At 42.0% G+C, this 288,358-nt stretch overlaps 4 protein-coding genes and 1 long non-coding RNA gene across 41 annotated transcripts; 1 reads left to right on the top strand and 4 right to left on the bottom strand.

The window, feature by feature from the left end:
- Window positions 1-12,357: 12,357 nt before the first annotated feature.
- Window positions 12,358-71,783, bottom strand: Pgm1 (phosphoglucomutase 1). Of its 2 annotated transcripts, XM_006238442.5 has the most exons (12): window positions 46,159-46,330; window positions 45,414-45,806; window positions 39,755-39,917; window positions 39,220-39,366; window positions 37,810-37,935; window positions 36,590-36,780; window positions 35,161-35,315; window positions 32,288-32,403; window positions 22,968-23,103; window positions 19,878-20,061; window positions 17,573-17,707; window positions 12,358-12,978 (listed from the first exon to the last, which is right to left on the bottom strand). In XM_006238442.5, exons 2-12 carry the CDS (start codon window positions 45,711-45,713, stop codon window positions 12,889-12,891), a joined length of 1,743 nt encoding a protein of 580 aa, XP_006238504.1. In that variant the 5' UTR covers window positions 45,714-45,806; window positions 46,159-46,330; the 3' UTR covers window positions 12,358-12,888. The 2 variants fall into 2 exon arrangements, with proteins under 2 accessions (XP_006238504.1, NP_058729.2); NM_017033.2 differs by lacking the exons at window positions 45,414-45,806; window positions 46,159-46,330 and adding an exon at window positions 71,478-71,783.
- Window positions 71,784-90,950: 19,167 nt separating this feature from the next.
- Efcab7 (EF-hand calcium binding domain 7) lies at window positions 90,951-141,676 on the bottom strand. Of its 7 annotated transcripts, none has more exons than XM_008763885.4 (14): window positions 141,547-141,676; window positions 139,288-139,475; window positions 127,930-128,141; window positions 126,999-127,085; window positions 125,783-125,978; window positions 125,234-125,352; window positions 119,011-119,152; window positions 113,455-113,564; window positions 109,940-110,097; window positions 108,868-109,001; window positions 98,550-98,698; window positions 93,936-94,145; window positions 92,717-92,824; window positions 90,951-91,203 (listed from the first exon to the last, which is right to left on the bottom strand). In XM_008763885.4, the coding sequence occupies exons 1-14, from the start codon at window positions 141,600-141,602 to the stop codon at window positions 91,129-91,131; spliced, it is 1,944 nt and encodes a 647-aa protein (XP_008762107.1). In that variant the 5' UTR covers window positions 141,603-141,676; the 3' UTR covers window positions 90,951-91,128. The 7 variants fall into 7 exon arrangements, 6 of the variants coding, with proteins under 6 accessions (XP_008762107.1, XP_008762108.1, XP_038966217.1 ...); XM_008763886.3 differs by having other exon boundaries at window positions 141,501-141,639; XM_039110289.1 differs by lacking the exon at window positions 141,547-141,676 and adding an exon at window positions 141,420-141,520.
- On the top strand, window positions 141,543-206,860 carry Itgb3bp (integrin subunit beta 3 binding protein). Of its 26 annotated transcripts, none has more exons than XR_005504482.2 (11): window positions 141,684-141,876; window positions 154,416-154,521; window positions 156,767-156,809; window positions 172,800-172,935; window positions 182,374-182,440; window positions 189,642-189,720; window positions 192,050-192,143; window positions 193,385-193,444; window positions 195,958-196,071; window positions 204,618-204,665; window positions 206,661-206,860. XR_005504482.2 is itself a non-coding variant. In XM_039110272.2 (10 exons), the coding sequence occupies exons 1-9, from the start codon at window positions 141,684-141,686 to the stop codon at window positions 204,662-204,664; spliced, it is 825 nt and encodes a 274-aa protein (XP_038966200.1). In that variant the 3' UTR covers window position 204,665; window positions 206,661-206,860. The 26 variants fall into 26 exon arrangements, 20 of the variants coding, with proteins under 20 accessions (NP_001013231.1, XP_038966200.1, XP_038966199.1 ...); XR_005504480.2 differs by having other exon boundaries at window positions 195,958-196,076; XR_005504481.2 differs by having other exon boundaries at window positions 195,958-196,176.
- On the bottom strand, window positions 176,152-262,102 carry Alg6 (ALG6, alpha-1,3-glucosyltransferase). 5 transcript variants are annotated; one of them, XM_063287948.1, is made up of 16 exons: window positions 261,980-262,102; window positions 258,802-259,055; window positions 243,869-243,953; window positions 243,326-243,545; window positions 238,942-239,031; window positions 237,908-237,996; window positions 235,824-235,906; window positions 235,027-235,091; window positions 234,280-234,465; window positions 233,584-233,719; window positions 230,097-230,182; window positions 228,337-228,421; window positions 226,121-226,191; window positions 223,523-223,591; window positions 223,218-223,416; window positions 176,152-176,956 (listed from the first exon to the last, which is right to left on the bottom strand). In XM_063287948.1, the coding sequence occupies exons 3-16, from the start codon at window positions 243,921-243,923 to the stop codon at window positions 176,726-176,728; spliced, it is 1,665 nt and encodes a 554-aa protein (XP_063144018.1). In that variant the 5' UTR covers window positions 243,924-243,953; window positions 258,802-259,055; window positions 261,980-262,102; the 3' UTR covers window positions 176,152-176,725. The 5 variants fall into 5 exon arrangements, with proteins under 5 accessions (XP_063144018.1, XP_063144019.1, XP_038966196.1 ...); XM_039110268.1 differs by lacking the exon at window positions 176,152-176,956 and adding an exon at window positions 212,636-214,091; XM_063287949.1 differs by lacking the exon at window positions 243,326-243,545.
- LOC134479015 (uncharacterized) lies at window positions 185,563-189,017 on the bottom strand. Its single transcript, XR_010051937.1, has 2 exons — window positions 186,311-189,017; window positions 185,563-185,813 (listed from the first exon to the last, which is right to left on the bottom strand). It is a non-coding gene; the product is annotated as an uncharacterized LOC134479015 (long non-coding RNA).
- Window positions 262,103-288,358: the final 26,256 nt, after the last annotated feature.

Genomic DNA, 288,358 nt, shown 5'->3' with positions numbered 1-288,358 from the left:
TGGGGAGGGACTCTATGAGCCCAAGAGCTCACACACCAGTATGCCTTGTAGAAAGTTGCTCAGGCCTCAGGATGCACATGCAAGGCCTTCAGACTCCACACAGTGCCTTGCACAGGGAATTCCACTTGTGGGTCAAGTTACTTCTGTTTTTCACTGGTCTGTGGTCTCTAGGGGTTCATTGAGATTGTCAGTGGATTAAAGGCTTCCATTGCTCCCTGCAAACAGAGCCGCCTCTAACTTTTTCCATTGCACACAATTTTGAAATGCAGGCTCTGCCACCTTAGATAGGAATTCCATGCGGACTCCAACAAACCCACTTCATGTTGGGGGACCTCAAAGTCTAGGGCCCCTGATTTATTAAGATAAGAGCTATACAGCCCCAGAAGTCAGATGTTTACAACCTGGATTATATGAAATGCCCATCATAGACAACCCCATAGGGAGGGGAGTAGATTTGTGGACACCAGGAGCTCGGACCTGCTCAGAGCAGAGAGTGACTGCTAAGAGATGCCATGTTTACTGTAACCATGAAGAAAGTGATCAAGAACTGGATAAGAGTGGACACACACCCGCTGCTTGTGCATATAGCACACACACATCAATGAACCCCATATTTTAAGGGGTGATTTTATGATATATGATTGTATCTCTGCTTTTGAAAAGGAGCTGCAAAGTCCCGTGCCTGCCTGCCAGTCAGAGCCACCTCACAAGTCACACAGCCTCTCTGAGCCTCAGTTTCCTTCTCAGGAATAAAGATAGAGGCTGAAGGTTTATCTTATGGAGCATGAGCAAACTCATGCAGCATGATATCCTTAACCAGTGCAGTTTTAACATACAGGGTCACAAAGTTGTTCCCAACCCCAAGCAAACCCTGACAAGAATAAGACTCACTTTGCAGCTGGAGAGCTGGCTCGGCAGTTCAGAGAACTTGCTGCTCTCACAGAGGACCTGGATTCTGTTCCCAACATCCCTATGACAGCTCACAACCTTGAGTAAGCCCAGCCCTGGGTATCCAAAGTTCTAAGGAATCCAGTGCCCTCTTCCGGCCTCGATGTACACCAGGCACACATGTAGCACAGCTAGACATTCATGCCTGCAAAATGAAACAAGTCTTTAAGAATAAGAACCACTTGAAATACACGGGACATATGCCCATATGCTTAGGACTGGTCACATCATACACATTATATAACAGACAGAAAAAAATCCACAATTATCAGGACTTGTCCCATTCTGTGACTCAAGCTTTTCCAAAGGAAAGCAAGCCAGGATTCAGCTAAAGTATCTGGAACATTTTGTTCACAAGTTAAATTTTACAAGAGAAAAATACCTCAGCATGAAGGGGGAAAGGGCTTTGTCACCTAATAGCAACTTTAAGTATCATTTCCAGCCATATTTAATCAGTTTTCCTCTACATCCCTAGAATGATACCTGGCATTGGAAATAATCATTATAGCACAAAGGTGTGGGTAAATTAAATATGAGTGGAGGAAGTGCTGGTGAAACCTGGAAGAGAAAATAGGTTAGGGGTCGGAAAAGGATCTCGGCCACCTATTCATTTATGTTTCAAATGATGACTGAGAAATCTGAAAATTAGCTTAGAGTAGGAACAAGAAGGGCTGGGGAAGTAGCTGAGCTGGTAGTGTGCTTAGTATTCAGAAAGCCCTGGGTTTCAGTCACAGCACCATGTTAAACCAGGTGGGGTGGTGCACACCTCCAGTGAACTCAACTACACAATGAATCCCAGTGTAGCCAGTCTGGACTACATGAGATCCAGATTCAAAGAAAGGAGTAGGGCATCGTCACCTATGCTCAATATAACCTTGAGCAGGTTGCCTAAACTTTTGTGCCTCTTTGTTTAAAATGAGAATAAGAATCACAGCAGCTTTATTGCCATGAGCTTCCAATGACAGCCAAAGAGAGCTTCCAATGAGAGCCAATGAGAGCTTCCAATGAGAGCCAAAGAGAGTTTCCTATAAGAGCTAATGAGAGTTTCCAATGATAGCTTCCAATGACAGCCAGTGAGAGCTTCCAATGAGAGCCAATGAAAGCTTCCAATGAGAGCCAATGAGAGTTTCCAATGAGAGCTTCCAATGAGAGCCAATGAGAGCTTCCAATGAGAGCCTATGAGAGCTTCCAATGAGAGTTTCCAATGAGAGCTTCCAATGAGAGCCAATGAGAGCTTCCAATGAGAGCCTATGAGAGCTTCCAATGAGAGCCAATGAAAGCTTCCAATGAGAGCCAATGAGAGTTTCCAATGAGAGCTTCCAATGAGAGTCAGAGCTTCCAATGAGAGCCTATGAGAGCTTCCAATGAGAGCCAGTTCATTTCAGAAAAAGCTTGAAGTGTTTGTGTATAGTTTTATTGTATCTTGTTATGCCGTGTTCAGCTGATATCCCTGGAAGGCCTGCTATTTTCTGAAGGGAAATGGGGGGAAAGAGTGGATCTGGAGGAGAGAGGAGGTAAAGGGTGGATGGGAGGATTGAATGGAGGGGAAACTGGGGTCAGGATATAATGTATGAGAGAAGGATAAAATAAGGAAAAAGAAATCACTCCTGATATCTAGTGGAATGGGGCCAGTGCCAGGTTCTAAATCCCGTAAGATAAAGAAATGTCAATATGTCTTGCCTATCTGACTCTGTGGACTACATATTTACAGAAATCTTCTCAGAGATGAGGACCTGAACGTATAATTCAGGACACATTTCTCTAAAGAAGTTTAGAAATGACCCTTCTGAGGAAGAGTAAGGACTGTGGCCATTCTGAGGACCTCCTCAGACAGATAAACAAATGAAGCACATTTGTTCTTGTCTTACCACAACACCTGGGAGACTGATCTTCCTGAGGAGAGCAGAGGTCATGGGTCACATGAGAACTGTCTGCCTGAGTCAGCTGCTCCCCTTTATTCCAGTTCTCTGTGACCAGGAAATAGGATGACAGTGTACAGTACCAGGTCTGGCTATGGCCCCTCCAGCAGAAGCCAGTTTGCTTTAGAAGGGACATGGGTGGAAGAGCCCAAGACTCTAACCAATCAGAGGCCATGACTATGTCTATTCCAAAAACATTTTGGAAAGAAGCCTTCATTACTCAGAAATTCTGTTATTCTCTCTGTGTGTGTGTGTGTTCTTATGTGTGAATGCATGTGTACACATATCACAGCAAGCATGTGGAAATGAAGCTACCTCTCGTGACAGTGTTTACTTTCCAGTTGGCTTGAGATGGGTTCTCTTTTGTTTGCCACTGGGTACACCATGCCAGCTGACCCATGAGCTTTTGGGGATCCTCCTGTCTCTGTCTCATTTCTGTCCTAGTTAGAGTTACAATTGTTATGATGAAATTCCATGGTCAAGAGCAAGTTGGGAAGGAAAGGGTTTATTTGGCTTACACTTTCACTTCATAATCTATCCCTGAAGGAAGTCAGGACGAGAGCCCAAATAGGAAAGGAACCTTGAGACAGGAGTTCATGCAGAGGCCATGGGGGGTGCTGCTTACTGACTTGTTCAGGGTGCTTCCTTATAAAATCCAAGACTACCAGTCCAGAGGCGGCAACAACAATGGGCAAGGTTGACTCCCATCAATCACTAATTTTAAAGGTGCCATACAGCTGGATCTCATGGAAGAATTTTTTTCATTAGAGGTTTCCTCCTTTCAGATGACTCTACCTTATATCAAGTTGACTAGCTAGACACACAACTAGCTAGTTGTCAACCTGACACATATAAACATATCACCACAACCCATAACCTTTCCTTTCTTGTTCACACTTGAATATCAACTTTACGATATAAACATTCCACATTTTAAGAGTCTTACAATCTTTAAAAATTCAAACGCTTAAAATTCCCAGTCCCCTTAAAATATTCAGTCTCTTTTAAAATCCAAAGTCTTTGGAAAATTCTAAAACCTCTTTAGAAGTTTAAAGTCTCTCAATTGTGGGCCCTGATAAAACAAAGGAAGTAAGATGCTTGCTCGTTTCCCAGTGGTGGAATGAGTATAGTCACAATCAAAGCAAAGCAAAACCAAACCCCCACTGTGTGGATAACTCAATGCCTAATATCTGGGACCCACTCACTATCTTTTGGGCTCCTCCAAAGGGCTTGGCTCACTTCTCTGAGCCCGCCCTTTGCAGCATACACAACTTGTTTTCTGGGTTCTAGCTAGCTCCACTCAGCCACTGCTGCTATTGGTGGTCATCCCCTGGTACCGGCATCTCCAAATTGCTGGGGTCTTCTGATGCAACTGGGCTGTACTTTCACTGATCGCCCCTCCTGGGCTCTCATGGAGCTCAACCTCTCTTCATGACCCCTTCAATTCTGGGCCTTTAACTGCTACTACGGCCATACCCTCTTGAACGGCCTACCCTGTCTTCTCACAGTGCTAAGCCTCAGCTGCTTTTTATGACCCCTTCATGCCATGGAAACCAGTACCACTCAGAGAACACTTAACACTACAAGGCTCAACTGCCAGCACACAATACAATCCTGACCACCACTGGAACATACATTCTGTGCCCAGACTCTAAGACTCTAAGAAAACACTGCTTCCCAGATTATTTCACCTCAGTGATGCTGATCTCTTCCTAATCATCACTAATTTCTTAGCTCCCCCTGACTAGCATCAATTGTCTCAGTAAAGCAAAGGTTTTACTTCAGTGTTTCTGGTCTCAGTTAATCATAAGCTGATTCTTCAGCTTACCAGAACCATGGATTCTTAACTCAGAATATGCAACAGCCACGACATAGTCTTTAAGTGACTCTCAAACCTCCCCCTGGAACTTGACAAGCAGGCCTCTTTTTTCAAAACTCTCTCTCTTATAAGCTCCCATAGAACAGTTCAGCAAGCTTTGAACATTCAATGGCTTTTCTTACCCAAAGTTCCAAAGTCCTTCCACAATCCTCTCCCAAACAACTTGGCCATGTCTGTCCCAGCAATACCCTACAATCGTGTTATCAATTTCTGTCCTAGTTAGGGTTATAAGCTACAGGGTTATTGCTGTGATGAAATACCATACACAAAAGAGAGAAAGATTTATTTCATCTTATACTTCAGGGTAATAATCTATCACAGAGGGAAGTCAGGGCAGGAGCTCAAACAGGACAAGAACCTAGAAACAGGAGCGGATGTGCTCATGGAGGGGTACTGCTTACTGGCTTGCTCATCATGGCTTGCTCAGCCTGCTTTCTTATGGAATCCAGGACCAGCTTAGGGTTGGCCCTGCCTATAATGGGCTGAGCCCTTCCATATCAATCACTAATTGTGAAAGTGCTCCTTAGCCGGATCTTATGCAAACATTTTCTCAACTGAGGTTCCCTCCTTTCAGATGACTCTAGCTTGAATCAAATTGACATAAAACTAGCCAGCACAACCTCCTATCTCCTATTTCATCTTATTTCCCAAAGGAGGTAATGAAGCTCTACAAGCGAGAGTTTTGCTCATTTGATTCAAGTCCCACTTCTACCATGCAGTGGAAGCATTTGATTTGTTTCCTGTAATCTATTCGAGGCCTTTATTGTCTCCTCTGTACTCTGGGCTAATGATATTCACACTCAGGGCTGTAAGAACTAAGCATATACAGTGGCCGGAAGGCTCCTTAAAGCCATCTTCCCCATCTTTATTTTTATACAAGTGTATATTGTTCATTAAGCACATTCCCCCATGCCCGCCTCCTTCCCTTTTCCTGTCCCTCCCTCTTAGACCCCTTTGTTGCCCTAAACCCTTTACTCACTGCCATTCAGGCTCTGCTTCCCCATCACTAGGGATCACAACCAGTGGGTCCTGAGTGAGGGAGAGGGAAAGGAGGCCGGCGCTGAGTGACCTCAAGCAGTAGTGAGCACAGCCAGAACATTCTCTCAGGAGACAGCTTCCAGTAGACACCTCATTTTAATAGGGGCAGCAAAGGCTACTTAAACCTTTGGAGTCTATCAGGGTAAGTGCACATCATTGGACAGGGCCAGGGTGTTGTGGATGCCTCATTAGCATAAGGAGGAATATGACCTTATAAGGGGAGAGGAGGTTTAACCTGGCTACCTCAGGTGGGGATGGTGGGCCAGGGATGGGGTGGGAGTGCGCGTGAGGCGATGCAACTACATACTCTGGGACAAGTTGGCCCAGGGCAAGGCATGGAGTGATCCTACTCCTGCTGATTTCAGGATAATGTTTTCCTGGTTTGGACACACTCAACCTCCTTCTCGCTCCAGACCTGCTCTCCCCGCAGCTCCACAACTTACACTTTCATGTCTTATATACATACATACAGGATTTATGTACCTATACAAAATCTAGGAACCACTGAGAGAAAACATATTTATGTATCTTTCTAAAATTAATTTACTGGCTTAATTTACTTAATTCACAGATAAGATTATCTGTTTGGTGTAGTGGTTTGAATAAAAATGTCCCCCACAGGCTCATAGATTGGAATGATTGGTCACCAGGGGGCAACCTTGTTGGAGGAAGTCATTGGGAGTGATTGGTCACCAGGGGGCAACCTTGTTGGAGGAAGTCATTGGGAGTGGGCTGTGTGGTTTTCAAGCCATGCCCAGTCTCTCTCTCTTCCTGCACTCTGCAGATCCTGATGTAGAGAACTCTAAGCTACATCTACAGCATTATGCCTGCTTGCATGTTGCCATGCTCCTAGCCATGAAGAGTTTTATTTAGTTTTATTTTTTTTTGAGAGCCCTCCATCCTGACTTCCACAGTGCTGGACTATATTACACCTCATTGGCAATATAAAAGGGGTCCCCCCTTGTTCACTTCCTTGCCAACATTCGGTGTCATTTGTCAGCATTCTGTCAGGGCTGAGAGAGAGAGAGTATTAGTGTAGTTTTGATTTGCATTGATATGATGACTAATAAATGTGAGTATATAAATAAATGTATAAATAAACAATAAATGTATTAACATTTTCATGCTTATTGCCCATGTGTATTTTGTCTTTTGAGAAATGCCTGTTCGTTTTTATTAGCCTATTTCTTGTTTAATTTTCAAATTCTTCGTATAGTCTAGATATTAATCCTTTTAGATGGAAAGCAAGCAATGGAGTTTTATTTTTTAAATTTTATTTATTATTTATGCATGTGTAGCATATCGCACATGTGAAGGTCAGAGGACAGTTTCATGGAGTCATTTTCTTCATGGAGTCATTTTACCTTTATATGGGTCTGTGGATTGAACCCAGACTATGTGGCAAATGCCTTTAACCACTCCCCGGGCCATTTCTCCAGTTTACAGAGTGTTTAAATTTAACATCTGTTAATTGTTTGCCTTGTTTCCTGAGTCACTAGCCTCTAAGTCCTGCCAAGGGCAAGAAAGGTGGTTCAGCACTCAGGGCTGTGCACTGCTCTTCCAGAGGACCTGGATTTGATGTCCAGCACTCACAGTGGGTTCACAACCTCTTGTGACTTTAGCCTCAGGGAATCTGGCTTCTCTGGCCTCCAAGGGATGGATAGACACACACACACACACACACACACACACACACACACACACACACACACACATTCTAAAAGTCCTTGCCTATGCCTATATCTTTAGCCTTCTAACAGGTTCAAAGTTACATTACGTAGACCTTACATTAAGGTGTAAAATCATTAATATTAATGGACATGGAGTTTTGCACAAACGTGATGGCTACAGGCCACTGAACATTTACTTCACAGCACAGTTATGAGGCTTATTGAGGGAGCACGTGTTGAGGAGCTGTGGCTTTCAAAGGTGCTACTACTAGAGTTCCCAATGATGTCAGGTAGGGGACCACACCTGCTGTGTGCAGGCCTGGGGGCTGAACCTAGGGGCTTTGTTCACACCAGGCAAGCATTCTATTAACTAAGCTACACCCCTGGCTCAGCAAATCGGTTTTTTTATGCATACCTCCATTATACTTAAATTCAACTTTTTGGTGCAGCATCTCAAACTGAGGCTTCAAGAGTACAACTTGAGGTTAGCAGTAGTATTGCGATTGATCTGCTGTATCTGTCATGGGCATGTTATATAGCACATGGCCATAGGTAGATGAGTGGTGACTGGATATTCTCAGGAAAGATAACTTCTAAATTACATTCATTCATATACCTACGTGGCCCAGAATGGTGTGTTTGCTAGTGGGAAGTATAATTTAAGAATGTGATATTTTCCAAACATGGCCACACTGACTCTCATCAAACACACCTTTCCCCAGTATGTTGGGAATCCCTCAAGATGTAGAATGCAACTCTCTTACCATTGAACATGGGCTAGCCTGAAAGACTTGACAGAACCAACTGGTTCTGTTCGAATCCAATCTATAGGAGTCCACCCTGCTCCCGGCCTCCCTCCAGTAGCTTCATGCTCCATGGAGAAGTCATTCGACGACACAAGATTCCATGGTCCCAACTGCCTGTGACTAAATACAGATTAGTTGAAGATTCAGCCTATTTAGGTCTCTCAGCTATGCCAGACCTCCCAAGAACTATTGCAGACTCTGAGGCAAATGCAAACTATCTCCAGTGTGCCCTGTCTGACTTCTTGGCCCAGTAGACTCTGTGAGCACCATGAAATCATGAGTGTGTTTAACACCATTCGATGTGGGGATATTTTTCTATGTGACATATACACAAAGCTTCCATAGCACGAGTGTGGGTGAGGGAGGCAAGTTGACCCCCTTCATCAGCACTGTGGGACTCTTAATGCTTTGCTCCCTTCTCTCTTCTCTGGTCTCATAGTGGCTCCCTTATGGTGTAATAGAGTCAGAAGGCAGTGGAGATGAAAGATCATCACTAGAGGAACTCCTCTGACGGGCTTTCCTGTCAGGTGGAGAACAGTTGAAACATGGAGACCTGGAAAGCAGTTATTATCCCACACCCTCCATTAGATTTGGTTTGCATCAGATGAGAACCAAACCCAGGCAGTGGGCAGGCAGGCAGGTGGCCTGCAAGTGGCTCTTCAGCTAACGCTGACCTCACTCTTTCATATGATGACACATCAGCATCTCATTCTGGTGCTGGGAACCAAAACAGTCAAGCCTGAAATGTGAGGTGTGAAGCTACTCACCTGTGTTATTCTGTCCTGGGCTTCTCCCCTATGAACTGGTTTCAAAGAATGCTTTAGGATTTGGACCTGCTTTGGTAATTCCTCGATTCTGTAAGCAATACAAAGGACTCTTCTGCAGCGTGGCCCCTAATTTTCACAGGAATGATAAATTGTCTTGTAATAGTTAATAATACTGCCCCACCTCCCTTTGTCATCCTCCCTATGCCTCTCCCCTCCTTCTCTTCTTTCATTCTTTCCCCCAATGCAACCCTGTCCGCTCAGGAGAAGTCTTGTTGTCTTGCCCAGGCTGGTGCTGAACGTAAACATCCTTCTGCCTCCGTCTCCCGACTACCTGGGGACTACAGATGCCTACAATTACATGCAGCAAACTAAGTCTTATTCAATCCTGATGTATACAGAGCCTCTCTGTCACCAGGATCCCCTCCTCTGGGTGCTCTCTCACTCTTCCCCTGGAAAAGCTCTCAGGAGTAGTTGATTAGCCACCACAGTTTGTCACTTCCCTTGTCACCTCTAAGATAAGACATCCCTACCTCTCAAGCCAGCAAAGTCACAGCGTGAGGAAATTGCCATGAGGAAAGGTGGTTTCCCATACTCAGTGCAAACACACTGACAGATTTGCTAAGTGCCAGGCATGCACAGGAGACGGTACAGAAGGCAGTCCTGCCCACCATGAAGCTCCAGGCAGAAGCAGAGAATATCAGTTAGCAACAATGTGGGCTCCATAAAAGCTTTGCAGAGAAAAACCTGTACAATCAGAGACACAATCAGAAGCATGTAGGTGATGGAGGATGTAGCCAGGGAGGGAAGAGTAGAGCAGACAGGAGGGCCCTGAGGAAGGATCACTGTGGCCTTTAGAGGAAACTGCAAGTGTTTCCTAGGGCAGAAAAGGAGCTGGCAGGTCTCAAGCAGGGCCTTTGTGCTTCAACATTCAAAAGATGACGTGGAACCGGAGCGTGAAGCCAGGAGGCCAGGAAGGCCTGCCAAGCCTGCAGAGATGGCATGGAGACCATTAGTGGACTCTTTCTCATCCCACCCAGTCTACTTCAAGGGGTCAGGTGACTGGAGCATGAGGGGTGTGTCTCCTGCACATGGAGGATTATTAAATAGCAAAGCTAGCCTTAGCTGATCAGTCATGGAATACAACAGGAAGAAAGAAGCCGGGTGGAATCTGGAACAGAGGTGGCAAAGGAGCCAAAGGAAAACAACTATCTCTGCTCTCCTCCTCGGAGACGAGCCCAGCCTTGGAAGCCTGGTCCAGTCAGGGTGATGGAGAAGATCTGAGTAGGAAACTGCTTCTCCAGGGCAAGCAGAAAGTCAAGACCAGGGGACAATGAAGTTTCCAAGCTGGGCCCTAAATAATGCTAACCCGTTTTCTCTCAGCAATCCTCACCACAGCCCACAGAACACAAGTGTGACTCAAGAACCGCATAGTTGGGGGATGTAGGATGTTGGCTGCTACAGTGGGCCAGCCTCTCAGGGATTTCTCATTCTCTTCCTCCACATTCACCCTGCCCCCTCACCCCCAGGCAGGAAGCCACAGAAGGTGACCTTGCCCCACCCAGGCAGCCAAGGCTCTAGCCATCCCCCTGAATTCTCTGCTCAGCTTTAAGCCTCCACGCTGTGGCCAAGCGGGGTCAGGAAAAGCAGCTGATTTGTAGCTGGAGCGAGCAGAACATTTTTAAAGCTGATAGGGGTGCAATATTGGGAGTGTCTGCAGCTGACTCCACAGACAGAGAGCTGTGGAGTACACACAACACAATGTCAGAGACAAACCCTTGCTTAGGGTAGCCGAGAACCAAAGCAAGGTGTTTAAACATCTGTTCAGCTGAGCTGGCCAACATGGGATGATGACATCTCAGCTGGAGGGTTTCTGGGTGGCATGAATCTCAACACTTGAAATAAAATAGATGCTAAGGAAAGATGAATGCCAACAGCTAGTATTGCTCTCCCAATTCATGGCATTCTAAGTTGTTTATTGATTTGATCCCCCAGCTCACCCTACAGGCAGTTGGAGGGCAATGATACCCATTGGACATCATTTCTTTCTTCTGACCCTTAGCCAGTATTAATGTCCTGGCTGAGACATACAGATGTTGAGACTTCTTAGGGGAACCATAGCGTTAAACTAACAATCTCTTAATGCCCTGGTGAACACTATCAACCTTTAATAAGCAAAATGATGTTTTCACACCTTTCCCCTCTGTTGGATGTAGTCTAAAAACCAGAAATGATTAGTGCCGAGCAGAAGTGAACTGTGGAGTTGTGTTGCCCGGGGAGCACCCATACTCTTACAGGGGTTGTGACTTTGGTGGGGAACTGGGATTCACTTGTAACATGGGAATTGTTGAGTTTCTTCCTCGTGGGATTATTGGGGATCAAAAAGCACACAGAAAGTACTCCAACGAGTCCCTGGCATAGAGTCAACGCTACAGACCCACTCACCCATCACCACCACCAGCATCTTTGCTAACGCTCAGCTATCGGCTAGTTCCCTTGTGAAATGATAATATTGGAAATGTCGCCCCTGGGGTAAAAATTCTGTCACCTATAGTGGAGAGTCCCCGTTGCACAGTGGAGGTATGATGAGCTGAGCCCTTTCTGGAATAGTCAATATAGCAAAGTAACTTTGTGTTGCAAGATCCTTGCAAACCATAAAATGAATTGTAAATATTAGTATTGTGATTTGTGCATCAACATCTAGAAAGAGTGCATCAACGCAACCCTGCCTGTCTGACAACTTACTGTGGAGCAGATACTGTGCTCACTGGCACCCAAAGCTAGACCTGCTCTCATCTCCCACTTTGAAGATGAGGGGAACGGCATCCAAAGGTCACTTGAGGTCTCAGGTACAATTCAAACCCAGGCACTCAGCTTCAAAGTCCACACCTCTAACTGCTGTGTTACCCTGAGGCCTGGAAGTCTGAGGGGTTCTGCTCCTGCCCCATTAGCAGGCCTGGGACAGTAACATTAATATATATATATATATACATATATATATACATATATACATATATATATATGGCATTACAGGATAAATATATATTAAATTACAGGGTAATATATATGGCTTTGCTCCTCCGGATCCACCAGATCTGAAAATCACCATCTTGCCCAAGTCATTGCACCAAGAATTCTTTGATGACCTTGGGGGCCTCCCAGAGGCTGCTGAGTTGATGAGGTTAAAAAGTAAAGTTCCTTAGTGGAATGACTTTCAACCTACCCAGAAATCTAGCTAGGTCATCAAAACAAAATACAATCCCCCTCCTCAAACAAGGCCAACAGTCTGGGTTTTTTTTTTCTTTGTAGTTAAGAATAAAGACAACAGCAGGCAACAGGGGCACATTCTGCTTTAATACCTCAACTATCTGTGCAGATGAGAGATGAGAAATAACACAGATCTGAAGACAAGCGCATCTCACTCGGAGAAAAATTGATTAGAGAGAAGGCACCAGAAACTGTCTTCTGCTGGATTGCATGTAAACATTAATGGGGAGACTTTCACAGTGAAGCAGGAACTTCAGTATCACTCTACAGGCGCACACCCAGGGACAGGAGATGGCCTCCAAATCTTTACAGTGTAGTGTACTGTACCTGATGCTGGGAGACAAAGGCTCACACAGCGGGTATCCAATAGGGCAAGAGAAGGGACAGACATGGGTGCGAGCCCTCAGGTCTGCTTCTTCGCACCCCCCCCCAAACAGTGGCAGTGCCTCCCAAATGGCTGTTTATCAAGTGGGAAGTAAAAAAAATCAAGATGGAGTCCTAAAAGGCCCAGGCGAATACACTGTTTCTGTCTGTGCTCTTCAATCAGGCAGCGTGGATAGTTCCTGGGGGAGGGATGTGCCACATCCAGCCATCTCTCTAGGTGATGACAGTGGGCGCAGTGCGGCCTGTCCTCTCCTGGAGCTGGGACACTTTCAGAGCAATGGAGATCAGGGGCGCCAGCATGACCTGAGAGAAATACAAAGGAGAGAACCCTTTCCATCACTTTTCTAGAGAGATCTGTGGTCCACAAGTCCAATCACCCACCCAGGGCTCCAGGATGCCTGAAGCTCTTCTAAGTGAAAAAGCAAACCAAGTCTGGCTCCTGCACTCCTTACCCCAGCGAATGAAATCCATGGTCTATCCTGCCAAGGAAGCAACCACACCATTCTCTACAGTTCCTCTCCCTAGGCCCACATACATGTCACCAAGTCTGAGACCCTTACACTGTGAACCTCACCACGGTACTCGGTTCTCCCCTGCCCTCTCCTGTTACTCAGGATTAAAACCCTGCTCTCTCTTGGATACTTCTGCATCCCTGAGCTGATCCTCACACTGTACTCAAAAAGACCTTTCAGGGCTGGAAAGATAGCTCAGTAGTTATGAACACTGGTTGTTACTGGTTGTTTTTCCAGAGGTCCTGAGTTCAATTCCCACCAACCACATGGTGACTCACAAACATCTGAAATGGGATCTGACACCTTCTTCTGTCATGCAGACATACAGAAAAACAGACTACTCAGTTACATAAGTAAATAAATGAGAGAGAGAGAGAGAGAGAGAGAGAGAGAGAGAGAGCGCTTTCAGACAAACAGCTCTTCATAGCTTCAAAGCTCCTTCAAGGCAGTGGGGGAAGGGGTGGGGTGGGTAGGGGAGAGGGGTGGAATCTGCTGTTGAAATGATTCATCTTTGATATTAGACAAATGAAAAGTACTCATCTAGTTAAACTACCTGTTTTACAGAGCAGGAAACTGATGCCACACTAGACCAGAAGTGTGGCTTGACTGGACACAAATGGCCAGAAAATAGGACCTCTGTTTGCCATTACATTACTGCCTTGCATCCACACTCAATCTGCTAACTGGGAAAGCCATCTGCTGAGACTACCACGCTGCTGGCTTGGGGCTCCCCAGCTGGATGGTGGTGTCTGCAGGCACAGAGGAAACCCCAAGCTTTTATGATCCTCCATCCTGGGAACTTAGGTTCAGAATATACTGTTCATTCCTTCTGGCTAGCATGGATCAGGCTTTTGTCTTGAAGACAGAAAGAAATAAGCATCCCACGCTCCTCTTCTCCTTCTCTGTTTTCTCAGGGGCCTGCAGTATAGTTTCCAGGGCCCTTGGTCCAAGTTTTCAGAACCACACAAGGAGGTGGAGATTACTGATCTGGAACCTGGCTACTGGAAAGAGTGTGAAAGAGAAGCAGCTCTTGCCACTTCCTTATTCACAGAAGCAACTGTACACTAAGTATTTAGTTGAATTCAGACGCTGGAAGCAGAAGGTTGGCTGCACGGACTGTCAGGCAAACAGGCTGCCACCCAAAAGTTAAGCTTCAGCTCTGCAAAAACTGAAAAGGCTGGGATTGAGGATGTGTTGGGAGTGATGCAAGCATGCACAGCGTTACTAAACTGCAGGTTTTAAAGACAGGGCAATACAGTTGGCTTACATTTTTTTTGTTTTACAATTAAAATTGGGGGTCAAAATTTTGAATTGAACGACTATAAGAGAATCATTCTTATGTTTTTAGTGTGCGTATGTATATGTGCACGGCACATATGAACACACAGGCATACAGCAGCACACACGGGGAGGTCAGAAGGCAGCTTAGGGGAGCCAGCTCCTCCACCGTGTGGCTTCAGGGCTTCAAGCACGGGGTCATAAGACTTGGTGTTGAGCACCTTTACCTGCTTTGCCACATCAACCAGCTTTGAAGTGCCTTGTTTGATTTTTACTTTTTAAAGATTTCTTTAAACACGTGGGTGTTTGGCCTGTGTGTACGTATGTGTATCACATATGAGTAGCATCCATGGAGGTCAGAATAAGGTATCCGATTCCCTGGATATTATGAATGGCTGTGAGCTGACAGGTGGGTGCTGGGAACTGAACCCATGTCCTCTGCAAGAGCAGCAAGTGCTCCTAACGTCCCCAGCCATGTATCTCTCCAGCTGTGACCTGTTCATTCTCGTGACCTGATCATTCTGATCAAAGCTGATCTGATATGCCAGTCCCAATGCTGAAACATTTAAAATTCACTGTCTCCCCCAATCCATACAAGGATGCAAAGTTATCACTGCACCATCATACAGACAAGCCAACCAAGACATTCAAACATGAAACAATCCACCCATGTGCATGGGTCTCCAGGGACAGGAAGAGAATTTAAAATAAGACCCAGTAACTGTACAACCTATATCTCACAGCCACTCTAGTAGGACTCACCAAATTTGAGGGTTTTTTTTGTTTTTTTTTTTTTTTTCGGAGCTGGGGATCGAACCCAGGACCTTGCGCTTCCTAGGCAAGCGCTCTACCACTGAGCTAAATTCCCAACCCCCAAATTTGAGTTTTACAGATTTTACTAGGCACTAAAACAAAAAAGCACATATGACACACATTACTTCATTTCTTTTTCATAAAAATTGGTTTGGATTTAAGGTATCAAATGTAATGTTTTAAACTTTGGCTCCCCGCAGGACAGTGATGATAGAGGTGTGTGTGCTCTAACAAGAACCCAAACTCCCAGATCCCGACAGGACCTATCTAATGAAGTGGCTACTGTCAAACTAACTTACATATCCAATCTCATCACATAGTCCTTTTTTGACATGGTGGTGGAGAAGGCATCAGCAATCCATTTTCTCAGAAAAATGTAAGCACTTAATACAGCGTTACTAACTACAGGCATCAAAGTGGTTAAGATCTCCCGGACTCCCACCTCCTACATAAATGTAAGTCTGTGCCCTTTAACTAGCATCTCCTGACCCTCCAGCTCCCGCTAAGGACCCTTCTTGCTGTTTCTGAGTTAAACTGTTTCTCTTTTAGCTTCCACAAATACATGAGCCCATATGGCATCTGTGTCTCTGGGTCTGGCCTGTTTCGCTCAGTACAGTGCTTGTTCTCCAGGTTTACCATGTGCCTGCAAGTGGCAGGGCTCTCTTATTTTTAAGGTGGCGTGATTTTGCATGGTGTGAATTGGTTACAACCTTACGTCTTCATCCACTGACAGCAAGAGAGCTGGACCCACATGTGGACCCATAAGCATGGCTGCCCAGCAACAGGCTAGGAGACACAGCCGTCTCTTCAGCATAAAAGCTCCAGTTTCTTTGGACAGACATCCAGACAAAGATTGTTAACCACAAGGAAGTTCTTTGTAATCTGTCTGTCTGGGGTGGGGTGGGGTCATATGCTTTGGGATATCGGCATACCAAGGTGCTTCCGATTCCCCAGCACCAGCACCCATCTGTGGTCTTTCTGCCAACAGCCGATCTGTTGGGATGTAGCCTACTCTGGCTTTCATTGCAGTTCCCTTATGAAGAGACATGGCCTCCTTTCCACACACCCCCTGGCCATTTGTGTGCCTTCAGAAAGCGTCTGTTGAACTCCTCAGCAGATGCTATTTAAACGAGCATCTTGAACCTTTAAGGTAAACCAGGAGCTGTGGATCACCGAGAGCAAGCAGGCCTTGCTTCCTGCACACCTTAGAGAGAGAAAGCAGTGGCTCGGGAGCCTCTGTCAGGGTGAGTGCTGTGAGACACACACTTGGGGAAAACTCCTCTGTGCACAACTCATCCTCTTGGCTCCTCCATTTTGGCGACTATCCTGAAAGTCCAGATCCCTTATCATTCCTCTATCCAACCCACCAGACTGCAAGTCGGTAGGTTTCTCAATGAAGACAAATAGAACTGCCTGCCTCTCCTTGCCCCGACCCCCACCGGGCTGGAACCAGCGAATGCTCTGTCGGAGCAGATGATTCACCAAGCACAGCGATGCGTGGTCAGTGACTGCGCAGACATCACATAAGGATCCAATTCGAAGATCTAGTCTCATGTAACTGCTACTGGATAGGGCACAAGCCTCCTTAGGCCTGGTTGCCTTTCCTGCCTTATCAGTATGAGGAGAATAACAGTCTATATAATTTAAGGATAAGGAGGAGGGGTTTGGGCAGGGAAGGGCACTTGCTTTGCAAGCATTGCCATATCCGTTAAGTCCCCAGCACCCATGTAAAGCAAGCTGTGCATGGCTGTGCACATATAAGAACCCCAGAACTCTGGGGAGCACAAACAGAGGAGGGTCACGTGCTAGGGGATAGCCTAGCTTCAGGCTTAGTAAGAGACCCTGTCTTGGGGGAAAAAGTAGAGACTGAAGGCAAGGTACTGGATGTCTTCCTCTGGCTTCCAGGAACACAGAAGCATGCATCTCTCTCTCTCTCTCTCTCTCTCTCTCTCTCTCTCTCTCTCTCTCTCTCTCTCTCTTACACACACACACACACACACACACACACACACACACACACACAGTGTGAGGGAAGTGGGGGAGGGAGAAAAGGAGAGTGTTAACTGAGTGTACCTATGTGGCAGGCTTAGTAAGCAGCAAATGTTCAGAAAAGCTAATTACTGTGGTAGTTATCAGGCATTTGCTGTAACACACTACAAGAGACAACGGGGAAAGCAAGTATAGCTGGTGACCTGAAGGACAGCTGACACCTGGCAGTGACATCATGGGTTCAGCAGACCACGGTCACCCTCTCGAACCAAAACAAGAGACCAGGGTACAGGCTGAACCATTACCTGGGGGTCCTGGTTGATCTTGGCAGCGTCCTTCTCGTAGCTATCAATATAGAGCCGGATGGTAGCCCCAGCACTCCCGGTGCCGCTCAGTCTGAAGATGATACGAGAACCATCTGCAAAAATAAGCCGCAAGCCCTGGAAAAAGATAAGCAGAGGGTTTTCCCACCGAATCCTGAAAGGGGGACTGAAGCCCAGCAGACCCTGAGCTGTCCATTTGGAGACCCAATCTTATCCATCAGAGGATTAGATCCGTGACAGATGGCAGCAATCAAACCCTGTGAGACTGGCTTCTGTCAGCCTCTCGCTGCACCCAGACGAAGAGGCTTAAGTAATGTAGGAGCAGCATTTCCAGGGGCATCTGGGAGATACGTTTGTGGTGATGTTGGACACCTTGAGGCTCTCTCTCCTGCCTATTTCCCTGTGATTCATGGACTGGTCATTTCAGTCTGAAGCTTAATAAATAAGGAAAGCTGCTTGGTGCAGAGATCTGACTCATGGCCCTCGAGGGAACTAGAGGCAGATGAGGAGAACTCTTTACAAAGCACTGCTAGGGAATCTCACAAAGGGGCCATGTGCCCAACAGTAGGAGCAGGTGCTCAGACAAACCCAGTATGATGCAGGGGCCAATCATGAGGATGGCTCAAGTGAGGGCCGTGTGGGATCAGGGCCTCCTTTCCTCTCACCCAGGACCTTTATGCCTCACTTAAGGAGAAGCTGACAACTCCTGATACATTTCTCAGTGTAAGGAAAATAGGCTACAGCAGACACTGGCCTAAGGGCCCTTCACTCTTTATGAATCTGTCTGGGCTTTGCATGATGCCAGAAACTGACCAGAGGGAAAGGTCCTCATCTCCTGGGGTTTGTCCCTATTCCACAACTCCAAGTGTGTCATTCTTTAGGTTTACTGTGAGGACCGCAGGCAGGATACAGAGTGTGTTCTCCAGCTCGTCAACGCAGAGGACGCAGTCGCCCCAACTCAGCCCGTTTTACTTTTTAAAAGTATTCCAGGATTGCCTTTACCCCCAAATTTCAGCTTGAAGCTTCTGCTATCTCCCTCTGTTTCCTCTGGGCCCTGTTCTCTCCTACCCCATCTTCCTGCTAAGTGCTCTAGCATTCTCATCCCACGGCACAGGACCCAGCCCCAGCTTCCCAGTGTGCCTCTGACCTCATGGATGAGGGAGGGGCCTGTACAGTTGGGGTTTCATGTTCTGAACTTCTGCTTTGACTCTCCGGGCTCCACTACAGCTTCCGCACAGCCCTGCTCTCCCCTGGGCTGCCCTCTCCTCTACATGCCTCCTCCCTTCTAATGACAATCGACCAAACCGACCCAGAGTTTTCATACACGGCGAAGGCACATGGACATGCCACTTGCTAGAACTGGGTACAGAAATTGAGGAGGCTATGACATCCATCCACTCCCCACTCTCTGCAGAGGGGCTTCTGGTAACTCCTACTGAGGGGCTTCCAGTGACTCCCCAAACCCATTCCCTCCAAACATGGCAGATGCCCTGTGAAAAAGCAGGCCAAAACTCTGCACCTCTCAGAAAGAGCAAGCAGGGAGACCGCGGGGTCTGGCGACACAGTCATCCCCTTTGTTGGTTCTGCTTCTGAATCCCCAGACTTCGTTCCCGGACAGCAGGCATCTGAAAGTGAGTGACTGGGGGAGAGGGGGAGGGGCGACCGCCCTGCAGCCTTAGGTGCCCGTCATGAGAAACCCCAGCCATCTGTCACTATCCAGGATGGTCCAGATTCTCAGCTATGCTATCCTACTATGTGCTGCCTTGTCAGCTGGCCACAGATAACAACAGTGGGGGTTTCTAACCAAGGGGCCCGCCTTAGAAAGTCATGTCCTTATTCTGGGTCTGGAACACGAGAAAGGAGAGCATGCAATGTTATTCATGACGTCATAATGCTGCGACACCTGAAGAGGGAAGAACTGATCTCTAGGGCCACGGTAATGTTCCTCCACAGTTTTAAGACTTTCCCATACATTCCAACATGGCGTCTTGAGTGTAATTACAAAACTCCCGCTGGCATGTAGGCTCAGAGTTCTAGCATGGAGATGCAGGGAACTGCAAAGAACTATGGCAACAACAACAACAAAACCAAAACAACAAAAAAAAAGTTCTCCAGATGAATGTGTGTGAGAGTCACATGTAATCTGGCAGAAACCCAGCAGAGAACAAGTGTCCCAGGGAAACACACCTGCCAAGGAAGCACGAGCGAGGGTCGCTTCCTCATGCTCTCTTGAGGCAGAGATGACACTCTAGGGTATCTCGCTCATATACTCACAGTCGGCTCCTACCTGATTTTTTGAAATGCTTCCATCTACTGGGTCACTATATTCGAAATTATCCGCTTTCTCCACCGTGTAGACTTTATCGTTTGCTGAGAACTGCTTCCCCACAAAGGAGCGGTCCAGCATCAGGGCCTCCAGGTCCTTCATCATTTTGTTTGCACCCTCGGCTTCCACCTCCTCGTAGTCATACCTGGAAGAAGTTATGCAGTTGAGAGCCCGGGGTGATTCACAGCATCTGAGGTAAGCAGCACTGTCTCCATCCTGGGCCCTCCCCCAGAGCCGTCTACTTTCAGGAGGCTCCCAAAAGCTGTGAGCTTGTCAGCCAACCTGGATGGAGTGGGCTGGGGGTGAAGGGAGAGCTTAGAAGAAAAGGGAAGGGCCTTCTGAATAGCCTGAGGACTGCTGACTTGCCTTTTCCACAGAAAGAAGCACTAAGATGCTTCAAAGGAGACATCACGTTCTGCCACATCTCCCCATCTTGAGGAGGGAACATGAACTGCTCTCTCACCTCCCAAAAATTGCTAAGTCAACCAGCACATAATTTAGGCCCTTCTTGTTCAAACCCCTATCGTTCTTACAAGGCTGGGCCTGCCCTAGGCTTTGGACCTGTGTGGCACTGCGAGACTGTGGCTACGCAGAGTTCCAGTCTCCACAGGAATCTCCTTGAGCTAGGCGAGAATGTGAGAGCCCAGATAAGCAGCCAGAAGCTAACTAGCTATGCTTCAAGCACCAGGCTCCTTCAGCGGGCGTGCATTCTGCTTTAAGTTTAGCCCGATAGAGGATGCCTGAAGTGGATGATAAAGGGTCAAGAAAAGAAAACAGCTGTGCCACAAATCAAATTCTGCGTTTATTATTTTCTTTCAAGACTTGTTCTCGACCTCTTTTTTTTGTGGAGTTAAAGACACTCGTGTGCTTTTCTTAACATGGCAATGCATGTCCTCTTGAAACAGAGACTCAAGATGGCAGAACCCATTTGTTTGCAATAGTCAAACAAATACAAGATGTGCACTGTAACACCTCTGAGACATGAGGAATACTGCAGAATTACAGCCAACTTATGCTGGCTCCAGGAGTCTTCGAAGCTGAGACAAAATAGCCCCCTCCCCACTGAGGCTGGCGCTTTCCCTCTGTTAAAATGATAAAGAGCAAGAAATTACAACCAGGCTTCTCCTTTATGCTTGTGACCTTTGGGCGTTTGGGGAAGAAGATTTTTAAATCCCAAAACACAGAGGGTTGGAATGGAAAGAATCCTGGCTTTGTAACCAGACAGAGCAGGCGAAGACTCCTGCAAAGGATGGTCAGTTGTCTCGACCCTTGGCATCTAGGTGGGGTTATCAACTAATGGTCTTGAGGCTTATGACAGATAACAGTGTGGCAATCTAATGTTGTTCGGTGAACAGTGATTGAGCAGTGGAGTCAAAACCAATCGTAAAGGCAGGCTGAAGACTGGATTTGTAGTCCTTGATTGGTGGTTGTAGTTGATACAGAGTAAAGCTATGATGAGACATTTCCAATATGGAGGTGTGCTTTTGTATCAAGAGTGAAGCTTTGAATATCACTCAACCTTACTCTGGTTACTGTTCACTCATTTATCTATTCAAGGTGTATTCACACGATGTCTCTATGACTCAGGAGACACCATGGAGCATAAAAACATTGTGTGTTTTTTGTGAAACTCTGGGCCTAGAGAGTAAGTCCATGATTGCTACTGTGAATTACCAGGTGCTCTTGCTCCTAGGGAGGACACTCCTGATTGGTTCCTAGCACTTCTTCATGATAAGACAGGCAGGTTTTTACTTATGCTTTCAACAAAAGAGTACTTTAATCCTCTTGAAAGGTTAATGAGTTCAAGTTGCTTAGGGTTGAATTCTTTTCTGACTTTATGAAAACTGTAGACTATCAGCCCTGGAATATATATACATTTATTTTTCTTTTAAAAACATCCAGTCCAATGTACCTATTTTATTAAAAAGGCAACTAAGAAAATAAACAAACATACAAAAACAAGAGAATAAGAACAAAACAAACAAAATAAAGCCAGGCATGGTGGCCCATGTCTCTTGTGGCAATACTTGTGAGGCAGAGGCAGGCAGACTGCTGTGAGTTTGAGGTCTGAGGCCAGGGCAACACAGTGAGACCCCGCCTTGGAAAAATGAAAATAAAACACAAAACAAAAATGGCAACCGAGGACCAGGGAGATTATATCCATAAATTTCTTACATATATTACTTTAATATACTTTTTACAAAAATATTAAGATCCAGGGAAACAATTCTTTAATTCTTACACTTATTAAAGGATAGGCAAATTAGAAATAGTGAAAAACACTACTGATAAAACAAAAACTTGGGGGTTTCTAGAACTTGAACCCAAGGCCTCCCACATACTGACCACATACTTTATTAACCAGCTGCACCTCTAGCCCCGCCCCACACGTTAAAACTTCTTAAAAATAAAAGTATACATGGTAAAAAGAATTGTTAAGTGTTTTTAAACATTTTGTTTCCAGTATAATCACTAGTACCTGGGAAAAAAATTAGGGAGTACATATTTGTTGGATCAGTGACTGAGATGCCATGAGTTCTATTTAATGAGTCAGAAAGGCAGATTTGAACTGAGCACTGTTTCCAGAATTTAAGGAAAACCACTTCCAGGCCTTTGAGCTCTAGAGTTTACAAACACCTCCAGATTCTGATGTCACTCCGTCCTCTCAATAGCCAAACCGATATTCTCCTTTCTATGGATGAGAAAACTGAATGCGAAGGTTAAATGACTCCCTAATTCAGAAAAGGACAAAATCAAATTCAAATCTATTTCTGTGAACCCAAATCTAGTATCATTATCCTGCCAACCTGATGGATACATTTAAAAATGCTTATAAAGCCTATATTCTTTTAATTAAGCTAGCTAATCTTTGTTCTTTATGGCTGAATCACGTCAACCCTGATCAAATCACGTTCAAAGTCCCCAGCATAAGAAGGTGAGAGTGAACTTGAGTGTCCTTATCATCACAGACAGAACGAACACTGCCTGCCTGAGAATTCTCTCTGCTCGCTTTCCCACCATCTCTCCAACTCAATCCAGACTGTGCCTGACCTGGTGAAGAAGTTCCGACCAAACTTCTGCCAGTGGTCTTTGAGAATGTCCTCCACGCTCTGTTTGCGGGTGGCCAGAATGGAGAGCCAGGCCAGGACGGCCCACAGTCCATCTTTCTCTCGGATGTGGTCTGAACCTGCAAGGTAAGGAGAGCGGTGGCTTTTCAAGAGTCCTGGAGAGAAAGCCCAGCAGTACACAGGCTACTGAAGCCGACAAGGGCTCTCCTGAGGGCTACAGGATACGGAGGGGCTCGAGAGTGCAACCAAGTGGCACACTAGCTACAAACAACGGAAGTGACTTAGGAATCAAATCGGCAGACATCGATAAACATCTGCGGGATAACCTGGTAGAGCTTGGTGTATCGACTACAAAATATTAGTGTAGGAGGAAAACGTCCCATATCAATAACTAATTATAAAATCGGTATTGTAAATTGTCAGTAAATTAAAACAGTCTGTAGCACCATGGAATAAAACAGAGACACAGATATAGAAGAGACTCAAGTTAATAAAATCTCACTTTGAGCCTATGGGAAAATGGTGTATTGTTCTTAATGATGTTATTTATCATAACTGGCTCATTACTATAAAGGAGCTTTAGGGGGGTTGGGGATTTAGCTCAGCTCAGTGGTAGAGCGCTTGCCTAGCAAGCGCAAGGCCCTGGGTTCGGTCCCCAGCTCCGAAAAAAAAGAAAAAAAAAAGGAGCTTTAGGGTTTGTTCCTAAAATGAAAACAGTTAAAATTTAGAAACTTAAAACCCTACGAAGCATGACGGTGCCCCACATGTAATTCCAGCATAGAGAGGTGGAAGCAGGAGGATCAGAAGTTCAAGTCCAACCTGAGTCATATAAGGCTTTGTCTCAAAAAAGGGGGAAGGGAGACTGAAAGCCTTTAAACACTAAAAAATATATAAATTCCTTTTTACTCATGAGAGTAAAAAATACAGGTAAAGCCACCATTCAGAAAGGGAAACAACTGACATATTTATCTACCTTAAAAATTCCTATTTCTTCTTCATAGTGCTATACTATACTATAGATAAAATTAAAGATCATTGATACAGCTTAAAGAATCTACATACTTACAATTGTAAAACAAATCATTGGAGGGAAGTGGGAAGGACTGTGTGAGGAAGTGACTGGTAATGGGGCAGTGAGTGGGATATAAAGTGAATATTAAAACAATAAATAAATAAAATAAACAATTATAACACAATAAAAAAGAATATAAAAGAGTATAAAAACAATGTTATTAGTAAGAGAAAAGCAAGATCTAAGTTTTAAAAACACACCAAAGGGGTTGGGGATTTAGCTCAGTGGTAGAGTGCTTGACGCAAGCGCAAGGCCCTGGGTTTGGTCCCCAGCTCCGAAGGGGGGGAAAAAAAACACCAAAGATAAACAGGCAACTCATACAAAAATGAATCAATTAATGATAATGAAGGGTTGACATTATTTTTAAGACGGTAAATTAGACCACAATGAGCACTGGTACTTGTTTGACAATGAGCTGCAGATGTAAAATTAGAGCCCTAAGCTCAGGGAAGCACAGTGGAAATGAGACTCTGATACAATGCTTGGGGTGCGCACTGACACCACTCTCCTGACAGGCAATCTGGAAGGAAGAAAGTATGAAACTCTCAGCGGAAGCTAGCCTGTTCTGGACAGTTTTCTCTACACCAGCAAGGACCCACCGAGGGATGTGTCACATCCTGCTATTCGCTTGCTAAGTTCCCAGCACTCAGAGAAGAGGCAGGCTGACATCTGAGTCCAAGGCCAGCATGGTCTACAGAGTTGGGTTCCTGGACAATCAGGGCTAGACAATGTTCCAAAAGAACCAAAACCAAAAACAACAAAATCTCTACCAAAATTAAGGAATTATCGTGTGTGTGTGTGTGTGTGTGTGTGTGTGTGTGTGTGTGTGTGTGTGTGAAGACCATTTTTAGAAGTCAGATATGAGCCAAAAGTTTCACTTTTAGCATTTTAACTTTTTATAGTAAAATAAAGTATACAGCACAGTGAGCTAATTTTCTATTTCTTGAGGACTAAACACGATCTTTAGAATCATGCTTCCCACATTGCCACACTGCATTCTTTACATGCCTTCCTGTCCTCCTTGCCTTTGCACCTGGTCTTGTTTTCCTTGATGCTTTAGGATATCTGGAGTGATGCTGACCACTCTGTGGTTATGTTAAGGAGCGTCTTTCCTTCCTGTTTTCGCCCTTTTAGACCCAGCTCAAATATCCTCTCCTCTTTGAGACAAGCTCTCAAAGCAATTCTCTGCGCAATTATGAGTTCTGTCTTCTTTCTTCTTCTTCTTCTTTTTTTTTTTTTTCGGAGCTGGGGACCGAACCCAGGGCCTTGCAGTTGCTAGGCAAGCGCTCTACCACTGAGCTAAATCCCCAACCCCTTCTTCTTCTATAGCAACCCAAGCAAGACCTCTGGGCTGATAACCACACTCCTTGAGCCCCGCCCTTCTGTTTTCCTCACTAGCAATGTGCTTCTTAGAGACTTGCTATCTTGGTAACTAGTTCTGGTGACCAGAATAGCAATTGAAATTTAGTAAGGAACTATGAATGTGTGCATGAATGAGCAAGTAAATTAATCCATCTACTCCAAAACTTGTTCTTTTTTTAATTAAAAACAAAAACAAAACCGTTTTGCTTCCAAGATTTTTCTCTTTGATGAATATTACTTCTAGAAATTTGTTAGGGTTTCTACTGCTGTGATAAACATCATGGTGCAGAGGAGTGAAGTATTTCCTTTGGCTGTAGCCCAGTATGAAGGGAAGAGTTCAAGGCAAGAACTTGGGAGGCAGAAACTGGAGCAAAAACCTTACAGGTATGTTGCTAACTAGACTTCTCCCATGGTTTGCTCAGTCTGTTTTTATAAACAGCCAGAACCACCTGCCCAGGGGCAGTATTGCCCACAGTGGGCTTAGTCTTCCACATCAATCATTAATCAAGAAAATGCCCTACAAGCTTGCCTACAGGGTGATGTAATGGAGACATTTTCTCAGTTACGATTCCTTCTTATTCCTTCTTGCCAGACATGCCTGGGTTTATGTCAAGTTGACAAAAAAAAAAAAAAAAACAAAAAAAAACAACCAGGACAAGAAGCAAAGGGAATCTCAAAACCTAGATGCTGCAAGAAATACAAGCAGTTATAAGGCTTTATATTTTGGAAATATTTACACAATTTCATTATCTACAGACTTACTTTTATCGCCATATTGAGGAATAAAAAGCTCCCCATCTCTCACGGCATTTGCAAATGAGATATTTTGGAACAGTTCATCCTGAGGATTCTGGCAGCTTCCCCAATATACTGGAGATTCATGATAGCTTGGAATTATTTATCTATGTCTCACTTTTTAAAAAAAAGACTTATTTAGAATTACTTTTAGGAGTATGCGTGCGAAACTTTGTGTGTGTTTATGTGCACCATGTACATGCAGGAGCCTGTAGAAGCCAGAAAGGGCATAAAAAACACTAGAACTGGCCTCACCGAATGTGGGGCCACCTCACATGGGTAATGGGAACTGAACCCAGGTCCTCTTCGAGAGCACGGAGTGCCCTTAGCGGTTCAACATCTCTCCATCCCTTGTGTTTTACAGACAGGGTCTCCCTGTGTGCCCCTGGTGAGAACCTGTAGCTCTCCTGCCTCAATCTCAAGTGCTCTGACTGCAGGTCTGTGCACCACACCTGCACTTCCTTTTTATTAAAATAAATTTTATTAAAATAAAGTTAAAAGTTTATATTAGGTTTTTTTCCTTTTGGGGGATGGCTGCTACATTGAAAGCATGAAGATATTTCCACTTCTAAAAAAGAAAGTTTTTTTTTCTTTATGAGAAATAAAAATGAGACCTAAAAAAAAAATCATTCCAACTTTGACTAATTTGTTTAGAAATACTTGAATCAGACAGACACTCACTATCATAAAGGAAGTCCGTGCCCTGAGTGACATCAACACACATTCTAGCCTGGCGCTCTGATGAATATTGATGGTTCCTAATGAAAAGAGGCACGGAGCCTATGCAGCTAACCTGCTCTCACAGCTGTTGTTCATAGGAAGACAGAAAAGCTCAACTTTTGAGTTGCTGCTCCTAGGAGCCATCTGGGTTCAAATAGGTTTCTTCTCTGATTGGAAAAGTCTCCATTTGGTCATTTGCAAAACTGGAGGAAAGCCTGCCTTCTCACCCAGCTATGAGGCATCCAGAGAAGAGGCACAGACCGTTTGATGTTCTATAATACAAATGCAAGATGCTATTAGAAGTACGGAGAAAAGCAAAATGTTTAGGGGAGAGCAATGTTTTCCTTTCACCATATTAAGCTTTTAAAACATAATGTCCTTTCATTATGCACAGTGGGAAGAAAAATGCCACTTTCCCCTCTAGAAGAAGTTCCCCTCCCTGAGTTTTTTTTTAAGGTGCAAGAAGCCAAGCTCTCTTAAATGTAAGGAGGAGAGTCCACTGTCACCCCCGCCAGCAGAAGAGCAGTGCTGGGGTTTGCTCTGAACGTCTCCACTCTTTTCCAGCGCAGGGCCTAACTGACCCCTGGGAATTCTGCCCTTTCAGCATCTCGAAACACCTGTCACTGTACTCCAGCTTAATCAGCACCTCGTGGTAAGGACAAACTGGGCTCTGTCAGGGCACGCTCTGGGTCACAGGCAAGAAAAATGTCAACCGCAGCTGAGGGAGCCAAACGTTAACGGTTTAGGGATTCGGTTACATTTACATGGCATGGGCATCTCAAGAGCCGCACTGGCATCTGCCTCTGCCAGATGACAGCCTGAGACAGGAGTGGGACAGCTGCAAAATGGCACCATGGACTTCTCTGAAAGTATCAGTATCTTGTCTGCTGCCTACCTCCCTCCTCTGCCCCTCCCTCCCTCCTGAACACACAACTCTGTTTGGAAATTTCCATGCATCCCTAGAGGCCTAACTAATATCACCTCACCCTCACATCCTCATGACACCCTTGACCCCTCTGTGCTGTGGCTACCATTCCCCCAGGATCCTACCCTATTCTTGACTCTGTGATATGCCCACCATTGGCTCAGGACAGCTCTCAAGAAGAGTTTGCCACAGAATGGTCAGCTCCTAGCTGCCTGGATGTAGTCCCATCCTGTTTCCCTCTCTGTGGTTGACTAGGGGCAGCTGGAAAGGACTGACTCGATAGAAAGCCTTCTGCAGCCCACTCCAACCCTCAAGAAGTTGTCCCCCAGGAGTTCCCAGCTCTCTGCTTAGCATCTTCTGCACAGCCTCATGACTGCCCTGGAACTGGGTTTGCATTTTACAGAGTGCCTTTGGTGGGAGATAATGAGTGCCTGGACAACAGGAACTGTCTTAATATGAACTTTACTTTATATTCAACAAATGGAGTCAATGCCAGTATGTTCTGTGTACCACGGTAGGTCTCCCATCCTTGCAGATGAGCACCGAGACACAGGTGGGGAGGTAGACACACAGGTGAGAGTAACCTGAGTTAAATCTAACTACGGTCCAAGCCTGGTCCCATTGGGACAGTTTGCCTGTAACATCTCCAGACATAGGATGCTGCTGTGGTCCTGGAAGCTCTGTGTGTATCAGAAAATGTACTCAAAGCTATGCAAATAGAATGGGAAGACAGAGTGTTGGACCTTCTACAGCAGGCATCAGGCACTCTGAGGAGAAAGTTCTGAGCACCTGGTCCAACACTCCTATCACTTTACATAGTTGGGGTCTGGTGTCTCTGAAAGGTAGAAACTCCTCCAAGACGACAACTTGCTTACCAAATGCCTACAGACTAACAAGACACAGCCAAGTCCAATGAGCAATTAAGGAATAAATTGGTACAAAGAAATATAAACATGGACGTTTTTATTAAGAAAATGAAGTGGATCCCAGGATATATTAATTTGTTATCACCCCTGTGTGATATGTCACCATTTTTTAGAAGGGATAAGGAAACAAAACCAACACGAGAGTCTCCAGGTGTGGAAAGATCCTAACTGACCACAAATCTCCAAGTTAATCCCCAACATTTCTTCTCTGTTTCCCAAACCTTCCATTTTCCTGAAGGATTTCAAAACTAGTGACACTCTGAACTACTCCACTTTGAATTTCCTAACTTGACCAAAGTGGGTCGGAACTGCCACTGTCACTGCGTGTCATCCCTACCTACGGTTATGAGGACAACCAGTTTGGCACCATGAGATCAACTGAAAACAGGAGGCCCACACCCTGCCCAGCTCTGCCTCCACACTCTGAGTCCTAACAAAAACCACATTTATCCCTGGCACATATGATGCTGATGCCACGGGGTGTGTCCAGACCTGTGCTAGGTACTTGTGTGAGAGTTGCTCTCTCTGTGGGAAGAACGGCAAGGGTATCTATCCTTAGGAATGCTGCGTCCACGGTAGTGAGGCCTGTTCTTTAAAAGTCTCACATCATGAGCTACTGCTTCTGCAGTCTTGCTTGTATGCATGGCTTCGCCTTTGTAAACACTTACAGAGATGGCAGAGTCCTCTGTCCTGGGCTCCAGAGTGGGGGTGGAGCTGAGACCTCACGAGAGTCCCATTCCATTACAAGAGGTGATGTAAGGATTCTCCATTATGTTCAAGAAAAACAAAAATACTGACTGGTGCTTATGGTTCCAGAATCATACTGGACATCACAAACGATGACCTACAGCATCTTTCCCTCCAGCAGGGACCACCTGTCTAGAGAGTGCCGAGGAAGGAGTGTTCTTCCTTTCTCACTCAGCAGCATTCACTCAACACCTCTTCTCTGGGCCAGCAGGAGGCTGTTTGAATACAGTGGAACCCGGGACAGATCAAGCTCTGTCCTTGTGTAGCTCACGGTCTGGTGCAGCCACCATGAACAGCAGTAGATAAAATCATTGCGGTGAGTACACAAAGGTAAGACTCATGCTAGAAGGCCATAGAGGCTTTCCTGAGAAACCACCTGCCATCAGTTGGAGCGTGCAGAGGACGGAAACATCCCCGGCATCCAACCTGAGGGGAGATAACAAGGACAATCTTCCCTGACAGATGGGTACATCCCACACGAACTGTAAGTGAGCTGCACCAAAGAGAGAGGAGTGCCCAGCTCACTAGAAACAACCGCCCCACACTCTTCAGTTCCCAGGTCCCGAAGATTTGGGGTCAGTTTGGGGCATGACACCCACGAGAGGCACTGAAGGACTCAGAAGCATTTAGAAGCTGGTGAGGGAGAGTCTACCAACAACGTGAAGTGAAGTGAAGAAGCTGGAGGAAGGACTAATGGGTAGCCTGAGGAAGACAAGGTCTCAGTCCTGCTACTGGTACCTGAAGATCTGCCGCCCGCCCGTGACAGCCGCTGTGGTATCTGGATCTCAGGCTGCTTCTCAGTCAATGCCAGACTCCTGCTTGGCTCTGACCCATTATGCACAATGAATGCTTCCTTCATGGATCGCTGGGATAAAATGTTAGTGCATGTAGTGTGTTTGTGTGTGTGTGTGTGTGTGTGTGTGTGTGTGTGTGTGTGTGTGTAGAGGAATGACTAAAACTTTTAACAGGTTTCTTATACTAAAATGTTCTGGAGCTTTCAAATACTAATATTCTGACTAACCAAGTTTCCCAAACTAGTTTTCGGGAAATTAGCGTTCTTCCCCAAATCTACCCTCTAGAAAACCTGGCTCTAGACTCTTCCCTGTTCTCTTGGCTCAGCGCTGATGCAGCCCATTAGGGACATAGACGTAAAAGTTTAGACATAGTGTCTCCCCTGAAGAAGAGTGACTGGGCTGGATGTCACTCTGCTGCAGAGTGCTTTCCTAGCATGCTCAAGACTCAGCTCCTAGCACAGAAAATGGAAGGGGGGGGACCAGAAGACTGGCTCGTGCTGCACCCGACTGACTGGAGACCGCTGAAAACGCCTGGGGAAAAGACCGTCTCGAAGGGAGCAGTCACGCAGTAGCTCACAGAGCTAAGTGGCACTGCCCTCATTCGGTGATACAGGACAGGACTAAGCAGTTGTCTTATATTCTTTATTAAAGACCCAAAATCCTGGGAAATCTAGTGTCCTCTGTGGACATTGTTCAACCCCACATTCACCACTGTCATACCCCCACCCCACGCCAACCCCTGTTTGGATTTTCTCAAAAGGGTTTCTCTGTCCCTGGCTATCCTAGAACTCAGACTCAGCCATCTTCTGCCTCTGCCTTCTAAGTGCTAGGATCAAAGGCATGTGCCACCACTGCCCGACTTCACCTATCTTTCTTAACTCCAAATTCTATCAAGTTAATTTGTTATCAAGAAGCGCTGCCATTCTCTGAAGAACAGTGAATGGCTGGGAGCTTCATAAAAACCTGCCGGGCATCTATCAGCTCAGACTCCCAGCACAGGCTCTGGGGCCGAGGAAGGATGGTGTGTGGTACTGACTGCCACGCATGAGTGCACTCAATCGCAAGGTGGGCGAATGCTTGCTTTGGACCTTTCCTTACTAAACAGTGACCAGAGAGTAACAAAGGACCACAGAGAAGAGCCCCTGCATTTTAAAGTGCTGGGCGGAGAGGATGTAAGGAGAGGGACTACTTGAGAGCCCGGCAGCATGGCGAGGAATGAGCCCGTGCTGTGCAGACGTCTGGAGACGAAGAACTGTTTGAGATGCGATGAGACAGGAGGGTAGGGAGAGTCAGGATCTGAGGGAGGCCAGAGCTCAGATCAGTGTTTGCACTGACAGACATGGGAGTGTGAACAAAGAACGGGGCTCAGAGATCACCAGTTGTACTCCATGCCGCCCTTCCTCCAACTCGGTCCACACAGAGACGCCCGTGCCAGGGCTGCAACTTCACATTATTCTACCCATCTACTGAGGTTCACACTCAGGTTCACACTCAAGGTCTCCTCTAGCTAACCCTGATAAATCACAACTTGTTGCTGCAGAAAACTTGGATCTATGAAAGGGAAAGATTTAATGCCATGCCTAAACCTTTTCTTACATTAAAAACAAAACAAAACAAAAAAGTGACTTGTTCTGCCATATTTCTTCTTAGAAATGAAAACATTTGTTAAGGTTTCCTTGGCCACGAAGGGAAGAAAACTGTGTTTACCCTGTGTTTAATCCCCAGAGACTCAATGTCCAATGCTGCCAAGAAGGCCCCCAAACTTCCTGTCTCAGCAGTTGTAATCCTATGAAAGTCAAGCCAGCCCTCCTGTCCAAATGCACCCACTGCTTTTCCAATGTGTATACTTCACCGGGTTGTCATAAATAAACCGTGTCCTGATTTAGGGCTCATCAGCTATCCCAGGATCTGAGGCAGCAGTTGTGGGAGGGGAAAAAAAATGTTAGCACGAGTGCCACTTACCAGTCCCAAAGCTCTCCTCTCCACAGAGGGAAAGCTTGCTTGCATCCATCAAATTCCCAAAAAACTTCCAGCCAGTTGGGGTCTCATACAAAGCGATCTTTGTGGCGTTTGCTACCCTTCAAAGGCATGAAATCAAAGTTACATCACAGCAGGGCTGTGACCGGGGCCATGTGAGGATGGAAAAGATCAGCCGTCATTGTAGGGTCCCACTTAACACTGCTCAGAGGTCAGCATGATTCTGCGATTTGAGGAGAATTAGAAAGGGAAACCTAGGCACAAGGGGCTCTTCTGTATGGATCTAGAGGAACGTGGGTCAAATAAGAGAAGAAAAGATTAATTCAGATCAGTTTAACACTTGAAGTTTAACTGCAGTAAAACAGCAGGGTTGGGGCACTGAAACCCACAGGTCTGGATACAGAACACATCTACAAGCATTCTATAAAGAGCAACAGAATGGTGTTTTGGTGTGCTCATGAGTAATCACCGAGGTCAGCATTTCACAGAGAAAGTGCGGGTCAGAGCAAGTCACATGACCCACAGCCCAGTTCTCAATGTCCAGCCAGCATTTCTTTCTTATCACCAGATGTCCCACTGTGGAGTTTCCCATTCCAGACAGCCTCATCCATTGTCATAAGCAGCCTCTTTCTCCTCCTACAAATCCTTTACTCCTTCCTATACAGATTCAGACTACTGAGGACCTCTCTGAACGGCTGGATCTGTAGCTCAGCAGTGGGGAGCATGTTTCAAACGCTCAGCCCTGTGTCAGATTCCCAGCACTGATAAATAGATGAATAAAGAAAGAACTTTTCAGTGACTTAAAAAAAAAACCCTTCCAAAACCCCTTCTGTTTGAGTAGTGGAAGGTGCTTGGTAGTTTTAATGCAGTCTCAGTAAAGTATACATTCCAGGTTCCTGCCCTTTTTTCTCAAGCAAAGTTAGGTGGGGAAAATCACATCTACAATTCTGAGGACCTTGAGATCACTTTTATTTGAAGTAAGGTTTTTCGGTTTTGAGTCTATACAGGTTATCAATTTTTCCAAAAGTTTTAATTAAAGTATTCCTGAGAAGATACAGAATATGGTATTTCAAGGGCACCACAGTGTGGCCACCAACCAGCTCTGAGTTCTAAATGTCGGATCTGGAGGCAGAAACACTGGCTTCTGGGTGCTGCCCTAGGTCAGCTGTGGCGTCTTTGCCAAGGCTGGCACCTCCTGACTCTCAGCTCCTCTCTGTTGAAGTTGGGGTCCAGGGAGGAGCGCGAGATGAGGCACATGAAGAACTCCACTCACCATCCCAGCACTAACATTTCCTTATTGGCTTGGGTGGAGGCAGCCGTACTTCTGAAATCACCTCACCTTCAAAGGTTTGGGGTCTGGGGCTCTGCATTAAATTTTCTTAATCTTTGATGTAGGAGAGATTAATTTTCAGGAAGCAGCTGCTTTTAGCTGGTAAAGCAACAAAACTAAAACTCATCATAATAAACAGAGCATTTACTGTCTGTGACACAGGGGGATGTGGACCTTAGACAATCTCCCTTGTTTTCACACGGTTACCAATGTAAGGAGAAATTTATATACAAAATCTTCATTTTAGGGAAAGAATAAAAAGCTAATCCTCTTAGCACACTATTATATTAACTCTGAATAGTTTCATTATCCAGCTACCCTGACGTAGCTGCTCCCTAGCTGGCTGAATTTAATCAGCCTTCTTGACCTTGGACATGCACTAATACAGTGGGGTTATTGACAGCATTTAATAAGAATTGAATGACTTAATCAAATATGTAAAATATCTACTGTCCTGGCCAAGGGACCCTCCTTAAGCCTAGCCAGTCTTGTAAGTACCTGAATCAATACACTCTTCCCTTCCCACACCCATGGCCTTTTACTCATTCACTCCTCACTGTTAACTCAGCAGAAGATCCCTGAGGTCCTGATATGTTCTAAAGCATCCCCTGTTTGTTACTTAGACCTTTCACTTTTAATCATTTTCCATGGGCCTCACAAGTCTCCTTTTATAAATGAAAAAATGCCCAAGAGAACAAACGTGTAAGAAATTCTGATACTGTTTACTGCCACGGATCTTCTGTTGCAAGATCCATGCAAGGGCATGTATTTTCCCTATTGAACTTTCTGCTTTAGTGTTTGGACAAATGAGGCATCACTGCATTTAAGCCTGCAAGAGGAATCAGTTCTGATTAAAGTCTGAAGTCACTTTAAATGACTCTTTAAAGATGCATTTCATGTGTTTGGCTGTTTTGACTGCATATACCTATATGCCACATGTGTGCAGTGCTCTCAGAGGCCAGAAGAGGAGACTGAAATTATATATGGTTATGAGCCACCATGGAGGTGCTAGGGATCGAACCCTGGTCCTCTGGAAGAATAGTGTTCTTCTTAACTGCTGAGCCATCTCTCCAGGGCCCTCAAAATACTTTTTTAATCATGGTGTGTGCACACTGCTCAACAAAAGGGACCCTGCATAGATCAAGAATAACATCTTGACTACAAAGAAAGTACCATTCATTTATCTCTAGCGTTCGTTTACTTACTGTGTGCATCCTATTTGGGAACACTGCCACGCAGAATTAAGATGGTGAAAAAAAGGACAGTACTTTCTCTGTAGAGGTGACAGCCTAGCTGTGGAGCCATCAGACAGATAGCCTGACAGACCACAGTGTGGCGAGGACCAGGCTGGAGGAATGCAGGATGCTGATGGGCCTTAGAAGAGAGCTAACCCTGTAAATACCTCACTCAAGAAAGACTGCAGCCACAGGCTTATCCTGGAAGCGGAGGACTCATGCTCCAGGCACGGTGCTGGCATAATGAAGAACAGTGTGATGGGAGACAGGTGGGCCCAAGAATGGAGACCTACCGGTCCAGAGCACCACTTGTGGGCATGCTGCGGGCAAAGCCACGGACCCCAGTCTGCTGGAAATACGGAATGCTGAAGATGTTGGCGGCGATGACAGCCACAGAGTCAGAAGGGTTCACAAAGAACCCGTGCTTGCCCAGAATCATGTTCCTATCCTGGGGAAGAAAAAAGGTTCAATGTAAGACCTTTTAATCAGACAGCAAACAAGAGAGACAATAATCTGTGGAGTTTTCCAAAATTCAACCTGGGTCCTACACTCACACTGGGCTTTAAACACGGGATTTTTTTGGTGGTTTTGTGTAACACTGTGGGTCCAAAGGTACCTCCGTGCCCAAGAGTTAAAACTGGTTTCAATTAAAATGCAAGCACAAACCGCCTTTGAGCTGAGCCCTCTGTTCTCCCTCCTGGGGCCGCTAACTTTAACCTCCTAGACCTCTCCAAACTCTGGAACCAATCATGTCTCTCCCAGAGGAGGGGAAAGGATGTACAAGAGAGGAAATGTTGGCTGTTTATGCAGTTTGACAGGTCTACTGGGCATCCTCTGAGGAACAAAGGCAGACTTCTTCAAGGAAGGACTTCTAAATCATGGTTCCCTCCAATTGCTACCGGACCCCCCCCCAAAAAAAGGCCGCCACCCTCGCCGCTTCCAAGGTGCCTCCTGTGCTGCCACTCGAGCGCCTGAGACTCGAGGGGAAACGGCAGCACATCCTGCACTCCATCGGAAGATCCCTGGTGACACAGCATCTGCTCTGAGCCCCTTCAGTTCTCCTAAGTCTTGATGTAGGGAATATTAATTTTCAGGAAGCAGTTGCTTCTAGCTGGTGAAGCAGCAAAAATAAAAACTCATAATAAACAGAGCATTTACTGTCCGTGACACACAGGGATGTGCACCTTACACAATCTCCTTTGTTGTCACACGGTTACCAATGTAAGGAGAAATTTTCATTTTAGGGAAAGAACAGAACGTTGACTCTCTTAACGTACTCATTACATTGGCTATAAACAGTTTCACTATCCAGCTGGTATTAACAAATGCATGGGTATGTTATTAGATGAAATGCACGGGTATGTTATAAGATGAACCTTCTGTAGAGATTAAATGACCAATCGGCCTGGCTGAGACCTACCTTAGGGCCAGTATCTAGAACTCCTGCAGCTTCTGGAGTATAGTCATTAAATCCTAACTGGGACCTACACCCCCACTCGGCAAATCCGAGTGCCTGAAATCCAATGCACTGGTTATATTTCAAAGCCTTTTGTTTCTGCTCAAGAGGGTCTTTTAATCATTTGGCCCTGGCCTCCTGTGTAACAAAGGGCTCTTGAGAGCTACTCAGCAGGCTCCAATGGCCTGGTAGAAACTGTCCATTTTCCCCCTGCGTCTGCAAGGCCCAGCTTGCATGAGAAACCATTTAAATGTACCTATACACACCCCATCACCATCAAAGGCAGCCCCGAAATCATGCTCTCCTGACTTCATGGTTTCCACCAGGTCAGCAGCGTAGGTGAGGTTGGGGTCAGGGTGGTGGCCTCCAAAATCCTCCAGGGGAACACAGTTCACAGCTGAGTTTGCGGGGGCACCAAGTTCTTCACAGAGGATCTTCTTGACGTACGGTCCCACAACTGTAACAAATTAAAGGATGAATAGCCAAACCCTAAAACTTATTAAAATGTGGAATGGCTGCAGGGTGGGATGCACACTGTGGGAATAAGAATGGCATGGGCAACTTCCTATCCCCAGACACCATAGTATTTGAAAGGAGTCATCTACTGAGTCTCTGTCCGTTTTCCAAACATGTGCAGAGGAGGCCCTCAGCTCTGCCGACTAGTTGAGGAGGACACAAACCTTCCATATGAAGGAGGAAGGAGACTCCTCCTATCAAAACTAGAGGGCCAGCAAGGACCCAGTGGAAGGCTGCAGTCGAACAGTAGATTTTTTTTTCAGGGCAGTCTGCAGTGTATCAGGAAGCTCTGCTCAGACCCATGAAAGAGCTCAGGCAAATGCATCCTTCCCCAACCACACAGACAAGTCTGTGGGTTCCGCACCCCTGCCACTCAAATACTCTCCAGTCCTGAACTGCTGCAGGATAGGCAGAGTCTAAATAGTCATGAATTTTCATGATCTATATATGGGAAAGTCTCGTGGCTTCAGGTCATAGTCACGGTTGTCTCTACTGGCCTGGTCAAACAGCCCACAGAGGAAGAAGGATGGGAGATACACATCCTGTTGCTGCTGAGTTTAATCCTTGGCTTGCCCCGGCCCCCAGCTAAGAAAAGCATGTGGAAGCAATGGTGGTGGGGCTCGAGAACATGTCCCCCACAGCTGGCTAGTTAGCAGGCCAATGTCACTCTTCAGAGTGTATGTGGGTGCAGAAGCAGAATGTGAGAGACACAAGAGAGCCCACAACAGCTGCAAGGGACTGGAAGCCCAGGGCTTGGTGTGAAAACACTGAGCTTCACACCAGCTCACCACCAGGGACATCTGTACTGTTCTGCTTGCCTACAATGAGATTCGTAAACTGTGCAAATGTGAATCTGAAATGCTTGTGAAATAACACCGTGTAAGCCATCGGAGGCCTAAGAGGGCTATGGAGGCACCATGGCACACACAGCCGAGAAGCTCCCTGTCTTTGCAGAGCCACCAGCTCATACCTCCGTGCATGGCGTCGATGCGGATCTTCAGTCTGTTTGGGCCAGAGAGTAGCTCCTTCAGTGCGTTGAAATCAAAGATGTTTCTCAGCATTGTGGCATAGGCCTCGACTGAGTCCACGATCTCCACTGTGAGAATAAGTGACATGGGAAGGAAAAACAAAACATATCAGACCATTATGTTCCAACCTAACTGTATCTCAGTGAACCTGTAGTAACTGTGCACAAGGGCGACTGTGACGGCTGTTAAATGTCACCTCAAACATACTAACAATCTTCCCTAGACACAGATGTTACTCGTGATTTACATGGTTTTGTAGACAAGGAAGCTCAGGGTTTGAAAGTCAGGAGCTTGCACAGCTAGGGTGGGACACATGAATTCTCAGCAGAGGCTAGCTGAACTCTGCTATGCTGCCGCCCACTGTCCCTACATATCCCCAAGTCACTTCTATTTTTGGAATCATGGATGACAGGAAAGATAACACCCATTTTTCTTTAATTTTCATTTTAGAGGTCCAGGGGGAAAAGGTTTCCTCAATGAATCACTTCCTGTATCTCCTGTTAGTGGCTAGAAGTGTCTTTGCTCAGGAGCTCTGGACATTTTCAAAGCACAAGGGGTTTATGGAGCACTCTAGTGGTGGCTTTTAAACCCTAAGAACACATGGCACTTGGTGTTTATCACAGTGCAACTGTCAGCCCTCAATGCACTCCCTAATGCTGTCCAGTGGAAACAATACAAAGTGAGCTAGGCCAAATGCAGGTCCCAGTGGCAGCCTTCTCATCTTCTGAATATGAACTTATAACACAAAATGGGACCCACCCTTGCGTTTTCAGGGACTTTCAATCGACCCTCACAAAGGGCCTGATGGACTGAACTGCATGTCAGGGGGGCGGGGAAATCAAGAGCCAGGCTTGGGAGCCATTCGATGAGTCTGAATGCTGGTTTTCCTGCTCACTGACTAGTGCCAGCCTGTTTCTTGACCTCTCTCTGGTTTTGCTTCTTCCTCTGCTGAAAGTCTGCAGTGACAGTGCTGTCCCCACAGGCTGGCTATGAGAATAAAATGGACAAACACACAGGTATAGTAGAAGCCCAACAAGATTCATCACACAGGTCTTCTAGTCGAGGCTATTGCGGAAACTGAGGCCTGAGAGTTGGAAGCTAATCATACAAAGTCATATATCACCACATCATTCACGAGGCCAACGGCCCAGCTCTCTACACTCCCCAAGCACACTCCAGACCTGCTGAGTAATTGATCCAGCCAATGCTCACAGACCACCATCTTCCAAAGCTGAAGACCCACTTGAATAAAACCCCAAAGAAAAACTGCTCAGGTTGGACACAGGAGCGTGTTGGGAGAGGAGAGGAGTAGCATACTTGTGAAGGGCAGTAGATATGAAAAGTGTACATGCCTGTGAAGGGCTTGAACTTGTTTTCCAAGTCAAACTGCTGCTTCCCCAGAACACTGAGGTCTACCTTCAAGTCAGGGCAAATGGCATATTCTTCGATTGTCTTGCTGATTTGGAAAATTTTATCCGTGATTGCTTCTGGAGCAGGACCTACAAATCACAGAGCAAGCAAGGGTCATCACGTGCAGCTCACGAGAAAACACAAGCCACACTCAGCAAGCACTTGACCTTAGCGTCACAAAGTACCAGGACTCCTTCTTTTTCAGATTCTCACTATACAATCTGGATTGGTTTTGAATTCGTAATTCTTCTGTGTCAACCTTCAAAGTGCTGGGAGCCAATACCAATTAGAATTCTCTAAAGCAAAATACCATGTTAGCTACAATTCATCACAAAGAAAGCAGCTGGAGATTAAGATGTACTTTACCATCTCCAAAGGGAAGCAAAGTCCTTCTTAAGGTAGGAGTCAGAGCCCAGGGCTTCAGGTGCTAGCTTATCCAACTGTATCTACCTGTCCTTAAGATGACGGAATACTCACCCCCATTAGAAATATTGAATTTAATTCCAAAATCTCCATTGGGCCCTCCTGGATTGTGGCTAGCTGTCAGAATGATCCCACCAATGGCTTTGATTTTTCGGATAATGCAGGATACAGCAGGAGTGGAGAGGATTCCATTCTGTCCAATAACCAGGCGGCCAATCTAGGAGAAGAAATCCACAACATATAAATGCAAAGCTACTATAAAGAAATGCCAGGGGAAGAAGAAAATGGACAATGAAGACACCATTGGACCAGTGAAGATTTTTTCTTAAGGAAACATCAGCATCTTGGATATCTGTGCCACATTACTGAGGTAGAATCAGAGCTGTTGAGCAAAGCCATTTCTCTCTCTCTCCCTCCCTCCCTCCCTCCCTCCCTCCCTCCTTCCCAACCTCCCTCCCTCCCTTCCTTCCTTTTAACCCTGTGGAACTTTGTAGCTTTGCAATCGCACACTGAGGTGCTGTAAGGCAAGAAGAACACAGTGCATGCGTAAGAGTTCATCCAGGGCAGGCTCTCAGTGTGGACGTACTGAAGGACTGTGAGAAAGCCTGCATCTTATTCAGCTCCAGCATATATTCCATCCACAAGGGGAGAAAGAACTTAGGCCTAACTAGTTAAAGGCATTGTAACCAAAGAAAAGGCTTTCGCAATTAAGGCAATTAGAAAGCAAAAGGATTGTACCTGATGTCAAGAATAATACAAAACGCACTTTGCAAATTTCTTTCCAGGCATGTTTGGCTTTTGTATCTAGTGAGATTCCTTGTGGTTCACCATGTTAGATATGGCTGGATTACTTCCTGAGCCTAAGACAAGATGGTGAGGAGTGATTGCTGAGGAAACCGGTCCTCCCATCTACCGAAAGGGACACTGGGACTGAGTTGGGTTCCCAACTCACTTTCCTGCACCTCTAACCGATGGTAGCCCAGCTCTTTTTTTTTTTTGTTCTTCCCCCCCCCCCCCCCCCGGAGCTGGGAACGGAACCCAGGGCCTTGCGCTTCCTAGGCAAGTGCTCTACCACTGAGCTAAATCCCCAACCCTGGTAGCCCAGCTCTTGAAACTGAAACTTGCCTTCATAAAATGAAACCTGCTTCAACACAACCCAAGTTAGAAAGACTCCTTGGTCAGCTCCTTGGAGGAGGTGGGACTGCCATATTAAAAATACTTAAAAGGTGGGGAGTTTGTGTTGTCCCCATTGACTATTCTGAAAGAAAGGATCAGGGACGTTTGCTTTTAATTTTCCATTAGTTTTGTTTGCTTGGTTTTTTTTTTTTTTGGTTTTGGGGTTTTTTTTGTTTGCTTGTTTGTTTGTTTTTGTTTTTTCTGGAGCTGAGGACCGAACCCAGGGCCTTGCGCTTGCTAGGCAAGCGCTCTACCACTGAGCTAAATCCCCAACCCCACTTGGTTTTTGTTTGTTTGTTTGTTTGTTGGGTTTTTTTGTTTTGTTTGGTTTGTTTTGTTTTTTGTAATGGAAATGACTTGGTGGTGGAGGACGTATTTTCCTTTTTGAATTTTTATTTTAATTTTTGATGATGTGTATATGTGTGCACACCTTGTGTGGATGTGTGCACATGAATGCAGCTGCACATAGAGAACTATGGCCATAGCTGGACTAACAGCAGAAGCACAACATCAAGTTTATATATGTGGAAGAAAGGGGAGATGGGACCATCTCAGCCCTCTAGGGGGTTCGCTACATAACTACTTTAAAAATCAAGTCAGGAATCGGGTAATTTTACATGTCTCTGAGGGGAACGTAGGAGTTGTGATTTACTAGTTGTTGTCTGAGTCACCTGAAGATGCCTTTTCACACTGAACACACCAACGTTTCCTTCAGTTTTTGTGTATTTGATATGGAGGGAGGGTCTGATGGACAATACGGTTCACCATGTACATCCCCCTTCATTCTCCTGTCCCTTATGGTAAGATCTGTGGTCAGCCATGACTGCAGGCCACGCGGGGACTGTGCAAAAGGTTAAAAATGACATCGGAAATCAAAGCAAGAAAACCCAGGGCTGCTTCTCTCTTGAAGGGCTAAAGGTTCTAAAGCAGCTCCCCTGGGCTGCCTTGACTAGGGAAGGCAGCGCAATACCCTCCTCCTAAAGATGGCTGTAGCATGGCAAGCACTCCCATCCCACCTCCCGTCATGAAGCTCATCAGCTGGTCTTTAAACACAACCCTGTCCTGCTAAAAACCAAGCCCTGCTGTGCAGTCCCCAAATCCCTCCCACCCAGCAGGAATCAGCGACTCACACACCAGAGTTCCTAGCAGCATCTCACACAACAGCGAAAGGGGGAAAGAACCCAGACATCCTGCTCCAGAAGACAGGATGGATACACAATGCATCATACACACACACACACACACACACACACACACACACACACACACACACACACACACAGGAGCATTACTCAGCCTTGAGACAGAAACCAAGCTGGAGGCTCTTGCATAGTAAAGGAGTGGGTGGGGGTAAAGAAGTAAAGATAAAGCAGACTACGAAGAAGAAATTCCTGTCACACATTACAATATAGATGAACCCTGGGGACATCTCCAAGACAGATACGTGCAGGATTCCATTTACATGAGCTATCTTAAAATCATCAAAACCACAGAAACAGGAAGAAGGATGTTGGCTGTCCGGGGTTGCGTGAGGGTAGGGATAGATGGAGAAATGAGGAGCTGTTCACTGGGTGTGGAACACAATAAAAGATGATAACATCCCAAAGATGTGTCACAGCAATGTAAATACAGTTAACACCACTGACCCATACAACTGCAACAGCTCTGTCGGTGAACAATGTTATGCCTTTAAAAAACAATTAAATGCTTTTAAAAATTAGTTATTATATCCAGAGATGGCATTGTTCTATACACAGAGGGAAGTGACTGGAAAAGACGTCTATAGGACCAACACTAATTGTTTGTTTTACTTTCTATTTTGAGACAGTGCCTTGCTGGATCTCCTAGGCTAACCTCAAACTCCACGATCATTCTGCTTTAGCCTCCCAGGGGCTGAGGTTACGGGATTTGACCACCATGCCTGGCTTAAAAGCTTTTTAAAACTCCAAGAGAAAGGAATAAAATTCTGACCCGTGCTCCAGCATGATGAGGCATGAAAACATTATGCTAACTGAAACAGACCAGACACAGAAAGACAAGGACTGATTATTACTTCTAGGAGGGAGCCCAGGTCAGGCAAATGTGCAGAGGTGGAGGGTAGGGTTAGAGCCACCAGATGCTGGGAAAAGCAGGTATGGGGAACGACTGTTTAGTGGGTACAGAGTTTCTGTTTGGGACAATGATTGTACTGCATTACAAATGCCACTGTAAACGCTTAACATGGCAAAGCTGGTGTTACATGCTACCTTCCCTACCTACCTTCCCAAAATACAGCTTGGTGGCTCTCGGTGTTTTGTTTAAAAAGAGGAGGAGGAGGAGAGGAAGAGGAAGATGCCTCCTTGTTTTTCTTTGTCCTGCTAGCTACAAGCACAGTCCTTTTATTTAACCTCTAAAATTTCTCCAAGTTCAAAGCTCCGGAGACAACATGCAGTCTACATGGACCCACCAAATCCTCATTTTGTGCATTAAGATATCCATTAAAAGTAGACAGCTCCATGCAAATGAGAACAAAGAGAAACTTCTATTGAAGCTTAACTGCACCCCACACTTTTCAGATGCACCAGGTAGAGAAAAGGAAGATACAGATGCCCCAGTACACAGAAAGGAGAAAGTGACTGGCTCCATTTAGCTTACTGTGCCTACAAGTCCTCCATAAACTAGCCATGGGGGGGCGGGGTACTGACAGTGGTGAGATGCACTGTCTTTTGCTAAATTCCATGGTGGTAACCATCCTTCCCTTAGATTTCCTGCATCCTACCACAACCGGAGATGGTAAAGCTGTCGGAATGTGGACTATGTTAGAAAAAGAAGAAACTAAGGCAAGGTCCTTAGAACTGCAGGAATTTATCAGATTAGAGCACTTTATCAGTCTATTAAATGTCTTCAGAGTGGTTCAGCCAGCCAGCAGGACGGCTTTCAGTGTAGTGCTATATTTTAATATGGAATGTCCTTGAAAATATTGCTTGAGCTGCCACAGCCTTAACAAATAGGCAGTTACCACATTTAATCAATTATTATCTCTGAAATGTATTATTTAGCAAACCTTCAAACAGTCAATCAGAGAAAGTCTGCAGGGTCTGCCTGGATTACACATTCCGTCCACCTCGTCCCCATCCTTCAGCTCCACACAAGAAAACTTTAATGAAGCCGAATCTATCAGTGCAAAGGGGACAGTGTACCGGATTCACTCAACAGCCTAGATATATGGAGAAATAATGTTCCATTTGTCCTCTCAAAAGATTAAAGCCTCTTTAACACCATTCCCTGAGCAGCGCTCCTCAAAGATGAAATTTACGGCGCGTCACATTTTATCTTAAAAATGTGTATGCTTCATAATAATTTCATATTTGAGCTCTTTATCAGCAATTTTTACATGACAAGCATTCGGATTCTGAAATCTCAGACCGCAGACAATAGTACGTAGCACCTCTAAGTTTACGCTGGTGGCGTGCCTTTCGCTGTTGTTGGCTTTTCCAAACACCTGCTTGGCACATTCAAGCAGACTCAAAATGAATGCCCAACACATTTGATGCAGTGCTAAATATTATGGTCTCCAGGACAGGATTTCCTCCCCTCCCCCAAAAAAGTACAACAAACTTTAAAACTTTGTAGATAGAAATAGAATGTGTGCTCCAAATTTTAGCTCTGTTTAATTTCACACACACACACACACACACACACACACACACACACGCACACGCACACGCGCACACACACACACTTGGGTTGGAATTCCAGAACAAAAGCAGCAAAGCCCGGACATACATCTTCCTATAAAAGTGGGCTGCAGAGCCGTTCTACTCTCAAGACCAGTGCTTTTGCCATTTTCCCTCAGATTTGCTTAATCTGGCCAACGTGCGTTCGCTATGCAGCCCTTGGGCAGAGTCTGCTAACATTACTGCCATATAAGACCCGTTGTCTCTGCCCTGCTGCACAAATTCACCCTAATACAGGGCTTCTTTGTGTCCCAGGTCATTATAAGTAGATTCCTCTGCAACGGTCTTCCCCCGAAGACTCACATCTAACATCCAACTGCCACCCCCCAGTCCTCCCCCCGGTACTTTTTTTACATGACAACCAAGATGCACAAACAGCATGCCCAGCCTTTGTTTTCCTGTTTGACAAATGACTGAACTTCAACAAGGAAGCCATTGAACACACCGCAAATCCTCCCCTTGCCCCCACTCATGACAGCTCTCTCCACAGGACAAGGGTAATTCTAGAAGCTAGCTAGCAAGCAGTTGCAAAAGCTTAGGGCCAGGAACACGATTTATGTGTCTACAGAGCAACAGGTACACTTTCCAAACTACAGGAACCGAGCACGACACACGCAAGGCTGAACTTCATGCTCACGTCCCCACGTCACTGCTCTAACTCCAAACCATTTTCACGACCTTCGAGCTCCAAAGCCACAATGGAATTAGGCAGGTGTTAGAACTGAGGCGTACACTATATCCACACCTAGATGGGGCTGAGTATTTCTGCAGGAAAGTTACTCGGAAAGCCAGAGACGTGACAATACTTATTGTATACCAACCCCATTGGCAGCTGCCATCTGCACTACTGTCTCTATGGCTGACTTGTTAAAATACCGCCCGTCTCCACCGACCACCAGTGACGATCCCTGGCGATCTTTTAGGTCTATGGAAAAGAATATGCTCTGGATGAAATTCTCCAGATAGCAAGGCTTCTCCTCAAAGTAATAGGTGTTCTTCCGCAATCCACTTGTTCCTGGTTTCTGGTCGTGGTAAGGAACTGTGGCAAACGTCAGCAGTGGGAGTGGACCCTCTTCTGTTCTCCTGTATGTCCCAGAAATCCATTCTTCAAAGTCGCTCATCTTTCATATCCAACACTTGGCTCTGTGAGGGTGTCCAGGAAGTAGCTGAGGGTCCCCCAAATTCTCTATCGGACCTGGAGCTGCCACAGTGTCCTTTGAGTAAACAACACAGAAATTTTCCTCGGACCATCACTGTCGGTTAGGAAGTCCCATTCATTCCCTACGGTGGTTGTCTCCTGAGAGAAGGTTACGGGTCACACACCCACCCACACCCCCACACCAGGCAGATCTTCAAAGCCATTCGGATGAAGATCCTTCTGCCCACACAATGAAGCGGAACACCCTTCAATTAGTTTTGCCTCGTTTCCCGTTAGGGCACAGTGCCCCGCAGGGCTGCCTGCTGCAGACTTTGGTTTCAGACACCAGATAGCTGCCAGCCTCAGCTCTTGAAGCCAAGGCTGAGATGGAACAACTGCAGTTCCTAAAGCAGGTTAGGACAAGATACCTGGTAATGGCTCTCACTGTTCCTGCTGCCCCTTGAACTGGAGCCGCTGGGCTGTCTGCAGCTAAAGTTGCTTGGAGCCACTGAGCAAATAAAAGGTCAAGCTTAAAATGGAAGAGAGGGATCTCAGTTACCTCTGGTCTCTTCGTTTCGGTGCCATTCTGATACCCACAGGATTATGTCCTTCCCTCATGCCTTCCCAGGTAGAAGAGGAATAATCAGCTAGCAGAAGAGATCTGCTCATTGGCTGCCAGGAATTTAACCAAATAGGGCTGGAGTACGGCTTGGGGAGACTGTGCTTGTCAGCACGGGCAATGCCAGCACTGGTGGTAAAAACAGTTTAATAAGAGTATCCACCAACCAACAGCTAGGCTCCTCTCTTAAATTTATAGAAAAATGACTCTGGGGATTCGCCACATTTTTTTTGAGAAATACAGAAAAATGAGGAGTTGATAGATGTATTTTCCTATGTATATAAGCCTGGATCAGTTACTAATAATTAGACAAATAGTAGGATAATACGATTAATTATTTTAGATAGGGTCTTACTGTGTAGCCCAGACTGGCCTTGATCATGAAGCTCACACTGGACTGGAACTTGAAGTCCTGTTAGTTTCTGCTCGCATACAGGCCTGTGACATTGTGCCTCTTTAAACAGATTTTACTCTCAAGTAAAAACATTCAATGTTTTTATTTTTATTTACGTGTACAACATGTGCATGTCTGGGTGTGTGTGTGTCCCGTGTGCCTATGGAGGCCCTGAGTGTGTAGATTCAGGTGGCTGTGAAGTGAGCTTGGTGTGGGTGCTGGGAACCAAACTCTGGAAGAACAGTACCCTCTTTTAACTGCATTTCTCCAGACTTCTCAAGGAAATATTTTTAGTGAAGCAAATGGTCTTTTGCATTTGAAGAACCTAAAATGTTTTAAAAAACATTTTATGTAAACAAATTTAGTAACAAATATCCACTGACCCCTGAAGTTTCCTTAATAACTGATTTAAATACATACCTGTGAGTTTCTTCTCTGGGTCAGCAGAAGTTACCAACTAAGAAGCCATATCATCAAAGTTCTGAAGTTGTTAAAGATGTTTAAAAAGTAAACCAGGGCTGGACACACCACAGGTCTGGGGAGCCTGATAAGAACTGGAGAGTAAGGTTTTGAAGGGAGCTGTGAATCACCACTTTTGAAAAGCAGAATTATCTACCAGGGTGCCAATTTGGGTGTGACAGCAGACAAGCTCTGTAAGCAGCTAGCCAGCAGGAGTGGTGTGGTGATGGGGAAGGTGGGGCGAGAAGGGGATGCCTAGCACAGGGCCACCAGAGCTAATGGGCACATGGTGGGAAAGCAGCTGACTGGCAGGGGAGCGTGGTGCCCTTCATACAGCAGACTTGGCTACACTGACCAACTACTGACACCCCAAGATCCATGGGGTCTGCTGGATCTCATGGTCCAAGTGGCAGAGCAGCCTGAACAGCAGCCTGGGCCTGCTGAAGAGCCTTCTCCTGCTCCAGGCCCCACACAAAGCTAGCAGTCTACCCAGTCACTTGGTGCATGGGCCTGAGTAACACACCCAAGGGGGCAAGGGGAGTAACTTATCCTTCAATAATAGAATAATAGTTAATAGAAGATCAATCTCTGTTTGCCCCACATCACTTGATGCTTGGGAATTTCACTGAAGTAGAAGGTCCTTGAATTTTGGCTGGGTTTAATTCTCATCCTCTGATGTACATAGATGTTTTATTAATGAGTCCAAAGTGGTTGCTACCTCTTGCTCACATGGACCAATCAGCACAATGTGGTCAATATGGTGGGCCAGCGTGACAGTTTGTGGGAGAGTCAGATGATCAAGATCCCTTCAAACTGAGTTATGACATGGGGCTGGAGAGTTGATATACCCCTGAGGCAAAACCGTAAAGGTACACTGCTGGCCTTGCCAACTGGGAGCAAACAGAAAGACAATCTGCAGATGTGGGAACAGCTCATGAAGCTCGTGTGTTAGGCTGAGAACCAAACCACTGGTTCAAAAAACCAACCACTTTTTTTTTATAGCTTATTCAGGGCTCCTGTTTTTTTAAAAATGAAATTCTTTGAAATTGATTTTAAAGGCAAGCTTATTTTATTCATGACTATCTACCATGACTTTTTTTTTGACTTATTATGAGTAGCTTTTTTAAAAAAAATTCATCTATTTTAGGTTCTGTGCCAAGTTCCCCTTCGTTTCTTATAGCCTTGCAAATTAGACCAACATATGTGTCTTGGCATACGCAACCAAAGAGCTAGATTTATGAACTATTATTCCAGTGATCTCTTCATTGGACTAACAGAGCGGTGACCCAAGGCACTGCAACCTTGCTAATGAGCTCCGGGGTTCCAGGGTACATTCGGGCATGAGAGGGCTTGGGCAAACCCACCCAGCTCTTCTGCCCACCCAGCACACTGCATCTCCGAGTGCGCTCTGCTGCTCCAGCTGGGCCACTTGCTGGTGAAGGGCTGAAGCTGAAATTACAAACGTGATTCCATCTAGATGGCTGTGCATGCCCAGTCTCTTATTTATCAATATGCAAAGGGATGCCTGGAGGACACACGGTAGACGATTACTGGAGAAAGCTTCCTTTCTTAAAAAAAAAAAAAAAAAAAAAAAAAAAGACACGAAGTCGTAATTTTACCGACACCACAGAACTCAACCTCATATAAAAATATTACCAGAAGCAGCAGTGTTAGACGGACTGTGACGTGGGGTAAGAAAGAAGAGGCATTAAAAACATTAAGCTCCCCGAGCCGCTCGGACTAAGTGGGGCAGCTATTAAGAAGCTCATCCGTTTTAGCTCTCCAGCAAAGGTTGAACTTCATCTTCAGAAACGCTACTGTCGAGCAGAGCGAACCCAATTTGGCCTAATGAATTCGCCTGCGTTGCCAGTACTCCTTCACCATGACACAGATTACATTTAAACCAGATGGGGGATTTAAGGATTGGTCCCTTCAGACAAGGGACTTTCACACTGGTCTCGGGCCCAATCAATTTCACAATGGCAGAGTTATGAACCCCTTCACTCCTGGCCTCCCAAAGATTCAGATCCCTTTCTCATCAGCAAGCTGGAAAGCTCTCTCCCTCCCTCCTTTGCTTCCTTCCTTCCTGTCTCCCTCTTTTTTCCTTTCTTCTTTCTTTCCTTCCAGTAATGCAGATTTACTGGACAGCTAGCTCCAATGTCTACGCCCCATACAAGCACTGGACCTAGGGTTCAAATGGGTTCGTGTTTCCATACACAGCGTTCAGTTTTAGAAAGGTCACAGGCACAGAAGTGCTACCCCTGATTCGGGTGCAGAGTCTAGGAAGCCAGTTTCTTGTTCAGCTAAAAGCAACAGGCCGTACCCAATGACTGGCCCATAGCTCTCTACTTTTGCCATGACCCAGAATCCTTCCCACTATGAGCCCACAGTTTTGGTCCACAGCAGTGGGGAGAGCCCAATCATTTCTCCAGCCAACCCAGGCTCAGCATGGCAATATATGAAGTGCACAGGATTAAGAGACAGGCACAACCAGGCCCAAAAGCTATGACTCGAAAGGGCATGAAAGCACACTCAGGAGCAGGTCATTGACTTGAACTGGGCCTGCAAAAATGCAGCTAACTCTCAACTGAAATGGACAGTAAATCATGAAAACATCCGAGAGCTGTGAGTGAAGACCAGCCCATCCCAAAGCTCACTTTATCGCTAACTTGCAATCCTAATGCCCACCTCATTCACAAGAGCAGGGTAAAGACCAGCCTCCTCCCGAGTGTTGAAGCAAGCCTCTGGAAATGGTGTAAAGATACTAAATTACCATTTATTTCACATTCTGGGTGGGAGCAGAGCAAAAACATGGATGTGTGGGTCTTTGTTGGAAAGAAGAAACATCAGGAGGAAGTCATCATGGCGTGGTGGCCAACGTACTATTCCAGGGGAATACTTACAAGAGCTGAGTCTCTGAGCAGTAGCAACCCCAAGGATGAGCCCTGAGAAACACCTGGGGCAAGACATGGAGTTATACGACCCATACTTTTGTAAATATCAGAGAAGTGTAAGGAACCAAGGCAGGAAGGACACAGGAAGGACATGTTTTGGGACACATGACTGGTTAGCAACAGTGTATGAAAGAGCTTGCAGAAAGAGGTGCTAGATTATTCGAGACTGGCAAATTAAAGCTGCTAGACCAAGGCTGGCAGACCGAGCAAGGCTGGTAAAAAGGACCTTCCTCGGCTAGAGTGGCTTTGAAATCCCTGTGGATATATTCTGCCAAGCACTGAGCCCCCTGCTGGCCTTCTGAATACACCTTCAACTTTAAGACCCTGAGCCAGCCAGAATCTAGAGGTTTCTGTCCTCCAGCAGGAAAGATTTCCTATACAACTCTGCTTCTGAACCCTTTCCACACCTCGCTTCTACCCATTCTCTGAGAACTGCCCCTTACCCTGGCCCAGAGGACTCTGATTCCAATCCATGATGACCAGGGTTACAAAAGCTGAACCATTCTGTCTTCAGGTCTTGGACTTCAAACTGAGACTCTGAAGTATACAAGCTAGAGCCAGTTATCCCTTTAACCAGAGAGAGGCAGATTGAAGGACTAGAGGAATAAGACCCGTCATATCTCAAGCATATCCGTAAAACTGTTTCCGACAGCCAAGAGATACACAGGGAGGGATACTCAAACAGTACTAACATGGCATCACTTACATGCCTTGGGGTGCTGTGGCCTTGACTGTGGAGAACACAAATCAGAAAAGAATCCAAAATAGAATCAGGCAGAAAATGGTTAGATGTATTTTCTGAACTGTGTAGGGGTTCAGGGTACCAGACCATTAGGGAACCCCTCCGTGAGCGGAAATCATGAAGGCTCTCTGCAGCGTTGGCATTCCAGGCCAGGAAAGGTTCCACACTCAACTCCCAGGTCAGCATGCACGCCATCCAGCTCACAGCGTTACCCTCATTCAACTAGAAAAGTAACTCCTAATTACTCGAAGTAAGTGAACAGATGGGTGTTTAAGTGGACTTTGTTTGGGGGAGTGGGTGGTAGGAATCGAACCCCTGACCTTGAGCATACTAGGCAAACACTCTACACTGAGCTACAATCACAGCCCCTACATGGGCATTTTAAAATATACATTTAGAATAAAGTACAGAATAGACAAGTATACCTTGGATAAAATTAATAAAATTTACAGTACATGTTGAGTGCCTCTTATCCAAAATTCTCTAGACCAGAAAGGTTTTGGATTTTAGATGTTTCTGAATTCTGGAATGTTTGCCTTAATAGAAAATGAAATGTCTTAGGGATGGAATCTAGGTCTTGGTAAATTCATTTTGTTCATATGCATCTTTGCACACAGCTTAAGGGCAACTTTATACAAGATTTTTGGTGTGCCTATGAGTTCATTGTGATTTGCTATATGAAGTCGCACGTGGAATTTTGCACTTGTGGTACTATATTGGTGTTCAAAGGTATCAGATTTTTGGAACACTCTAGATTTTGGTATTTTTTAAAATTAGGGACACTCCATTGGTATTAAATGTCTTTTGAGCCATTATAGCAAATGTAAGTATAGTTTGCATTTTAAACACATTTAAGGAATGTGGGCTACTACCTCATCTAAATGTCACCTTGTAGTTACAGCTGACAACAGGCAGAGAGAGGGCCAACTTACTGAGAATCACAACCACAACTTTAAAAAAAGAGGAATTATCAGAATTATCAACATTAACAGAACACTCAAGAGAACTTAGAATATACTAGAAGTTTATCCTATTAGATATTTAAAGAAATGGATTTTCTGACTAGACTGATGGATCTGAACCTTAGCTTGGACAACATTTATTTACTTCCCCTGTGCTTCCAGGTCTTTATCTATAACATGAAAGGTGGGACTTCACACCCATCTCATGTAGACAGGCTACACGAGGAATCGCAGAATCTGCAGATGCCCTTATGAAAGGGTGCTGTCCCCATATGACTTTTGCATATCTTCACATATTAAGAAACCTCCAGGGTTGGGGATTTGGCTCAGTGGTAAAGTGCTTGCCTAGGAAGCGCAAGGTCCTGGGTTCAGTCCCCAGCCCCAGGGGAAAAAAAAAAAAAAAGAAACCTCCAGCACACTCATGCCTAATACCACATAATAAAAACAGTTAAGATTGCATTATTTGGAGAGTCTATGCAAACCGAGGGCAATGAAAGTCCTTTTCAAAGTTCTAGACGTTAGGACTGGGGATTTAGTTACGTTAGTATGCTCAAAGTTCCAGGTTCGATCCCTGAGTACTGAATAAGCAAGGTACGGCAGCACAGTGGCTATAATTCTTACACTTGGAGGTGGAGGCAGGAAGATCAGAAACCTAACGTCATCCTCAACTATATAGTCCAGCCTGGGCTACATGAGAACCTGTTTCAAAAAAAAATTCTAAAAGTCAATAAAGCAAAGCATGTAAAAGGTTTATTGCAATGCTTGACCACAGAGTAGCTACTTAACAGAGGACCGCAACACTGCAAAACCATGCAGAACCAGTCAGACGCTGGCCTGGGCAGTGAGTTTTAAAACAGCTGCTGAGTGCGAGACACCATGTCTGCTGTTGCCACATGAGAGTCATAGGTGTACACGCACACGCACACATAAACACATGTGTGCACACACATGCGCGCGCACACACACACACACACACACACACACACACACACACACACCTCACTCGTACGCTGACAAATGAGTCCACAGGGTGAGGAACATGAAGGAGACGGGCTGAGATACAGAGATAAGAGTCAGAGGGCTATTGCCTGGGCTCCTCCTACATCTCCTGTGAGGCAAGCATCACAGCTCCCATCCCAGCAGCGTCAGCATCATGGTACGGTCCTCACAGTGGCTCAGGGGAAACTGACCTCCTGCCACCACCACCATCTACTCAGTTTTGATGAACCTCTGTGATGCTGAACCTGTTGACTAGTCTGGCCTCCAAGCAAAGAAGAGGGAGGGAAGCAACGGTCTCCCTTATCCTTTGAGAACTTTTTGGTAGAGGAGAGAAGACATGTCAAAAGCTGGAGTAAAAATGGCTCACTAGGAACTTGCACTGAAACTGTGTGCTCCGAAGGAAGAACACGGCCAGCAGCCACAGCCTACAGAGATACCATTCTTAGTCAAACTCTCCGACTTAAAGATGCACCAGTCTACGTGTGCACTCTGGAGTGAAGTACTGTGAACTGTGACCCATAAGGATGTACGTTATTGTGAGTCCATTTAAATAATAAGGGACACCCACCAGTCGGGTTACAGAATTGCTTTACTTTCAAGTCATTTGTGGTTGTGTGTTTCCCTCTTGTGGTAGGAAACAGAAAAATCAGGCAAATTTGCTGTAGCCTTGGGGTGAGAGAGGTGTTGTTCTCTTTTCCAGAACTGTTGCCTTGTCTAAATAAGAGGGTCCCATTCACCAGGCCCCCTGTGTCTTCTTATGGCCCAAAAAGTGGGAAACAGAGCTACTCCAGGGCAGTCTTATGCTTGCACAGGCCAGCTTTGGAGAAAGGTGGCCTCAAGAAGGGAAACTGCCTTCCAGTGGAGAATCAATGTGAGGTGAGGGAGCAAACTCCCTTGAGGAAGTTCAAGCAAATAATATATATATATATATATATATATATATATAGAAAGTGCTTATCATAGCTGCCTGGACACATAGTAACAAAAACCAAGAGATACTGAGAAGGCCTGATCTCACCCTTCTAACTCATCTCCTGATGTGAGTCGGGGAGAGAGAAGGTTTGTGGAATAAACTCTCTCAACTCCTGCAGTGACCCCGGCACTTGGGGGAGGCAGGAGAACGAACATGGAGGAAGAAGATGTAAATGGAGAGGAACAGAGAGGAAGAGGGAACGCCTAGGACCGACCCAAGCACAGTCTTTTCTCTACCCAGAGGGCTCTGGATTAGACCAGCCTGGGTCCAGCCCTGACTTTGCCCTCTTCTGGCTGTGTACAGTCTCTCTAGCCTCAACTCTTCATTTGTAAAATAGGTACAATGGTGCATGCCTATAACACCAGCACTCAACAGGTTAAGACTGAGGAGTCACCATTAATTTGACCAGCCTGGACTGCATACTGAGTTTGAGGCCAGCGTGGGCTACAAAGTGAGATATTGTCTCAAAATGAAATAAACAAATTCCTGGAAGGGCAGCATCTGTGGTGGTTTGAATAAAAACAGACCCCATAGGTTTATATTTGAATATGTGGTCCCTTGTTGGTAGAACTGTTTGGGAAGGATTAGAAGGCGTGGCCTTGTTGGAGGAGGTGTGTCACTAGGAGTGGGCTTTGAGGTTTCAGAAGCCCATGCCCTTCCCAGTTAACTTTCTCTGCCTAGTGCTTGTGGGTCAGGATATATGTAAGCTTCAGGCACTGCTCCAGCACTATGCCTTCCTGCTGGCTGCCATGCTGCATACCATGATGGTCAGACTCACCCTGTGAAACTGTAAGCCCTCAATAAACTCTTTCTTCTTTAATTGCCTTGGTCAAGGTGTCTTATCACAGCAGTAGAAATAATGATGGTGATATGCATGATGATGATGATGATGATGATGGAGGAAGAAGAGAAGGAAGAGTAGTTAGTAGTAGTAGCAGTAGCAGCAGCAGCAGCAGCAGCAGCAGCAGCAGCAGCAGCAGCAGCAGCAGTAGTAGTAGTTGAAGACAACATCATTACTTGAATGGCTTCTTTGGACATCATGGATTAGTGAGCATAAGGGTTATGGACTATGCACTTTGAGGACCATCTGCTTTGAAGAACTCAGTATAGGAGAAATAAGGGGTTCAACTCGAACTCCTGACAGGCTTTATTTAGTACTTAAGTAGTACTGAGGGAATCGATCTGGTTCCTCACCTATTACAGCTTCATCATTTCTCTCAAGCTGTTGAGATCATATGAACTCGTGTGAAGCCCAGCACTGTGTCTAACAGCACACGTAGGCTTTCTGGTGCACATAATAACAATCCCATGGTGTGGGTATTCTCACTACTCCCACACTACAGATGGGGAAATTGAAGTATTGTTGCATTAGATCAAGCACTAAATCCAACCAGTGGCTGTCATATTTATAAGGAGAGAGTGGTTTGAAGACAGAGACAGACACCCCAGGAAGAGTGGCACATGGGGACAGAGGTAGAGAATGTGAGCTGTGCTGCAGCACCCAGTGATAGGAGCTGGGAGGGAGCGAGGGCAGAGCCTTCTCTAGGGTTCCTTAAACGTGGGCTACGGCTATCTCTAGAGTGGAAGGGTGCTTGCCTGGCATACGTGAGGACCTGGGTTTGGAAGAGGGTGGTGGGGAGGGAGGAAAGGGGAAAGAAGCAGCAACAGCTTACCCCCAGGGCTGCTACTCTGATTTCAGAATTCCAAGCCTCTGAACGGTGAGAGTGAGTGGGTGCTGTTTGAAGCAACAGTGTGTACTAGCTTGTTCCGGAAACCCTGACCTAAGTTAGTAGTGATTTAAAATGTTCTATTCTGGGGCAGCTGGGCTCTACACAGGGTGGCAGACTGAGTGCGAACACACTGGGCTTCCCCAGCCCCCTCCCACACAGCTTTCCTGTGCCTCAGAGTGCTTGCTCCTCACCACCAAGTGTCCTGGATGGTGGCTCAGGATCGAAGGGGAAGCTCCCTCTCTTTCTCACTGCTTTTGACCTCAGTACCTGGGATAGGCTTGCTCAAAGCAAATCCCTGAGTGACTGAACTACTGACGTGAGGAGCATCAAATGCCCTCTGAGGCTACTGGGGAGCTGATGAGCACGGGCATCTTCCTAGGGAGACAAAGACTTCACCCCTTAGAACAACCAGTACTAAGAAACCTCTGCCCTATCACAGACAACTCAGGCATCTGTAGAGGCAACCTGTCTGAGAACTGGCCTATGACTGGTATCTAGAGCACACGAGACTGGCATAGCAACAACACAGAAAACAACTGAAGGCTGGATGTAGGGAATGCTAGAGCGGTGAGACCGGAGTGGGTGAGTGGGTAGAGGAGCACCACACAGAGGCAAAGGGGGCAGAGGGGATGGATGGGGCATTAGTGAGGGGACATCATTTGAAATGTAAAAGGATGAATGATTAATTTTTAAAAAGTGTGTGCGTGTACGTGTGCGTGTGTGAAAGAGAAAACGGTCTAGAATCTGCAGGACAGCCGGTTGGTCTGTGGTGCTCTGATAGGAAGATTGCTCCTGAGCAGGGCCTCAAGCATAACAGGCAGAAATGGCGAGGGGTCTTCATGGTCCTGTTCCCGGTAAGGTAGAAAACGGGAGCTACACAGAGGATGAACACATCATGTGTTACATAGGATGGACACACCAGGGGCTACACAGGACGGACACACCAGGGATTACGCAGAGGACAGACACACCAGGGCAAACAAGAGGGAAAGAAGGGTCACGGCAGACACTGTATCCTACTAGACTTGTCAACAACATCACAGAAAGTCTGGTGTGGCAGGATATACCTGGAATCCCAGCACTCGGGAGGCAGAGGCAGGAGACTTGTCATTCGCTCAAGGACTACATCCCAAGTTCCAGGCCAACCAAGGCTATACAGTAAGACTATCTTTAAATCAGTATATACATATTTGTTTATTTATATGTTTATATATACATTCATATATACACATCTCAGAGAGCTGTAAAAGAACAGTTGCACTGTGTAATTGTTTGCAGTGTGTATTTTGCATCTGTAAAATATGGAACTTTACTAAGTGCTCAAACTTAATTCATTCTACAACACCAATTTGGACCATGAACCCAAGTTCAGAGGCTTGCTCTATGGAAGACATCAGATAACATGAAGATCCGTTTCATGCAGCCTGTTAAATAGAGAGCTACGGCAAACCACTGGAGTTTCAGTGTCACTAGACAAATACTGTGACTAGCCCTATTCAAAAAGAAGTCCTTTGGGTTTGCTAACCTAAGTCTCCAAAACTCTTTGCTCCCCTCAGAGTCATGAAGTAATTCCTGGATGAGGCTGAAGATTGGCCTGTGTGTGAAATAAATCCAGGGGCTGGCAAATGTTGATGAGGCTGCAGAGACGGGGAAAATGCTACTCACTGTAGGTGGGCATGCACATTGGTATAGCCATCATAAATTAATATAAAGGCACCTCAAAACACTTGAGGAGAGCAGTGTGGCCCAAGATCCCAGTGCTGACTATAAATGCGAAAGAAGAGACCTGTCTCATGTCTATCACAGCCACTATTCACCATAGCTAAGATCCAAAGTCAACTGAGTCCAGAGTGAATGAACAGGGAAACCGTCACACACATACAAAATAGATCACTATTCAGTTGTAGGAAAAGAAAAACAAAAAAATTCTGCTGTTCATGGCCACATGGATAGAACTGAGTGTTCCCAAAGCATAACACATTACCAGGCACTGAGGCTGTGCTGGGTAACTGTCTAAGGGACGGAAAGCTTCCAAAACTGTTCAAGAGGGGCCCCAGGAACAAGGGGACCCATCTGGCCACCTCTTACAACTGTCCTCGAATCCTAATGGGAAGCGGCACTGTGTATGCAAGACCAAACCCTGCCACTCAGGGACAACTCTGCCTCCATCAGGGCTGCCTGCCGTGCACTTTTGAGACAAGATGGCTGAGTGTTAGACCAAAGACAGACGGATCTAGTCTCTCAGAATAGGCTCCTCTCCCACCCGAGCACATACATGGAGCACTGTACGTAAGGAAACCGTGTGCTCTGAACACGAAGGCTAACGGTGTGCAGTGTGGTGCTATGTACTAGCAAATCTGCTACAAGAAGCAAAGCTGGGGAGACGGTAACTGCTACAGGATTCTTGGCAATATAAAGTGTATTTCCCAGTGAATCGTGACCCTAGCCCCACTGAGGCAGCCGACTAAGACTGTGTGACTTGTGTAGGCAATCTTTCTACACATCATCTTAATGCCCTAAACTACACCATGACATATTAATCTCAAAAATAAGAAAAAAGAAATTCAAAGGGCTGGGGCTCTGGTTCTAGCTCAGTTGAAGTGTGCTTGCCTAGTATGCCAAGGCCTGGGTTTGATCCTCAGAACCTCTTCTCCCCACAAAAAGGATAATTTTAATTTACCCTAAACAGAACATCGGGTGTATCCAGGAACCAAACTCGTGTTTGGCTGACTCTAAAGTGATACTACAATAAAATTCCAAGTGAAAGAAATAATCTAATTTTTTACCGTATGTGTGTGTGTGTGTGTGTGTGTGTGTGTGTGTGTGTGTGTGCGCGCGCGCATGTGTGCCCCTTTCCAGGGACAACTTCAGGAATCAGCTCCCACCCCACCCCCACCCCAGTAGATCTTACTTTTCCCCGTGAGCCACCTCTTCAACCTGGAGGAAGTAACTACGATAAAGATCCAAATGCACTCAAGAAGCCTGACGTCTGTGCTGGTTGAGCTGCTCTTCAGCTCACCTGAGGCTTTATCATGTGGGCTCTGAGGTCTGTTTGGGGCAGGACTGAATCAGCCCAAGGAGTGGCTTGCCTGAATCAAAAGTACAACTTCAATGACAACCGTGGTAACTGGCACTTAGGTTGCACCTTGAGTTCCTCAAGCATTCCCAAGCCTACGAACTCAATCGGTTCCCATAGCACTCTTCACCAGATATCAGAACTAACCCCTGACCACAGGAGAGGATTCTGAGCCTTGGAGATGATAGGCGGAGCTCATACATTTCACAGTAAGTAAAATCTACAGCGTAAACCCAAGTCGACTCCAACTCATACTGTGAACTACTTCTTTGAGCAATGAATGCAAGGGTGCCACCCAGTGGCCTGTCTTCTATTTGGCATTAAGTCAGAGGCAGTCCAAAGGGACACGGTGAGGGATGAAGCCCTGAGACTTAGAGTATGTGTAAATAGGGTGGTGCTTGCCTCAAGTGACAGACAGTCCTGGTCTGGTCCCCCACAAAGCAGCAGCAGCTGTGGGGGGAGGGGGCGGGGGAATCTCTGGGTTCCCGTCACATGCTAATTGTTGTAGATTAAATGGAGGTCTCTACTACACCCAGAACTCTTCACTCAGAGCCTGTGATGGTTGATGACCTTGTTTGATAAAATTACTTTGCAAGTTAAGGATCTTGAGATTACGTAGATGGACCCTAGATGCAAAGACAAGTGTGTCCTTCCGACAACAGAATCAGGCTGAGGGGCGTGGCAAAGCAATAAAGCACATACTTCAGGCCAAGAGCTGAATTCCCTAGCATAGAAATCTGGGCTGGGAAAGGAGACAGGCAAAGGAGTTGGCCTTGGGAAGTCAGAAGTAGTGACTAGGCACGTGCCAGGAACCCAAAGCCCGCAGAAGTGTCACAGAAGGGTCCTCTGGCTACTACTTCTGCTGTCAACATTTTGATTTTAGACTTCTGGTCTCCAGAAATGATAAATTTCTGTTTTTTAAGCCCTCGGCTTCTGGTCATTTGTCTCAGCAGTCACAGGAAACTAGCCTACATGACATTTTTAGCTACCGGTGGACGGGCCCCGTCTCTCCAGTGACCACACAGCTTTACCTGTGTCTCGCCAGACACCTTGCATAGTCACTGGCACACGACATGTCAATGTTTGTCAAAGGAACATCCATGTGTCCCAGGAGGCTGATGGCAATGTTAGATGTGTTTCTGGAAGCTTCCTATCTGTAGGGTGACATCGGCTTAAGTCAGGGAACCACACCACAGACTCATCTCAAGGCATCACTCTGAGCTCAGCGCTCATCTGCAGGAGATGCATGGCCGTGCCTCGCAGGGGCCAGGACCCACAGTCTGAACAGGCAGACCTAAGCCACACTGTAGGGCTGAAGATAGGATGAGATATTCATGCAGTGGCCGGCAGCAGACACAAAAGACCCTCTCCTTGTCGCTTCCTCTGTCTTCCACTGGTCTCGGTACCGAAATCACTGTAAAACCCTTAGAATTATCAGAATGCTCTGGTTAGGAAATCATCAGGCACCACGGTGCTTCACAAAGGCTGGTGCATCCTCACACTAATGCTTAATGTATTACTTGTCTCTATTAGATCTCCTGTGGGAAAGCAGCAAGGGTGAACTGTGTGAAGCAGTTTCCTCATGAAGAGCTGGAGCACAAAGTGTGACCCCACACACAGAGGACGCTCCAACTTCGTGCCAGGCGCAGTCCTCCTCCCAGCGTATCTGAGTGGTCTACAGTGGGCTACACCCACTTCACCTCTGCTTCATTTAAAATCTCCCTTGGGGGCTGGGGATTTAGCTCAGTGGTAGAGCGCTTATCTAGGAAGCGCAAGGCCCTGGGTTCGGTCCCCAGCTCCGAAAAAAAAAAAAAAAAAAAAAAGAACCAAAAAAAAAAAAAATCTCCCTTAAATTGTGCTTCATCTTTAGTCACAGAATAAATTTTTCAAAGGCCCCATGAAGACCCTGGAATACAACACTTTTATTACTTCTAAATCTAAAGGTCTTCTTTCCCTGTCCTCACCCAGTAACGCCATCCCAACTCCATATCCCAAACTCTTTGCTACCGTGGGCACTGTCGTAAGGCTTGGGTTTCTGTGACTTAGAGCTGATGGGGCTATCTTCCTAGGTCAGGTTTTGGGACTTAGCAGTTTGTTTGTTGTGTGTGCACAAACCTTCCCGATGCTACACGGCTGTAAAATGCCCACTGAAAGCACGTGTTCAGCCAAGTGGAAGAGAGCTCATCCTGGTCCCTGTGGCAGATCACTCTGGGTAAACAGGGTGGTCTCCGTGGCATAACCCACAGGAAAGTGGGACATGGGGTTCCCCTCAGACGAGCTGTCTTCTAAGATCCTCTCCACAGTGTAGAGGGTGCACATGGTCGCTCACTTCCGGCGCTGTCCGAGCATAATCATCTCAGCACCGGCTCAGGGGGCAGCAAGATCTCCAAAAGATGCTGCCACCCCACTCACTCTTTCAGGGGAAGCTTTCTTCCCTGTCCGTGGTACTTCCTTTGAAAGTCCTCAGTCATAACAAATTTCATCCTTTGAGAATAGATTTGAACTTTGAAGAGAGACAAAAAGAATTGGCTGGAGCCATGTCTAATGAATAAAGTGGGTGTTCAAATCTCATTACATCATCTTAAGTGAAAAATGAAGCCTGACTATAAAGTAATGTGACTGCTTTTCCTACGTGGCCCATAAACCAGTGGCCTGAAAAATAATCCCCACAGAGGTGTTTCACAAGGCTCTGAGCACTGGACACATGACTGGAGTAAGTGCACGATCCCTGAGTGGCCATGTGTCAGGGAACAATACTAACTAGGATGTGGAAGCTCAGATATGTTTGTTAAAAAAAAAGAAGAAGAAAAGAAATCTGATTGCTTATGCTCGTGAGAAGTGGGGAGAAGTTATTCTCCTGGAGACACTGAAACTGGCCCTCCTCTTCCTGATAGCCTTGTCTGCAATAGACAGAAAGTGGCTGAGAACAATGCAATTTAAGCCTTTGCCAGCCTTCCTCTCCTTAGAGACATCCAGTACCATGCCCCAGGCCGGCCCTGCACTGACACAAACATCATTTTCCCTCAGCATCACCTCTTAGCACATCTGGTGGTGATTCCTTTGGCTTATCATGCTATCCCATCCACCAGGAAGGCCCTTGAGAATGAAGCCATCACCACTGTGGCTCTAGTGTGTAGGCAGTGTGAACACTACCACGTGCTTACTGCTGCACTTTGGATCTTGAGTGACCCCTAAGCTGCGAGTACGAAAACTTGGTCCCCAACATGGCATTTGGGAGAGGAAGTAGAACCTTTGACAGGAAGGGCCTGAGGAGAGGGCATGCTCTGCTCCCAGCTTGTGATATACGTGGTTTTGCTCTACCACATGTACATGTGCTTCCGCCATAAGCTGTCTTACCATAGGCCTGCCAGTACCGAATGTGCCTGGCCTCCGACAGAAACCTCTAAAATTGTGAGTCAAAATAAACCTTTTTTGCTTTTTAAGCAGTTCAGGGAAGTGAGCACAGCAGGCCAGCAGCCCACTGAGTCTATAAGGGGACATGTACCCACAGTCTGCAGAGGCAACCCCATCTTCCTATCCCCACCTCTCATCAAAAGAAGCCTCTAAAGGGGTGCAGGGGATGTTCAATGCTATTCACTATCTGAGGTGCCAAAGGGTTGGGGCGGGGGAAGGCAATCCTCACAGAGGGCAGGACTAGGGTTCCCCATGAGCCCACCCTTGACCAGGGCAGGAAATCTCTGTCCCTTGCCAGCAGAGTGAACACATCTATGTCTGACACTGCTCAACACATGTCTACATACAACTGCACAAAACTATTTCTCTCCTTCTCTCCTAACCTACTGACACTATTCTACCCACCTACCTGCACACACACACACACACACACACACACACACACACACACACACACACGTACGTGTGTGGCTATATGGTTACATTTTTACACATATTAGTTACTGGATGCTGTGCTTTGAGGAGCCATCCATGGCCCGACAGAGAGAAAACCAAACACTTAGAGACTGGAGACACTGAACTGACTGTATTGCTGGAAGCATCATGGGGTGCTTGCCCTGGAATTGGGGGAGAGGGCAGTGGAACAGTGGGTCAGGTGATCTATGTGGACAACAAAGCAATGGACGGAAGCAGGGGTTTGACTTTTCCCTTCTCTCTTTTAAGTTACACAAGTATTTTAGCTAACCACATGCCTAATGTACCGGGTAACATGTGTTAGAGGGCATGTGTCCTTTGGAGGACGCATGTTAGGCTGAATTCTGGGCCCGGGACACTACTGGGACTTTAAGAGGTGGGCCTACTAGTAGTTAGTAGGTTGGTGCCCTTGAGTGGAGCAGTAGAACCCAGTCCCAACCTTTACCCTAGGCAAAAACAGGACGCACTTCCTCTACCATATCCCAGAGAGCCCACTGTGACATACTGTGCTACTGCAGGCCCACCACAGTGGGGTCCGCAGTCCACCCACTGAAAATTCTCAAAGATGAGCCAAATAAGCCTTTCCTCCTTACGCTGACTCCCCTCGGGCGTTGGTTGCTATAGCAGAAAGCTGGTTCACATGCACATCTCTATCTGCTGCCTACGACCCAAGCATGGGTAAGAGCAAGTGGGGTGCAGAGGGAGCCATCTGCGACCAGGTGGGCAAGCACAACATGAGCAGGAGGGCAAAGCCACAAGACCACAGGAGGCCAGGCCCAACCTGCTTACACCCGCCATTCCAAGAAAGAAAAACTCCTGTCTTCTTTAAGTCATGTCTATTGAGTCTCTTCCCATAGCTCCACCTATATTGTCATACGAATTATTTGGATTACCATACAGACTGCAGAGTATATACAATGTTCATTTTGGGGGCCACCTCAGAGTATCAATCTCTAGAGCAGACAAACTGAGCTATGATGGGAGGGGCAAGCATTGTTAGGACAATCAAAGAGATTTCAAACGTAAGGCTGAGGCAGAAAGCCCCAAAGCCACCATGTTCCGATTTACCTGTGTTAAATTATAATCCATGGGCTTCCCATATGTGCAGCTTGGGGGAACAGCAAGTTTGCAATGTAGTCACAACGCAGAAGTACTTCCCTTGCAAGAATTTAGCTAGCTACAACTGACACAGAGACAATGAGGAAGAGGGAGATGTCAAAGCATGGCCACTGCGTCACTCACAGACCACAGGCCCTTGCTCAGTCCTGCTCCCCACACAGCTCTGAGTGTTAGCCTGGTCCTGTTGTTCTCTACAGTTGAATACACTGGATTGTGTGTTTCCCATACATCAGTGCAAAGGACTAGAGAGTGATTTGACTATACTGAAGTGTTACCTTCCACTCTAACTTGAAACACACACTAGAATACGACATAACTTCCCATATGGACAGGATGTTGACTCCTGTCCCCACTGACCCCTGAGAGGCCAGCTGGTCCTCAGATTACAGGCATCTAATTTAGTTCAGTTTCCATTTTTAATAGAGATCATCAGGAGAAAGAAGCCTTCTCTTGTGGATTTTAATCCTTCTTTCACACTATGATTCCAAACCTAGTTTTGATTCAATCCAGGAGTGATGAAAATGGCCTCACTCCAGGTGCACATTGCCTTCCTGTTTAAAGTCTCAGCCACCTGGAGTGGGAACCTGGCATTTACAACACTGTCCCAAGAACGCTTCTCTGAAAGTAACGTGTGAGCCCACTGAGTCTAGTAGGGGATGGGTATTTAGTCAAAAGGGGACTTCTGTCACTCCCCCATGACCCCACCCATTGTACCTGGAAGGAAAACACATTTTGTGCTGAGTTGATTTTCTTCAGAACAGCTGAACACAAATTCAAGCATTCCTCACCATAGTAAGCTATGCTGGGTATCCTGCAGGAGAACAGATCTCATGTCCTATGTGACACTAGAGAGTGGAAAAGGAAGAATTCAACTGAATTTGGGAGTATAGTCCTCTATGTTTTAGATGGCCATACACACTCAATGTCAAGTGTGCTGACATTCCCCAAAGTTGTTCTATTTGGGGTCCTCTTATAACTGCATAGAACTCATCTGAACAGCAAAGCTCTGGAAGTCCATCCACACTGCCTAATCCCGTGTCCTCAAACTTTGAATGAGGATGTCATCACAACAACCCCTGGAACCACTTTCTCTTACATATACTCATTTTTGTTTATGGCCTGCCTTTTGCTGGTGTTAGGACACAATGTCCCACTTAGAAATCCTTGCCAGCCTTGAACTTACAGGCTTCTTGCCTTAGCCTCCTGACTGCTGAGATTATGGGCATGGGCCCCTATGCCCCATGACATATACTTATTTATAGAAAAGACCAACTGTATGAAATATCAGAAGACCAAAGCCCCAGTTCCAACACCACCAAGAAGCTGGACAAGTGAACGACATTTCATGACCTCAGTTCATCATTTAAGAAATGCACCTGGCAGAGCCTTCCCCAGTATCTAGGTAGTATACTTGTCACTCATCAGGGAAATTTCTCTTTGCAACAGATAGAGAGACATCTTAGAACAAAACACAACCAATCAAATCGCAGCGCTGCGTGTGGAACCCAGTCCCAGTGGATACATCTTCAACATGATTCCTGCACCTAAGGCTGAGAGATCACAGCAGAAGGGGGAAAGGAAATGTTGTTAGAGCCAGAGGATCGGGAAGTTTGCTGTGAGACTGTGTTCCCTAAAACCTTCAGAAGCTACACCCAAACGTCTCACCAACACGACTGCCTAAATGTAAGCGAAATAAGGCTGCAAAAGACATGGGCAAAGTTCATGACAAGGCCTTGACCCCAGGAACAAAGGATGCTGTCGGTGTAGGGAACAGTCTTCCCCAGGAACGAGCACGTTAACTGGTTATCCAATACCAATAGTAGCCCTGCACATATACATACAAGTAACATTATACAGGCTTAGCAGGGTGTGTGTGTGTGTGTGTGTGTGTGTGTGTGTGTGTGTGTGTGTGTGTGTGTGTGTGTAACAGCAATTAATGAAGAAAGAGCAATGAATCTGAGAAAGGAGGTGTATAGAGGAGCTGGAGGGAAGAAAGGGAAGGGGAAACTTATGTAATTACATTATAATCTCAAAGAAAAAAAATACACTGGGGTATTGATTATGTTAGTCCATTTTCTGTAGCTATGGTGAAATGCTTAAAGTGAGTACAATATGAGAAAAGCGATTGAGTTAGCATGGAGTTGATGTTCTTATTACTACTTCACAACAGCTCACAGGGGTGCCCTTCTGTGTTGGCTACTCTCCTGTCACTTAACATAAACTAAAGTCATCTGAGAGGAGGGAACCTAAGTGAAGAAAAATGCTCCCAAAAGACTGGGTTGTAGGCAAACCTGTCGGACATTTTCTTAAATGTGGTTGATGAGGGAGGGCTCAGCCCACTGTGGGTGGTACCATCCCTAGGCTGAGCAAGCATCAGGGGGAACGAGCCAGTAAGCTATACCCCTCCGTGGCCTCTGTACCAGCTCCTACCTCCAGGTGCCTTGCTTGAGTTCCTTCCTTGATTTCCTTCCATGATAACAGTGCTGAGGAAGGGTATGTACAACAGATAAATCGTCCCCTCCCCAAGTCACAGCTACAAAAAGACCCAGCTGTGACATCTTTGTGGTCATTTCTATCCTGAAGGCAGCAATTGAGAAAAGCCTCCAAATTCTCCATCATAGGTCCTTCATGGATCCTTAAAACTTACCACACTAGGTGGTGATTTTAAAAAGAAAAGATTTATTTATTTATTATATATAAGTACACTGTTGTTCTCTTCAGACACACCAGAAGAGGGCATCAGATCCCATTACAGATAGTTGTGAGCCACCATGTGGTTGCTGGGAATTGAACTCAGGACCTCTGGAAGAGCAGTCAGTGCTCTTAACCACTGAGCCATCTCTCTAGCCTTAGGTAGTGATTTTTAAACATGGGGAAGGAGCTCCCCAAATATGAGCTCAGCTCTGAAATCAGGTAAGTGACTGGCACAACTAGGCATACGACCAAGGGTTCTGGGGAGCTTCAGGGAGAGTGGATGGGGTAGTGCTGACTTCCCTGCTTCGCTTTCTTACACATTCGTGGCTGGGTCTATTGTGCAGAGTGCTTTTCCTGCATGTGTGAGAGCTGGAATTCAGTCCCCTTACTAGAAGAGAAAGAGGTGAAGTTCAAGTTTTCCTACCATATTTCTACCCTGTTCTCTTAAGGGCCCATTTATTTTTCCTACGAATCATGTTTCCTAACAAAGCCCGTACTATCATCCTTCTTCCCCTTCCCCTACTAAAATGGTATATAAGCCAGAAACTGTAACTGTCTTGTCAGAACTTGGGCCCTCTTAAAGAGGAACAAGTGATCCTAACCACTGGGCCATCTCCCCAGCCTTCTTTACAGTCTTTAATGCTGTAGCAATAGACCACATTGAAGAAAAAAGGGCTACTCATTTATTTTTAGAGAGAACATTTGTGAAACTGAGGAGGAGAACTTCTCAGAAAAAAAAAACAAAAACAAAACAAAACAAAAACCTCAATAAAGTTATGTGATCAGGGGTTAGAGACACAACTCAGTGGTACAGTGCTTGACTAATTCCGGTGGGCCCTGGGACCAATGCCCAACATTGAAGGATAAAAAACAGACAAAAAAAGCACACATGTAACAATGACTATTCGTGACCAAGGGTCAGTCTCTAAAAGCTACTCTTGCCTACCCCTCTGTTGCACTCCTCTCCTGAGCAGTGAGCGCACGTTCTCTGTGTGCAGGCCGTGGCTTCAGTTCCCATGCTAAGAGAGCTTAGTCCGTAAAGGCTGCAGTGCAAGCATCAGGACTGGAGCTCCATTTGCAGAAATTCACCACAAAAAACCCAAGTGAGCTTGCAATCCCAATGCTGGAGAAGCAGAAACAGGCAGAACCCTGGGGCTCCCTGGACAGCCAAGCATGATGGCTGAGAGAGAACCTATATCAGGAAACAGAGTGGATGGTAGCTGAAAAACACCTGAGGTGGTCCTCTGATCTCCACATGCATGTATTCACATACACACACACACACACACACACACACACACACGCACGCACACGCACATGCACACACACACATGCACACGCATACACTAGGGAGGGGGTGCGCAGAGGCAGAGAGAGTCGTGCACACGCACTTGCGAGCACACAGATAACACACACAGTGAGAGAGAGAGAGAGGCAGAGAGAGACAGAGTCATAGAGTCAGTTCAGCCTCAAATCCAGGATGTTCTCTTTTTATAACTCTGCTTTTTTTTCTCTGTGTATGTATCTCTTCTGGCCAACCCTTCCCAGATTCCAAGCTATCCTCAGTGAAAAAAGACTTCTTCCGCCTGGTATTCAATGCTGACTCAAAATCAGAAGGTACGAACTACTGAAGGATCACTCAAAAGTGGTTGATGGTTGAGAACGCTTACGAAACAGGAAGTTATTAAACGTTTTAATCGGGTAGTCTATAACAAAGTGACTCAAAGACAGGTCTCTGCTAGGCCAGGCCTACCCCAGAGATACAGCACAGCTCACTGGGGCTCGCTGGCTGGCCAGATGTGCGTGGGGAGTTCCAGGCCAGTGAGGGAACTTTATGTCAAGGAAAAATACAGATGGTGCATGGAGAACAACACTCTGGTCTCCAAACACATCCATGTGCAATACGTGTAGGCACACCTGCACACACTACACATGCACCCACTCACATAAACACAGGCCAAAACAGAGGGAGTCATCCCAATGACAACAGAGTTCTCAAGTTCTGGTTGACATGATCTGTGATCATAGAAGCCTTCAGGTCTGGGCCAGTATATTTCAGGCCCATTTTGGTACCCAGCTGCTGAGACAGCTCTTTCCTGAGTGTACAGATGGTGGACAAGAAATCCATTTCCACGGTTTTGCTCTGTATCTGTGCTTGCAATATTGTCTACGTTGGTGACTGACCATTCAGGGCAACTAGACAAGAGTCATCAAACACTGCCTTTGGTCCACATACTGTAGATACAGTCTGAATTTTCTAGTTACCAGGTCCACACCCCTGGGTTAAATCAATCAAGGGCTGATAATATTCAGAAAGAACATAAGTAATGAAATAAAATATAATACAGAGGCCAGTGATATAGCTTAGCAGGTAAGAGCATTTGCAGCTAAGCATGAGTTCCCAAGACTCACATGGGAGGAGAGAACCAAATCCCACAGTTGTCCATACCTCCACGCCCTTGTTGTGCCACATGCATCCACACACACGCACATACACAAAATAAACATTAAAAAGCAGCATGAGACAAATGTGAACACCTACAGTGTATTCTCACACAGCACAGCATCTATGCCTCATTTGGTTTTCTAATGTAGAGGTGATTTCAGGTAAACGCATGGGTCATAAGCAAATAAGCATCTCACTGTACAGGACCCTACCATACGATAACAAATTCCAGAGAATAGCAATACTGAAGCCGTTTTTAATATACCACTCTGCAGACGCCAGCATAGAGAAAAGGCAAAAATGGCTGGCGTGACGATTTGGCACAAGTCAGTGGTTTTTTAAAGTTCCTGATTGTGTCCTGTTCTCTTTCTTTCCTATAGGCCAGTACTCCAGAGAGGTACTCCAGAGAGGTACAGGCTTCAGTTCTAGCATAGCTGCCTTCCCAAATCCCCTTTCTGTTTCCAAATGCCAAGCCTTACCTGATGGTGAATCCTCTGGGCCTGACACTACCCCCTTTTCTAGTCATAGCTCAGTCAAGGTGCAGCCTGCCTGCAACTTCTCAGCTCTCAGAGTGTTCAGACAAGTAGATGCCAGCTACCAGCTAGCAGAGAGAGAGAGAGAAGCCCAGGCCCCCTGGTTATCTCTCTGATGAGCTCTAACTGCACCTCATGCTGAAGAGAGACCATAACAATTTATTTCTTAAAGGTTTAATCTTTTCCAGAATTTGGTAGCAGCAGAGGTCCTGGCCTAATATCCCTGAGTATACTCTCACGTAAGATGCAGTCCTGTTTTAAGCTTCCTCTCCAGTGGGCACATATGATCTGCAAGCATAAATTCAATGGAATTGGACTAAGATATTTCAGTGTTATCTATGGAAAGGGAACTTTCTGAAGATATGATCTTAACTGAATCACACATTTACACCCCTGGGGAGGAGCAATATTTAAGAGAATCAGAGCAGCAGGCTGGGGATAAAGACCTAGGGCATGGTTATGGGGAGAAGCAGCAGTGACGAGATCAAGACAAGGAATGACACTGTTACGAGCAAAGTCAGCCAAACGCAGGGGATAGGTGAAGGCCTACAACCGTGCTCACAGAATGAGCAAGCAAAGTCGCTCTCTCAGAGGGGGCGTTTTAGTGGAGAGGTGGAAGCCACAGGAGTTAGATGGCAGTAAGATGGCGAGTGGACAGTGTGCGAATTGGTGGATACAGGAACTATTAGAGTTTGGCCCAAAGGAGAAGAGCAACAGGCCGGTGGCTAAAGGGTGATGTTTAGCAACTTTGTTTTTGTCTTTACTTTTTTCCTTCCCAGACCACAGTACTCCCAAAATGGCAGACCTCTATGTGGACCCTAACACGCTATACCCAAAGCTCCTAAGGACAGGCTCCTCCCTGACTGTGAGCCTCCATTTCCCCCACCCATTCTCTGTACTGGGCATACGCCCTGTTGACGTGCCCCTGTGAGCACGGGTGGGGATGGTAGGATCCTCCCCACGGAGCTGACTGTCCTCTCTCCCCACACGGAAAGCTGCAGTGGTCTGAACACTCAGGGGCATAGTAATGGAAGTCCTGACGCCTCTCACTGTTAGTAAATGTCTGACCCATCTGGGAAAGTCAACAGAGCTCCGTTTAGATCTTGAAAATTGTGAAAAGAAGGTCCTGCAATTAATTTTAAGAGTCCCTTAATTTTCATAAGCCATTCCAGTGGAACTGGCAGGTCTGTGCTGGATTCAATGTTCCCGTTATAGTTCTGGTAAATTCTTTAACCTGCCCAGACTTCAGTACTGTCGACGTCGGTGACTTTAAAGTACCCAGAATAGCATCTTCCTTATAGGGCTTCAAGAAGACTCTTGAGGCACACCAGTGAAATGTTGGTCACGGTGCTTGGCAAGACAGCTTGAAATAAGTTAAACTACAAGTAATTGTTGAAGGGAATGAGCTGAGAAAAAGTTCAATGTTATTTTAAATATACAAAGAAGACGTGTTCCTTAAAACGTCTTTTAAAATATCTTGTAGAAACAACCAATTCCAAATCCACATTTACAAATCATCAGATTTATAAGACAAAAAAAGTTTCACCTCTCTAGTGGACCTGCCCAATTAAGTCAGTTAACCTCCTTAACCAGGGGGCGGAACCCGGGGCGTTGCATTAATTTCCTGGCCTGTCAGGACAGCTTGCATAAGAGAGCCCTTGGGTATATTGTTACTGCTTTAATGAAAATTCAGGTCCAGCCCCCTTGGTGGAATAGGTCCAGCCAAGACTGGACTTTTCAAAAGCCTGAGCCCAGGCAGCAGGCCCAGCAGGGGAAGAAGTGCCTTTCCCAACTTCTCTAAGCTTGGCACCTGCCCGCACAGATCGCTGGCTTAACGCCCCAAGGGGGTGAGTGCTCGGGTCACCCGGGTCCTCCCAACGCCAGGCCGCGAGCCAGCGGGAGGTGCCACAATCCCAGACCAGAATAGCACAGCGCCACGCGGGGTCTGCACGGCGGCGGGTTCACCTTTCCCGACAGAACCATTGCGAAACTGGGGAGTGGGGGGGTGTCTAAGGCGAATGGAGGTGTAGGGGCGGGGGGTACTGCCAAGGTCAAGGGAGCGTGCGCGGGGCGGGGACGGGATGGTGGCGCGCACGGAAGCGCCGGCCCAGAGGAGCCGGCACGTCGCGCACGCCCAGCCGAGCCCGCGCGTCCCTTACCCCGTTGGCTGCGGCGATGCGTACGATGAGCTGGATGGCCTCGGTCATGTAGAAGCGACCGTCCCCGCCCACAACCAGCGTGGCCTCCTGCCTCAACGCCGGCTCCACGGTGGAGACGATGCTTTGGATGAAATTCTCCGCATAGTTAGCGTTGCCCTGGAACACCTTCACTCGCTTCCGCAACCCGCTGGTGCCCGGCTTCTGATCCGGATATGCCTGCGTCTTCACTGTCACGATCTTCACCATGGTGGCGACGGGCTGCGGGGCGACAGAAGCTGCGGCTCTGGCTGCTGCAGAGGGCTCAGGGTCCGCTCGGCTCTAGTCCTCGAAGCGACGGCCCAGGGCCTGCCCACGGCCCGCCCACTTCGCCAAAGTCCGGCTGCCTGGGAAGGGGGACGGGTCACGGGGTCGAGAGGGGCGGAGTCTTCCCGACTGACAGATTTTCTCTACCTGAGCCAATGGTCTATATAAAGAAACTAGCTGTTAAACTGGAGAGCAGAGCTTGATGTAGGTACTGATCATAGTGCAAGGACAAAGAGTTCAGCACGTTCCTGCGCTTGGACTAGGGTATCACGTATAAATTCTAGAAGCCGATCTAAAAGACAAAAATGCCATTCTCCGACTTATCTGCGAGGACAGAGTCAACCCCAAAGTTAAATTCGGCTTTCTACTTTTTATATGTTTGCTGTGACCCACATACACTTCATTAATGATTGTGGGTATCGAAAGAATTGATTTGTTTAGAGCATAGTTTCTAGATCTTTCAATAGTACAGGTTCTATTTTTTCTGTGCTTCTGCTCACAACACTGAAAATTCCAATAATAAAATCCTTGCTCACAGCTAAGTATGGGGGCCACAAGAAGAAGTTCAGCTCAGGCAGGATCTAACAAAACCAAGCAGGCTCTTACCAGGATTTACCTGCTTGTCATCCATCAAGTTTGACAAGTAGGAAGTGGGATCTTTGAGGGCAGCCTTGATAAACATAGGTACAGATATAAGTCATATGATTACTGTGACAGCAACCCAGCCATGGTGAAAGCAGCAAGGGTTAAGGCAGCCAAAAAGGATTTGATTATTCTGTAGGAATCTTTTCTTCTGCCGTTCATAGTAGTTCCTTTGATTTGTTAAGAGTCTCTACTTGACAAATGTGTCATTTTAGTATACCAAGAAAACAAAGACCCTTGAGAAAGTTAACATCTTAAACAAACGTAAACCTTTAATAAAGGATTTCTGCAAGAATGAGTGAGACTGTGGTGATAACTATGCCTGCATTCCTATGCACGGCCACACACACACACACACACACACACACACACACACACACACACCATCGAGGCACAGACCTATACAGACTTGAAGTGACCTCAGCCCAGTACAGTCCAAGTGAATTCTCTATTAGTTGATGCAGTCATCAGACTGTATATTCAGGCCTAAAATTATCCATTCCCCCTCTCCAGTTCGAGTACCAGAACTTACTGATAACCCATGAAATCAGCTTGTATTCAAACTTTCACAGTGGCCAGTTAGTGTCTCTTGATCAAGCACGGAGGTTGGCTGACCCATGTTAGTTCTACCTCAGAATGAATGCAAGTAGGTATATGGATATGATGTTTATGTGCATATAGCATAGCTGACTATAATCACTGTCTCTGAGCTTCTGTGGTAACTATGTGGAAACTGAATTCTAGACAGATGCTTATAATTTCTAATATTTTCTTAAGAGTTTGCAGCCTATAGGCATATTTCTGTAAAATAAGTTGTGTAAACAAACCCAATAAAATTGACTGTCGAATAGTGAATATGATCATGCACGTATAACTCAAAATGAGAATATAATGTAGAATCTTCACAGTCTTAGAAATATCTACTTTAGATTTGCATAGTTTACATCAGCGCTTTCACCTTGGTACTAATAAAAGGTATTCAACAGATGGCGTAGCATAAAGTGCTGGGCTCGGAATCAGAACCCATGTGCTTCCCACATTCTTTACTGTCTATGGAAGTACGATGAGGCTTTTCCCTTAAGAATGGCTCTGCACTTCTCTCACCTCAGAACATGCAACAGTTAGCTTCAGCTGCATAACAAATCCGTCTAAAACGTGTTAGCTCAATATAACCTCCATGTATTACCCCTCCGGTTGTTTATGCAAGTATCGCAGCTCCAAGGGGAAAGAGTTCCCCAATGCAAGTGCTGTAGCTCTGAAGGGAAGGTATCCCCAGAATCACACTGTACAACAAACGTCACCCAAGAGATGTATGGGGATAGACCTGAGACGGTGGCTGCCTGTGCTCTGGCAAGAAACAGCAAAGAACTGAACAGAGGCAGGCTTCTTATATAGGGTTTCTTGAGGGCAGGGTTTACCAAGGTGGAGATTTCCAGGGGGTGTGGATTGTTGAAATTCCAACTCCTGAGCTTGGGGTGAGCTCAGGGATTGGTGGGTTTTGAAAACCCAGCTGTGCTTGGAGTTTTTTTTTACCCTACAGGTTAACTGAGCCGCTCTGCTAATCTGAGCAAGACTCAGTCAATCTTGGCTAGATCCAGGGTCTTCTTTACAGTCTCTAGGATCCTGGCCTCCTGGTAATCATTTATGTAATCCCTTTGAATTACTTTTCTAGTGCTGTGTAACAAAATAACACACACGATGACTGAAAACACCCATTTATTACCTCAAAATTCTATAAGTCAGAACTCTGCCACACTTGGCTGAGTTCCACATTCTTAGCACATGTAAAAAGATTGAAATCATGGTCTTGACTGGGCTGGGCTCTTATCTAGAGGCAAAGTGTTAAAGGTAAATAAAAGTGGAGGCCACACTCTAGATACCCAAAGTCCAATCGCATGCAGTCCTATAGCCATGGATTCCAAACTGATTGCCCTCGACCACTACTACCTCCAGTCATAAATAGCACAGAATGTCCTCGTCATGATGAATCAACAGAACCTACCAGCTACAGAGAGCTTGCTGAGGTGTGGGTGTCATAGAAGGAATGCTGCGGAGTAACAGCACCGAGCAGGGTGGGGGGCCTGTGCTTTATAAGGTGAGCAGGCTTTTGCTTCTCTTAGAGGCTCCCACCTGGTGAGCCATTCTTGCAACAAAAGACTAAATTTAAATAGTTTTGACTTGATGGCTTTGGACACATCTCTTGAGATTGCTGATACCGCTGTTTTCTTGGCAGGCTCTGGAGCTGAGACCCCTACTTCTTTGGAAGCTGTAATCCATTCCACTTTGCTACACTGTCTTCATGATTCGAATCTCTAACATTCTAATGACATTAGCCAAAGAAACTTCAGGTTTTAAAACAAACACTGATTGTGTGTCTGGGTGCACACTACAGCACTGTAGCCCGAGGACATCCTGCAGAAGTTGGTTCTTTCGTTCTAGCATGTGAGTTCTAGGGATAGAACTCAGATTATCAGGCTTGGCAGCAGGCCAAACATACATACATACAAACATACAAACATACATACATACATACATTAACAGTCTATGTGAACTGTATCATGAAGTCTCACTAGCTACCATTGCCTGTACATGACCATACCAGTAAACGCTCAGGCAAAGATGGGCAGAGAGCTGTTGTGTAACAAAACTTTCCTGGGCAAATAGATGCAACGGACGTGTCTATTGACCCCACATGGGGAGCCTGTGACAGACCAAAGTACAGATTCTGTGTTCCGGCTCTGAGGGAAAGGTTTCCACAAAGGAAGCATTGCAGCTCTGAAGGGAAAGGTTTCCTGGCAGTCTGGAGCCAAGGAATACCCCAACGTCACACTGTACAACACATCTCACACAAGAGATTTATGGGGAAAGACACAAGAGGGTGGCTGCCTTTGCTCGGAAAAGAAACAGCAAAGAACTGGCAGGAAGCAGCGGACTTTATAGAGGGTTTCTTGGGGGCAGAGTTTTCCAGAGTGTGTATTTCCAGGGTGGGGATAGGTGGGACTTCAAGTCCTGAGCTTGGGAAGAGCCCAGGGATTGATAAAGTTTGAGCTTGGGAATCGGATTTTGAGTTCAGGAGTTTGTGGCTTTTCGGGTCAGGGTTTAGAGGATTTTAAACCCTGGAAGTGAGGTCAGACTTTTTAAGCCTACAGATATCACCAAAGTCCAGATTGGTAAACCAATGAGTTTAATTGGTGTTATTTACAGGTATATGGGTGAGAGGTTGCTGGCAGGAGCAGAAATGACAACAGCTGCATTACCAAGCCCACCCTAGCCACAGGGTTGGAGAGCTTTCCAGCTGGTCTGGTCTGTCTTTGTAGCCTTTGCTCTTCTGAGTGTCTTCTTTGCAGCTGGGCTCGGCTTACTCCAGCAGGGAGGGGCCTAGTGAATCTGGTCAGTTTTGAGGATTTGCTGAAGCTCCTTCCTGTTTAAGGAGCTTCCCAGCAAGATGAAATGTTTCTTTCTTCTTTTTTTTTTTTTTTTTTTCCCGGAGCTGGGGACGGAACCCAGAGCCTTGCGCTCGCTAGGCAAGCGCTCTACCACTGAGCTAAATCCCCAACCCCAAGATGAAATGTTTCAATCTGGGAGGAAATTGTTAAACAAGGGCCTCAGCCAACAGAAGGAGAATCAGTTTTCTCCCAGGATAGCTCTGATAGGGTGCCCCACCGAAGAGGTCAGCCTAACACCATGTACAAATCCAACACTAACTGGATTCAAGATGGAGCGATACAGATATATGATATATAAGATATATTGATAATAATTATAAAGGATTTGAATTTGAGAGAAGGGGGTGCCCGAGAGGATTTGGAGTGGGGAGATGAAGTGACATGATGAAATGTACTGTAATAAAGAAGTAGCCTCTGTAATCAGATTAGATTTACCTGGATACCATTTTGCCCTGTAATGTAACACGTTCGTGGAAGGGCACAAGAAGAGAGCGGTGAGTTGGAATCTGAAGAAGAGCAGAGGTGGGGAGGCGGGGGCTGGGTGGAGGGAACTATTCTTGGCATGGGGATCAAGAAGCAAGTGGACTGTTTATGTGCCTGCATAGACATTTGACATAAAAACCTACATGTTCTTCCTCCGTGCTTTGGCATCCAAGCTGACGGTATTTAACCAGCCCACGGAAGCAGACTGGGAACACAAGCACAGAATAGAACAGGAATCAAGGCCGACTCTGAAATGAGCGGGGTGGTGCAGGCCTATAACCAAGTGCTCCAGTGAGACAGAGGTACAGGCACAGTGTAGATAAGAAGCTGAGTTGAGGACAACGTCCTAGGGAAAGTGACATAGAAACCAAGGCTAGACAAGATGAGTAGATGGCAAAGTGAAAAAAGAAGAATAACCTTTTATTTCAGAGCAGGAACTCCAGTGGGGAGGTCTGAAGAAAGGTGTGAGTTACAAGAACGTACAAGGCAGCCACTGTAACCAGTGTAGAACTGGAATGGTGGGCCTGACCACACTGGCCTCCTACAGTGTCAAGTCCTGTAGTCTTTACATAAAAGCAATGAAAATCAAGAAGGATTTTTATTGTGGCAAAATGTATACAAAAGTTATCACCTTCAGGACTGGAGAGGTGGCCCCCATGGTCAAGAAGGCCCAGGTTCAAGTTCTAGCACCCATATGTCATCCCGCAACCATCTATAACTCCAGTCCCAGAGATCTGATGCCTCTTCCTGACCTCCATGGGTATTAGGCACACATGGGTACATACAGGCTAAACACTCATAAACATAAATAAATTCATTTTAATCATTTAAAGTATACTTCAGTGGCATTAAGTAACTTCATGTCTTTTGTGTAGTCATTACCACTACCCATGTCTAGAATTTGGGTGGTTGCTGAAACTTGAACTTGGGGCTTCTCGTGTGCTAAGCACATACTCTACCACTAAGCTACACCTGAATGTCTCTAGAACTTCCCCATCATCACAAACTGAATGCCCCTTTCCTCCCTGCCCTCCCAGACGGCTCTCAGAAACCACAATTCTCTCTTCTATGAATTTAACGAGCTCTCACATAATTGGAATCATACATTATCTTTTTTCTTGTCTCTGGTTTATTTCAGTGAGCATAATGATGTCAAGGCTGATCTTTGTTGTAATACAGCAACATACTTTGAAGCAGACAAATACTGTAATCATACTGGCACGTTTTTAGAGCTCACTGTAGATGAATAAAAGGAAAATAGGTTAAGAGAAACCAGCTAGGCAAGCAGAAAACTGGTGGGCCCGCTATTGAAGACAATAGAGGTGGTTGACATGAGTAGAACTCAAGACATTTTTAGAACAAGTTAACAACATGTGATAGTTTGTAGTAAGTAGGTAAATGAAATGAATGACATCTCCCAGCAACTTGGGGTTAGAAATATTAAAAATACAGAGTTGTAGGTTGCATATTATATGAGTTTGAATTAACTTTTGGACAAGTTAGATGGATGAGGGTCTTCGGCTGTCATGTACCCAAGGAGAGATATACCATAAGGTGTTAGATACACTAGAACTAAGGAAAGAGACTTTACCCAATGCTATAAATTTACAGTGTATAAATTACATTTGAGGGTGTGGGAATGGATGAGATCTCTGACAGAAGAGAAGGCTTTGTAAAGTGTAGAGGCTGAGAGGAAGGTCCAACACCAATCCCAAACAACCCAAAGAAACTACAGGACTTCAAAGTCTTGAAACATTAGCTTTCCTACTGTTGAAAGAAAAATAAATGGATTTATCTCCTTATTATTGTGGTATACATGTTGTATGTGTGTGCATGTGTGTGTGCGTGTGTGTTCATGTGTGTGTGCGTGTGTGTGTGTGTATGTATGTCTGTGTGCATGTGTGCGTATGTAGGTTTGTGCATGTGTGTGTGTGGATGCATGTACACAGAGCATGCATGGAGGTAAGAGGACAACGTTGGATGAGGGTCTTCAGGTGCTTTCTACCTTTTTGACTGAGACAGGGTTTCTTCTTGGCCTAGAACATTGCCAAGTAAGCTAGGCTACCTGGCCAATGTGCTTCCTGAGATCCACCGCTCTCTTTCACCTGTCTCACCATTGCTGGGATTGTAGGCACATGCTACCTCATCAGGTGTCTGTCTACATGGGCTCTGGGATCAGAACTCGGGTCTTCACACCTGCCATCTCCTAAGCCCTGAAAGACAATTTATTCAGAACCACTAAATCAGCATCAAGAAGACCTGAAAATGTTTCTCAATATACTATTGAGCATAAAACCTAAGGTAACAAGGTTGGGTCATACTCAAAAGCAAGGGAGATCTAATTCTTTTTTTTTTTTTTTTTTTAATGTGTTAAGTGTATGTATGTGTACTATGGCTATGCAAGTACCCACAGAGACCAGAAGAGGGCATTGGATCCCCAGGAAGTACAGGTAATTGTAAGCTGCCTGATAGGAGTGCTGGGAGTAGAACCTGAGACCTCTGCAAGAGGGCTGTATGCTTGTAACTACTGAGCCACCTCTCCAATCCTGAGGTCTAGTTCTTGAGAAGACTACTAATATGCCATTTAGGAGCATGTTTATAGCTGAATTCCCAGATTTAATTAGCTTCAATCAGTAAAAGCATAAGCACTTCTGAATTTCTCTACCTATATATACATATGTATGTACATGGAGGCAGATTAAATGTTGGATAAATAAAAATATCGTGCTTGATCCAACTTATTTCCTTATACAATATTCAATAAAGTTTTTCATTAATTCTTCACAGATAATTTGCACTCCTATTTTTATGATTTAAGGAGTCTATTTGCTATAATTATCAACCTTCATAACTGAAACAAGTAGCAACTAGCATGCATATGAAATTTATAATAAAAAAGATGTAAACAGAATTATAGCGAAGTGTGGTTATCTTGTGGCATTAGTCCTTCAACATTTACTTAATACATGGTTCATGTACTGAGACAAATTATCACAGTAAGAAACACTGAGAAAGTAATTCATTAGCATGTCAACAAAGCCTTAGAAGGCCAAATCATAACTCCATATTGTGGAATTATTGTTATCTGATGACACCGAGTGACAGCAGGACAACCATACTTAAACATATTGGAATGATCTCCCTTTTAAGATGAGAATGATGATTCCTTAATCCTTTTCCTACTGGGTGGTTCTGCTAGGCACACATACACACACACACACACACGTCACAGGAGTCAGTTATTCCCTATAAGAATCAAGAATTTACAGCAGATATCCAATTGCTGATTTTACATAAATCCAAGTTAATGCTGAATTGCTGCAAGCATCAATTTACTCCACTAGTTAAGCCTGCCATTGGCTGCTCCCAAATTCAGGCTCAGTTAGTTTACTGCTGTCTAATCTGAATTTTTCTAAAATGGCAACTTTATATTGAACTGCAGACATTCAGCAGTGTGTGTGTGTGTGTGTGTGTGTGTGTGTGTGTGTGTATAATGTATGTAAGCTACAAGTCATATCTATATGTTATCAAGGTATTTGAAATTTTAATTCGACTAAGGTTAGTGATACTTAGAGGCCATGATTCTAAATGGAGGCTTTTTCCTGTGCAAAACCAGTTCGAGTTTTAATCCATGTTTCACTATTGAGAGATCATTCGTACAGCTGCATGTGAAAAGCCCTTATGGATGATGAATTGGATTTCTTCCTCTGAATTCATTTTTGGAACTTTCTGTAAAGCATATCAGTCTGAATTAATTTACATAAATATTTGATATGCAAATATTAATATTTAAATGGCAAAAGATAAGGTTTTTAAAAATACAGAATGTAAAGGACATTTTTCAAATATAATGAATGTGTTTGGTATCCCATCTCATCAGCGTTGTCGGTTCCTTGTTACATCATGGAGTAGGTTAATAATACCCTTGTCCCAGAGTGCTCTGAGCCCTCATCCCCGGAACCAATGAGTATCAGCTTACAAGACAAAATGACTACAGGTAGAATTAGATTAAGGATTTAGGGATAGGGAAACTATCCTGGATGACCCAGGAAGAATTACTGCAGTCACTTACTGCCCTTTGAAAAGAGAAACCCAAGTAGTAACTTGGCTACCACGTTAGTTACAATGGCCTTGCTGTGGCCACATGCCTGACAAAACTCCTTTGGGGAGGAAAGGTGGTTTTTGGTTCACGGTTTCAGAAGCTTTAGGCCACCACAGTGAGGAAGGCATGGCTGAGGGCATGGTAGAAGGGAGTGTGTGACTGGAGTTCCAGCAGGATGGCAGACAGGAAACAGACATAGCAGTGAATGTAACCTTCACCTTAGTAAACTACTAGTTAGGCCCCATTTCACGAAGGTCCTCTACTTCCCAATCAGTGTCACAACTGGGAACCTCACTGTTCAAGTACATGAGCTCAGGGGGATATTTTAGATTCAAACCATAACAATTATAGAAGAGAAGGCAATATGACTGTGAAGACAGATCTGTGATGTAGTCCCTGACCAAGGAACATACATAGCCACCAAAAGCTAAAAGAGGCAAGAACTCCAGAACTTCCCAAAGGAACACAGACCTGCTGTACTTTAAAATCTTCCCAGTGAAACTGATTTTGAACTTCTAGTCTCCAGAACCATGGGAAACTCTATTTACTTATTTACTTTTTAAGATTTATTTATTTTATGTATGTGAGTACAGTGTAGCTGTCTTCAGACACACCAGAAGAGGGCATCAGACCCCATTACAGATGGTTGTGAGCCACCATGTGGTTGCTGGGATTTGAACTCGGGACCTCTGGAAGAGCAGTCAGTGCTCTCAACCAGTGAGCCATCCCCAGCCCAATTTATTTGTTTTTACAGGACAGAATTTCTGGCAACTGTTACAGCAACCATAAGAAAAGTAGCAAAAATAATTTACTTTTTTGTAGGGGTACAAGCCAAGAAACTTAGATTCCTAATTCTCCAGCAGCATAAAAAATTATGACTTTAAGTCTTCTCCTAGCATCCTTCAGATGAAGACATAGAACTCTCAGCTCTTCCTTCACCAGGCCTGCCTGGACGCCGCCATGTTTCCTCCTTAATGATTATGGACTGAACCTCTAAAACTGTAAGCTAGTCCCAATTAAATGTTGTCCTTATAAGAGTTACCTTGGTCATGGCGTCTGTTCTGACTGAGACATCTGGATCTGAGGGGGAATTAAGCAAACAGCAGAGGCCATCTCCTTTTCTTCTTTCTGAACTTGGCCTTAAAAACCATGTTTTGTGACACACTCAGCTTTGACTGTTCTCGGAGTTTCTGGACTTAGTCTGACAATCTCGTTAGCAGTTTCTTTCATCAGAGCCCACTGGATTAATTTAGCAAGAACTGGATTTTTTTCTTAAATAGACCAGAAGAGGCTGGCAAGATAGCTCAATACTGCCAAGTCTGATCTGAGTGTGATTCAGGGGACTCTGTGGTAGAAGGAAGGAACTACTTGAGCATACTGTCCTCTGACCACCACAATGACCCTGTGGTATGTGCATGGTCAGACACTTGTTCTGGACAACCAGGCTGACCTAGAACTTGCCAGGTAGCTGAGGATGACCTTGAACTCCTGCTCCTTTGTCCCCCACTTCCTAAGTGCTGGGATTACAGGCGTGCACAACAATGCCCAGTTTAGGCAGTGCTGGGTCTCGAACCTGTACGTTGTACATGCTAGACAAGCCCTCCACCGACTGAGCCACACCCCCAGCTCTTTCAAGTATCTTAAGAGTGATTGAAAGCTTCTGTGCTGGAGAGTTGCACCCGCCCATCGCTGGCATGGTGTGGGATGATGTCACAGGTGAGGCAGGCACAAGAGAGAAGGAGGCCTGTCATTGGACGAGAAGGAAGGATGGGCGGGAGAAAGGTCTGAAGGAAGAGGAGGAGATGGGAGAGAGGAAGAGGAGAAGCCACAGCGGAGACAAGATGGAAGCTTATGTTAAGATTCCACGCTGTACCTTTACAGGTTGTTATGAATGTTCTTAAGGGATGGAAGGTACAGGGTTTTATATGTTTAGGTGGGCAATTATATCTTATCAATGGGATCAGAAAAAAATTATGACTTTAGGTAGCCAAAAGAAGCTGAATACCACCACCCACCACCACCACCCCCCACCATCACCCACCTCCACCACCCACCACCACACCTCCATCACCACCACCACCCACCACCACCACCACCCACCACCACCACCCACCACCACCACCCACCACCACCACCATCCACCACCACCACCACCACCACCACCACCACCTCCTACCACCACCACCACCCACCACCACCACCACCACCACCACCACCACCCACCACCACCACCATCCACCACCACCACCACCATCACCACCCACCCACCACCCACCACCCACCACCTCCTACCACCACCACCATCACCACCACCCACCACCCACCACCATACCACCTATCACCACCACCACCACCACCCACCACCACCACCATCACCACCACCTCCTACCACCACCACCACCATCCACCACCACCACCACCCACCACCCACCACCTCCTACCACCACCACCATCACCACCACCCACCACCCACCACCATACCACCTATCACCACCACCGCCATCCACCACCACCACCACCACCACCTCCTACCACCACCACCACCACCATCACCACCACCTCCTACCACCATCACCACCACCACCACCACCATCACCACCACCACCACCATCCACCATCACCACCACCACCCACCACCACCATCACCACCACCACCACCATCCACCACCACCACCCACCACCACCTACCACCACCACCATCACCACCACCCACCACCCATCACCACCACCACCTACCACCACCTACCACCACCACCATCACCACCACCACCCACCACCACCTACCACCACCACCATCACCACCACCCACCACCCATCACCACCACCACCTACCACCACCTACCACCACCACCATCACCACCACCCACCACCCATCACCACCATCACCATCACCATCACCACCCACCCACCACCATCACCACTACCAAGAACAAAGTCATAAGGACTTAACAATAATAAAGAGCAAAGAAATGTAAATTAAGAATTACATAGAGCACACATACAACAAAGACAAGAAAAAAGAATAAAGAAAACCACAGAGGTAGTTGTTCCTAACTGATTCATTTGCTTTAAATATGTGAATAAGGTTTAAAGATTTTTCACCATGAACTGTCTTGTAAATGTCTATTTACTCACTGGGGAGAATTGGCTCCAGTACACTGCTCTTTCTGAACACCAGTGGCCTGCCTCCAGATACCCAGGTTCACTGCAAGGATTAAAAACAATGTGGAACCCCAAGAAAATACCTCTTTCAAGAACCAGTAGTCATAGTAACATTCCCAGAGGAGAGCAAGTTAGAGGACACACGTGACAATAGATAAACTCAAAAGAGAAAGTATAAGTAATTCAAATAAGGAATTCAAAAAAAGATATGAATAAATGCCAGAACGATGCCCTCTCCCCAAACACAGAAAAAGTTGAATTAAAAAAAAGATAATTCAGGATATGAAAATACAATTCAATAAAGAGATAAAATTTTGAAAAAAAAAATTGAAACCAATTAAAGCTTTAAAAAAATCAGTTGGCCAAATAAAGTTTGTTGGAAAGCTTCCTTAATAAACCAGACCACGTGGAAGGGGAAGATCGATATAAAGACAAGGTAGAGAAACTGGATTACTCAAAGAAAATGGTACCTTACAAAATGAATGGAATTTCCAGACACTGTAAAAGGACCAAACCCAAGAATCACAAACAAACGAACAAAGCAGAAGAAACACACACAAAGACACAGAGAATATTTTCAGTAATGATAGAAATCCTCAAATCAAAGGTAAGGGTTGCCTATTCAGGTTCAAGAGGCACACAGAGCACCAAATAAACAGGGCCAGAAAAGAAATTCTCCACATCACCTAACAGTCACAACACTGAACACACAGAACAAAGAAAGGATTGTGAAAGCTGCAAGAAAGACTAAGTCACATGCAAAGGCACACCTATTAGAATAACAACTGATTTTTTTAATAGAGATGTTTAAAAAGTCCTGGGCCAATGTACTACATGCTCTCAAAGCCTATAGATGCTAGCCCACACTACTACACCCAGAAAACCGATCTGTAATAATCTAAGGAAAAAGAAAAACTTCGTACAGTAGAAGCAGGTTAAAGGAAAGAGCAACCATCAAGGAAGCCCTACAGAGGATACTGGAAGGGAGACTTGAGACTGAAAAAGGAAAAGCGAGCCCAAGGGTGACAGTGAGGCAAAATGAAACACTCTTAAGTCAGCAATTAAATGAAAAGGACTAACATACCATAAAATCAACAAATGACAGGGACCAATCTACATCTTTAACAATAACTTTGAACATCAATAGCCTCACCTTCCTAATCAAAGATTACAGATTAGCAGAATGAATGAATTATTTTGCTGCATCCAAGAAACACTTTACACCAAAGACAGAAACTATCTTAGAATGAAATGTTGGGCAAACATTCTGACTGAATGAAACCAGGAAACAAGCAGGAGTTGTGATTCTAACGTCTAACAAAGTAGACTTCAAATTAAAATTAATCAGGAGAGATAAAGAAGGTCACTTCATATTGATCAAGGGAATAATCCAAGAGGACATTACAATCCTAAACATATATGTGCCCAACTTAGTACACCCAAATTCATGAAACAAATGCTACTAGACACAACACAACACATCTGCACCAACACCGTAACAGCAGCTGACTTCACATCTGCACCAACACCGTAACAGCAGCTGGCTTCGGCACCCCACTTTCACCAATGGGCATACTGTATGGATGAAAAGTAAGCAGAGATAATAAAGCTAAATGATATGGTACATCAATGGCCTTAACATAGCTATAGAAAATTATACCTAAGCACTACAGAGTACACATTCTTCTCAGAAGCCCATACAATTTTCACTAAAATAGACCACATATTGGGACATGAAACATGTCTCAATAAATACAGGAAAATTAAGATAAATCCTGGTATTTTATCTGGTCACAATGCAATATTGTCAACAGCAATAGAAATTCCAGAACATACATTGTTTATGGAGATTGACCAATACAGTATTGAGTGGATCATAAAAGAAATTTCTACAACTGAATGGAAGTTAAAGAAGAAACCTGCCAAACTCCATGGGATACAGTAAAAGTGACCCTGAGAGGGACATTTACAATTTTAAGTGTCCACATCATAAATCCAGACAAACAACTGGATGACCTTGGACAAACAAAAACTTTCAAACAACACCCAGAAGTAGACAAATAGAGCTAATCAGGATCAGACCAAAAAAATTAAGAAATAAAAATATAAAAAAAGAGAAGAATCAATGTAATATAGTTAGTTCTTTGAAAAGATTAATACAGCTGACAAACTATTACCAAGTTTACCCAAAGAGAAAGAAAACCAAAGCTTGTAAAATTAGAGATGATAAGAGAGGCATTAAACAGACATCAGTGACATCAAAAGACTTCAAAAATCTATGTTCTAATAAATTAGAAAGCCTAAAAGATTTTATTTTTTTAAAGATTAATTTTATGTGTATGTGTGTTTTGCATGTATGCACGTGTACCACATGTGTGCTTGTGTCTGGAGGCCAGGAGAGGTTGTTGGATCCTGTCAATCTGGAGTTACAGATAGTTATCACCTGCATGTGGGTGCTGGGAACTCAACCCAGGTCTTCTGCAAGTGCAACAAGTACTCCTAACCGATGAGACATGGGTAAATTTCTTAATGCAGATGACCTACCAAAGCTAAACAAAAAGAGATTAATTTTTGAGAACAGGTTAATCACAGCAACACGATTGAAACTGCAATAAATCTTCCAACTAAAAGGAAGCTGAGAGATGGACTCCCTACAGAACTTCACCATGCCTTTAAAGAACCAAAATAGATGCTTCTCAAACTCTTCAATCAAATAGAAAAGGGGAAAGGCTTCCAAGCGTTCAGTAATACACGGATACCTAAATCAGATAACACAGAGAGAGAGAGACAGAGAGAGAGACAGAGAGAGAGAGAGAGAGAGAGAGAGAGAGAAAGAGAGAGAGAGGGAGACAGAGAGAGACAGAGAGAAACAGAGAGAGACAGAGACAGAGAGACAGAGAGACAGAGACAGAGAGACAGAGAGACAGAGAGAGACAGACAGAGAGAGAGACAGAGAGAGAGAATGGTAATCTGATGAATGTAGATGCAGAAAATCTCAATCAAATACTTGAAAACCAAATTCAAGAAGATATCAAGTCAGCTGCGTCCCAAAAATGCAGAGATAGTTCAAGACATGTAAAAGCATAAATGGACTCAAGGACAGAACCACATAATAATCTCACTAGATGAAGAAGAGCCTTTGATAAAATCTAACATCCACTGCAAATATAGTCTTGGCGAGACCAGGAATGAAGGGAATACATCTCAACATAACCAAGTCAAAACACAAGGCCATGCCCAACAGCATACATACCAAACAGAAGAAGGAGCACCATCTCCACTAAACTAGGAACAAAGCCCTTACCATGTGACCCAGAAATCTCATCTCTAGCTATCTATGAGAGAAATGAAAACCTGTTTCTATAAAAACCTTACAGGCATGCTTACATTATTAATGTAATGTAATATAAACATCTATTAATGATTCCCTTAAAAAACTGGAAACAAACCAGCAGATAAATGAATATATACACAGTGGTACAACTATAAAATATCATTAAACTATTAATTTTATATTTATCTGTCTGTCTGCTACCTATCCGTCTCATTTTTTCATGAAACTTTAGTCCTTTAGTCAACCTAGAAGAATGAAAGTTATGGTATAACAACTTTTAAGAGTCTGAAATAGGGGTTGGGGATTTAGCTCAGTGGTAGAGCGCTTGCCTAGCAAGTGCAAAGCCCTGGGTTCGGTCCCCAGCTCCGAAAAAAAAGAAAAAAAAAAAAAGAGTCTGAAATATGGCCAACAAGATATAAAGGTATTTGCCATTGAGCCTGATGACCCAAGTTCAGTTACCAAGATCCACAGGGCAAGAGAGACTGACTCCCAAAACTAGTATTATGGTTGGTTCCCTGTCCCTCTCTCCCCTAAGATGTAATAATATTAAAATATCTGAAACAAAAACCCTACAGGAAAAGAAAGATATTAAAATAGAAGCTCAAAATCGGGAACACATTCTCCTAGGCTGAGAAAAAGACTAAGGTTTCATGAAAAATGAGGCATTTAAAAATGTATGTTAGAGGTTCCGCCTGTAATAGTTGTTCACAATCTATCGTCTCTGATAGGCTATGTGAGGTGAGGGCTGAAATAATGTCTGACTTATTCACCTCTGCATAAGCAGTACCTAACCTGGTAAGTACAAGATTAATTGACCTATTCCATATTATATCAATAGTCAGAGATACGGTAACAGAGAGCTCTAGGGAAGGTGAAAAATGACAAGAATCACCTTAGGTTTCCATTCCCCACCCTTTCTAAAGCTTTCCTATCCCATCACGGTCAGTTAAGTTATAGCTTGTGCTCCTGACTTTTCACATGTATTGCATGAATTTTCCTTGGGGAAATTAACAAGGCCTTACTTACCCCAGATAGGCCACCTATGACAGACCAATATGTGATAACAAGGAAGCCCAATAGTTTTGAAGCTTATTTGCAGGGCCTGGGTGAGGGGTTACTCACAGGAACATACCAAAAGGTTTCACCCCAGCATGAATGATAACACCACCAGAGCTGCATAGATGCCAAACTCTGCTTAAATAACCTTCCACCTTCTATAGACTTCAGCAGGCACAGGAGGGCATGCCAAGAGCTCGGAGGAAGTCTGATGACCCTCCCGTCCTAGTTAGGGCAGGTTCTGTTACCACGATGAACACCATGATCAAAACAACTAGAGTAGGAAAGGGTTTATTTCATCTTACATTTCCAGGTAATTACAAGTCCACCGCTGAGAACAATCGAGGGCGGGCAGAGATCACGGACGAATGCTGCTTGCTGCCTTTCTCTAGCTTGCTCAGCCTGCTTTCTTATACCAACACCAACACTCCCCCAAGTGATCTGGGCCCTCCCACATCAACCATTAATCAAGAAAATGCCCTGCCACACTGCCTACTTCTCCACCATTCAACCTAAATGAAGAAAGGCTGAAAATTAGGTTTAAATTTTAGTTAGTAAAGAAATCTTCCTGTATTTATCTTTCAGAAGCCTATGTCGTTTTCTTGCACTTGAGATGGAAACATACAATTCCATGTATTCTCACGATGTACCAATGAAGGGCGCATTGCTTAGGTCTATTTCCATGATTCTTTCTTTCTTTTCAAATCCCCACTGCTCACATCCTCTAAGGGTCTTTGGGATGATGGTCACATCTGGAAGAGTAGCTGAGAAGGGCCAGTTTGGAGTGGCCATATTTGCAGAAAGACCAGGTAGCAGGGAGGTGAGCTACTACTGAACTTACCCCACTTAGAAGATGGTACTTCGGCTAGCCTTCAACTTAATCTGGTGGATCTTGTACTTGATTGTAAAGGACAATAAAATAAGAACTGTGTATAAAATACTAGATAACTGTGAATTACATCTAAAAGAAATAGGAAACATAGCTTAATTTTGAAGAATGAAACAATATCCAGGTCCTTTATAATGTATATGGTGCTATCTTTAATATTGTTATTTTGAGAACTATGTAAAGTAAAAGGATTCTCCTTTCCCTGTGTTTTTGTGGTTCTAGAGATCAAAGCCAGGATCATGCACACTAAGTGAGCTGTAGCCGCAGTCCTGGAGTGCCTATGCAAAAGGCCACACTGACTTTGGTTACAAATAAAGGCAGCTTATGAGAATTAAGGCTAACTGTTCTTGATATCCTTAGACAGAACAGCTATGGTTAGCAAATACAGATGTTCCAAAGCAGGCCAAGGCTTGCTTCCTTAGACTGGGCAACTATTACTACCTTCTGGACCTTAAATTCTCTGCCTACACAGACCCTACTTACTTCTTTTAAATCAGCACATTCATTTACCTTATTTTCCTCAAGCCATGATGTATGTAGTTCCTTCTTTTCCTGAGGATTTAAGCAGGCTAGATAGCAACAGTCAAGATTTTACACCAAATAAAGCTAGCAGGGATATATATATATCTTATAACTACAGTCATAAGGAACTGAAAGTCAGTACTTTTTTAAGAGGAGAAGACTTGGTATTCATTTTAGCAGTAACTGTTTTCCATGCATTTTCCATTCAGACAAAGCACACAGTTCACCAGAGGAGCCTTGTTAGAAATCATAAAGAGCTTACCAGAGTTGAAAACTCCCCCTCCCCCAACCCCTGCCCCCACTTCTAATATGCACTCACCCCCTAGTGGCTATAATCAGAAATACAGTTCTATTTTTCTGGTTTATACCCAAGATAGGATTAAATGTAGCATATTCAGTTTCTGCTGTATATTTAACCTACACAAAAATAAATATAAGAAAAGGCTACTAGCTTAAAAAAACAAAAACTTTGTCTATGCCAATATTAATAGAAAATCAGGAAGTGATTAAGTATAGTAATTTAAGGCCTTCTTAAGGTAGTATCTGAAACCTAACAAATTAGTTTTAAAATATCAGAACTGTAGAATGTTAAAAGTTAGAAAGAAAAAGAAAATTTAACTGAGATGGAACTGCTAGGATAGTGAGCTCCTACCCCAGTCGCCACAGCTCCAGCAGAGCAGAGGTTTTGTGAGACAGGTCCTGCTCCATTGCTCTATGGTCTCTTTCCTGAGTCTCCACGTTCGTGAGACAATACTTCATGAGACCAATTATCTGATTATAAACCCCTATACTACTTTAGACAAATGTAACAACTTTGTCATATGTTTTTAGTACCATACACAATTTTCTGTAACTCAGTATGAGGTGACATGAGATATATGGCCACAGCTGTTGAATTTGTAAAGCATTTGACAATAAACAAACTACTTTTAATGAGACATCCATTTGAAGAGTTCAAACAGTAAGGTAACGTAACCATTTTTTTTTTCTTTTTTCCGGAGCTGGGGACCGAACCCGTAACCATTTTACATATATAAATTAATGGTCCAAACTCCAAGTAACATTTAAACTGTGTGCTGGCATGTAGAAGACAAAATAATAGGATCTGACAATGGTACTCATATTTCCAAGCTGACACTGGCCAGTACTCTGTTAATGACAGTTTTTAATTGCTTGTTGTCATTTTTCATGCCCTTAACTGCTACACAGGCCTAACTTTAACCATTCCAGTGGACCCTCTGTGAAGAGCAGCCAGTGGGAAACCTGCTGTTGGGTCAAAATATCCCTGCAAATGCCATCAGGTTTAGCTTCCTATCACACAAAATAGGTTTCTTCAATTCCACTTTACCTTTTTAATAAATAGATCTTAAATAGCTGGTTTTGTATTTATATTGTCTTTTAGTATTTATAAGACAAACCAAAAGTTTTTGAAGAAGTCATTGAATATTATTTTTTAAAATCCTATCTATAGTTTTCTTTTCATTAAAAAATAAAAAAGTACTATGTTTCCCACTCAATTAACAAGACACTCACATACTTTTAAAACACTATTTGTATTTTAATAATAAAATATATAACATGGACATAAAATATAAATGCATAGAAATGAAACAGATTATTAAGTATACCAGTTACATGGAAAAGCATGTAGTTAATAAATAAAATATTTGATCTAAAATACTTCTTAGCTTGATAGCTCCAAATGGAATTCTTTAAGATACAAGAGAATACACACAACAATATATCCATTCTTGTTCCTCATTCAGGGGCATTACATGTTGACAAACCTGCATATAAAAACAGAAAGCTTTTATTTTTTGATAATTTATTGTTATTTGCTAATCTTCAATATGACATTTCTAGGCATAGTATAATAAAAAAAAATATAGTGAAACTAGGCGTGGTGGAGCACACCTTTAATGCAAACATTCAAGAGACAGAGACAGGCATATATGTGTGAGTTCATGGGAAATTTGTTCTACACAGCAAGTTCTAGGTCAGTCAGGGTTCCCCGGTGAGACTGTTGTCTCAGCAAAGGAAAAAAATCTCTGTGTGCACATGTGTACACATGTTCATGTGGGTGAACATGCATGCATGTACATATGTGGAAGGAAGAGGTCAAGCTCAATGATCATTCCTCAGACACTACCCACCTCAGGGAACCTGCCCCCGATGACCAGGCTAGACTGTCTGGCCTGTTTCTCTCCCTAGAACTAGGGTTCCATACTGGGTTCCACCATGCCTGGCTTACAGGGCTCTGAGGATGCACAGCAAGAACTTCACTCACTGAGTTACCCTGCAGTCCATCTCCTAAGTCTTCATGGAGAAACTTAAGAATAAGCTATTTTTACTCTTTACCTTTAAATCACTCAAGAAGGTTGTGGAATTTCACAGAAAACATGGGGGAGGGTGTAAAAAATACACTAGTGAGCCTTTACTATGTTCCTTCACCAGACCCTGGCAGTCTGCTGATCCATTCTTGCTTTCAATTTGTGACCTCATCAGAAAGACAGAGTCTGCTATACTAAGCTTATAGCTATTTCTGGCTCTTGACTTAGTTGCTTACCTAAAACTTAGAGGTGTTTCACTTCTCAGGTAATGTTGAACAATACTAATAGTGTAGATAAGCACAGTTTGAGTTATTAAAATAACTTATTAGTCATAATATTTGACATTTCTTCATATGATGTTTAAAAGTGCTTTCATGTATATAATGTTATTTTTATCTTTATACTAACTTTGTGAAGGACTTACCTAACCTAGTGACATTACTTTAATTTTACCCTTAAACTGGACAGAGCTGGCAGATGGCTCAGCTGACAGAAGTGCCTGCCCCTGAACTGGATCCTTGAACACACATGGTTTCCTCACAACTGTCCTCCAACTCTGACATGCATTCGGTGGCATGAATGTGCATGGATGCATCTACATGTGCACACACACCATGTAAAACAAAATTTAAAACAAACTAGAACAGAGAAGGTTAAAGACTATCCCATAGTCACTCAAACAGTGACAAGACTGAATTAAAAGGAAAGTCTCTGTCAGACACAGTGGAACTTAGATCAGGAATTTAAAATCAGTCTTGGCCACGATGTGAGTCTGAGGCCAGCCTGGGTTAAATGAGAGAAGAGTCCAAAACTAACTAACATAAATCCTCCTGCAGAAGAAATGGGGTATTTGGTGCTAGGAATGTCGTGTTTAAGTAACTTTCAACCTCATTTCATGCCACATGCTTATTGATTGCACTGAGAGTAAATGATTTCTTTCCAACAGCATTAGTTAGAGAGTAACATTTACCATTGTAGATCTTGGTGCCACTTCTACTGCAAAGATGTTGAGTCCTCTGTTGTTGACACAGTTTTTACTCAGTTCATTGTTGATGTGAATAATCACTTTGTCATCTGACTGTGGAAAATTTAAAGTCTTTAGTTTTGAAAAATAAATACAGATATAAACCTGAGAATAAGACCAGAGCCTCCATTTCTAGAATCCAGTCCATTACAAATTCACACCCGCTGGCTCAGTGCCATGGGCTTCCTTCTAAATGACTGACCTCCAATGACATCAGCAGCTTTCTTTCAAATGAGTTTTAATTTTGATTTTCCCTTTGATTTTTCATTCCCAGACCACTGTGGACAGTAAGAGCAAGTTACCTCATCCTTGGCTTATTATAGCAACAATGTCTGTCTTCCACCTCTATTTTTCTAGCATCCATTTCACTTGGATCCCACCTTCCAACTAAGGTGCCTGAAACATCATGTCATTGAGATCCTCTCTGCTCTACCATTGTTTCTGACCTTCCTAATGATCCTTTGTGCTGTCCCTTCCCCATGTTTCTTCTTTGGTTTGCCTTACTTCTAAAGGTTGCCTCTCAGTATATCGAAACCGCAGATAAAGCTGAAATCCTACTCTACCACTCTCTTTCCCCTCATCACACATCGTCCCCAAGTTCTACTGCCTAAACCCCTGCAAGAGACAAGGGTAGGCTAAAACTACATGCACTATGCGATGGCTTAATATTTACTTATTCGCTGGTCTCTCTGAGGGCCTTTCTAAGTATCTCAACTTGAAATCAGAGAGTATATTTCATACTTCCTAATAATGGTCTTGCTGTGTAACAATCTAATAGATTTAAAAAATAAAATCTTTTATAGAAACAAAAATTATATCCTTATTTTGTACCTAAGTTATGCTGATTCTTCACTAATCTCCAAATTGTAACTTTCATATTTTAAAATAAAAACTATGGTCTTGAGTTATTATAAATAACATAATAGTATAATGCCAAGTTTGATTTATATACACTAAAAAGAATAATTGTCCATTATAAATATTAAAAATATAGTATGACATTTGGCTGCAATGTAAGAAGGAAGATAACATTAGTATTAAACTGTACACTAAAATAAGGAAAAGCGCCTCACAATCAATACCTCATTTTCAAGCAGCAATGATCATGCCTTGGAAAATCGCACTGGCTATGACCCTGGCAGTGTGTAAAGTTTATTTTCAGTACCTTATTTTCAATAATTGATGTTATCCATGAGTCTTGATTGCAAGTGTGCACGACTATATTCTCATAGCCATCCATGACTTTAGCATTGCTTCTATCAAGGACAGATTTGCAAATGGCCCTCTCAAGCTGCCCACTGCATGCCTCCATATGCACAGCTTTAATCCTTGGCTTGCACCTTTCTGCATAGACATTGATGACAAACGGGCATGCCTGATGGGGGAAACAAACACAATCTTGAATTAGCCTCCTGGTAAAATTTTAAACAAACAGACTTACTATAAATGCTTACCATATCACTTAAACTTCATTTGGCCAGTGGGGAGAAGTGCTTGCCACCAAGCCTGACACTGAGACAGAAGCTTAACATCGTGGCCTTAAAATATTTATTTTATTTAGCATAAAATAAATAAAAGCAAGCATGATAATATGTGTGGACCAACCATGCCTGCCCAGCACTGTTCTCTTAGTAAGCGACAGACCTCGACTTATCCTTCCTTAGTTAGAGTGGCAGTCTCATCATCTGTGCTGGGGAGGGGGTTGTGACAGTCTCATCTATGCTGGGGGTGTGGTAGCCTTATTTGTGCTGGGGAGGTTTTTTTGTCAACTTGACACAAAGTCTAGGTTTATCTGGGAAGAGAAAAAGTCAAATGACAAAATGCCTCTATCACATGGGCCTGTGAACAAGTGTGTGGGACATTTTCTTGATTAATAATTGATGTGGGGGTGCTCGGTCAATTGTGGGTGGTGCTACTCCTTGGGCAGATGATCCTAGGATATATAAGAAAGCAGGCTGAGAAGGGCCCAAGTGAGGACACCCCAATCCCACTTGGGAGGAAGAAGGAAGAAATCACAAGAGGGGAGGGAGGGAGGGAGGGAGGGACCTGAGTGAGAAAAGGGGCAGGGAAGGGAAGAGGGGAACATGATCAGGTATTGGATGGGGGAAGCCCCCGAGGGCCAGCAGAAAGAATGGAAACAGGAAACCTCAGGTGGTGGGAGGTAGGGGGACCCTCCAGAATGTACCAGAGACCTGAGAGGTGAGAGAGGGGGATGTTAGATGAAATACCTTACAGTGGAAAGAGAGAACAGGGCTTCAAGTGAGGGATGGGGTTGCTTTCCCACAGTAAAAACTCTGACCCATAATTGTTCCTGTCTGAAAGACCTGCAGGGACAAGAATGGAGATGAGCCTGAGGAAAAGGAGGTCCAGCAACAGGCCCAAAATGGGATCCAGCTCAGTGCGGGGCCCCAAGGCCTGACATTATTACTGAGGTTATGGAGTGCTCACAAAAAGGGATCTATCAGGACTGCTCTCCGATAGATCCAACAAGCAGCTGGAAGAGTTAGGTGCTGATATTTATACCCAACCAATGGTCAGAAGCTGCTGACCCTGTGGTTGAATTGGGTGGGGAGAAGCTGGAAGAAGCTGAGGAGGAGGGCCAGCACCCTGAGCTCTCTCAGACCCTGGACCACCAACCACCAACCAGGCAGCAGACGCCCGCTGAGATGAGCCCACACACAGCAGAGGGCGGCCGGGTCTGGGCTCAGTCAGAGAGGGTGCACCTAAGCCTCAGGAGACTGGAGGGTGGGAGGAGGTGTGGGATGGGCAGTAGTCAGAGGGTAGACCAGGAGGGGATAAGATCTGGAGTGTGAAAAAGGCATGATGATGGAATAAGACAGGAAGATAAATTACAATATGGAAAACCAATAGTATTTGGAAAATTTTGATCAAAATTCACACATAAAGTGATCACTGATTGGATCTTTTAGATCATAGTTTTAAGGTTAAATCATGTACTTCTGTATCTTTCCAGTTAACAAAATTCTTCCTGACAGGATGCTCATTGGCCTTTTTCATTCTATTTAAATGTATGGAATGACAAAAGCTTTCTTCTAGCTTATGCATAATTGTGTTGTTGTTGTTGTCTCTAACGGCGAGGTTTCATTTTACCAACTCCTATCTCAAAACTTGAAAACTGACTGGTTCTCACTATGCATGGTGACCACTGTCACCTGGTACACTTGCTTACATTCTTTCACACATGTGACTCAGAAAACATAGAAATAAACTCTATCACTTAAAGAAAAGAGAAAAATCAGTTTAAAATGGGGGGAGGGGCAATGAAGTTTTGTGAGTTGATTTTGTATCCAGGTACTTTGCTGAAGGTCTTTATCAGCTGTGTGTGTTTCGTGGTGGAATTTTTGTGGTCACTTTATATTATCTCACCTGCAAATAAAGGTACTTTGACTTCTTTTCCAGAGAGAGAGAGAGAGAGAGAGAGAGAGAGAGAGAGAGAGAGAGAGAAGAAAGCAGGCTGAGCAAAGCACGGAGAGCAAGCAATAGACAGCACCCCTCCATGGCCTCTGCTTCAGTTCCTGCCCTGACTTCCCATCATGATGTACAAGTTGTAAATACGCCCTTTCCTCCCCTGGTTGCTTTTGGTCATGGTTTTTGTCCAACAATGGAAAGCACACCAGGACACCATCCTCTGACAGTTCTGCTGCGGGTGTTTTCTCCTGTTAAATATTTTCTATTTAAATGGCATACATTACCATGCCCAGTTTATATGGTTTGGGGAGTTGTACTCAGGGCTTTGTGTACTCTAGGCAATCACTCTTACCAACTAAGTGCCATCCTCAGCCCCTGTCTATTAAGTTTCAAATAGTGGGAATATAATATCTATTTGATGTTATAAATAAAATTTAAGTCAAATAAAAATTTACCTTATAAGTCTTTCAAAGGTAAGTATTAATAAATGGTTTCAAATGTTTTCAAATTGTTTTTCTGATTTTAAATTTCTATCACATGAAAACATGTATAGTAGAATACTGATTAAACACTAAAAGTAGCTTTTACAACCATGGTTCAAATGTAAAATTCACAAAATATTAGGTTAAAGAGGGATATTTAAAAATTACAGAGGGCCAGAGAAGTGGTTCAGCAATTAAGAGCACTGACTGCTCTTTCAGAGGTCCTGAGTTCAATCCCAGCAAGTACATGGTGGCTTACAACCATCTGTCATGGGATCTGATGCTCAGTTCTGGTGTGTCTGAAGACGGTGACAGTGTACTCATATATACAAAATAAATTAATAAAATGAGGTACTTAAAGAGGGAGAAGGGAGGGAGGGGGAGAGAGAGAGAGCGAGAGAGAGCGAGAGAGAGAGCACTCAGAAAGTACACTTCTGAGGAATATTGAATGATATAAAAAACATGGATTTAGTCAAAGTACTTACATTTTACATCTGTTATTTCTAGTATTACCCCTTTAAGTGACTGAAGTGGGAGCTGGAGAGATGGCTCAGCAGTTAAGAGCATGGGTTGCTCTTCAGAGGACATGGATTCATTTCCCAGCACCCACACCGTAGCTCACCATCATCTGTGACTCAGGTGCCAAGGGGTCTGACACCTTCTTCTGACGTCTATTGACACAAGGTATGTATGTGGTACACAATCATACATGCAATCAAAGCATTTGTACATATAAAATAAGTAATAAAAAGGTGACTGATGTATGAGAAAATGAGTACCAGGTTAAGAGTATAAAGAAATCTTATTATTTAGTTGGTATGTGGCTTGAGCTCAAACTCTTAAATCCTGTATTTTAAACATGATACAGAATTTAAGAAGGTCTAATTTCCCTCCTCCTTTGGACTTACAGTATTATCTAGCTTTGTACCTGCTGTGTTAACAGTCATTGTGCTACTGACTAGCACATCACACACAAAATACTTTAGATAGTCAGCCACTGTTTCCAGTGTCTTATAAACATTAACCCAAGAAGCACTATATAAAACGAAAACAAAAACAAAACAAACAAACAAAAAAAACCAAAACAAAACTAAGCATTCCCAACTCTCTGTAGACACTTATTCTCAGAGATCTTCTTTCTCTTAGGATGAAGTTCCTCTATAAATAAGATTTTGACAATTCAAGCACCCATCTCCAATTTAAAATAGGTTGGTGGCCTGAACCTGGGAAAGTGGGGCCTAAAAATGAGGCACACTAAAGCCTCATGCACAAGCCAACTTTACTCAAAGCATCAGCCAATTTAATCTTTGAGAGTTAAGAATCACATGAGTAAGACATTCAATCAATAGGACAAACCGCTCGTGGCAAAAACGTGTTTTTCCATAGAGGCATACAGTACTCAGCCGTAATAAATAATCTAAGGTAAACTCACTCCTATCGGCTACACCTGAGTGGGACACAAAAGCACATTCCAAGAACAATTCCATATTTTTTGAAGAAACTGAGGTCACAAGACTCTTGTTTTGTTTTCTTGGAGTTTTCTCACAACCACTCAGAATTCTCCTCATACAACTCCATTCTTAGACAGTGTTCCAGCAAAAATAAGTACATTTGGGTTACTAATTTCCCTCTTCACTCAAGGTTCAAACCGTTTTGTCTCTGACTAATCATAGTTGAGAGTAAGTCCATTTCGGTAAAGAACATGCTTCAGAAAGTACTGGAGACACACCTGGAATGTGCCGGGATTCACCTTACACTGGTGAAGTTCAAGGACTTGAGTGTCTAAGTTTAAAAGTCATGGATTAGGAGACTGTTCAAGGGCAGATACCATGAAAACCAAGGCCACTGTCAGCATTGGAGTACTCTACCTCTGTCAGCTCCAGAGCCGTATTGTAGCCCATGGAATGTAGAGTCACCCACAGGTCAAGAGGGTCTCCTTCTCGGTCATTTGCTTCCATTAGATGCAAGTCCATAAAGCCCTGTCTTGTTAATTCATTCTTCTTTGTGTCAAAGTTTTCTGTAAACACAAACATCATTTCTTCCACACATTATTCAAAAGTCCACGTGTTTAATGTCTATACTAAGTATAAACTTTCAGTTGTCAGCAGTAACAAGAAAATTAAAAATCCCACAAACTTGCTTCCTTTTCTAATTTCTCACAGCTCAACACAGAGGAAACTGTACTTTTTCCAACCTGACCACTCATAAGAATTTATATTTCATATGCCCCTTTAGGCCCACCAGAACCTGTATGAACTTGATATAAATAAATCCCATACTATTGGAGTTGAGAAAGGGAGAACCGAAAGGGTAAGGCTTAAGAAATCTACTACTAAAAGTATAGTTTCTCTAACAAATTGTTGGCAGGTCCTTGAAAAACTGTTGGATAATGAAAACCTGCATTTCCCAAGGGAAGTCTAATTATGCTTATTTAACATTATTTGTGAGTTAAAAACTAAACTTACCAGTATCTAGACATATGTACATACATACACACACACACATATACATACATACATATATATGTCTATGTGTTTAATAGTTCCTATCTATTCACCTATGTATCATATGCTTGTCTTGAAATGAATCTATGGATAATACATAGTATCAATGGGTTATATTTTGGCAACTTCCTACAAGAAAGATTGCAGGCCTCCCATCTGTATATACTCTGTGGAAATGAGACAGCACCTCTTTTCAATGCATTATTATAAGAAAACGAAAGATATACCAGTATTTTAAAATGTTTTCTAATTGATTCACAGGATTTTTATGGAAAATTATCCAAATTAAATCGTAGAGAACAATAGTAATGTACTATTTAGTAAAGATAAAAATTAATATTTGATATGCATTACAAAGAAAGTATTAAAGAAAATGTGTTTTTAATACTATACTATGTGGGCCAACAATAACTTGACATTTAAAACTTAAAATTCTTTTTTTTTCTTTTTTTTTTTTGAGATTATATTTGTGCTTTTCTTTCTTTTTTTTAATTTTTTTTTAATTTATTTAATACGTAATAATAATTCTTTGGTTTCCCGGTAAACATCCCCCTCCCCCCTCCCCTTCCTTATGGGTGTTCCCCTCCCAACCATCCTCCCACTGCCGCCCTCCCCCCCACAGTCTAGTTCACTGGGGGTTCAGTCTTAGCAGGACCCAGGGCTTCCCCTTCCACTGGTGCTCTTACTAGGATATTCATTGCTACCTATGAGGTCAGAGTCCAGGATCAGTCCATGCATAGTCTTTAGGTAGTGGCTTAGTCCCTGGAAGCTCTGGTTGCTTGGCATTGTTGTACATATGGGGTCTCGAGCCCCTTCAAGCTCTTCCAGTTCTTTCTCTGATTCCTTCAACGGGGGTCCTATTCTCAGTTTAGTGGTTTGCTGCTGGCATTCGCCTCTGTATTTGCTGTATTCTGGCTGTGTCTCTCAGGAGAGATCTACATCCGGCTCCTGTCGGTCTGCACTTCTTTGCTTCATCCATCTTGTCTAATTGGGTGGCTGTATATGTATGGGCCACATGTGGGCAGGCTCTGAATGGGAGTTTCTTCAGTCTCTGTTTTAATCTTTGCCTCTCTCTTCCCTGCCAAGGGTATTCTTGTTCCCCTTTTAGAGAAGGAGTGAAGCATTCACATTTTGATCATCCGTCTCGAGTTTCATTTGTTCTAGGCATCTTGGGTAATTCAAGCATTTGGGCTAATAGCCACTTATCAGTGAGTGCATACCATGTATGTCTTTCTGTGTTTGGGTTAGCTCACTCAGGATGATATTTTCCAGTTCCAACCATTTGCCTACGAATTTCATAAAGCCGTTGTTTTTGATAGCTGAGTAATATTCCATTGTGTAGATGTACCATATTTTCTGTATCCATTCCTCTGTTGAAGGGCATCTGGGTTCTTTCCAGCTTCTGGCTATTATAAATAAGGCTGCGATGAACATAGTGGAGCACGTGCCTTTTGTATATGTTGGGGCATCTTTTGGGTATATGCCCAAGAGAGGTATAGCTGGATCCTCAGGCAGTTCAATGTCCAATTTTCTGAGGAACCTCCAGACTGATTTGGAGAATGGTTGTACCAGTCTGCAATCCCACCAACAATGGAGGAGTGTTCCTCTTTCTCCGCATCCTCGCCAGCATCTGCTGTCCCCTGAGTTTTTGATCTTAGCCATTCTCACTGGTGTGAGGTGAAATCTCAGGGTTGTTTTGATTTGCATTTCCCTTATGACTAAAGATGTTGAACATTTCTTTAGGTGTTTCTCAGCCATTCGGCATTCCTCAGCTGTGAATTCTTTGTTTAGCTCTGAACCCCATTTTTTAATAGGGTTATTTGTCTCCCTGCGGTCTAACTTCTTGAGTTCTTTGTATATTTTGGATATAAGGCCTCTATCTGTTGTAGGATTGGTAAAGATCTTTTCCCAATCTGTTGGTTGCCGATTTGTCCTAACCACAGTGTCCTTTGCCTTACAGAAGCTTTGCAGTTTTATGAGATCCCATTTGTCGATTCTTGATCTTAGAGCATAAGCCATTGGTGTTTTGTTCAGGAAATTTTTTCCAGTGCCCATGTGTTCCAGATGCTTCCCTAGTTTTTCTTCTATAAGTAAAACTTAAAATTCTTAATCCTTATTAATTTTCAAATTTATTATAGGGTTGAGTATAAAGCTCAGTGGTAAAGCACTTCTCTAGCAGATATAGTCCTAGTTTTAACCCTTGGCCTACTAAAAGAAAACAGATTATACTATTAACCTGACTCCAAATCTTACATAAAGCTATAATTAAAAGTGGTATTAGTGAGAGAATTGAAAAATAGGTCAATGCAACAGAATATATCCATATTACTGGTAAGTAACAGAGGAGAGCGACAGAATGACTAAACAAGTTTTTTCAACAATGTCCCGAAACATGCTTATATCCGTAATAAATCTAGGCATAGACTTTAAACCTTTCACAAAGAGTAACTTCAAAAGAGCCACAGATGAAACTGTACTACACAAAACTATAAGATTTCTACAAGATAACAGGAAAAAGGTCTAGTCTGACTTGTGTTTGGTGATGAAGTTTTTGGATACCATTTGAAAAGCGTACAAACCAAGCCACTGTGGTGAAACAGGACTATAATCCTCAAATTTGAAAGATAGAAGCATAAGGATTAGGAGTTCAAGGCTAGCCTTGACTGTGTAGCATGTTCAAGGCCAGCTACATGAGACCTTGACTCAAAAGACAATAGCAACACCACCACAAACATGTTCTACCTTACTTCTCTGCTGCTGTGATAAACACCATGACTAAGAGTGAGCTGGGGAGGAAAGAGTTCATTTTAGCTTATAGGTCACAGCCCATCATAAAAGGGAGCTAGGGCAGAAAGCCAAGACAGGAACCTAGAGGCTGGAGTTGTTGCTTACTGGCTTTCCCCCTGTTTCCGATTATCTGGCTTCCTTATAGAAGCCAAGCCCACAAACCCAAGGGGTGGCACTACCCACAGTGTGCTGGGCCCTCCTCCATCAATTAACAATCAGGAAAATGCCCCACGACATGCCCATAGGCCAATGTGATAGAAGTAATTCCTCAATTGAGGGCCCCTCTTTCCAGGTGTGTTGAAAACCTAGAGTAGCTGTCACAGCATACAAAACATGACCTAAGGAAGAATACAGTTTCTCAACAAGTTAAGTTCTGTGAATGATATTGCAAGAAGAATAAAAATATAAATAATTGACTGGGAGGAAATACTTGCAAAATATACATCTGATAAAAGATATGTATTTATAGCATACACAGCCTTCTTAGAACTCTATCATTTAAAAAAAGACAAAACTTAGGCAACAAAACCTAGACATGCTGGCACATTCCTACAATGCAAGCACCCAGTGCTGAGGCTGGAGGATGGTAAGCCCAGGGTCAGACTGGGTACCAGAAAGTTTAAGGTGAATTTTTATATCAAAAAGAGTCGGGCACTAACAAAGACATCATTAAAGAAGTTACAAATGGTGGAAAATAGATACAAAGATATCGAATGTCAAATGATATTAGGAGATTACAAACAATGAGATTCAACTACATACCTGTTTGAATGCCTAAAACCCAAAAATTTGATGGTTTTTTGGAGGTGACATGTGGCACGACAGGAATGCTAGTAATGATTGGTGAGAATCAAACCTGTCATACATCTGTAAAACACTTTCAAAGCTAAACACTGTCAGCATTCAGCCCAGGATTTACTGAGCCAAAATGTAAAGGAGTGGAAAGCTTGCTTGTTTACAACCCGGCACACAGGGTTGCCATATAGCAGCTGTATTCACAAACGTCCCAGATGGGAAGTCATAAGATCACCTTCAATAGGGGTGAAAGGTAAAAGTTTTAAAGTTGCCCCCCTAGACACAAAGTTTAGAGCAGAAAAAAAAAAAAAAAAACAGGTTAGGCCCCAGAACTGTATGTTCCAAGAAGCCTCTCCTAGGGCTATAGAATAGATAATTACATTGGCCAGCTCAACAGCTTTCTCCTAGAAACTAGCTGACCATAAATCTTAGAGAACAATCTTGAGAAGCAGGAATCAACTTCTCCTAGGAACTAGCGGACCATGAAGTTAAACAATCTGAGAAGTAGGAGACAGCTTCTCCTAGGAAACAATCTTCGGGGACAGAGAGTTCTTCCTTGTGATTTTTCACTGTTATTCTACACACTTTCCAATGACGCCATCCCTGCCCCCTTGGGTTGTGGTTTCTCCCTTTAAATACCTCTTCTCCCAGCCTCTCGGGGTCGAACTCCACTGCCCCTGCGTGGGATACGAGTCTCGACCCCAGTGCACTGGTTGCTATCGATAAACCTCATGCGATTACAACAAGGACGGTCTTGTGTGAGTTCTTGGGGGGTCGCGTCATCCCGAGACTTGAGTGAGGGTCTCCCCACTCCGGGGGTCTTTCAGGGGAATAGAAAAATTCAAACTGTGACATGTTCATGTTTTGAATACAATGAACTATTATCCAGCAATAAAGAGATATGAACTATCAAACCATGAAACCTGGAAGAAAACATGCAATTTAGTCATACGACATTCCTTAAGAGGTAAAATTACATAGTAAAAAGATCAATTATTGTCCAAGGTTTGGGAGATGAATACGCAGGGAAACAAGTGGAGTGCAGGGGAGTCCTTTAGAGCACGGAAACCATTCTTTCTGCTACTGTGATAACTGTATTTGTGGGATTAAACAGTTGTCAAAACCAGCAACTGTACAAGGGAAGAGAAACTTAATAATAGTAAATAAGGAAGCAAGATGAACTCATGAATTCTAACAAGTGTCCCACACTAACAGGCATTGTTAGTGACAGGCAGAACCTAGTAGAGGGGGAGTGGGAAAGACGGATGCCCGCTGTCTCCAGATCCTACTAACTTTTCCAATCAATCTGAACCTCTTCCAAAGAGCAAATCTATTACAGAACAAAATAGAAACAAAAGTATTTTTAAAGCCAAAAAGATGCTGAGGTAATCTTACAACTAAATAATGTATTTTTATTATCAATAGGAATGAGTAAATATTGGCTATGCTGAGATAAACATTTCAGAACCTAAAAATTATGTGTGTGTATATGTATGTATGTATGTATGTATGTATGTGTGTATGTATGTATGTGTATGTATGTATGTGTGTGTGTGTGTACGTATGTGTGTATGTATGTGTATGTATGTATGTGTATGTATGTATTATGGCTGTCACTGAAGCAAATACGTCCCACAAATCATTTCAATGCAATAGTTTTAAGAAACATTTGAGAGCATAAAGTCTGTGGTTCTAGAACCTGATTGTCTGGGACTGAAGCCTAGTTATGAAACTGACTTGCTTATTGACCTAGATTAAGCTACTTAATCTCTTTGATTCTATGTGCTTATGTATAAAGTGAGAGCAGTCCCAGGGCTACTTCACGAGCTGATGTATTAGCTTGGCTGAGCACCTGGTACCTGGCGAGCTCTCAAAACAGTTGATCTTACGTAAACTAATTAAATAGAACTTTATTGACTAATAATTTTTGCCATAAGAAAATATTAATTAGGAGCTGGGGAGATGGTTCAGTGGGTAAGCATGTTTGCAAGAAGATAGCAAATTTGGATCCCAGTACCCAGATAAAAAATCTAGTGTGGCTATGCGCATGCCTATAACCCCTGTACTGGGGACTGTCAGCCAACAGGAGGCTCGCGGGGGCTTTCTGGTCTCCAGTGGAGCTCCAAGCTCATTGAGAGACTCTGTCTCAAAGCAATAAAATGAATAGTGATAGAAAAGAACACCCAACATCCCTCTCTGACCTCTTCATGTACATGCATAGACATGGATCTGCACACACCACACCCCCCCCCCCACACACACACACACACACACACCACAAAGACAGAAAAGAAAACAAAATTTAATTATGATTCACTTCCACTGAAATAGAATGACAACAACCGTAGAAATGAAAGGGTATATTATTAAAGTTACAATATCTTTATATTTTATAGATAAAACTGTACTGTGTATATTATCAAGCTTAATAGAAGTTTAATATTAAACATCAACATATTTATAAAAATTAATTTGAACAACCTTTATAGTAGTATCATATTTTTACCCTACTTGCTGTTTAGAAAAACAGATGTGTCAGACTCTTGCCTAGCTTACTTACTCTACAAACTGATACCATCCTAGGAGACATCCATTATGCCACTGCAGCGATGGACAGTTCCTCTTTCTCCCAGCTACATTCCACACTTCCTATTCTGTGGTGCATAGTTGGCTATGGCTTTTGGGTTTCCTCCTTTGACTTTTCAAGCTTTGGCTTAAACGCACAAACCCTACTGTAATCTCAGATGCCTACTAAGTGACAACTGATTCTGCCCCTTTCTCAGTGATGTTCTGTTGTGCTCTTGGCTTCTAGATCACCATTGATGGGTTTTCCTAACTGAGCACAAATACAAAAAATAGTTGTTGTTGTTTATTTGTTTGTTTGTTTGTTTGGTTTTTGACAAAGTCTCTTAATGTAGCCCTTCTGTCCAGGAACTCACTATGTAGACCAAACTGGGCTCCACTTCACAAAGATCCTCCTGCCTCTGCCTCCCACATGTTGGGATTAAAGGTGTGTAGCACCATGACCAGTTAAGAATTCTTAACATGTATAAACAACTCTCTGGAGATATTTTAATATTTTTAGTGGAACAAACTTATTAACTCTTTGTTGTCCATTTCAGAACCAGTGTGTAGCCCAGTGTTACCAAGTACTAGAAAAGTAGTTTCCTTCAAAAAAAAAAAATTACAGGTACCCTTCATGGGTGGACAATGTTTTCCTGAGAAGGCATGGGTTATTAAATAAAAATATCAGTGCCAGGAGTTATGAGTTATTGGTCAGGAAAGCTCTAGAGGTCCCTAAAATAACATGGGCTATTGCCACTTGTGGTGATTTGAATGAGAATGGCCCTCATCGGCTCATGTTTAATCAAATACTTGGTCCCCACGTGGTGGAACTGTTTGGAAAGAATTAGAAACATTGCTTTGTTGGAGGAGCTAAGACACTGAGGGTGGCTTTTGAAATTTCAAAAGCCCACATCCTCCTCCCAACCCCCACGTAATGCTGTTGATCAAGATGTGAACTCCCAGCTGCCTGCTATAGCTACCATGATCAAAGACTCTAACCTTCTGGAACCATGAACCACAAATTAAATGCTTTCTTTTTTTTTTTTTTTTTTTTTTTTTTTGGAGCTGGGGACCGAACCCAGGGCCTTGCGCTTGCTAGGCAAGCGCTCTACCACTGAGCTAAATCCCCAACCCCTAAATGCTTTCTTTTAAAAGTTGCCTTGGTCATGAGGTCTTATCACAGCAATAGAACAGTAACTAAGACACCACTGCCATTTGTTGTCTACCATAACTAGATGTTAAGACCCTATTTTTGAAGACACACTTTTTTTTTGGTTGCAGGACAGAGAAATCAATTTGGAACTGACTTGGAAAACTGTTCCCTGCTGGCTGGCTTGCATTGTGCCAGAAGGTACTATACAGGCTACTAGGGAGAAAATAAAACCACCAACAGTCTGACCCAGTAGTACCACTGAATGCTGTAATACCAGCTTTCCAGGTAAGGTCTTCTCACTGGTGCAAATGCAGATGAATGGTATGGGAGTAACCAAGCACTTTATGACTGGATCCCACAGGAAGAAATTCACCTGTTGCTATAAACTTGTCAAAAGTCCACGGCTTGGAAGATAAAGCCACAGACCCTACCACGGAATCTACAACTGTTGTTTTGGTAAAATGGACATGTTATCAAAAGTGTCTCATGAATATTTATATTTATGCCCATAAACTTGTGTTGTTCTCAGCCCTCGCTAGAGAAGTGTTTTCTGTATAGGCAGTAGTTAATACAGAGCCTCAGAACTGACTAAAGTACTTAAAGTGACCTCGAAGTACATCAGGGACTGCCCTCAGGGAACACCCCCAACCCAAGGCTCAGAGGACAGAAGAAATGTAAGAGCAGGAGGATGGAGAGGAAAGGGTGCTTCTTTCTGAACACATGCTCCTGCACTCCTGAATTCACTGCATGTACTTACCTTCACAAGACCAGCACAAGATCAACTCAATAAGAACTCAGTATTCCAGTAGGCAGAACTCACTAGACTCAGTAGGTGAGGAGGAGGAGGAGGGAGAAGGAAGAGGAGGGGGAGGAGGAGGAGGTAGAGAGGAGGATAAATAAGAAGAAAGGGGATAGGACATGAAGGTGGGAAGAAGGCATGATGGGGGTGTATGGGGTATAAATATGGATGAAAAATAGTTACATGAGATGGAAACTTAAGGGTTCTTTGGAAAGTTGGTTGGATGGTGTTTTGCTGGAGCAAACATGTGAAGGCATACTTTGTTAAAGTGGACACAGATGGGAAAGGCTCAGACAAACTCATGAAGAAACATTTCACTGAAGAAGACACAGGAGAGAAGATGTTCTACTAAAGCAAGCATGTGAAAGAACATATGATGAAAGATTCTTTGCTAGTGGCATGCATGTATTGGTCCGCCTTTCATTGCTTAATTGAGCTGCATTGGCAGGACTCCAAACACACCAAAATACTTCTGTAGTGCGCTGCAGTTTCCTGCCACTTCTACAGGCTCAGGCATTGGATGCATATGCTGAGGCGAGACTTGTGCTGTTTGGATAGGACTCGAGGATGGAGTGACTGAGAGAGAGCTTGGCTTGCTGTAACTCTGTGCTTCTTCAGAGTTTTCACTGATCCTCATTCGTTCCATTGAGAGAGGCACAGACAAGGACTTCTGATGTTACTCCCAGTCCCTCCTGTGGACTGGAGCTGAGGCTGAGTCCTGGCTGTCTCTGCTAGGCTGTGTCACTGCTGTTGCTAACCTGGCTCTACCAAACTGGACTGCTGGTGTATCCATGAAGTGTTTACAATAGACTGAGCTGCCACTGCCTGCTGACCTGCGAACTGAACTGCCCATTTCCAGATACTACAGATGGGAGTTGCGCCAAAAAATCTTTGTAAACAACTCCACTTCCCCCATACCCTTTCTTTCCTACTACCTCTGGTGGGTGGTGGGCTACAAGGAAGGTTAAAGCATTTAAGAACCATCATTAAAAATAAGGTTTGAAAAAATTAAAATTACATATACATATATGAATTATTAAATAAATAAATAATTTTAAAGTTTTTAAAATATATTTTAAGCCCCCCAAAGCTGAAATAATCATTAAGTAATTCATATCTTTTAGCAAGTATATCAACTATCACCTTAAGAAAAGTAAATGTTAGGGGGTTGGGGATTTAGCTCAGTGGTAGAGCACTTGCCTAGGAAGCGCAAGGCCCTGGGTTCGGTCCCCAGCTCCGGAAAAAAAGAAAAAAAAAAAAAAGAAAAAGAAAAGTAAATGTTTAAGTTTTAAAAAAAAGACTTACTTTTTAAAAAAATGTATTTGTATGTGGGTTTGTGTGTGTGTAGGGCTGCAGGAGTTTTGTGTACCACGTGAATACAGATGCCCGTGAAGGCCAGGAAAAGGTGTAGAACACCCTAGAACTGGAGGGAGCAGCCTGAGGTGGGTGCTGGGGCCTAACTGAGGTCCTGGCAAGAGCAGCAGGTTCTCTTGCGCTACCCCAGGGTTTCCCCATGTCTTCCATGTTGTAACAACTTCCTCAGAGTCTGGCTCGCCTCTGAGAATGGAGAGTAGCGCACTCACCTCTGCAGACAGCCCAAGCGTCCTCATCACACTTTTCACCACTTGTTCTCAACTCAAAAAAATTGTACTCTTCAAGGCTAATAAGACCATTGCCATCTAAATCAATTATTTCAAATATCTCTGATAGAGTTGACCTAGAATTACAAAAATTGAAAATTATTATTTTTAAAACAAAACATCTAAAGACAGTAATTTTAAGAAGTGAGTATGTGTGTTTTGCTTGCACATATGTTTATGCACTAGATGCAGGCTTGATGTCTGCAGAAGTCAGAAGAGTCCACTGGATCCTGGGACTGAAGTTACAGAGTGTGTGAACCACCACGCATGTGCTAACACTTGAACCCAGAGTCCTAGCCACTGAGCAACAGCTCTACTTCCTAAAGGCAGGTTTTAAGGACAAGTTTCAAAGGAAGTAATATTAACAGCATTGAAGAATTTTTTTTCTGAGCTATATTATATCCGAATACATCTTGATCTGTCTGTGGCCAAATTCCCTGTGACTGTCTTGGACACAGCAGAAGAACCTAAGGTTTAGACTTCAGATTTGACAGTCATCAAAATCAAGAATAGGGGGTACAGTTCACGGGTAGAGCATGTGACTCCAAAATTAAGAGTAGAACTAACAACATCTATTCTTAAAGCCAATGCCTAGTGGAGAAGAACCTAGTAGAGGCATACATTTAATATGGACAAGTGCATAGAACCTAGACTAACGATAATCCTAGACTTGCAAATACAAAGTCACTCTTGGTTACTGAGTGAATTTAAAACACACACACACACACACACACACACACACACACACACCCCACAGAATGAGTAAATCAAGCTAAATAATACATCTATTATTACACATATTTAATTTTTATCATGAGAACACGGGTGAAATCATGAGATATTGGTCTTTGTACCTCTTTTTTATTTTTAAGCACACCATCCATCATGCTGTGGTAAGATACTGAATTGCAACAGAAAGATAGGGATGGGAGCTGGCCAAAGAAAACAGGTAAAGACGAGTGACTGATTCATATTCTGTGTTGCGTGGCACAGTTCTGGCACTAATAAAACTTACCTAAACTCACTTGTAAGAGATAATTCCCCTGTTTCATCTCTATGTACAAGTTGGACTTCTTCTGTTACTGGTTTTGTTTCTTTTCTTAGCCTACATCCAGTTGTGGAAGGAATTAGCCAATAAATTCCTGGTTCTAGTTCACCAGTCCATCCAAACACCTTTTATCAAGAGAAACAAAATAAACAACCAAAAATCTTAACAACTTAAATCTTTCTTCTGAGGGGGAAACTTTAGACAGTATTTAAGTCAACATTTATCAATTGAGTTACAGTTTATTAATCTTCCTTGTTTTAAAATTCTTTTTCTTTTCTATCTTGTACTTAACCCTAGTATAAGACCATGGACTATGTTCCTATATGTTTTCAAAATTACCTAAAAACAAAAGCAGAGAAGAAGCTATATATCATCTAAGTCATCACAGATCTTCACAAATGTTTGTGATGCAAATGTCTTCAACAGGCAGCAGAGTATTCTTAGGAATTTTTTTATGCAAACACTAAGCTCCTTAAAGAAAAGGAGTAAACTTCGCCAATCTCCTACTATGATTAAAATATGAATATATGATTTGTAAAAAACATTTCAATGAAGTCCAAGAAAGTTAAATTTTTAAGTTCATATTTACACAAGTTAAACATATTTGTAAAACCTGAATTGTATGGATTACAATGTTACTCTTTTCTGCTGTTGTTTACCTTTTGATTTTTAAGCTAGTAATTCACATGTTTTTCAAATGGTTTAAAATATAATATAAGCTGGCCTTGACTTTGTAGACCTCTTGTCTCTGACTCTCCAGTGCTGGTATTACAGGAAAAGTCACATAATACATCTTTGCTTTTCTAAGTTTGACTTTGAGTCTCTCCCTCTGGAGCTGGAGAGATGGCTCAGTGGTTAGAGCACTGACTGCTCTTCCAGAGGTCCTGAGTTCAATTCCCAGCAACCACATGGTGGCTCACAACCGTCTGAAATTAGATCTGATGCCCTCTTCTGGTGTGTCTGAAGATAGCAAGAGTGTACTCATAGAACTAAAATAAATAAATCTCTCTAAAAAAAAAAGACTCTCTCTCCCCACCATCTAATGTGTGTGTGTGTGTGTGTGTGTGTGTGTGTGTGTGTGTGTGTGTGTGAAATCATAAGGTATTGATCTTTGTGGATCTCCCTTATTGTTTTTGGCAAAATACATTTTGGTGGATTGTATAAGATTACTTATAAAACAAAATATAGAGTCCTAGACAGACCTGCTTATTTAAAACTGTTTCCTGGGCTGGAGAGATGGCTCAGTGGTTAAGAGCACTGACTGCTCTTTCAGAGGTTCTGAGTTCAATTCCCAGCAACCACATGGTGGCTCACGACCATCTGTAATGAGATCTGAAGACAGCTACAGTGTACTTACATATAAATAAATAAATCTTAAAAAAAAACCTGTTTCCTGGATATTTATGAGTATCAAGACATTTGTATAGGAAATTATTTTACTCGCCTGTTCTATAGAAAAAGCAATCAATACTCTCTATACACCTCCTAGGAGCTTTCTGGAGCCTCAACATTTCTTATAAAAACCAGGGACCATCATGTTCCCATCTTAACTATACATATCCCACTGTTATGGATAACAGCTAAGTCCAGTTACTTGTGCCACAGTACACAGTAGCCACCAAATAGTGCTCAAATATTATTTCCAAACCCTAAGTATATCTTAGGTCATCCTGGAGGTTCACAGACAAGTTGTTCATCTCAGTTCTACATTCAGTGCTCCTCCTGCCTCATCATTCACTTGCTCATCTTAGTTCTACATTCTTTCTGCCTGATTATCCTAGAACCATAATCACTCTGAGGTTGGCATCAAGCCCTATTTTGATAGAGTAGTTAATTCAATGTAACTGAGAATCACTATGAAGACTAAACTCCCAAACCCATGCTTTGGAAATGATAATTGTTTTAGTCTGGCCATATATAGGCTGACATATAAGAGCTAAAAGATATCTAACCAGGCATGGTGGCTCACACCTTTAATCCCAGCACTTGGAAGCCAGAAGCCAGAATTACAAGTTTGAGGCCAGCCTGGTCTACAAAGCAAGTTCCAGGACAGCCAGAGCTACACAGAGAAACCCTGTGTTAAAAACAAACAAACAAATGAATAAACTATACACACACACACACACACACACACACACAAACACACACACATTATACTATATACATATAGTGTGGGAGCGTGCACATACACACACACACACACACACAAACACACACACTATACTATATACATATAGTGTGGGAACATGCACATACACACACACACACACACACACACATACACACACACACACACACACACACACACACACACACAACGCTACTGCTACTTCCTAATATATGTTATTCCATAAACTTCCTTTACTCTCCACTTCTAGTGGTAAAATGCCACTATGATGGCAAGTGGAAAGTTCTGGGGTACAGAACTCTTCTTAAGGAAAATAACTGTGATGCTAAAAGTGCTAGTAAAAACCCTTTGTAACGTGACACATTACAGATGCCAGAAGCCTATAAAGAGGTACACAGAAACTCAGTTGAAACATAGCCTTGCTAGGACTGATTGTCTTTACACATGCAATCTTAAAAAGAGAGTCATTTTATCCAAAACCAAATGGGAAAAGCTATTGTTTCCAACATTGCTTTATCTTGAACTTCACTTTATAGTCAGCTCTGAAGAAGAGCTTAGTAAAAATGTTAACTTCTGCCATTTTATGTGGCTCTGGCAATAACTACCCTTACCTGTTAGGAAGTTTCCAATAAAGACTTCGATATAACATTCCATCAGGAAAATGTTTGTCTGTCGCTGGCCCAATATAAAGATTACATATGATATTGAAGTAAGTCTTTGGATAGTATTATTTTTGTGGTTATATAGTAGATTGCATTTTGTGGTCCTTATAAAATAAATAGTCATATGTATGTATCTACTTACACATTTGGCCTCTGAGTAGATATATAATTAGAAAAGACCAGAACATCTCAAGGGCAACACAAACAAACATTTAAGATGATTTCTTGCATCAGACTATTTTTGAACCCTGTAACAGGAGTCAAGCCTGAGGATGTAATTCTGAAGTGGTCCTGTTTTGCGCTAGAAGTGCAAGTAAGGCAAACATAGAAAGCAATGTTTCCAGTAGCTAGAAACATGTATATTGATGGTTAGGAAGATCTGATGAAAATCTTTTTGATTTGTTTGAGTACAACAAAAAATATTTGCATGAAATGCATTAGGGCACTTAGTCAATCAATCCTTAATCTATCCCCTCCCAAAAAAACCCATTAGAATATAAGAAAAAGTCACTTATAGTTAAATATATAAAGTAGCATGATTATGTTATTATATATGCTTTTCTATAGTATACATACCTGCCTCTACCTTCATTAGAATACAGAAAATTTGAGTTTAAATACTAGTGAACAGCTATTATTTTCCTCAACTTGACTTCATATTACATTCTTAAACATTAAAAAAATATGTATACTTCTCTGTTTCGTAGTTCGGTAAAACACATGAGCTGTGCCTCTGCTGGATTCTCATTTTTCTTAAGAATATATAAGGCTGTATCAACCGATAACCAGGGAGAATGTTTTCCTAGAAATACACACAACAACATCATCACCAAAAGAACCTACCTCAGGTCAAACAAACACTACACACTATTTTAAGTTCTTTACCCATTAGATTTTTTAAAAATATATATACATTTCATTTTATATACAAATATCTTAATATCTATAATATGCCACTACTATATTTAATTTTATGAGAAACATTCTCTCCATACTCAGTTTCTAAAAAGCCTGGTTTCTTGAAATCATCGAAGATGCATACAACTCTTGTTTAGCATGCATGAGGCCTTCAGTTTGATCTCAATATACTCTTCCTAACCAAAAACAAGAACAGGAAAACAACAGCTGAGGTACAAGAAGACCAAGTCAAAACCTTAGTGACAGCAGAGCCTTTCAGGAAGGAAGAGTGAGATCCAGTGTTGACACTGCCCTGGGCAATCACAGGAGGAAGAAACAATCTATTTTCCAAGTTACACGCTGTCCCTACTTAAAATCCTCTGCTGAGATCAAGCTGAAAGTATGCTATTCTGCCAATAAAAAAAAGTGGATCGGGGTTGGGGATTTAGCTCAGTGGTAGAGCGCTTGCCTAGCAAGCACAAGGCCCTGGGTTCGGTCCCCAGCTCCAAAAAAAGAAAAAAAAAAGAAAAAAGAAAAAAAGAAAAAGAAAAAGTGGATCAACTACAAAAACGAGGCCATGTCACAACTAAAGAGTTTGAGGTGCTTTCCATGGAGAGATGAGGTGCTGTAAGCCCTGGGTTTTCCGTGTGGAGCACAGCAGGAGGTGTGCTAAAGAAAGAAGGCAGGAGAAATAAAGGAAGAGGAGTTTTCAAAAGCAATGAAAGGTAACAAATCCAAGGCACTGAGAACCCACAGAAGATAAATTCCAAACTGCACCAGCCACAACAGAATCAATAACAAAACTCAGATACATACTCAAAAACCATATGCTTGAAAAATCATAACCAAAAGTTTCACTTCCCAAACTTCATTTCTCTTGGTAAAAGAGTTCTCAGTGTAGGGGAAATCTCTTACAGTTTTTATTCTTGTTCCTTGCGTCTTCACTCATCCCCTGGCAACTTCTCCTTGCTTACTCCTCCAGACAGGGCCACTTAAATTCTAAGATTGATTGATTTTATATGTATGTGTGTCTATCTGCATGAGTATATATGTACATGTGTACAGGAGCCTCACTCAAGAGGCCAGAAGAGGGTGTTGGATCCCCTGGAACTGAACTTGCCAGCTGTCAGGAGCCACCATTTCGATGCTGGGATGCAAGAGTAGTAGTACAAGCTTTTAACCCCTAGTCCATGTCTCTGGCCTCCCAGCCCCCACTCTGTACCCCCACACTCTACACCAGAGCACCTGACTCTGCACTTTATCGGGAATGCTCTGCCACCTCCACTTTTCTTCATTTATCATTCCAGAACAATAAGGCTTGCTCCCTTGCCTCCTGTGAGGGCTGCAAAAATGGCTGCCCTCTCTGCATTCACAGGCCTTTACAATGTAATTAGACAGCTTCTGCATTTCTACAGGAAGAGATAAAGTTTACTTTTCAGCCTTATTGATTTGGAGTTTGGGACTTAGGAATAACAGAACTTAACAGAAGTAACATTGTGTCAGTTCTTTTTTTCCCCTTCTTAGATTCCTGTCACAATTTAAGAAAGTACATGATGGCTCACTGGAAGATAAAAGATCATAGGGGCAGTCAAATGGTCCCAGATGAGGCTGCACACATAGGAGAATACAGACAATATCATAAAGCCAGTCATTAACTAGCTGTCACTGACTGGAAACCTGAGTGGACTCTGCACAGAAAAGCCCTAACTGGCTCAGACTAAAATATCTACCTAGCAGTCCAGTGGATTCATGAATGGACAAATTCTTACTTGTTTTAAGCCACTGAATTTGGGGCAATTTTAATTTGTAGCAGTTGATTACTGACATACCCTCTTTGAAATTCTTTGGCCATAAGTCACCTCCTTAATGAGTCATATACTTAAATAGCTCCATTTTAATGGCAGTCTACATTTCTCAGAACACAGTCTCTCTATGCTTTGTATTTTCTCTTCATTTTTCCTTTTTTCCCTGTGTGTGCACATACATATGGAGAGAGAGAGAGAGAGAGAGAGAGAGAGAGAGAGAGAGAGAGAGAGAGAGCGCGCAACTAGGACCAAGACTGACCAACTCCCACTACAGCCTTGGTGTCTGAAACTCACTACATAGACTAGCCTGGCTTTGAACCTGGGGCAACCCTCTAGCTTCAGCCTCCCAAATACTGGGATTGTAGGTATGTTTTGCTATCATCCCTCCCATCCCCTGTCTCATTGTGTATCCCAGGGTGGCTTGGAACTCATCCTCCTGCCTCAGCGTCCTCAGTGCTGAAATCATGAGTGTTATCCATTATGCCGGTTCCCTTACTACTTACACTTCTATTGCTTCTACTAAAACTAAGTCCTTGAGAGGAGGGCTTCGGCCTTTTCTGTACTTTAGTAAATTGACTGTTAGTACATAAGAATCTCAGTAAATATTTGATGACTAAATTAACAAAGCAACTCTTCATGAGAAGAGAGAACTAACATTGAGCTTGCATAGCTATCTACTTTACCTATTAACAATGTTGTCATTATTATTTAAAAGTATCAACAGAAGAAACAAAACTGCCAATAAATAGGCAATCAATTTTATAGCTTAAAAAAGAAAGACAAATGGTTAATAAGTTTTTATGTACATTTTTGGGTTTGCCTACAGATAGAGAATATTAGGTCCTCTAGAACTGAAGTTACAGACAGTTGTGAACTACCATGTAAGTGCTGAGAATTGAACCAAGGTACTCTGGAAGAACAGCCATCACTCCAGATCCATGACTATTATTTTTTAAGATCTATTTGTTTATTTTATGTACGTGAGTACACTGAAGCTGTCTTCAGCCACATCAGATCCCTAGAGATGGTTGTGAGCCATCATGTGGTTTCTGGGAATTGAACTCAGGACCTCTGGAGGAACAGTCAGTAATTTTAACCTCTGAGTCATCATTTTAGCCCCTCCATAACTATTTTTAAATGTTCAATATACCTAGCAATTAGGCAAATGCAAATTAAAACTTTTCAGAGACACTACCTCACTCCAATTAGAATGGCTATCACCAATACTGGAGAATTTGTGGCAAGAAAGTCATTGCTGTTGGGTGCAAATTAATACAGCCATTCTGAAAAGTAGTTGGAGATTTCTCAAAGAATTAAAAATAGGACTACCATTTGACTTGCTTCCTCACTCTCGGACATATACCCAGGGATCTCTAGGTCCTACCATACCTACTGGTCCCCATGTTTACTGCTGCTTTACTCACTGTTGCAAAGAATTGGAATCAACCTACATGTCCACCAGCAGATAAACAGATAGTGAAAATTTGGTGTGTGTATATGCATATATATGAATAACTATTCTTCTCTAAAGAAAAATGTAATCACAAAACTTGCAGGAAAATGAATGGACTTAGAAAGTATACTATTAAGTAAGGTCACACAATCTCAGAAAGGAAAAAACCCTGCATATCTCCCTTACATGAAGAATCTCTCAATATGTATATAAATGTGTGTGTGTGTGTATGTGTGTGTATGTGTGTGTATAGTTATATAGTTATATAGATACAGGCAAGTGTACATGTAGATGCACTACAACATGTAGAAAGGGAAAAGGAAAGGCTAAATGTCAGGGGTAAGGAAGAACTGAATGGCTATTCTACTATATAGAGATTTGGAGAGTTGTACAGTCTTCAAGTCTGAGAAAATTTTTTATTTGCAATATTTTCAACATCAAAGTTCAAAATTAAAAAATTAAATAAATAAAGGAATGCTTATTCCTAGATAAAATTTAACACGTAAGAGACCCTAAAGACTCCATTAGAAAACTTGTAGATTTAATAAACACTGTCAGCAAAGTGGCAGTATACAAACATAAAAACCAGTAGCCTTCTATACCAATAACAAACATGCTCAGAAAAGAATCAAGAAAGCAACCAATTTACAATTGCCTCAGACCAACAACAAACCCGAAAATACACCTAACAGAGGGGGCAAAAGGCCTCTGCAGCCAAAGTTTTATTTTTTTTTAAACATTATTAGTTCAAAAAAAAAAAACCCTTGCAAATAAATAAAACCATTTTTGTAACTTTAAAACAAAAAACCCCAAACAAACAAACAAACAAACAAACTTAAGGCACACAGAGAGGGAAGGACCCAGCATGGACTGACTGGAAGGATTACTATTGTGAAAATGCGGACCTTACCATCAGCAGCCTACAGGCTCAAGGCAATGCCCTCCAGACTTCCAATGCCATTCTTTACAAAACAGAAAACGCACAATCTTAAAGCTCACAGGGAAGCATAAAACACCCTGGACAGACAAAACAATCCTGAGCAAAAAGAATACTTCTGACAAGGATGCAAGTGGAACCATTATAAACTGTTGGTGGGAGATGTAAACCAAGACACACACTGGGGAAATCAATACGGAGGGTCCCTGAAAGTCTCAAACTAAACCTACCATTTCACCCATATGACGATTTACCCAAAGGATTCCAATTCAACTTAGTATAGTGATGTTTATGCATCAACTATATGTATAAATGTGTCCAATGACAGAAACAGATATATGGGTATAAACATACATGCAAACACAGAGAGAGAAACTTTTTTAGCTGTCAAAAGCAAGGTTGTGTTGTCTGTTAGGAAGTAAAGTATAACTAGAGACAATCACAAGTGAATTATCATATCTCTTCTCTTAACTGTAGTTCTAAGATTTTAATAAAAAATATTATTAGTTTGTATGGGTGTGAGAGAAAAAAAGACTTGGAGAGGGCCACACTGCAGAGGGCTTGTGTGGAGGTCACAGGCAGTTCTATGGAGTCAGGTCTCTCCACATTGACTGCTGGTCATCAGGCTTGTGTGGCAGTGCCTCTATATGCTGAGCGACGCCAATACAGGTTCCTAGATTTAATACAGATACATAAGAACCCGTGTGCATGTATGTCATACAAATAGAGGTCAAACTGCTTCAGGTAACAAAAGGGATTAGAGAGAAATGGGAAGGAAAGGAGGATTTGGGGGGATTTCTTCAATGTATAGTATATTTTTCATCAAAATATACTCATGTATAAACATATATAAAGAATAAGCATAATTTAAAAATTCAAAACTAAATAAAACCATACATTTCTTGGGCAGAATAATTTTTTAACTAGATCTAGAGAATACAAAGTATTTTTAGGGAGGATATAACTTGGTATTTAAAAATAAAAAGAGCTGAGCCTAGTGGTGTACGCCTTTACTCCCATTGGATCTCTGTGAGTTCAAGGCCAACCTGGTCTATATAGTGAGTTCCAGAACAGCCAGAGGTATACTGTAAAACCCTGCCCATACACAAGCAAGCAAGCAAGCAAACAAGCAAACAAACAGGATATATGAACTTGCCTTCAACTTGACTCAGATTCAATGGCTTAATTGTCAGGTAAAGCACAGATCTCTGAGCTATGTGCATTTTGTACTGATGACTGACAACTTCACCATCTTCCTCTAAAAAGAAGCAGCCTCTTGATTGTGCACACTGCCAATCCTGAAACAAAGGGGAGTGCTTTCAAACAGTAGTTATTAAATGTTCCAGCATGCATACTGAGGAGAGACTAAGGGACAATCTAAAGGAAATGTCAAATAGAAGCTATTGCTTTCTGGGAATGTACAAAAATGAATAAATCAATCACGATTGTCAGGTGTGTGTATGTGTGTGACAGAGAGAGAGAGAGAGAGAGAGAGAGAGAGAGAGAGAGAGAGAGAAAGAGAGAGACATGACTGTGCTCCCAGTTCCAAAAGCAGTGCATACAAGGCACACTGCACTTGCTTGATAGCCATGTCTCATTGATGGAAGGTAAAGATATAAACTGAGTGGGCGACAACAATTATCACTTCCTGTTTTCTGTTTTTAAAAAGATTTATTTTTATTTCTTAAAAGTATGTGTATGTGTGGGTTTATGCCAACAAGTAAGTGCGTGAGAAAACAAGAAGAGGGCAACAGATTCCCTGGAGCTGGAGCTGCCGGCCACTGTGAGCACTAGTTATCTCTAGTTATCACGGTGGTAGGAGTGCTGGAAGGCTGCTGTGAGTCACCTTTTTGGGGTCAGCACCTCACTTTATAGCCAACATTGGCCTTATGCTTGCAGCAATCCTCCTGCCTCATCTTCTTGAGTGCTGATATTATAGGCATGAACCACCACACCTGTCAAGTTTTTTTTTTTTACTTTCTTTTGTATTTTTTTCATTTCCCATTAGTCATTTTAATTGTTTACATTCAAATGTTGTCCCCCTTCCCAGTTTCCCCTCTGCAAGCCTCCTATCCTAATCCCCCCTCCCCCTGCCTCAATTCTGGGTTAAAATTTTCGAGATGGGTGGGTAGCCCCATCCCTCCACAGGATATGGTCTCTACAGGTTCTCCCTCCCCTTTGTTGGATATTTCAGCTAATGTTATCCCTGTTGAGTCCTGGGAACCTCTTGCTTCCCTGGCATCTGGGACTTTCTAGTGCCTACCCGCGTCCCCTCGCCTTTCTGATCCCCGACTGCCACACATCTCCATTCAATTTCCTGACCCTTTGTACTTCTCTCCCAGCTCCTCCCACACCTGATCAGTTGTGATTACAGCATCAGCAGACTCAGGTCCATCAGGTGGTCCTTAGGAACACGTGCTTTAAATTTACCTACCTGCAGTGGTAAAGGACACTTCAAAATTACACAATATAGGTTGAACATCTCTATCTAAAATCTTGGGGACCAGAAGTGTTCTAGATGTTCCTATTTTAAGGTTTTGAAAATTCTGTTTATACATAACATGATGTCTTTGAGATGAGCTCCAAGTCTAAACATGAGGGTACTGTTTCTTATGTGTGGTTTAATCATAGCCTAAGCATGTAGCTAGCACATGCCTCATGCTGGGGAACAACTATTACATGAAGTCACATGTAGGGCTTTGTACTTGTGGCAGCATGTTAGTGTTTGCAATTTGGGGGTGGGATTGAGGAATTTTAAATTTTGTGTTTTCACATCAAATCTTGGAGCAATACCATTTAAAAAGGGACTTGTTTTCTTGAGATCTACCAAACTTATTGTACACATAATTCTTACTCAACTAGAAATTTTATTTAAAACAGGACTTTCAATCATACAAAGGGTTATTTGTTTGTTTGTTTGGTTGGTTGGTTGGTTTTGGTTTTTATTTTATTTTATTGGTCCTGGAGCCAGACATGTCATGAATTAAAAGTTTAAAAAAATACTGAAAATTTGTCTGAATTGTTCAAATAAATCAATTTGAATGGAATATAGACAAGGTTGATAGTTTGAGCTTTTATAGGAAGATAGAAGTAGACTGATTTTAAAATGTTTTTACAATAATAGAAGAGGAAATTCCATGTGTGACTTATATTTTTTCACAAATAAAACAGCTTGTAATTCGTAGAGTGGGCATGAGGTGGCGCTAGATTCTACCATTCAAGAGTTTTCCAACAAACGCAAACAACTGTTATGTGTGCTTCACAGATTTTACTTATTCATTCATAAGAAATAAGGCAATGCTAAAGACACAAACTACAGATTTTAAGTCAGAAAATAGTGATCAAAACAAACATACCAACTAAGTTACATCTTTCTGCGTCTCTCTGGGAAACCCTGTCCTCACATATAATTTTACATTGTTGGCCATTTAGGTGAGCAAGAGTTACTCAGTGGATGTGCCACAGACGACAGTGTGACCAAGATGCCTACATCACATTTTTATTGGAAGATATTTGCTTTGTGTTAAAGAAGTAGATAAAAAACATTGTCAACCTTTTTGTTTTTAAAGAATACTTTAAAAATAGATTAAATAGATGATTTATAAAAGAAAACTAATATGGATTATCTTTCTATTGACAGGTTAAATTGCTTTTGAAAAAGAAACAAAACTGATGCTTTAACCAAAATTAAGACTGAATCATTTTCAATGTTTGATATATTTGTATACATAATTATATTATATAGTTATACTGATTTACGGAGAACTTGTGTACACAATATGCTTCCCATGCATATGGCTTATAGACATATAACATGCTGTGTGTGTGTGTATGTGTGTGTGTGTGTGTGTGTGTGTGTGTGTGTTTGATGTACCTGTCATATAAAATTAGGCAAATCCCAATTAGGAGTATGAATTCAGGCAGTGTCACATCTCTGGGGATACAACTGCTGACTTGTGGCCTACTCTAATTTCAGTAGTGACTGACTTTATAGCAAGGAAGTTAAAGCTACTCATCTCTCAAGACAAAATTCTTGGCATTTCTTGAACATTACAGACTATAACTAGATAGAATTCAAGATTAAAAAGAGAACGGTAATACAGAGTTGAAGTATGACCAGTAGAAGTCATGTATGTATAGCCACTGTAAAGTTCTTATTTTCTCCCTGTAATTCAAATCTTTTATATATGTATGGATATATGACTCACAATCTGGCTGCTAAGCATGGTGCCTATAGTTGCAGGTACTCAAGGAGGCTAAAAGAAAAGAATTGCTTTAGCCTGTGAGCTAGAGGACGGTCTGGACAAACACAGCAAGACCATGCCTTCTTAAAAAGTGAACAGAAACATAGAAGGGAGGGAGGGAGGAAGGGAAGGAGGGAGAACAGGCAGGTGGGCAGGCAGGCAGGTGGGCAGGCCGGACAGGATTTTAACTCTGGCTTCTGCTTGCCCCACTGCAACACTTTTACATTTCTAAGCTGTTCATTTTCTGTGCAATTTTGCACTTCTCTGTTCCACATAGACCAAGGTCACCAACTGGCTTATACTACTTAAAGAAGATTAATTTAGCTGTCTTATTAGTAATTTATTTTGAATTTTCAGAACCACTCACTCACTAAAATGGTTCTAAATGTATGAAAATAAAGTTGCTTCAAAGTAGAACAATAGAAGAACTACCTCCTGCTAAATAACCAAGCTTCCGATTGGCAACATCACTCCATACAGGAGCACATCCAGCACACACAGCCCAGCCAGCGCTGGGGAGAGAAGCAGGAGGAGCAGACTCAGGGCCATCCTTGATGACGCTGTAAGTCTGTGGCCAGCCTGGAACAGGCTGTCACCCAAAATAATAATAATTTTGGCTCACTTTACCTAAGAAATACCAGATAGTAAACAAAGAATGTTGAGAAACAAGACAAGCATTTCCAAAAAAATTTAATATTTATCTTAAAGTTATAAATTAAAAATTTGACACTATTGGGCTCCCAAGATGGCTCGGCAGGTACAGTCACTTTCCACTAAGCCCACTGACCTCCGATCCACATAGTGGAAGGAGAGGACCAGCTCCCACAAGCTGTTCTCTGACCTTCACATACACATACAGATAATAAATGAATGTAAAAGTTGGCAACATGCCAACTGCAATTATAATTAAATTCTGAGAACTTTTAAAAATCGAATTTTCAATTCCTATTTTTGATGTCTAGATGCAAAACATGTGGACTCTTTCTATTATAATATAATATATATATGTATGTATATGTATATCACTATCTATAGCCTGCAGATTAATCCCAGCATGGTCATTAGACCCTCCCGTTCCTAGTATACTCAAGAGCTACCACAGGACAAGCTGGCATGAGGACATAATAAGATAACTATCAGTCTCTCAGGTAAATCTTTCTCCCATTTCCATTCACAATCCAATACAAAAACAGCTTTTCTTCAAGTGGACTTTCACCATCTCATCTCCATAAGAAGAATTGTAGTCATATCTTAGTTCTATAATACTTTCTGTATTTAAGAGACTATGTCCCTAGTACTGTGCTAAATGCTTTGAAAAAGATTTACATCTTTTAAAATATATAAAATAAAATTATTCCCAAGTCACAATTAAGGAAAATCAGACTCAAAAAAAAAAAGAGGTTGTTAAAGTTAACCCATTTACATAATAACTAGAGGAATAGCCAGGATTTACACTCAGGCCTGTTTACTCTGCATTCTTTATCAATTCCAAGAAGACTCTTTTTACAAAGTATCCAATCAATAAATACTTATTATAATACTCATTATAACAATGAAATACTATTTCTTGGCATATGACAGCTTATAATCAAATGGAAATTTTGTTAATTCAAGGTCCATATTTTATATTAAGCAAAATAATTGACACAAATTACTGATTAGAAATTATTAGGTGGTGGGCACACTTTTAATCCCAGCACTCGGGAGGCAGAGGCAGACAGATCTCTGAGTTCAAGGCCAGCCTGATCTACAGAGCAAGTTATTGGGCAAGCAGAGCTACAGAGAAACCCTGTCTTGAAAAACCACAAAAAAAAAAAAAAAAAAAAAAAAAAAGAAAAGAAAAAGGAAAGAATTATTTGTTGGATTGAACAAAACAAATTGTATTTATATAGTTAATTAATATTATTTATATCTCTTATTTATATATGATGACTAAAATACACTTTAGAATTAGGTAAATCATAATTAATTAGGCTAATATTTACCTTAATTAAAAAATACAAAAAGATGCTATTGGTGCAAACTAATATTGTTGGAACAGGAAATATGTGTGTGCAGACTGAACAGGCGCACCAAATTGCTTAGGGTGTACAGATTCCTAAACAGTCAGAGGAAAATTCCTCAGAGATGATGTTTTAAAATTTTAATATAGAACAAATGTCACTGTCTAGCAATTTAAAGATATAAGGGACTTCAGAGTTCAATAACAAATACAGAGTTGTTATTTGAAACAAGAATGCAGCTCTAGAGGACAATCAGTTCAGTTCTCTAGCAGCAGTTATAGTGTGTGGTCATAACCATTTCCCCCCTTCACAGAGGTCTCCAGGTGCACATTCTTAATGTATCCTAGCAGTTTCCAGTTAATGTTTTATATTTCTGTAGCTATTATTTTCTGCTGAAAGAAAACTAGTAAAAGTTGAGTCTAGAAAGGGAAAACAAAGGAAGAAGATCAATATTAACACTCTACAAATATTGACTTAGCAAAGTGACTTTGTGGTCTTTCTCTCACAGGAATTGATATTGAATCGATGATTTACTTAAGAAGCACCTAGGGAAAGTATTTGTCAAGCAAAAAATTTTACTTGCTAAGGTCCATAGTTAATTAATCTATTTCTCAAGTTCAAAAACTCAAGAGTCACTATTTTTAAAGACCTTACATATAAATATAATAATATTCTTACTCATTATTTTTACTTTAAAATATCACAACCAGGGTCAGCAAGATAGGTCAGCAGACAAAGATGTCTAAAGCATACCACCCAAACTCCATCCTGGATCCCACACGGTGCAGGGTAAGAGCTGACTATCACAAGCTGTCCTCTGATCTCCACATACGCACTATGGCATGACCATGTTCCCCCACAGATAGCTGGATGGATGGATGGATGGATAGATAGATAGATAGATAGATAGATAGATACATACATACATACATACATACATACATACATACATACATAATAGATAAAATATAATTTAAATATTACAAATAGAAATGTTGCATTCCATAGAAAAAATCAAATTAGTTCACAAACTCCATTGGTTGGTTCCCTGTAGACATTCAATGATTGTTAATAATCTTAAAGTCAAATACTTTCCAGAAAAAGTTCTATTTGTTCGTTTAAAATACTGTACCTTTAAGTTTGGTTCAGTTAATGTTGAGTCTCGGTTACTGTTAGCGCTCATAGGCATTGTGAAGGAAACAGATGTCTTGAACTTTCTAGTTGTTGACAGTAAGGTGTGGCTTGTGTCACCTGTAGAGAGTAACGGTCGTTTGGACTCATATATGAAAAGTGATCAGAAGCAGTGTATTTCTAAACAGTGTCACACTGTCTATGCATCCATGTCACTCTCTGTTCTTCCTATTAAAATGCAATCAGGGGCTTTATATTGACCAGGCTTTAATGGTTTTTAATTTATGTGCTACTAAGATTCTTTATTTCAATATGTCACCTTTTAGTCTGAAATTTTAGTTTTAATAAAATATAATGAGCCTATCCAAGTAAAGTTCCATAATAAAAATTTTACTCCAGTGGATTTTTACTGCTAGGAAAGTCTAGAAATTGTGGCTAACACTTGGTTTCTCAGTTACCTTGTCATTGATAACCTGAGATGAAAGGACAACTTTTTGAATTATGATCCACCATTTCTGATCAGGAAACTATTAGTTTTGAGAGTAAATACCTTTGCTTGAGAACGTTTCTTGGTCATTTTTTCTTATGATCCTAGGTGATGGTTTTGGTACTGGTGATGGATCCCTTTCAGGGGACCCTTCCATTTGGCTTCCAAACTGTTGACGCCTCAGTTTACTGTCGGCCTCCAGTCTTTCTAGTGTAGTCTTGAGACACTGCTCACTGGTTGCCATGTATAATTTACAAAACTAAAGGAAAGAGAACAAAGTCAGCTAGTGGAGAAAACGCTCGGTCCTATATTTGGGAGGCGAGAGAGGCAAATACACATTATTAGGCAAGGAGGAGGCTTGTGGCTGAAACGCATTTCTTACTTTCCTTGTTGCTCATGTTATTTTCCTGAGCCAGACTGCCAGCCCCAAGTGACCTAGTGAGACGTAGTCATCAATCAGTGAGGTCACACTCTGAGTGAAATGAATGGTACACCAGGAGAGGTGATTTATTTATTTTTTTTACAAGACACATAGACTTGCATTTGTTCTAAATAATTTTTACGAGTGTTCCACCATACAAAAGGTTCATTTCTGAAGGGAGTCTCTGTGCTGGTTTGTATACTTGTAGATGCATTTTAACTTGGTTGTACAGGCAGAGTGGCCCTTATTCAAGATGCTGGGACCAAGAGCATTTTGGATAACTTCTGATTTTGGATCATGTGCAGACATACAGTAGGACGTCTTGAGGATTCTGAGTCTAGTTAAGAGAATCACTTATGTTTCATGTGCTGCTTATACAAATAGCCCAGAGGGAGTTTTGTCCACTATTTTCAGGAGGTTCACATGAGCTCACACATGGTATTTGGCCTCAGATTTTAGAGCATTTCATATCTTGCGTGTTCAGATTCAAGATGTTGCTCTACATTATTTTTATATCATCAGATCATAACTGTGGAACTCAAGAGGATAAATTGAAAGTATAATGGGTACACAGCACACAACTGTGCCCTTGCCAATATTAAAAAGTTACTCCAACAGGGGCTGAGGTTTACCTTCCTGGTACAGTGTAGAGCATGTATGAGGCCTGGGAATGCAACAATAACAAGCCGCGTGTCAGATGAGGTCTAATCAGTTCACAAGGTCTGCACAGGTCAAAAGCATCTTTGCGTACATTATAAATAGATATCATTTTCTCAGTTAGACCTTAGCAGTGTTGAAGGAAATTAAACGTACTTCCCTACAGAGCATGCAAGTTTATATCAGTATGAACTTATCTACCTTAACGTAGTCAAACTTTCCATTAGCATTTACATCAGCCAAACTTATTACAGCATTTACTTCTTCCTGAGTCATCTTCTCACCTCTCTAAAAATAAAATAAGGTTTATTTTAAAACAAGTAATGCTTTGTTATTCACAGTGATTGAATTATTCAATATTTCCCATATTCACAAAAAGTAATATATGTATGTGTATATATATATATATATATATATATATATATATATATGGTGTGGGTTATAGTGCTCAATTGGAAATATATTTTAATCTCTTCTATAAATAAGCTTGAATATTTGTTTTCATTGTAAGTCAGGATGAGAATTATATTAATCAATAATGAAATTATATTAAAAAAAATTCACAAAATTTTGTGAAAATATGCCTAATTTCCATTTCAAAATAAAAATATACATTACAGAGACTGTAATAACGGACATTGAAGTACAGTAATAACATCTTCTAAGAGTACTCCAGAAACAAACTAGGATGAACTTGGTGGCGCACACCTTTAATCCGAGCGCTAGGAAGGCAGAGGCAGGAGCCTCTCTGAGCTAAAGCCAGTTCCAGGACAGCCAGGGCTACACAGAGTAACCTGTCTTAAAAAAACAAAACAAAACAACAAAACAGACAAAATTATTTCTAATCACATTTATACTTATTTTCTTTACTAATCACATGAAGGACTCATGAATTTTCCGAGTTCTGAGCAGTAAAGAACTACAGAGGCATAAAGGAGCCTGAAACATAAAGGAGAGAACCTTTTACTTCCCCTTTATTTACAGAGCACTTTAATGGAGGATGCAAATGCTTTATACATACTGCGTGCCGTTTACCTCACCTGGTGGGAAAGGCTTACTGTGGGCTGTGGTAGGCAGAGCTCGGCTCCAGCTGCTTCGCAAATATGTGGTATTGAAGTCTCACAGGCCTTACCTTGGTTAGATATTTATGAAGGTCAGAGTGTAGGATAGAGCCATCATCATTTACATCTAATTGTTTAAATGATTTTAGTAAGTCTGCTTTCGAAGTAGGTTTTTCCTTGCTTAAAATTATACAAAAATCATCAAAATTTAGTTTGGCAGTTTGAGGAGTCCAATACTTATTAATGGTCTTTTGAGATGGATTTCTTCCTGCATGCTGAAGAGCTGCCAATTTAAACAAAAAAGAAAAAGTATATGTTACTATAACATTTGGAATTAATATCTGAGTATTCTTTTTCTTCAATCCCTATATATTATTAAGCAAATATAATATATATCAGTATATCACCATTGGTGTTGATTATATAGTTAATTCAATGTATGCTTCATTGCTTCATTCTCTAAAGCATATATATATATATATATGCTTATATATATATGATAATATATATCTCCATGCCTATCAGCTTTGGTACCACAGCATAAACAGAGTCAGACAGCAAGGTGTGGCATCAACAATTGAGGTCAGTGCTTATAGCAGCTGACCAGGGTCAGAACTAAGAGAGGCTGACAGGGGTTGGTTCTGATAATGATCGATGGAGGCTACTGTCTGTGACAGCCAGTGATTAGAGAAAAAGTGGTGGGGGAGGTGAACAGAGAGAGAGAGAGAGAGAGAGAGAGAGAGAGAGAGAGAGAGAGAGAACGAACGTGAGTTGGAGCAAGGGTAGGCTCCAGTGTTGTTTTGTTTTGTTTCTCTTAACCCTTTTTAGACCCCTTAAGACAAAGTTTTTCTATTTAGGAAAAAAAAATTTCCTTATAGCCATAAGTTATACATTTTTTAAAAACAATCACCACAAAAACATTTTTTAAAAACACATCAAAATCATTACGTGTTCCTCTTTTGAAATCTCTCTCTCACTAAACAGTTCTCACCTGTCTCTCCACAAGCTCACTGTAAACCCAAAGCAGTAACTCTCTTGTCATAGATGAGCGAAGTTTCTCCCTTTGCTTGGCTGACAATGACCTGGGCTTACTAGGGAACAGCTCATCCATCTTATGCTTTCTGTTTAGAGTCTTGATCGGCTTGACTGGCTAATCATCTGTTCCGTGTTCTTATACCCACAACAGAATTGTTTTTTCTTTTTTTATAATCTTTCTCTTTCATGCTGTACACCAATAACCTGTTAAAACATCCCTAGATCCTAAGAAAAAGGAACTAAGGCCCGACCTAGAGTGGATGCTTTCTTTGGCCGTTAACTTGTTCCAAGCTTATTTTCTTGCTGCTCTAATTCTGTGCTTGTAATACCTGAGTGCTCAGCTGAGCTCCTTTCTCTAACTCACGCAGCTCTCGCCACAGTGTAAGGAAGCGGCACATTCTATTCTCGATTCCACCTTTAAAGCTTCTATCAACTACCCAACTTCCAAAACTTGTTTAAACCAAGCTAACTTCCTAAAACCACTTAAATCAGACAGGAATTCATAAAATTATTAATTCATCTGAACATCATTATCTCAGGAGCTTTCATCCCCATCCTGATCTGCAGGAGACTGGCCAACAGAGTGGGCTATCACCCAGGAAGTTATCGTATCAGGCTGTAGGCTGTGAGGGTCTCAATAAATGAGAAATATGGTAATGACAAACATGACAAGGCACATCCATAACAAGAAGCAATCCTGGGACGAAGCCTCTGGGGCATGCCTTTCAATGAACCCATTGTAGCCAAGCGGTCCAGTGCTGGCCCTCTCCAGGGAGCTCACCTGCCCACTGCAGCTCAGTTACCTAAGAACTTTAAAGAACACGCAGTTCGCTGAATTTGTTTTGAGAACACAGAGTAACCACAAAAAGCATAAGTAACTACTTTTTCAAGATGGACAAATATTTTACTGAAGGGGAAAACTCATTTGTTTGAGAATTTTAATGTCAACAAGACGTAGTATCTAAAATGTTCACCAAAGCTAGATAGTAGGTGCTCCAGAACTTCAAACATATTCAAATGTCACATACATGCACACAAGTATCCATCTGTAGGGCTAGTGAGACGGCTCAGCAGATGAAGGACTGTCACCAAGCCTGACAGCCTTGGCTCTCACACATAGAAAAGAATCAACTCCCACAAGCTGTTCTATGACTTCTACAAGCTTTGGCATGTGCATATGTGAACAAAGAGGCCCCACACAGGCAAGCGTGAGCATATGTGCATGCCTGTGCACACACACATACTTAACTAAACATAATCATTTTAGGAAGTATCCATTTATAATTATGACTGTTAGAAATGAAGGAAAGCTGCTAAACCTTGGATAGAGTCACACAGACACAACCGTCATGTGGTCTTCATTTCTAACTGTGCTTCACATCTGTAAGAGCTACAACCTCTGAAAGGATCTGTGTATTCACACATGTCATGCAACACTAAACACAATTACAGACACCTTGTTCGCTTGAATACAAGTGATGTAATGATTTGTGAATGAATGTCTACATAGCGCCTTATAATTATCTATAATGAACTAAAGGATTTCTGAACCACCAGAAGGAAAAATCATTAAATTTATAAAGCTATATCGCTTTCGAATTGTGCTAACAACTCTTACTATAAAACATTTCTAACTATTTTGGGTAGGAATATATAATATGTGTGCATCAACACTAAAACGATTATCTGAATTTTCTACAATTTAATCTGTTACAGTTTAGCAAATACAAGACAATTCAGAGACATATCCATAAAGAAATAGAAACTAGATCAACATAATAAATACAAATATTTGAATCAATTATTGGGTACTCATTGTACACAATAATATATAGGATGACTTTGTTTTTCCAGAGAATCAAGCTTTTTTGGGTCCAAAGTTCTGTGATATAAATGCAAATTCTACATCTTTTAAAATATATTACATCTTATATATTTATTATTGCAGTTGTCATTGTTTTGTTGTTGTTATTATTGTTATCATTATCATTATTATAATTATATGTGTGCCTACACATACATGCCCCAGCAGAAATGTAGAGTCCAGATGACAACTCGTAATTGGTTCTATCCTTCCCCCATGGGGGTTCTTGGGACTGAACTTAAGTCCTCAAGCTTTGTGGCAAGCACCTCTACTATTGAGCCATTTCTCTGACCCATGTAAAGTCTACATGTTAAGTGTAATATTGCTACTTGTAGTGATGACTTCTGTTTGAAAAACTAATAGACATTTCCCATCCTCCAGTTTGTGTCAATGCACTGTACTTAGATAACTGAAACAGACATGGGAAGGGAAACAAGAACCACAGTCAACAGATTTAATTTAATTTTATTGGGGGTGGTGTGTGTGTGTGTGTGTGTGTGTGTGTGTGTGTGTGTGTATTTGTTCTCTCCCTCCGCTCTGTGGGTCCCAGAGATGCAATGCCAGTTGCCAAGTCTGACAGTGGATATCCTCAGCCACTGAATTACGTCATAGTCCTGCGAAGAGCAGTTCTCACTGCAGGACCTACCATCTTCTATCTATTTATAAGACCTTTATGGAAATGGATAGCATTGCACTTGTTTTTCACATTTTGGAAACAGAGAAATCCTTGTTTGTTATGCTGCCCTAAGAATAAAGAGTATTTGCCTAGTATGTGAACAAAAAATATCCATACTTCATCTGCCAACAGAATTAGAGAAATGGCACATGCATTTAGGAACCCATCCCCCATCAACCCCACCACCTACAGTGGGAAATAAACGAGAACCTAAATGAAGCGGTAATTTCAAGGTTAAAAATCTGCCGGAGAAGGAAATTATTTTGGTCAAGTCTTAGAAAAACCATCTTACAACTCTCAGAATAAAACTTCAGCAAACACTACTTGCTACTATCTTCAGTAACAAAGGAAATGTTTGTCTCTTGTCCTTGTTCACGCTGTGTCCCCACATCCCACCCCCACCCCAGGCCATCACCTCATGCCCCCTGCTTAGAACAACCACCTCTACTATAGCCCAAGCTGGCCTCAGACTCAAGATAATCCTCCTGCTTCAGCTTCCCAGGGCTGGGATGATGAGCAGCTGTACTTGGATGCATTTATTCTCTGAAATGCTGAAGATTGGAGTCCAGGCCTGTGCGAATGCTCCTACCACTAAGCTATATCACCAGCTTTTAAAACTATTCATTTAAAACTAATTGTCTCAACATGAAGCTAATTATGCCAAAGTATTTATTTAGAAGTAGATAGATATCTTACATCTCAGAAGTTTTTACTAACTATAGACGTTTAAAGACTGGCACCTATGTATGGATCTTTTGTGTAAGGTTTACTTAAGCTTCTCAATGTATCTGTAATGTACTGACTCTGAATGGAGATGTCAGACCATATCTGTAATGTGCTAAGGGCAGAAGTGTATAGGGAAAAGAGCAGTAGGAAAGACACATCCTAATGCATGTCACCCTTGGTAAAAGCTATCTTGAGCCCAAGAGTGTGACAAAGAACACTCCACCTTACACCAAACCACGTTGCACAGGAGATGCTAAACTGTGTTTTCTACCCAGATAATTTCACAGGACCAGCAGCATCTTATTAACACATATTAACTGATTAACAATTCAAGTACCACACTAAAGCAAAAGTTTTCAACTTAAAAAATTCACTGTCTATCTTCAAAGAAAAAGAAGCTCAGGTATTTTAGCCACAGCAGCAAATTGGAGTTTTAATTAACTGGATTTCTGTCTAATATATGGCCAATTAAATACAAATATTTAAAATTCAAGATGAAAGTTTGCTAATTTTAAAATTATATAAGTCAAAGTAAAATTAGGCACATTTTAAAAATTGCTCACACCATGCGCATTTGTTTTTAAACTATTTAACGAATGTCTTACTTAGATAGCATATATATTTTAATCTTGTCAATTTTTAATCATCCCTCCAAATGAATTTTCTTAGAAATATCATATGCATAAAACCTAAGACATTTCTGCAGAAACGTAGCAGAATTTTAGTTTAAGGAAATTACTCAAAAAGATGACAAAGAGCTCTGCTTGCTCTGCTCACGTTAGCCTTGACGAAGTTGACAAGTCATCCGCAGTCCCCACTATCATTTACCACTTGCTCCTGTCTAAGCACTAGCAGCATCCAGACCTCCAAGTCGTGACAGCCTTGTAAGGATCAAACTCAGTGATCTGGAGGACTTTGGCAACCAGAGGAATTTTAAAATATGATAATGGGTAGAAGAAGAAACAAAACTTCCCAACTCTTAATTCTCTTTTGAAATTTCACTTATCTCTAGTTACTTTTTTTTTTTACAGTGATCAGATTCAAGTTTTGCATATTTGTCTTTTCTTTAATGTACGGAAAAGATTCAGACTAGTGGGTACTGTAGAGATGGCTCAAGGGTTAAGAGCACTGGCTGCTCTTCCAGAGGACCTGGGTTCAATTCCCAGTACCTGCATGGCAGCTCACAACTGTGTGCCTGTAACTTTAGTTCCAAGGGATATGGACATTCATGCAGGTAAAATATTCATACATGAAACAAAAGAAATCAATCTTTTAAAAAACAGTTTTAAAAAGTTCAGACTAGTAAGACAAATGACAGACTGTTTTTCTTTTATTATTATAAGTATAAACTACCACACCAATAAGTAAAAAACAGCAACAAGCCACGGGTCTGCCTGCATTCCTAGGAGACTCCTGGCATCAGGGATAGCTAGGTGGGACCCTACCTCAAGCCCTTGCCTGCTAGGTCCCCTCAGGACATACCCAAAAGCACTGAACTATGCCTACCTGCTCCTGCCCCCACCTCCATTTCCCAGCCCACAGCTCTACAGGCATTCTCTGAGGCCTGCTGGTACCAGTGACAGGTGAGACCCCTCACCCCCCCAATCCTGGCATGTCCCTCTGGGGCATGCCCAGCAGCAGTGAGCTGCACCCTGTCCCCTGTGCTCTGTTTTCCAGCCCATAACTCTGCCTGCATTCCCAAAAGCCTGGCAGCACCAGCAACAAGCAGATGGCTAGAGTCCAGCATAAGAACATGACAAGAGCCAGGGCAGCATGGTACCACCAGAGTCCAACTGTCAATCACCGAAAGTCCTGGACATCCAAACACAGCTGAAGCACAGAAAATGACCTTAAATGCAATCTTAGGACAATGATAGGGGTCTTTAAAGAGCAATCCCTTAAAGAAATACAGAAAAATACAACCAAATAGGTTGTATTTTAATGCATTTTATTTTATGTATTTTAATGAATAAAATTGTTCAAGACCTGAAAACGGAAATAGAAACAATGAAGAAAACACAAACTGAGGGAATCCTGGAGATGGAAAACCTAGGGAAAACAGAACTACAGACCCAAGCATCACCAACAGAATATAACAGATGGAAGAGAGACTCTCGGGTGTAGAGATATGACAGAAGAAATTGATAGATTAGCCAAAGAAAATGCAAAATCTAAATAGTTTCTGACACAAAACACCCAGGATATCTGGGATAGTCTTGAAAGAACCAAACCTAAGAATAGTAGTAACAGAATAGGAGAAGATTTACATTTGAAGGCACAGAAAATATTTTCAACAAAATCATGAAGAAAATTTCCCTAACCTAAAGAGATACCTATAAACATACAAGAAGCCTACAGAACACCAAATAGATTAAACCAAGAAAGAAAATTCTCCTCCCATATAATAATCAAAACCCTAAATGAACAGAACACGAATATTAAAAGCCGCAAGAGAAAACAGGCCCACTAACATATAAAGTTAAATCTACCACAATTACACCTGACTTCTCAACAGAGACTCTAAAAGCCAAAGGACCTGACAAATGTCTTGCAGTTTCTAAGAGACCATGGATGACAGCTTAGACTACTATACACAACAAAACTTTTAAATACCATAGATTGAGAAAACAAGATATTCCATGACAAAACTAAACTTAAATAATATCTATCCACAAATCCTGCCCTACAAAAGTTATTAGAAGGAAGCCTCTCACTGAAGGTTAACTACATCTAAGAAAACAGGGAATAATTTCATACCAGCAAATACAAAAGAAGGGAAGCACATGTGCGCACGCACACACACACATACACAGACACACACACACACATACACGCACACACTACACACACACATGCACACACACACACTACCACCACCAATATCAAAATAACAAGAATTAGCAATCATTGGTCTTTAATATCTCTCAATATCAATAGACTCAATTCCCCAATAAAAAGACACAGACTATCAGAATGGATAACAGGATCCACCATTCTGCTGCATAAACACACACACCTTAACATCAAAGACAGACATGACCTCACAGTAAAGGGCTGGAAAAAGATTTCCAAGCAATCAGACCCAAGAAGCAAGCTGGAATAGCCATTTTAATGTCTAATAAAATAGACTTGCAACCAAAATTAATCAAAAGAGATGGAGAAGAACCCTTCATAATAATCAAATATCCACCAAGATGATATCTCAATTCTAAATATCTATGTTGTAAATGCAAGGGCACCCACATTCATAAAAGAAACATTACTAAAGCTGAAATCACTCACTGAACCATACACATTAATAGTAGGGGACTTCACCGCTGCACTTTCACCAATGGACAGGTCATCCAGATAGAAACTAACAGAGAAATAGTGGAACTAACAGATGTTATGAATTAAATGGATCTAACAGATCATTTTACCCAAACACCAAAAAATATACCTTCTTCTCAGCACCTTCTCCAAAACTGACCATATACTCGGCCACAAAGCAAGTCCCAATAGATACAAGAAAATGCAAATAACCCCCCTCTATCTTATTAGAGCACCATAGATTAAAGCTGGACTTTAACAATAACAGAAACATCAGAAAGTCTACAAACTCATGGAAACTGATCAACTCTCTGCTTAATGACCACTGGGTCAAGGAAGGGGAAAAAGGAGGAAATTAAAGACTTTCTATATGCACAACATTCCCAAACTTGGGAACACAATGAAAGCAGTGCTAAGAGGAAAGTCCATAGCACTAAGAGCCTTCAGAGAGAAATTAGGGGGAGCTCATATTAGTGACTTAACAGCACACCTAAAGCTCTAGAACAGAATAAGCAAACACACCCAAGTAGATGGCAGGAAATAATCAAACTTGGGGCTGAGATCAATAAAATAGAAACAAAAAGAACAATACAAAGAATCAAGGAAACAAAGAGTTGGTTCTTTGAGAAAATCAACAACTTAGACAAACCCTTATCCACACTAACTAAAAAGGTCAAGAAAGAATATGCAAATTAAAAACTCAGAAATAAAAATGGGGACATAACAGACAGCAAGAATATTCAAAGAATCATTAGGTCTTACTTCAAAAACTTGTATTCTGCAAAATGGGAAAATCTATAGGAAATGGACAAATTTCTAGATAGATACAACTTACCAAAGCTAAATCAAAACTAGGTAAACAACTAAATAGACTTATAACCCCTAAGGAAATAGAATCAGTCATTAAAAGTATCCCAACCTAAAAAATTTAGTGCCGAATTCTACTAGACCTTCAGAGAGTAATAATCCTCAGGTTATTCTACAAATTAGAAACAGAAGGAAGACTGCCAAATTCATTTTATGAAGTGGATCAGAGACCTCAACATAAAACTGAATACACTAAGCCGACAGAAGAGAAAGTGGGGAAGAGCCTTGAATGCACTGGCACAGGAGATTTCCTGAATAAAACACCAATAGCTCAGGTACTAAGATCAACAATTAATAAATGGGACCTCACGAATCTGAAAAAACCTTGTCAAAAGAACAAAATGGCACCCTATAGAATAGAAAAAAAGTTTTTACCAACTCTATATCTGACAGAGGGCTGACATCCAAAATATATAAAGAACTCAAGAAACTAGGCATCAAAGAACCAAATCACACACTTTAAAAATGGGGTTCAGTTATGAACAGAATTCTCAACAGATCAATCTTTAATGGCCATGAAACAGTTAAAGAAATGTTCAACATCCTTAGTCATCAGGGAAATGCAAATCAAAACAACCCTGAGATTCCAGCTTACACCAATCAGGATGGCTAAGGTCAAAGACTTAACAGCAGCACACGCTGTGGAACAAGGGGAACACTCCTCCCTTGCTGGTGGGAGTGAAAAACTTGTATAACACTTTGGAATCAATTAGGCAGTTTCTCAGAAAATTGGAAATAGATCTACCTCAAGACCTAGCTATACCACACCTGGGCATACACCCAAAAGAAGCTCCACCATCCCACAAGGACACCTGCACAACTACGTTTATAGCAGCTTTATTCATAATAGCCAGAAATTGGAGATAATCCAGATGTCCCTCAAGTAAAGACTGGATAAAGAGAAGGTGGTACATTTACACAATGCAGTATTATTTAGCCATTAAAAACAATGACATAGGGGTTGGGGATTTAGCTCAGCGGTAGAGCGCTTGCCTAGCAAGCGCAAGGCCCTCGGTTCAGTCCCCAGTTCTGAAAAAAAGAAAAAGAAAAGAAAAAAAAAACCAAAACAAAACCAAAAACAATGACATAATGAAATTTGCAGGCTAATGAAAAAGATCATTGTGAATGAGGTAACCCAGATCCAGAAAGACAAACATGGTATTCATGTATAAGTGGATTTTAGTCATAAAGTACAGGATAACCACAGGCTCAAAGAAGCTAAGTAACAAGGAGAGCCCAAGGGTACAAGCTTGAATCTCACTGAGAAGGGGAAATAGATTAGACATTGGTGATGGATGAAAGGAGGGGACTGGATCGAGGAGGTAATGAGGATGGAAACAGAAGGAATGAGGTGGGGGAAAAACAGGAGAGAGTATTAGGAGAGACAACTGCACTGGAGGAGGCATCTCTGGGACGAGCTAGAAACCTAGGACAATGGAAACTCCCAGGTTTCTGCGAGGGCAACCCGAGCTAAGACTCCTAGCAATGGGGGATATGGAGCCAGAATCAATCATCTCCTGTAGCCAGACAAAACTTCTAATGAAGGATAAGGCATCAACCCAGCCAAAAAACCTTAAACCCAAAATTTGTCCTGCCTACAGGATGTGTAGGGGTAGGTGATGAAGCAGGACGTGAGGGAAGAGTCAACCAAGTGGCTGACCCAGCTTGAGACTCATGCCATGAGAGGGTACCCACCCCTGACACTATTCTTGATATTCTGCCATTCTTGCAGACAGGAGCCTAGCATAAACGTTGTCAGAGGGCCTTCACCCAGCAACTGTTGGAAGCTGAGACAGTGACCTACAGCCAAACATTGAATGGAGGTTGGAGAATTTTGTGGAAGAGGTGGACGAAGGATTGAGGGTCAAAGACACCACAAGAAAACCTACAGTCAGCTAACCTGGGCCCGTGGGGGCTCATGGAGACTGAACCACCAACCAGAGAACATGAATGGGATGGACCTGAACCCTCTGCACATGTATAGCAGATGTGCAGCTAGGTCTTCATGTGGGACTCCTAAAGTGGAAGGAAGCAGGGGGCTGTACCTGACTACACTGACTGCCTTTGGATCACTTTCCCTTAACTGGGCTGCCTTTTCTAGCCTCAGTAGAAGAGGATGTAGCTAGTTTTGCTGTGGCTTGATATGCCAGGACTCCATATCCATGGGAGGCCTCCCCTTTTCTGGGAAGAAAGGGAGGAGGGGGTGGGTGGAAGGGGCAGGGGAGGTGAGAGGGAAAGATTGGGGAGGAGAGGAGGAAGGAGAATTGAAATTTAAAATTTTTTTAAAATAATAAAACAAGGGAAATAAGTCTATTAAAAAAAAACAGCAACAATACCAACTCCTAAGTAGTAACTGATGGATGTGATGAATACACAATCCTCTCTATAAATACAAAATCCTCTCTCTATATATATGTGTGTGTGTGTGTGTGTGTGTGTGTGTGTGTGTGTGTGTAGATGGATAGATAGATTAGATAGATAGATAGATAGATAGATAGATAGATAGATAGATAGATAGACAGACAGACAGACAGGAGGGAGAGAGATACCTATAAAGTTTGGAAGCCCTTAGAATATGTAACTACATAAATAGCCATTGTTTCTTAAAGTCCTTTTGCTTGTTTCACTGTGAAATTGGAATGATTTGATGATGTAATTTTAAAATTTTTTTTTTATTTATTCATTTATTATATATAAGTACACTGTAGCTGTCTTCAGATACACCAGAAGAGGGCATCAGATCTCTTTACAGATGGTTGTGAGCCACCATGTGGTTGCTGGGAATTGAACTCATGACCTCTGGAAGAGCAGTCAGGTGCTCTTAACCGCTGAGCCATCTCTCCAGCCCTTTTTTTTTTTTTTTAATTTTTTTTTATTTATAATTTTAATTCAAATTTTTCATTCTATTAACTTCAATACGTAAGGGAAAATGTTCAACTTCAAAAAATTTACCTAAGTAGAGTTGATCTTTAGACATAATGTTTTCCAAGCTGCTTTTGAAGATGGTTAAGTAGGCGGCTCTACAATTCATATAAAATACCTCCTGTTCAGTTAGTGGGAATTTCTTTGTTCGAGGACTCCCTGAAAGCACTGACTTCTGAGTATCCAAAGCTGCATCACTTCCAGGATTGCTGGCCATTCTGTTAGAAAATAACAAAAAATGTTTACTTTAGTCGATGTAAATCACTTATAATCCAAATGTGCCACCACGGGGTGGCATACTAGGGCATTAAAATTTTTATATATAGAATAAAAAGGTAAATATTATAGCATCTCTATGAACTTATCAATGTATGTTAAATAGAATAAGTCCTTAACAACTGATTTCTAATTATATACATACACACATGCATATAATTTCTCAAATATACAATACTCTCCCAAAGAAGAGTGATGTAGCATGACACAAAAGAATCAGAACGAAGAAAATGCACACATGCATCATCTCAAAATTAGACTTCAGGGGAGACTTCACAGGTTGTTAAGATTACATCAGTCCACACGTGAAATACATACAACACTTCAGGATGCATAAAAGCTAAAGATATGGAGTGAAATTCCCTAACAGTGAGATTTTTTCATGCCAATCAACTGCAGTGGACCCACCCTCTATAGGAGTAACCATCATTTCATTCCCATTTCTTTTTTTTTTTTTTCTTCTCTCTTTTTCGGAGCTGGGGACCAAACCCAGGGCCTTGCGCTCGCTAGGCAAGCGCTCTACCGCTGAGCTAAATCCCCAACCCCTCATTCCCATTTCTATAACACAGCTCATGTCAAATCACTGAATATTGGAAGTTTCACTGATTATACTGGGCTTTATAGAGTTCCTTTACTAGTAATAATATTTGGGATCTATACAGTACCTCTGCTCTTAAGACATTAATATCCATGCAAACATCTTATTTAAGCCATTACTACACTGACCAGGCACCTTTTGTCCATTTTACAGATGGTGAAATGAGGGTCAGAGATGTCACCCAGTCAGTAGTAAGTTGTGAGATTTCAGTACTTTCTTCTGTGAATGTGGATGAAGGTTTATTGAACAAAGGCTACTACGCAGTGCAAAACTGTTCTGGTGGTCTAATGGCTTCCAACATTACTTTATCCTGCGTTGACTTCTAAAAATACATTCCAATCTAATAAATTGAACAGCTCAAGTTGAATAATAAGATGACACAGGTAGGGTCCCCTTCAGGACTCATTGGATTCTTACTCAGGAGGCCTAAATCACTGGCACCTTCTTGAATTATGTAGGTCTTTTACACTTGGGAAAGAAAGATAATAATCGCTTATCATGGATGAAGTACCCTATTTATAATACACAGACCGCCTGCCTGACACTTTCATATTATACCAGATTTAGAAGGACCCCATAGGGACGTGGTGTCACAGTCTGGTTACTGCAAATTGGTATCACCATAATTAAACATTGGTTTTAAACACACATGCGTGCACGCCATTTCACAAATGTGAAAGAAAACTATTCCAAGAAGGAAGAACAAGCACTCAGTTTACAGCAAGCAATTCAAAAACATTTTAAAGGATCTTCTTCAAATGCTCTTTCCAAATAGGGTTATTCTCACATGAAAATCCCAGGGCAGAAATGTTCCAGAATTCTATTCTTTCCCTTCCTGTGAAGAGAGTCTAAACTGAAGCTTAAATAAATGTATAATTGCACCCTTAGGGCTCGGAAACCACCTTTTATTTAAAATTCTAGCCCAAGTCTGAGACAGGGGCCTGGAGAGTATATTGTAGCAAACGGCTCCATAAATAACCAGGCACATAATAAGCAGGAAAAATAAACTGTTAAAAACGCCTAAGGCGTCGAGTGAAAACAGAGCCATCCAGTCACCGTCGCTGCTCCGTTTAACAGTAATAACTAATCCCAGACAAGCTCTCTCTGTTTTTTGTATTCTTCTGGCCACAAATGCTGTATTCCCTTGTGTGTTTCGGGGCATGCACGGGCTTTTAGGAGGACACAGAAGTAAACGTAGCAGATGAGAGAGGCAGCCGCACAGTGAGGAGCAGAGTGAGCGATAGGGTAAGAGAGAGGGCTGGTTGCTACCTAATTTCAGCTCACAAACCAAGAAGAGCAGCCAATTTTCTTTAGTAGTTCCGCGAACCTCTCAGCGCAACCCGACAGACCTCCGCCTTTTTTAGATTACCATAGCAACTGCGCTTCCCCGCCACCGGAAGTAAGAGGCAGAGCACCTTCCAAACGCTCCGACTAGAGATCTGTGGACTATTGACCGACAGAAAACAGTCATGGCATTGTAGCTTATCCTTTGGGAGGCTGGTATGTCCAGGATAGTGAGAGAGGGTCGTGTGCTGCACGCGGCTGGGGCTAGATGGGTTCTGGCCTTAGACTTCCTGCACCCTCATTTTCTTGCACACGTTCGGGCTCTTTCTCGCGTGGAGACTGTTTCGGAGGAGCCGCATTCGGTGTGACACCTCATTCAGTGCTTACTACGCGGGCTTTTTACACTTCCGCGTTTGTGGTTTCTCAATTGGTTCTGTCCAGCAACGGAGTCCCGAAATGCCGTAGGTATCCCTTCCCTAGACGTTGATGTTGTACGAGCCCTCTGTGAGCAAAAAGAGTATGCTATGCGGCCCCATGGTCACCTTGTCTTTTCTATTTCTATAACCTGTCTCTGTTGACATCGTAGGGATGCTTGGTATTCCCCACCCACCTCTACTCTTCTAGCACTTCTTTGACTCTCAGAACCTTCCTTCTTTGTATAAGCTGTTGGCTAAATTTGAGTCATGTCTAACTTGAAATAACTTAGGGTTAACAGACTGAGAATGAAATAGTATATTAAGTAAATATGACTCTGTAATTTGTAGAACTTTTAAATGCGTGTTAAGTATTTGCATTGTGAGTTCATTTAAACTCGGAGAGATTTCATGAACTGAATGGATTTCAGTGCCTGGATTTCTTAAGATTCTCATTTAGCAACTCAGTAATAAGTGATTTACTTTTTTTTATTTTTACTTATAAAAGTAAGCTTGAAAAAATAAAAATAAGTTTGTATTGGGTCAACTTTAAAACAAAACAAAACAAAACAGCCCAACCCCAATAATGTGATTATGGAAAATTAACATAGTAGAGATGAGTATTGTGCTAGACGATCTTGTATTCTGCTGCCCTTCAGCTACCCTTTATAAAATAAGTAAAGCATAGTTAGCTGTTGTATAAGTTTTTTTTAAGGTCTTTAAGAATTTGAGGGAGGAGGAAGGGCTAACCCTTGCGTTGCTTCTTTGGGTACCCCTGGTGCCAGGCTGATATAAGTACTTCCTGCTAGGGTAACATTTTCCTGTTTGAGTAAAATACAAAATAAAATATTATTGAGGGTACTTGTGTTAAATGCCAGCAGACCTAGAGATGATTGTGAGCCACCATACAGTTGCTGGGAACTGAACCCTAGTCTTCTGTAAGGGCAGCGAGTGCTCTTAACTTCTGAGCCATCTGTCTCTCCAGTCCCAGAAACAGGAATGATTTTCAGTGATGTTGAAATGATGACATTTTGGTGTACATTTGCATAGCTATGTGTATAATGCAATTGGAAAGGTGTGATCTGTATCCACTCGGAATTTTCTTTAAACTTGACTGGAAAATACATTTTGTTCTTTTTTTTTTTAATAAAAGCAATTAGGGAAATAAGTGTGGCCTGAATGAATCTAAGATAAATGGGAAGGAATAAATTAGTGAAGAAATTAGTGAAGTGTTTAAAAACAGTGACTGAAGGAACCGATTCATGGAAGACTGCATACAGCCTTTAAGGTTTAAAAGCAAGCAAAATAAACAGTTGTTTGGGCTTAGATATGTGTGTGCTATGATTATAGCAAAAGCAAAAGATCATGTCCAAAAGCAGGGAAGGCGGACTAGAGAAGGAGCCATCAGGTATGTCCAGTCATGTTGGTGACGCTGTTTCTTAGTGTGATGAAATCTTTGGTTGCTTGACTTTCTAATTTGAGCATCATTTGTTTTTTAATAGTAGGAATCACCACCAACTTAAATTGGTTTTGTTTTGTTTGTTTTTTAGATTTAGAGATTACTTATGTTCTCAGTAAGTACAGTTTCTCGACGATCTGCTAGAGCCTTTGTCCCTTTCTTGAATAGAGAAGCTGACAAGTCAACTACTTGCTGCTCCTGATTTCTTTAGTCTCTCCAAGCAAATGTACTCTTGTTTTCTATGTGTGTTCTAAGTCCAGAGGTAACGTGATTAATGTAGGCTGCAACCTTGACGCTTAGACGTGAAGTGGAAAAACCACTTGGGCCAAAACACCAGGCTTTGAATCCTCATCAACAGAATAGTTAATCAAGAATAGTAAGTGACTAAGAAAGTTGCTGTTTGAAAAAAAAAGGTTATCCTAAGACTGATGTGGTGTTGGCACCTATGACTCCAGCGCTTCCAGGCTAGAAGCAGGAGGATCGGATCTGGAGTTTAAGGCTAACTCAGGCCCAGACTTAAAGGAGCAGGGAGGAGAATAGCTGCTTTAGACTATGTGGAGACATTTTTACACCACATCTTTGCTTACATATTACTAATGGCAAGTGAAACAGCTTTTGCTATTACATTTCCTTGAGTCCTTCCCATTCCCCATATCTTCATTTGTAAATTTCCTAGTACCACTTACCTAGTCTCTATAATTAACATGTATTGTCATGATGCTTCAACCAAAGATGGCCATTTTCTATGAGTGTTCACTTAATTATGTTCCAGAGATGAAACATTAGAATAGCATTAGTGTTGGAGTTCCTAACTGTGACGTGTTCCTAGAATGGGTTAAATCTGATGATGTTCTTACAAAGTCTCAGAGTTTTCTGAAAAAATGTTTTAAATGTACTATTTCTTAAATTAAAAAAAAAATGAGTGTCTAGTGTAGCCCAACCTCACTGTGTAGCTGAGGTTGGCCATAAACTCCTAATCCTACTGCCTCCATCTTCCAGGCGCTAGTATTACAGGCACGTATTTTTCTGCCCAACTTGAAAGCCTAGATATATACTACACTTGTTTGGGCTTCTAATAAGACTGACTGGCGTAATGCCAAATGCAATTTTTTTTTAAAGATTTATTTATGTATGTGAGTACACTATAGCTGTCTTCAGACATAACAGAAGAGGGCATTGGATTGGGCAACCATGTGGTTGCTGGGAATTGAACTCAGGACCTCTGGAAGAGCAGTCAGAGCTCCTAACTGCTGAGCCTTCTCTTCAGCTCCAAAATGCAATTATTTTTATTGCGTGGACTAATTTTAAAAACACAGGTGAGCAAAATAATGTGACAGACCAAGTAATAGTTAACTATTTAATAAACATTGTTTGATCATAGGAAATACTCAGTTATATAACTAACTGAATATTTTACTTAAAGGTATCTTGCATTTATAGGGTCGGTAAATTGTTAGTACTTGCTATAAAAATTGAAAAATATGAATTTTAAGTACATTTTTATTGGTTATAAAAGTCAGCAAGTTCAAGTTATGTATAATACATAATATAGTATATGATATTATATATTATAGTATATATATATATACTATGTTATATATAATATAATATGTGACTTTTTTATAATAATGTGAGGCACTCTCCTAAGACATAAATGAGCAGCTTTTTGGAACTGCAGAGGAAGAATCCATATTCCCTTCACTTTAGTATCCTTCATGTATCTAAAGCTAGAACCACACTGCCAAGGTTGGCTCCAGCTCTGGTTGGACACCCACCCCAGCTCCCTACACCCACCCCCAGCTGACCTATTAGTAACACCTTTTGTTGTTGTTATTGTTGTTGCTGCTGCTGCTGCTACAGCTGCTTTCTTCTGAGAGCAGAAGACCCCCCTAAGCTGTCTTTCAGGATGGGGTTTTGTCCTGAGGTCACCCTTCTCTTTGTCCCAGTCCAGAACAGGACTTGCCTTAATGGGACTGATCTCCTTACCAGTTGCAGCACAGTACAGCATTATCTTTTCTTGCTTGCTTTCTTCCTTCCTTTCTTCCTTTCTTCCTTCCTTTCTTTCTTTCTTTCTTTCTTTCTTCTGTCTTTCCTCTTTCTCCTCCTTCTTCTATTCCTCCTCCTCTTCCTCCCCTTCCTCTTCCTCATCTTCCTCCCCTTCCTCTTCTTCCTTCTCCTTCTCTTCCTCCTAGTCCCCTTTCTCCTCTTCTTCTTCTTTAAATTATACACTCTATATTTCTTTCTGCCCCATAGCATTATTACAGATTCAATATTATGCTGTCTTGAAATTTCTTCCACCAAAAAAAAAAAAAAAAGAAAAATTGGTCCATTTTAATTTAGCCTCCAGCAGGTTCTCAGGCCAGTGACAGAAGACAGCCAGATTCTTTGCCAAAATGTCATAAGAATGGCCTATAGCATAGTTGCTAATGTTTGTCTTTGAAGCCTCTTGAGCTGGGCCTTCACCCTGCATTACTCTAGGTTCTGCTGTCTTCCAGACTTCTACTAGAACAGCCTGCTAAATGCTGCTTACAGAATTCAAGCATTTTCCTAATCCAAAGTTCCAAAGTCTTCCACATCCTCCAAATAATAATAGCCATGGCCATATTCTTCAAAGCAACGGCCCACTCAGTCCCAGCTTCTCTGTTAGTTACTTTCTATTGCTGTGATAAAACAGGGTAACTAAAAGTGGCTTAGAAAAGACAGTATTTATTTTAGTTTATGGTGCTAGAGGCATACGAATCACTGTGGGGAGACATGGCAGGAAGAAGCAGGCATGCTGGGAGGAGCAGGATAGCTCACATCTTGAGCCACACTCATGAAGCAGAGAACAAAATGGAAGTGCTACGAGGATATAAATTTCAATGTAGACTATTGCCATTACATCAATAACTTGTTAAATTTTTATTATATTTATGTAATACATTTTGTATTTGGGTAAAACACACAAGGAGACTTGTGTGGTAATGCGTGCCTGTAATCCTACAACCTGGGAGATAGAGGCAGGGGGATCTACTGTTCAAGGTCATCTTCAGCGATCTACTAAATTTGAGGCCAGCCTGTCCTACATGAAACCATCCTGAGAAAGAGAGAGACAGTGGGAGGGTGAGAACACAGATACCATGGGTCAGAAAAGCCTGTATAGTGAATGGCTTACATCTGTATGGCTTGTGAAGAATGATTAATTTTAAGCAAATGAGACAAAACTCAGAAAAGTGGTAGATTTAGATAAAATATGAATAATTCTTAGTCTTTTTGGGGGGGTTGGTTTGGTTTGGTGCCAGACTGTAGGTCAAGCTGATTCTGAACTTACTGTCAATTATCCTGCCTCAACCTCTGAGAATTCTCAAATTCTGAGAATTATAGGCAATTCTACTTTGTGCCTCTACTTTTGTCCTTAAAAATTTAAATAAAGTTATATCAGAATTCAGTGTTTTTATTGAATTAATGACAGAATCAAATAATGAGATAGACACAATTAAAGAAGGAATTCAAATCTGGAAAATAAATATGAGAAATTACATAAAGAACAATAACATGAAAAATGAGTTCAATGTATTGGAAGATATATCAAGAGAGTAAAAAATTCACTTCATGGTTAGAAAGATAGTCAATATTGGAGAGGCAATATTTGATGAAATTATATGTTTTTTAATATTTATTTTACTTATTTTATGTATATGAGTATGCTGTTACTGTCTTCAGATGCACCAGAAGGGAACATTGGATCCAATGACAGGTGGTTGTGAGTCACCATGTGGTCGCTGGGAATTGAACTCAGAACCTCTGGAAGAACAGTCAGTGTTCTTAACCGCTGAGCCATCTCTCCAGTCCAATAGGTTTTCTAGAATTGATGAAATACACATCAGCACTGAAGTCTACCTTAGATATAACTGTATTAATATGACATCTTTGAAGACTGGTATTAAAGAACCCTGAATAAACTTGACCACAGTGTTATTTGAGAGGCAAATGGAGATGTTACTTCATTGGTAGAATGCTGACCAAGCATGCATAAGACCTGCTAGACTGCCCTCAAATATGTAATAAATGTATGCGTTTACATATAATATATATTTATATGTGTTGTACATCTTTGCACTATATATCGTGACATATATTTTAAAGACTTATCTAGGAGTGTCAAACCAAACTACTCCCTCATATGCAAAAATGGGCCCTATAGGAAATTGAAATAATTATTTGATTCATTTTAGTGAAAAAGTCAAAATTGATTGAATAATAACTTGTGGAACAACAGTATGCCAACTACTTGAGAACTGAAATACAATTAGTGACTTAAATTTTCACAGAAAGTTCAATAAATATCTTAAAAACTTACTGCTTATTAAATAAAAGACAAAACCTAATGATTTAATAATCTAGGGAAGAAAACATACACATTACTTTGACATAAATGTTTTAGCGAGAAGGTCATGCACAAATGCTGTTGTGAGTAAAAGGATTTTTACTGAAAACTGAACAGTATGGGAACTTCATGGAGAGAGCAGTTGGATGTTTGTTGTTTCCATTTATGTGTGTTGTGAGATATAATCAAAAAGTACACACACACCACCTCACTTTCCTGCCATTTAACCTATCTGTATAAGCCATTTCAGTTGGTAGGACTCCTTTAAAGGACTTATTAATGTCAGATGTACAAATTTTATATGTGTTTTATATTGAGACTATCATTTAGGAGTGAAATGTCTTAGCCGATTTTCTATTAGATCCTAAAACATGTCACTTCTGGCTATGTTCTATGGTTAATATTCCCAAATATATCCATTAACTTCTGTAAAACAATTTTCTTTGGCTCATTATTAATCTTTTAATAAGGAAGGTTTTGATTTAAAAGCACATTACCTATTGGCCAAAGCTATTGGCTGATTATGTCACAAAGTATCTGAGAGAACGATGCCTTTGGTTGCTTTCCCACTGAGCCCAGGCTTTATGTGATGGGTGTGATTCCCACCCATCCATGCTGTAATGGAGATCTTGTGTGTGGTTGCAGGAAGTTTTTAACACAAACAAATAAACTTGAATGAGAAGGTAGTACAGGACAGATATAGACGATTCTTCTCCCTTTTCTGATTCTTATATGCAAAATAGGGAGTAAATCATTTCGTATGCCTCAAATTATATTGAACATGTCACATGGGTTATGAATCTAGCTATTGCCTTTGTCAGAGGATTCCTAAGCATCTGGGGAGCTCACTCACAAGCCCTCTAAACCCTCCTGTGAAGTAGGTGGCTAGCAGCATTAGCATGTCCATTACACTGAGGAGTAATGGAAGCACTGAAATGCTAAGTGATAGTTTTATCTTCCCCTCTGAAATTCTTACCACTTTACAGGCCAGTATTATCAAGTTTATGGTGCTTAGTGTGATTATGTGATTTGCTCAACCTTAGGGAAGAATTTGGCTTAACATCAAAGATTCCCCCTCTCCCCAGTCTTACCTGCTTTCCCAAGTTTATTCTTCCCCCCTTACTACCACCCTTGATCCTACCATTCAAAATCATGTTTAATTTTTAAAAGTTCTTTTTAAAAGAACCTCATCATATAGTTTTGTGAGCTTCCATGGTATCTTTCCTTCTTGGTTAAGAGTCAGTGATAGCTTTCCCCCATAGAACAGTTCCTTTGTATTATAGCTCATGTTAGCAACAGTGCATAGTAAAACTTAACCAATCATTTTGTTGTGATGAAGCAGAGAATCCTTTTTAAAGGATACTGTCATGTGGTAAGCTAAATAAAATGGTGGACCATTCCTAAAGATTCTTATATAATTTTTACCTGTTAAAAACTTTGCACAGCACACATATTTGTCTTTATAAAATTGTAACAGCATTTAATTCTGAGAGCAACTGTGGTTTTGATCCCAGTTTTGTTAGCAGAACAAAACAGACTCGGGAAGAAAACACATCTGTTTTGGCTCTCAATTTTAAACATATCACTCCATGGCACTGAGGCATAGTGGAGCAATAATTCACATCCTGGTGGCCAGAAAGCAAAGAGAGAATATCTATGTGAGCAGCTTTCCTTCGTCCTTTTCTTCCCGTCTTGGCCCTTCTCTATGAACTGGGCCCGTGTTCAAGGTGTGTTCTAAGAATGCCTTCATCGAAACTCTGATGTGTTTTACTGATCGCTGAGGCACTTCTCAATCTAGTCAGGCTGGCTGCTAAAACTAACCATCATATAGTGATTCTTAACCTAGTACAACTGAAAATGGAATATAATATTCAAATTATGGGAGTAGGTAGAAATTGGAGTAAATGGACAATGAGAAGTTACCCGTAAGTGGGAGTATATCCACACTGTTGAATAACCATTACCACTTGCTTAGTTGGGGTTTTACAGCTGTGAACAGACTCCATCACTAAGGTAATCTTATAAAGGCAACATTTAATTGGAGCTGGCTTACAGGTTCAGAGGTTCAGTCCATGATCATCCACATGGGAAACCTAGCAGTGTCCAGGCAGGCATGTTCCACAGGCAAACAGAAAACTGGCTGACAGGCAGCTGGGAGGAAGGTCGCAAAGCCCACCCCCACAATGACACACTTCTCCAACAAGGCCATACCTCCAAATAGTGCAAGCCACTAGGCCAAGCATATTCACTTGTAACTGGCTTGTTTTAATTAGTGCAATGCCATGATCTACATTGCAATAGGTGTCAAATTTCTTTTTTGCTTTTATTCTTTATTAATATTTTAATTAAAATATAATTACACCACTCACCACTCACTTGTATGCCCCTTTCACTCCCACTTTTATGGCCTCTTTTTCCTTGATTATTATTGGTACACACACATGTACATATAAATATAACCTGCTGGGTCTGTCTGTCTAGTGTGATTTACTACAGAACACTAATGACCACTGAGAGGGAGAACTAACTTCTCCCAGGGAGGAGTGCCCTAATTAGCTAGGTAATGCAAGGTAGTCAGGCCTGAAATAAAGTTTTATTTTTAAAGCTAATACCTACATATGTACGATGTTTCATGTATTAACTCATCTGCCACCAGCCACTTGGGCTGTTTCTGCTGTTTTGCCATTTTAAGACTGCGCCATGAGCATTCTTTTTTTTTCTCCTGAATCTTTATATTAACACATCACCTAGAGGTAGCTTCCAGTCCACCATTTTACCCAGAAGTCTTTACTATGCCATTTATCAATTTTTTTAAATATGTAAGTTGTCATTATTTATTTTGCTACCACACCAAAACATTGTCATATCTGGTCTTATGCATGTTCCATGTGCACAGGGCTGAAAACTTCCCTAGGGAACATGTCCAGAAGGGAACCTCATGTGCACAATTCTTCTGGAAAAAGCTAGTGAGTGTGTGCTGTGCCTGGGAGTGCAAAAAATTACTGCATTTCCTCTGTCCATCTCCATAGACTTCCTTTGTGCTGACGGAACCTGATGGTGTCAGCCAGTTACAGTTTTACCAATCTTTTTTTTTTTTATCTTTATTAACTTGGGTATTTCTTATTTACATTTCGATTGTTATCCCCCTTCCCGGTTTCCGGGCCAACATCCCCCTAACCCATCCCCCTCCCCTTCTATGTGGGCTTCCCCTCCCCATCCTCCCCCCATTACCACCCTCCCCTCCAACAATCCCATTCACTGGGGGTTCAGTCTTGGCAGGACCAAGGGCTTCCCCTTCCACTGGTGCTCTTACTAGGATATTCATTGCTACCTATGAGGTTGGAGCCCAGGGTCAGTCCATGTATAGTCTTTGGGTAGTGGCTTAGTCCCTGGAAGCTCTGGTTGGTTGGCATTGTTGTTCATATGGGATCTCGAGCCCCTTCAAGCTCTTTCAGTCCTTTCTCTGATTCCTTCAATGGGGGTCCTGTTCTCAGTTCAGTGGATTGCTGCTGGCATTCGCCTATGTATTTGCTGTATTCTGGGTGTGTCTCTCAGGAGAGATCTACATCCGGTTCCTGTCAGCCTGCACTTCTTTGCTTCATCCATCTTGTCTAATTGGATGGCTGTATATGTATGGGCCACATGTGGGGCCAGCTCTGAATGGGTGTTCCTTCTGCCTTTGTTCTAAACTTTGCCTCCCTATTCCCTGCCAAGGGTATTCTTTTTCCCCTTTTAAAGAAGGAGTGAAGCATTCGCATTTTGGTCATCCTTCTTGAGTTTCATGTGTTCTGTGCATCTAGGGTAATTCAAGCATTTGGGCTAATATCCCTTATCAATGAGTGCATACCATGTGTGTTTTTCTGTGATTGGGTTACCTCACTCAGGATGATATTTTCCAGTTCCAACCATTTGCCTATGAATTTCATAAAGTCATTGTTTTTTGATAGCTGAGTAATATTCCATTGTGTAGATGTACCACATTTTCTGTATCCATTCCTCTGTTGAAGGGCATCTGGGTTCTTTCCAGCTTCTGGCTACTATAAATAAGGTTGCTATGAACATAGTGGAACACATGTCTTTGTTATATGTTGTGGCATCTTTTGGGTATATGCCCAAGAGAGGTATAGCTGGGTCCTCAGGTAGTTCAATGTCCAATTTTCTGAGGAACCTCCAGACTGATTTCCAGAATGGTTGTACCAGTCTACAATCCCACCAACAATGGAGGAGTGCTCCTCTTTCTCCACATCCTTGCCAGCATTTGCTGTCACCTGAGTTTTTGATCTTAGCCATTCTCACTGGTGTGAGGTGAAATCTCAGGGTTGTTTTGATTTGCATTTCCCTTATGACTAAAGATGTTGAACATTTCTTTAGGTGTTTCTCAGCCATTCAGCATTCCTTAGCTATGAATTCTTTGTTTAGCTCTGAACCCCATTTTTTAATAGGGGCATTTGTCTCCCTGCAGTCTAACTTCTTGAGTTCTTTGTATATTTTGGATATAAGCCCTCTATCAGTTGTAGGATTGGTAAAGATCTTTTCCCAATCTGTTGGTTGCAATTTTGTTCTAATGACAGTGTCCTTTGCCTTATAGAAGCTTTGGAGTTTTATGAGATCCCATTTGTCGATTCTTTTTTTTTCTTTTCTTTCTTTCTTTTTTTTTTTTTTTTTTTTTTCGGAGCTGGGGACCGAACCCAGGGCCTTGTGCTTGCTAGGCAAGTGCTCTACCACTGAGCTAAATCCCCAACCCCCCCACTGAGCTAAATCCCCAACCCCCCCACTGAGCTAAATCCCCAACCCCCGTCGATTCTTGATCTTAGAGCATAAGCGTTTTGTTCAGGAAATTTTCTCCAATGCCCATGTATTCGAGATGCTTCCCCACTTTTTTTTTTTTTTTTGGTTCTTCCCCCCCCCCCCAGCTGGGGACCGAACCCAGGGCCTTGCGCTTCCTAGGCAAGCGCTCTACCACTGAGCTAAATCCCCAACCCCGCTTCCCCACTTTTTCTTCTGTTAGTTTGAGTGTATCTGGTTTGATGTGGAGGTCCTTGATCCACTTGGACTTAAGCTTTGTACAGGGTGATAAGCATGGATTGATCTGCATTCTTCTACATGTTGACCTCCAGTTGAACCAGCTCCATTTGCTGAAAATGCTATCTTTTTTCCATTGGGTGGTTTTGGCTCCTTTGTCAAAAATCAAATGACCATAGATATGTGAGTTCATTTCTGGGTCTTCAATTCTATTCCACTGATCTATTTATCTGTCTCTGTACCAATACCATGTAGTTTTTATCACTATTGCTCTGTAATACTGCTTGAGTTCAGGGATAGTGATTCCCCCAGAAGTCCTTTTATTGTTGAGGATAGTTTTAGCTATCCTGAGTTTTTTGTTATTCCAGATGAATTTGCAAATTGTTCTGTCTAACTCTTTGAAGAATTGGATTGATATTTTGACGGGGATTGCATTGAATCTGTAGATCGCTTTTGGTAGAATGGCCATTTTTTCTATGTTAATCCTGCCAATCCATGAGCATGGGAGATCTTTCCATCTTCTGAGGTCTTCTTCAATTTCTTTCTTCAGAGGCTTGAAGTTCTTATCATACAGATCTTTTACTTGCTTGGTTAAAGTCACACCGAGGTACTTTATATTATTTGGGTCTATTATGAAGGGTGTCGTTTCCCTAATTTCTTTCTCGGCTTGTTTCTCTTTTGTGTAGAGGAAGGCTACTGATTTATTTGAGTTAATTTTATACCCAGCCACTTTGCTGAAGTTGTTTATCAGCTTTAGTAGTTCTCTGGTGGAACTTTTGGGATCACTTAAATATACTATCATATCATCTGCAAATAGTGATATTTTGACCTCTTCCTTTCCAATCTGTATCCCTTTGATCTCCTTTTGTTGTCTGATTGCTCTGGCTAGAACTTCAAGAACTATATTGAATAAGTAGGGAGAGAGTGGGCAGCCTTGTCTAGTCCCTGATTTTAGTGGGATTGCTTCAAGTTTCTCTCCATTTAGTTTAATGTTAGCTACTGGTTTGCTGTATATGGCTTTTACTATGTTTAGGTATGGGCCTTGAATTTCCAGGACTTTTATCAGGAAGGGGTGTTGAATTTTGTCAAATGCTTTGCCATGAGCATTCTTTATGCCTGCCTGTTCATATCCTGGCTTTCAGTTAATGTTGGAGATGGAACCTTAATCATTACCTTAATCGTATGTTAATTCTATCTTTACTTCTTTGAGGAACCATGGTGTTTAAATAGTGCCCTGCTGGTCTACATTCTCATCAGCCATGTACCCAGGTTCTTGTTTCTCTGCAACTCTGCCATAGTACTTATTTGCTATCTTGTTTGTTTCCCTCTGATACCATCTTAATAGTAGCGACCAGCAACCTGCAGAACCTCGTGGGGTTGGTGGAGATTGACTGTCCACCATTTTTATATCTTTGGAGAAATATGTATTCAAATCCTTTGCCCATTTTTTATAACCTTCCTTCCTATCCTGGGCCATCTTGAAACTAGCTATGTAGCCCAGGCTGGCCTTAAACTCTTGATCCTCCTGCCTAGGCCTCCTGAATGTTTTTGTTGTAGGCATAAATCACCCTTTTTGCTTGCTTGAGTTTTTGTTGTTTGGTTTATTTACTTAACCAAGAGAATAGCCTTAAAAGCCAGTTACAGCTTTAGAACTTCTAGAAAGATCCTTGTGTCTAGTCAGATTTTACTGTTCTTCCTAATTTGTGTCTTCCATTTCTGCTCTGTTGCTGTCGACTTGAGTCATTTCACCATCTTGCATCAGGTGTTCATGGGTAAAGGAATACCTGTGGAAGTGGTGGATGCTAAACTTGGTAGAAGATAACACGTGTCCCATTCTGATCGAAAGGTAAGGATAAATTATCATCAATTCTAAGATAATTGTTCTTCTTTAAGTGATGTATAATTTTCTCTCAATTCAAGACTTATGTGGTTGGTTTGAATGCATTAATAATAAACTCTGAGACATCAGTGATGCATCAGGATCACCTTAAGGAAAGACATCACAGCCCTCCCTTCATGCTGTCTAACCAATACCAAACCCAGAGTTGAATTCCCCACTTTTCCCTCGCACTGCCTTCCATCCTTCTTGGCTTTCTGTGAGTCTGAATCCGCCTGCCTGAAGGCTGTCTTGTGAATGTCACTAACAGAGGTCTGTGCTTTGTATTTATAGAGCAGCACAAAAAGTACATGGGGGAGGGAATGAGGGATATTTTACAAAAGTCTCTTAACAGTTTTACCAAGCATTAAGTCACTGACTTCAGCTAACCCCAACTGACCCAGATAATAAATAGTATCTCAAGAATCATTGTTAATCAAGCAGTACCCATATTTTTGTGTTTAACATTTATGGTGGATATTCATCTATAAGACTGCTTTCAGCCTATGTGCTGTTTCCAGCAAATGATTATCAGATCACACATGCATTACTCTGGGCCAGGGACATGAAAGAGTGCATATGTAAGGTTACAGTAACGCATTAGCTTAGTTGTAAAAGTTGATTACATGGAATTGCCAAGCTAAACAAACAATCTGAATTCACAATATGATGGCAGTCCTCAAGATGGATTACTAGCTTTGGCTATGAGCTCCAGAAAAGATCCCAGTCTCTTTCCAGCATGCAAAAGATGTCTTTATCATGATGCATTACCATAGATCTGAGTTTCCCTCACTGACCACATGTCACATTGAGCAAGTTGCAGAAACTTCTCTATAGGCTGAACTAAGTCATTTCTCACATGTCTTCTCCTGTTGTCTAGTAAATCTTCTTAGGATACTTATTACCACTGACTACTGTCTTATCTAGTAAGTCCCATCTTTAGACTCTAAACAAACACAAAGTAGATTTCGTGACAGTTTAACATTTCCTCGGTTCATAGAGCTACTTATTATCTAATCTGAAACCTCTTTAAATCTAAACACTGAATTGCATTCTCTAAGAATTAGCCAATGATAATACAACAATAATATTTTGAGCAGCATCAGGGCAAGCTTTATGTTCTTATGCAAGCTATTGTTACAACATTTAAAAACAAAGGAAAATGCTTTTGTAGTTTCCTGGGAGAAAGTCTATAAAACAGAATACAATGCAGTCTTCTACAGAATGCTCTAATTTTCTAATACTTGAGGTAATTTCTTTCTCAGAGATCAATAAGTACTTTTAATATTGCATTTGGAAAACCAGTTTTAATTTATATTGACCTTTTTCTCCTTTGAGCATTTAGTCTATGACCCATAAAATGTTGATGACTGCTCTTTAGAAGGCAGCTGTATGGAATAAAGTATTATAAATATTCAACTTTCCTTTCTAAGCACTGTCACCAACAGCTGGGCATCCCGTTTAGCAGAACAGATTTTACACAGAGAGAGCCTGACACGTTCCTGAATCAGTGTAGTGAAGGAAACAAGAAATAGTTTCTTATGGATTGGGGACTTATAAAGACATGGAGCATCTGTTCCCCTTTTAAGTCATAGTCTGCTTGCTCTGAATCATGTCCAATGCTAGGATAATGTGCAAAACTTTGCCTTACAAATACCTGTACCACTTAACACTCTGTTCCTGCAAAGAGATTTTCCAGTGTCTCTATTAAAGATATTTAGATTATTTTACTGTTATGTGTAATTTTTCCTCATAGTATTTTAATGTAGACAACTGGTTTTTTTTTTAACTCATGTTTTATAATAAAAACTAGTCTGGGGATATGAATCAGTGGTAAGAGATCTTACCTAGCAAGCACAAAGGCCTGATTTCAGTACCCAGTACCACCACCAAAGAAGAATAAAACTTAAATATTTATATTTTATGATAGTACTTGTATATAAGATACATATATAAATAAATGATTCATTTAAATCTTTAATTAGGATCTCATATTAAAATATGCTACTAAAAATGAATTGATCAAATAAAACCATTAAATCCAAATTTATCATCATAATTGTATTTTCCCCCAATTTGGCATTTTGCGTTAAGAAGCAATATAAAACTTAGTTGGTAAAAATAAATTGTTTTCAAGTATTTCTGCTTTATCCTAAAGTATCAGCCTAAAATAAAGCATGTCAAGTCTAAAATTTCTTTAAATATTTTATTTCAGAGTTAAAAGATCACTGAAACTGGACGATCAGTTTGAAGAAAATGTAAGTATTCGTTTGAGGATTGTGATTGCAGCCAGCTGTAGCACATGCCTGTAATCCCATCACATGTTAGGTGGAGGCAGGAGTATGCTGACTTCAAGAAAATCCTCAGTTACATGGCTGCCTGGGTCACAGGAAAGGGAGGATGGTCAGGGTGATAGGGAAGATTGAGAGCAAATGAGCATTGTGACTACACGATTATGACTGTGTGTGTAACTTTTGCCTAGTGAGTCACCTTGCTAAATATAACATTTATCAAAAACATGACACAGTTTTCATTGGTACAATGTTATCTGCATACAAAATATTTTTCTAATATAGCATGTCAAAATTTCCAGTCAACTTGAGATAGACATGCGAGAAGGAATTCGTTTACAGAAGTTTGCCACTTACATATATAAGAAACAATATGAAAGTGTAGCAGTATGTTCATATATTATTGTCCAGTAAAGAAATATCAAAACAGCAGTGACATTATCATGTCAAAATGTAAATTTGCCTCAACTATGCTGGCATAAATTAAATGATAGATTACTGCTAGGATATAAATTTTACCATGCTAATAACAATAAAAATAAAATTGTGCTGTTGGTATACTTTTCTAAATCTAGTTATAGAATATTCCCAGTGCCAACATGTCACAATATATGCTAGCTAATAATCTTCCCATACTAACTATGGATTTTAGATATAAACGCTGACTAACATACTTATTATTTCTCTAATCTTAAATGTAAGTAATTAGTAAGGAAGAAAACTAAAACAAATTGTTCGTTAATAAATGAGCTCTTACAAAATCCCATGAGTCTGCCACTTCAAGGAATGAGTTTTAAGCTGGGCGTGGTGGCCCAGGCCTTCAATCCCACCACTTGGGCAGCAGAAGCAAGTGGATCTCTTGAGTTTGAGACCAGTGTGCTCTACAGAGGAAGTTCCAGGACAGCCAGGGCTACACAGAGAAACCCCGTCTTGTCGGAGACTAGGGAGAGTGATTTCTTTTTGGAAGACTCATTGGTTTTAACAAAACAGAAAATCATTTTAAAACCTTACTGAGTGTTTTTTTTTTTTAATTATACAAAGGTGGCAAAATACTGCAGTGGCACTAAAAACACCATTAAAGGTGTAATTAGCAATTTAGAATACCATTATCCACCTTGTGTGCAGAATGCAGCTGTGACTGTAATTCTGCATCTGTTTCTTTGGTCAGAGTGGTATTTTGGTAGATGGGTAGTCCAGCTTGAAATGAGATAGTTCTTTCCTGCCCCAAAGCTGTTCTTTGGGAGGTAGACGCACTGCCTGAGAGGGAAAGTGACCATTGTGAACCCATTCTTTCATGGGGCACAACTGTCTGCATAGCCAGCTTTCTGTCTGTGTTTTCCTCAGATGGGGATGCATCTAGGTGGGAACTATGTTGTGTTGGAAGACATATTGTTATATTTGTTCTGGGTCTGTACGTTTAAGTCAGTTATCTGAATATTAACTCAGTTTCTCTACTTGCTATTGATTTATTCCTATTTTCCAGTTCTTCATGATTTAATCTGGCTGGACAGGTTGTATGTCTTAGGCCACTTGTCCATGTGCAAACTGTTTAATCTGCTAACATAGACTCATTCATCCACTATCCTAAAGACTCATTTTATTTTCCCAAAGTCAGTGTCTTTACCACCACTAGCAGAAAATCTGAAATGCTCTTAATCTTAGAATTTCTAGCAATAAACATGAAGTTATATTTCCTCTGTCTTTTGGTCAGTCCTGTGACTTTCTTAGGATGATGTTTCTGCATGACTATGTAAAAGTCCCTCCATGGTCAACATGACTTCCATCTTCCCTTTCTTGCCTTCCATCAGGGACCATGCACACAGTGTGTTCACTACACTTACCCTGTTTGAGCTCAGTAATGTAAGTTCACAGTGGTGTTGCAATATGGAAGGGAGCTTCCCTTTCTCCTAACTCCTGTGCTTTCACATAAACCTCTACAGCAGGCAGTTCACTGGTTACAGATATTGTGAAAAAAGTCTCACTAATGGGTCGTTTTAGAAACCAAAAGCCCAGAATTTTGAAAGGTTAAGTGTTTTCGTGAATTCATTTGTAGATAGCAGCACAGATGGGTGCTTAGGGAACTGTCACTAAGATGTGCTTATTTGACAACTGATTTGCTATCCCAGGTATTCCCCTTTATGTTCCGCTATCTCTGAAATCCCATGCTTACCAACTCATTTCCTTCTCACCTACACACAATCACTGTACATGGCAGCTGTGACTGGTTCACAGTGAAGGAGGACTCTGGCATGTGAAGCTAGTTGTGTTCTCTACGATTAGAGGTTTTCAGTAGGGATCTTTTGTGGCATGCCATCCAAACCTTGCCTTGCTCTCTACGTCCTTCTGGCCCCGGTCTAGGCTATAACACCTCTCCACCACATTCCTGCTTATACTCATTTCCAGTCGCCCAGTAGAAGGAGACTAAGTCTTTTGCCTGCCTACTAAAACCGAGTCTTGGGCTTGTGAGAAGGTACTACGTGTAAGGGCACTAGCCTCAGAAGCATGTGAGCTGAGTTCACTCTGTGGGCTCATGTAAAGGTATAAAGATCCAACTCCAAAACATAGGCACATTTACATATGTGCCTGTGCCCACACATGTCCACACACACAATAAAAGATGAAAATGACTCATGAAACGTTCTTAAACAAGAGGACTTTCAAAAAGGCATTGGTAGGAAAGCCAGCCCTTCCTGGAGAAAGTGTGGCAGTTCAGTAGACTGTGTCCATGTCCTGTTCCCTGCGTCGTTAAGATGATAGGCAGGAGTGCCCGCTGTGCACTGCTCACACTGCTGCCCCATTGTCTGTGATTGCTTGTGTATCTCAGTACACAGTCCAGAAATGAAGCCCTTTCGTTAACATATGCAAATTTTAAATATATTAAGAAAAGCATTTAATATATAGGGAACATCATTTCCATACATGGGCTGTATTTGACCTCCTGGAGAAATTTAAAACCAAGGTATAATCCAAAGCAGCAAATAATGTCACAGTGCTGGGGATTGGTGGCAGTAACTCAGGAATTGTAAATCTATATCTCCCCCACTGCCTGTCATACTCAGTGATCAGGACAGTTCCCAACTCTGTCCTTGCCCCAATCTACTTAAGAGATTCCCTCCTACAACATGCAATGATTTGTGGCATAGAAAGTATATTCCTAAAATGGAAAATAGCTTCACAGTCCAAGACACACAGAGAGAGAAACAGAGACAGAGAAGACTAAAGACTGTGGAAGTGGGGCCTCAGCCAAAGCACGTAGGTTCTGTGGAGAGTTTCCTCAGACTGTCTCTGTTGTTTAAATGACACAGTTGGAATTCCTTTGCCCTTATTTCTTCTTCTCACCAAGATCAAAGAGAGGGTGAAGCCATTTATCCCAGCCTGAGACACATGGCATTGCCATCGGCCTCCACTCTACCTACCCATCCTGTTTTATTCACCATGGTAGATAAGGAAAGAAACTCAAGTCCAGACAAATTATATGACCACAATGGGAAACTGATAAACAGCAGAACCATGGTATGAGACACCACTACTTGAAGTTCTTGTTCCATAGGCCAGGGCTATTTTTCCTTTGGTCTAATGGTTTAAATATCACTTGACTCTTTATTCTCTTGAAAATTTTGGTTTATGTTATCTTTCATAGTTGTCCAAATTTATTAAACAATTCTAAATACTGTGTTCAATGTAAAAAATCTTTAATAAACAATATCCATATGAAGAAAGATTTTAAACTTATATGTGTGTATGTATATGCATATGTATCTATATGTTATGTGGGTATGTTCATATGAATTCAAGTGAAGGAAGGGCAGAGGCCTAACTCCCTCTGAGAGCTGGAGTTGCAAGTCATTGTGTGCTGCTGGTTGTGGGAGCAGAGAGCTCACTCTGTAGACTAGGCTGTCCTTGAACTCAGAGACTTGCCTGCCTTTGCCTCCCAAGTAAGTGCTGGGATTAAAGGAGTATACTACTATACACAGCATCATAGTATTAAAGTTAGCCAAAAGTATAAAGCCTTGGAGGAAAATATAAGAATTCATCTTTGTGAATTTATAGGAGCCAAAAATTTCTCAAGACATAAAAAAAAAAACATTTAAAAGAGAAAAGTTAATAAATTAGATTTTATTCAAGTTAATTTTTTTCTTTTTTTTTTTTTTTTTTTTTTTTTTTTTGGTTCTTTTTTTCGGAGCTGGGGACCGAACCCCGGGCCTTGCACTTCCTAGGCAAGCGCTCTACCACTGAGCTAAATCCCCAACCCCAAGTTAATTTTTTTCTATTGATTGAACAATCACATTAAAAACTGAAGAAACACCAGTGATTTTTTTAAATTGGAAATATATTTTTGTTTTAAAGTTTTAAAATAAAAAATTTCAAAATGAAAAAGAGATGAAAGAAAACGAATAAGCAGGCTATAGATTGAGAAGAAAATATTTGTCATGCATGTATCTGACAAGACTTATGTGCAAAATAGATAAATAAGAGTAAATAAATAGAAAAATGCAAAAACTTGACCAAACTGTTAATCCCACTCACTGAATGAGAGCAAAAACCACTTCCTAAATTCTTTGGTCAAATTATGCAAGCTTATTTTCTGTTAGACAGGGCTATCTCCCTAAAACAGGGTTTACAAATATATTTTCGAACACAGGAAAAGGTAGAGTTTATATAGACCCCAAAACTACAAGACTAGAAAGTTTTCAAGTGATGGGAATTTCCTGAGGAATTTTGGTTACATAGGTACTTGGCTGAGCATTTCAAAATTATTTGACAGAATAACTTATATAAGGATGGAGGTCAGGATATTGGGCATGGAACATGTCAAATTCCAGAAAATGGGTCAAGACCTAGCCAAATGCATGAAACAGTGTTACATAAAACAGGAATGAACTTATTTTGACCTTATAACATGATGGCTTTTAACCTTGTCCATCAAAACACTTAACAAAAGGTAGTGTTTAAGTAGATAATTAGCAGACACTGATTATCAGGAAAAGGGTGTAGAATCACAAAGGGATATAACTATTCCCCGTCTAGGATCCAAAATAAAGGATTCTGTAGTGTCATTAGTATGGCTAAGGCAAGCCAGCGAGCCAGCCAACAGGGGCTGGTGAAAATGGGGAGAGTTGAAACGCAGCTATCAATAGAAGTTTACAGTGAAGCTGTCAAACTAGATATGGGTATAGTTAAGCCCATATCCATCCTGTACACTCTTAGATACCCCAATAAAGTAAAAATCATAGATACACAAAGGTAATGTACACGAGTGTCCTTAGCAACTTCATTCCTCATAATCTCAAACTGGAAACAACTCACATGTCCATATAGAGGAAAATGGAAAAGCAAATTATGGCATATTTAAACAAAGGAAAACTACCTGCCAATGAAACAGCACATTATAACAGCTCAAGAACATGCTAAGCAGGAGTCAAATAAGCAGGTTATGTGCTTCACATAAATGAAGCTCTCAAGAGGCAGCAGCTGTGTGTAGTTGTTGCCTTGGGGCTGGGAGAGGCAGAAGGAAAGGTGTGATGAACATGCAGATCTCAGTAGAGGCACATCGATGCATACTGCCAGAGCCTATCGAGTAAAACAACATCTATGCACTTTATGTAAACCATACTTTAGTAACTAAAAAGTGTGTTGAATGGACTTCACAACATTCTAGAAAAATAAAGGGGTCTATGAAAGTATGATTAGAAATAACCCTGAACATATTTCACTTAAAAAACCTTTCTGAGGATTATAGTGTGAGATAGTAATAGTTCGATAATATATATTCTTTGTGGTGTTAGGAATGCCTTTTAAAATTAAAGTTTCTTGAGAATTATGGAAGATGGGCTAGCAAAGTGACTCAGCAGACAAGGATTATAGCTAAGGCTTATAAATTGAGTTCCATGTCTGGAATCTTCATGGTGGAAGGAGAAATATGATCTTGAAAGTTACACACACATAAACTAAATAAATAAATATAAAATTAAGTAAGTTGCAGAAGACAAATTAACATGGTAGTGCCTGTCACTCAGGATGCACTTGAGAAGCTGAAGCAAGGAGGATTTTTGTGTGGAGGAAGTAGCCTGAGCTATGAGGTGAGTTCCAGTATAGCCTGTGCTACAGAGGGAGATCCTGCATCACAAACAAAATAAACAAACCACAGCTCTGAAAGAAAAGAACCAAAATAAATAAATAAATAAATAAATAAATAAACAAACCAGTAAATAAATACAATGTAGCACCTTCAGCCAACGATTTGTTTTCTTTAAAACATTTACTGCTATATTATATATAATTAAATTCATAGATCTTAAGTTCTTAAGTACATAATGTAATGTTTTTTAACAGTGGGTAACCCTATATATCAAAGATCTTATCAAGATTGTTTCTGCTACCATAAATCTAATGTACTACACATGGGGACACACACACACACACACACACACACACACACACACACACACACACACTTGTAGCCCTGGCTGTTCTGGAATTTACTATAGAGGCCACCCTAGCCTTGAACTCCTAGATCCACCTACATCTGCTCAGCACCTCCCTTTTTGTGCATGTGTGTTTCTGTTCTTCCCCTGATATCCCTATAGGATTACTACATAAGTACAAAGTGGTTTTTGTTCCCTGTAGCAACAGTAAAAGCAACAGCAAAATTCCAGTGTTGCTAGCACCGTTAAGAATGATAATTGTGGCAGCTGAGAACTGGTAGATCCAAGATGAAAAGCACAATTAGTCTTCAGAGTGTCCTAATATAAATTCCATACTGGTAGTATGCCATAATTACCATAGATGGGCCATTCCAATAACCTTACCAACCAGAGTAACATTAATAATCCAACAGGCATAGTGACACATACGTGTAATCCCAGCACTGACGAGACTGAGGCATGAGAATCCTGAGTTAACAGAATAGTTCGTGTTTTAAGTATTCTAGTGATAGCAGTAAATAGTTCATAATAATAATTTTATATCCCATATTTCACTGTAAAAGAACCCTTAGTTAGTACTTTCCAGACTGTTTATAACAGGTACAAAATCAATAAAATGCAGGCACCTTTTTGGTTGACCGTGCTTTAAAAAAGGTGACAAAGAGAGCTACAATTCATGAAGGATATCAAAGGCAAATGCCATATCTATTTGAAATTATAGAGAGAGCATTGATTTTTTTTTTTAGCAGAAAGATCTATGCTCAAATTTTAGTTTTGCTAAGATAAAAGGTTTGACCTCTTAACAAAAAGTACAGTAGTAGTGATTGGGTTGATGATAGACTAAATCTTAGGTCACTTTTTCTTTGATTTGTAGTAGTGTTAAATACTTCTAGGTGTCAGTAAATATTCGAAGCACACATGAGTTAGAGAAGTGGGGTAGTGTCTACCACATTTTGTTTGCATCCTGAATTCTTTGCCTTTTCTAGCTGACTCTAATCTCTAATCTTCTTACCTTTTGTTTTTTATTTTGTTGTTGTTTTTCCTAAAAGGATCAATAAATGGTACTTTTCCTTGCTGACCTCTTAATTAGTAACCCAGTCTCTCTTAATCCCTTCCCATTATTGGAGGTAATGTGTAAGTCTCTCAAAGCTTGGAGGAAGGCAGGATGGAATTCTTAGGATACTAGAATTGCTTGTTCTGAATCTTCACAAATTAAAAGTTAGAGGAAAAGAAGCCCTTGGGGAAGTTTGTGCACACAATAGGGCACACTAGGATGCGCAATTGCTGTGGGATGCTTTGGTGAGACAGTAGGCAAGGGCAGTGTCTCCGTCTTCTCTCTATGTGTGATGGTTCTAGCTAAAACATTTTTCTTTTTTAAGCAACAGAAGTGACTGAGAAGAAAGAAGGTAGTGAAGAGGTGAGAATTCTTAGTATTAACACATACACGTACACACACATACACGTATTTCCTGAAAGCTATAGAACTGTTGTCAAGAAGAAATATGTTATCTACAGTTGCAATGTTTAGACATTGGATAAAATAATTTTTGGTGAAAATAGGGAAACAGATGGACATAAACGTACAATGGGGTAGTAACTTTCATTTCTTGTACATACACAGTGAAATCATTCTAGACAATAAATTCTTGGAGAAGTTGAGTAAGGCTTGGGTAAATGTCATAGTTTATGACTGAATCCGTATAAACAGGTGAAAGCTCAATATGGAGAGGTAGTGGTAATTACCTGATAAAGAGACTTAGAACCCTTTTCACCTCACAGGAAGGATTGCATTAGAGATACAGCGGCACAATGGTTGGATTTATAAAGGTATTTTTAAAAAGATTTCGAGTACAATTTTTGCAACTGCAGATATATAAAATACATGCCTTTGTTCCCCCCCCAAACAATATTAACTATAAGAAAATTTGACTTATAGTTTCTAGAACAAATACCAAGGTTACCTTTAAAGGTGGCACTGCTATGGGTGTATTAAAGAACACTTGACCATAGAGATTTATGGAATGTTCGAAGACAGTGTCCAAGCTAAAATTATTCTGTGGCTTTGACAATATCTGAGCCTGGAGACCTTTTCATTATGCTCTGAGCTCATCCTGTGCACTCAACACTCTTGATATCAGACTCTTTACCCTGTCTTATTTTTTTCTGAGACACAATTTTGTGTTTCTCAAGATGGGCTTACCTGCACAGTGTGCCTCCACTTCCTGATGGCTGAGATTTATAGGCAGTCACCATTGTGCCCAAATTATTCTTCCTAGGGATTCGAACCTGGGCTGTGAGTGCTGGGCAAGCACTCTGACAACTGAGCCACACCCCCAACTCCCTTTCCTGCCTTTTCCATTCTCTTATTTCAGCCCATCCTTCCCACTCATAAGAACCTGCAGCCCACTTTGATAGTTCTTTCTCTTTTGAATTTCTCACAGATATATTAACTTAAAACCTCATCTCAGGCTCATTTAACTTTTGGATAGCAGTCTTTGAGACGATGGAAATTTATCTTTTTCTTTTAAAATCAAGAGAAGGGGGGTGTTGTGAAGAGGGAAAATGATAATGCTGGGTCACATGGGTAGAAGTCAGAGAGAGAATGTGAGTGTGCAGAAGCCATGATACATTTGTAGAAGTCAAAGGACAACCTTCAGTGTTGGTCTTCACCTTCTGCACTGTTTGGGACTGATTGTCTGAACTGTGATTTGATTTTGTGACTGATTGTCACTGTTTGCCAGGCTAGCTGACAAAATTATGTCTTCCAGGGCTTCTATCTCTACCTCCCATCTTGCTGTAGAAGAATTAAGAGTGCTGCCATGTGCCGCCATGTCTGGCTTTATGTGGACTGTGAGAATCTCATCCTAGGTCCTCATGCTTACTGGACTCTCATTTCTCCATTTACCAACTTGTCATAAGAAGGCTGAGATTACAGATGGGTTTTATTTAATCTGGCTTTATATGGATTGTGGAAATGTGAGCTCAGGCCCTTGAGCTGAATTATCTCCTGAGCCCCTCATTATCTTTCCTTACACATATTAGTTGAGTGACCAATAAACATAATGGAAAAACAAGGCTTAGAGGAATTGAGGACCAAACAATTAAAAGAGTGATAATGAATATTTAGAAAAAGTTGTGTAGTTCAAGCCAAATGCTTAAGAGGATGTAAGTGGTGGGCTCAGTTGTTTGCACACTGACTTACTCTTTTTTTATTGGAATTTTTTTAATTTATACTTAAAATGTTATCCCCTTTCCCAGTTTCCCAGCCATAAACCCCCTATCTGAGCTTTTGGGCTAATATTCACTTATCAATGAGTGCATACCATGTTTATATTTTTGTGATTGTGTTACCTCGCTCGGGATATATTCTAGTTCCATCCATTTGCCTATGAATTTTATGAAGTCATTGTTTTTAATAGCTGAGTAATACTCTGTTGTGTAAATATACCACATTTTCTGTATCCATTCTTCTGTTGAGGGACATCTGGGTTCTTTCCAGCTTCTGGCTATTATAAATAAGGCTTCTATGAACATAGTGGAGCACGTGTCCTTGTTATATGTTGGAGCATCTTTTGGGTATATGCACAGGAGTGGTATAGCTGGGTCCTCAGGTAGTACTATGTCCAATTTTCAGAGGAACCACCAGACTGATTTCTAGAGTCATTACCAGCTAGCAATCTCACCAACAATGGAGGAGTGTTCCTTTGTCTCCACATCCTCACCAGCATCTGCTGTCACCTGAGTTTGTGATCTTAGCCATTCTCACTGGTGTGAGGTGAAATCTCAGGGTTGTTTTGATTTGCATTTCCCTGACTAAGGATGTTGAACATTTCTTTAGGTACTTCTCAGCCATTCCATATTCCTCAGTTGAGAATTCTTTGTTTAGCTTTGTACCCCTTTTTTAATAGGGGTATATGATTCTCAGGAGTCTAACTTTTTCATTTCTTTGCATATATTAGATATTAACCCTCTATCAGATGTAAGATTGGTAAAGATCTTTTTCCAATCTGTTAGTTGCTGTTTTGTCCTAATGACAGTATCTTTGGCCTTACAGAAGCTTTGCAGTTTTATGAGGTCTCATTTGTCGATTCTTGATCTTAGAGCATAAGCCATTGGTGTTCTGTCCAGGAAATTTTCCCCAGTGCCCATGTGTTTGAGTCTCTTCCCCACTTTTTCTTCTGTTAGTTTGAGTGTTCTGGTTTTGTGTGGAGGTCCTAGATCCACATGGACTCAAGCTTTGTACAGGGTGATAAAAATGGGCCAATTTGCATTCTTCTACATGCTGACCTCCAGTTGAACCAGCATCATTTGTTGAAAGTACTGTCTTTTCCACTGGACGGTTTTAGCTCCTTTGTCAAAGATCAAGTGGCCATGGATGTGTGGGTGTATTTCTGAGTCTTCAATTCTATTCCACTGATCTACCTGCCTGTCTCTGTACCAATACCATACAGTTTTTATCACTATTGCTCTGTAATACAGCATGAGGTTAGGAATGGTGATTCCCCCCAAAAGGTCTTTTAGTGTTGAAGATAGTTTTCCCTATCCTGGGTTTTTTGTTACTCCAAATGAATTTGCAAGTTGCTCTTCCTAACTCTATGAAGTATTGAGTTGGAATTTTGATGGGGATTGCATTGAATCTGTAGATTACTTTTGGCAAGATGGCCATTTTTACTATATTAATATTGCCAATCCATGAGCGTGGGAGATCTTTCCATCTTCTGAGATCTTCTTCAGTTTCTTCCTTCAGAGGCTTGAAGTTCTGGTCATACAGATCTTTCACTTGCTTGGTTAGAGTCATACCAAGGTATTTTATATTATTTGGGTCTATTGGGAAGGGTGATATTTCCCTAATTTCTTTCTCAGCCTGTTTATCCTTTGAGTAGAGGAAGGCTACTGATTTGTTTGAGTTAATTTTATATCCAGCCATTTTGCTGAAGTTTTTTAATCAGCTGTAGGAGTTCTCTGGTGGAACTTTTGGGGTTACTTAAATATACTATCATGTCATCTGCAAATAGTGATATTTTGACTTCTTCCTTTCCAATTTGTATCCCTTTGATCTCCTTTTGTTTTCTGATTGGTCTGGCTAGGACTTCAAGTACTATATTCAATAGGTGGGGAGAGAGTGGGAAGCCTTGTCTAGTCCCTGATTTTAATGGGATTGCTTCAAGTTTCTCTCCATTTAGTTTGATGTTGGCTACTAGTTTGCTGTATATTACTTTTACTATCTTTAGATAAGGGCCTTGAATTCCTCATCTTTCCAAGACTTTTATCATGAAGGGATAATTGAATTTTGTCAAATGCTTTCTCGGGGTTGGGGATTTAGCTCAGTGGTAGAGCGCTTGCCTAGGAAGCGCAAGGCCCTGGGTTCGGTCCCCAGCTCCGAAAAAAAGAACCAAAAAAAAAAAAAAAATGCTTTCTCAGCATCTAATGAGATGATCATGTGTTTTTTTTTTCCTTTTTCCTTTAAGTTTGTTTATATAGTGCATTACCTTAATGGATTTCCGTATATTGAACCAACCTTTCATTCCTGGGATGAAGCCTACTCAATTATGATGGATGATAATTTTGATGTGTTCTTGGATTTGGTTTGCGAGAATTTTATTGAGTAATTTTGCATCAATATTGATAAGGGAAATTGGTCTGGTTTTCTTTCTTTGGTTCGATCTTTGTGTGGTTTAGGTATAATTGTGGGTTCATGGAGGAATTGGGTAGTGTTCCTTCTGTTTCTATTTTGTGGAATAGTTTGGATAGTATTGGTATGAGGTCTTCTATGAAGGTCTGATAGAATTCTGCACTGAACCCATCTGGACCTGGACTTTTTTTGTTGGGAGACTTTTAATGACTGCTTCTATTTCTTTAGGAGTTATGGGACAATTTAGATGGTTTATCTGATCCTGGTTTAACTCTGGTACTTGGTATCTGTCTAGAAAACTGTCCATTTCATCCAGATTTTCCAGTTTTATTGACTATAGGCTTTTATAATAGGATCTGATGATTTTTTTTTTAATTTCCTCAGTTTCTGTTAAGTCTCCATTTTCATTTCCGATTTTGTTAATTTAGATACTGTTTCTGTGCCCTCTGGTTAGTCTGGCTAAAAGTTTATCTAAGTTGTTGATTTTTCTCAAAGAACCAGCTCTTGGTTTTATTGATTCTTTGTATAGTTCTTTTTGTTTCCACTTGGTTGATTTCAGCCCTGAGTTTGATTATTTCCTTCCATCTACTCCTCTTGGGTGTATTTGCTTCTTTTTGTTTAGAGCTTTGAGGTGTGCTGTCAAGCTCCTAGTGTATGCTCTTTCCAGGTTCTTTTTGGAGGTCCTCAGATCTATGAGTTTTTCCTCTTAGCAGTGCTTTCATTGTGTCCCATAAGTTTAGATATGTTGTGCCTTCATTTTCATTAAATTCTAAAAAGTGTTTAATTCTGTTCTTTATTTCTTCCTTGGCCAAGTTATCATTGAGTAGAGAATTGTTCAGCTTCCATGTATATATGGGCTTTCTGTCGTTTTTGTTGTTATTGAAGACCAGCCTTAGTCTGTGGTGATCTGATAGCATGTATGGGATTATTTCAGTCTTCTTGTATCTGTTGAGGCCTGTTACATGGTCAGTTTTGGAGAAGGTACCATGAGGTGCTGAGAATAAGGTATATTCCTTTGTTTGAGGATGAAATATTCTATAGATATCTGTTAAATTCATTTGGTTCGTAACTTCTGTTAGTTTTTCTATCTCTCTCTTTAGTTTTTTTCCCATAATCTGTCCATTGATAAGAGTGGGGTGTTGAAGTCGCCCAGTATTATTGTGTGAGGTGCAATATGTACTTTGAGTTTTAGTAAGGTTATGAATGTAGTTGCCCTTGCATTTGGAGTATAGATATTCAGAATTGAGAATTCATTTTAGTAGATTTTTCCTTATTGAGTATGAAGTGACCTTTCTTATCTTTTTTTTTTCTTTTTTTGGAGCTGGGGACCGAACCCATGGCCTTGTGCTTGCTAGGCAAGCGCTCTACCACTGAACTAAATCCCCAACCCCCCTTTCTTATCTTTTTTGATACCTTTTGGTTGAAAGTCTATTTTATTCAATATTAGAGTTGCTACTCCAGCTTTTTCTTGGGATCATTTGCTTGGAAAATTGTTTTTCAGCCTTTTATTCTGAGGCAGTGTCTATCTTTGTCACTGAGGTATATTTCCTGTATCTAGCAAGATGCTGGATCCTCTTTATGTATCCAATCTGTTAATCTATCTCTTTTTATTGAGGAATTGAGTCCATTGATGTTGAGAGAAATTAGGGACCAGTGATTGTTGTTTCCTGGTATTTTTCTTGTTAGAGCTAGAATTATGTTTGTGTGGCTGTCTTCTTTTGTTTTGTTTTTTTTTTTTTTTTTGCAAGATTTCTTTCTTGCTTTTTCTATGATGTAGTTTCCTTCCTTGTGTTGCAGTTTTCCATCTATTATCCTGTGTAGGGCTGGATTTGTAGAAAGATACTGTGTAATTTGGTTTTGTCATGGAATATCTTGGTTTCTCCATCTATGTTAATTGAGAGTTTTGTTGGATATAGTAGCCTGGGCTGGCATTTGTGTTCTCCTAGAGTATGTATGACATCTGTCCAGGATCTTCTGGCTTCCATAGTCTCTTGTGAGAAGTCTGGTATAATTCTGATAGGTCTGCCTTTATGTTACTTAATCTTTTTCCCTTACTGCTTTTAATATTCTTTCTTTGTTTTGTGCATTTGGTATTTTAACTATTATGTGACAGGAGGAATTTCTTTTCTGGTCCAATCTATTTGGAGTTCTGTAGGCTTCTTGTATGTTTATGAGCATCTTTTTCTTTAGGTTAGGGAAGTTTTCTTCTATAATTTTGTTGAAGATATTATTGACCCTTTAACTTGGGAATCTTCGCTCTCTTCTACATCTATTAGCCTCAGGTTTGTGACCCTTTAACTTGGGAATCTTCGCTCTCTTCTACATCTATTAGCCTCAGGTTTGTGACCCTTTAACTTGGGAACCTTCGCTCTCTTCTACATCTATTAGCCTCAGGTTTGATCTTCTCATTGTGTCCTGGATTTCCTGTTTTGGGCTAGGAGCTTTTGCATTTTACATCATCTTTGACAGTTATGTCAATGTTTTATGGTATCTTCTGCCCCTGAGATTCTCTCTTCTATCTCTTGTATTCTGGTGGTGATGCTTGCATGTATGACTCCTGATCTCTTTCCTAGGTTTTCTATCTTCAGTGTTGTCTCCCTTTGTGATTTCTTTATTGTTTCCATTTCCATTTTTAGATCCTGAATGGTTTTGTTCAATTCCTTCTCCTGTTTGGTTATGTTTCCTGTAATTTTTTATGGGATTTTTGTCTTTCCTCTTTAAGGGCTTCTACCTGTTTACCTGTGTTGTCTGGTATTTCTTTAAGGGAGTTATTTATGTCCTTCTTAAAGTGCTGTAACATCATCATTAGTTGCATTTTAAATCAGAATCTTGCTCTTCCAGTGGGTTGGGGTATCCAGAGCTTGCTGTGGTAGGAGAACTGGGTTCTGAAGATGCCAAGTGGCCTTGGTTTCTGTTGCTAAGGTTCTTGCCCTTGCCTCTCACCATCTGCTTATCTCTGATGTTAGCTGGTCTTGCTGGCTTGACCCTCCTGTAAACCTGTGTGTCAACATTACTGGGAGATTAGCTATCTCCCTGCAAGAACTGGGTACAGAGAGCTGTGGTAGAGGGTCAGCTCAGGATGCAGGCGGAAGGGTCCTGACCTAATCTGCTCCTCATTTTCTGTGTCCTGAGGGTTCCAGGCGGGTTCCTCTTGGGCCAGGAGTGTCAGCTGAAGTGGTGGTCTCACCTGTGCTCTCAAGAGTGTCAACACTTCTGAGAATCCAGCTCTCTCTCAGTGGAATCTGGATGTAGGGAGCTGTGGCACAGGGTCAGCTCTGGGCACAGGCAGAAACCGAGACTTAATTATTCTTTTTTTTTTTTTATTCTTTTTTTTTTTTTTCGGAGCTGGGGACCGAACCCAGGGCCTTGCGCTTCCTAGGTAAGCGCTCTACCACTGAGCTAAATCCCCAGCCCCGAGACTTAATTATTCTTAAGCAGAACACTGACACAAGATTGAGTGAGGAGAGCAATGAGCTTGCTTAGAATTTCCTTCTCGGTCTTAGTAGTAAGCGCCTCTGAGAGTTTTCCTTTGAGAGTTTTCCTTCTGGTCTGTCTCCCTAATTACGCATTACATTACATACTGCAGCAGTGAGAATGTGCTGGCCGGACTCCTCAGCTATAAAACTGTTGGGACATATCAGAAGTTAGCAATGTTTCACGTTGAGGTAGCATTATTAATCTAAATAATGTCAATGTATCAAATTGAGATTATCGTACAGATTTGAAGTGACTACCTCATTTGAGAGGAATACTGGTCACTTTGAAGGTGATAAATACATTCACGATCTAAAAGAACAAGAAAATAGTATTAATTTGAGTTTTTGTGAGCTACTTAAGGTATTTTCAAAGATGTATAACTAAATGTAAGTACTTCTCTCCCAAATTATTATTTATTTCTAGTCATTTGGTCCTTCAAAAATCATGAGGAAGAAAAGTATTACAGCTTTTTCTCCAACTACTGGAACTTATCAATTGAGCCCATTTTCCTCTCCCAGAACCCCCAAAGAACAAGAGCACAGAGACGGACCATCAAATGGTTAGTTGAACATTCTTTTCCACTTATGGCAAGATTTTTCTAGTTATTGGTTAAATCAAGATTTTGATTTAGTAATATATAGCTCCTGTTGCAGCTGGATTTTCTCTCTTCTAAGGAATTTAACATAGAAAAGGCTAGAATGTAAATGTTACTTTGGACATAAATGTAAACTTCGTAGGCACTTATTTTAAAATGCCGCTGCTGTTCCCTTACTATCCCATCCATTAAATAGAAATTATGGCCTGACTGCCTTCAGCTACTATCAATTATAATGGTTACAGATATGCCCTTAACAAGCTATCCATCATGTGCATAAATTAAAGGGCATATAACTCAGATACTGCCACAGTGCAGTTTAAGAGGGCTACTTCTCAATGTTGTTTTTATCCATACTGTCCATTTAGCTTTACCCACATTTCGTATATAGTTTATATTAAAGTTTATCTTTATTGTGTCTCATGCCCTTCTTATTTTAAATGCATTTGTTTAAAAAAACTACAAAAATTTTCCATATAGGTAGGATAATCTACCTATATAATGTAATTTTTATATAAAACAATATTGTTCATTTAATTCTGATATATGGTTTTGTTGCTCTCTAATAGTTTATTTCTAAGATCTATATTTAAAGGCACATGTCTCAATTTCATATGCTTAATTTTTTTATATTGTAAGAAGTCATGAATCAGTGACATGCCATTCTCTATAATATAAAATTTTAAATAGGCTCAAATTTAGTAAAATGTATTTTAGATACACTGTGACTAACCTAATTCATATTTTATTGCTTAACATTTATTAGATATTAAGCATATGCTAGAATCTATATAGAAATTGGTCTCATTTTACCTAATTTGTTTAATGAAATACATTATTAATGATATTAAGTTTTTTAGTCTCTGATTTTAATTTAGTCAAATGCTTTTACTCTAAAGCTACATTAATATTATGTTTGTTTTCACAAAATTTATGAAAGTCTATACATTTCTCTCAGGTTCTATAGTTTATAAAAACTATATGTATAGCATGTACATTAATTAAAAAAATAATAGCTTAGAGATTGCATATCTCTGAACATCTCAATAGATTTTAAGAAGATACATACTCAATTTCCATATTGAAATTAAATATGGACTTTAGGGAACATTCCTTTTGCCCATAAAAAGATTGGTCACATGATTTCCCTTGACATTTATATGGGTAATTATCACATTATCGGTACTAAGTACGCTCTTTTCTAAAAAGTCAAACGGCAAGGGTTTCTGAGGTGCAGGCAGTATCTAGTTTTTGACTTATGTGCTGACTACTGATTCATTCTAGTTATTAATTAAAGTGACATATGTATTTAATTTACTTTGATAGTTGTATATGTACATGTACAGACATACACACATCACATCACATATAGAAATTTGTTAAGGTCCCGAATAAAACCACATTATTTGTAATCATATTTCAATCCCAATAAATCTTCCACATGGTTTAGAAGTCATAAAGTCTAAATTGTTACCAGATATTATATGTTTCAAATTAGAAAATGTCACTTATGAGTAATTAAAAATTCAGATGAGATCATGACCTCCTTTATGTTTTCCCCTTTTAAAATATTGTTCGAAGTCTAATGGGAAATTTTAATAACATTTAAAAGATGTTTTATTTCTACTTGCTTCTTAATATACTTTATATTAAACCCCAAACCTGTTTACTTAGATTTTGCATGTTCAAGTCTCACAGATGGAAGGTGGAGGTCAAAGGGCAACTTCTGCACACAACCCTGGCCTTCCGTCTTCCGTCACTTGTTTCTGCAGCGGGTTGTGTTCTCTAAGCTGGCTGGCATGTGAGCTCCAGAGCTATTCTCCTGTCTCTGCCTCCCATCTTTGGTAGGGACACTGGGTTATAAATGTGCACTCCACACTGACCTTTTGCATGTATTCCTGGGACTGAACTCAGATTGTCAGGGTTGTGTGACAAGCACTTTACCCACGGAGTCATCTTCTCAACCCCGCAAACCCTTATTGGATTTTGAAAAGCCATTCATCAAGTACCTACCCAGTTTTCTTCCCATGTTTAGCAGCTCTTGTCTTCTTTCCACACTTAGTCTTGCAGTGCCCTTGCTGACTCTGAGTTTTTGGTCCTTCTGCCTCTGTCTCAGGAGTACTGGGATCGTGAACATGTACCACCATCCCAGCTCAGGTTATTTCATGCAACTTGTTTAAAACAGTGGCTGCCCTGGTAAGTGCTGTATGCTAAACATTGTCCTTATCATCATTGATTATGCTTCCAAGCCTTATCTAACTGAAAGCTATTTTCATTAGTTAAGGAAAAGTTTCCCTGGATCCCTCCCAGAAATTTCAAATACAATTCTGAATGTAGTCCAGATTCAGTGACGACACACTTATAATCGGTGTTTTGTAAAGCTGTTATTAAAAAGAGTCAAGAATACAAATGTTAAAACATGTGTATGTAACCTAGAGAGAAAAATGCAGATGTAATGAAATGACTCCTCAGCCTGGTATGTATTGGGGTGGGGTTGTTGCTGTTGTTTGGTTTGTCCCTTTGGTTTGGTTTTTCAAGACAGGGTCTTGCTGTGCAGCCCTGCTCTCCTGGAACTTACTCTGTAGACCAGTTTGGCCTTGACCTCAGTGATCTGCCGCCTCTTGCTTCCCAAGTGCTAGGATTAAAGGTGTGTGCCTCCAAGCCAGGCATAATATTGTGGCTACTTTTTAAGAAGACTATAATGAAAAGAAAACTATTAACTAAAAATATTATTTTGAAAGATGTCTATAAAGTTGTATTCAGCAGCTGAAAAGTACTTGAAGACCTAAGAAAACTAAGACTCATATTGATCCACATACTATTTGGCAGTAATAAAAATATTTAGAAAGCCATTGAACACCTAAATAAAAGTTCTAAAATAATCTAGGCTGTCACTGGCTTCTGGGGCTAACATGGAAATGGATTACAAATTAAGGAAGCAATCTTAATGAAAAGCTCTCAGGGAGAACTTTCCCTCGGGATGGAGACCCTCTAACTCCAAAGACCAGACCGAGACACCACAGGATGCAATCAGCAAGAGGATTTGGTTTATTGTCGGGATACACAGGCACAGGCACCTGCGGGCGCTTCAGTCACTCGGGGGACTGGCGCACCCCACGGAACCAAGGATGGGCTTTTATAGGATTTTGGGGAGCAGAAGCAAGCATACAGAAGCAGATGTATGGTTACAGGGATATAATTGGTGGATTTTAATATGGCAAGGGTTTAGCCCGGGGGCAAGTTTCCTAGCTACCTTCCTGAAACATAATGGCTGACTCGGCCCCCCAAGGGTTCAGCCCGGGGGCAAGTTTCTTAGCTACCTTCTTGGAACATAACGACTGACTCGGCCCCCCACCAGGGTGTGGGACCTCTCCCGGGGCTTTTTTTTCATTGTCAGGTGCTCAACCGAAGTCGTCCTGTTGCCAGGCCTTCAACCAAACATATCTTGCTTGGCAGCTGCTGTGTACTCAGTGTTCTAACCTTTCCCTGAACCAGTCATCTTAAGTACAGCCTTGTAAAATGGCGTTACTGCTGCTAAGCTGGGGTCTTTCATTCCCCCATTTTTTTGCTAACTTTGAGTGAAATCTTTTACTCGACTTGGTCAAGAAATTTCTGTCTGGTGGGGGCTTATTCCCTCACTGACTCTAGGCCACAAAAGGGCTAGGAGGAGCCACGTAGGAGTTTTAACTTTAAGGGGTTTGGAGTGTGCTGAACTCTCTATGTCTGGGGTGTAGTGTTGTGATTAGTCAATTCCTCAGACCGGACTGCCTTGACGTGTGGTGTGTGGATCTAAGCCGAGACTCTGTCCTTTCCACCGTGGCTCGAGATTCTTGGTCTGGTGTCTGCGCACCCACACGGTGTCTCCAATCTGGAACGGGTGTGGCACCACCGGATGTTCAAGCTTGTCCTGGTAAGCAGCGGCCAAAGGTCTCCAGACGTCTCTCTGTACAATCTGTAGGGCCTTAAATGGGCCCTCAGAGAAGGGCTGTCAGCAAAATCAGCAATGTTTGAATCAAAGAAATGGACAAATGGGGGTGGTGCTCCATACCTTATTTCAAAAGGAGTTAGACCATGGGGGCCCGGGGTATTCCAGGCCCGATATAGAACTAGGGGAAGGAGGGCCACCCAATCCTTTGAGCCAGTTGTAAGCGTAAGTTTGGATAAAGTCTCCTTAATTGTTCTATTTATGTGTTCTACCTGACCTGAACTCTGGGGTCTATAGGCACAATGTAATTTCCAATCAATCCCCAGCAATTTGGCCACCAACTGACTTACTTGGGAGACGAAAGCGGGCCCGTTGTCCGACCCCAACGCTTGAGGCATGCCATACCTGGGAAAGATTTTCTCGAGGAGCTTCTTGGTGACCATTTTTGTAGTCTCGTGTTTTGGGGGGAAGGCTTCGACCCATCCTGAGAAGGTGTCTACAAACACTAGGAGATACTTGTATCTATATATATCTGGTTTAATTTTAGTAAAATCAATTTCTCAATGGATGTCGGGACGGTGTCCCCTAGGACGAACTCCTTGTCCAATCATGGTCCTTCCTGGGTTAACCTGAGCGCACGCTTTGTAACTCTCAGTCACCTTTTGTATCGCTTTGTCCCAATTCAAAAAAAAACACAGATTTATCTCTTCCTGATCTAGTAAGGTTTTCATCTTCTTAAACCCCAAATGGGTTAATTTATGTAAAAAGGAGATCAATTCAAAAGTCCTTTGTAGACCCACTGTTTTAGTTGAGGGTGGTAGATGGCCCCCATTTTTTTAGGAGCTCTATGTCCTCATGGGCATAAACCCAACTGGTTTGTCCCACTGGTGGGGGCATGGGTTGGTCTGGGCTATTTAAGGGCAAGATTTGTTTGCTCATGGCCGCTTCTCGAGCCGTGGCATCGGCCAGCCGGTTTTTTCGTGTCTCTGGGTTGTGCCCTTTTTGGTGTCCTGGACAATGTATAATACTCAGTCTTTTGGGCAAGAATAGGGCTTCTAAGAGGGCCAGAATTTTAGCCATATCTTTACCCTCAGATGTGAGCAGCCCCCGCCTCCGGTAGATCTCCCTGTGGATGTGTGCCGTGGCAAAGGCATAACGGCTGTCTGTATATATATTTAGCCTCTTACCTTTTGTCATCTTGAGCGCCTGAGTCAAGGCGATGAGTTCAGCCCGTTGTGCGGAGGTACCAGCAGGCAGGGCTTTCGCCCAAATCACTTTGTCCTCCGTAGTGACCGCAGCTCCAGCCTTTCACTCTCCCTCTGCCAAGAAGCTGTTGTCATCCGTGTACCATGTGTGGTCAGCATTCTGAAGAGGCTGGTCCGATAGGTCCGGCCTGGTTCTATGTACTTCTGTGAGGATTTGTAGGCAGTCATGCTGTTTTGCCTCCTCTGGTAGGGGAAGCAAGGTGGCAGGATTGAGGGCGACTACGGGCCCAAACTGAACCTGTTCTGCATCCAGTAACAAGGCTTGGTGTGAGAATTAGAGAGCCAGCGGTCTGGGGGCTGCTTTACCAAGGCCTCCACTGCGTGGGGTGCTAGGATGGTGAGTGGCTGTCCCAAAGTCAATTTTCCAGCGTCCTTGATCAGGACAGCAATAGCAGCCACCATCTTTAGGCACGGTGGCCAGCCGGAGGCCACAGGGTCCAATTTCTTAGACAGGTAGGCCACAGGGCGTTTTTAGGGTCCCAACCTTTGTGTTAGGACCCCTTTAGCATACCCCTGTTTCTCATCGATGAACAGTTACTGAGAAAATTGTAAGGGTTCTCAAGTCTTGTACTGGCCTATAATCTCCAGTGCCGGGTTTCTTAACAGGCAGAAGAGGCGTATTCTTAGGCGACCGGCAGGGGATTAGGATGTCTTGATCTAGAAGCCTCGTAATGTGAGGCCTTATACCTTAATAAGCTTCATGTGACAGGGGGTATTGTTTTATGGAGACTGGAGTTGTAGTGGCCTTTAACTGTATAATTAAGGGGGGCTGTTGGAGTGCCAACCCCAACCCACCAGTCTCTGTCCAAGCCAGTGGAAAATTCGTGACCCAAGTGTCTATTTCTAGGGATTGTGGCTTGTCCTGTCCCAGTTCATATAGTCTATATTTATAGAACTTGAAGGGGAGTTCTGTGGGGGCCAGTTATTCGGGCCTCTCCTTTCTCAAAATGAATTTGTGCTTTTAGTTTGGTGAGCAGATCATGGCCCAGCAGAGGGTACGGGCAGTCCGGAACATGTAAGAAGGAATGGGTCACCTTACCGGTAGCCAGCTGAACCCGGCGGTCCGTAGTCCATCGGTATTGTTTCTCACCAGTAGCTCTTTGTACCCAGGACGTCCGGTCGCTGAGTTGTCCTGAAGCTTGGGTGAGGACTGAATGCTGGGCTCCTGTGTCTACCAGGAAAGTAACCGGCTGCCCCCCAACTTTAAGCGTTACCCTGGGCTCAGGGGGGGGGGCTCCTGGCCCTGACCTCCCTAATCTTTATCTAGAGCCAAGAGGGAGGTTCGTGGTCGAGGCTTTCGGGGTCCGCCAGGCTTCTTGGGGCACTCTCTGGCCCAGTGCCCTTTCTCTTTGTAATAGGCACATTGATCTTTATCCAGCTTCAGCCCCTTTCGAGCTCCCCCCCTATCTCCCTTCCTTTCTTGGCCCTGAACTACGGCGGCCAAGATTCGACTCAATTCTTTGTTTTTTTTTTTTTTATCTCTCTCTTATTAAAAATCTTTTCAGCTTCTTTAAGTAAATCCTGTAATGTATAGCCCTGTAAATTTTCTAACCTCTGTAACTTAGTCCTGATATCTGGAGCAGCCTGCCAGATGAAGGACATAGAGACACTCGTCATTTGTCCTGGGTCATCTGGGTCATAGGGAGTGTACATACGGTAGGCCTCCTTAAGTCTCTCTAGAAAGGCAGAGGGAGTTTCCCCTGCTTCCTGTAATACCTGTTTTACCTGAGCCAAATTAGTAGGGTGTCGTATAGCCCCTTGGAGACCCGCTAGAAGCAACTGGCGATAAAGGCGTAGGTGTCCCTTACCTTCAGCTGTATTAAAATCCCAGTTTGGTCCTCAGGCAGCTGGGTGGGACGCCCATCATCTCCCAGAACATGCTTTCTGGCCTCTAGGAACACTCTTTGTTTTTTTTTTTTTTTTTTTTTGAGGTTAAGAGGGCCTGTAAGAGCTGTTGGCAGTCATCCCAAGTAGGCTGGTGGGTAAGTAAAACAGATTCTATTAGGTCGGTGAGTGCCACCGGATCTTTGGAGAAAGAAGGGTTGTGTTGTTTCCAATTGTAAATGTCAGCTGCTGAAAACGGCCAGTATTGGGTCTGGCCACCGGTTCCCTGTCTAAGTGGGAAAGCCTGGGAGGTTGTATCTGGCATCACCTCGCGCTTATTGCGCAATCTCCCTGCGACAGGGGAGAAACCCTTATCAGACTGTGGCCCGGCAACTGATCTGGCCGGCGGCTCTGCCTCCTCCGTTTCAGCCGGGCCTGTCAGAGAGAAGATCTATGAGAGGGGAGTTTGGGTCTGCCGGGAGGACAGGTTTTTTTAGAAGGCTCTGATTTCACAAAGGTAGAGAGAGGAAGACGTGGCCGGCAGACCAGGCGGGGCCGAGGGGACAGGCTGGGGGTTGAGGGGAGGCCAATTCGGGTCCACGAAGGGTTCCGCCCAGGAGGGGGGTTTTAAGGCGAGACTCTCTCAAGTGATAATATAAGGAACCTGGTCAGGATGTCCGTGGACGACCCGATCTTTAACCTGTAAAATAATGATCTTATTAATGTGTCATTCACTGGCCATCCTGCTCCGAAAGTGGGCCACTCGGATGTGTAGAGAGTCTGCCATTTTCCTTTTTTTTAACCTCGACGGACTGGTTGTGTGCCCGGTCGTGGACGTCTTTCTAATGATCAAGAGTGAGACTTAGGGGCGTTGTTAGGGACTGTCCCATGTTAGTTCTAAGGAAGATTAGAACACAGAGAAAACAAACAACACCAACAGTCAAACAAACAACAGACAGGCGTGCCGCACGGCTTTGGTACCAAACTGAAAGCCAAAAGTCAGATGGAGGTGGCAAAGGTCCGGGGCCCTCTGAAAGCCAAAAATACAGACAGAGGTGCCGTTAGTCCGGATCTTTCTCCTCTAACCAGAGTCCCAGATTGGGCCCCGAAAAGTCGGGCCCCTAACACCCTTGGAACGTCTTCCAGGGCTGCGGGGCGAGAAGTCCGAGCTCGTCAGCTCCTTCTTCGTCCCACCCAAATTCCAAACAACCTGGCTGAGCGCTCACAGAACAGACCTGGCTGAGCGCTCACAGAACAGACCTGGCTGAGCGCCCACAGAACAGACCTGGCTGAGCGCTCACAGAACAGACAGAATAAGGCAGAACGAGACAAAATCAGACAGACAGAGAGACGCCGGCCGGCTTACCTCCCAGTGGGTGGTCGGTGGTCCCTGGGTGGAGGATCTCCTTTCCCGGCCAATGCACCAAATGAAAAGCTCTCAGGGAGAACTTTCCCTCGGGATGGAGACCCTCCAACTCCAAAGACCAGACCGAGACACCACAGGATGCAATCAGCAAGAGGATTTGGTTTATTGTCGGGATACACAGGCACAGGCACCTGCGGCGCTTCAGTCACTCGGGGGACTGGCGCACCCCACGGAACCAAGGATGGGCTTTTATAGGATTTTGGGGAGCAGAAGCAAGCATACAGAAGCAGATGTATGGTTACAGGGATATAATTGGTGGATTCTAATATGGCAAGGGTTTAGCCCGGGGGCAAGTTTCCTAGCTACCTTCCTGAAACATAATGGCTGACTCGGCCCCCCAAGGGTTCAGTCCGGGGGCAAGTTTCTTAGCTACCTTCTTGGAACATAACGACTGACTCGGCCCCCCACCAGGGTGTGGGACCTCTCCCGGGGCTTTTTTTTCATTGTCAGGTGCTCAACCGAAGTCGTCCTGTTGCCAGGCCTTCAACCAAACATATCTTGCTTGGCAGCCGCTGTGTACTCAGTGTTCTAACCTTTCCCTGAACCAGTCATCTTAAGTACAGCCTTGTAAAATGGCGTTACTGCTGCTAAGCTGGGGTCTTTCATTAATATTTGATTTTGGAGCTTTATTGCATATAGATAGCATAGTACAGATTCAGGAAATTAATTTTTAGTCAAGATTTCTTAAGTAAAGGTAACAGAAAAACAAAATTGGATGCTTTTTCCTTTCCTACCTCCCTTTGTTCCCCCCTTACTTCCGATTCACCATTTAGCAATCTAGTTCATCTTTTTGTTCTTGGCTTGTTTTTCTATGCTGTGTCAGGCCATGCATACCAATCTAGCCTCAATCCCTCCCACTCTGTCTTTCAAGTGCTGGAATTACAGGAAGCTAAAATTTGACAAGTCAGTCGATTAAAATTTGGCAAATGGTCTCCTTAACTTTGTGTTCTTTTCCCATACAGGAACAAGAAAATGGAGTGTCTTGAGCTCACCTGCAAGACAGGACTCCACAGTGAAAGGCAGTGATGGGTGAGCTTGGTTTCAAATACTGTTGAGGAAAAGTTTCACATTTTTTCAATTGACAACTTTTTTTTATTAAGATTTATTATATTTATATGAGTGCACTGTCACTGTCTTCAGACACATCAGAAGAGGGCATCAGATCCCATGACAGATGGTTGTGAGCCACCATGTGGTTTCTGGGAATTGAACTCAGGACCTTTGGAAGAGCAGTCAGTGCTCTTAAACACTGAGCCATCTCTCCAGCCCTCAAGTGACAACTTAAGAAAAGTCATTTGTCTTTGTAAATTAATAGTTTATAAGTGGGCTGAGTTATTCTATCTATACATTTATTTGTTTTATATGATTTTCTTTTCTTAAAACCATTGGTAAGAAAAGTATGTGGGTGTCATTTCAGAATCATTTATATGATACTTAGATTTATTTTCTATTTAATAGTGTTAAAGTCTGCGGTTTAAAACCCCAAATCAGATGTCCTTTATCTCATAATGTAAGTGGCTGGCATTAGGTATTGAGTGCTACGTAACACACTGTAGTAAAGGTAAGTCCTCTGGGAGTCTTCCTTAGGTCTCCTACAGCATCATATTACTTACTGTAGGACTTCTTTCCCTAGCCACAAAATCCCCTGCCACCAAATATGGTCAAATACTATATTTGCAAAGCACTGCTCTTTAAAATTCTTTATTACATTTATCTATTCAGTGTGTGTGTGTGTGTGTGTGTGTGTGTGTGTGTGTGTGTGTGTGTGTCTGTATGTCTGTGTGTCTGTGTGTGTCTCTGTGTGTATGTTTGTGTGTGTGTATGTGTGTGTGCCTGTGTGTGTATGTGTGTGTGTGTGACTGCCTTACGAGAAAGCACTTGTCAGTGTGCATTTAAAGGTCAGGGATCCCCTCCAGGACTCAGTTCCCTCCTTCCATCAGGAGGGCTTAGGGACTGAACAGGGATTGAGGCCATCAGACAGTGGGTCGGCACCTTTATCCACTGAGCCATGCTACTAACCCGGCAAAGTGGTTTTGCTCATTTTTTCTTCACTTTTTTGTTTAAGGAAAATCTTTAAAGATTTGTTTATTTTTATTTTATGTATATAAGTGTTTTGTCTTCATGTATAGAAGTTCACTTTGAGAGTAGAAGTAAGAAGGGGCCTCCAGATGCCCTGGATCTGAGGTTTTGGATGTAAGCAGCCATGTGGGTGCTAGAGACTTAACCTTAGTCCTCCGCAAGAACAGCAAGTGCTCTTAGCCACTGAGCTGTCTTTCCAGCCCTGTACTTTTTTTTTAATTGGATTTTTTTATTTACATTTCAAAAGTTATCCCCTTTCCTAGTTTCCTGTCCATAATCCCCCTATCTCATCCCCCCTCTCCCCCCTTTCCCGTCTTCTATGAGGGTGCTCCCCCACCCATCCACCCACCCCTTCCAACCTCCCCACCCTGACATTCCCTTACACTGGGGTAGGGGGGCAGTCCAGCCTTGGCAGGACAAGGGCTTCTCCTCCCATTGATGCCCAACAAGGACATCCTCTGGCCATGGGTATGGAGCCATGGGTCTGTCCATGTGTACTCTTTGGATGGTGGTTTAGTCCCTGGGAGCTCTGGTTGGTTGGTATTATTGTTCTTATAGGATTGCAAACCCCTTCAGCTCCTTCAATCCTTTCTCTAACTCCTCCAATGGAGACCCTGTTCTCAGTTCAATGGTTGGCTGCAAGCATTCACCTCTGTATTTGTTGCACTCTGGCAGAGCCTCTCAGGAGACAGCCATATCAGGCTCCTGTCTGCATGCACTTCTTGGCATCAGCAATATTGTCAACTTTTTCTAATTAAGATTCCTAGTTCCTTAATGAAACCAATCTTGACTGGGTGTTAAGTATTTAACCATTACAATAGGCAACATATGTAAATAGCAAAGATCTGAAATTACGTAGGAGGATACATGCAGTAAAAGCAAGCAGCAGGTAACAATCCTAGATCACTGGTACCAGTGTATTTGAAAGTATACGGGCGCTAAGCCGGGTGGACCTCTGATACAGCTGAATGAAGCAGTGAGAAGTAACAGTGCACAGCGGGATGGGAAAGGGTTGACAACGGTGATGGCATATAAGCAAGCCCAAACCACAGATGATTACCCCACCCTGGCTTAGACTGCCTTCATTTCCTGTACTTTACTCCCACCTCTTCCTCCTCCTGAAGTCATTAAGTTTTTACAGTATATCCCTCGGGAGTTTGCTTTCAGGTAGCAAGAAAGCCACAAAACCTCTATTACGGGTCATTTATTTAGAAATTTGTATGTGTTTATTCAATTCATTAATTCAACAAATCCATTAATCAATTAATTTATCCATTTCTGAAAACCACATCACTTAGTGTTAAAATTATTGAATTTAAGTGGCGCTTATTTGAAATACTAAAAATAATGCATATTAAATATTTTTCTACTTTAAATTTTTTTAAATTCTGGTCTGAGATCTATTTTTAATTTTTTAAAGATTTCTTTTCCAGGGGTTTGGGGATTTAGCTCAGGGGTAGAGCGCTTGCCTAGTGAGCACAAGGCCCTGGGTTCGGTCCCCAGCTCCGGGAAAAAAAAAAGATTTCTTTTCCTACTTTGGAAAACCAGTATAAAAACTTGATTTTTATTCTTTTTACTCTCATGTTAAATAGAACACATTTATGATTTAGTTCTAAATGATCTTAAAATATTGTAGCAATATTCCCTCATTGTTTTTTCTTTTGTGCAAAATATCATGTAGTCAAAAAAGACATGGAAAAAAGAAGGTACCTGTTTCCAGAATATTCATCAGGCCTTGGTACTTTGGGATCATTGTGTATTCACAGTCAAGCCTATCATATACACATTTTAATTTCTTTAAGATTTCTTTATTTTACTTTATGTGTATGAATGCTTTGCCTGTATGTGCCACATGTGTGTCTAGTGCCTGAGGAAAATAGAAGAAGGCTTTAGGTGCCCTGGGACTGGATTTGTGGATGGTGTGCCACCATGTGGATGCTGGACTTCTAACACAGATCATCTGCACCAGCAAGTGCTGTTAACTACTGAGCCATCTCTGTAGCACTGCTGTCAGTTTAAAATCACTATGAGGTGGAAGTCATAAAGCCAGTCAGTTTTCACAAAAACTGATAGCCAATAAAATGCCATTTTCTTTTCAATTTTATTACATTCCTTTTAGGCAGGGCAAGGGGAAGCATGTCACAGTGTTTGTGGGGAGGTTAGAATACACATGATGGATTCCATGCTCTCCTGCCATGTGGAGACTGAATCTCACTCCAGGTGTCCAGCTTGGAGGCAGACACCTTTGCCTACTGGGCCTTCTCGGAGCACAGAATGCCGTTTTATTATGACATTTTCACCAGGTGTTTTGTAATATATCTGTCTAGATAGAAAGAACTTGTTTAAAAGGTGTTCAGTAATCTAAGCATTAGAATTAAAGAAGGATGATGTTTTAAAGAATGTTTTTGTTGAGCTGGGTTAGTTCTTCTCAGTAGTCTAAATGACTGGTAATTTTCTACAAAGGCATCGCTGAGAATATAGGGAAACTGGATCTGAATCCTTACCTCACACTGCAGACAAAAAACAATGGATGGGAGGTCTGAATGTGGAAGGTAAAATTATATGTCTTAAAGAACATTGTAGGAAAGATTTTTGTGATTATGGATTAGTTAAAGTACCAACTAAAAGGTTGGGGGATTATAATATAAGGTAGATTATTTTGAAGCTCTTTATCATAAATTTGTATTAAACTAGTATGGGTGTGCAAGTGTGTGTGGCCGCGCATACAGAGGTCAGAGGACAACTTGTGAGAGTCCGTCTTCTGACATGTGGCTTCCAAGATCAAACGTGGGTCATAAGCTTGGCAGCAGACGCCTTTACCTGCCGAGCAGCTCACTGACTTGAAACTTCATTTCCTCCAAGGATCCTTTTAACAGTTCACAGTCACTCCATTATTGAAGAAGTACCATGTTCTTATATAACTGTTCTCTGGATGGTTGATTTGTCCTCTGTGCCTGGCCAGTTACTCCATGGAATAGACAGTTAGAAGCAGGAAGAGAGTTCATAGTCGTCAGGAAGATTCTGAGCTGAAAAGTTGGTAGTCAGTGTGCCCATCGATTGCTGTAAATTCCTATGCATGAAACACACTTTGCTTGCAGAGGGTTAGTTGTTTACAGTCCATGTAACAAACATTCTCTTGGAGACAGTGTTGCCATGACGTCTAGGCTGGCTTCCATCCTCCTGCCTCTCTCTCTTCCTGTGCTGGAATTTATGGCATTATACTTCCATGCCTGGCTCAAGTCTATTTCTTTCATGGTGTTTGGTTTTAAGATGACAAAGATCTTAACTGTAGCCCAGGTAGCCCTAGAACTCATTTAAGCCTTTCTGAGTTTTAGAATTACAGAGGGATTACAGACATGGGCCACTATACCAAGCTATTGCAGAAGGAAAGGAAAAGAAGGAAGGAAAGAAGAGAGGAGATGAGGGAGAGAGAATTCCAGTAAAGTATTTTTCCTGAGCTCACTTCCTCAGTGCATATCCTAAAACTGGAACGGTACAGAGACTCGCATGGCTGTGTGCATGGATGACACGCAAATCCATGAAGCATCTCACATCAATAAAAACCCTTTCCAGGAAAGAGCACATCAGTGGTTTGTCCAATGCCAAAGAGTCAGCCCTGAAAACATGTGTTTAAATAACATACAGACGAGCAGCTTATTTTTAGGAATGTAGTGATAAAAGAGGCCATGGATTTAAAAGTGCAAGGCGGGGTATGTGGGGTGGTTTGGAGAGAGGAAAGGGAAAGAGGGTGGAGGGAGAGATTGTAAAAATAATCAGTAGCCAATGACTATGTCATTTTATTCATATTTTAATTTTCTTAATTCTGTTTTACTTTCTATTGTGAAGTTCATTTAAAGCTCAAGTAGCCTGTCTTGAATCTGTCCTTTCTGGGCTGGCGATAAGGCTCAGCAGGTATTTGCCATCATGCTTGATAAGACACTGCAACCGACTTGGTGGAAGGAGAGAACTGACTCCCACAGTGTCCTCAGGCTTCTGAGCATGTGCACACACAAAGTGAATGAGTAAATGTGATGAGAGTGTACTGTCAGAAAGTAAAGCAGCCTCTAACTTGGTGAAAATGATAAGTATAAATAGAAATCAAAGTCAAACAGAAACATTTCTCATGTGTTTCATGCATGCTTTTTTATTTAAAACAAAATCTTAAGACTTAAACATATGTGTATATGCACATATTATATAACTAATGTATACTTGTTAATATATAATCTAATATAATTATATAACTATTTAAATAATATTAGATTTATTAGAATGGTTTACAAGTTGAGGTCCAACTAGTGTAAGAATGGCTGTCTACCAACAGAAAGTCCAAGAATCTTATAGTTTCTCAGTCCACAGGCTGGCTGGCTGGCTGGCTGGCTGGCTGGCTGGCTGGGTCTCAGCTGGTTTTCAGCATACAGCAAAATCCTGAAGCTCTAATGCCAGTAGGCAAGCATTCTTCTTCTGTGTCCCTTGTATAGGCTACCAGCAGAAGGTGTGGTCAGATTAAAGGTGGACCTTCCCATCTCAGATAACTTCATTAGAAATGGATCTTCCATGTTAGATGATTTAATTAAGAAAAAAATCCCTCACAGGTGTGCCCAGCCATTTAAATTTTAGTTAATCCAGATGTAGTTGACAACCAAGAATAGCCATCAACAAGTTCATAGAGGAGAAAGAGTGCCCACTGATGAACTGTTTAGAGATGTTCTTTCTAAGCTGTCAGCAACTTAAAATTTTTAATGCATAAAAAAATAAAATAAGTAGATAAATAAATAAAAATTTTTAATGTATATTGTCGTATGTACAATGTGCTTGAATGCAGGTTTGCATGTGTGCATTTGGAGACCAGAGGTTGGCATTGGGTTTGCTTCTTGATTGCTCTCCACTGTATATACAGTTGGCGGCAGAACTTCACTGCTCATTTAACCCAGAACTGCTCATGTGCTCCTTAACTTAGGAGAGGTGTTAGGTCCTTTGGGGAGAGTACAGTGTGCAGTTCCTAGGCACCTTGGAGGCATTAAGGTACCACATCTCAGGGCTCAACCCTTCCCACACACTCCTCCCTTCCTGAAACAAAAAATTGGTACCCTTTACTAAAGTAGCTTATCTGTCTGTACTTAAATTATAACTATTATTTTTATTTTAATGAAGCTGCTAGAAAAGTATATGTGTGACTTACATTTCTGTTATACTTTGCTGATATGTATTATTAGAGAGTGAGGAAATTTAAAATTAGAAAATAACCTGAAATTGCCACAATGAGGAAATGATTGAGTCATCTTTGGCTTGTTTATTTGATAGTATATCATTCAGCATTTACAATCACACATTTAGGATGTGTGCACACCTCAGAAGTTAAACAGCTATGGTGATCTATACCCAGGATTCCAACACTCTAGAAGCAGAGGCAAGGGAATTGCTACATATTTGATGCCAGCTTGGTCTACAAAGCCATTTCCAAGCCAACCAAAGTTACATTTTGGTAGCCTTTCTCAAAAACAAAAACTCCCCAAAAAAGTTGTTATATTAAGAAAGAATGACTTATACCTATGGTTCTCAACCTTCCTAATGCGGTGACCCTTTAATACTGTTCCTCATGCTGTGGTTACCACCATAAAATTTTCATTGCTACTCTATAACTGTAATTTTACTACTGTTATGAATTGTAATGTAATTATCTAATATGTGACACCCCCACCCCAAAGGAGTTATAACCCACAGGTTGACAGCTACTAATTTATACCTACAAAAAATAAAGTTTAAATTTAAGAGACTGATTTTTATTTTCTTCATACTAAACTATGCAAGCCATTATTTTTAAGCTTCACCGTCTAAGACCATAGTAAGTGAACGTTGGAATATTAACTCAAGAAGGCATGTATGGAGAGGAAAAGGCATCTATCTCTTCCCACTCACTCAGAGGTGGGAATGAGAGAGGCAGAGAGCAGGTCTCTGGAGGAAGGTTGGTAACGTATATTGTGTCTATGTAGGAATGGCAAAATAACAGGGGAGCATTTACCTACACTGTCCCTTTAATATGGAAAGAAGGGGCTAGGGAACAGAATCTATCTGTGGAGTAGAATTACGGCTCTGTGCCCTGACACACTCTCATGCTTATTCTTGGTAACTGTATATTTTTCATTCCTAGATTCATGATGTTGCTATCTAAAATTGAGAGATCATCGGAGAAAACCATGGAGATAATGAAAAATTTAAGTAGTCTACAGGTTTGCACTTTTTCTTACATATAGTTTTCATATCTCCACTACCTGTTTTGAAAAAAGAAAGAAAAAATTAAGAATTCAGTCAAGAGTTTGCAGGGTATATATTTAATTTATTTCTCTTGGGAAGATCCTTAGTTACATGTAATGGTTAACTAATATTTTAGTTTTAGCTGACTTTTCACATTTAAAATAATTTTGTAGATTATGAGATTATGTTACAGATTTGGTTGTTGGTGGTGGTGATGGTGGTGGTGGTTGGTTGAGACAGAGTCTCCCAGATACACTGAAACTAATAGAACATAAAGTGGGAAATAGCCTGGAGCATATTGGCACAGGGAAAATTTCCTGAACAGAACACCAATGGCTTATGTTCTAAGATCAAGAATTGACAAATGGGACCTCATAAAATTGCAAAGCTTCTGTAAGGCAAAGGATACTGTCAATAGGACAAAATGGCAACCAACAGATTGGGAAAAGGTCATTATTAATCCTATATCCAATAGAGGGCTAATATCCAATATACATAAAGAACTCAAGAAGTTAGACTCCAGAGAATCAAATAACCCTACTAAAAATGGGGTACAGGGCTAAACAAAGAATTCTCAACTGAGGAATACCGAATGGCTAAGAAGCACCTAAAAAAATGTTCAACAGCCTTAGTCATCAGGGAAATACAACCCTGAGATTCCACCTCACACCAGTCAGAATGGCTAAGATCAAAAACTCAGGTGACAGCAGATGCTAGGGAGGATGTGGAGAAAGAGGAACACTCCTCCATTGTTGGTGGGATTATGAACTGGTACAGTCACTCTGGAAATCAGTCTGGAGGTTCCTTAGAAAATTGGACATAGTACTATCTGAGGTCCCAGCTATACCACTCCTAGGCTTATACCCAAAAGATGCTGCAACATATAACAAGAACACATGCTCCACTGTGTTCATAACAGCCTTACTGATGGTAGCTAGAAGCTATAAAGAGCCCAGATGTCCCTTAACAGATGAATGAATATAGAAAATGTGGTACATTTACACAATGGAGTACTACTCAGCTATTAAAAACAATGACTTCAAGAAATTTGCAGGCAAATGGATGGAATTAGAAAATAATCATCCTGAGTGAGGTAACCCAGTCACAAAAGAATACACATGGTATGCACTTACTGATAAGTGGATATTATTAGCCCAAAAGATTGGACTACCTAAGAAAAAATTCACAGATTATATGAAGCACAAGAAGAAGGGAGAACAAAATACTCACAGGAGGAAATACAGGGACAAAGAGTGAATGGAGCAGGGACTGAAGAAAAGGTCATCCAGAGACTGCTCCAATATGCAGCCACCAAACTCAGGCACTATTGCTGATGCCAAGAAGTGCTTGCTGACAGGAGTCAGATATGGGTGTCTCCTGAGAGGCTCTGCCAGAGCCCTACTGATACAGATGAGGATGGTTACAGATAACCATTGGACTGAACAAGGTGACCCCAATGGAGGAGTGAGAGAAAAGACTGAAGGAGCTGAAGGGGTTTACAACACCATAGGAAGAACAATAATATCAACCAACCAAACCCCACCAGAGCTACCAGCGATTAAACCACCAACCAATGAGTACACATGGAGGGACCCTTGACTCTAGCCGCATATGTAGCAGAAGATGGCATTGTCCAGCATCAATAGGAGGAAAAGCCCTTGGTCCTACGGAGGCTCGTTTCCCTAATGTAGTATAATGCCAGAGCATTGAGGTTAGAGTGGGTGAGTGGGAGTGGGAGCATCCTCATAGAAGCAGGGGTAGGAGGGAGGGGGTTTGGGAGAGTGGGGAAAGGGGATAACATTTGAAATGTAAATACATAAAATTTCTAAGAAAAAAAAAGACAGGGTCTCATTGTGTAGCCCTGGCTGTTCTAGAACTCACTATGTAGATCTGCCTTGCCTTGAACACAGAAATCTGCCAGCTTCTACCTCCCAAGTGCTGGAATTAAAGGTGTGAGCCACCATATACAGCATGTTTACCTACCTGCTCATAACTGAGCATGGTGATGTATTCCCTTAAGCCCAGCACTTGAAAGGCAGAGGGTGGCAGATCTTTGGAGTTAGAGGCCACCCTATTCTACATAAAGAAATTCTATGTCAAACCTTTACCATCTCCACAACCCCACAAAAAATAAAATTAGTATTATAGTCATTATAGGGCTTTGTAATACTTGACTTACCAGGGAAACACAAACTTCCTAATTTAAGATATTTTAAGTGAAGAAGACAGTGTATTGTTTCCTTTGTAAATAATCACTTAGTTGTAGAGAACTTACTTAACTCATCAAAAGTAGTTGTTTTTCAGGCTTTGGAGGGCAACAGACAACTTGAAGATCTCCTTGGTGTTTCCCTAGTACCATGCTCCTTAAAAAGTGAAGCAAAGAAAACCAAAGAGCTAAGTAAGAAAAATTTATGTATTTTCTTTAAGATTTCCCTTTTACATGCATGTATTTTATGTATATGAGCATTTTGTCTGCCTACCCAAAGAGGACATCGGATTCCATTATAGACAATTGTAAGCCACCATGAGGTTGCTGGAATTTGAACTCAGGACCTCTGGAAGTCAGTGCTCTTAACCACTGAGCCATCTCTCCAGCACCTGCATTTTTTTTTAAAGATTTATTTATTATATATGAGTACACTGTAGCTGTCTTCAGACATACCAGAAGAGGGCATCAGAGCTCATTACAGGTGATTGTGAGTCACCATGTGGTTGCTGAGATTTGAACTCAGGACCTCTGGAAGAGCAGTCAGTGCTCTTAACCGCTGAGCCATCTCTCCAGCCCCATTTTTTTTTTCAGCACCTGCATTTTTAATGTTAGTAATTTTAGAGATAAACCTTCAAATGTTTCTCAAGTCTGATAGCTCACACATATCCTAAAGCTGTCCAGATAGAAGTACTGTTAGCATCTTTAGAAGACGTGTTCTTTATCAGGAAGTGTTGCTTTATGGCTTCCTCTTTTTGGAAGAAAAGATTGCACAGGGGAGACTGCTAACAGGCTTCCTTTATATTGAGCTCCTTTTCACAGTAAGATAGTAAGAAGGCACTACATTGTGCTTGATACCGACGGTGTGTATTGCTTTCAATGATTCTTTTTCTACAATGAGAAAGTTATTAGTTCATACTCCGTGTTTATGTGTTCATAGCCCAGACTGTACTGGAATTCACTGTGTCCCCCAGGCTGTTCATGAAGTGACAGCAATCCTCTTTTTACAGCCTCCCAAATGCTGGGGTTGCAGGTGTGCACCAACCACACCCAAGTATTTTATGTAAATTCTTTTTTAAAAAGGTTGTGTGTGTTTGTGTTAGAGATCATACGTTCAAGTGTGCACTCCTGTGTGTGGGCATGGAGTGTCTTATCACTGCCTGATCCTGTGAATTAGTATTTCTTCTTGAGCCTGGTACTTACATTTTCTCGTCTAAACTGGACGCCAGCATGTCTTAGGGATCTTCCTGTCCTCAGCCTACTTAGAGCTGGGATTCCAGTCATGCATAAGATTCCCAGCTTGGTAAATGGGTACAGAGACCCGAATTCTAACTCTAACAGTCGCTCAGCACGCTATCTTAACCACTGTGCCATCTCTACAGCCCATTATGTTACTTCTTAATGTGAGGGCGGACTTATTTTTTCTCTTTTAGTGACAAAAGTAATGAAACAAAAGCTATTTGAAAAGAAAAATTCAAGAATTCCTCCCAAAGGTAAGATTGTAGTGTTTTAGTTTATTACATTAAAAATGTTTCCATGGTGCTGGAAAGATGGCTTACCAGCTGAAAGCACTTGCCGCTCCTGCAGAGAATCTGGTTGTGGTTCTTCACAACCCATGTGGGGGCTTACACCCATCCATGACGCCAATTCCTAGGGATTTGGTGCCTTCTTCTTACCTATACAGGCACCAGGGCACACATGGTCTTCAGACTTCCATGTAGGCCAAACTCTCATGCACATAAAATAAAAAAAATTTTTTAAAGGGAAGTGCAAAAAAGAGAGGACTTTCATAATCATTTCATGAACTAAGGTCTCGTGTGTGTGTGTGTGTGTGTGTGTGTGTGTGTGTGTGTGTGTGTGTGTGTGTGTGTGTGTAGAAATTTATCCATCTTTAAATTTTCCCAATTTAGTGAAATATAAGTATTTAAGGTATGTCCTATTGACTTTCTGAATTCCATCAGTATGTCTTATACTGGCTCCCTTTTCTTCTCTCATTTCATTTATTTGAGTGCTGTTGGGGTTTTTTTTGCTTTGTGTAGTTTTGTTGCTTTTAGGGGCTTGTTTTTTTGTTTATCTTTTTGAAGAGCCAACTGTTTTATTGAGTCTTCACATTGTTGTTATTGTTTGTCTTTTTGTTTTTTACTTTCATTCCATTGATTTCTACCCTGCTCTTAATTATTTCTTTACCTTTGCCTTTTGGTTTGGCTTGTTCTTGTTTTTCCAAGGCCCTAATCTACATCATTATGTTTTCTGTATGATCTTTCTAATATTTTAAAGTAGTTATAAATTCCCTTAATAGAACTGTTTTCATGTGGCTTTTTTGTATGTTTTTAATTTCATCCAGTTCTTGTAATTTTTCACTTCCATTTTGATTCCTTCAATGACCCATTTGTCATTCAGCATTGTGTTATCCAATCTGTATATGTTCGTATAGAGTCTATAGCTTTCATGTTGACTTCTCATCTTATCCCACTGTGGTCAGATAACATACAACAAATTATCTCTGCTTTCTTTTTTTTATTGTTGTTACAACTTGCTGTATATTGTATTATATAATCTACTTTAGAGAAAGTTCTATGTTATACTGTGAAGAATGTGTATTATTCAGTGTTTGGTTGGAGTCTTCCGAAGTGTCTGTTAGGTCCATCTGTAATCTCACTTAACTCACTTGTTTTCAGTGTTTATTTTTTGTCAGGGTGCAGAAAAAGGAGGTTACTGATGTTATCCCCTGTGGTGGTTTGAATAGCAATGGCACCCATAGGCTCACATATTTGCATGTCTGGTCATTAGTGAGTGGCACTACTTGACAGGGATTAGGAGGTGAAGACTCTCTGGAGGGGTGGGGCTTTGAGGTTTTAGAAGCCCAGAGCAGGCTCAGTGGATCTCTTTCTCTTCATGCTGCCTGCTGATTCCGATGTAGAACTCTCGGATACCTCGCCATCATCATGTCTGCCAACATGTGCCATGACGCTATTTGACTAAACCTCTGAAACTGTAAACCAGTCCCAGTTAAATGCTTTCCTATCATAAGAGTTGCCTGGTTGTAGTGTCTCTTCACAGAAACAGAACACTAACTAAGATACCCACTACTAATGTATTAGGATTCATCCAAGTCACTATATGTAGTAGTATTTCATTTGTGAAATTAAGTCCACACATGATCAGTGCACATGTTTAAAATGGCAGTGTCCTCTGGGTGGATTGTTGCTTTAATCAATATAATCAATCTTCCTTCTCTCTTCTAAATTTGCTTTGAAAGCTAGTTTGTCAGATATCAATATCTGCTTTGTTTCCTAGTTTCAATTTCTCCAAATATGCTTTTATATTCTTTCACTCTAAAGTCATGTCTGGCCCTTTTCTTTTGTCTTGTTTTGCCCATGTGTGGTATGCATGTGTGTGTTCATGTTCACATAAACATATGCATAGATGTAAGTGTGTGTGTAGGCCACAGTTTGACATTGAGTGTCTTCCTTGACTGTTTTCCACCTAACATATATGGCAGGTCTCTTACTTAAAACCAGAGCTTGCCAGTTTGGCTAACCTAGCTAGGCAATTTGCTCTGGAGGTCTCTGTGACTGTCTTCTGTGCACAGGCATTACAGGTGAGCCACCACATCCTTCTGGCATTTACATGAGTACTGGGGATCCAAACTCTGGTCTTCATGTTTGCACAACAAGTGCTTTGCCCATTGAGCCTAAATATTCTTTGATAGTCAAGTGTGTTTTTAGAGACAACGAACAGGTGGATCCTGCTTTGTTATTCAACCTGCCAGTCTGTGTCTTTTGATTAAGGCATTGAAACCTTACTATTCAGAATTAATACTAAAAGGCATTTCAGATGAGCCACCATATGCGCCTGGCATTTACATGGGTACTAGGGATCTAAACTATTGTATTGCTGCTGTTTTGTTGATTTTTTGTTTTTGTTTTATTTTTGTAGTGTCTGGGGTTTTTATAGTCTTTTCTTGCTAAACTATTGTTCTAATGTGTTTTATTCTTTCCTGCAGCATCATGGATGTGTTTATCTTTTTCTTTGTTCCAATGGATTCCTTGAAGTATCTAGTGTCAACCACTGGCCCTTGTGCATGACCCGACTCCAAAAGCTTGGGAGTAGGAGAGCTGTAAGGTGCCTAGCTGTGTGTCATGAAGTCCTTTAGCTGGTTTGAATCATGAAAAGTGTTTCTTCTTCAATGATAGCAAATGATTTCACTGTGAACAGTATTATGGTTAGTTTCATGCCTGTAACATGAAGTCTGTCTCCTTCCTCCTCATGATTTACAGACTTGATCTTTTCATAGTCTTCTACATTATGTTTATCCCTTCTTAGTAATTCATCTTTCTCATTGTCTGCATATTCCAATTCCTCTCTCTTGTCTTTAGCCCTAGCATTCTGTTCTCTCCTGTTTTATTCTGCCTATGGAGCCCTATTTGATGTAGTGAACTTCGAATTTCTTGCATTTTACTGTGCTTTTGTTTGATTTTTTTCTGTTTGTTGTTTTTTCTTTCCACTTTTATATCCTGTATTGGCTTGTCTCTTTTTTGTTTGTTTGTTTGTTTGTTTGTTTGTTTGTTTTTGTACTTGCATGTAGTGTATGTATGTGCACATGGCTGTGTATGTTCATTTGTATGCCAGTTATTTTCCTGTCACAGTCCATCTCATTTTTTATTTTTATATTTATTTTATGTGTATGGGTATTTGGCCTATGTGTATGTGTGTGTGCTACATGTGTGCAGTGTCCATGGGAGCCAGAAGAGGGATCAGATCCCCTGGAACTGGAGTAGAAGTGATCGTGAGCCCCGTATGAGTGCTAGAAATCAAGCCCAAGTCCTCTGCAAGAGCAGCTAATGCTCTTCCCTGCTGAGCCACCTCTCCAGCCCTCTGTATTAGTTTTTGAGATGAGGCTTTTACTGAACCTGGAGTTCATTGATTTCCCAGACTGGCCAGCAAGCTCTCAGGATCCGCCTGTCTCTGCCCTTCCAGTATTGGGAGTTCAGACACACCACCATGCCTGGTCTTATGTGGGTGGTGGGAATTAGATTGACTGAGCTATCTACTAACACCAGACTACTTTATTTCTTTTAGCTATTTGTGTTCTCTTACAATTCACTCAGGAGTTTGTCTTCTTTGAAATCTTTGAATAATTTATAATCATTCTTTTATATTAAGTCTTTGAGATTTCATATAATTCACTCCCATTAAAGGGCATTACTGTGAGATAAATGATTTTTGGAGGAATCATTATGCCTTGGATTTTCATGTTTCTTTATTTTTGCATTGAGACTTACACATCTGGAGTTAAATCTTCAGTTGATTTTTTTTCCTTTCTAAATCACCTGTGTTCTTCATGTAAACGTGTTTGCAATGTAGGAGAGTGACTTGGTTGTAGTAGGTTATAGTGTTGTTTTCTGCTCGTCTACAAATGTAGCTTAGTCAGACGCCTCAGCACACACACTCGGGGCAGCAGGCTTAACCCCTAACACTCCCCTGAAGGTAGAACACCATTTGCAAACGTAGCCACCGTCAAAGCTGGACACACCCACTTGGAAATGACAGTAACGGTCAAATGAAAACAATCCTAACCAAATTTTAGGAGACAGAAGAGCACTGATGGGACTGTAGGTGAGCAGTGTCCGTTAGTTCGTGGGGGCAGGGCAGGGCAGTACTGGCCAGACAAAGCAAAGGGGAGAAGAGGGGGAAATCATAGAAGAAGAGTGGAGTTGGGGTGGGGGGTCATGGGAGAGGAAGCAGTTTTGGCTAAAGTTAGGGTGAAATGAGAGGCAAAGAAATCCAAACAGCAGTCGAAAACAGCCCTCTCCTCTCCTGCAGGAGGCTGCAATAAGGAAACAACACACAGACCAAGCTGTTGTGTTCTTCTGGAAAGTCTATCAAAAAAGATGGGAAAAGAAACTCTTGAGGTGGGAAAAGAGGGCAACAGAAGGTATTTTTTTTCCTAAGAGGAAGGAAGAAGCCCTAGCCAAAGCCTGCACACTAGCCCTTGTATGCTCAGCCTAGCCTAGGTGAGCATGGAAGAACAGTGGGTCCTCTGTGCCTGTAGCTCCCTGTCCCCCTTAATTAGCCATCATTGCCTTTCCCATTGGATCTGGGGTCTAAGCATAATCTAGAGTCCTCTCTATTCTTGGGGAACACTATAACCTCAAGGATGACACAGATATCTATAGAAGAATTGACCTCCATTGCCTGAGAAACGGGGGACAGGGGCAATATTGCCTCTCTATAACCCACTCTTGTCTAACCCATAGCATAAGAAGTAACAGCAAATCAACTCCAGAATCTAAGTTCTCTCCCAGTCTTCTCCAGGTTCCTAGTTTTTACTACCTCACAGCGTGAATGGGGACCCCAAGGATGAGCAGGAGGCTTGGGACAGAGGAGCACAGCCGTACTTACTAAGGAATACCAAGTATATTGGGGACTTGTGTCTGTTCCTCTGTAGATCCTGGCTCTCAGCAGATCCCACCTTGCTAAGCAGTGAGTTGATTTAATTCAGGTCCTTCCTCGCGGTTTTGAAGTGTATTGATTGCTGGGTCTCTGCTTACAGTCCCAGGAGTTGCCCTGCAGTTCCTGTGGGTGAGTGATGGAGGGCCTAGAACCACCAAGCCTCACAGCAGTGGTCTCAGGCTGCTCCTGTTGAGTGCTACTTTGGTCAGGTGCCCAACAGAGACCTCCTGTATTATGACTGAATTATACTTTGTTATGTGTAGAAGAATGAGAATTTTAATATTACAGCATAAATGTCACTCGGCAGTCTCAGCGAGTAGAGCTGGCTTTTGACTAGTCATACTTTAGGCTACCATCCTTTAGTATAAGCAACTACCATTTATTGAGTACTGGTAATTTCTGTGTTCCCAGTCCTCTGCTCAGGATATCTTTACAGCAATATTACAAGATAGTTATTTTCGGGGCTGGGGATTTAGCTCAGTGGTAGAGCGCTTACCTAGGAAGCACAAGGCCCCAGCTCCGAAAAAAAAAGAACCAAAAAAAAAAAAAAAAAAAAAACAAGATAGTTATTTTCACTGTTGTTATGGACAATAAACAAACACGCAGAATTCACTAACTTAACCAAAGTCACTGGCAGTTAAGTTACAAAGCAGGGACTCCATCTAAAGGTCAGATGACTCAGAAAGTCCATGTTTCTCCCCAAAACAAGTGAAGTCAACTGGTCACCCCAGTTGTCAGATTATACATAAATGTAAATGACACTGGACCAACCAGTCTAATGTGTTTGAGTGGGCTTAACTTGAACAATAACCTTCAGTAAAAATGCCACATTCCAGTCAGATACAGAGGCCAGCTGCATTAATCAAGGGTAACCAGGACAAGATAGCTCCAGAGCTCTTGCAGAGAGGGGAAGTAGGCTCCTAGGCTTCCCACTTGCACTGTGCCATAGGGTCTCACACAGGAGCTGTTTAAAGGACTGGGGTCTCTTCTCCTCCTTTAGCTTTGCATGGCTTGAGTGCAGTATGCCACAGATTCACCTTCCTAACCTGACAAGATTTAGATTATAACATGACATTTATATGTTTATTATTTCCCTAGAAGTGTATATTTCTGTGCCAATGATGTATTTTTAAAAATCCATACTTTCCTAGAAGTATTAATAATTAAAACTGACATTTACCAATTTTTGAGAAATGAAGGAAAAATTCTCAGGTAATTAGTTAACAAAATTATTACATTTAATTCATTAATTAAGGGATATACCATGGCACACTTGAAGGGATCAGCAGGCAGATTACAAGAATCTCTTTATCAGGTAGCTCTTGGGGATCAATCTCCGGTTATCAGGTTTTGGCAGCAAGGGCCTTCATCCACTGAGCTATCCCAAGTAATTCTAAAGAACTTTCCAGAAGTATTAATACATAAATGAAGTCTCTTGGGGATAGTGTGTCATTCCTTTCAGTTGCCCACTGTACCTCAATTCTTTGTGCATTTATGCAAGAACAGCCTCCTAGCTACTGTGTTGTTTTCAGACGTATGGACTGACTTGTCAGGCTTCTACAGGTTGGGTTTCTTTCATTCATAGAAGAAATTGTATCACTAAATCATATTTTGAAATTCCCAGTAGGCATTAGTTATTGTTGTGACTTAAATAAAAACTATATAAAGACCCATTTTCATAACATATACCAGTATTGCAGTGCCTATCTACCACTTATTTGCACTGATAATCCCCCATTTCCATAGGCTACAGTAGCTCTTTGTGTTTTTAAGGCACTAAAAGCACTTTACAACTCATGACCATGTGCTTCCTTGGAGTCTGAATCTGAGCTCTTACATTGTATTGGATTCTTTCCCCTCTGCAGTCTCTTGATTCCTGCCATGCGTATTTTCAGTCTCGGGGTGGGGAGGGGGTTAAAGTTGTTAAAGACGGCATGCATACAGAACACAGACACATAAGCAAGCTCATCTCCAGCTCTCATCTCCATCGCGTACTGATTAAGAACATTTGCTAGTTCTACAGCTCCACCCGCCCTGCCTGCTCCTTTGGAGATTCTGCTTGACTTCCTGACACTTCCTACTTTACTTTTTTTCTCTTATTACCCAGATTTGTTTAAATTTTAAAACATCTTGTGAATCTGCATAGCATCATAGCTTCTTTTAATCAGCCCTTACATTGAGTACCAAATTTGTTTCATTTCTGTAATGATAAAAATGGGAATAGGCCAGTTTCACTGTCAGCAGTGTGTACCTAAGGTGGCCATTTTGGATGAGGATGGCATTCTTCTTAGAACCCTTCAGTTTCCTCTAAAGTTTTCCTAGAATAATTAAAACAGGCAAGTACAGGAGAATTACAACATTTCTGTTGTCCTCACCTCCCCAAACCTTAGTGCCAGTTCCCTTCACTCAGCACCACTTGCAGGAGCTCCGGCAGGAAGAGGAGGATCCGGGTGACACTCTAGGGATAAGTAAGCAGGCACCTGGCAGGTCCTGTGGAGGAGGCTTCATGGAACTGAGCAACCTGAAGAGGTCACTGACCTGTTAATAAGAACTAGTCCTGTGACTCAGAATGCCCTGTTAGACTCGTGAATAGCAGGCCCTCTCCCGCTAACTCAAGGTTCTGGAACAAAGGAAGGCTTCTTTTGGTTACTCAGGATACAAGACTAAGGTCACTTCCCTTACTAATATTGGCTTTATGACTATTAGGAAAAGATGGAATGAAAGCTTCCTTTTCTGTTAGATTTAGATGTGAATTTTCATAATTATTTTAAATTTGTTATGCCTAAGATCTAAGACATCTGACTGTTCAGCGGTCTGAGACCGATGATGGAATGTTACACTATGATCACATGGTGAGGCATGAAATGTATTTGCTTTATACAATCAACCCCACTAAAAACAACCTCTTACAGATACTCCTTAGTCAATAGATGGCATTCTGGAGCACTTGGCATTTTCGTTTTTTCTAGAGATATTAAAAAATGCCACCATTGTTTGTCTGTGACGAGGACTTCCAGTAAACAAAATGTTTTTGAAAAGAATGTAAGCAAATTGTAGAGCAGCTGCCAAGATAAGAAATCAAGAGACGCAGTTTCAGTCCAAAACACATTTTGTGTTTTGAGGATAACTGTGTAGGTTGCAGAATGCATATTTCAAATGCTGCATAGCCATCTGAACTTTACAGTGTTCAAAAAAGTTGATTGTCTCAGCTATTTGTAATAGAAACTATTTCAGAACTCCTAGCTCTGGTCTTCTAAAAAAGGCCCAGACTGTGTTTTCTTTAGCTAACTAGCATTGTAAAATTCCTGTTGGCCACAGGATTCTGAGGCTATCACGTCCTTTAGGCTACAGGACAAGCTGACCCCTGTGCTGACACCTCAGAGTGGTTTGGTGTGGCCTTGCCCTTTCGTTCTAGCCACCACCGAGGTATTTTTAACCAACTGTTAGACTTCTCACAATTCAGTCTTGAAAAGATATTCATCATATTGGCCAAATAATTTTACTTCTTGAAGACTATTGACTGCCCTTTTGGCATTTCATCTTTTATCTTAAATATTGAGCAGCATCTTTTTTTTCCCTCAGACACTTTAGTTTTAAAAGTACTCAGATTTGAGTTTGAAAATTCTCTTTAAAATTCCCTCCTGTGCTTTCCTGGATTTACTTGGAGAGAGCTGTTAGTTTTGGTGTCAGAGATACATATTAATGCACACTGTAGCTCTCGGGCCTTCATGAGGACTCATTGCTGTGCATCTGTCGATGGTCAGACCTCTCCTGTCCACAGTGTTACTGTTCTCGCTTTCCAGCATCACCGCTGTTCCGGGACTACTGTAACCAACGGCTCAGAACGTGGATTTAAGATTTGTCTTGGATGTGAGGAAAGCCAAACAGGGTTATTACTTTTCAAAGCCTTTTACATAATTTTCTTCCATGATTTAAATTTTTATACTTTACTTAAAGTATGATAATTTTTCTTTCAAAAGAAATCTGTAGCAAATGTCAAAATTACACTTTTGGACTCACTTAATAGCAATTATGTGTTGAAAAGGTGTAAATAACTTGCAAGCAGACAGTACAAACATCCAGGTGCTCTTATGTGCTGATGACAACAAAATTGAAAAGAAAGACTGTAATAATTCTGACTGCTTTTCTCTGCACAAGATATTGATTATTTGTGTGTGGTGAGAGATTTGGAAAATTCAATTAAAGGAGTTGTGCAAAGGTTTCATAAATTTCCCTTCTACAGCGTGTACACAGACATTGTTGCCTTTTAAATCAATGCAGCACTTCACAATATATTTTCTTTGAAACATAAAAATAAATAACATTTAAACAGTTCTGCTTACTACAGAAACAAATTTTATTTTCTGTGAAGCATTTAGTCATGTGCTACCACTGACTCAGACCCATTTGCCAGCTGTAACAAATTTTATAGACACTTCCCTGGAGACATAGCTCACGTGCTATGAATTTTTAAATGAACAAATGGTGAAGAAGGGGTGTCAGCAATATAAAAATTGATCAGTTAAAAGATAAAAGCATAAGTAAAGAGATTTGTATGGTGGCCTTAATAGGTTTTATTAAATAAAAATACTATAAAAGGATAGTAATGACTAGACTGAGGACTGACTGTTCTTGAGGAGGAGAAGAATTACCTTGGCACATTTATAGAAATTGGTTTTTTGTTGCCTGACAGGTGAACATTTTCCATTTTAACCCTGAAAAGCAGTCAGAAAAACTAACCCCATCCCCAAGACTCACATCAAATTGCTTAGTTGCATACATATTTTAGACACATAAGTAACAAAGTATATTTGCATTATTATATAGCTAATTGTGTGAGGTGGCCTGCTGTCTATCATAGATTCAGAAGAGGAGGGAGGTCATTTGTATTCCCACTTAGTTACAGCCCACGGAATGCGGGGGCTCCTGCTGCTTTCCTTCTCATAAACTGCTTTTTCTTCCCCAGCCTCTAAGTCTCCTCTTATCTAACTGTAAAGTCAGTCTCAAATGGGCCATGTTCTGTGAAGCTCACCATTCTCCTAGGGAAGCACAATTGTTTCATGTCATAGGCTCCCATGGTCCTTGTCAGCTGTTAAGTGTGTTTGTGTAGTGCATTGTCACTCTCAGATTACTGGCTTTCTTGTGGACTCCTCTTGTGTTGCAGCCACAGAGCCTGAGCCACAATCTGGAGAGAGAGGGAGGGCTGGGGTGTAACTAGAGCACAGCACCTACTGAGAACCCAGATCAGATGTCCCTTATGCAGTGCAATGAGGGAGGGAGGGATGGATGGATAAATGTCTAGTCTAAGAATTTTTTTAATATTATCTATCAAAGTTAGATACCTTACAGCACAAGAAGTTTTGTCTGATTCCAAGAATTATCTAGCATTTTCAAACACTTAAATTTTTTTGGTTTTGTTGGGTTGGTTGATGTGTTTTAAGATAAGGTCTCACTATGTAGTCCTGGCTAACTTAGAACTTGCTGTGTAGATCAGGCTGGCCTCAAACTCACAGAGATCCACTTGCCTCTGCCTCCTGAGTGCTGGGATTAAAATTTCAAATACTTATGGTTGCTCTCTTTATGTCCTTCATTAATTTAATGTTTGCAGAGTACCTGTTATGAATTAGTCTTCTGGCCTTAGGGAAAAACACAAAACATGGCGGACCTCATCCTGCTCTCAGGAGCACAGAGTCCAGTACAAAGGGCAGGGAACATAGTGAAGCGTGAAAGAATAGCAACAGCATCTGATACTCTTTGGTATAATGTACAGGCATACAACAAATTTCTCCGCCATAATCATTTTAAGAGTAATATTCTGAGGTGGAACCTACGAGATGTTGAAATAAAAATTATAAAGCCCAAACTTGTTTATTATGAAAATAAAAGTTTTTTTAAAAGATTTATTTATTTTTATTTTGCGTGTACTGGTATTGTCCTCACATATGTAAATGCACCTCTTCATGTAGTACCCACACAGGGTAGATACTGAAGAGGGTGTGCCCTCCCTTAGAGCTGAAGTTGCAGATGGTTTCAAGCTGCCGTATGAGAACTGGGTCTTTTGCAAGAACAGGAAGTACGCTTAACTGCTGCACCATCATTCCAGCCCCCAACTTTATTTTAATTTCACTTAATGCAATATTTACTTTGTACCATATACTGTGGCAAGTTATTTTGAATTGTTTTCTGAAAAAAAATTTCTTTTCCATATAGAACATCATCCTAACAGCTTTGAATTCCTTAAAGCCATTTTGAACTGAGGTAATGTCTTACTTTTCTAAGTCAGCTAACCTTGTTAAATTTCACTGTTTTGTTCACGTAAAAGCATTTTACTTACATTGTAAGGTTTAATTAATTAGTTATAGCTTTCCTTTAAAAGCAATTATATTGTTTTGTAAAGATAACCTTTTTCTAGTAGCTAACTATAACATAAAGACTGTTTCACCATGTCATGTATGATGTGTTCAGAACCTCACTAGATGGAATAGCCTTGCTTGCTATGGGCATTTCTCTCATCTCATCCACACCCTGGCTGGCTCTTCCCCTAGTGAAGAGAGCATCTATCCCAAGCGTACATCACAGCCTCAGGGGGTATGCTGTCTCAAGTATATTTACTTCATCATCTTCTCCCTCAATTGTTCTTCTTCATGGTTCCTTTCTAGGGTTTATAGCACTCGATTTTGCTAAAAACCTCAAAACACATTCAGAAGTGATATGATCTAAAAGCATTTTAGATGTGCGGACAAACAAACTTTTGAGTTATACTAAATCACACAAGCTAAGATCCTTCATTCTAGGGTTCTGGCCTGCTGCACAAATACTATGACTCTAATGAGGATCACAGTGTCAGCTTGGAGAAACAGATAATGCCCCATAGGGCAAGCCTCTCTGGCATAAAAGTTAGCAGTTAACATGGGCCAGGTCTTAAAGCATAGTGGAGTCCACTGGAATCCATATGGAATCTAACCTTGAACTCCACGTACTGCCCCAAACTAGAGGCAAAAGGTTCATTTCTAAGTCTGAAGACCACTGACCTGCCTAATGTTCGTGACTGCAGCTGGGCTGACAAGGACAAGGTAGTCTGACCACATGAGACAGGAAACACAAAGGCCCATGAACTTGAAATAGGCAGTGATAGTGAGACTACACATGAGAAAGAATGGTGTGTAAAATTAATGACCTATAATGCCAGTAAAATGTAGGCCAGTAAATGTTCTGGATTCTGCCTTTCATGAGGTGTAGAGCCAAGGAAAAGTTGATAATGGTTATAAACACTGCTTTCTGCTGTGAGTACCAGTGAAGCAAAAGCAGTGTTAGAAAATTCACAACACACATACATCGACTCAGGAAAGTGTAACAAGGTAATTAGTTAGAGACTGAGGACTTCACACCAGCTCTAGCCTAGTGTAGTGCACACAGCTGTCATCTCACACTTGAGCAGCTGAGGTATAATCCTGGGCTTTAGAGCGTTGAGGATGTCTTAAAAGTGAGTGGGACTATCCTACTAATTTACTTTACATCGCCTCTGTCCAGGAGCCACATACACTCTAGTGACAGATACCATGTACTTAGTAGATGGATGAACTGAAAATTAGTTTTTGTTTTCTCCTTTAAAAAAAAAAAAAAGACAGGGTTCCACACTAGAGCCAGGCCTGACCTCAGCCCTCCTCCTTCACCTTCCTAAATGCTGAAATGATGAACATGGACCAACCATATCTGATTCCAAAAACCTGAGAAATTTTGATAAGTTGTGTAAATATGCAGAAAAAAGTGTGCAAGCACAAAATTTCAGAAAGGGAGACTAAGAGGAAGGGTCATCACACTCAGGTAATCAGACAGCCAGCAGCATTGTAAGACAGCCAAGTGTCTCAAGAATGCCTTAGACTATGTGGTTGCCAGGAAGGAGGTACACTGCCACCACCTGTTGTACCATAACATAAATCTTACTAAGTTTCTGCTTGATCCTAGATCAAAATCCTTCTTAGTAGTCCTTCCAACAACCAGAGTTGACTAATGAAAACTTTGTTTGCAGTGTCGTGTCTGGTGTTAGTATAAAATAAAAATAGCTTTTTAAAGCCCAAAGATGTTCAATACCAACTCAACTACCTAGTTATGACCCTATATATGCCCCAGGTTCCCCTCATACTGGATTGTAAGTGGGGATTGTGGTACTTCTTTGTAAGAGTAAACTGAACTATTAGCCTAACTCATGTCTTTATGGTTACATTTTAATGAGAGCTTTTCTCTCCTTTATAGTGTTACCTTCAAGTCTGACAACTGTGTCAACCTACCTGGATACTAGTCAACCATAAGAATGCAGACAAGACTGAAGTAAAGAGTCAGTGAAAGACTGTCAAGTTTGCAACCCATTTTATAAGACAGGTAGAAGATATGTTGATTATTCTAAATAGAAAAAAATAAAGGCATCCGCTGTACACTTCCTTTTTGTGCAAAAATCTGTGTATATGCCTGTATGTGTTTGTGGGTGCAGGTATATATTTACGATGGCCATGTACGGAGCTCACAGGACAACCTCAGGTGTCAGCGTGCTTTCCATATTAAGACAGGGTCTCTTCTTCAAAAATAAACACCAATTTTGCTGGCTGTAAGGGTCCAGTGGGTGCTGGGACTCTATGTGCATGCTACTGCCTCTGGCTTTAATGTGTTCTAGCAATCAAATGCAAGTTCTCACACAGAACCCACCACTGCGCATGACTTGTAACTGCTGATGAAGGTTTCAGTCAGCGGTTGCCACTACCTTCCCTGACACAGTGCTCCTAAATCTAAGTGAGCTTCTCTGTCACCACTAGGAGTCCCCAGTGGGACACACTGAATAGGAATCTGTCACAGTCACCACACCCCACTTCTTGGCAGCTGTTGAAGGAAGCACCCTGCTGGAAGCCCCTTAAGGCATGTAGACAAAGGCATCTAAATTGTGTTTTCAGTGGGTCATACTGCAGTATCAAAATTCTGTCAAATGTATTTCTCACATTTCTTTACACAAAGTAAAGAATGCTGTCAGAATAGCCAGACAAACTTGTGAAGGTGAATCTTGCCCAGAAGTCAAAAATAAGCAAACGGGAGCTTATTAGTGCCTAAAGCAAGTACCAGATTACATGGCAAACAGATTTAAATCATTCCTTAAGTGATGTATGAGACATGTGTTAATTTGGAAATTGGTGATGATGTAATAACCATCTTCTATATCCCAAATGCACTTAGAAGAAATGTGCTCACTGTGAACAGTCTGCATCTGCCTGATCAAATTTAAAGGCACAGAAGAAACGTGTGTAATTAATCTGCCCAGTAAATACCAACTTGTAGCACTAGGCAGGTGCAAGTCTAGATAAAATTTCTTGCAGCTAATTTAAACTTTCTGCGCACACCAGTAGATAATCTCAATGTAAATAATACATTTCTTCTTGACTCTCTAACCACTGCAGTACAGGAGTCTTGAATTCTATACTGTCTCTATCACATTTGTTTCTATATACTTTTAACATTTCTGGCTAGAATTATGACTCTAGTTTTGTAGAGTAACATACTTTATTGGAACTCACAATAAACCAGGTGAAGCAGCAACCAGTTTTCCCATGTACAGTTCCAGCTACTTATTAATTTACAGGTTATGTTGATTGAAAATCTAGAAGTGTTGAGGAACTGGTGTCCTGAGTGTGTATTGTTCCACTCTAGGGACATTGTCTATGCTTACAGAGAAAATTATTGTGAACATCTTAAGATTTCATGCATTTAGAAAACACTGAAATGAACTATCAATACAGACATTTAAATATAAGTTGGTTTTGAAGTAAATTCAACTTCAATAAATGTAAAGAAAATACCTTTACTATGGGGCAAGTACATGGTCCCTTCCCGATTTTTGAAGCATTAGCTTAGATGTGTGATTCTCTGGTGTTTGTGTTACAATGTGTGTGCCATCAGGATAAAGAGGGGAAGGGGAGCCATCTCTATAACGTGGTTTCTAAATCGTTTGTTCTTGACCTGAACTGCAAGGAAAAAATGCTGTTCACTTGGCATTTACTGTAAGGTTTGACAAAAATAGTCAGCATGTTACTTGATTCTACTACATTTTAAAAGTAAAAGTCTTGTATGGAAATGTGAAACAAAAATCAAAGTTAAAAAGAACTCATTTTTCACTTAGAAACATTTCAGATTGATAACTTAAAGTGTTTTTTAAAGTTATTACTATAAATGGCATTGGCACCAAGTAGTAGTTCAACCAAGTCCTTCTAGGTTGCCAGGAACTATTTAAGCAAGATTCTTTTTATATCTGTCTGTGAGATACAAAGAATACTTACTGATATGTCTTCAAATATAGTGTTAATAGAAATATAGTAATACAGATTGTTCTAACATTGAAAACTAGGGTGCAAGCCAAAACATTTCATAAAGTACCCTGAATTAGCGAATAAAGGGCTAAGAAGTAGGTTGTTTCAGATGTAATGAGTATGTAGGTATGCGCTTAAGGAGGTTACTGTGTGCTTGACTTCTTGATACACTGAGCATTTGCCGTTCAGAACAGCTGGGTCTGCTGAGAATCACTTCCCAGTTCTGTTCACTGTAGATCAGATGACTCTCGCTTTATCACCCTTAGAGGCCACATGAAGGACAAAGCAGAAAGATCCACACACAAAACTAATGTTTGTATGGAGGGAGGGGGAGGGGTGTACCTGGCCCGGTTCCTCTAAAGCACAGAAAGGAAACCTTGAGAACTGGAACCATTGCGTTCCTCCAGCCACTCCTTAGTTGTCCATCTTGGGCCCCTCCTGGAACAGTGGGCTCTTTGGCCACCTGGACTTCTAGGAGTATTTTGCTCCCTCACTGTGGTTTATGATTTGGACAAATTTTCTCCTCTCCCTAAGGCCTGAAAGGATAGGTTCTGGATCGCTTTATATGAGCTGAACCTACACCCTCTTCTCTTCATTACTTTAAGAAGCAAACCCAGGAAAGGAGTAGAGAAAGATGAACTTCTCGACGGCCTCTTCCCTCTAAAGTGTATCTGAAAGGAACAGAACTCTCATTCCTGACAGGGACAAAAATAAGCTTCTGATCTTTACTTAATTTAGTGTCAGTATCTATTAAAACATCCTATGTCCTGAGGTTATTTGAGAGACTGAAATTTACTAAGGAGGATCTGGTGCTTTGGAAGCTACCTACAGAAGCACAAAGGACACTTTTTTTTTTTTTTTTTTACACTCCAGACTTTATTCCCTTCCCAGTCCACCCTCCAACTATTTCACATCCCATAACTCCTCCTCACTCCCCTCCGTCTCCACGTGGATGACCCCATCCCACTAGACCTGGAAACTCCCTCGGGGCCTCCTGTCTCTTGAGGGCTAGGCTCATCTTCTCTGACTGAACCCAGACCTGGAGTCCTCTGCTGTATGTGCCAGGGGCCTCAGATAAGCTGATTTCTGCTGCCTGGTTAGTGACCCATTGTCTGAGAGATCTCAGGGTTCCAGGTTGATTGAGACTGCTGGTCCACCTACAGGGTTGCCCTCCTCCTCAGCTTCTTCCAGCTTTTCCCTAATTCAACCACGGGGGTCAGCAGCTTCTGTTCATTGTTTACGTCCAAATATCTGCATCTGACTCTTTCAGCTGCTTGTTGGGTCTTCTGGAGGGCAGTCATGACAGGTCCCTTTCTGTGAGCACTCCATGGCCTCAGTAATGGTGTCAGGCCTTGGGGCCTCCCCTTCAGCTGGATCCCTGCTTTGGACCTGTCTCTGGACCTTTTCCTCAGGCTCTTCTCCATTTCCATCCCTGCAGTCCTTTCTTTCACACAGGAACAATTATGGGTCAGAGTTTTGACTGTGAGGATAGAAACCCCATCCCTTACTTGATGGAGGTGGGCTCTACAAGTTCCCTCTCCCCACTGTAGGGATTTTCATCTAGGGTCCCCCTCTTTGAGTCCTGAGATTCTCTCACCTCCCAGATCTCTGGAAGGTCCTCCCAACTTCTTACCTCCTGAAGTCACCTGTTTCCATTCTTTCTGCTGGCCCTCAGGGCTTCAGTCTTTTTCCCCCACCCAATACTAGATCATGCCCCCCTTCCCCACTCCACCCATTCCCTTTCCCTTCCAGGTCCCTCCCTCCCTCCCACCTTGTGGTTGCTTTCTTCTCCCTCCCCAGGGGGACTGAGGCATCCTCACTTGGGCACTTCAGCTTGACTTTTGAGTTCTGTGAACTGTATCTTGGGTATTCTGTACTGTGTGTGTGTGTGTGTGTGTGTGTGTGTGTGTGTGTGTGTCTAATATCCACTTATTAGTGAGTACATACCGTGCATGTACTTTTGGGTCTGAGTTACCTCGCTCAGGATATTTTCTCGTTCCATCCTTTTGCCTGCAAAACTCAGGATGTCCTCATTCTTTTTTTTTTTTTTTTTTTTTTTTTTTTTGGTTCTTTTTTTTTTCCGGAGCTGGGGACCGAACCCAGGGCCTTGCGCTTCCTAGGTAAGCATTCTACCACTGAGCTAAATCCCCAGCCCAGGATATCCTCATTCTTAATAGCTGAGTAGTATTCCACTGGGTAAATGAACCACATTTTCTGTATCCACTCTTCTGTCATGGGACATCTGGGTTGTTTCCAGCTTCTGGCTATCACAAATAAGGTTACTATGAACATAATGGAACATGTGTCCCTGTGGCCTAGTGGGGAATCGTTTGAGTATATGCCCAAGAGTGGTATGGCTGGGTCTTCAGGTAGATCTATACCAGTTTTCTGAGAAAGCTCCAAATTGATTTCCAGAGTGGTTGTACCAGTTTGCAATCCCACCAATGGAGGGGTGTTCCTCTTTCTCCATATCTTCGCCAAAACCTTGTCACCTGAGGTTTTGATTTTAGCCATTCTGATTGACGTAAGGTAGAATCTCAGAGTCATTGGATTTGCATTTCTCAGATAACTAAGGATTTTGAACATTTCTTTAGGTGCTTCTCAGCCATTTGAGATGCCTCTGTTGTAAATTCTTGTTTTAGTTCTATACCCCATTTTTTGATTGGGTTGTTTGGATTTTTCATGGTTAGCTTCTTGAGTTCTTTATATATTTTAGATATTAGCCCTCTGTCAGATGTGGGGGTTAGTGAAGTTTTTTTTTTCCCCAATCTGTAGGTTGCCGATTTGTCTTATTGACTATGTCCTTTGCCTTATAGAAGCTTTCCAGTTTCATGAGGTCCCCATTTATCAATTCTTGATCTTAGAGCATGAGCCATTTGAGCTCTATTTAGGAAATTTCCCCCTGTGCCAATGAGTTCAAGGCTCTTTCCCAGTTTCTCTTCTATTAGATTCAGTGTATCTGGTTTTATATTGAGGTCCTTGATCCACTTGGACTTGAGCTTTGTGCAAGGTGACAAATATGGGTCTATTTTCATTTTTCTACATATAGACAACCAGTTAGACCAGCAGCATTTATTGAAGATGCTTTCTTATTTCCATTGTATATTTTTGGCTTCTTTGTCAAAGATCAAGTGTGCATAAGTGTAGTAGAGCTTGAGGTCAGGGATGGTGATTTCCCCCAGCCGTTCTTTTATTATTAAGAATTGTTTTTTAAAACAGGATTTCATGTAGCTCAGGCTAGCCTCAAACTCATGCTCCTCCTGCTTGTAGCTACCAAGTGCTAAGATGACCTGTGTGTATTGGCAGGCCCAGCTCTATGTGCATTCTAACTGGTTTCTACTGGATATGAGTTACTAACTTACATTGCTCACTGTAGCTCCTTTAAAGCTGATAGAAATTTAGTATGATTAGACTAAATCATCTAAAAAATTGTGTTTTTATTGACAGAACTTATGTGCACAACAAACACTGAACCTGACATTACTTCTTAATACTTTTATTCTGGAGTTGCACTACTGAACTCCTGAGAAGTTCATGGAAATCAGCTTTTCTGTGTTAAATGCAGATACATTATTATGAAAGGTAAAAGAAGGTTCAAGTAAAAGCAGCCAGGATTTACAGATAGCAACCATGGGCAGCGGGGCAATTTCGTAGCCATATTGCCTTCTGATTCTGCGGCCACCAAGGCTGCCTCTCTGTGCTGACCCTGCCCCTGAAGTCCTCATGCACATCTGCTTTGTCAAACTGAGAAATACATATTTTCTAGCATCAGCCTATGGATAGTCTTGCCCAGAACCAATTCTTTATACCCCCTTTGAGTATGCCATTTAATGACTTTAATGCTCTGGTGACTATACTGTGAAAAAAAACTACAAACGAGGCTAGTGGTAAAGTGACTTTAATTTTTGTCAGAGACTAAAGAAGTAGCTTTCCTGTGAAAGTAAAACACAATGCATTCATTTTACCAGCTGATATGGGTGAAGGGATAACCCTACAATAGGACAAAGCCTGTGTTCGACATGATCTGAATACACAGTTACATCAGTGGAAACCTGAAACAAGGTATCAGAAAGGGAAATGGAGTCCTTGATAAGATAGTTTTAATTTAGAATGACTCTAGAAATTTAGAACTAATTACCATGAGTACCTAAAAAGACTTCAAACTTTTTAATTTATTCAATAAAAGTTCTTTTTAAAAAATGGCATCAAGAGGGTCTACATTCTTAGAAATAAAAATACCACTTAATCTATAAGCACCCAATTTTGAATATGCAATAATGCAATTCAAATTTCAAACAGCATAACGTGCCTTCTCAGTAATTAAGAAAAATGGTAATTCCCTGAGATACTTCTAAAGATCTATTTTATGTATACAAACACATATATACATATATTTTGTGCATATCAGTATGACATCTTCATGCACACCAGAAGAGGGCACCAGATCCCATTACAGCTGGTTATGAGCCACCATGTGGTTGCTGGGAATTGAACTCAGGTCCTCTGGAAGAACAGCTGGTGCTCTTAACCACTGAGCCATCTCTCCAGCCCAGAGATGCGACTTCTAAACGAGATGCTTATCACTTGTATCCAAACAAGTCAGGTGCTTAATTCTTCCAATAAATTCATTTTAAATTTATTAAAGCATACTTTGTCTGACTTTGTTTTGTTTTTTAAAACAGGATTTCATGTAGCTCAGGCTAGCCTATATATAAAATATATAGTTTTTTAAAGTTACAATTTTTAGAATACATTCCATTACTAAATATTGGCGTTAAGGACATTTTTTTTCTCTTCCCCTTGTGTTGAGACAGGGGTCTCACGAAGCCTAAGATAGCCTCAAACTTGCTATGTATAACCAAGGATGACCTTGAACTCGAGGCACCCCTGGGATTGCAAATGTGAGCTACTACAACCAGCTGGGACATTTTTTGCTCTTATTTTACTATTTAAATATCTGTGAATATTACCAAAATATACTAACCAAAAACATACTTGGAAAACAAATGCTTTGGTCCTGTGTACATTTTCTGTAAATAACAATGCCTTTCACCATTTCTCTTCCTTTAATTCCATGATTCTAAAGATATGTTGTTCAATTATACATAAACAAAAAGATTGCATTTGCTTGGGAATATAGCTAGTCAATTTTCTTACGATTTCTTCCATTTTTGGAATCCCACATGATTACAATGTTAAAATATACCAAGAAGAATACAAAGTTTACACAGGACACAAAACATATAAGTACAGAAAACAAGTCTGGTAATTTCTGAGGAGGGTCCAGTGTTACACTCAAAATCGTCAGAAGGATCATGGTGATGACTGAAGAAAGAAACTGTAAGGGAAAACAGATTATCACTGAATGGTACAGACAGTCCTGCTAGTGTGCTGGCTGCTTTTCTTGTCAGCCTAACACAAACTACAATCACCTGGGTAAAATGGAGCCTCAACTGAAAAAAAAAAACAAAAAAAAACAAACAAAAAAAAAAAAACCGCTTCCATCAGATGGCCTTGGACAAGTCTGCAGTACATTTTCTTGATTAAGGACATGTGGGAGGTTCTAACACAGTGGGGTGGTGTCACCCTGGGCAGGTGATCCTGAGCGGGTAAGAAGCAGGATGGGTGGGTCATAATGAGCAAGCCAGTAAGCAGCAATTCTCCACAGCTACACTTGAGTCCCTTCTCCTAATACACTATAACCCAGATACGTAATCCAATAACCCCTTTCCTGCCTAAGCTGCTTTCAGTCATGGCCTGTCTCACAGCAACAGAGAGCAGACTTAGACAGGTTAGGTAACATTGATTTGTAGCTATACATTAACAAAACTGAAGAGAGCTGACAGTGTACAAGCTGTCCTATAGGGGATCTCTGCTTTGGCTGTATGTTAGAATTATCTGACAGAGCCCTCCATGCATATGCATAGGCCATACCCCCAAGCAATTAGGAATTTAAGGATAACCCTTAAATATAAATCCCTGTTGTCAAAGCTCTCCAGAAGGGTCCCATATGAAACTAAACTGTTAACCTTTGTCTCTTTGTTTTAGTGGGGATGTTTTTGGGAGAGGCGAGGACGATACTCAGGCCGAGTGTGTGTAAGTCAGAAGGCAATTTGCCAGAGTCACCTTTCTCCTCCCATCACATAGGTCCTAGAAGTTAAACTTGAGAGCAAGTGTCTTTACCTGCTAAGTCATCCTGTCTTTCTAATGCATATTTTAATGCATAGACATGTATACCTGTGTGGGCACACATATACACATTTCATGCACATGAGGGCCCACGGTTGACACCAGCTGTCTTCTGTCACTCTCTTATCTCTTGCAGAACTTCAAATGCACCAGTTCAGCTAGTCTGGCCAGCTAACTTCCTCCAGGCACTCCCTATTTCCACAGCCCACCATGCTCACCCAGCTTGTACAAGTTCTGAGAATCTGAACTGTGGTCCCTAGCTTTTACAGCAAGCACATTCACTACTGAACCATCTCCCCAGACCAATATACATTTGGGTAACTGTAAATACACTTTTCTACAGGATACTTGGTATCCCACAAGGTATTAGGGAGAAGCTAGCCGCAGCATTAATAAGTCTATCCTTCATGCTCTTAGCCATTGTGGCCTCACTTTAAATTAATCCAATTCCAGCCTGCTAGGATTTAAATTAGACTAATAAATTCTAGACCTTTGCAGTCCCAAATGCCACCTAAGAAAGACCAAAACTCCATCTTCCAACAAGTATGGCTTTGTTTCTTATCTGTATAGTGGGCTGCCTAATTCCTTACTCCCAAATATTTGAGTTGCCAATTAATTACACAATTTATAAGCATAATTTTAGAAGTTACTTAACTAGTCCTCTTTAAAAATTGATCTTAGGGGGTTGGGGATTTAGCTCAGTGGTAGAGCGCTTGCCTAGCAAGTGCAAGGCCCTGGGTTTGGTCCCCGGCTCCAAAAAAAGAAAAAAAAATTGATCTTAGGAGAGGCATATTTATTTACATTATTAGACAATATTCCAAAAGCAGCTTTTCTTTCAACATTCAATGAATGCATAATGAAAATGTAGTGCGTGTAAAGTATGTTATTCAGATGTTTAAAGAAGTTGAAATTTGCAGGTAAATGGATTAAACTAGAAAATACCATGAACTCACACCCCAGAAGGACAAATGTTCCATTTTCTCTCTCATATGAGACTTCTGACTTCAAATGTGACTCGTAGTCGAGAGTAACTGCAGAAAGCAGGACAGTATAAGAGGCTCTGGCCGGGCTGGGAGTGTGGGACAGCAATAGAGCAGGGACAGGGTACAAGTGATCTGGATGGGGTAAATGGAAAATTGGGGAGCAGGCTCTAATTAGAGAAGGGGAAGGAGAGCAGGAGAGAAGAGGAGGGTAAAATGACAGTGCGTCTAAGTGAGTGTTAAGGGATCACGCTACTAACTACTCAAAAGAAAAAGCCCACTGAACATGTAAGTGAATAAGTATACAAATATCATTTAAATAAAATTATCCTCGCTCAGCTGATAATGCTGTCCCCAAAAGCCAAAGACCATCTAACAAAAACCAAAATAGTTCCAAGGAGACTTCTTTTGAATCTGTGAAGGTTTGTGCAAGAGACTCCCAAAACATTACATGTTATTGCCGTTAACCCCTCTTGTCCTCAAAAGTGGAAGGTAAGTCCCTATTGCTGAGGGCACCATGCATTTCAGACGCAGTGCGCAGAGGCCCCTGAGCAGGAACTGATTAAAAGCCTCCTTTAGGAGGACTAGTTTTCATGGTTCAGAAGGTCTCATGTAAGCTTTCAGAGGAGGGAAGAAACAGCAGTCCTACCCAAACACAGCACTTATAAACCACAACTATGACCAGCGTGGCACTATAGCCCTAAGGGTACAGCAGTGGCACACATACCTTGGTGGTAACCAGAAGCTCTCTAACTGGACTTACCAACAAGAGACATACCATGCCTGGTACTGGAAACCGAGCCAATACTCAGGGATAGTGAAATTCTTGAAGGAGAACCTGTAAACCAGCATAATCCCAAACTACATTCTAAATATTTATCCTTAAGCCCATGGTAAGTATAGTCCTCACCCCTCATCAAGGAAACTTCTCTTTGAAGCAGAAGGAGATTGTTACAGAAAACCACAACCAATTATATGCTTAGTTGTAGAGCCCAGTCCTAATGGATAAATCCATAAAACAACTCCCACACTTAAGGCTCCAGAATCATTGCAAAGGGAATGCAAAGATGTAAGACCTGGAGGATCAGAGAGTTGCTGTTGATACCCTGTTTCCTATTCATATCAGAGGCTAGACCCATAGTCTGACCAACATGTCTACCTAAACAAGCTGAACAAGGACAGAGGCAGTAGAGATGTGTGCTGCTGTGGTTGGGAAAGTCCACGAGGTCTCAATCCTATACAAAGAAGCACAGGCAAGGAGCCAGAGAGTGAGAAATATATTCTTCCCAGGGAGGAGCCCACTCTGCTTATGCAATAACAAATGGTCCCTGAAATACACAGATAACATTATGCAGACTGGGCAGGTTGTCTTCATGTTTAGTTGTATAGATGTGTGTGCATATGTGTCTGTTACAACAAACAACTCATGGAAAAACAAGGCCATGCATTCGAAAGACGCCAAGGAGGTGTACCGCAGTCTGGAGAGAGGAAAGGCATGGAAACAATTCTGTAATTACGTTATTCTAAGAAAAAAAAAAAGAAGAAGAAGAAATACTTTTAAAAGGTAGCTTGAGAAAATAAAAGCCTGCAGTCTCACACAGTGCTTGAGTTGACAGCAGTTTCCCTCGGTTATAGTCAGGAAGAATCAGTAGGTGTCTAACAGTTATTCTGTACAGCATTCAAATACAGAAGTGACTCCTGAAGTCTGCACTTTGAGGACAATCGGTTTTAAGGAATACTTTCTAGTGTATTTCCAAATTATTATTTTAGTCAAAAAGTCCATCATACAGCCACATAACTCATTTGGCTACAAAGATTTTCAAAGCAGCAATGACACCACAGTAGTTCCAGCCTCCTTCTTGTTCCCTGTCTCCTCTAATACCCCTGGAGATGGGTTTTCTGGGGGGAAAAATAAATTAGTTCACAGAAAGTGGTATCAATGCTTATATGTAAGATAAATATTCTTCCATTTATGAATCTATGGAAGTGACTGTTATGTAATGCTGTTAGACTTCATTTTCAAATTAGTTATTTCTCTTGAAAAGCAACTTTAGTCTACAGAGTTCCCCACATCACAGTGTGTGTTGTGGGCACACTTTACCACTGTCCATTCAATATAATGAAGACAAATTCTGATTGGAAATTTGTATTTGAGCACACCAAAATTAAAGCATTTTGACTAGAACATAAAGAAGAAGAGCAAAAACCTACTTAAGAAAATTCTGAGTGGGATCATCTGGGCACAAGTTCGCACAAAGCTCTGCCGTGGGAGCCCTGCACAGCTGACCCAGTGCCATCACCTACCGAAGTACACTTCCTGTGCAGGCTCCTGCACTTCTGCTTGGCTTTTCTGGGTGAAGAACACTATGAAACGTAGCGTGCCATTCACATTGCTTTATTCAGTGATTTTTTTTTTCCTTTTGGGACTCCATGAATGTTTCATATCTGATGGAAAATAACTAGTCCTGTTTGCATCATGAAAACGTTCTTCAAACACAGAGCAGCATGAACCATGTTCAGTGTGAGATGCCACAAATACACAGGGCTCACTCAGCAGTCAGCCTTCCTTATGGCTGGCTGCTGCCATTAGTGGTCATGGGAGCACCTGCCTTTCTTCTGTTTTTCCTGCTGTGTTCTGGTTCAGCTCTTGAGTTTCCTCCACAGCATCCATACTGAACTGTTTCCTCAAGAAGATCAGGGATCTAGCAAAGTCACACAATGGCTTTCTGGCAAGTATGGTTTTTTTTTCTCCAAGGCTAGGAAGTGTCATAGGAGGACAAGTATCCTAAAACTATGTTAGTACAAGGGATCTTCTGTGTGGACACCAACCAAGGCAAGACCAGGAGCTGCTGCTGTCTGAGAAGCCTCCAAGAGTCAAGATATCTTTGGGAAGGAAGCTGCTGGCTGCCAGGGCCCTGGGGTTTCCTTTCCCGAAGTCATAGTTTTGGCCAAGCCTCAGAACCTCTACCTACCACACTTCATGCCACAAAGGCACTGAAGAGTAAGGCCATAACAAGGAATACCTGATATCACTACTTAGGGTGATGGCATTTTTACCAGGCCCAGTGGAATATAATATTCTAGGCTAAGCAGGATAACCTATCTGATTTTTGTGATATGTGAAAATCACATTCACTGAATATTTTCAATGAACTAGTGCTATGGTAAATTACAAGACGTAGTTCTCTGGACTTGAAAAGTTAGAGGCACATTAAATAAAATCACAAGGACTTATTTGATTAAATGTCAAAATCAGTAGTAAAAAACACATTTCTAGTAACCTGCTTCTCTAGAGCATACAACTTTTCTACAAATTTGTTCTTCTGCACTCTCCAGTCCACGAGTATTAACACGTGTGGCTACTGAGCATCAGAAATGTGACTCATGGCTAAAGAACCACGTTCTAATCTCATTAAGTTTCCATCTCCACATGTGACCAGGAGATACCATACTGACTCACTTAGCTCAAGCGAGCTCCCTTAGATGTAGATTAACCGGACAACATCACTTTATCCCTAGTGGGGCAGATACCCAAAAGCCGGGTGAGTGAGTGGACGAATCCGCGGTGGCTTTCCTGAAGAAGGACATGAGCGGATCCCTTAATGATGCCATCAGGACAGCACTCTGAGAGCCCAGTGGAAAGAAATGCTTTGCCCATACCAGATCGAATTAAGCCTAAGTATTCCCTCAAAGCAAAGTCCCTGAGTCCAGGGGTGGGAGGGTATGAAATTTTCTGAAATAAAATCACAAAATCTAAGAAATAATTTTAAATATTTGAAAATATTCAAAATAGTTGAATTGCCATGATCTTGAACTAGCTAAACAAGAGTGCCTTACAGCTGAAGAGATAGATGGTTCAGTGGTTAAGAGCACAAACTGCTCCTGCACAGGATAGGAGTTTGATTACCAGGAACAATGCCAGGCAGTTCATAGCTTCCTAACTCCAGCTCCAAGGGCGCCAAGGCCCTCACTGCACTCACATGTACAAAGCCACACAGAGACATACACATACACATAATATTTAATACTGTTAAAAAAAGCAAGCATGCTGAGATTTCTCCCAATTTAGACAACAATGAATCTTACAGCTCTTGCTGTTTTATACTAACAGTCATAACAAGAGCTTCAGGAAGTACCTGTATCATACAGTGTTCAATTCTTCCATCACTTTGGAATCTGTATCTCCTGAGCTTAAAACTGCAGTAACAGCTACAGTCATCTGTCCACGGCTTCCACTATGCTGTGGCCAAGGCTCTGGACATATTCCTGTTCAAGTATTCGTCCTCTCAGCTATGTGCATCACGAACTCTCTTCTTCATGTACGGAGATATAGCTACCATGATACCACACTTTGACTCCTCCCACCTGGGATAGTCCATCTGTCAGTTCAGTCCCTTAGAAGACTCTGCTACTTAAAAGCAGCCCTTGTCTGTGCTCCCTGGCTTTGTTTTCTCTAAACTACTTAACCACCCTGTGTTGTATGCTTCCCACATGCTAGCATTGTTGATTTCCCCACTAGAATAATGTGATAAAAGGTATTCTTGTTTTTTCCATTGTTGTACTTTCAACCTGCAATGTACTATGTACTGCAATGAGTACATAGTAAGTACTCAATGAACTGAATAATCAAGGAGCCTATGACACTTCTCACTGAAAAGACCACCTTGTGGCTGTCACAAGAGGGTACAGTTCTACATACATCCAAGTATTCAGACATGCTCATAAAATAAACTTTACATCTTGCTTTCCATGTAAACCTCTGAATAAGAAAGTTAATCTAACCTTGCTTTTCTTGTTCACCTCTTAACTTCTACGTCACCAACCTTCTGTATGGATCACCAACAGTGCAAAACTGTCAAGAGCTCAATGAGCAGTGCATTTAAAGATGCTGTCGAAGACTGTAAAGTACTCTACACCACCAGAGAGGTAATCATCAGTACCTCCTAGCTATAGACCCTGAGACCTACAACAGCGATCTACCTGTGAGATAGAACGGTGTAATAGTGGCAGAACTGTTACGGAAGTAACCAACCTCTCTCTGACTGGCTTTAAAGCCAACTCCATGAGACGTAACCCATATGTGACACTGCTAAAGTGACCAAGAACCTACAGGAAAGTCCACTACTATGATTCTGCTAAAGGAACACAGCAATTCAATGACTCCTAATGACATTCCACTCTACTCACAGATTAATGACTCACTTAGCCCTCTTCAGAGAAACAACTTCTTACAGTAGATGGGAACATAGAAACACACAACTGGACAATGTACAGAAAATAAGAGACTTTGGAGCAACCATTCATAAACAGGATGTCTTGGTCAAAGCCCCCACTTCCAAATCTCCCAAAGCTTAGGCCTCTCTTAGGGTAAGAGAGGCAAATTATAAAAACCAAAGGTAACGGGTTACTCCAAGGAAACAGTATCTTCCAGACATAACAGGACTGATGCACATATGAACTCACAGAGCCTGAGGAAACATGCACAGGTTCAAACCAGATGTGTCCCAGCACTGAGAAGGGGAAATGGACAAAAGTTCTCTCCCCTAACCAATAAGAATTGATACCCACTGGCAAAGGAAAAACCAATTTTCTCCAAAGGAGACTCGCTGAGTAATATTAGCCAAACTTCAGGGAAGGCTCCATGCCAAGTAGTATTTGGTAAACACAAAACAAACTCAATATTTTTGTAGACTTTTTTTCTGATTTTGTTTTGCTTGTGCATTTTTTTGTCTTATTAGTCTTTTGTGGTTTCATTTCCCTTCGTGTGTATAGGGGTTCTTTTGTGTTTGCTTAAAGAGTATAAAGCTGGGTAGGTAGGGAGTTGGGGAGCATCTGGGAGGAACTGAGGGAAGGAAAAACTTCATCAAGAAAATACAGCCTAAATACCAGGCATGCTCACCTATGCCTGTAATTCTAACACTTAGGAGACAGAGGCAGGAAGACCAATAGTTCAAAGCCAGTTTCATATACACAGTGAGTTCAAGGCCATCTTAAGCTACATAAAACTCTGTCTCAAAACAAATTGCAGTTAAAAAATAATACTGTAAAAATGGTTATATTATTTAAGATAATCTATAAGGTAAACAACACTCTCCTTTAAATATCCAATGGCATTCTTCAAAGAACCAAGGTGTGGGGGAGAAAGAGGGAACCTAAACTTCATGTAAATGCACAAAAATAAGCAGGTAGACCAATGGGAAGAGGACCCACTAATAAACCCAAATATCTATAACCAAGTCATCTTTGACAAAGCCTCTTCAAAATAGTGTTGGAGACCTGACATGCACATGTAGAAGAATTCGATTATATCCATATCTTATCCTGAGTAAAAATCAGTTCAAAATGGATCTAAGACCTAAAACTTTGGAAATGCCAAAGAAACAATCATCAAAGAGAGAAGAAAGCTTACAGGTAGGGGGTGGAGGAGATCCATATTTATAATTCATAAAAAACTGTAAACATATAAAAAAAAAAACATTGAAATGGTGAACCAAGCATTCAGATCAAAAAAGAAATACAAATGGCTAATACATATTTGAAAAAGTCTTTCTTTTTTTTTTTCTTTTTTTTTCTTTTTTTTCAGAGCTGGGGACCGAACCCAGGGCCTCAAGCGCTCTACCACTGAGCTAAATCCCCAACCCCGAAAAAGTCTTAACATCCTAAGCCACCAGGTTGATACAAATTAAAACTCCTTTATGATTGTCATCTTTCTCTAGAAGGAATGGCTGTCCTCATAAAAAATAAATGACAACCTGTGGGTCAGGCTGTGGGAAGGAGAGTGCGTGCACCGCTAGGGGTGAGAAACCAGAGCAGCAGTCAGAGAACTGAGCGTGCAGGATCCCAGACAAGCACAAACAAAAACAAACCTACAAACTGCTATGCCATCTACCTCTTACCTCCTGGATATAGAGCCAAAGACAGCAAGTCGGTGAGTGTACCACAGAGAGCCATGCTTCTTATGTCGTGTTCACAACAGCAAACATAGCAAGTTTTAGACTGGCCTAGCCTACATAATGAGTGTGACCCTATCCCAACAACAACAAAAATTCAGTAATTCGAAAAATATAGTAATATGCTAAAAAAAATATACTCCTTATAAAAACTGAACAGGACCAGAAGACGGATCAGCACACCTACCACCGGGCCTGACAGCCGGAGTTCAATCCCTAGAACCCACACGGTAGAAGGAAACAGTCAACTCCCAGAAGTTACCCTCTGACCTCTACGTGTAGTGTTAGGCATGCGGTACACATGCAGAAATTACATGCTAGAAGCAAGGCCGCTACCTAACTTACCAAACACTGTATAATTCTGGGAAGAAACGTGAAGCCCGGAAGGTGCCTCCTCACAGAGACGGCAAAGGACTTCAGCTGCAGTTGTTCCTCAGAAGTGTTTTCAAACATTGGGAAGAAGGTGGAACAAGCTATTAAAAACGCCATCACTGTCACAACCGAGGGCAGCAGGAGTTGGTCCTTTAATAGAAGAGGCAGCATGCTGTAAAGGAGAGAAAAACAGCAAAGCACCAATAATTACAGTGCAAACTTTTCAAGGACTGGAAGAGTTGTACTGGAAACATTATATGGAAATTGGTTTGACTCACCTAAACGTTGAAACTAGTAAAAACCAAGTTGACATGAAAGGAATTTCAGTTAAAACTAAGCAGACTGGTCTAAAAATGACAAGAAAAAGCATTTTAATGTTACAAAATATAATTTTACCCCTAGCCTGAAAAAAATAACTATACATGTCTGATTTTCAAGGTTAGTTTAAAAGAAAAAAGTTCTCCATGTGACTACTCAGAAAGTGTCAACTTCTCCATACTGTCTAGTTAACTGCCACTTGACTAGGTCACTAGCAAACAGTCCTTCATGTGCCACATGAACAATCCCACAGGGAAAAAATCAGAGAAAGCATGTCCTTCTACTCTGCAAACACAAAGTGACTCCCAAGGGTTACAAACATCAATGGAGAAAGGACAACAAAGGTGAATTATGAAGCGGACAGGTTAAAAGTATTAAACTAAAAGAAATATGAAAACTGCATAATTAGAAGCTACGTGGAAAGGCCAAGGTCATAGAACTGGAGACAAGATGATGGTAACGGAGCCGCCACTTCTCTGGTGTCTACGGTATTACCCCGTCCATGCTCATGGAGAAGCAGGCTAGTTAGAAGCTTAGTCCTAGTTCCACAGCTGACACTTAACCATGTGACTCAAGCCAATGATTAATTCCACTGTTCTCTGCACGTATCACCTAATATTTATTTTTAGCAATACAAAATACAGTTTTCTAAGAGGGACAGCTGTTGAATTACTGTTGCCATTACTATTAATCTCTCCAAAACGCTTGAGCATTCTCCCTCTGCGGTGGTTTGAATGAGAGCGTCCCCTTAGAGGCTCAGGTATTTGAATACCTGATCCCTACCTGGTTGCATTGTTTGGGGAGGTTTAGGACATACATGTAGCATTGCGGGAGGAAGTATGTGATTGGAGCTTTGACATTCAGTGTGACATTCAAATGTGCTCTCTCTGCTTCATGCTTATGATTAAAATGTGAGCTCTCAGCTTGATACTCCAGCCACCATGCCTGCCTTCTGCCATGCTTCCCCCATGATGGTGACAGGCACTTATCCCTCTGGAACCATAAGCCTACAGCCCTTCCTTCCATCAGTTGCCTCGGCCATGGTGCTTTACCACAGCCACAGAACAGTAACTAATATAGCCCTGTTCTTAGAGGACTGGTTTCTTCATATCAACTGGATATAAGATTCAAGCTTGGCCCGGGCGGTGTGACGCACACCTTCAGTCCCAGCACACAGGAGGTAGAAGACAAATCTCTGAGTTCAAAGCCAGCCTGGTCTACAGGATGAGTTCCAGGACAGCCAGGGCTACACAGAGAAACCCTGCCTCAAAAGAACAAAATCAGACAGACAGACAAAGAGACTTAAGCTTGGCATTGAAGACCACTGTTTCCTATTAAGAAATCACCACAGAGGATTTCCATTGCAATGCTTCAATATGCTAAATCAGAAAGGGTTTGTCAGCACAGAGAAGTACTCAAGAAATAAGGTTTTCTAAGTCTTCCTTCCCATTTACTATCATAGTAATGGGTATCATCCCATTACTATGTAATACCAAGTCATGCACTAATAGAACTGTGTTACACGTAGGCATTGCTCTGAAAAGAATAAATATGGACACTACTCAGCCCTTAACCTCAAGTGTGTCTAGGTAGCATACCTGCTATGTCCTCAGGGCCTTACTCCCTCTCCACTTCATCCAGAGGAAACATGCCTGGGTCACCATTCCCTCAGAATAAAAACCAAGGCTTCTAGTAGCCAGTACAAGATCCTACAAGAACTGGACTACTGTCCCCTTTAAGTGGTGAACCCTAACCCAGGTGTGGGCTTCAGGGCTAACAACCACACCCATCTGAGGACCATGTGCAGCAGCTTTATGCCAAGGTGCCTTCCACAGAGGCAGCAGGGGCTTTAGGTTCCACCTAAGAGAAGCAGGACCGCTGCCCTCAGCTCCCTGGTCATTTTGCGCTGGTATCTTCCATACAACCACTGAGAGAGCGCCAGGTAGGGCACGGCGTAAGGCAGCAGACAGACTGGACTGAACTGGGGAAGGATTCCCATGCAATTCTAGGCTTACACTGTATATGGTATTTAGTATCCTACTATTAGGATAACAGCCCCAATTTCACCCAGTTTTTTTCTATGAAGAATGGAAAACTGTAAAGTTTTTTAACAAAATAATCTCTAAGGATTTCCAAGAGGGTCTGAAACCTTCATCTACAGGCTGTGGTATAGGGGAGTAGAGGGCAAAGAAACAGAACACGACATATGAAAGACATCATGGAGAGAATAGGGCTAATCAGTAGATGTGGGAATGAATGAAATAGAAAAGGCACAGAGGAGAAGCAGGAAAGCCACCTGAGGGATGTGTTTAATTAGTTTATAGAAAATATGAAGACCTGGAAGACAAGAGAATATGTCAATAATAATTTTGTCAACTGTTTTGGTTTAAAATGTATTTTATAAAGTAAAATTAAAGCATTACCCTTCTGAGAATGACTAAGATAAATATATTCAAAAATATTGTGTGGTCTTATTTTACATTTAAATTAACATTTTTATAAACATCCTTATATAGTAAACATTGTAATAACTAAATAGTTCAAAGATTTCTACTTACAGTGATACCAAGAGAATGGACTTCTCGTGTACTTGGAAAGAAAACAGAAAGAATGATAGTGCACAGCTAACCTTTGAGAAAGAAGAGGGTGAGACACGATTCAGCAGTGTGAAAGACGCATCACTGTGATTACAAATCTAAGTAAACATCCAACTCAAATTCTACCTACTACCTAGAGGTAAAAACCAAACAGAACTTTCATACTACTTAACTAATTTTAAGTGTGTACATTTAAAAAGCCAATAATAATTTTTGAGCTGGTAAGAGGGTGCAGGGTGAATAAGGTGCTTGCCAACCCAAATTCAATCCCCAGGACCCAGGACCTACATGGTGGAAGGAGAGAACTGGCTCCCACAGTTTATCCTTTGAACAGCTGTGGTACGAGTAAAGCCTCCTACCCCAAAAAAATATTAATTAAATAAATGAAAAACAAAGCGGAGATTATTAAAAGGCTATCTAACCATCTAACATGGTTGTGAAACTCAGCTACTCATAAAAAAAATCTACCAAGTACAGGAGATTATACAACAATCAAACCCCATCACCCCTTGGAACTTGGAAAACTACTTAAACGCTAATGGGGCCAGCAAGATGGCTCAGCGGGTAAAGGCCTGTGCTGCGCAGCCTGATGACATCCAGGGCCCACTTGGTCAAAAAAGGGAGCCAACACCCATAAGCCGTCCTCTGCTTTACACTATCACACTATCACACTCACACACATACACACACACACACATACACACATACTCACACACACATACACTCACACACACACACATACACACACTCACACACACACACACATACATATACACACACATACACACATACACACACATATACACACATACACACATACACACATACACTCACACTCACACTCACACACATACACACACATACACACACATAACACACATATACACACATACTCACACACACATATACACACACATACACACACTCACACACATACACACACACATAACACACATATACACACATACTCACACACACATATACACACATACACACACTCACACACATACACACACACATAACACACATATACACACATACACACACATACTCACACACACATATACACACACATACACACACACTCACACACTCTCACACACACATACACTCACACACACACACACACACACACTAAATAGATGTAAACTTGTTAGGTATAAAAGACAAAAGGGTCAAAATCTAAAACTGAAGACAAAACAAATCTACGGCATTGTTTCTGTTTTATGAAGTCACGGGTTTGTGGGGGGCTCTTGCTGCCGAAGCACAACTTAGACCCTACAGGTCACTCTGTAAATGCGCTGACACTTCCTACACACAACACCCATCCCCTTTGCTCCACTCTGCTTTGTCAGTGTTGGCAAAGCAAGGTACATGTCAGCTGACCACGACAGTAACTTAACTGGTAGCACTGCCAGTTAAGACCTTCAATCACATAATACCCGTCTCAAACCCACTGGCTTCCTAGTACCCTTACAATAAAATCTGCACTCCCATGGGATCTGTCCTTCCTTCACTCAACTTCGCCCCAACCACTTAAGCTTTATGCTTTAAACGACCCAAAGGTTTCCGTTATCCTCTGCCCAAATCTGTCTCTCTGCCTGTCCTTCGTAAGCCTCTCAACCAGACATGACATCTTCTGAAATTACCCCATTTTTACCTTGTTCTCACCTACCCATGACACACAGAAACAGGCAGGGACACACGTAACATCCATTCCCCGCCTGCTGTCCTTCCATAGCTCAAGCTGTCTTCTGCCTTCAGCTGTCCACAAGTTGCAAGCCTTGCCTAACCTCCCACAGCTGACTGAAATCCCACTTGTTCAGCAAGACTGCAGTCTCCTCCAAGACCTCACCCTTCACCCCCACATCACAGACTTGGTCTGTACCAACCAAACAGTGCCACCTGCTCAGCAGCATTAGACGGACATACGGACATATATTATTGCCACCTTTGTGACCTTCATTAACCAATCAACACAGAGCAAAAAACAACAGTTCTTGAAGTGAACTAAAGATTCTGATTGATCAGCCTAATGCCTCATCCAGCATCTGCAGGGACAGTCTTCAGTGTGTCACACGACCAGTGCTTTGTTCTGCAGCCCACCCAATCCTGCTCCAAACAAGAAAGTCAGTTATAGCAAGTATGAGGTATCTTGAGAAAAATGAGGAACTCACCAGAGTGAATCTGAATCCTTTAGCAGAGGGCTGAACTGTCAACTTTATGCATGCAGGAAGCAAGCTCAAAAATGTGAAGCAAAAGCTAAAAAGCAATAAAAAGTGTTTCCTGAGTTAGAAGTCCAGCTAAAACAATTGCCTTTTAAAGTAGAAAGATTACAGCACTCAACAATCTAAGGTCTCAGATTAAACTAGAATGTGACTGAAACATACACATTGAAGTGTATATACACTTTTGCACACAATTCTGACATAATACAAAATTAAACAGTACTGAGTATTGTACATGTCGTTCAGCATTTAAAGTCATGTATGATGTATCATGTAAAATGTACATGTAATATCATGCATCATAGTTGCAGGTCAATTACCAAACACTAGAAAATAAGAAAACACTATCAGACCTAAGAAGACAACTCTATTCGAAAACTTTACTCCCAGCAGAGTCCTGGCCCTCACTCCACAAAAGTTGAGTCTTTTTCAACTCCAGAAAGAACCAATCATAAGAGAGTGTGTCGTGATTTGGTCTAATGCTTGTATTATTTTAATTGGGTCCCCAAAAATTGTAGGAGACTCTACATTTAAGACACTGAGGGTGCCTGCCCCCAGTTGTTTTTAGTGGTAAATGAAGTTTCCAGGGGCCAATGGCTAGGCAGGGAGACAGAGGCAGAACTTTTAGCATTCCAGGACAAAGGACCGAGGGAGTGCAGAGAGAGAGCCTCCATGCCGAGACAGAAGATGACAGACCAGAGAGATGCCATACAGAGAACACAGCCCTGACACAGGTGTTGGGAAACTCTGCACAAGGGGCCTGGGTCCAGAACATCCAAGATGGAATACAGGTTGTAGTAAGTAATAATTCAGGAATATCAGAGGGGAGAGTGTGTTAGCCATGTGGAGGTTTAGAAATGACCCAACTATTGAGCTGTTTAAGACATTAAAATATAAGGCCATGTGTGGTGTCTTTCATTCGAGAACCCAAAACAGGTAGTGATTTGGGTTGATTTAAATAGAGATTAACTGGCTACCACTACAGATGGCACCCAAAATGGGGATCAAACCCATGACTGAGATTGCACACAGAAAGGCAATACTCATCTGCTAAGTGAAGTCAAGCAATGGTGAGTCTGTCCTGGGGGCTTAGCAGTCACCTGGAAGCCCTCCTGATAGTCACTGCCAGTCAGTTGCATTTCCTTCCCAAGATATTGCTGATGTCTACCCTGTGGACTTGAGGCTTCCTTAGCCAGACCCCCACAACTCCTCACAATTGCACTAGCCCATTCCTGTGAGAAACTCACACACTCGATAATCTCTAATTTGCTGTACTTTTCTGGCTGATGTTGGCTGCACACCTATAAAAATCCTGATTCTTCAAAATAATATTGAATTATATTTAATATATGTTCTACTTAAAGGAAAAAATAAGGCGAATGTTCACATAAAATAATTCAAACTGGGGAGGGGAGGAGGGAGACCAAAGGAGGAGGAAGAGCTGGGCATAATGGTGTGCGCCTTTGATCCCAGCCGGGGAGGCAGAGGCAGACAGATGGATCTCCGAGGCCAGTCTAGGCTTCGAAGAAAGTGTGCAGACAGCCAGGGCTACACAGAAAAACTTTGTTCTGGAGGAAGGAGGTATAGGACACAGAATTTTATGGTACTAAGTGGAAAGCCACTAATAACCTGCTCAGATAAATAGCAAACTACCGTGATGTTTTTGAGGAGTGGCTTATAAAGAACTATATAAAAACTTCGTCAGTTACCTGATTGCTATCTGGATGTGACGAGGCAAAATGTCTTTAATCTTCAGAAAAACATTAAGGCTGCACCAAATATTGGCTACTTTATCCTTTAAAAAAAGATTTGTTAGTTTTACATTTTTATATAATTGAAGGAAATATTAAACCCATGAAGAAAAGCCTATAATCTCCAGGTAATAAACTTTCAAGACATGAAACTTTCATTCACATTTATAAGAAAGTACATTAAACTCTTCGAGCACTAAGAATACATGCTCGCAGCCTCTAGCATTTTCCTTTTTTGAAGTGCAGATTACGTAAAGCGTCAGTAAGCTATAATCTACATTCTAATAAACACTTAATACTAAATAACAGACTAGAAGCCAAAAGCTCCCCAAATTTATAAAATAAATATTAATTACATTTGCCCAATTTTATTACAAATTTAACTTCCTGTCACATTACCTAATAGGTACTAGCAATGACAATACTAATTGCTAATAAATCAAGAAGTTTCAAAACATTAGCACTTGTGCTAGGCTCACTCAAGATGAAATTTGCTATTTCAGCTCCCCAGATAATAGAATCTATCCTCTCTCACATTTGCAAATCTCACAGCGGTGCAGGCATGATGACATCAAGAGAGTGATGGCCTCTAACTAGTGTTCTGCCCACTTCCTCTTCTGGGTCAAACACCAGATCTAGAGCTTCTGGGGTTGAGAGCAGTGGGGGACTGGTGATACACTGTGAATGTGCTTCACACCATCCCACACTTACCATCATGGACACTGAGGGGACTGGTGATACACTATGCCTGACATCATCCCACACTTACCATCATGGACACTGAGGGGACTAGTGATACACTATGCCTGACATCATCCCACACTACCATCATGGACACTGAGGGGACTAGTGATACACTGCCTGACATCATCCCACACTTACCATCATGGACACTGAGGGGACTAGTGATACACTATGCCTGACATCATCCCACACTTACCATCATGGACACTGAGGGGACTGGTGATACACTATGCCTGACATCATCCCACACTTACCATCATGGACACTGAGGGGACTGGTGATACACTGTGAATGTGCTTCACACCATCCCACACTTACCATCATGGACACTGAGGGGACTGGTGATACACTATGCCTGACATCATCCCACACTTACCATCATGGACACTGAGGGGACTAGTGATACACTGCCTGACATCATCCCACACTTACCATCATGGACACTGAGGGGACTGGTGATACACTGTGAATGTGCTTCACACCATCCCACACTTACCATCATGGACACTGAGGGGACTGGTGATACACTATGCCTGACATCATCCCACACTTACCATCATGGACACTGAGGGGACTAGTGATACACTGCCTGACATCATCCCACACTTACCATCATGGACACTGAGGGGACTAGTGATACACTGCCTGACATCATCCCACACTTACCATCATGGACACTGAGGGGACTGGTGATACACTATGCCTGACATCATCCCACACTTACCATCATGGACACTGAGGGGACTGGTGATACACTATGCCTGATATCATCCCACACTTACCATCATGGACACTGAGGGGACTGGTGATACACTGTGAATGTGCTTCACACCATCCCACACTTACCATCATGGACACTGAGGGGACTGGTGATACAGTGCCTGACATCATCCCACACTTACCATCATGGACACTGAGGGGACTGGTGATACACTATGCCTGACGTCATCCCACACTTACCATCATGGACACTGAGGGGACTAGTGATACACTGCCTGACATCATCCCACACTTACCATCATGGACACTGAGGGGACTAGTGATACACTATGCCTGACATCATCCCACACTTACCATCATGGACACTGAGGGGACTGGTGATACACTATGCCTGACATCATCCCACACTTACCATCATGGACACTGAGGGGACTAGTGATACACTGTGATGCCTGACATCATCCCACACTTACCATCATGGACACTGAGGGGACTAGTGATACACTGCCTGACATCATCCCACACTTACCATCATGGACACTGAGGGGACTAGTGATACACTGTGATGCCTGACATCATCCCACACTTACCATCATGGACACTGAGGGGACTAGTGATACACTGTGATGCCTGACATCATCCCACACTTACCATCATGGACACTGAGGGGACTAGTGATACACTATGCCTGACATCATCCCACACTTACCATCATGGACACTGAGGGGACTAGTGATACACTATGCCTGACATCATCCCATACTTACCATCATGGACACTGAGGGGACTGGTGATACACTGTGATGCCTGACATCATCCCACACTTACCATCATGGACACTGAGGGGACTGGTGATACACTGTGATGCCTGACATCATCCCACACTTACCATCATGGACACTGAGGGGACTAGTGATACACTATGCCTGACATCATCCCACACTTACCATCATTGACACTCTGTGACATTGAAGATACAGCAAATAACAGGTAGCTTTTGTATTTAAAAAAATAGTCGAGTTTTTCTTTGCTTTAAGGGTATTAAGATTTGAAATCACAAGTCTGTCCCATAGCAAGTCTATGAATGCCTGACCTCAGTTTTCTATCTGTATGATAGGGAGGACGACGACCATTTTAGAGCTATAGGGACCATGAACAATTATGTGGCAGGGTCTAGCACTTAATGAGTGATGTTAGCCACAATGGGGATCATCAACAATATCTATACACTGACCTGTCACACACCCCTCTACCTTCACAGCAATAAACACAATACCCAGTCTCTTTCAAAATGCTTATCCCACCCTCTTGCAAATGCACTGAAAATATTTTATAAAAATTATCTATTCAAAACTTAGAAATGCTTTCTAATTCTTTTCAAAAGAAATGTTATTCAAAAGCAAATTATCTATAAATATGTTGTCTCTAAGTTTATTAAAAGACCTTTTGTTCCAGAAATAAATGGTTTGTTTAGCTTAATTACTAATTCTAAATGATCAAATTATTCATGCAATAAAAGTTTAACAAGAGTGATTAAACTAGAATTAAATGGAAGGCTCTCATTAAAAATTACTACAGATGAAGGTTATATATTTCCTAAGAAGGATGAGATCTTTCTGAGGCAAACAGGATTATCAGCTTAACAAATAACTGTGGCAAACAAAGAGGAGATCATAAACCAACACAGTGGCGGGCTTGTTAACTAACTCAGTGGCTGTGGCATCCAGTGCTCTTTTATTAAGGACCAATCTGACGAGAAACAATGTACAATTGAATTATGGACCTAATTATGGCAAAAACATTACCTATTCATATAAGGCACTAAAATCTGCCAACTGAGCGAGGGACGTACACTGGGGCGAACAACAGACGGGCTGACTGGAGGGGAGATGGGAGCTCCTGTTCCTGGTGTCCCCTGCACAGGCTCCCCAAGGCTACAGAGGAGGTCAGCCATAGAAAAGGATGGGTCCATTCATCATACCTCAAACAATCCGCGATCAACAGGGAAGAGTCTTCTCACGACCTGCAGGGCATGCTCCCTTTCTGTCAAGAACGGCAGCCAACACAGAAGGAAGGAGGCCACGACAGTACAGGCTATCCTAATGAACAATGCAGACCTAGAACAAAGAGGCAGGGTGAGCAGTAAGACAGAGAGAAGGGATGTGAATATCATCTGGTACCATAACTACAAGTGTAACAGTATTGTCTATCAATACTACCCATAAAGATTTAAAATGGGACACCGCTAACAACACAGCTGAAAATGTCACCACTGTTAAAAGACTCATTTCTCCAGCCAAGGATCCACCAGTACCCTAATTAGCATTTAGCTTGGATGCCGTTGCTATAGGCATGAAGGGATGCAGCCTTAAAGAAAACTGTCCAGTAGGAGTATTTCTAATGAGCAGATAGCATGACAAGCTCTAAAGGGATGGCACTCTATAGCCATGCTCTGCAAACCTGCCCACACTGCCTCCAAAGTGTAAGTTGGTCACTCGGTCCTGTAGTTATGAAGATTTACAAGAATACAGAACATGGCTCAACAGCTTTCCCCCCATTCACCCATGGCCAGCACACTTAGGAGAAACTACCAAAGCCAAAGACCACCTTCCTCCAGATTAAGTATGCAAATAAATTCCCTGAAAATTTTGAATTCTATGCTTTGAAAGTTACTTACCCCTTTCCTCTGAGGCCTTTTTTAAAACATTTGCCAAGTAAAAAGCAAAAAAATGGTAGGGAGTGGTAAAGCTCCATCTGTTTATAATTTAGAGCTAAGCAAAAGGCCAATGACCCTAGCAGGTCCCAGTCACAAGACACTCCAAGAACACCCCACAGAGCAAAGCCAAGACTCACAGAATTATACATGTTCCTGTGTCAAGGAAATCACCTCAATTAAGAGACAGGGCTTACAGTGTATAGGGCATATTTCATTTAAACATAACATCTGTGTACAATAAAAGCTTACTTCTAAATGTGAACTGAAAGCATCAAAGTGTTAAAGAATGTCTACAATATACACGAAGCTATGTCAAGTGTGCTAAATCAGGTCGCAGCAACTGACGTGTGAGAGCTGTAGGTACCACAGCCTCGTTCTGGTAAACTACTCTACAACGTGCCAAATCTAGAGAATAAAACTATTCTGGTAGCAAGCTTAATTATAACAATTACTGTTATCCCTTATACTATGTGTTAATCAGATAAAGAATCAAGAGAAAAGGGGAGGAAGAGAAGGAAAATGTTAGTTAGAATTTCAAAATATGTCTAAGACGACAAATGGAATAGAGGTGTTAATGGCAAAGACAGGGTAATTTTCTATAAAGCACAGAATAAAAAGCAAAGATGCAGAAAAGGGACAGTAAAAAAAAATCTAACAACTGAGCTCCTAATGTGTGGCTGGTTTCGTGTACAGTTTAATAAAGGATACTGAAAATGTCCATAGTCGATAAGAATGAGACCTGGGTACAGCAATATGCATAGCGCGCTGGCGATCTGTGAAGAAAAGTGTGGTGGGTGAGAGATTATTGCCACAGCAGAGTGGTGTGCACCATGCACCTAACATGGTAAGAGTGTCCCACCCTCCTGAGACACTGTACTTCCTTAATCGAAATATTCCTCCTCACAAGTCACCTACTAAGACACTAAAGTTTTCCTGGAGGCAATAGAAAATACTTAAATAAAAAGTAAAATTACTGAAAGGGACTTTTCATCTGGTCGTTTGTTGACTCTCGCTGTGTAGCTCTGGCTGTCTTACAGCTCACTGTGTAGGCCAGGCTGTCCTCAGACTCACAGAAATGCACCTGCCTCTGCCTCCACAATGCTGGAATTAAATATGCCCTCAACACCACACTCAGAAAGACAGTTTTAATCTATTAATTGGCTATGTAATCAGCCAATGTAAAATTCTCAAGGAAGGAGACTTGAACATGACTGTGGACAGACACACAAGCCAGCTCAAAATTCTGATGTTTGAGCTTAGCGCAGCACGGCACAGGTCAACTGTGAGGCAGTTCTACAGTTCAGTGCATTCTGTTACTAGAAAGCACTTAAAGTAATTACTGTAAGTTAACTGTTGTTCTTTATATGCAAATTAATCAATAGAAGATAAAATATTCATTATCCTACGTACTCCCAAAGATCAGGGCTTCCTCAAAGTCGATCCTAAATAGGCTAGTAATAACACCCACATCCAGAGAGGAAATGTCAAGCAAGGTTAGCAGTTACCTTTCTCTTAGGTGAGATTTCTTTTAAGGAGTAACAGTACAAAAGCACTGCGGGTATATAAATGAGCAAATCAGCAGCGAGAACTGAAACACAAGCAGAGAAGACGAGTTCATCAGGATCCAGCAACCCACCGCCTCCGTCCTCCTACAGCCTCCACCATCCTCCTACAGCCGCCTCTGTCCTCCTAGATCCTCCTGCATCCTCCTACAGCCTCTGTCGTCCTACAGCCTCCACGGTCCTCCTACACCCTCTGCTCCCTCTGCCTACAGCTGATTATAAACGCTGCATCACTAGACAATGTCAGAGTCATGCACTTGCTGCTTTCTTAGCCATCAAATGAATGCTCAAAGCAGAGGAAGACACAGTATATTCTCTCTATCTGATATTCAAAATACTCTGCTCAAAAGAACAACTTGAAGGAGAACTTTTAGTGGTACTATTTATTAAAACTTATAACTATATAAACTTTTATTAGCTGATGCACAGAAAAAAGTTGGAGAAAGTCTCATGAGCATCATTTTACCCATCAGTAGGATGACGCCTGGGGCTTCATGAGTTCCAGATCAGCTATAAGAGAATAAAAGACCCCAACTCCAAAAAAAATAAAAAAGAACTTGAGAGCCCTGGGTAGGGAAGGAAGTGGAAATACACACAAGGTAGGTGTGTGTCTGTGTGCATGTGTGTGTATCTGTGTGTTTGAGCATGGGATGGGGTGGTGGGGGACAACAGAACAGAGACAAAATAAAAAGAGAAAAAAACAGTAGTCCTTTTAGAACAAAGGACAACAGTACTATCCAAGAGTCTGCTATCCTGATACAGGAAAGAAATATGTAATGCCTAGCACTCTCTTTAGGGCTGCCCTAAAAGCTGTAACTCTTGGAAACACAGATGCCACTTTGGATGCTGTGAACCATGGGATGAATATGCAGTCAAAAAGGGTTAAAGCACTGAAAGCAGGAGAGATGAGAAAAGGACAGACAGACAGACACAGGTCACCTCCTGGGCCTGAAAGTCTGTAACAGGTAAGCATATTGTGTACCTAGGCTAATTAGCAACAAAAGGTGTGAGCTAGAATAAAGTCTCAGTTGGGCAATGCTCTCACAGAAATCAAGGCTTTCACTTTCAGCCTCCTGGAGAAGCACACAGAGATGCTCTGTGTGCTGGGGATCACTGTGGATGGGGATACAACCCAGTGGCAGGGGCTTGACTGGCAAGCCCCTTGGTTTAGTCCCCAGCACCACTCAGTGACAGAGAGGGTGTCTTATGGACGGTTTAATGTTTGACCCACACAACATATGGAGGCTTGCCTTGAGAAAGGCCGAAGGAGCCTGGGACTAGTGCCCTAAAGCAGTGCCATGAACAAGTTCAGTTTCTTTCTTTTTTTTTTTTTTTTTTTTGGTTCTTTTTTTCGGAGCTGGGGACCGAACCCAGGGCCTTGCGCTTCCTAGGTAAGCGCTCTACCACTGAGCTAAATCCCCAGCCCCTTCAGCTTCAGTTTCTTACTCTCTGACTTACGGCAAGTTTCCCACCTCACTCAACTGCACCTCGATGGTTCCCTGAGCTTTGAATAAGGGTGAGACAATAAGTTCATTTCAGTTGATTTCTCACAGGATCAAGTGATACAATAAAAGTGAAATACCGGGGCTGGGGATTTAGCTCAGTGGTAGAGCGCTTACCTAGGAAGCGCAAGGCCCTGGGTTCGATCCCCAGCTCCGAAAAAAAGAACCAAAAAAAAAAAAAAAAAAAAAGTGAAATACCCAGGTTTACTCGTCTACTCCTGGTTTAAAGGTTACATATACTTTTAGTCTACAGCATTTACATATATACATATGCATAACTATAAATTTCAAGTCCATGCCTTTAATCTCAGCCCTCAGGAGGCAGAGGCAGGTGGACCTCTGTGGGTTCAAGGCAATCCTGGTCTACATAGTACATTCTAGAACAGCCAGAGCTACACAGTGAGGCACTGTCTCAAAAACAAACAAAATAAGAATAATGCTTTTTTTCAATTGAGTACTTTTATCAATTTACCCAAATTCTTATTAAAAATTGAAATTCCGAGCCAGTACCAACTGCTATTTTACCTGTGGTACGCATGAAGAGCTTGTGTGCCTGACTCTCATAGCCTCGTGATGTGTGGAGAGCAACCCAGTCTGGGTTTATAAACTTTGCCCTGCAAATAAAACCATATATACACATGCACTTTATTCCTCTCGGGTCTAGTAATCAGGACATCTAAGAACACAGGACTTTAAGAATTATCTGTTGCTGATAATAGGGTCAAAACGGAAGCTCTACTCCTTGTATTTAATCAGGTAAACTTCACTGTGTGTAGAGCAGTAGGTCATCGGCCAATACAACCGTGTGATATGCAGATATCAGACCCTCGCCATCATAGTGTAGGAAACAATCTGATGCCACGTTTCATTATTAAAAACATCCTCTTCGGGTTCCCTAATAATGCCTTTAATAAGCATATTCATCATGAATACTATGTAAAGCTCAGCCGTTCTTATCAGTAAATGAAACTTTCCATAGATAATAACTAGCCAGCATGAAGTTTTGGTGCTTTACTTTCAACCCGTGAAAATTTACTTTATAAAGTAAAACAGTTAAAAGTTGACATAACAAATCATGACAAGGTAAAGAAGTTCCTCAAATTCTTGCTGACACACTTCAAGTCTAAGAGAAACTGTGCTACAGAGGTCAACGGGATCCCCGCCAAAAAAGAAGTCCTCATCTATAAAATACTTCATTTAAAAAGGGGGAGGGGGGTACCAATCGTAAGTCACTAACTTGTAAGTTTCTAACTTAGCACAGCGGTTAAGGCTATTTGGACCTACAGTTTTAATTTATTTGGCTACTCCAGAAAAATGAAAGCTGTCTTATATTAGATACCACTCGGTAGCCGATGTGCTGTTAATAACATCTCTGCTCCAAAACAAATGTAACCCTTGCATTCATTCTAAAGCATACACAAGCTACAGAAAGGTTCAAATTCTGAAAGTGGTTCTTAAGCTTGTAAAACGATTGATGTTATAAACAATAACTCTTTAATAAGTCAGATTACACTGTGTCTAAGAGCATAAATATTCAGTTATATTAAAAGAGAACTCACACATATGCACATAAGAGACTGTGATAGGCCGTAAGAGGTGGGTAATCCAATCCCCAGTACTGTAAATTGTTATCACTACTGTTAAAATACCTGGAAAAACAAAAGACACCATTATCAATATTCAAGACATAATTTAACATCCCATGCCATTTAATTAAAATTAAGTTTAATGGTTTAACTAATTAAGACATTAATAATTAGTCTATGACATCAAATACAAACGGGGCTGGGACTTATTGTTACTCTCTTAGTAGACTTTAGTAAATCAATTATACTCATACAACAAAATATATGAAATAAGATAATTTGTGTCTGATACTGTGACAATTTAGAAAAACAACACTTTTCATGCATGATCTTAAAAAATTGAAGGCCAGTTTCAAAGAACACATGGAAAGAGGAAGACTTCATGGATAAGAAGGCTCGACCAGGACTTTGAAAATAATTCAGCTAGCATATGTAACTCAGGCCTACTATATAAAAGAGTCTGTGAACCAATGGGGAAAACCTCGTCTAGAGTCCATAAAGGTGCTTGGTTCCTCCAGTTAAAGATGTGAAGGAATTATTAAAAAAAGGAAAAAAGAAAAAACACTGTCTGTGAGAGGAAAATTAAGTTTCTATGAATATATTTCTTAGAGTGTCCTTTGTAGCTAAGCAACTTCTTCCATCCACTTTACCCCCAGTCACAGGAGCAATTTGCGATAATGCAGACCTTAGTGATCTGAGTATGTTTGGCCCAGGGCATGGCACTATTTGGAGGGGTAGCCTTAGAGTAGGTGTGTCACTGTGAGCGTGGGCTTTCAGATCCTTTCTAGCTATCTAGAAGCTAGCTTTTTCCTGTTTGCCTTTGGATGAAGATGTAGGACTCTCAGCTCCTGCTGCACCATGGCTGCCTGGACACTGCCATGCTCCTGATGATAATGAACTGAACCTCTGAGACCTGTAAGCCAGCCCCAATTAAATGTTGTTTTTATAAGAATTGCCTTGGTCACGATGACTGTTCACAACAGTAAAACCCAAACTAAGACAGAAGTTGGTACCAGGAGTGAGGTATTGTGTGATATGCCTGACCATGCCTTTGTTTAGAAGAATGTGGATTTGGGGATTTTAAATTTGGAAAGCAGAGGAATGCTTTAAATGGGGCTCAATGTGTTATCCTAGTAGGAATATGGAAGACTTCGTCACTGAAGAGTGATTTGAATTGTGCGGACCTGGCACAATTAGGTTTCAGTGCAGAATCTCAATATGTGGTCTAGGAACTATTTTTGTGGTATTTTGGTGAAGAATGTGGCTGTTTTTTGCACTTGTCTGAAGAATCTGCCCAAGGCTAAGGTAAAAAGACTCAAATTAATTCCAATGACAAAGGAAGTCTCAGAAATGCCCATCACAGACTTTGTTCTCTAGTTAAGTCTCATGAAGAATATTCTAAACAAGTGTAACAAGCTGAGAAAGGAAAAATATAAAATATTTGGTTCGAGTGTTAAAGGGGCACCAGGAAGTGAAATGGAGCTGAATCCTGTGTTCAAGGATATTAATTAAATTGAATTAAGAAAATAGTGACCTTGGGACAAGATCCCACCCAGCTAAAAGTACGAGCCTTTAATCTAGGAGACAAAGACAAGCAGATCTCGGAGTTCAAGGCCAGCCTAGACCAGAGCAAATTCTAGGTGAAGAAAACTTAAATCCAGGCTTGGTGGACCACACCTTTAATCCCGGTGCTTAGGAGATAGGCATGCAGATCTCTGAGTTCAAAGTCAGTCTACAGAGCATTTCCAGGACAGCCAAGCCTAGGCAACGGAGTTGAAAAACAGAAAGCGGGTGATAATGTAATAGAACAGGGGGCCATGTTCTAGCTCCAGCGAGCAGCAGAACTCAGCAGCTTTAGCCACGTGGCTCTGTCATTGGAGTCTAGAATAGAGGGGACAACTGGGACAATTGATGCTGGTTAGCTGAAGCTGAGAAATTAGTGGTGGTTAAGAAAAGACCAGCTGGGCTGGAGAGATGGCTCAGTGGTTAAGAGCACTGACTGCTCTTCCTGAGGTCCTGAGTTCAAATCCCAGCAACCACATGGTGGCTCACAACCATCTGAAGTGAGATCTGATGCCCTCTTCTGGTGTGTCTGAAGACAGCGACAGTGTACTCATATACATGAAATAAATAAATCTTTAAAAAAAAAGAAAAAAAAAAAAAAAAGAAAAGACCAGCTTCACTGAGGTAAAATCTGGGACGTGTTTTCTCAGAGCACAAAGGAGCTGTGTTCCAGAGATAGCCAAGGTTGTACCTCAGGCTGTAGCTGGACTGGTAATGTGTAAGAATCACCCAGGTGGTACTGGTTCTGAAGAGGCCATGAAGAGCAGCTGAGGCTGGGCACTGTGAGAGGCCATGGAAGGCCATTGGTAGAGGTGCAACCTCAGTTGCAGTTGATGGCCCAGGACTGAAGGGGTCATGCAAAGGAGTTGAGGCCTGACAGCATGAAAAGAGCCTGTGACAGGCAATTGGTGAAGCCAGAAGAACCCAGTGTATTGGAGATGCCAGTACCATGGGATGATCACCAAGAAGAGCAACAGCAGTGGAGTGGATCAACCTGAGCTAAACAACTGAGTTAAACATGTAAAGCTGTCAAGTTACCACCCGGAAAAACCTAAGTACTTAGCAATAGTTCTAATTTACTGTTAACCACCACACTACTGGGATGGACACAGCAATGGGAGCTCAAGTAATTTCAAGATTACATTTTGACCAGAACAACTTGGTTGGGTTTCTAATAAAGAAAAGGCTGCCTCTCGCTTACTCTAACCTCTAACATGAGGTTCACTACAGTTGCTGAGTGGAAGAGGTGCTAAGATGGCAGGAGGCTGTAAGCATTCAGACACATGCTTTAGGGAGGAAGGACGGTTAAGGACTGTGTCCCAGTCTTAGAGTAATTCATAAGAAAGGGAGTCAGGCTCATAGGCACACGGCCTATAATCACAGCTACTCAGGATGGCGAGACAGCAACATTACCACTCCAGGCCAGCCTGGACTACAAGGTGGGACTGTCATAACAGAGAAAAGAGAAGAGAAGTGTGAAAGAAGACAGCAGAGTGGTGGAGCCCCTTGTCTGGCAAGTGCAAGCGGTTTGTTAGAATGGCTCCCAGAGGCTCAGACATTCCAATGCTTACTCATCTGGAGTGGAACTGGTAAGATTAGAAGGACTAGGGAGGGAGCCTTGTTGGAGGAAGTGTGTCGCTGAAGGTGGGCTTGTAGGTTTCAAAAGCCCAGCCAGGCCCAGTTCTCTCTCTGCCTGCATCAGGATATAGCTCTCAGCTACTGCTCCACCTTCTCTCACATGTGGGTCCTAAATCTTAATTTTCATATATATATATATATATATATATATATATATATATAGAGAGAGAGAGAGAGAGAGAGAGAGAGAGAGAGAGAGAAGAGAGAGAGAGAGAGAAGGGGGTCGAGAAACTAGAAAAGGAACATGAAAGGAGAAAAGACATTAAGGGGCAAGAAGAGAGGAAGTTGTAATGGGGGAGGGGCTGGAGACATGGCTCAACCATTAAGAGTAAGTATTGCTCCTGGAGAGGCCCACTGTTTGGTTCCCAGTACCCATGTCGAGAGGCTCACACCCTCTAACTCCAGCTCCAGGGATCCAACACCATCTTCTGGATGCCCACACAGACACACACAAAAAAGTTTTCATTTCCTTTTAAAAGGAAAGGGCTGTGGAATATGTAAGGCAAGAGCGCAGAAAGGGGGCTCTTGACTGGGGAGAAAGGGAACCAGTGGTAGGGAAAGGGGAAGAGGTAAAGGCTGTGAGAACAAGCATGTGTGAAATGCCTTAATAAAACCCTTGCGGACCAAGGTAGTATGCACACGATCACTTCCATTCTGCAAGTGATAAGAGTACAAAAGAAGGAGAAAATCTGCAAAGGTCACCGCAGCAGTGAACAGAGCGGGGATCTGACCTCTGACCTACAATCTTCACCCTTACATCACTAAGATTCCTTAGTCTTTTACATCACTAAGATGTGTATATGAAACTAAGGTTACTGACCACTGTTTTGGTGGTTGAGAATAATAATAATTTCTATGATGTTCTGAGTTCTACAAAGCAGAAGACCATACAAACCCCACCATGAAACCACTGACGGCTAGAGTGACCTTCGCCTTACACTACAGAGAGAACCACAGAAATAAGACCACGTAAGAGAGAAGTGAATACTCCTCCCTTCGAGAGATGGTCACTGGGGTCTTAGCCACGACCCACGCTAGATGCAGGCTACTCAGAGATGGCCAAAGGGACAGAGTAAAATTTTCAGTTGAAAACAAATTCAAAGCTTTTCATTCCTTTTCAGCTCCACACACACAGCCAAGACCTTTCTGTTTTTACCTAGAGCTGATGTCACGGTAAGCGTTAGAGAAAAAAGTACAGATGAGGAAACAGCGAAGACACTGTCTGCTCATGCTGCTGTTTTCAGCTGATCTCCATCCAGAGGGTTGCCAAGACACACAGGTTCTTGTATCAGATCGTAGCTTAGGGCTTGGCGGGGTGTCTCCATAGGTGAAAGTGCTTGTACAAAGCCTGCCAGCCTGGATTTGATCCCTGGAACCTGGGTAAATGTGGAAGGAGAAGACCAGTTCCACAGAGCTGTCCTCTGACCACCACAGGCAGGCGGTGGCATGAGTGCACGCCCACATTGTCACACATGATAAGGATAAATACAGCTTGAAGATGTTAAAAATTAGAAGTTTCAGGTTAATAGCAAAACGTAGCCAACTGGGTATGTGTATGGATAATTTTCAGGACTGCGAAACTTCAAAGATGAGGCCCAATATGCAAGAGATGAAGAAAGTGGGGTTTTTCTTTTAAACACCATCAGATAATCTATATTAACTATAACAAACAATAAAACCAAGCCAAAATTATCCACACCATTGTTTGACTGGTAAGTTAAGGGTAATTTCTTGCCAGTGTCTCTGAGCTTCATAATCACCAAACATAGGCGGTTTTCCAGCACCTAGAATGAAAAGCAAAAAGAGAATAATAATGAACTTTTAGCATACTCTGTGGGATTTTTATTTTCCTTATAAAAATGTCCTATATTACAGGGACATCTCGAACTAGAGAAGGAATGCAGGAGTTACCAAGGTCAGAGCTGAGGCCTGAATCCAGTACTGCAAGTCACCGAGTGACCACATGACGGGCAAGTTCCTTATCGTCCCTAAGCTCAAGAGCCACACCGTGTACTCAGAGGACTGCTAGAACAGATACCAGACAGGCAGACACCCAGTGCAGAGCCCAGCACAGCAGACACTCAGGACGCAGGGCCTCTGTAGCATCACTCAGTTTATTACAAGTGCATGGCATGCAGGATTGGTTTTTTTTTATCTTGTTTTGTTTTTTTAATTTGCTAGCACACCTTTAATCTCAGCACTGGAGAGGCAGAGGCTAGAGGATCTTTATGAGTCAAAGCCAGGCTGGTCTACTTAGTGAGTTCCAGAAAAACATAGTCAAAAAGAAAAACAAAAAAACAAAAGAAAACTTTGGACTGGGGAGATGGCTCAGTAATTAAGAACACTAACTGCTCTTCCAGTGGTCCTGAGTTCAATTCCCAGCAACCATCTGTACTAGGATCTGATGCCCTCTTCTGGTGTGTCTGAAGACAGCCACAGTGTACTCACATACATGAAATAAATACATAAATATAAAAAGAAAAAGGAATACATAGACTCAGTAATGAACATTCACGCACACATACACTCACACAAAATCCAACAACACTGTGTGTGTGTGTGTGTGTGTGTGTGTGTGTGTGTGTGTGTGTGTGTGTGAGAGAGAGAGAGAGAGAGAGAGAGAGAGAGAGAGAGAGAGAGGTAGAAATCAGAGGACGACTCTCAAGAGGCAGAAATCTCCTGTCACCTTATGGAATCCAAACATGGAGCCCGAGTTGTCCAGCACACATGCAAGCACCAATACCCTTGCCAACCACCATGTTTACTTTCACTTCATGAGAAACTCTGCCAGCAACACTGTGGTCTGAATATGAAGTGTTTCCTGTAGGCTCATGTTTGAGCACTTGGTCCACAGCCGGAAGACTGTGGAACCTTTCAGGGTAGAGGCTTGAGGAAGTGGGTCAACGGGGCAGGACCTTGAGGCTTGCTAGACACACCCTACTCCAGGTCTCTTCCCTTCCCAATGGAAGGGAAGATTCAATGTGAACAGCCTTTTCCCATTGCTGCCACAGTGCCTTCCCCACAGTCTTGCTAATCCTCAAACTGGAGGGCAGAGAAACTCTTCTGTGTGGTTTCGGGTCAGGTATTTGGTCACAGCAATAAGAAAGTAACAATGCAAATACTTCCAAAAAGTTTAATAAATTAACTACAAACATCGCCTTTACAAACTGAAAATAAAAAACTTAATGTTGAACACCGAAGTAAAGTCCGGCTATGTACTGATGAGGGTCAGGCTACTCTCAAGTGATTTATATAAAACTCCATGTCCAGTGAGATATCTCAGCAGCTAAAGCAATCTGCCACCAAACCTGAGGTCAATCCCTAGGCCACAAATGGTAGAAGTGAGAACCAGTTACCAATTTGTCCTGACTTCCACACGCCAAGCATTGCACACACAATAAATAAGTAAATAGGTGTTTGAGAAAAGTAGCTTGTAATTTGTTATCTTCAAAGTTATAAATAAGGGATAACAAACCTTTAATAACTAACAAGTATGTCTAGTGCTAAATACAGTGAACCCATCAACTAAGTGTTATTAGTTCCCTTCTTTAAGACTGAGAAAAGAGGAAATGGTGACTTGAGCAGTAAAAGTGTGCTCTGGATCAACCCAGAAAGTTGGCTCTAGAACATGTTCTCTCTTTTTTAATCTTTTTTTTTTAAATAGTACATTTTTTTTTTTTATTAACTTGAGTATTTCTTATATACATTTCGAGTGTTATTCCCTTTCCCGGTTTCCGGGCAAACATCCCCCTCCCCCCTCCCCTTCCTTATGGGTGTTCCCCTCCCAACCCTCCCCCCATTGCTGCCCTCCCCCCATAGACTAGTTCACTGGGGGTTCAGTCTTAGCAGGACCCAGGGCTTCCCCTTCCACTGGTGCTCTTACTAGGATATTCATTGCTACCTATGGGGTCAGAGTCCAGGGTCAGTCCATGTATAGTCTTTAGGTAGTGGCTTAGTCCCTGGAAGCTCTGGTTGCTTGGCATTGTTGTACTTTTGGGGTCTCGAGCCCCTTCAAGCTCTTCCAGTTCTTTCTCTGATTCCTTCAATAGGGGACCTATTCTCAGTTCAGTGGTTTGCTGCTGGTATTCGCCTCTATATTTGCTGTATTCTGGCTGTGTCTCTCAGGAGCGATCTACATCCGGCTCCTGTCGGTCTGCACTTCTTTGCTTCATCCATCTTGTCTAATTGGGTGGCTGTATATGTATGGGCCACATGTGGGGCAGGCTCTGAATGGGTGTTCCTTCAGTCTCTGTTTTAATCTTTGCCTCTCCCTTCCCTGCCAAGGGTATTCTTTTTCCTCATTTAAAGAAGGAGTGAAGCATTCACATTTTGATCATCCGTCTTGAGTTTCGTTTGTTCTAGGGATCTAGGGTAATTCAAGCATTTGGGCTAATAGCCACTTATCAATGAGTGCATACCATGTATGTCTTTCTGTGATTGGGTTAGCTCACTCAGGATGATATTTTCCAGTTCCAACCATTTGCCTACGAATTTCATAAACTCGTTGTTTTTGATAGCTGAGTAATATTCCATTGTGTAGATGTACCACATTTTCTGTATCCATTCCTCTGTTGAAGGGCATCTGGGTTCTTTCCATTTTCTGGCTATTATAAATAAGGCTGCGATGAACATAGTGGAGCACGTGTCTCTTTTATATGTTGAGGCATCTTTTGGGTATATGCCCAAGAGAGGTATAGCTGGATCCTCAGGCAGTTCAATGTCCAATTTTCTGAGGAACCTCCAGACTGATTTCCAGAATGGTTTTACCAGTCTGCAATCCCACCAACAATGGAGGAGTGTTCCTCTTTCTCCACATCCTCGCCAGCATCTGCTGTCACCTGAGTTTTTGATCTCAGCCAATCGCACTGGTGTGAGGTGAAATCTCAGGGTTGTTTTGATTTGCATTTCCCTTATGACTAAAGATGTTGAACATTTCTTTAGGTGTTTCTCAGCCCTTCGGCATTCCTCAGCTGTGAATTCTTTGTTTAGCTCTGAACCCCATTTTTTAATAGGGTTATTTGTTTCCCTGCGGTCTAACTTCTTGAGTTCTTTGTATATTTTGGATATAAGGCCTCTATCTGTTGTAGGATTGGTAAAGATCTTTTCCCAATCTGTTGGTTGCCCTTTTGTCCTAACCACAGTGTCCTTTGCCTTACAGAAGCTTTGCAGTTTTATGAGATCCCATTTGTCGATTCTTGATCTTAGAGCATAAGCCATTGGTGTTTTGTTCAGGAAATTTTTTCCAGTGCCCATGTGTTCCAGATGCTTCCCTAGTTTTTCTTCTATTAGTTTGAGTGTGTCTGGTTTGATGTGGAGGTCCTTGATCCACTTGGACTTAAGCTTTGTACAGGGTGATAAGCATGGATCGATCTGCATTCTTCTACATGTTGCCCTCCAGTTGAACCAGCACCATTTGCTGAAAATGCTATCTTTTTTCCATTGGATGGTTTTGGCTCCTTTGTCAAAAATCAAGTGACCATAGGTGTGTGGGTTCATTTCTCGGTCTTCAATTCTATTCCATTGGTCTATCTGTCTGTCTCTGTACCAATACCATGCAGTTTTTATCACTATTGCTCGGTAATAGTGCTTGAGTTCAGGGATAGTGATTCCCCCTGACGTCCTTTTATTGTTGAGGATAGCTTTAGCTATCCTGGGTTTTTTGTTATTCCAGATGAATTTGCAAATTGTTCTGTCTAACTCTTTGAAGAATTGGATTGGTATTTTGATGGGGATTGCATTGAATCTGTAGATTGCTTTTGGTAAAATGGCCATTTTTACTATATTAATCCTGCCAATCCATGAGCATGGGAGATCTTTCCATCTTCTGAGGTCTTCTTCAATTTCTTTCCTCAGTGTCTTGAAGTTCTTATTGTATAGATCTTTTACTTGCTTGGTTAAAGTCACACCGAGGTACTTTATATTATTTGGGTCTATTATGAAGGGTGTCGTTTCCCTAATTTCTTTCTCGGCTTGTTTCTCTTTTGTATAGAGGAAGGCAACTGATTTATTTGAGTTAATTTTATACCCAGCCACTTTGCTGAAGTTGTTTATCAGCTTTAGTAGTTCTCTGGTGGAACTTTTGGGATCACTTAAATATACTATCATGTCATCTGCAAATAGTGATATTTTGACCTCTTCTTTTCCGATCTGTATCCCTTTGATCTCCTTTTGTTGTCTGATTGCTCTGGCTAGAACTTCAAGAACTATACTGAATAAGTAGGGAGAGAGTGGGCAGCCTTGTCTAGTCCCTGATTTTAGTGGGATTGCTTCAAGTTTCTCTCCATTTAGTTTAATGTTAGCAACTGGTTTGCTGTATATGGCTTTTACTATGTTTAGGTATGGGCCTTGAATTCCTATTCTTTCCAGGACTTTTATCATGAAGGAGTGTTGAATTTTGTCAAATGCTTTCTCAGCATCTAATGAAATGATCATGTGGTTCTGTTCTTTCAGTTTGTTTATATAATGGATCACGTTGATGGTTTTCCGTATATTAAACCATCCCTGCATGCCTGGGATGAAGCCTACTTGATCATGGTGGATGATTGTTTTGATGTGCTCTTGAATTCGGTTTGCCAGAATTTTATTGAGTATTTTTGCGTCGATATTCATAAGGGAAATTGGTCTGAAGTTCTCTTTCTTTGTTGGGTCTTTGTGTGGTTTAGGTATAAGAGTAATTGTGGCTTCGTAGAAGGAATTCGGTAGGGCTCCATCTGTTTCAATTTTGTGGAATAGTTTGGATAATATTGGTATGAGGTCTTCTATGAAGGTTTGATAGAATTCTGCACTAAACCCGTCTGGACCTGGGCTCTTTTTGGTTGGGAGACCTTTAATGACTGCTTCTATTTCCTTAGGAGTTATGGGGTTGTTTAACTGGTTTATCTGTTCCTGATTTAACTTCGATACCTGGTATCTGTCTAGGAAATTGTCCATTTCCTGAAGATTTTCAAATTTTGTTGAATATAGGTTTTTATAGTAAGATCTGATGATTTTTTGAATTTCCTCCGAATCTGTAGTTATGTCTCCCTTTTCATTTCTGATTTTGTTAATTTGGACACACTCTCTGTGTCCTCTCGTTAGTCTGGCTAAGGGTTTATCTATCTTGTTGATTTTCTCAAAGAACCAACTTTTGGTTCTGTTGATTCTTTCTATGGTCCTTTTTGTTTCTACTTGGTTGATTTCAGCTCTGAGTTTGATTATTTCCTGCCTTCTACTCCTCCTGGGTGTATTTGCTTCTTTTTGTTCTAGAGCTTTTAGGTGTGCTGTCAAGCTGCTGACATATGCTCTTTCCTGTTTATTTCTGCAGGCACTCAGCGCTATGAGTTTTCCTCTTAGCACAGCTTTCATTGTGTCCCATAAGTTTGGGTATGTTGTATCTTCATTTTCATTAAATTCTAAAAAGTTTTTAATTTCTTTCTTTATTTCTTCCTTGACCAGGTTATCATTGAGTAGAGCATTGTTCAATTTCCACGTATATGTGGGCATTCTTCCCTTATTGTTATTGAAGACCAGTTTTAGGCTGTGGTGGTCCGATAGCACACATGGGATTATTTCTATCTTTCTGTACCTGTTGAGGCCCGTTTTTTGACCAATTATATGGTCAATTTTGGAGAAAGTACCATGAGGAGCTGAGAAGAAGGTATATCCTTTTGCTTTAGGATAGAATGTTCTATAAATATCCGTTAAGTCCATTTGGCTCATGACTTCTCTTAGTCTGTCTACATCACTGTTTAATTTCTGTTTCCATGATCTGTCCATTGATGAGAGTGGGGTGTTGAAATCTCCCACTATTATTGTGTGAGGTGCAATGTGTGTTTTGAGCTTTAGTAAGGTTTCTTTTACGTATGTAGGTGCCCTTGTATTTGGGGCATAGATATTTAGGATTGAGAGTTCATCTTGGTTGATTTTTCCTTTGATGAATATGAAGTGTCCTTCCTTATCTTTTTTGATGACTTTTAGTTGGAAATTGATTTTATTTGATATTAGAATGGCTACTCCAGCTTGCTTCTTCTGACCATTTGCTTGGAAAGTTGTTTTCCAGCCTTTCACTCTGAGGTAGTGTCTGTCTTTGTCTCTGAGGTGTGTTTCCTGTAGGCAGCAGAATGCAGGGTCCTCATTGCGTATCCAGTTTGTTAATCTATGTCTTTTTATTGGGGAGTTGAGGCCATTGATATTGAGAGATATTAAGGGATAGTGATTATTGCTTCCCGTTATATTCATATTTGGATGTGAGGTTATGTTTGTGTGCTTTCATTCTCTTTGTTTTGTTGCCAAGACGATTAGTTTCTTGCTTCTTCTAGGGTATAGCTTGCCTCCTTATGTTGGGCTTTACCATTTATTATCCTTTGTAGTGCTGGATTTGTAGAAAGATATTGTGTAAATTTGGTTTTGTCATGGAATATCTTGGTTTCTCCATCAATGTTGAGAGTTTTGCTGGATACAGTAACCTGGGCTGGCATTTGTGTTCTCTTAGGGTCTGTATAACATCAGTCCAGGATCTTCTGGCCTTCATAGTTTCTGGCGAGAAGTCTGGTGTGATTCTGATAGGTCTCCCTTTATATGTTACTTGACCTTTTTCCCTTACTGCTTTTAATATTCTTTCTTTATTTTGTGCGTTGGTGTTTTGACAATTATGTGACGGGAGGTGTTTCTTTTCTGGTCCAATCTATTTGGAGTTCTGTAGGCTTCTTGTATGTCTATGGGTATCTCTTTTTTTAGGTTAGGGAAGTTTTCTTCTATGATTTTGTTGAAGATATTTACTGGTCCTTTGAGCTGGGAGTCTTCACTCTCTTCTATACCTATTATCCTTAGGTTTGATCTTCTCATTGAGTCCTGGATTTCCTGTATGTTTTGGACCAGTAGCTTTTTCCGCTTTACATTATCTTTGACAGTTGAGTCAATGATTTCTATGGAATCTTCTGCTCCTGAGATTCTCTCTTCCATCTCTTGTATTCTTTTGGTGAAGCTTGTATCTACAGCTCCTTGTCTCTTCTTTTGGTTTTCTATATCCAGGGTTGTTTCCATGTGTTCTTCCTTGATTGCTTCTATTTCCATTTTTAATTCCTTCAACTGTTTGATTGTGTTTTCCTGGAATTCTTTCAGGGATTTTTGCAATTCCTCTCTGTAGGCTTCTACTTGTTTATTAATGTTTTCCTGTGCTTCCCTAAGTGTGTTCATGTCTTTCTTGAAGTCCTCCAGCATCATGATCAAATATGATTTTGAAACTAGATCTTGCTTTTCTGGTGTGTTTGGATATTCCATGTTTGTTTTGGTGGGAGAATTGGGCTCCGATGATGCCATGTAGTCTTGGTTTCTGTTGCTTGGGTTCCTGCGCTTGCCTCTCGCCATCAGATTATCTCTAGTGTTACTTTGTTCTGCTATTTCTGACAGTGGCTAGACTGTCCTATAAGCCTGTGTGTCAGGAGTGCTGTAGACCTGTTTTCCTCTCTTTCAGTCAGTTATGGGGACAGAGTGTTCTGCTTTCGGGCGTGTAGTTTTTCCTCTCTACAGGTCTTCAGCTGTTCCTGTGGGCCTGTGTCTTGAGTTCACCAGGCAGCTTTCTTGCAGCAGAAAATTTGGTCTTACCTGTGGTCCCGAGGCTCAGGTTTGCTCGTGGGGTGCTGCCCAGGGGCTCTCTGCAGCGACAGCAACCAGGAAGACCTGTGCCGCCCCTTCCGGGAGCTTCAGTGCACCAGGGTTCCAGATGGTCTTTGGCTTTTTCCTCTGGCGTCCGAGATGTGTGTGCAGGGAGCTGTCTCTTCTGGTTTCCCAGGCTTGTCTGCCTCTCTGAAGGTTTAGCTCTCCCTCCCACGGGATTTGGGTGCAGAGAACTGTTTATCCGGTCTGTTTCCTTCAGGGTCCGGCGGTGTCTCTGGCAGGGGTCCTGCCGCTCCTGGGCCCTCCCCCACGGGAGCCCAGAGGCCTTATACAGTTTCCTCTTGGGCCAGGGATGTGGGCAGGGGTGAGCAGTGTTGGTGGTCTCTTCCGCTCTGCAGCCTCAGGAGTGCCCACCTGACCAGGCGGTTGGGTCTCTCTCTCACCGGGTCTGGGAGCAGAGAGCTGCTGCGGGCCGGGATCCGAGGGTGTGGGACTCAAATAGTACATTTTTAATGGTTTGTTTTTATTTTATGTGCAATGGTGTTTTGCCTTAATGTATGTCTGTGTGAGGGTGTCAGATCCCCTGGAACTAGAATTAAAGACGGTTGTGAGCTGCCATGTGGGTGCTGGAAATCGAATCTGGGTCCTCTGGGAGAGCAGCCTATGTGTGCTCTTCACTGCTGAGCCATCTCTCCAGTCCCTAAAAACCCATGTTAACTCCTACCCATCATGCATCATACCCACATAGATGACAAATCTCCACCTAGCAAATGGTAAGCACCTATTTAACAAGCAGTTGACCACTGAAATGTGAGGAAGCCCAAAAAAGTACACGAGTCACAGGTTTTTAAGTCAGCAAAAAAGGTAGAAATCAAAATAGCCATATTTGCTTCTAACATAGGAGAAGGTTTGTCACATTGAATCATGAGGCTCTGCTCACTGAAATCTAACCCAGGCTTAATAAAGTTGTTCGCATTTGTTGCCTAGATTGTACCAATGCTAGACTGCACAAGGACACAATCTGTAATTATGGGAAAAGCAGACTAGCAGTTCTATACACTATCTATACATGTGTATAGACATACACATGTGTATAGGCATGTACATGAGTAACTGGCACAAGAAATGACCCACAGTTCAAACATGCTTGTACATATGCAACTGCCCTGTCTCTCAGAATGAACCATCTTACTCCTCTGTCTCCTCAGGATGTTCACCCAGTGCCGCTCAACAGCACCTGACAGACTCCCAGTGACTACTGACACAGCAAAGACGCTGGTGTAGGTAGTGGGACACAGCAAGGCTTTTAATCAAACAATGTGGGTCCTTCGTTCCCCATTAATGAATGCCCAGCATTCACTTGTGATGGCAGGCTAACTATCCAGGGCTGTTTGCATATAAAGCCTATGTATTGGTTCCTGCTCCCAGACACATTTACGGTACGGCCTTTAAAACTTGTTCATTGCTTACTCTCTATTCCATATAGAACTTCTATCAGTTCATGCATGATGCCTTCAAGAACCGCCTCAGAGGACCAATGATAGGGCTCTGCAGGTCAAGTGCTTGCCACTAACCCTGCTGGCCTGAATCTGATCCCTGGAACCCACGTAACAAGCTGAGTGTGGTAGCGCGCACCTGTGGTCCCAGTATCTCTATAGCAAGGGAGGAGGAGAGAATCACCTAGAGGCCTTTGGGCCAGCCAGCCCGAAACAGTAAGTGCAACCCTGCCTTGTAAGGGACTAGGGAAAGACACACCCCCTCAAGCTGTCCCCACATCTGCACTTACACGCACACTAAATAAGTTCTTTAATCACCTCAGGGTTATGGATGTATCTCAGTGCTAGAACGTGCCTAGTATGTGCAAGTTCAATCCCTAACACCATAAAAAAAGAAAAAAGGTTGAGTTGAGTGTAATGTAAGAATCACTTCAAACATTAAGAGTGGATGGGGCAAGGATGATAGCATACACCTTTATTCCTCTACTTGGGAAGTAAAGGTAACCAGATCTCTGTGAGTTTGATAGTCTGGTCTGGCTATACAGTGAGACCCTGTCTCAAGACAAATTAGGGACAGTGGTACATGCCTGTAATCCCAGCACTCAGGGGAGGCAGAAAGATCAGAACTTCAAGACCATTCTTGGCAGCACAGGCTAGACTAGTCCAGCCCAGGCTACACAAGCCTTGTCTCAAAGTACAAACAAAATCATTTCAAATCTAAATCCCCCATGAGCTTCCCTTATAAACTAAAATATAAATGGTTAATTAGTGACTTCTCATAAAAATGTATGTTTCCCGTATCATGTTGTCATTTGGCTATACTACCTCCTAACTGATAGCCAAGTATGAATTTTAGTTACTGGAAACAGAAAAATTTGTTTTCCATAAATCAAAATAAGCATCATGTTAGGCATGTACTAATCTTAAAATGTACTCAATTAAACTCAACAGGAGGAGAAAAATAATTTCTTCTAATAATTTCTTAAAGGAAAAGAATTCTTCAGCAAGCTATTTACATTTTTTATGTGTGTTGTGTGTATGTGAATCTAATTCAGTGAATACAACCACTTAATACATGGTTTCTTTGGGAAGACAAAAAAAAGGAGGGGTTCCTTTTCTTTTTTCAATGCCATTAGGATAATAAATTCAGAAAACACTTCGGTGATTCCCTACAGCTGAAGAAAAACAAACTATGTAGATTTCCTAAAGCGACTCCAGGAGCCATGCAGTAGGTGTGGAAGGCTTTACTCCTGCCAACAGACAGCAGCATGGATAACGACTCTTCAGGGTTGGGGAACCAGTCTTTACCCAGAGTCTGACCTACTTCAATAAATTCAGCTGACACTGGCTATGAAATCAGTACTTAAGTTTTTAAAACTGCTAAAGTGCCCTCAAAGCAGCCCAGAAGGACAGCCCAACTGTGCCTGTGGGAGCTTCACTCCGAAGGGCAAAAGGATTCCTTCCACAGTGATCAAGTCTACAAACTTACTCATATGAGAAGGAGAACCACGTAAAGAAACCACACCTACGTGCACTTACAGAATCCCAGTTCTGTCCCATCCCCAGGAAAATGGGATTAAGTAACACTAAAATTTATACTTTATTAAATGCTAACTTATTCAAAGTGGAGTTTAAATATAAATAAGCAGTCTGTCAACAACGCATAGAGTAAGCTTTAAACTTTCGAATAGTTGACTGCATTTTTCTATAAATTTCATCTCTTGTTTCTGGTAAGAACGTGCAACATTTCACAAACAGGAGTGTGGTTAATTAAACCAAATGAAATCAACTAATTAAATCTCTTGCTGTCATGGTTTTTAATAAATGATATTTTGCAAAATCTGATTTCTTTAAATGATTTTTTCCTTAGCTACCAATATGATTTGGGGTTGGATTCAGGGAGATAACAAACCAAATTCAAATGTTGTTATAATACTTTAGGTAGAATTCAGGAGACGTAAATCTCTGTGAGAAATGACAGACTAGTACTAAATAAAAACCTGCCTATTCCCCATACTGCAACAGACAATATTCGGTATCTTAGTTCTGAGAAAAACCAAGGCTAAAAACAAAATGGGGATGAATTTTAGAAGAAACTAAATTCAATAATGTATTTAAGTAGTTTCCTAAATGGTGTACACATTTCAAAGGAAGAATAATTCAGTAAATTAAAAAAAAGCTAACCTAAATTTCTAACCTTTAGTGTGACAAGGATTTGGATGCTACCCAAAGTACAGCCTGTGACATAATGCAGATGTTAAGCTGAAGTAATCTGAGAAACAGCAGGAGACAGGCCTAACCTTTCCCTAAAGCAAGAGCTCCCAAGGACTAAACCACCATCCAAGAGTACACAGGGATGGACCTACGGCTCCAGCTGCATATGTAGCAGAGGATGGCCTTGTTGGGAGGAGGAAAGGCCCTTGGTCCTGTCAAGGCTCGAGGTCCAACTGTAGGGAAATGTCAGTGTGGGGAGGTGGAAGGAAGTAGGAGGGAGGAATGGGATAATGGGTTTCTGGAGGGGAAACCGGAAAGGGGGATAACATTTAAATGTAAATTAAAAGGAAAAAAGTGTTCTGATAAACAGTCTATGTAACCAACAATGACCTTGGCCCGGACCCTTCTGCTTCCCCTCCTCAGAGCTGAGACTGTTGCAATGTACCAATGTACCTAGCTTACGGGGCATCAGGGACCGAACCTGTCTGCTCTTCACCAGACCTAGAGCAAAGAACTCAGGTTTAAGGGTTTCTTTGATTTCACAATTCCTCGGGGAGCTGCTAAATTCTGTTGCTATAGTTAGGGAACTAGGAGGCTTACATGGCTCCTATACAACGTCTTGCTTCTGTTTGTTTGCCTGGTGGCTGATGTGAACTGCATGGCCAGCTCCATGAAACAATACTTGTAATAAACTTGGTAAGCATGCTGTGACCCCTGCACACAGATAATCCCATTTGCCTCTCCTTAGCCAAATTCTAGGACGCTTCTAGAACTAGCTCTGAAAATGAATATGATCTTATGTCCTTTCTGCCCTCACAATTAGCTTGGCTGTCAGTCTGACTCATTTGTCTCAACACACATGCACACTCGAGTGCACATACACACACACACAGGCGCACACACAGGCATGCACGCACGCACGCACGCACGCACGCACGCACGCACGCACTCAATGTATTCTTCCAGCCTTCTTGAATTGTTTCATGTTTTCATGCACCAGAATGTTCTTCTCACCCATTTTCTGCCCAGTAAAATCTCTACTGTTCCAAATCTAGTCACTTTAATTTAATTTAAAAGTGATATATATTTGCATGCTCACCCTGCCCACCAAGCTGTTGTTATCTTCTCTAGGAAATATACCATTTATAATTCCTTATTATTAAAGCCTTAATAATTACTAAGGCCTCTTTTTGGCCGTGCAGCAAACAATACTATTTGGAGGGCTTGTTTTTTAGGGAAGCTCTCATATAAACCAGGCTGGCCCTGAACTCACTCTACAGCCCAAGTGGGCTCTGAATTCCTGACCTTCCTGCTTCTACCTCCTGAGTGTTAGGACTACAGGTGTGTAACCACCCCGGCCAAATTTGGAGTTAAATAATCTGCTGTGATGATCGACAGAGGTGAGGCATGACCATGTGCTGACCCTGTTCCTACAAGAAGAGAGCTCAGTTCATACTTATATTTGAATTAATCCCTCAAGCAATTTACTGACACTCCTGCTTGTATAAAAGCTCAGAGAAATTAAATAACTCCCCCAAGATTAGGCAACTAAAAGGTAAAATAACTACGTTTTAATCCCATGTTTTAATACTTAACATTCAAGCGATTTTAAAGTTTCTCAAAAGTTCAAATTCATCTGAGGGGCAGGGGTAGAAGAAAAGTTGCTGGCACACTCAGCATCCATTGCATGTATGGGGCTCTCAACATGACTCAGCAGCTGTACCATCATGACACAACCTCACCAGTTAGCAGAGCTGGTCCAGTCCTCCTCTTTCTCAGAGGCCAAGTACTGACAACCCAAGTGATCACATTTGAACCCTGTTTTAATAGCTGTCTTGGTTTTTTTGTTCTTTTAATTTTTTTGGTATGTATAGCTGTTTTGCCTGCATGTATATCTGTGTACCACGTGTGCATGGTGCCTATGGGGGCCAGAGGATGATGGATCCTCTGGAAATGGAGCAGTGGGTGCCAGGGGCCAAGCCTAGGCAGCTTGAGCCATCTCACCTGCCTACTTTCTTTCTTATACCAACTTATGTTCAGATGTATTAGTGCTGGTGAATGACCAGTGTGGGCTACATGTCCAGTGTCATAACCCTCACTCCTCAGGTTGCCATATTTTGTGTTTGTACACTTGGATATTCCCCATCTTCCATGGCTCTGTTAAATACTAACGAGTACAGCAGTAGTCGTCAGTAAATGCTCAACATGACTCTCTTTGTTACTGGTTCTCTTGTCTCTTTACCTCTGGCCTTTTTCCTACCATCTTTCTTTATTGCCAGAAAACTCTACCACCAGATTGCCTAGATGAATGTAGAACCAAAACTCCAGCCACTTCCAAAAATAGCTGAGCTGAGCTATATCTTGGTTCTCTTTTCTCCCCAGACTACTTCTCCACAGACACACACAATTAATTCTTCATTTTTCCTCCCATTTTTATTCCTTCTGAAGGCTTTTCTAATCTGAATTCTTTTTTAGAGTTTAAGGTCACTCTAACACTACACATCGGTAGCTGTATTCTCTTATGTTTCCCTCAAACCCTTAAGTCAGACATCACAAGTCTACTCTGGGGTGCTTTCATCAGTCACTTCTGCCACCCTGTACCTCAAACATAACTAAGTTATACATCTTACAATGACTCGTTATCTATTTGAAACTGAATTCTATGACATCACTATTTACTTTATATTTCTAGCACCCTAAATACCTGCCACAAAGCATTAAACACACCTGCAGAACTGAATCTGATGCCAAACCCAGTGTGCAGCATCAAGCTCCATCCCTCTGCTCTTTTTTTTTTTTAAGATTTATTTATTTATTTTGTATATGAGTACACTGTAGCTGTCTTCAGACACACCAGAAGAGGGCATCGGATCCCATTACTGATGTTTGTGAGCCACCAAGTGGTTGCTGGGAATTGAACTCAGAACCTCTGAAAGAACAATCAGTGCTCTTAACCACTGAGCCATCTCTCCGGCCCTCCTTTCAATTGTACTCTGCTCCACTGTCTCCTTTCTCAATCTAGTAACCTGCCTCTCCACCACAAACAGCCATAAACACAAACCCTTGACTCCAAGTCCATCTTCAAGGACAAGCTCAAGACATAATCACCCCTCAGTTTGTCATAGTCCAAGCCAGAGTACATTTTTGTCTTCTAGTATCACGCAGTAGACTTACACTTTTTCATTATAATTAGATGCATGTATTTTCTCAATCATAGCAATGAAAACTCAAATCCTTCTATTTCAGTCAAATAGCAAAACCAAAAGAAAGCCACATGGAAGACTATTTACCAATCTTACCAATCTTTGGGACAGGAAAAGTACACTACCTGAGTAAGAATTGAGAGAAACCGTCCACCGCACCGTGAGTCCAAGTAAGACCACGACTGTCATCCAGGTCCAGCTCTCCATAGCTCTTCAAACTCAGGGAGGAAAACAAAAGCCAGGGCTACAGTGCTTCCTCCAAAGTCAGTCACTTGTCTCCTTCTTCAGAGCAATGCCACATCCCTGCAGTTGGGAGCTTGAGAGGATTTTACTGATACTTGGCTTCAAAACAATGAAAACTTGACTATGTCTTTGTAGCCTAGGGAGAAAACAGAAAGAACCAAGGTTTGACTCAGCACAGCACTCCAACAAAGAACACACGGAGCCACTCAGAAATGTGGGGAGGTTTGGTGCGGTGGCTTGGGAGAGCTACAGAGGGCTCCTTACCCCGAGGACTGAGACATATACTGCAAATGGCAGGTCTGTAAAACAAGGTGCAATGTGTCTAAAGATAAGATGGTCGAAGACTTGAGTTTTGTTTTGTTTGGGTTTTTTTTTTGTTTGTTTGTTTGTTTGCTTTGTTTTAAAGGCAGGTTTATTAGGAAGCTGCTCTGAGGTGGGAAGAGCTTCCACTGGCCCCGAGGACCAAGGTCATGGAAGTTGCCGAGGGGAAAGGGGAAGAAGGTAGGGGAGGGAGAGAGGAGAGAAAAGGGCACAAGAGAGGGCCGTCGGTTTTGGACTATAACCTACAAAACAAAATAAGGTTTTCCCCTAAAGTTGCTATGGTTATGGTGTTTACCATGGCCACAGAAAGCAAACTCTGAGAGCAATAACAGCTGGGTTAAATGAACTGTCCTCTATTCCAGATAATCCGATTTCCTAGGAACTTCTTCAGGAAAATTTAAAAGAACAAGTCTTTTGACAAGCTGGATTATCGGCATCATGAGCTGACAAACGCTAGAATGCTTAACAGGTACCATGCTGCCCCAGCTTGCCAAAAGCACAACGGTAGAAGACCAGCTACACGAGACGAGGCACTCAGGGCCAAAACGTTTTCTCTAGCGACCATGGAGTAAATCTAACTCTAGGACTAACAAGAATGTATAAATCCGGGGTTGGGGATTTAGCTCAGCGGAAGAGTGCTTGCCTAGCGAGCGCAAGGCCCTGGGTTCGGTCCCCAGCTCCGGAAAAAAGAAAAAAGAAAAAAAAAAAAAAGAATGTATAAATCCCAATACATTCAAAGCACTGTACTTAAATATGGGGGCATAGATCAAGTGTGTGCTCACCGACAAGAAGGCAACGGATAACTAACACTGTGGGTTTTGCACGGACCCACGAATGATGGCCCATTTAACAGATGCATTGATTGTTAGCAAGAAAATGTGATAGGAGTGCAGTCCAGTGGTAGGTCCTGGGTTCAACCCCGAACACCAATACATAGATAAACACTGAGGAACTATCTGTGAAAATGAGCGCTGTCCAAACACAAATGGGCTTCTCATGAAGGAAGTTCCTCTCTAAGTTCAAACAGAAACTGGCTGACTATTTGATGGTAATATTTTAGACGTGGAGACAGGATCTCACTATGTTGCCTAGACTGGTTACCAACCTGTAATCTCCTGCTTCAGATTCCTAAGCACTAGGATTACAGGTATGTACTTATAGGAATCTTTAAGATTTATTTTTTAATATGTGTGTGTGTGTGTGTGTGTGTGTGTGTGTGTGTGTGTGTGTGTGTGGTGTATGCACATGTCCACAAGAGTACAAATGGCCTAGAGTTACAGGCAGTTGTGAGCTGTCTGACCCAGGTGGTAGGAATCAAACTCAGGTCCTGTACAACAGAAGTAAGCACTCTTAACTGCTGGGCCATCTCTGTAGCCCCCCAGAAATATTTTTAAGAGTCAGAATAAATGACTAATTTTTAAATGTTAGTCAGTGTCTCCCTGCCACTAAGTCATGTTGCCACTTTTACAGAGCCTCTCTGATGAACTAGGCCCTCTTACATCAATCACCAATCAAGAAAATGCAGTCCAGTATAGTGGCGCATGCCTCTGATCCCAGCATTTTCGAGGCAGAGGCAGGCAAATTTCTAAGTTCAAGGCCAACCTGATCTACAAATCGAGTTCCAGGACAATCAGGGCTACACAGAAAAACCTTCTCGAAAAACTATTTTTAAAAAAAAAGAAAGAAAAGAAAAGCACCACAGACTTGCCAACAAGCCAATCTGGTGGGGGCATTCTTTAAATTGAAGTTCTCCTCACTTAAAGTTTCTGACTCAGTAAACTTGCCAGCACATCTATATGTGCTACAAATAAAGAGGAAAATTACCTAAGGGCGTGGGGGAAGGGTTAATGAGGAGGTCGGTTCCCTGGAGAGGTCTTGCAATGAATACTGAACTGAGAAACAGTGAAAAGATGTGTTCACTGGGTGATTAATTAATGAGCAACAATTTCCCGTACACTTATGTACAGTATGGATCCGCAAGCATGTATTCCCACAAAAGAGCTTAGGAGGAAATGCCATTCACTTGTTATTCAGAACAAAACTGCTATGGGAGCAAAGATCATCTCTAGTCATTTCAATGTCCTTCCATCCTTAGAGTACGGTTGACAGAAAGCAGGAACCCATTTGAATAGAGGAGGTCGGGGGTGTGTGGGGTGTGGACAAATGGGAGCAGGAGATGAGAGGAGAAAGGGATACGACATTTTCGGGAGTCCTATGTGGTTATTCGGTGAAACACAGGGTCTCGCGTATTGCTATGGCTAGCCTAGAACTCTCTAATGCAGAATAGGCTGGCCTGGAAACCCGAGATCTGCCTGCCTCTGCCGCTCGGTGACTCCACGATTGGCTATTTCCCCACCCCACCCCCGGCCCCTTAAACTGTGACTGCTGTGCCACCTGCAAAAGCAGCTCAGCAACTTTCTCAGGAGGCCACGCACAGGTAGCAGACACATCCCAACAAGGGGCCAGGCCGCCAAGTCCCAGCTGCTTCTTTTTCCTGCTAAAGTATCCTCGGGATATCAGCCTCCTGGCTTGGGAGGGACAGAGCCGCAGGACCACAGGGACAGGGTCGCCCGGACCACTCCGGCCCGGCCGCGTCACCACTGCAGGACGGCCGCACCCCGGAGGTCCCGGGGATGGGCGAGACCTTCCAGCAAGCCCCGAGTCACCCGCTCGAGCCGGCTACTGGGACCTCCCCACGCCGCCTGCCGCCTCCAGACCTGGGCAACCCCAGGCTCTTACCAGCCTCTGGTCTCCAGAATTGGCGCCCACAGAGAACCAGAGAAAGCGCCTGCGCACTCACAGCCCGAGGAGCACGCGCGTTCTCAGCGCCCTCACGGGAGCGAGCCCGTAAGGCGAGGGGGCAGGGTGATGGGCGGAGTCATCGTGAGGGGCGGGGCTGCCACGTTTCGGGAGGCGGGGTGCAAGCCCTGGAATCCGAGAAGCCTGGCGGCCGGGGTTAGGTCAGGGGCAGGTGGAAAGCCCCTTGCTCCTCTTTCCCGGGCCTGCGGCCAAAGCTGGAGCGGCTGCTTAGCCCACAGATTCCTGTGAGGGGCGGCTCCTGCGCTCTCCGCAGTGGCGAGCCCTTGGCCAGTCCTCATCCCGGGCGTCAGGTCTTCTTCTTGGGCCAGTGTCCTCCAGCAGCCACCAAGCCAACCTACCTTCTTAGAGCTAAGCAAAGACTACTTGCCTAGTAAGACTGGGAAGTTGCTTCTACTGAGAAACAGTTTCAAGAGCCTCTGGTTGAGCCTATGAGCAGCACTAGTCACGTGGGGTGACAATCTCACCTTTAGGGAGGCTGAGGCAAGAGGATGGGGAGTTAGAGGTCAGCCTGAGCAACATAGCAAGACCCTGTCTCCGACCCACCAAAAAAAAAAAAAAAGAACCAACTCCGTCCCAGAATAGACACTGCATGCCCCATCAGGCAACTTGAACCAACCATTCCCACATTTGCCAAAAATAATATCCCCCCTCCTTCCCTCACACCCTGCGTTTGAATTGTGACATTTTGTAGACACCAACTCCTACACAAGTAAAAAAAAAAAAAATTGAGTATTGCTAGGACTGCTTTGCTTAGGGAGTGAGAGAAGAAGTATGTGTTAACTGTGTGTACTTGAGGTCAAAGACGTCTGGTGTTTTCCTCTATCCATCCCCACCTTACTTTTTGAGACAGTCTCTTTCTTACTCATCCTGGAGCTCACCTGTTTGACTCCACTGGCTGGCCAGTGATCTCCAAGTATGTCTGTCTGTCTGCCTGTCTTTGCAACATGAGTTGGCTTGGCTGCTATTAACTGTCAGGAAAGGCTTCCTCCTCAGTCACCTTAGCTTTGAAAGAAGAAATCAGGCACAGGTTGATGAAGCCAAGAGCAGAGGTGTCTGAATCTAGGCAATAGAAATAGTTGACACCAAATTCATGGCAACTGAAAAAGTGCAGAACATTTCTGTAACCACCAGCTTACATGGTGGTTAACGAAAGGTGGAATTATGAGGAACTCGGAGCTCCAGGGTGTGGGGATGAAGTGATCAGTAAGCGCCCATCAGTGACATTTATCAGAGAGCCGAGGGTGTGCAGTGCTGGCCTGGAGGAAACTCAAACTGGAGATATAGGGTGAGTCAGAGGGAACGGTTATGGTTAGACAAGGGTGAGGACTAGGAGGGGTCAATGGGACAGAAGATGTATACAGGTCTTTGTATCATACTGTGTGTGCAGGGAAGTGAAGTGAAGGGGGGAAATACTATGAGATGGCCCCCAAGGTGTCGAGGCAGGAAGCTTGGAATTGATTTGGAAGAAGATGCTACACTGTAGTGAATTTGACGGGATGTCAACAAAATAGAAATACTTGAGTGCCTCTTGTGAGTCAGAACCTAGGAAAGACGCTGGAGCTAAAGATAGACGGAAGGTTTTTATTTGCTGAAGAAATAAAGGAGCTAATGGAGAAGGAAAATAAGCAGTGAGTATGTGTGTAACCCATACACACATATGGGTATGGGAAGCTGAGCTGAGGAAGTCTTTAGCATGCTTACACATGCTGTCTGAAGCCCAGCACATTGCAGGATCGTATATATGAAACACCTTGGGAACAAGAACCATGCATGGCAAACCAAAATCCATGTGTTAGTGTTCTTAGCTTCTGCCAAATGAAAGATGGAGCGCTGCTATGTTATGTCCCACTGAGACCAGGAGAAAAAGGTCAGCTACTATTTAAACTAGTAACGCTTATAAAACATGTAACTCAGAAGCATGAATATGAAAATATATATAAAAGTGATAAAGTTATTAATCTCCTCTTCCTGCCTCTCAAGCCAAATAGTTTTTGACCCAGTGTTTATCTTGGAGTTGGTAAACTGTGTGTGAGGTGAGTGTGTGTTACCGTGTGTGGAATGAGTGTGTGTGTATATGTGTGTATGTGGTGTTTGTATGAGTTAGGAAGGTATTAATGTGTGTGTATATGTATGTGTGAGATGTGTGATTATGCGTGTACATGTGGGGAGTATATATGTGTGGGTACATGTATGGAGTGTGTGTATGTGTGCACATGTGTGGGGTGTGTGTGAGTGTGTGGTTGTATGTGTGGGCTGTGTGTGTCTGTGTGTGGGGTGAGAATGTATATGTGGAGTGTATATGACTGTGAGGGAGTGTGTGTGTGTGTGTGTGTGTAGTATGTATGACTGTGAGGGAGGGGTGAATGTGGGGGGTGTATGACTGTGAGGGAGGGGTGAATGTGTGTGTGTGTTTGTGTGGGGTGTGTGTGAGTATGGGGAGTGAGTTGTGTGTGTATGTGTGGGGTTGGAACATATGAGTGTACGTGTGTGTGGTGAATGTATGTATGGGCTGTGATTGTGAGTGTGTGTGTAAGTATGTGTATATGTGGGAGTGAATAAGGAGTGTGTGTGTGTGTGTGTGTGTGTGTGTGTGTGTGTGTGTCCAGAAGATGCTGTAATATGTAATACATTGTCTTAGTGATTGTTACTGGTTAGTTGCTTGGTTTGTGGGAATTCCTTTGTCATTTTTGCTCCTGAATTTATGTTTCCCCTCACTGTATTCTTATTATTTCTTTTAGAAACCAGTTTTACTTTTAATAACTGAAAATAATAAGGAATTCCTTCAACATGTGAATGAATAAATTATGTTGTACTCAGAATACTACTTAGCAAAATAAATCAGTAACACCCACAAACCCAGGTTAGGGTCACAGTGATTATTTCTGATGAAATGAGCCATAAAAAAAGACCTTGTAAAAATTGTGTTAATTCATTTACATTTCTAGAAATCATATCACAGGATAGTGGCAAAATCAGTGCTCTCCTGGACTGTGGAAAGAGGATGAGAAGGGCAGAAGAAGACTACATCAGTGAGCATGAGAAAAGAGTTATGAGGGACCGATCTGTATGCACATTTTCAGGTAAGAGAGCTTTAAGAATCTGCTTATAGCAATTTTTATCAAATTGTGTGTTCGAAGTATTAAGCAGTTCATTATATGTTAATTATATTTTAATAGAGCCATTAAAAGTTTCAGGTGAAGGAACCAAGATCCAAGACTGAGAACTGTAGACCAGCATTCTGTCCACTAGAAAATCCGCTATACTCTCCAAATCAGAGACAAGTCTGGCTCAGCAGATAGCCATTAAGAAAGATTACTTCTTCCCCAATTGAATCAAACAACTGAAGAAGAAGCAGGAACAGAGACAGATTAGAAATAACCAGGTTTTTAACACATACCTGTTGGGAGGGAAGGACTGAGGCAACAGTGAGGGGAGAGAGTGTCTGCATAAATCGGGGGCAGCATAGCCAGCCCAGGGATGGAGAACACTGACCAGGACCGAGGCAGCCTGGTGAGCAGCCAATCAGGAGGTGAGCGGGTCATCTTCTGTCCTCACCCTTGTTTAGCATTCTTGATGTGTCTAAATAGACAGCAACGTTTTAGAATAGGGACAACAGCAGTGACGTCACTGTCCCAGTCCCCTTCAGTCAATCTATGAAGTTGAATGCTCTCAGACTGAGGCTTTGAGTGGGTCTGGCAAGCCCAGTCCCCTCTGTTCAGTGAAGCTGTGGATCTCATAAACACCAGTGTGTGGGGAATGGAACAGGAAAAACAATGAACTCCCTTGTCAGAGCCAGACATTCTCTCAGCGAGAAGCTGTGACTGTAACAGTGTGCTAAGCACCTGGGCTCTTCCCAGATGCTGGCTGGGCAGTGACAGGTGTACTAAAGTCAAACCAGGGTGATGTCATGCCTCTATGTCCTGATTACCTGGTGCTGCCACTAGGAGGCTGGCTGTTCTGGCTGTAGCTGAAGCTGCTGGGTCCCTCACAAAGAGCTAACATTAAGGACCCCGGAGGTAGTTAAAGGATGGATCTAGTATGAAAAGTGTGATTGCAAGTTTCAGTTGGCCCCAAAACTTACTACACATGGTAGAGGCAATATGACCATGGGGTGGTAGTTTCCCAAGCCAAGATGTATGGTATAAAACAAAATGTTGTTGTCATTTGAAACAAGAGGAGAGTAGAAGATGACGGCCTTGTTGGAAGGATGGCTGGTAGCCATATCCTTGAGATCAGCAGCAGGATGAGATGATGACTTAACTGCACAGGTGCTGCCTGCTAACATAGCTGGGAGGACAGGATGCAGTCCAGGAGGGACCCGAGATGAGAGAGGTGTTCTTCCACTTTCATTTAAAAACATGAACTATGGGAACACAGAGATGGTTGAGCAGGAAAGGCATTGCCATGAAGCTTGAGTTCAGTCCCTAGAACCACATGGTGGAAGGAAAGACCTGACTCCTGGAAACCATCCTCTACACAAACATACACAACAGATGATTGATAATAGATAGATAGATAGATAGATAGATAGATAGATAGATAGATAGATAAAAATAAATGAGATTTTAAAAGATCCTCAAATATGGGCCTGGTAGTGGTTTCTAAGCCAAAAGGATAAACAGATTGGAACTGGAATGAGGCAAGAGACTCTAAACATAAGGGGGCTGATGGAGTATTACCTTTAGAGTGCACGTTTGCTGCATGGAGGAATGGGAAAGAGCTCCTGCTGCAGCGTGGTAGAGATCTCAGCATAGCAGCCTGAGGAAAGGTGTGTCAGGGCTAAGTCATCACCACAGGTGCTAAAGGTGGCTGCCAGATCAGGCTCCCGGGTGTGTGGGTTACTGTGGTAGAGAAAGAACGGGGAAGGAAAGACGATGAGAGGGTCTACACATGCTGGTGTCGGGGATCCCTCCTGCAGGAGGAGTGGCAGGTCTGGCCAAGTAAGTAGGGTCTTCCTTCTCATCAGGTGGGACCCCTACATCAGGCTCGCCCCTATAGAGGGGAAGAGAACCGGAGGGAAGAGCCGAAGACTGAGGGTTAGAGATCGTGGGGCTTTTGGTGTGATGGAGGGTAGAGGAGTAGATTCAAGAGCAACCTTGTCTGACCAATGGAAGGAGCACAAAGACAGGAAGTTGCCGCCCCTGCAGGAGATGGGGAAGGCTGGGCAGACTGTAAGGCAGTTCAGGCCCCCACCACATGCGTTTTAAGCCCCCAGGACACCTACTTTATCACATTACATCTTACTATTATGGCTCTACGTGCTGCCTGGGGTGACTAAAGCAACACAGGGAAGCTTGGCAGGTAGGCACAGCTCACCGAACCTCCGTGTAGCTGCAGATACAGCCGTGGGGATGGCAGGGGTGGCACTTGTCTGGCCTCCACACAAGCACAGACTCGTATCTGCACACAGATGTGTTTATTTACATGCATGGGACACATGTATTCTCCTGTTTCAAAAGGTGTTTTTTCAAAGTTTTTATCAATTTAAACTTTGAAAAAAAATTAGTCATTCTAAGAGCACATAGTGCACATTCCGAGGACTCAGGATGAGTTCCTGGCACCCATGTTGGGTGGCTCACAACCACCTGTAACTCTACTTCCGGAGGATCTGATACCTCTGATATCTGCAGACACCTGCACACGTGCATGCGCACGCACACGCACACACACAATTAAAACAAAAATAAATCCTTAAAACCCGATTTAAATAAAGCCAAGCTGCTGCTGCCTGCTCAGTCCGCTTAGTCAATAGTCAGGTTCAGCTCTGTGCCTTAAAAATCAAGCCATGGGCTGGAGAGATGGCTCAGTGGTTAAGAGCACCGACTGCTCTTCCAGAGGTCCTGAGTTCAAATCCCAGAAACCACATGGTGGCTCACAACCATCCGTAATGGGATCTGATGTCCCCTTCTGGTGTGTCTGAAGACAGCTACAGTGTACTCATATACTAAATAAATAAATAAATAAATAAATAAATAAATAAATAAATAAATAAATAAAAATCAAGCCGTATCTTTAGAAGTATAGTTTTTAGATTAAGAATTTCTCAATGCTATAAAACAACAGATAAGCAGTCTATCTTTAAAACTGAAAAACGTTAGTAAATGTTATGAGATTCTTGGTATATTTTTAAATTCTATTTATAAGTCTTTTAGCCTTAACGGAGCTATGGCGCTCCTGGACTCAGCGTGTATGGTGGTTGGCACAGACCTAACTAAACAAGATCAACCAGTCAGTGGTCCAGTGTGAAGAAGGAGAGGCTCCTGAGGTCCCACCCTACCACAGAGCTATTGCCAGTGGGTGCTGCTTGGGGGATTGAGTCCACTTTCTTCAGGGGTGTGGCCATGGTCCAAGGCCCACGAATAAAGGACAGTTCTAATTGGACTCAGTGGGCTACAGAAGACTGAGGAGAGGAGGAGGAGAAGGGAAGTTGAAAGAGAAAGGTAGACGAGATGTCTAAGAGAACTTATGGTACAGAGCACGAGGATGGATGTGGTCTAAGTTCATTGTAGTAGTGTATGAGATTACCAAAGAGTGATTTCTTAAAGACAAAATAATCTATTTTCATATGTGATTTTGTGGATGTATGCCATCCATGTGTGCTTGTGGTTTGATAATGTCTGCCTTGGTACCAATCTGCCTTATAAGTAAATGGTCACATAAATTAAAACTGTCATGTTACCCCAAATGCTTTTGAGTTTGTACTTTACAAAATTTCAAAATAAGGTGTCCAGTTAAGCAATCTTAGCCAAGGTATTATTTGGGCCGGAAAGATAGCTCAGCCGGTAAGAGCACACACGCTTGCAGAGAACTGGAGTTTGGGTCCCAGCCCCAACACTGGGCAGCTCATGACCACCTGTAACTCCAGCTTCAGGGGATCTGATGCCTCTGTCCACCGAGAGAGCACCTGTACCCACATGCACACACCCTCCTGCACATAAACATAGAAGTAATATTGAAAAGATAATTGATTATCATTGTATCAGGTCAGATTTTACTCCTCCAATTGTGTTCAGTCAGTGTTTCTTCACACAGAAATCTAACTAGAACTTTTTTTCCATTTTCCCTCTCTCCTTATTCCCTCCTTATTCCTCATTCTAAAATCATGCGGTGGCCTGGTTTGCAGAGCCCTGTAGCTCAGTCTTCAGAGAGAAGGGCTATCTCAGTTATCTGAAACCCTTACTTGTCTCTTCCCAGTCACCGTCAGCCAAAATTCTCAACGCCCGCAACTGTTTTGCCCCTATAGTTCTACCATCCTCTATAATATTTTATTACACCGTGTCTGTGTGTGTGTGTGTGTGTGTGTGTGTGTGTGTGTGTGTGTGTGCGTGTGTGTACAACTGGTGGGAGACGGTTCTCTCCTTCCACCATGAGAATCCCGGGACCTGGACTCAAGTCGTCAGCCTTGGTAATGTAAGTAAATACCTTTACCCACTGAGCAACCTTGTCAGTCACAAGCTGCCTTCTAAAACTCACATTTACATCCACAGATTAAATCCATAGATTAATGCTGCTCTCTGTCTTTGTCAGAGACACCGTTGCAGCTGCTGGTGGTTAATACACAGAGAGACCTATAACTGGTCCGCACGCCAACATCAAATGATGGTGGAATGCTTGACCTAAATGGGGCATTCGTATCAGTCCCTCAGAGGCTCAGGGAACATTATGAAAGAGAAGGGGAGGGGTGTAAGAGCTGGGAGATGGGGAAGTGTGCTACACAAACATGTGTTTGGACATGACACAGCTGTTGTACTATGGAATTACTACTGCTGTGGTCACCTGAACAGGACAGCATGGCAGACATCTCGTTATAAAAAGAGGGAATGGTTCATGAGGCTTCACCCCTCCCTAAGAGACTATTGCCAGATAACGATTGCTAGGGGAGATGCACCGCTTCCCTCAGTGATGTATCTACTGCTTTTGTTGCCTTGAACCTCCCACCTAGACTCATGTGAGCGACCCTAATGAAAGTCAGTGGGCCACTCACCCAAGAGGCACGGAAGTAGGAGGAGGCTTGTTTAGAAGAACTTAAGCAAGAGAGTAAGAGGGATGAGGGAGAGTGATGGGGACTACAGATGACTAATATCTTCTATATACATGTATAAAACTGTCAAAGAACTCCTTAAAGTTTTATATTTGTTTTTGGTGCTACATGACAATTTCAAAGTAAATTTTATGCAATACAGGTATTCTTTCAGCCAGTACTTACTATAGAAAATCCAAAGCTTTTTCTCCAACCAATGGTTTCCTTGGTGTCCAACCAGACCTTCTTTTTACCACAGCGGAGGACACTAGAGGCAAGCCTCTTCTGTAGCCTGAGCATACTCATGGCTGCGGACGCAGCAGCGGAAGAAAAGAGCTGCTTTCCCTCTCTTAACTCACTGTCTCTTAGGGCCAGCGATGGCTCAGCAAGTGAAGGCACTGGTCACCAAGCCTAAGGACCTGAGTTTCATCCCCAGGATGCCCATGATGGGAGAGGACTGACTCCTGCAAGATGTACTCTGACCTCCTTCTTCATGTGTGTGAGAACACACACACACACGCACACACATGCACACACACACACGCACACACATGCACACACACACGCACACACATGCACACTCACACGCACACACAAACACAAGTGGACACACACACACTGGATAAATAAATAGTAAATAGTTTAAAAAGCAACTTTCTATTTAGAATCATGTGTCCCTCATCCAGTTCTTGGCCCTGTGACATGAGACTCTGGAAAACCCCAGCAGGTGCCCTCCAAACAGGCTCATATGTCTAGTGAGAAAAGACTATTGGGCTTGTGGCAAATGTGAAATAAGAGAGGGAAAGAAGCCCAGGTCTCTGTACCTCCTTCTAAAGCATGCATCCTTTAATCTAACTTTCTCCACGAGGCCCCATCTCCTAAATGTTTCACCACCTCTAAGTAGAAGGGACATCTCAAATTCAATTTAGAGCATCTCTGTAATTACAAGGATAGGAAAGTTAGAGGCTGGCAAGGAGGCACTACCAGTAATCCCACTTTCCCACAGATCTGCTTAGTGTGTGGGAAACTTAGAGAAAACTGACTTCACAATGTTGTATGCTGACCTCCACAAATATGTCATAGTATGCATGTCCATGTGCACGCGCGCGCGCGCGCGCGCGCACACACACACACACACACACACACACACACACACACACACACACACACGTATTGGCTAGTTGCTATGATAAAAACACCATGACCAAAAGAAACTTATGAGAATTTAATTACAGTTCTAGGCATGCTGATGAGAGTAAGACGCCTATACCACACCCATAAACAGAGAAACTAAACTGGAAATGTCACAAGGTGTTAAACTCTTAAAACCTGCCCTGGACCCAGTGACGGACTTCCTCTAGCAAGACTGTCCCTCCCCACAATCTCTCCAAACAGTACCACCAACTGAAAACTAAATGCTCAAACACATAAACCCAGGGGACAGTTATCATTCAAACCAGCACGCACACCGACAATAATAAAATAACGTTTAAATAGAAGAGGAGCACTGTATATAGGCACACAATAAAGAATTCAAAATGACAGGAGAGTCACTTATGAGCTCAGGAGAAGGGCTTGTAGGAAATTAACCCTCAGGGAGAGTGGTGCAGCCTAGTGAGTAGAGCAGTTACTTCACCATTCATAAAACCTTAGGCTCTATTCCAAGTACTGAATAAACTGGGACTGGTAGCCATACATATCATTCTAGCACTCTGTAGGTAGAGGCAGGAAGAGAGGATCAAGAGTTCAAGGTCAACCCAGCTACTCAAATTTGAGGTTAGGTTGGGCTACATAATACCAAGTCTGAGAGCTGAAAGAAAAGAGTGGGAATGAATGAGTGAATAAATGATAGATAAACCCTAAGGATGTTTTGATTTGGAATCTCAAGATTCCATAACTCTTCTAGTTTTTGAGTCAGACTTCTGGGTTTCCGTGGTATCTCAGAAGCCTAGCACCATTTTCTAGAATCTTGAGGAAATACATCTCTGTTATTTACACGCCTTGGCCTATGATACTTTGTTGTCTAAAACTATAGTTAATATATCTTATCGGAACTATTTTTCAATTATTTATATTTGTATTTTATATGCATTGGTGTCTTGCCTGCATATTTGTCTGGGTGAGGGTGTTAGATCCCCTAGACCTGGAGTTACAGACAGTTGTGGTCACGTGGGTGCTGAGAATTGAACCTGGGTCCTCTGGAAGAGCAGCCAATGCTCTTAACTGCCGAGCCTTTTCTTCCCCACTCTGTCAGTAATTAATTCAAACTTCCTCACAGACTGGTCTCAGTCTTGGTATAACCTTGAACTTCAGGCCCTTCTCCAGCTTCCATCTCCAAAGTCCTGGGACTATGAATGTACCACAAAGTCTATATACAAATCACACTTTAAGAGTAGCTTTTAGCCTCTCCTCCATTCACCAAGAAAACAAGCCCTTTCTACACAGATCCCCAACATCCTGATTTCTAGTGAAACCTGTTCATCTGTTCCCAATCCTTCCTTGAAATAGATCCTCTTTTCCTGTTGGTAGAGCTTCCTCAGTTGACCTCAGCTTGCCATCCTTCTGAAACTACCAAGTCTCATCACACCCTTGCCCCCTCCAGGGCATAAGTCACCCAAATAGCACAGAGTTAGAATTAACTACGTCCTTGAGTGCCGCTCAAGCATCGACAAAAGTCTTTTGTACACAGTTCACTTGACCTTCAAAGTGGCTTTGCGAAAACGGTAGACAGACATTATTAACCCCTTCCTACAAATGAGAAAACTTGGATTTTTTTTAAAAAATGAGAAAACTTCAATTTTTACCGAAGTGCGGGCCACAGAACTCTGACTTTGTGTAGCTGAGTCTATTGGAAACACATAAATCTTCCTCGTTTTCAGTACTGAGGGCTGAACCTAAGATCTGCATTCTAGAGAAGCGCTCTACCATTGAGCTATATTCCAGCCCACCAGAATGATGTTCTTTATTCTTATGTTGGTTTTTGTACTTGAGTCTTTTACATTTAGTGTTTGCTTGTTTTTCTTTTTTTTTTTCTCTCTTTTTTTTTTATAAATAAGTTGGCAAATTTCATATCTGTAACACCTTTGTGGAAGTTAATAAAACTAATTGACATCTCTGGGGTGGTGGTAGTTGCCATTGTCATTGTTGTTGTTGTTGTTGTTATTGTTATTGTTATCAGTGTCGTTCTTCAGGAGACTGAGTTAAGGGCCTCCCATATGCTAGGAACCTGTTTTTATAATTGCTATATTCCTAACTCATCCTCACTTTCTCCCTTTTAATTGACTAATTTTGAGACATTGTCTCACTGCCTGTGGATGACCTGGAACTTACTACGTAGACCAGGATGACCTTGAACTCACAGAAATCCACTGCCTCTGCTTCCTGAGTGCTGGGATGTACCACTCTGCCTAGCTTTCCTGTTTTTCTTTTTTCTTTTCTTTTCTTTCTCTTTTTCTTTCTTCCTATGAGATAGAATCTTATTATGTAGTTCCGATAGTCTCCTTATGTAACTGAGGTAGGTGGTTTTGAACTCATGATCCTCTTAGAGATCCAAGTAGCTATGATTACAGATATATGCAAATATGCTAACATCCCTGGTATATCCCTGTTTTTTACTGCTCCTCAACCCAGGCTGGGACTCGAACCTATATCGAGCATGCTAGAAAGTGCTCTGCCAGTGACTCACACCCTCAACTTCTGGGCATTCGTGTTTTTGAAATCTTATCAATATTTTATTTTTACCTGTGTGTATGTGCTTGTGCGTCTGTGTGTGCACCATTTAAGTGCAGGCGCCCAAAGAGGTGCAAGGCGGCATTAGATCCTTTGGAACTAGTTTCGACACACTAAAAAATGACCAATTTCAATAAATTGAGATTGGTGCCTCAATCTCTACTCAGTTCCTGTCCATGTCCCATAAAAGGCCAGTAGGCAGGGCAATATAGTAATGAGAAAAATATGTTAGGGCTAGTACGGAAAAGACCACACTACATTAGACTTTTCTTCTCCACCCTCACAGACATGCTGCCAGTACATCTCTGAGGTCCTGCCGCATCCAGTAAAGTTGGCAATGAAAATTAACTGTCACCACCTGTCAACTGGCACCCAATCAAATAATCTTAAAACAAAACTTTCCTTCCTCTTATTTAAAGTATAGTGTTCATCTCATAATGTAAAATTCCATTTAGACCATTTCTAAAAACTCCCAAAGTTTTAACACTTCTAGTGCTGCTCAAAAGCCCATAATTCAATCTTTTCTAAAACTCAACATAATTTATTAACTGTGAGCTGCCATAAAATAAAAAAGAAAGGGGGCTGGAGAGATGGCTCAGATGTTAAGAACACTGATTGCTCTTTCAGGGGTCCTGAGTTCAATTCCCAGCAACTACATGGTGGCTCATAATCATCTATAATGAGATCTGGTGCCCTCTTCTGGCCTGCAGGCATACATGCAGCCTAGAATACTGTGCACATAATAAATAAATAAATAAATCTTTGAAAAATGAAATAAAAAGTAAGATACATACTTCCAGTATAAAATTGCATAGGGTAAACCTTCCCATTCCAAATGGGAGGAATGGGAACATACCAAGGAAATATCAGATCAAAATAAAAACTCAGCAGGGAAAACACGTCATGCAGTTCCATGTTCAGCATCTGGGACTCTTGGTGGCATCATCTGGTTTCTGACAGCCTTGAGTAGCCCTTCCCTTCCAGTTCTATCTGAATACAATCAGCTTCTCTCTTGAGCCAGCACTATCTCACATCCACAGCTTTCCTAAGCGCATGGCCCACAGTCCTAGCATCTGAAATATCCTGGAGTCTCTGTTGCAGCTGAGGCTTTACCTTCCCAGCGTCGCCCATGAACTCTCACGATATCCTTTCATGGAGTCTGACTGGGCAGATGTTGCCTCGCCTCAGCAGCTCCCTGGAATGTCAGTGGTTCCTTTACTCTTAGATTTTGCTTACTTGCAAAATTAACACCATGTAGACAACCTCTCAAGTTCTGCTGGCAGATAAAGATGTATTCTATCCCCTTCCACCCTGCATGCAGTAACCCTTCACGTGCCTTGCTGGATTAGCCTAGACTCATTTCCCTAGATGACTGTTTTCCAATTGGAAACCCTGGAGGCAGGGGTGTGTGTGGCCTGCTCAGTTCAGCCTCTTCTTTCAGCGGAATTTACAGTTTTACAATCTGGAACCTTCCGTGAGTAGAGTCTTGCCCTCCTTCTTTATTATACAAATATATTCAACAATTTCAGATGTTAAATTTTGCCTCACTCAACTTGTCAGGACATGAGCACATGCAGCCAAGTTGATTGCTAAAATAAAACAGGATCTTTTCTCCATTTCCCACAAGTCTTTGCTGTCTCTGAAACCTGAAGAGCCCAGCCTCCTCTGGTCGGCTTTTCTTGGAATCCTGGTCTTCTGAGATCAAATAGGAACAGGACACTAAATTCTGTATATAACATGTGAGGACTTCTCTAGCCTGAAATTACAAATGCAAATGAAGAACCTTGCAGTCAGGTTTATCTCTGTAATGACACCACTCGGGTACCAATTTCCTGTATTAGTTACTTTTATAACTGCTGGGATAAAATACTGATCAAAAGCAACTTCAGGAAGGGTTTATTTTGGCTCATGGTTTGAGGGTACAGCTCGCTGTGATCGAGAAAACAAGGCAGCAAAAGCACTTGCAAATGTGGCAGTGGGAGGCTGCTCACAGCTCTGCAGAGGTGGCAGTGGGAGGCAGCTCACAGCTCTGCAGAGGTGGCAGTGGGAGGCTGCTCACAGCTCTGCAGATCAGGAAGCAGAGAAAGGGGAAAGTCTCAGCTGGTTTCCTGTTTTCTCTTTATATCAGTCTAGCACCCCAGCTTTTGAAATGGTACCACCTACAATCAGTGTGGCATTTCCCTACACAAACAGGAGTTAAGTCTCCTAGGTAATTCTTAGTCAAGTCTATTGTCTAATCAAACAGACAACACAGATCTACAGTCATGAAGCCTCAAAAAAATAATCTATTTTAAAATAAACAAAATAATGTTGGTTGGTATTTGTGTTGTTGATTGGAATTGCTATTCTAAAGTATAAAACAAGACAAAGAAATTGATTTCTATGACATGTAAATGCTGTTATTGATGATCTAGGGATCCTTGGAGAAATTCCAGACTACAGGTCTGAAAGAGAAATAAGCAAAACTAAACCCGGAATGTTTGTTTTGTTATATAGTAAAAAAAAAAAAAAAAAAAACTATGGCCTAAGCAAATACTTAGACAGTTTTGTCAAACGGTGTTGGTAGAGATCAGTGCTAGAGCGTTTGCCTCAGGTGTGTGAAGCTTTGGATTCTTTCCCATTGGGTAAAATGAAGATACTGTCGCTGGCTGTTGCAGTAAGCACAAGCATTACAGTGGGTCTAGACATATCAGACAAGTATGTCACATTCTCGTGTGCTCAAAGCGTTTTTCCTGGAACAAAATGATCGGCTGAGCTGGAGAGATAGGTTGGAGGTCAGGAGTTCTCTGCTCTTTCACAAGACCTGAGTTAGGTTCCTGGCTCCTGTCAGATGGCTTACAACTGCTTGTAGCCACAGCTCCTGGGGATCTGATGCCCTCTTAGGACCTCTGTGGGCACCTGAATTCACAGGCACACACAGAGAGACATACACATACTTTAAAAGAAAAAGAAAAAAAATAATTTTGTTTAGAAAAGGAAAAGTGAACACCTATGGAGGAAGAAAACAAACTCATTATTTTAAAACCTGCTAAATAACAGAATAAAGAAGTTATTCTGTCTTATCTAAATGATCGCACTAGTTTGAAAATGAGATATCAACCTAAATTGAAAAACCAGTCAACCAAGTGTTTTCTAAACGATAATGATATTTATGTGGGAATAGCAGAACACTGCTGTCATTCATAGTAAACTGTGGGAATATTCAGAAAGGTGGAAGCAGAGGGGAATATGTTAAAGGCAAAATGACTAGGCTTGGTAACGTGGAAATTCCTGGTTTCTTTGGACACTCAGTTGTGCCATGTGATGTTCTTCTGAAGCTCTCTCTCTCTTTTTTTTTTTTTTTTTGTTCTTTTTTTTTTTTTTTTTCGGAGCTGGGGACCGAACCCAGGGCCTTGCGCTTCCTAGGCAAGCGCTCTACCACTGAGCTAAATCCCCAACCCTCTGAAGCTCTCTTGAGAGAGGATGTTTTGCTGAAGCAGATGCTTGAAATGGCAAGTGATGTTTGGAAAGAGTCTAAGTAGAACCCCACAGAGAGTGAGAGTACACTTCTGCCTTGCTACACCATGCAGTGCTTCACTGGGCCTCCCTCACCATTCAACTGTTCACTGCTCTTTGCTGCTCTTTGCTTGTCGTGACTTCATAGAGAGAAACACATCAAGGAACTTCTCATGGTATTCTGGTTGCTTCTAGGCTGCTTGTTGCCGTTTTCACCGACTCCTGCTGATTTGGTGGAGCCTTGCAGTTTCTGCTGGATTCAGCAGATGCTGCTGATTCCTGATTGACGCTCTCTATTGGTCTGGATTGCTGATATCCTGACAATGAAGATTGGAATCACTCCAAAGAGCTACTTCTAACCAGGTCCACAATCCACTTGTTCTATTCGTCAAATTTCCCTCAGACCTTGGGTCGATGGGCTAGAAGGGAGGTTGAAGCGTTAAAGAACCCTAATTAAAGTAGGTTTCAAAAAATCTAAGCTACAGTTTAGGGATGGGCTCAGTGTGTAAGAGCCCTGGCTCTGCTCTCGGAGAAGGCTAGGGTTCAGTTCCAAACATCCACATGAAAACTCACAGCTATCTTTAACTCAAGTTCCAGGGGATCTGAATGTGTAGGCCCCATAAGCACTAGGAATGCACATACATACACAAAGACAAAGTATTTACATAAAATAATTTTTTTAAATGAGGAGGATTGGGTTGGAGGAATTGTTCAGTCTGCTCATGGTTCTAGAAGACGTTTGTTCTTGGAAGTTTTTTTCCTTTGTTTGTTTGGTTGGTTCTGGATTTTCCAGACAGGGTTTCTCTGTGTAGCCCTGGCTATCCTGGAACTCTCTTGGTAGACCAGACTGGCCTCAAACTCACAGAGCTCAGCCTGCCTCTGCTTTCCAAGTGCTGGGATTAAAGGCATGCACCCTGGTGGCCCAGATTGTTCTTTTGGTTCTGAGCAAGCAGTCACACACCAGAACCTTTTCCATAGCCTCAGGGATCCTCCCTCCCCTCCCCCAACCCCCTTTTTTTCTTTTTCTTGGTAAAACTTAACTCAGATGACCTCAATGTTGATCTGACAGTTTTCACATTTCTTCCATAGCTGAGCTAAGAATTGCTCGATTCTTCTTTCATTTTCTTTCTCTTCCTCCCCTATTTCTCACTCTTCTTTTTCTCACCTACAAACATACATCACACAGGCATACATACAGAGTTACCCTTTTTTCCAAGCCAGTAGAAGAAATTTATTTGGAAAGTTTGGAAAGTAATTTTATATTTGCATGAACCTAGGGTCAGCCTGAAATTGAATTTTTGTCTAATGTGAGTACAGTGATTTTGATTTCCTTATTGTTGAATGAAATTATAAGATTAATTTATACTTAATAGTGGATATTTGTATAAATATTTATAACAAATATTTATTGCATAAATGTCCTACCTTAACAAACAGACCAAAATATAAACATTCCAGAAGAACATAGACATTATTCTTTTACTGTCAACTTCTCATACTGTTGAAATTATTCTGTTCTATTAACAGATACTTCAAATATATCCATGTATATAATCATGCATGTAAAAATAATTTTGCAGGCTGGAGAGATGGCTCAGCAGTTAAAAACACTGACTGCTCTTCCAGAGGTCCTGAGTTCAATTCCCAGCAACCACATGGTGGCCCATCTGTAGTGGGATTTGATGCCACTTTCCCATGTGTCTGAAGAGAGTGACAGTGTGCTCGTATACATAAAAATAAATGAATAAATCTTAAATAAATAAATAAATAAATAAATAAATAAATAAAGTCATAATGACTAAAGAGATAAACTTTATCTCTTATGACTAAGAGTCATAAAGGCTAAAGAGATGGCTTGGTGGTTAAAAGCTGGAACTACTTTTGGAGAGGACTCAAGTTCCATTCAAAGTGGCTCAAAACCACTTGGAAACTTAAGCTCTTGGGGATCTGACAACCTCTTCTGGCCTCCAGGGGCACTTGTACTCCTGTGCACATATCTACAAATAAATGACTTAAAAATAAAAGGAAAACATTAAAAAAAGAAATAACAATATAACCATAAAAGAAACTATGTATATAATGTAGAAATGATACTAAGACATTCATTTATGTCCATTCAGTTTCAAAATATTATGAAATAGAAAAACAGGAAACTATAATGAACTCCAGATAAAATCTGAGATATAAACCTAAGTTTAATAAAATCCTGTGGGCCACCTAAAAACCTGAGCGGAGGCTCTCCCTAAAGCTGTAATTGACTGTTGTATCCACTTCCCAACAGGATTGCCTTGCCTGGCCTCGGTGGGAGAGGGCAAACCTACTCTGGCAAAGACTTAATGCCCCAGAGTGAGGGGACACAGGGTGGGTGGGTGGGGGGAATCACCTTCTCAGAGGAGAAGGGGAGGGGCTCTGGGGGGTAGGGTCTCTGTGGGTAGGGGACTGGGAGGGAAGCAACATTTGGGATATAAATTATATATATTCCTACATTAAATAAATAGTCAATCCTAAAATTTTACTACTTTTTTTGTTTGTTTTGGAGACAGTCTCACTATGTAGCCCCTATAGGGGTGAAACTCATTATGTAGACCAGGCTGGTCTTGAACTCACAGAGTTCTGCCTTCTTCTGCCTCTTGAGTGCTGAGATTAAAGGAGTGCACCACCATGCCCAGCCTACACGTCTGTCCTATTACTCTGCTTTTTTAAGTTCTTTAAGAATATAGAACGGTGCTTATATCTTTACAAAGAGAAAGAGTTCTTTAATGTGGAAATATAATGTATTCACTGGTTCATAGACCCCAAACCTCCAAGGAGTGTCACCAATCCGCACCTCTCTCCCTCGGCCCAGGATTTTGAATTTAAATACATGATATACGACTTGACTCGAGATAGTTTTGGAGAACTATAAACATCTATAACTTCTGATATAAGTTCCAGGGTCGGGTCAGTGTTCAGATAGGTGTGGAAAGACAATGTGCTAACACAGATGCTGCTTTATGACTTCAGCTCCAATGTCTTTTACAACTGAGTGAATTGTCACACTCTATTATGTCCAACACACATCCAGATCCATCGGCTTACAGCTGTCACGGCGCTTGTCTGAAACTGTCTCTGAAAATGAAAATTTGAGTTAAATATAAAGGAGGCAAACAGTTAGTAAGAACTGTTCAACCCGAAGTCTCCCTGAGGGAGATGGTAGAAACCCCGTTTTAAAATCGTTTAATTCAGGAGGACTGGTGGTTACCATTGGTAAACTAACATTTACTCATTTGCTGTGCATATGTCTCCATGTGTGTTTGTAGACATGCCACAGCATGTGCACGGAGGTCAGAGGATAACTGGCAGGTGTTGTCTACTGAGTCAGTTTCCTCCTTCCTACATGAGGATTCTGGGGACCAAACTCAAGACATCAGAGTTGGCAGCAAGTTCCCTTACCTGCTCAGCCCTTCTTGCTAGTCCATAAAGTCCAGTTTTCAAATGAAATTTTATTTAAACAAAGAGTCTGGGGCAACAAAATGACTGAGCAGGCAAAATGTTTGACAACCCTTCAGTCCCTGGAACCCACAAAAAGGTGGAAAGAGGGAACCAATGAACCACCTGGCTTCCATCTTGAACCTGAAAACCATCTTCAGGTAAAGACAAACCAGGTTCATCCCAGTTTATGATTAAACCTCAGTTTCTCAAGGATTGGGCTTGGTCTTGCCTGTAACCTTAACTACAAATGGCTCCATGCTGTCTGTTCCAGGAAATTACAAGAATATTTTTGTTTCAAAAAGTTGTTACCATCTTGCTACCCTACCTTTGTTTCAAAAGGTTACTATAACCACCTGTTGTTATGACTAACTTGTATTGCTGCTGTAACCCGGCCTATTTGCCTGCCAAACTCCCCATTTGGAAATCCCCAACCCCTGATAGATATAAAATTGTGTAACATTGCTGATGTCCAGGGATGGTCTTTTAACCCTGCCTTTTGGGGGAGTCAGCATGTATATCAATGGGAAAAAAAGCTTGTTTTAATCAATAACTTCCTTTAATTTGGCCATGATGATTTGGGCCTGTGGTCTTTCCCCTTTCTTCCGTTAACCTTTGGGATTAACAGACCCCCTGCATTCCTTGCATACTGTGAGGTGAGTGCTGAATCCTATTGGGGGGGGGGGTAGCAGGGAGAACCTGCCTCAGACAAAAGAGCAAACAAACCAGCTAATCCTGGATTCTCCCCTGTGTACACTTCTCAAAAGTGTTTTCTCTGCTAGAAGCATCAGTGCTGTGGGAAGCCTTTCTGGAATGTACCCCCCCACCGTCTTTCTTTTTTTCCTTTCTTTTCCTTCTTCCTCCCTCCATCCTTTCTTGGGGGTATATGTGGCATTTTTGAGACAAGATCTGACACATCGTGCCTCTTGCTTCTTGAGAGGCTGCACCACCACCCTGGAACCCGTTCTTGCGTCCTTACTCCCTTCTTTTTGTGAACTCCTCAGTTCCTTTCAGCTTTTCCCCCTCCAGGTTTAATTACATTCTAGATTGCTTTTCTCTGGTCCTTCTTTTGTTTGAGTTCGTCACCACCACCATCATCATCATCCTCTCTCTCTCTCTCTCTCTCTCTCTCTCTCACACACACACACACACACACACACACACACACACACTTTCTTTGTATCTGAGAGCTAAGATATTTCAACTAAAATTTGGGAGATATTGTATTTTTAATAAAGTTCTCCCCCCTCCCCCCGCACCTTTGTCTTACTTGGAATTAATAAAGTTTTGGTAGTTGTTTAAATAGATTAAATGTCACACTTTGAATAGAAAGAGAAGGCTCTGTGTAAGTGACCTATTTTTCATCTGTGGTTTGGAAAAAGGCAAGATTAGCATGGATATTGCATTTTCAAGGACCTCGCCTCTATTAAATAGACTGTTAAGGGCATTTTATGGCTGAAGAGTCTGTTCCCAGTTCAGTCCCCAAGACATGTTAAGTTCATCTCCACCTGCTACATTGAACATTCACTGACTCAAACCCTTCCTGCACCGGCGTGTCTATGCTCTGTATCCTTTAAGTACAGAACTCTAAATATTTTAGGATGAGTAAATGCTACTCAATAAAAGTCCCAAGAATGTGGTGTCCCTCCAGAAAGATACACTGTGTTGGCACTCCTCAGAGATGCCCATCTTTTGCTCCATTAGCTCCTGTGTCTTAACTGTCTGATGCTGGAAAAACAACACACACTCTCATAAAGTGCGATTGCAAATCCCATTCAAAACCAAAGAAAGCAACCATAGCTGGTTAAAGCTCCAACCCCCACATCAACTCAATTCATTCTCAGGGTTGATATCCTACTCTGTGTTCTCACAAACAAATCCGGGTTGACTGCTTAAACAAACAAACAAACCAAGAAACATATTTGGAGCTGGACGGGGTAGTATGCATACGAATAAAAAAGAATTATCTGTTTAATTTATGCATATGCAATCTCAGCCCCTGGGAGGTGTCAGCCAAGTACCCATGCAGGTTTGAGGCCAGCCAGAGCTGCAAAGTGAATTTCTTTTAAAAGGTGGGGGGGAGGGGAGGCTTAGCAGTTAAGAGCACTGGCTGCTCTTCCAGAGGTCCTGAGTTCAGTTCCCAGCAACCACATGGTGGCTCACAACAATCTGTAATAGGATCCAGTGCCCTCTTCTGGAGTGTCTAAAGTGTACTCATATGCATAAATTAAATAAATAAATAAATAAATAAATTGTTTTTCACTTTTTAAAAATATTTATTTATTTATTTCATGTATATCGCTGTCTTCAGAAACACCAGAAAAGAGCATGGGCTGCCCATTACAGATGGTTCTGTGGTTGGTGGAAATTGCAGCAGCAAGTGAAAGAGCAGTCAGTGCTCTTAACTGCTGAGCCATCTCTCTGTCCCATAATTCTTTTTATTTAAAAAGAGGGCAAAGCAGAAAAATAAAACCCTCAAATCTAAAAGCAAGCAGCCACCCACCTAGCCATTCGTGGCTCCGTTGCTTGCTTGAGGTAGAAGCTCATTTTGTAGCTCAGCTTGGATTTAAACTCCATTTGACGTTCTCATAGCAACACCCCCCTGCCTCCAGGACATGCCCTCATTTTCTCATTTTTATTTAGATAGTTTTGAACACAGAAGAAGCCATCAATAAATGAGTCCGAAAGCAAACAAGTAAAGATACTTGTTTTTTTTTAAATTTTTTTATTATGTATTTTTTTTACTTACATTTCAAAGGTTATTCCCCTTCCCAGTTTCCTGTCCATAAGCCCCCTTTCCCTCCCCTCCTGCTCCCCCATATGGGTATTCCCCCTATACATCCCCCTTATTGCCTTCCCCTATATTCCCCTGCACTGGGGATCCAACCTTGACAAGACCATGTATAGTCTTTCGGTAGTGGTTTAGTCCCTGGAAGCTCTGGTTGGTTGGCATTGTTGTTTTTATGGGGTTGCAACCTCCTTCAACTCTTACAATCCTTCCTCTAATTCCCCTGAAGGGGGTTCTGTTCTCAGTTCGGTGGTTTGCTGCTAGCATTGACCCTGTATTGGGCATGCTCTGAATGTGTCTCTCAGGAGAGATCTATATCCAGTCCCTTTTCGCATGCATTTTTTAGCTTCATCAATCTTAACTAGTTTGGTGGCTGTATATATATGGGCCACATGTGGGGCAGGCTCTGAATGGCCATTCCTTGAATCACTGCTCTAAACTTTGATTCCATATCCCCTCCCATGAATATTTTCCCCCTTTGAAGAAGGAGTGGGAGCATCCACATTTTGGTCATCCTTCTTCTTGAGCTTCCTGCAGTCTGTAGATTGTATCTTGGGTAATTTGAGCTTTTTGGCTAATATCCACTTATCAATGAGTACCTACCAAGTGTGTTTTTCTGTGATTGAGTAACCTCACTCAGGATGATATTTTCTAGTTCATTCCATTTGCCTATGAATTTCATGAAGTCATTGTTTTCGATAGCTGAGTAGTACTCCACTGTGTAGATGTACCACATTTTTTTAATCCATTCCTCTGTTGAAGGGCATCTGGGATCTTTCCAGCTTCTGGCTATTATAAATAAGGCTGCTATGAACATAGTGGAGCATGTGTCTTTGTTATATGTTGGGGCATCTTTTGGGTGTATGCCCAAGAGAGGTATAGCTGGGTCCTCAGGTAGTTCAATGTCCAATTTTCTGAGGAACCTCCAGACTGATTTCCAGAATGGTTGTACCAGTCTGCAATCCCACCAACAATGGAGGAGTGTTCCTCTTTCTCCACATCCTCGCCAGCATCTGCTGTCACCTGAGTTTTTTATCTTAGCCATTCTGACTGGTGTGAGGTGAAATCTCAGGGTTGTTTTGATTTGCATTTCCCTGATGACTAAGGATGTTGAACATTTCTGTAGGTGCTTTTTGGCCATTCAACCATATTCCTCAGCTGAGTATGTTTTGTTTAGCTCTGTACCCCATGTTTTAATAGGGTGATTTGGCTTGATGGAGTCTAACTTCTTGAGTTCTTTGTATATTTTGGATATTAGCCCTCTATCAGATGTAGGATTGGTAAAGATCTTTCCCCAATCTGTTGGTTGCCATTTTCTCCTAATGACAGTGTCTTTTACTTTACAAAAGCTTTGCAGTTTTATGAGGTCCCATTTGTTGATCAAGATCTTAGAGCATAAGCCATTGGTGTTTTGTTCAGGAAAATTTCCCCAGTGCCCATGTGGTCGAGACTCTTCCCCACTTCTTCTTCTATTAGTTTGAGTATATCTGGTTTGATGTGGAGGTCCTTGATCCACTTGGACTTAAGCTTTGTACATGGTGATAAAAATGGATTGATTTGCATTCTTCTACATGTTGACCTCCAGTAGAACCAACACCATTTGTTGAAAGTGCTATCTTTCTTCCATTGGATGGTTTTAGCTCCTTTGTTAAAGATCAAGTGGCTATAGGTGTGTGGGTTCATTTCTGGGTCTTCAATTCTGTTTCACTGATCTACTGCCTGTCTCTGTACCAATACCATACAGATTTTATGACTATTGCTCTGTAATACTGCTTGAAGTCAGGGATGGTGAGTCCCCCAGAAGTTCTTTTATTGTTAAGTATAGTTTTCGCTATCCTGGGTTTTTTGTTATTCCAAATGAATTTGCAAATTGCTCTTTCTATCTCTATAAAGAATTGAGTAGAAATTTTGATGGGGATTGCATTGAATCTGTAGATTGCTTTTGGCAAAATGGCCATCTTTACTATATTAATCCTGCCAATCCACGAGCATGGGAGATCTTTCCATCTTCTGAGATCTTCCTCAATTTCTTTCTTCAGAGATTTGAAGTTCTTGTCATACAGATCTTTCACTTGCTTGGTTAAAGTCACACCAAGATATTTTATGCTATTTGGGACTATTGTGAAGGTGTAATTTCCTTAATTTCTTTCTCAGCCTGTTTATCCTTTGAGTAAAGGAAGGCTACTGATTTGTTTGAGTTAATTTTATACCCCAACACTTTGCTGAGGTTTTTTAATCAGGTTAAGTAATTCTCTGGTGGAACTTTTGGGGTCAATTAAGTACACTATCATCTTGTCTGCAAATAGTGATATTTTGATTTCTTCCCTTCCAATTTGTATCCCTTTGAACTCCTTTTGCTATCTGATTGCTCTGGCTAGGACTTCAAGTACTATATTGAATAAGTAGTGAGAGAGTAGGCAGCCTTGTCTAGTCCCTGATTTTAGTGGTATTGCTTCAAGTTTCTCTCCATTTAGTTTGATGTTAGCTACTGGTTGCTGTATACTGCTTTTACTATCTTTAGATAAGGGCCTTGAATTCCTGATCTTTCCAGGACTTTTATCATGGAGGGGTGTTGAATTTTATCAAATGCTTTCTCAGCATCTAATGAAATGACCATGTGGTTCTTATCTTTGAGTTTGTTTATATAATGGATCACGTTGATGGTTTTCCGAATATTAAACCATCGCTGCATGCCTGGGATGAAGCCTACTGGATCATGATGGATGATCGTTCTGATGTGTTCTTGGATTTGGTTTGTAAGAATTTTATTGAGTATTTTTGCGTCAATATTCATAAGGGAAATTGGTCTGAAGTTCTCTTTCTTTTTGGGTCTTTGTGTGGTTTTGGTATAAGAGTAATTGTGGCTTCATAGAAGGAATAGTGCTCTGTCTGTTTCAATTTTGTGGAATAGTTTGGACAGTATTGATATGAAGTCTTCTGTGAAGGTCTGATAGAATTCTGTACTGAACTCATCTGGACCTGGGCTCCTTTTGTTTGGGAAACTTTGAATAACTGCTTCTATTTCTTTAGGAGTTATGGGGCTGTTTAGATGATTTATTTGTTCCTGATTTAACTTTGGTACCTGGTATCTGTGTAGAAAATTGTCCGTTTCCTCCAGATTTTCAAGTTTTGTTGAATATAGGCTTTTGTAGTAGGATCTGATTATTTTTTTAATTTCTTCAGATTCTGTTGTTATGTCTCCCTTTTCATTTCTGATTTTCTTAATTTGGATACACTCTCTGTGAGCTTTGGTTAGTCTGGCTAAGGGTTTATCTATCTTGTTGATTTTCTCAAAGAACCAGCTCCTGCTTTTGTTGATTCTTTGTATAGTACTCTTCGTTTGTACTTGGTTGATTTCAGCTCTGAGTTTGATTATTTCCTGCCTTCTACTCCTCTTGGGTTTATTTATTTCTTTTTGTTCTAGAGCTTTAAGGTGTGCTGTCAAGCTGCTAACATATGCTCTCTCCTGTTTCTTTTTGCAGGCACTCAGAGTTATGAGCTTTCCTCTTAGCACAGCTTTCATTGTGTTCCATAAGTTTGGGAATGTTGTATCTTTGTTTTCATTAAATTATAAGAAGTCTTTAATTTCTTTCTTTATTTCTTCCTTGACCAAGTTGTCATTGAGTAGAGCATTGTTCAACTTCCATGTATATGTGGCCTTTGTGTCATTATTGTTGTTATTGAAGACCAGTCTTACTGCGTGGTGAACGGATAGGATGCATGCGATTATTTCTATCTTCCTGTATCTGTTGAGACCTGTTTTGTGACTGATTATATGGTCAGTTTTGGAGAAGGTTCCATGAGGTGCTGAGAAGAAGGTGTATCCTTTTGTTTTAGGATGGAATGTTCTATAGATATCTGTTAAATCCAATTGGTTCATAACTTCTGTTAGTTTCTCTATGTCTCTGTTTAATTTCTGTTTCCATGATCTGTCCAGTGATGAGAGTGGGGTGTTGAAATCTCCTACTATTATCATGTGAGGTGCAATGTGTGCTTTGAGCTTTATGAATGTAGGTGCCCTTGCATCTGGAGCATAGATATTTAGGATTGAGAGTTCATCTTGATGGATTTTTCCTTAGATGAATATGTAGTGTCCTTCCTTATCTTTTTTAATGACTCTTGGTTGAAAGTCAATTTTATTGATATTAGAATGGCAGCTCCAGCTTGTTTCTTCGGGCCATTTGCTTGGAAAATTGTTTTCCAGCCATTTACTCTGAGGTAGTGTCTGTCTTTGGCTCTGAGGTGTGTTTCCTGCATGCCCCAAAATGCTGGGTCCTCTTTACGTATCCGGTCTGTTAGACTATGTATTTTATTGGGGTAATGAGTCCGTTGATGTTGAGAGATATTAAGGAATAGTGATTGTCACGTCCTGTTATTTTCGTTGTTAGAGGTAGAATTATGTTTGCTTGTCTCTCTTTTCGTTTCATTGCAAGGAAATTATATTCTTACTTTCTGTACACTGTAGTTTCTCTCCTTGTGTTGGAGTTTTCTATCTATTAACCTTTGCAGGGCTGGATTTGTAGAAAGATATTGCATAAATTTGGTTTTGTCATGGAATATCTTGGTTTCCCCATCTATGTTAATTGAAAATTTTGCTGGATACAGTTAACTTGGGCTGGCATTTGTGTTCTCTTAGGGTCTGTATGACATCTGTCCAGGATCTTCTGGCTTTTATAGTCTCTGGTGAGAAGTCTGATATAATTCTTATAGGTCTGCCTTTATATGTCACTTGACCTTTCTCCCTTACTGCTTTTAATATTCTTTCTTTGTTTTGTGCATTTGCTATTTTAACTATTAT

The sequence above is a fragment of the Rattus norvegicus genome, chromosome 5 (assembly GCF_036323735.1).
Source record: "Rattus norvegicus strain BN/NHsdMcwi chromosome 5, GRCr8, whole genome shotgun sequence".
In the NCBI taxonomy this organism is placed as follows: Eukaryota; Metazoa; Chordata; class Mammalia; order Rodentia; family Muridae; genus Rattus; species Rattus norvegicus.
Note: the sequence above shows the minus strand (reverse complement) of the source record. Positions and strands in the feature narration are given on the sequence as shown.

Coding starts and splice junctions, on each gene's coding strand:
- Pgm1 (XM_006238442.5), bottom strand. CDS start 45,713: ATGAGCGACTTTGAAGAATGGATTTCTGGGACATACAGGAGAACAGAA. Junction 39,367..39,754: donor ATTCAATATTTCTAATGGGG/GTGAGTATTCCG, acceptor TGTGATTTGTAG/GTCCTGCTCCAGAAGCAATC. Junction 36,781..37,809: donor CATCGACGCCATGCACGGAG/GTATGAGCTGGT, acceptor AATTTGTTACAG/TTGTGGGACCGTACGTCAAG.
- Efcab7 (XM_008763885.4), bottom strand. CDS start 141,602: ATGACTGTTTTCTGTCGGTCAATAGTCCACAGATCTCTAGTCGGAGCG. Junction 128,142..139,287: donor TAAAGATCAACTCTACTTAG/GTAAATTTTTTG, acceptor TTAAATTGGCAG/CTCTTCAGCATGCAGGAAGA. Junction 109,002..109,939: donor TCTCTTACAAGTGAGTTTAG/GTAAGTTTTATT, acceptor TTGTAATTCTAG/GTCAACTCTATCAGAGATAT.
- Itgb3bp (XM_063287950.1), top strand. CDS start 141,684: ATGGGTTCTGGCCTTAGACTTCCTGCACCCTCATTTTCTTGCACACGT. Junction 156,810..172,799: donor ACGATCAGTTTGAAGAAAAT/GTAAGTATTCGT, acceptor ATTTATTTCTAG/TCATTTGGTCCTTCAAAAAT. Junction 182,441..189,641: donor ACAGTGAAAGGCAGTGATGG/GTGAGCTTGGTT, acceptor TTTCATTCCTAG/ATTCATGATGTTGCTATCTA.
- Alg6 (XM_063287948.1), bottom strand. CDS start 243,923: ATGAAGCTCAGAGACACTGGCAAGAAATTACCCTTAACTTACCAGTCA. Junction 235,092..235,823: donor AAATCTCACCTAAGAGAAAG/GTAACTGCTAAC, acceptor TTTTCTTCACAG/ATCGCCAGCGCGCTATGCAT. Junction 223,592..226,120: donor TCCATTCTCTTGGTATCACT/GTAAGTAGAAAT, acceptor TGTCATTTTTAG/ACCAGTCTGCTTAGTTTTAA.